The sequence below is a fragment of the Rousettus aegyptiacus genome, unplaced genomic scaffold (assembly GCF_014176215.1).
Source record: "Rousettus aegyptiacus isolate mRouAeg1 unplaced genomic scaffold, mRouAeg1.p scaffold_m13_p_5, whole genome shotgun sequence".
In the NCBI taxonomy this organism is placed as follows: domain Eukaryota; kingdom Metazoa; phylum Chordata; class Mammalia; order Chiroptera; family Pteropodidae; genus Rousettus; species Rousettus aegyptiacus.
The window spans coordinates 82,340,251-82,628,608 of record NW_023416308.1 but is presented as its reverse complement, the minus strand read 5'-3'; the positions used below and the strand labels follow the sequence as shown (position 1 = coordinate 82,628,608).

At 37.1% G+C, this 288,358-nt stretch overlaps 7 protein-coding genes, 1 non-coding gene and 4 pseudogenes across 12 annotated transcripts in view; 5 read left to right on the top strand and 7 right to left on the bottom strand.

The window, feature by feature from the left end:
- WEE1 (WEE1 G2 checkpoint kinase) overlaps positions 1-13,328 on the bottom strand; it is a 13,554-nt gene extending 226 nt beyond the window's left edge. The window contains exons 1-11 of the mRNA XM_016147359.2: positions 12,490-13,328; positions 10,872-11,077; positions 10,308-10,371; positions 9,941-10,113; positions 9,347-9,468; positions 5,864-6,010; positions 3,404-3,499; positions 3,230-3,315; positions 2,185-2,355; positions 1,959-2,104; positions 1-1,179 (exon numbers count right to left, since the gene is read on the bottom strand). The exon at positions 1-1,179 is cut by the window's left edge and continues 226 nt beyond it. Coding sequence (XP_016002845.1) covers positions 1,026-1,179; positions 1,959-2,104; positions 2,185-2,355; positions 3,230-3,315; positions 3,404-3,499; positions 5,864-6,010; positions 9,347-9,468; positions 9,941-10,113; positions 10,308-10,371; positions 10,872-11,077; positions 12,490-13,065 — 1,941 coding nt within the window. The 5' untranslated portion in view covers positions 13,066-13,328 and the 3' untranslated portion in view covers positions 1-1,025. The remainder of the gene's footprint in view (positions 1,180-1,958; positions 2,105-2,184; positions 2,356-3,229; positions 3,316-3,403; positions 3,500-5,863; positions 6,011-9,346; positions 9,469-9,940; positions 10,114-10,307; positions 10,372-10,871; positions 11,078-12,489) is intronic.
- Positions 13,329-33,106: 19,778 nt separating this feature from the next.
- Positions 33,107-70,542, bottom strand: ZNF143 (zinc finger protein 143). 2 transcript variants are annotated; one of them, XM_016147361.2, is made up of 16 exons: positions 70,422-70,542; positions 61,963-62,081; positions 61,552-61,644; positions 60,613-60,696; positions 60,018-60,101; positions 58,604-58,800; positions 57,840-57,914; positions 51,367-51,486; positions 50,105-50,180; positions 49,289-49,414; positions 46,981-47,160; positions 42,977-43,204; positions 40,507-40,655; positions 38,215-38,376; positions 34,762-34,908; positions 33,107-33,848 (listed from the first exon to the last, which is right to left on the bottom strand). In XM_016147361.2, the coding sequence occupies exons 2-16, from the start codon at positions 62,072-62,074 to the stop codon at positions 33,765-33,767; spliced, it is 1,917 nt and encodes a 638-aa protein (XP_016002847.1). In that variant the 5' UTR covers positions 62,075-62,081; positions 70,422-70,542; the 3' UTR covers positions 33,107-33,764. The 2 variants fall into 2 exon arrangements, with proteins under 2 accessions (XP_016002847.1, XP_016002850.1); XM_016147364.2 differs by having other exon boundaries at positions 60,018-60,098.
- Positions 70,543-77,542: 7,000 nt separating this feature from the next.
- IPO7 (importin 7) lies at positions 77,543-116,931 on the bottom strand. Its single transcript, XM_016147358.2, has 25 exons — positions 116,674-116,931; positions 106,913-106,994; positions 104,987-105,140; positions 104,424-104,582; positions 101,051-101,207; positions 99,482-99,571; positions 97,105-97,199; positions 96,911-96,995; positions 94,999-95,133; positions 94,313-94,412; positions 93,524-93,600; positions 93,274-93,390; positions 90,902-90,991; positions 90,318-90,483; positions 89,972-90,132; positions 88,774-88,902; positions 87,121-87,187; positions 86,912-87,037; positions 86,355-86,452; positions 84,884-84,979; positions 83,743-83,963; positions 83,451-83,656; positions 82,467-82,673; positions 80,593-80,709; positions 77,543-79,820 (listed from the first exon to the last, which is right to left on the bottom strand). Exons 1-25 carry the CDS (start codon positions 116,755-116,757, stop codon positions 79,723-79,725), a joined length of 3,117 nt encoding a protein of 1,038 aa, XP_016002844.1. The 5' UTR covers positions 116,758-116,931; the 3' UTR covers positions 77,543-79,722.
- On the bottom strand, positions 90,565-90,749 carry LOC118603296. The gene has a single exon (XR_004951172.1). It is a non-coding gene; the product is annotated as a small nucleolar RNA SNORA23 (small nucleolar RNA).
- A 28,221-nt stretch (positions 116,932-145,152) lies between the features above and the next one.
- LOC118603233 lies at positions 145,153-145,271 on the bottom strand (annotated as a pseudogene).
- Positions 145,272-146,120: 849 nt separating this feature from the next.
- On the top strand, positions 146,121-146,236 carry LOC118603153 (annotated as a pseudogene).
- Positions 146,237-162,362: 16,126 nt separating this feature from the next.
- On the top strand, positions 162,363-185,894 carry TMEM41B (transmembrane protein 41B). Of its 2 annotated transcripts, XM_016147366.2 has the most exons (8): positions 162,363-162,451; positions 162,563-162,688; positions 171,637-171,754; positions 174,037-174,165; positions 180,615-180,708; positions 181,212-181,316; positions 182,560-182,698; positions 184,084-185,894. In XM_016147366.2, the coding sequence occupies exons 2-8, from the start codon at positions 162,568-162,570 to the stop codon at positions 184,251-184,253; spliced, it is 876 nt and encodes a 291-aa protein (XP_016002852.1). In that variant the 5' UTR covers positions 162,363-162,451; positions 162,563-162,567; the 3' UTR covers positions 184,254-185,894. The 2 variants fall into 2 exon arrangements, with proteins under 2 accessions (XP_016002852.1, XP_016002851.1); XM_016147365.2 differs by having other exon boundaries at positions 162,372-162,688.
- A 5,162-nt stretch (positions 185,895-191,056) lies between these two features.
- Positions 191,057-192,049, top strand: LOC107512131 (annotated as a pseudogene).
- Positions 192,050-196,814: 4,765 nt separating this feature from the next.
- LOC118602974 (translation initiation factor IF-2-like) lies at positions 196,815-201,219 on the top strand. Its single transcript, XM_036221582.1, has 2 exons — positions 196,815-196,841; positions 200,851-201,219. Exons 1-2 carry the CDS (start codon positions 196,815-196,817, stop codon positions 201,193-201,195), a joined length of 372 nt encoding a protein of 123 aa, XP_036077475.1. The 3' UTR covers positions 201,196-201,219.
- DENND5A (DENN domain containing 5A) lies at positions 201,023-276,651 on the top strand. 3 transcript variants are annotated; one of them, XM_016147367.2, is made up of 23 exons: positions 201,023-201,418; positions 226,995-227,066; positions 227,844-227,953; positions 229,549-230,206; positions 236,728-236,915; positions 242,582-242,899; positions 244,145-244,360; positions 245,179-245,413; positions 251,357-251,507; positions 252,182-252,275; positions 254,428-254,559; positions 257,900-258,052; positions 263,416-263,500; positions 264,951-265,035; positions 265,493-265,621; positions 269,625-269,746; positions 270,804-270,949; positions 271,540-271,658; positions 272,039-272,220; positions 272,818-272,900; positions 273,388-273,511; positions 274,099-274,267; positions 275,624-276,651. In XM_016147367.2, exons 1-23 carry the CDS (start codon positions 201,295-201,297, stop codon positions 275,805-275,807), a joined length of 3,879 nt encoding a protein of 1,292 aa, XP_016002853.2. In that variant the 5' UTR covers positions 201,023-201,294; the 3' UTR covers positions 275,808-276,651. The 3 variants fall into 3 exon arrangements, with proteins under 3 accessions (XP_016002853.2, XP_016002854.2, XP_036077755.1); XM_016147368.2 differs by having other exon boundaries at positions 274,099-274,233; positions 275,624-275,703; XM_036221862.1 differs by lacking the exons at positions 272,039-272,220; positions 274,099-274,267; positions 275,624-276,651 and having other exon boundaries at positions 201,280-201,418.
- Positions 204,329-204,447, bottom strand: LOC118603539 (annotated as a pseudogene).
- On the bottom strand, positions 250,710-250,841 carry LOC107512154 (thymosin beta-4-like). The gene has a single exon (XM_036221865.1). The coding sequence runs from the start codon at positions 250,839-250,841 to the stop codon at positions 250,710-250,712; it is 132 nt and encodes a 43-aa protein (XP_036077758.1).
- Positions 276,652-288,358: the final 11,707 nt, after the last annotated feature.

Here is a 288,358-nt window from a genome sequence, read left to right as displayed (position 1 = left end):
AATATTTTTTGTCAAATGGCTCATCACAGAAAAAATATATTTTGTGAAAAGCTTGGAATAGTCAGAAGTCATTCTGGCACTTCAAACAGCTATGTACAGTATCATCGAGATTAGTTTATATACACAAATATTGAAGAGAAACCGGGCAGAACAGTCAAAAACAGACTAACAATACAATCAAGTACAAAACTTGAGTGGAGAGGGAGAAAACATTTTTAGAGTCCAAGAAGGGCATTATCAGGAAAAATTACAAAACCAGTAATTATACTACATCAATACAGCATTCCAAAGGGGAAAAAGGTACATTTCTCCAATGCACTAGCTTCAAAGTTCAAAGAAAAAAAAAAGGCAAATAGCTGCTTTTCATCAAGAGCAGCTATATATTTCACATAATTGTTTTCAAAAGAAAGCCTATTAACAACAATGATTGTTTAATGCTACAATTTTACAGCAAAGACAAAACTAAAATAGCAGCAAATTCACAAGGCAATACTTCCACAGAATTATCATTCCATGGTTCATACAGTGCCTACAAAGTGCTCCCAGTTGGATATACAAGTATAATTCACAATTAAAAAGAAATATAAGAATGACACAAAGGTACATTAAAGGCTGAGTACTAACTTAGTCTCTTAGCATTTCCCTTTTCAAAGGGAGAATGTTTGTAATAAAGCCCTTGAGCCCTTTTTACAGGTCACTGCAAGGAAGGATACCTTTTATTACAATGCAACAGCAAAAAAATAAGCAGCACACCACCACAGTGGTTAACCCTGGAAAGGCTGATGTTAACATCCAACAGTGACTGACATCCTACAGAAGACAGACTGATAAGACTAACGAAAGCCTGATAGAGCACTAGAGTCAAGATACAGCTTTTAACTGTAATTCACAAAGAGAAGTCCTAAAAGGTATTTCAGAAAAACTACTGACACCAATTTCAAGAAATTGCAAACTGGATTCTAGCAGTGATTTCAATCTAGCTTCCTCTTGTCACAGTTTTTGGGGGGAGGTGGGAAATGAGTAGTTCAGTATATGGTAAGGCTGACAGAGCGGTTCATTTTCTTTCCAATAAGTCGAGATGTTCTATTACTCTGGGTGGTGGACCTAGTGGCCATTCGGTCAGTGAAGAGTGCTCTTTCCTCAGCTGCAGCTTTTGCCATCTGGGCTTTCTTGAGTTCTCTAAGAATATAAAAACAGAAAACAAGACTTTTCAACTCCTGTATTAATCCTGGAAAGGGATCCTAAGAGGCCAAACACAAATATATTACTAGATCTTTGCATGTCATCATTATTCTAAGATACAATTGAGGCAAGGAAAAATACAATATGAAACTTTAGCTTCTGCTCAAAAAACTTAAATTTATGAAATTATTTTGTGCTTTCGGAATTAAAATATACACACTTAGAAACCAGTAATAAAGCTGTTATTAATGACTGGGTTTTAATTAAAACAAACAAAAACTTCAAATTGCTATTTGTATGAACAATGATGGCTAATAAACAAGTGGCGAATAAATCTTTTTATGTTTCGTCGGTTCTATTAGGTTTGACTTAAAATGGTAGCAATAAAGCAAAAATAAATTAGAATTATTATTCTAACCAGTTTTCTGAATATGTCAAAGGTCATTCACATCTAACATGGAAAAAAAAAAAATCAGCTACTAATCTAATCAACGTTAATTTCATCCTTTCACAAAAATAAGAACGGAATGTTTCAATGAAAATGTTAATTTATGCTGAGTTTGGGGATAAAAAAAAAAAAAAAAACCAGTACAGGCTCATTTAGCTTTTGCTATGATTTAGGGGCTTGAGATTATCACCAACTACAAATATATGCTGGCCTTAACACAAATTTATAGGCAGAAGTCCCCAAACTTTAAGCCTAATCATCTTTCATTAAATTTTGTGACTTAATTAAAACAAGAAAGTAAAAACAAAACAAAAAAACCCTCACTTACTTCTGCAAAAGTGAATTTTTGAACTTTTCAGCATTCAATTCTATTCGTAATTGTTCTGCACTTTTCCTAGAAGCAGATAGCAATACTGAATGCTTTACCAGTGCCATTGCTGAAGGTCTTCTCTCTGGATCTGGATGAATCATAATCTTAAAAAAGGAAAATTTAAGGTAAAGACGTGACTTAATATTGAACCATGTCAATAGTGCTACATATATAAAATACTCACTTTTAGCAACTCTGTAAATTCTTGGGAAAGCACTTGTGGGATCCGAGGTAATCTACCCTGTCTGATTTCATGCCATTGGTCTCCATTTCTGGGAAGAGGTTCAGCACCAGCAGCACATACCACTGTGAGGGCAAGGGCAAAAATATCTGCTTTTGGTAGATGGGTATAATCCTGTTAAAAAAAAAAAAAAAAGGAAATAAAGTAAGATTACACCTCAATAATGACTTAGGTGAGAAGTGGGACTAAATTAAAATGTCCAATGCCACATTTAAATTTAGGACCTATTCAGAGAAGGAGCTAAATTGGGGAAATTATTCTAATTACAAAGTAATACACTCTGGGAGTATGGGTTGATATATACATTTCTAAAAGTGAATGCCTCCTCTTGATCATTAGCCCTGTTCAACTCAGAAGAAACTTCTATCCCTCTAGGGGCATTCATATGAAAGCACAAAACATACATATTTTGACAAGTTACAAATGCACATGTACATCTAAGATAAAAACATAAACAAAAAGATTAATGGGATCCTACAACAATTTATTTGTTCTACTTGTTCTATTTTCATTCAAAACTCTCATTGACAAATATTTCATCACATGCTTTTTGAAACGGTATTATTAACACATGCCACAATTTAATCATTTCCATATTGCTAAGTACTTATTTATATTGTTGTTTGTTTGTATATGAATATTTCTGTAGGAAGGACACTTAGAAATGGAATTTCAGAGTCAAAGGTATGTGATTTTAAAATGTTGAGATACTAATAATACTTTGATTTCCAAAAAAACTATACCATTTTAAAGTTCCACTAGTAGTACTGGGAACTTCTTTTACTACAACTCCATCGTTGCTAAATACAAAACTCTGCCTTTACTGACTTTTGCTAAACTAAATACCCCAGTTGATGGTTTAGACTTCCTATTTTTGTAATCCACTCTACTACGAGTTATTATCTTAAATATTAATACATTTGCTTTTATACCCTATCAACTGATAAATGTTTCAAAGCAGATGGCATTATTAAAGGAGAAAAACTACCTCCTGCAAAACTTCATTTGCAAGAAAACGGCTATCACCCTCCTCAACTTGTGGACTAGAGATCCTTGTTACATGTCCAAGATCACCTAGAAGATTGAAAGAAATATAGCCACGTATTAAAACATAATAGTCTCTCTATTTTAAGGTAATAATCTGGTTATCTTTCTTTCTTACCTATTTTAAATATAACTTTGTTGGATACCCACTCATCTTCATCTCCTTCTTCAGAGGCAGCATTTGGGATTGAAGTTCGAGATATGAAAATATTACCTGTCAAACAGTTATTTACATTAGCCACATTAGCCAAAGTTCACAAAGGCATACATCAGAATCATCCAGAAATCTTTTATATATATATATATTCTCATACATTCTACCCCAAACCCAAAGCGAGTAACAATCTCAAGGGACAGTAACTGGGGCTGTATTATTTCCTAAGAATGCATTTTCTGGCCTATGCCTAGTCCTTTTATTAGGCCCCTCTCATTTACGTATTGATCTTCAGCAGTTTTAATTACTTAGAAACAATACAAAGGACAATAACATAGTAATTTGAGATGCTGCCAAAGCACAAATTTTATCTAATGCTACAAGGCTGGTGTGAAAAAAAATAGTCGCATAGCTATTGAGTTTTGCTGATCATGCAATCTATATCCCAATGTAGCTTTGTGGTTCACTATTTCAGCTGCACACACTTTTTCCCTCCAAATTTGGGTAAGCTCATGATTAACTTAAGTTTTAGTGGCAGATTTCATTTTAATAGTTTTATCAATATAGTATTACATTTATAAATGTTCTATACACTGGTGTCATCTTTCCAGTTCACTTTATTTATAGGACAACTTATTTTATGGTGGTATTTGTAAATTGGAAATTTTAAAACTACACATGCCTCAATATTTTCAACTTTTGTAATTACAACATAAGAGTCTACTAAGTTTGTCTGACACTTAATACAAGATGTGAGTATAGGCAAACCTTACTAATTCATCTACTGCCATCAGTCAAAATATACTTTTTCTTTTTGGAAATAAAAATTTTAATGAGTTGTCAATATACAGATAAGAACTTCACATACAGAATTAAAATAAACTGTGTAAAATGACTTGAATTCCCACAGATCATATACATTTCCACAGGTAAAAACAACAACAAAAAAACTAAATTCAACTTAAAAATATCTATCTCTGAAATGTTTAACGTGAATCCATTAACCTTTTAGTTTTAACATCACATTTATAGGAAATACAGGGGACAAAGGAATAAAGCTAAATGATGCAAGGAAGCAACTAGTCAAATCCAGAAGGTCTTACAAGACAAGGTCTACGTTATTATTTTATAAGGGCCAGGTAAAATCTAAAAAAGAAAAATGGACATAACCAGATGTAATGCATGGTCTCTGAAACAGATACTAGTTTGGACGAATCAACTCTTAATGACCTGGGTTAACTGGGAAAAATTTTAGTATGATCTGGCGATGAGATGAGATGAAAATTTACTGAAATAGAAAAGTAGAGATGGTTGATTTAAAAAAAATTATGAAACAGTGTGTGCATTATGGTGTTATTTTGATAAAATGAGAAATTAATACTAGGATGTTACTGTAAGATTCATCTGCATCTTTCTTTAATGCAAGATAATCATGCTTATACCATTTTCATGTTATTTTATAAGCTAAAAATACCCCATTCTTTGTAAAGCACTTAAGTTATCAAAGCATTTTCACATTTCTTTTTATTCTAATAACCCTGTTAGCAGCACTGATATTGTTTTATAACTGTAGTTCCAAAGATTAATAGAAGACTAGGTATTTAATTTATTTTTAGTCTGGCTTGCCTATATTTAAAAATATTTTTTACAATGTACTCAATACTGTTTCTGCAATAAAATTTTGTTTCAATTTAAGCTAAGATTTAAGCCAACACCTTGTTTAGTACCATGGCTCTTGTAGTTTGAAATCTTATAAACCTTTGAAAGAATACTTATGTTCTGAGTCACAGTACAATCAAGTCTAGTGGAGTCATTTATACATTAAAATTTTTGAGCTGAAAAATAGCCTAACAGTAAAGAGAAAAAAGTAAAACTACTATATTCTTATACTCTCCAGCCCTAATTCACATAGAACCTTTTTTTATAGTTATAATCACGATACATGGTATTGTTTTGAGTCATACAATAACAATGTTATTTTTTACATACTAGAAATACCATGTTTGTATAGTATTTAAGCTTCGAAAACATTTTTACATATCTCATCTTATTTATTATATTATTATAATAACCCTGATAGCATCGGGATTAATTTCTAATTATGGTTCTATAGCCTAGTACAAAAAGGGGCTTTAAACACAGGTTCTTAGTCTTCCCCATCAGAGTCCTACTTCAACACTAAGTATTTTGCACAAGATGTCCCCCATTTTTTCCAGCTTTCAATAAAAATGAGTTCATTAAATCAAATCTTTTGAGATAACAAGAGATGATGAATGGAAATAATAACACAATACTAATAAGTCAGCCAAAGGTTTTTTAAACAATGAAAAAACATACTAAGTTGTATATATTTTCATACTGTTTTAATGAAGTTACTTATTCTCTATAATCCCAAAAATAAAGCAGAGGATTTGTAATACTCACTAGGCTTTATATCCATGTGAACCAAAGACATTGAATGAATATACCTCAAGCCCCGGCCAACTTGCAAAAGAAGATCCTTCAACTCTGCTTCTGTAAAGTAACTCATGCTTCTATAGTTTTTACTTATGGCATCAGCTAAACTTCCACCTAACAAAAATGAAAATAATTAGCATTTTCTTCCTTCAGAAATATTATTGAAAGACCACAGACTTAACCAAGAAAGTAACATTTCATAGGGCCTATTCCCTTTAACCTGTTTGTTAAATCAAAATTTTATTCTTTAAATAGGTAATACTCATGGGTACAAAATACAACATAAAGTCTGTGTCTCATTCATAAACCCCCAAACCCACCTGGTTTTCCCCAAAGTACTCTAATGGTATCAGTTTCTTATGCATTCTTTTTGAACAAAAAACATGTTTTCATTATCTTGAAGATAATTCTTTCCCAATACATAAAAACTACCCCTTTTCTTTCCTATGTCTCTTACAGAATTCCACTGTATAACCAAATAATAATGCATTAACCAAGCCCCCAATTGATGGACATTTTAAAGTAATTTCCAAGCCTTTCTACTATATATACCACTACACTGGTCATTTGACACACATTTAGAGTTATCTCCTAGAAACACACTACTGGGTCAAAGGGTATGTACAATGTATTACATGCACACATAGTGTGTGTGTATAAAACTATTTTATTACAGATAGAATAAGTTTCTGTAGCTGACAGGGCCATTTCTCTGTTTATACTCTGTAAAAGAACTTAGGATTGGTAGTCACACCGTCAGTACCAAGACTTGATTGCTCTGAAAGTTCATATAAAGAAATAGCAGTGTGCTCAATTTCCGATTTCAAAAATGGGTAGTACTTAAACACTATTATCATGTGCTTATGTGAATCTGGGGCACACACACACACAACACACACACTCCCCCCAATAGAGAAGACTGTGGCAATTTATATTCCCATCATTAATGTATGCAGAACATCTGTTTCCCCCAATTCCTTGACAAGTCTATAAATTTTACAGGTAAAAAAACCAGTATCTTGGTAGTTTTAATTTATACTACTACTACTAAAATGAGAATAAAACCTTTTATAGAATTAGCCAAACCAATCAGCTAACTTGTTTAGACTTATTAGTTTATACTTGTAAGTTTTCTTAAAAACTGTAAGTTTATCATTTTACCTCAGAAGAAATGAGATGTTAAAAAAAAAAGCCAAAACAAACCAATTCTGTTCAAAGCTTAGTAAGGAATAATAAAATAAGGAAGGTCAACGAAATATTAGTCAGGAAAGGAGGTTCTAAAATTTGAACAATATAGAATAACTGAATGTCAAACATCTTTAAAAATAAAAATAAACCACATACCCATATATCTTAGGCTTAAGTATGTTAACTTGTACTCCATACTTGTACAAATTTTGAACTGTGAAGAAAAAAAGGGGGCTCTAGAAGGGAGCAGGTCAAAAAGCCTGTCAGACAAGTGGGCTTGAAGTCCTAGATCAAGTTTAGTGTGAAAGAATACAGCTGCTGTTTAGTGGATCTAGCAACAATAGCTGAGCCAGTTCCCTCTATCTGATTACTGAGAGGACAAGAGAGGTGAGAAGAGCAAAGCATTCATCTGATTTTCAGGTTTTCTTCCCAACTATCAACATGTTCTACACTTGTTTATTGTAGCAATTTCAGTCTATCACCGGAACTAAAGACAAAAGGCTTAAAATGCAAATGACTGAGATAATAAGGAAGCTTAGTTAACTGATAAAAGATATCAGTTAATCAACATGTACAAATGAATGATGACAGAATCCTTTTCCTGGGAAACTGTGGAAAAGGATCTGAAGATGAGCCTTATTTTAATTAGTACATCCAAAGCTTTCCACAGAGAAGTATGAAACAAAAGGACTCAAATATACCAGAATAGTCTTATTTTCTTTCATCTAAGCAGAATAAACAACCACATAAAGAGGCAGCAGTCTTGTCACATAGGCCTCTTTTATTTTTAAAAGATCTTTATTAAGTTTTATACTGTTCTAAATAAACTGTTTTAAAAGATTATTTTATAATTTAACTTTATTACAGGACAAGGTCTTTGCAAAACCTTGAGTAGCGAAACCACTCACTCTTCCCCACCACAACCTAAGCCCAAGAGTTTTCTCAAAATTACCTGAATTACACAACCATGTATTTAGTAGGTTGTTACAATTTGTGATACCTCGACTGCTACTGAAATACTTGTTAAAAGTTCCAGCCACATCAAAAAGGTGAGAAAGAATAAATTAAAGAGATGATATCTAGCAAATAAGGAGTGGAGAAAACGTTATGGTTGAGTTCTACTATATTACATGCAATAACTGAAAAATAAAGGTTAGGAAACAAACTAGTCCACAAGGTCGTGGGAGATAGTTACATAAATATTTTGGTGGTATCAACAGAAACATTTCAAGAGATGTGTGAAACAAACTAGCAGCAATGCTATATATTGAGCACTTCCAGTCTTTCAAGTATAAAGAATAAAATGACAATGCAATAAGAAATCAGGTATGAGAAATGGATCCTTTACTTGTTTTGTTCACTGTTTTTAAATACAGAAAACATGAACCCACACCTACACCACTCATTCATTCACAAGCTACGACATGGCTGATCTTAAGGAAAAAATGAGAATCAAAAATAATATCTTCGCTCTCAAGTTTTTGCTAAATTCTCTAACAGCCACAGAAGATACACAGAAATAAAAATCCATTATATATCAAGATTTGGTTATTTAATAACATGTCTTACAAGAATCAGAATCGAGACTAGGATTTTGGTAAAGGTTTAAGGAGGAACCACCCAAGTTGATCCTTAAAGGACTTGCTCAAAGTAAAAGCTATACGCAGATCAAAGTTAAACCGCTATATATTCTTATTTTGTTTGTCTTGTGGGGGAAAAGAAGGAGGACCAGCGGGAGAACAATTTTCTTAATAGAAAAGACTTAGTGCATTCTAGTAGTAAACTAGGTTGGTTAGATGAGAATAGGGCAAGATTATAGCATGCCTTCAACAAACGGCTGTTTAGATTAAAAGAAAGTTACTGTCATTTTATTTGTAATGAATATCAATCTTAGCAGCTCATAAACTGAAATGGAAAGGCTAAATGCAGAAAGCCTGTGTTATTAACTACTATATTCTACATATACTATACTAGTTCTAAGAATACCAAAACATGCAAGGCAAGACCAGTGTCCTCTCTAGATCAGTTTGAGTAACTGGCATATGAAAAATTTGCACTGTTCTACTACTGAGGTATAAAGGACAAGGTTTCCAATCTTTATTTAACATCAAGGTAGGCATTACTTGCACTTGAAATTCACATCAGGCTTCTGATATTGAATTTATGAGATGAAAGCGACAGAATTAGAGCAAGACTTTTAGATAAAAAAAAGTTCATTCGTCTGAGCTCATAAGTTTACAAGGGAACCATTACATTACTCACCATTGCAATATTCATTCTGTATAAGCATATGATCATCTTCTGCCCACGCAGAGAAATATCGAACTACATGAGAATGTTGTCCAAGCACTGCATGAGCATATACTTCTCTCAAAGCGTTCTGCCTAGGAGAAATTTGAGATTAATAGAATGATAAATCAATTTTATTCAGGCATAAACTGAATTAATTTATCTAAAACGTCATTAAAAAAACTTGACTTCTGTATGTATCATGCTGAAAAACTTGCTTAAAAGAAAAGGAATTAAGACTGACACATTTTTCCAAAGGCTTCTATTAAAGAATATTAAAGAAAGAAGAAAACTTTTTAACCTAGGAATAGTAAAGATGAAACTCCATTTTACTGTGAATTCATGGGTGCCACGAAAAATAAGGAATTTAAGTTAGATTCCAAAATCAGACTACTTATATTATTTTACCAACTCTGATTAGAACTAATGGTACAAAAAGGATCTGAATAAATCATAACTTCTCAAATGTTAAGAGTTAATTAAATTCAGTGCCTGATCACCTAAAACCTTAATGTTTGTAACATCATAGGGAACAAGATAGCAAAAGACAAAATTTAAAATACATACTCATCAACAGAGCCGGCCAATGGCTTTTTTGATCGCTTAATGGCATAAATGCATCCATCCAGCCTCTTCACACACTTAAACACTGAACCAAATTCTCCAGAGCCAATTTTCTCTAGCTCATGAAATTCTGTTGTATACCGTGACTTCATATTGCTTTCAGTAATTGTAATTCTCTGTAATAAAAAGTATATCCATATACATAATACAATGATATGAATATGGTTTTCTGCTATGGTGATAGCACTGTGTGTGAAATTTGAACATCATTGTATGTTTTAATGCTTATTTAACAGGTATATACGGTAAATTGTTAAAAGTAGAAAATCAAATTTCAGAAGTAAAAGAAAGAAAATTAAAAGCTATTTACTTTAGCAGGTCTTGTTTCATCTTCAAACTCATAATCACTGGCTTCCATGTCTTCACCACAGGAACTAAAAAATATTATGTATTTTTCCATCAACACATCTTAAAGATACATCAACTAGAGATCTAAAACTTTATCTGATATGTAGACAGTGAAATAAAATTTTAATGAATAAAAAGAGAAAAGAAAGCATTTAATTTTGTAATCAGGTCTGCGGATGAAAATGTTGTCCCTGCTGAGATATAGATATGCTCATTAACCAGAACCCAACACTACACATATCAAAATTAATGCCTTTCAAAATCAACTATCTGCCTGCCTCATTTTTAACACCAGCGGATTCCCTACAAGCTATCTTGGCTTTTTTATGCCTTCCTTTCTCACACCACTCCTTTTCTGCTGCTGATTACTTCCCACCTATTTCTGTTGAAAATTACATGTTAGTAATAGAGAAAAATTTCAGAGCATAAAGTTTCATGGGATTTCGTTGAAATTAAATTTTGATAAGTATATCAAACCAATCCTGGGTGGTTGGGGAACCAAACTATTGAATAATAACTAACTTACTCATTCCAGTATGTTCTCTTTCTTCTCCGACATTGTCCTGAAGAATGAAGTAACACAGAATCTGGAGTAAAAGGATTAATGTTCACTTGAGGGGTCTGTCGAATGTCAAATTCCCTTTTTCCTGATTTTTCTGCATCCATGAATAGAGAACAACCTCGGAGTTTAACAGAGCTGGAATCGATTCCTCGAGCTTTGGAGAGCAAACTCTAAGAGAGGAAAAATAGTTTTTAGGATCTAAATCCTATAGATAGCCTCCTCAACCTAGCCTTCAACAAGTCTTTCACGCATAGGTCAAAGCAACACACAAGCCTTTGTTATAGTATTTCAAGCAAAATAAAGTGGTTAACCACCTTTTCAGAATAAGACAGCCAAGGAAAATAGGTCTCTAAACCTAAAAACAGTATGAATGCACGCTAAAATTAAGTTCATTCTAGAGACTAAAAGTTAACAAACCCTTTCAAATTCATGTAAAAATAGCAGTCAGAGAGCCCCATAAAAGTTCCTCTTCCCCACCCTCTCCCCACCTTTAAATAGGGCTCTGAAAGCCACCTCCGCTGGGTTCTTTCCCTCACTTTCAGAGGGATCTTTGCCTTGCTTAAGTCTGCTAATAAAGAGCAAAGCTCCAAATCACACCATCTTCCTGAGGTTTATGTCTAAAGGTACTGACACTCAAAAAGGTACATTTTCCATGCATGTTAAATCTTACAAACGCGATACTTAATTTCTTTAAGTGTCCAAGCTAAAATCTGCTACTTTTAAAGTTCTAGAAGTGGTAATCTGCAAACTCTCTTGCCACTCAATAAAGAGGTGCTGAACACCTTTATGACACATTATCGAGAATATGAACGCAAAAGGGTCCAAGCAACAATCCCCAACTATGGTTTTTAACAGTTGGATGTACCTAATCATCACACTTTGGCCTACCAGACTAGGGCACTACAAACCCAAGGGTGTAAACAAACGTTTATCCAATGAACACTGTGTCTGGAAAGAGGCTTAAATGCTACCCTGGGTTATTTACAAATCTTTAAGACTAAATGCTGGGAACGCCAGCATTTTGACTTCCAATAGAAGCGCTGTCTCCCTCCCTTTCTCCATCGAACTTTTCCGCTGTAAGGCCACATGACACTCAACGATAAGCGCATGAAAATCATTTTAACCGAACTCCTGCGAGCGCCGCCCAAATTACAGGATCCATCACTACGTTTAAAAGACACACCATATGGCTACGGCGCTCGGGAGGGTCAGGTGGCCGGGCAGCACCACTCCAGCATCCTTCCAAACCACGTTATCGGTGCCACACTCCTGGCTGACATACTTGGAACAGCCCCCGCACGGCGGGCGTTCAATCGTCAGCCACCTGGACGGTACCGATCAGCCCTTTTGAAACATGAAGAAGTTCCAGACGAGACCTATTGTTCAGTTACATAATCTTAACGGACACCTTCTGGGCAGGGCCAAAAAGAGGAGCTGCCAGTTTTTTGTTGCAGCGAAGGAGAGCGAGTGGGGGTGCGGCCGGGTGGTTATGTAACCCAAACTGGCAACGCCGACTCCCGGCGTCTCCACCTTTTTAAAAGGCTAGGCGGGCGTGGGGGACCGGGCCGCAGCGTCCTCTCACCTTGGGGGTGTGCGGGGTGTCGAAGAGCCGCAGCTTGCGAAAGGTCTTGTGCGGCGGGGTGCCGGGGTGGTCTGGCCGCGGCGAGCAGGGGCCCGCGCTAGCCCTGCGCGCCCCGCAAAGGCGCGGGGACGCGTCCCCCGGGTCGCCGCAGCGCACTGGCGAGAAAGAGCTGCCCAGGAAGTAGGCGGCCGTCGGCGACTTGACCGGCGACGAGGAGCCGAAGCCCTCCTCCTCCCATGAGTCGCCCTCGGCCCCGCCGCTGGCCGCGTCAGCGCTCGGACAGGAACCCCGCAGCAACATGTCCTCCTCCAGCTCCCCGGGGCTGCCGGGGGCCGGGCCGGGTGAGCGGCGGCGCTCGGGCCCGGGCTCTGTGGGGCTCCGCGCGGGCGGCAGCGGGGAGTCGGGCTCCTGAAAGGCCGAGTCCTCCCCAGTGCTATGGCCGCTGCCCTCCTCCTCCTCTTCTTCCTCCTCCTCCTCACAATCGCTGCACGGCGAGAAGATCAGCTTCTGCCGCAAGGTGCAGGATGCCCCGGGGCGGCGGGGCGGCGGCGGCTGCTGCCGGCTCAGGAAGCTCATCGCGCCCCTGCGGTCAGGGCAGAGGACCAGAGACCCTGGACTCGCCGAGTCCAGGACACAGCCGGCCCAGGGGGCGGGTCCGCCACGTGCGACTGGGCGCGTCTGGTGGCCGCGCCGGCGGGTCTGCGTGGCGGTGTGCTGCGGCTCCGGTACGCTCGGGGCTGCGGGCGGCGGTGGCGGCGGCGGCGACGTGGACTGCCCGGGAGAGGCGGGGCGGCCCGGCGCCGAGGCTGAGGTCTCCGCAGGTCCAGCCGCGAGTTCGGGCTCCGCGGCTTCCCGCGACCGTTAATCACGTGAGTGTCCAACCCACCAATCCCCGCCCAGTCCCGGGTTTGAAAAAAATGAAAGGCCGCGGGGGAGGGATTAGCTACGTGATTTTGGCGCGAACCCGGGGGCCCCGCCCCCCGCTCGGCACGGAGCCCGGACTGGGCAGGGGCGGCCCCCCCGGCCTATGAGCGAGCCAGCCCGCGGGGAGGTTGGCTCGGCGGTACCCGGATTGGGCCGTGCTGGAGAGCTCAGGCGGCGCCTCTGGGAGTGGGCGAAGGGAGCCTGGGTCAGCTAGGGGGAGCCGAACACCGGCCTGGACTCGCTCTCCTAGCCTCCCCTCCCGCGCTCCCGGGTCTGAATTGGGACTGGGGGCCGGAGAGCGCCTCGGGGTCCCTGCGGGTCGAGGCGAGCGCGGAACCGCCGTGGCCCTCGGGCACTGTTCGGGGAGACTGGCCTCCTATTTCTCGTCCCTTTGGCACCGAGGCTTTGTGGGAGTGGCTGTGGGCAGTCACGTTCCCGAGTCGAGGTCTGAGCCGGAAATGTTGACTCCAGCTTCAGGACCTTTCCGGATTGTGCGAGCCGATTGCTTAGGCCGGACACCGAATCCGCAAGAAGACGGAGGCGCCAGTTCTCGAGGCGAGGACACCGGCTGTGGGCGCGGCCTCTGGAGCCTCAGTTTCCCTTCAAGGTGGCTGTTAGGGTGGGGTGTGTCTGCAGCGAGGTGAGCTCCCCCAGGCGGTGGTCCACCCTGCTGTCTATCTCAGACTTGTTGAAAGTAAAAATAAACACCACTACAATTGGCCCTAGCATAAAACCGAGACGCGGCCGCCGTGTTTGTATTTGTTTGCCTGCAGCACTTGGGCAAGAGTTGGAAAAAATGGATTGGCTCAGCTCACTGCAAACTTAAACGCAATTCCTATCAAATTGTGATTTAATCCGTCCCTTTTTGTTACACATCAAAGTTTCTTCATTTTTTAGGTGTAAATAACCCCATGGTGGATATTCGTATTTCTTGTGTTGTTTTTTTTCTCTATATGTTTTATTATTCTTTAGCATATATTCATAGAAGTGAGAATTACTGGGTCAAAGGATATGAACTGCCAAACTGCTCTCCAGAAAAAGAAATTTACGGTCTCACTAGCAGTTGATCAGAATACACTCTTCGTGAATTCTTGACCTTAGTGGGTATTTAAAGTTCGTTAATGTAGTTTTGTTTTGATTTTGGACAGATTTCATGAACTTAATGCTCACTTATATTTCCAGTTTTTCTTAGTGTAGCACTTTGAATATTAACACTTTGCCATATATATGTCTTTCAAACATTTTTCAAAGGCTAAAGTCAAGCTGGATTTTTTAATAATGGAAACACATTCTAGTATTTATCACATGGGGAATTCCCTGAAGATATACAGTAAAGGTAAACACCTGTCTTCTACAGACATTTGCTAACTGATGTATAAATGCTTTTTTTTACATGTTAATCCAAATTCAATATTAAGCTCTTGGAAGGAAATCTATCTACCCTTTTATGTTTTAAGGAGAAGCGTTCTCTGCTTCCTGGCTGCCAAAGCCAAGACATGGTGTTTAGCACCCTCCCTCCAAAGCTTCCTCTCCTTCACTCCTGATGACAAATACAATTTTTTGATATGAATAGTTGACATTTTCCCAATTTCATGTGGAATGTAAATAATAGCTTTATAAAACATATTCCTTATGAGTATGAGTTGTATATAAAAACAGTGTTCTTGCTTCCTAATTAAATGGGAACTTTAAAGCCCTATGGACACTTTTTTCCCACTAGATTGATTTTCCTAAGCCTCTCCTAATAGGAATTCTTTATCCCCTATTGCTATCCATGCAAGCTCAAATCCCCTCCCCCCTTTCACTCTTCCATAACATCCTGCTTTATTTCCTTAACAGGCTTCTTTCTGTCTCAAAGTGTGTTGTTTATTACTAGCCCTTTATAGAAAATGAAGTCCCTGAATGTAGGGACTTTTTCTGTTTGTTTATTGCAGTATTTTGATTTGGCTTGGGTGCTCAATATCTTCTTGGTGATAGTAGAGCCCTTACTTAAATATTCGTTGATTTATTTTTTCTCTCTCAATATAAATTCAAATGGTACAGAAGTCTCTCACCTACCCCTTCAGCCCACAGCCCAGGTCCCCTTCCTAGAGGTAAACTCTTAACATTTTTTGTTTTTTCCAACTCAGTTTGGCCACCTGTTTCCCTACACTGGGAGGTCCTTGAAGTAGGCTGAGGCAAAAGGGCCTGAGTTCTCGTGGGAAGGGAAGTGTTCTTGGTCCACAACCCCAGTAAGTTGAATTCTTGGCACCCAGGTCCTCACACAGAATAGAAGAAATAAATTCCCAACAAATGTATAAAATGACTGCGAGAAGGAAGGAATTACTTTAAAAGTTGGAAACAAGATTCAGTGTAAGAATCATTTCCTCTATAAAGCCTTCCCTCGATTTTCTACACTTGCAGGTAAAAGACGTATTCCATGCACCAGACTTTCCACCACACCGGCATGCACTACATAACATTTTTTGTTTTACTTGTCTGGCTTCTCTCCCACCCTGGGCTGAGATCAAGTCTTATTTGTCTTTAGAGTTAGAGTGACCAGCAGTGTGCCTTGACCCGAGAAGGTACTTAATGTTTCTGGTGTAATTGAATAAAAATGTGTTGTTTAAAACAAAAGTGCCAAAATGAGTAGGAAACCCCGGCCCTGCCTCCTTCAGCTGAGAACATGGCACAGTGTTATAGTTTAACTGCAGCAATGTCCTAACTGAAATTCTAAATGATTGTTCTGATTTTTAAAATTTCATGCTTCTCTGAGTACGGCACAAACTGTACCGCAGAGATGCGGTTACGCCCACTTGCTCCAGGGCATATCTAATTCAAATTTCCGGTTCTTTCCCTACCCAGTGTTGTTTCTAACTATAATGTTGCTAAGCAACTTTTGCAGAATCCACGAGCATGTGGTAAAGTTGTAATAACTGAGTAAAATTTGTGCCTTTAGGTGTTGGCAGAACAAACTTAACCTGTTTATACCCTTTAAACAGATGACTTAGCACTTTAATACCACTATTATCAACCCATTCACCTTGCTTAGCAAAATAAGCAAGATTCCTGCACTCAAGATTTGTAATTGAGATTCCTAAATTACCCTCTCAAACACTTTTTATACAAGCACATGAATATATGTGCATATTATTATTAACATAAGAATGCACTTTTGAATGAAAGATCCTTCAGAACTAGGAACAAATTTTTCAGTCTGTAAAATGTTTCATAAAGCTAGCCAGGCTTTACCAAAAGCTGAATCTTTTCTGGTTTATGCTTTTGATTCTGGAGAAATAACGCTCTCTAGAGAAGAGCTTACTCTGATTTCTTAAAAAAAAAAAAATATGTTGGTCACATCTGTTTTTCACTTAAAAACCAAATGTGCTAAAAAAGTTGAACTGTCTTTCTTCATCTTCCTTATTATCTTTACCTTTCCCCTTCTGCAGATTCTCTCAGCAAACCTCACTCACTACCCGGCTCTAACTGTTACCAACTGCCGGTTGGCCCCAGGAATCCAAATCTCAGGCTGGAATGTGGTAACTCCTACCCACTGCTCCTGTTTGACTTCCCAGGTATAGATTTCTCTCCTCTGTCACTTAGTATCCTCTGATGGATGACATTGTTTGACCATTTCACCTCATGTTCATCAGTTCACCCTGAGAATACAGTACTGTACAATCAAATCTAGTTTCTCCTTAGTTATTCAAGGGATTAAATGTGAGACTAGCATTGTCCCATACAAATAGTGTTCAATAAATTTATGTGTGTTCTTAATTATAGTAATGTTGTTTAGAATAATCCACACTTATTAATGGCACTATAATAAATACAACGTTTGACTCCTGATGTCCCCAAAATAAGTTTGCTTAACACAGTTGAATTTGTGTACAACCAGTGAGGATAATCAAATCTGAACAGAGATAGCAATGATATAAAAAGAAATTAAGAAGTATAGCTCAGGAAAAGTAATCAGTCGAGAGTTCGTACTTTAATGAAGTAAATGTTATTTCTTGTCATGCCTAAATAATCTTTAAGGACTACTAACATATTATTTCCATTTATCCTTCTAACATTTAAAACAAAGGTAGATTAAAGGGAGATTTCGTTATTTCCTTTAGGTATGGATTACATGCAAAAAGTTTGAGGATCTAAGAGTCTCATTCAGTTTTTGCTTGGGGTCTTTCAGCTGCAAGAAACCATTCTAGGGTACTGAAAAGTTATGTCCGCACATATACAAAACCTTGGCTATCGCCAGCCCTATTAGTGAAAAAAGCCTTCAGCCCTGCTTCCAGTTATCTCAAGCCTTACACAGGTCCCCTAATCTTGAAAAGACTTGATAGTCCACTGCAATCAGTCAGTCCTGTGGCAATATTAACTTTAAGTCTTTTCCCAAGAGGAAACACTGACCAAAATCATTCCTAGATAAGAGAGAGTTCTTAACCAACATATTTAAAACTACAGTCTATGAAGCAGTTAGCCAAAACTTCATGCTTCCTATTTGCCATTTTAAAACTTTCTACTGGAATGGAACTGAGTAACCCTGTTTTCTCCAATATTTCTTTGTTATGTCCTTTACAGAAGCAGAAAAGACTGCTTTTATTTATATTTTTAATGAGTTAAATAACTCAAAAGATCACTTCCCAGAAATGCTATAAATAGGAAGAGTCATAAAGGAGTGCCCAACAGAATGCCAGTGCTCAATACACATTCGGGTAATTAATTGCCTCTCCTCTTGGGTTAGTGATATACACAGGAAATGACCTGCATGATCACGAGGACTGCCAGCTGTTTGCTGGCCACACTGGTTATTTAAACCAGCTTTGTTCAGATTACTGAAGCACAAAAGATGTGATGACTCTTCTCCAGTGAGTCAAGGGGCTCAGTCTCATTAGGAGAGGGAAAGGAGATAAGGCAGACATCCCATGCTGGTCTTTTGTGTAGCAACAGGAGTGTGTTTGGGTATCTCTATGTTTTGATGACTCAATGGTGAGTCAGTTTTAAAGTTCTGTAAAAGGCCTTGTTCAGCTCAAACAGGAAGGATTGAGAGATGAGGTCATCCAGTAGCTAGTTGGATAGAAACTACCCAGTAGTGTGCGATACAATCAGCCGATTGGTGGTGTAAATATGTCTAAAGAATAACATGCCAGCGAAACTGAACTAGTTCCTGAATGCAGAAATTGGCTTTACTTGGCAGTCATCAACTGTGTGCCTACTATGATCAAGCACCATCCATGTCCTACCCACTCCTCGTTACCTTTGTACAGGTCAGAATATAAGCATCCCAAGAATTGCAAAGAGCTGAGGTGCTTTTGAGGGAGCTAGGAAAAGTATAGTGCCAGCTATATGATAGGCACTGAGCAAGATGCATTACACATTTATCTAATCTTTACAGGAACTCTCCAAGAGAGGTATTTTTATTTACATTTTACAGATGAAGAAAATGAAACCCAGATAAGTTAAATGCCTGCATCACACAATCATAGAGCTAGTATTACTACTAGCTTAAAGACTAGTTCTTTCTACCCCAGCAAGAATGGGTTAGGGTCAGGGTGAGAGCTAGTTGGGACACTTGATGAAGGGAGGGTCACTGGACTCACACGGTGGGCCAGAATGATGCTACAGTCCTTTGGACAGCAGGTACACACATAGTGTGTATGGTGTGAATGAGCGATGTGGGACCCAGAGAGAGTCAGACTTGCATCTTTTTATTTTTTGTTTTACCACTAAACCTACATGTATTTTAAATTTTAAAATCAAGAGGAAAGATCACAAAGACTGATGCTGTGTAGAGAGTATGGGGAAATGCATTCTTATCTATATGGGGGTAAGTGTAAATGGGTACCATTTTAAAAGATTGTTTTGAATATTTATGTTACAATTTAAATATTGATACTTTTCGACCTAGCAATTCTACTGAAATGTTTATAGAGATTTGCAAAAATAAGTAAAAGAATATTTATCGCTGTATAAATTAATTCAGTAAATACTTAATAAGATTCTCCTGTGGGGCTGGCACCCCTCTGGGCACTGGGAACAAAGCAGTGAAACAAAAAGTTCTTACTTTCATGAAGCATATGAGGTCTCTGGTAGAGACAGACAATACTTAAATAAATAAATGTACAGAAAAATATTAAGTAGTGACAAGTTCTATTCAAAAAGGGAGAGGAGGGTAAGAGCTTAAGAAGTGGTAGAAGGTTGAAGGGAAATGCTATTTTAAGTAGTATGATCTAGTAAGGCCTTTCTAAGAGGGCAGCATTTGATCAAAAATGTGAATGAAGTGAGAGAATCAGCCAAATGGAGATCTGGAGGAACTGTATTCTAGGAACTTTTTGTTTGTAATACCAAAGATTTGGAAGCCACTCATATGTCCATTAAATACTAAGTAATCACAGTTCGTAAAATAATGAAAGAGCCATATGTAGAAAATGAAAAGACACCTAAGATATAATGAAAAAATAAAGTGGCAAAACTATGATTCCATATTTTTACCACAGGAAGACATCTGGAGAAATATCCCCAAAATGTTAAAAAAAACCTCACTTCTAAGAGTTGTTGTATGGATTGAATGGGAGAACAAGTCATGGTACAAAGGCACCAATTAAAGAGAGAGCGAGGAGGAGGGCCTTGTTGTTGTCTCTAAAACAGGATAGGGCAGACAGAATTATAACACAAGTCCTGAAGACCCATTCCCTTGCCTTTTCTGATGTAGTTGGATCTCTCCTCTCAGATTTCTGATGCCTGAGCCCTCCTTGCCTTCCCTGGCTTCCGCCTAGCTCCTTCCTCTAGCTTTTCTCTTGGGAAAGGAGCCTGCACTTCTGTTTTCGTAGCCCGGATACTTCATGTGGAGCAGTCTTCCTGCCCATCTCAGAAAAGGAGCTTTGCATTTTGGCTGCAGTCCTGTAGGGTGTTTGTAAGAAAGTGGGCTTCCAGGATCCCTCTGATTTATTATAGGCTAACTTTTTTTTTTTTTTAATTTATAAAAAACTTTTTGATTATAGTCAACATTCAGTAGTATGATAATTTCAGGTGTATGGCACAGTGGTTAGACATTTATGCAACTCACAAAGCAGTTCATCCCTTCGATAAGTCTAGTACTCACCTAACACCATATATAGTTATTACAATATTATTATTTTTTCATTGAAATTATTGGGGTGACATTGGTTAATAAAATCATATAGATTTCAAGTGTACAATTCATTAATACATCATATGTTATTGCATTGTATGTTCACCACCCAAAGTTAAATTTCCATCACCATATACTTGACCCTATAATATTATTACTATTATTATTATTATTATTATTTTTTTGCGTAAAAGAGTTACTGCTTTATTCATTAAAACTGTGTTGCTTAGAGCAATGCAGTTCCCCTGACCAGCAGCATCAGCACCAGAATTCCAAGGGTAGGGCCCAGCAATGTTTTAACAAACCTTCAGGTGATTCTGATGCCTGCAAGCAAAGTTTGAGAACTATTGGCTTGACCCTACAATATTATGACTATATTTCCTAATGCTGTACTTTACATTCCTGTGACTGTATTGTAACTACCAATTTGTACCTCTTAATCCCTTCACTTTTTTCACCCAGCCCTCATTTCTCCCATCTAGCAACCATCAGTTTGTTTTCTACATCTACAAGTCTGTTTTTGTTTTGTTTGTTTGTTTTTTTTAGACTCCACATATAAGTGAAATCATATGATATTTGCTTTTCTTTGTCTGACTTGATTCACTTAGCATAATACCTACTAGGTCCATTCATCTTGTAAGATTTCATTCCTTTTAATGGCTGAGTACCATTCCATTGTATATATGTACCACATCTTCTTTGTCCATTAGTCTAACAATGGACACTTAGGATGCTTCCATATGTTGGCTATTGTAAATAATGCTGCCGTGAACATAAGGATGCATATATCTTTTATAGGCTCACTTCTAAGTGCAGAAGAAAAGGTTTCATCCCTGGTTATCAGCTTCAGAATATTAACTGAACCAGTAGCTCAGTTTGGGGGATAGGATTGATCACACACATTTCCGCCATTGTTAATGGAATCGCCTGCCTCCATCAAGGTGATTTTTGAAGCAGCCAAGCCTTAAGTGTTTGATGCCCACTCCTACTGCCACCCCCAACCCAGCTCTGCTGACTCGTAGGCCCTGTGTGTTTGTCAACCAATTCTTGGAAACCAAAAAAATGACCAGCATAAAATAAATACACACAAAAACATGTTCTATGCCCTTACACTGTTTCTAACCATTTTTCATTTGATTATTTTGAATTTCTATGTAGACAATGATATATTTGATAATGATTCTTTCCTTCCTCCCTAGTATTTATGACCCTATTCTGTTTTATTATCAAGCTGCATTAACACTTCCAGAACAACATTAAATAATCAGAAAGGTGTTCAGTGGCTGGTTAGCTCAGTTCATTAGAACCTGAGGCTAATAATAGGTGAGGTGGTGAGCATCCTTGTCTTGACTTTAATGGGGATATTAAGGAAAATATTGGTTGTTAGTATTACTCACTTTGGCAAGGATATAGAGGCAACTGAAGTGTTCTACAATAGATGACTGGATAAAAAAGATGTGGTACGTATATATAATAAAATATTACTCAGCCATAAGAAGAGAGGAAATACTGCCATTTACTATAATATGGATGGATCTTGAGATAATCATGCTAAACAAAATAAGCCAGACAGAAAAAGTTGAAAACTATACGCTATCACTTAGATGTGGGATATAAATCTAAAAACAACAAACATGACAAACAGAGACACATGGACATGGACAGTAGATTAGTGATTACCAGAGGTGGGGGGAGGGGGAAGGTAGATGGAGTAAAATATGTGGTGACAGAAAGAAATCTATGAGTGGTACAGTGCAATATATATGACACTGTTGAATTGTACACTTGAAACTCATTGGATTTCATTAACCAACGTCATCATAATAATAATAAAAACATAATATTGGTTGAGAAGACGTGTATATGTGCATGTGCACAGTATAACTGTTATATTAAGTATTCTTTTTCTTTTATCAAGATATTTATGAGGAGTGATAATAAATTCAGTCAAATTAGTATTTCTCTTAATTTGCTTTTTCTCTTTTTATTTATTTATGTGATGAATTCAATAATGGGTTTTCTTATATTATACCACTTTATCCTTCCTGAAATAAATGTGCTTGGTCAAGCTGTTTTTAAAATATACTGCAAAATTATGTTCATTATTTTGTTTAGGTATTTTGCATCTATATTTATAAATGGAACTGGTTCATAGTATTTCTGTTGTATAATTTTTATAAGACTTTGGCTTTGAAAAATGCTGGGATATTTACTTCTTTTTCTATGCTTCAGAATAGCTTTAATAGTATAAGAAATATTGATTCCTTGAAAGTTTGAAAGAACTTACTCATTAATGTATCTAGGTTCAGCATTTTTTTTTTTTTGAGGTCTAGCTTTTGACAACTTTTGTCTATGATTATTTATCTGTTTAGATTTCCTACTTTTTTTGAGTCGTTATTGGTAATTTATATTTCCTTGAGTTAGATTTTAAATTGTATTAGCATTGGACTGGGCAAAGTATTCCCTTATGTTTCTCATTTCCTCTGTACCCATGGTTATAAACTTTTTCTCATTCTTAATTTAACTATGTTTTGTTTTTCCTTTTTATTATGTTAGCTAGCAGTTTATCAGTTTTATTGTTTGCTTCTTCCTACTCCAAAAGAACTAGGTTTTAGATTTATTTATTAATTATATTGTTTTTTCAGTTTTGAAATAATTCATTTTGCTTTTATCTTTATTAATTTCTTCCTTTCATTTACTTTCTGTAGATTTTGCTTTGCTGTGACTTTTTTTTCCTTCTAATTTCCTACATTGTCGGCTTTGTTAATGGAATTTTATTTTTTCTTACTCAGCAATCAAAGTGTTTAAGGCCATGCATTTTCTAGTGAATACAACTTTGGCTGCATTCGCTATATAGTATTTCATCGAGTTACTTAAAAAATAGTCTATAATTCAGTTTAGTATCAAAGTATAATACACATACAGAAAAGCAAATGTATCAAAATATGTGTAAAAAAAATATGTACAGCTTGGTGAATATTCACAAATTCAAAATCCAGACTGAGAAACAACATTACCAACACTGGCAATCAGAGACCTAATTTATAAGGCCCAGTGAGAAATGAAAATGCTGAGTTCAGATTTTACTAAGAACTTTAAGATGGTGACAGCAGAGCAGTAAACAATTGCAGGCTCTTTCTAAGTGGGTCTTTCTAAGTGCAGGACCCAGTGCCCATCATGCTGGTCCTGTCAACGCCCCTCTAGGCTCTCTTCTCATCCCTAATTCCACCTCCCCATCAAGGGTTTCCACTTGACTTCAAATGGCGAGAATAGTTTTGCCTGTACTCTTTTGTGTCTAGCTTCTTTGGCTCAGCATTATATTTATGAGAATTATCTGTATTTTTACACGAAGTCGAAGAACATATATTCTCATTGCTATATAGTTAAAACTAGTCTGTAATTCTTTTTTGGTGTGCCACTGATTGAAGTGTTTTTTAGGAAAACTCGAAAAATGTTCCTAGTGGTTGAGCATATTAGGCTGACTAAGGACTAACTTCCTAGTTTCCAGCTCTTTTTCCTCTGAATGAGTGAGTCTTTACTCAAAGAACATACAGTATAAGACAGTGATCCTTATCCCCTCCTCATGTTCTTCTGATACCCAATAAGGATGAAAGAAGAAGAAAGGTAGCCAAAGAGAGTTAGTTAAAAACAACAGTTTTTTAAAAATCTCTCCAGGTAGGGTTTTTTTTTTGTTTTTATTTTTGTTTTTTGTTTTTTTTTTTTGTATAATATATAACTTTTCTATCGTAGCACACACTTGTCAGCCCCTTTATCTTGTCAGCCTGTGAGTTGCCAAGGAAACTGGAAAGAAATTGGGTCCTTCCTTGTCAAGCCAGGATATACACAGCACTTCTATTGTGGGTCTGAACAGGGGCAAAGTGCCTATGCATGTCCATTAACTCAGGCTGTCTGGAGAAGTGACCAGTGAGCCCTTTTATTTATGAGGACAGCTGAGTGCAGTCCTGACATTGAGAATGGCTGGATATTCAGGGATGAATAGCCTAGATAAGTAGTACACCAGTCTGAAGACTATATTGCTAAAAGCCAATCATACTTTGACATTCAAACCTAATGTCAAAGCCTAAATTCAGACTGTTTTCTTATAATCAGTTTGTACGGGCCAGCCTATAGCTCAAATTTGATGACCAAACATAGAAAATATTTTAACGAAGTGCTATTTGTTTGAGGTAGAGGACCTCAGTAATGTCATTGGAAATCTTTCTTGAAAACAACAATTTTATTTTTAAATAGATAATAAAAAGCTCAAAATACAAAATTCAAAAGGCACAAAAAGGTATACAGTGAAAACTCTCCCTTTTAACTCCAGTTTGCAACCTATTCCCCGGAGGCAACCAACGTTATTATTTTCTTATGTATCGTTTTAAGGAATGGTCTATGCAAATATATGTAATCTTTTAAATGTTTTATAAGAAATTATAGCATATTATGCATACTGTTCTGCTCCTTGATTTTTGACTTATATTTTTGGGAGAGTGTTTCATATTAATGCATATAGGACTGCATCATTCTTTTTAAAGGCTGCATAGTATTCCATTGTCTAGACGAACCATAATTTTTTAAAAAGGTTAGTTTTCCTTTTTTTTTAGCAACTTCATTGAAATAAATTTACAAACCATAACATTCACCTATTGAAAGTATGCAATTCAATTATTTTTAGTGGATTTATAGAGTTAAGTAACCATCACCACACTCCAGTTTTAGAACCTATCGCCCCGAAAGTTTTTTTATGTCTATAATTTATGTTTTAATCATTTAATTAAACTCTTTTCATTTTCAATAGTTTATTTTAATGTGTCCTAGGGTTGAGATCTTTTGTTTTTAGAATGGTGAAATTGTGTTAGAAGAGCGTTTCGAACCTAATATGTATTGGTCCTCTCTTTTTAAAAGTAGCTATTCTCCTTTTCATTCAAGGCTGCTATGAATTTGGAGAATGAGATATAAGAGATCCTGAACATTCTGCTAGTGAGCTACTTGCTTTCCCTCCTTTGTTCTCTCTTCACCAAAATTAGTATGGTCTTAAGAATGATAGAGGGTTGGAAGAGATGGGCAAGCATATGCTCTCTCCCTCCAGAAGATGATTGGACATGATAGACGGTAGCTATGTTACAATGGCTACAGACTACCCTGAGAGAAGTGGGAATTAGAAGACAGATCACCTCTTTATATTTACTAACACACCATCTTGGACACCCTTCATTTGGCTGATGGTCACCGGGGCTGATCAGAGAATGTGTGTGTCTTATTCTGCCCACAGACCATGGTAAGCATACGTATCTGCAGTAGAATAAATGGCAGCGGAAGGATACATACTGGTAGCAGTGTCGTCACAAGGTCCAGAATGTGAAAATATTATAGGATAGTCTTTTGCGGTGGTTTTGCATTTCTCCCTTTTCCCTCAGCTCTACTCACTACTCTCTTGCCTCAAATAAAAAGTTATCTATAATTAACACTACAGGATGGGAAATATCACACTGAAATATACAGTGGAAGTAAAAATGATTTTTTTCTGATTCTGTTCTTCCAAAATTAGAGGATTTTATTTGTTTGTTTTTTTTTTGGGCCTTTTTTTCCTCCTCTTTTAAAAATAAGACTTATATACCCATTACTATTAATATACAGCATTATTTATATTTTTATTTTCAAAATCAATAATTCTCCAGTCAAAAGTTAACAAGGTGGATCCTGTTTTCTTCATCTCTAATGTGAAAGAGAGGAGAGCAGATACACGGCATGATCAAAATAGAGCCCTCGGGGAGGAGTTGGGTAGGCTCATGTGCCTTCCCCACTGTGCCGGCTGCTACCAGGTATCTGCCCTCCCAGACTGGCTGGGGGAAAGTGCATCTATCTGCAGGGGGAAGTCACTACCTGCTTATTTTTAAAGTCCTCCCTGTTAGGGAGTCCTCTCTCCTGCCAGGAAGGGCCCTTGTGACTCAACTTGCAAAGAGATGACGACCATCCAACCAGAGCATCTGTGTGCTCCAGAAATCTCAACTTGGGCCAGAAAGAACAGGAGCCTGAGGAAATCTTTGCAGAAGGTGAAATGCCAATGGACCGCTTGATACAGATGCCCTTGTGAGAGCTGCCAGTGTGGATGGAAGCCTTTCGGTGCCTTTTCATGAATTAATCTCTGAGTAGAAGATTCTGGTTGCCATTTCCTAGGGGCCTGGACCTCTATGGTATGACTTCTTGGTAGATACTTTGTTCCTGAAGGAGGTCAAACTCCAATGTTAATGAATGGGTGGGGACATGGAGAACCAGGACAGGGATGAGGATTCCCCTTCAGTGGGCACTTCCTTCAGAAGCCCTCTTGGTCCCTGGGCCAGACTAGACTGGACCAGGGGCATTGAGCTCTCAAAGCTAGGATATGCTGTGTGTTAGTTTTCTGTTTCTGTTGTAACAAATTTCCACAAACTTGTGGTTTTAAATGACAGATTCATTCTATTACACTTCTAGAAGTCAGAAGTCAGAAATTAGTTTCACTGGGTTAAAATCAAGGTGTCAATAGGGCTGTTTTTTTCTGGAAGCTCTGAGGGGAAAATCCATTTCTTTGTGTTTCCCAGCTTCTGGTGACCACCTGTATTCCCTGGTTTATAACCTCTTCCACTGTCTTCGAGGCACACCATGCCAATGTCTGCTCCTGTCACCACAGCACCTTCTGTTCTGACCGTCTCTTCCTGCATCCCTTGGGTAAGGACCACAGCAGGTCCACCCAGATAATCCAGGGTAGTCACCCTATCTTAAGATCCTTAATTACATCTGGAAAGTCCCTTTAGCCATAAAAAATAACATTCACAGATTCTAAGGATTAAGACATGGATATATTTGGGGGGGGGGGGAATTATTCAGCCTACCACATCGAGTGACCAGTCCATCCCAGAACTCCCCAAAGCAATCCACCCTGAATCTTCTAACAGTGTCGAGGCTTAGCGGAGCCAGAGGCAGCAGGACTGGCCCATAATTTAAGCAGTCCTCCATTAGGTTGTTTCCAAACTTTTGCTATTGTGCAATGAGTGTTCTTGACATTTCTCCACATGTGAGTATATCCTTAGGAGACATTAGGAGCTGGGTCAAAGGAGCTGTGTGCTTTTCTCTGGGATCATGGACGGATAACCAAGGTGGATTCAATCCTTGTGAACTAGATCAGAGTTTGGATCCACAGGCAGGGCAGCAAAGGGCATTTAGCCCAAGAGTTGCTGTCTAAGAATATGGGATAGGAGCTATTTGCACTCTGTTGCCTCTGGTCAAGGTTGATACTGGGTCCCTGGATTGGGCTCTGCCTCTGAATAAGCAAGTGATTTTCCCTGTATGGATGGAGGAAGGTGGCCCTACAGATTTTCCCCTGAGACTGTAGAGTGAGATGCAGAATGCCAAATACAGCCAGCAACCTGTTCATCAATCAGGACTGGGCTTCATAGTATTGAACGTTGCTAGGAGTAAGTGACTAGGGCTTAGGACTCTAGACCTGGCAGAGATTTGCCCTGTGAGTACATGTGTTACAATGATATTTAGTCCTCAGTACCTTCTAGCCACGAGGATTGTAACTGGCATCTCAGGACTGAATCTGAGAGGCCCTCAGAAGTATCTTTTTGGTTATAAAGCTAAAAGTGGTTGTCATATTTGGCAAGGAGACAAAACTTGTCTCCAGGTTTGGTATGGGCATTCATTTCCTTCATAATGTCATCCTGGTGTCCCGAAGATGCAGTCAGGGTCCTGTACTTCCTGTCACTCACTTTATTTTCTCCCAGCATGAAGTGATTTTCTTCAAGATTAGAGAAAAGACTGCCCCTGTCCAGGCACTGTCAGTTGATTTATTCCAGAAGGAGGCAGTGATGCAGGTAGTGTGGTTGTGGATTGCCTCCTGAGCCTACACGGGGCTTCCTGCTGGTGGCTGACCTCAAGTCTCACTAATAGTGCCTTTCATTCATTAACCAGTCTCTTTCTTTTTGACTTTGAAACATCCACAGATTTCACCAGCTTCACAATAGTGAAGACCACCTTTGCAGAAAAAAGTGGTTCATTTTTCTATTATTGCTGAGTTTCTGTTTAAAAGAACATTAAGCAATTTTAGAATGTTAGAAAAGGCAGTGGAGAAAAGCTTGTCCAGTGAGTTTTCTGTGGGTAGAGATCTGGTGAGCATAAGCGCTGCTCCTAACCTGGACCTGTTGCTCTCTCAGGGTCCTCAAAAAGCCCTGTTACTGGCTTAGAGCAGAAATTTCTTATTTACAAAAATAAGGCAAACCACTAGCGGCAGCAGAGATTTTACATCTTTGCTTTTTTTCCCACAGAAATTGCAGAATTTGTCTGGAGGGCATCGTGACTGAGTCAGTAGCCCAGATTAGAACTGTTTTGCACATACCCTTCTCAGGCTCTCATCTGAGCCAGAGCTTTGGACAGATTAGTGCAGTCTGTGGACAGCTTTTTTTCTTTTCTTTCTTTCTTTCTTTTTTTATTTTTAAGGCTAGGCAACCCTTAGTTGACCTCACAGATTGCAAGGATGTCGTCAGTGTACAATCCTTTATTTTTTATTTATTTTACGCCTACAGCACCAGGTCTTCCTAGCTGGTCTCCCATCCAACTGCTAACCAGGTCCAACCCTGCTTAGCTTCTGAGATCAGATGGGATCGGGCCGTAGACTGTGGAAACCTTTTGGAGGCCTCCTGTGCATCCAGGGAAACCCTGCAGAATGAGGCAAACAAGAGAAATTTGGGATTGACAGCACAGGAATCCCATTTTCTTTCACTCGAATACAGAAAGTGAAAAGAAAAATTTTTGCCAGATACTTTTTATTTTAACTATTCATGCAATTATCCCGAATCTTGAACAATCCTTTACTCTCAGCATGATTTTATTTCCTTCAATTTTAGCGGTACCCTGGAAGGAAATGAAACTTCTGCATGGAGAATTGAGGATTCTCTGTACCTCTCAAACCAGGTGTGTTGGGAGCACGAGGGAACAGCTAGTGGTGACCTGCTGCTCTGCAGTGCCTCCTGGTGTTACCGGGAAGTTGAAATCCCCAATCATCCTAAGGGAGCCCATAATCTAAAAGGAGAAGATAGTATGTGCCTAAAACACAAGTCACACACTGTGACAGCGAAAAGAGGCCTATAGGAGAGCTTTCCTCAACAGGGCAGGTTACATAATCTGTGGGGCTCGGTACAAAAGAATATATGGGGCCGCTTGGTCAAAAAGCAGGAAAAATGTGCCCTTAAAGGTACACATAAAGCCAAACAAAAGGACAAATAGTCAAAAAACAAGGACAAATATGTATAATTCCACATATAAAAGGTACCTTGAGTAGTCAAATGCATATATATTCTACTTCTCATGGTGTTTTTTGTTATTTAATGTCATTCTAAGTAAAATTAAAGACAAAATCTTAGCATGAATTTTTACCCTTCATCTTTATATTACCCAATGCCAGTTTTAAATGAAACTGTCAGAGTATTTAACTTGTATTTCGGCTCACTGAAATTACGCCATTGGAATCCTGTGGCTCATCCCAGGAGGAGGGTATCTCCGTCTGGCTAACAGAGGCAAACATGAGCCGGGAAAAGGTGGAAGGAAGAAGCGAGGATCCCCTGGGCACAGGGCCTGGAAAAGAGCTCTTGAGGGCATGACCCTTCACAGGTGCCTGGGGAAGCTGCTCTGCTGTGCTTGATAGATCCCTTCATCTCTTCCCTCAAGCCCACCCCAGCCCACAGCAAACATGCTACTCCCAAGTATCTTCAAAATTCAGGGTTGGGACGCACTCAGTACCTGAATGGGTAAGAGGCTCACCCTTCTCAAGACTGCTGAAGCCCACTGCCCACCAGGAGCACTGTGCTGCTGCCAACCTGGGGCAAGGATGGCCGCCACCATGCCCCACTCCAAAGGGTGCATGTGCCTGTCACTGACCCTTCTGCACTGGCACCCAGGCCTCTGCCAAAGACAAAGTGCAGCAGCAGCAGTTGTTGCAGGGTAAGGGTGAGAAGGGAGATGCCAGGCAGGGGAATGGATGCGAGAACCCATCCAGGGAGGCCACAGGGGTTGGGACTGTGTAAGTCCAGGCTCTAGGCCCCTAGTGCCTGCTCTCTTGTTCCATGAGACTTCACTTACAGAACATAGATTCAAAGATAAAATTATTAAGAATTTTAAGACTGCAGTTACAGTACATTACCTCCTGAGTGCAGGACCCTTCTGAGTACAGGGACTTTCTGTTCAACAGCGCTGGCCACACATCCATGAAGCCAGCCCTGTTCCTCAGGCAAAAGAAAAGAGGATATTTGGTTGAAGTATTCTTTGAAAGATCCCCCTTATGCCTAAAGGAAACCTAAGTATAGAAAGTGCTTTCAGCGGAGGGGGTCGAGACATCCTTTCTCCACTCTCCAAATGCTCCCTTTTCCTCACTGACAGCAGACTTCAGCTGTACCCCTTTCCTTTTCACCCTCCCACTCTGTTTGCTGTTGAGGTCTGCTGATACTTGACTGGTCTACAATCTTATCTGAGCCAGGAAATACTGAACCAAAAATTCCTTGGATGATACATGGAATCCAGTCCGTTTCAATACTGACAGCATGATTTCTCAAGTTACGTACCTAGTCCCAAGGCTGTCATCCCTGAAGACACTATGTGAGACTGTCCATTTTGCCCGATGGACTGGTGGTGGGGTTGGCTGGTGGGCAGGGAGTGGTGTGGCACTCTGGGCAGCTGCACCTGTAGAGAATTAAGGAAGCCAAGCCCTTATCTTATTCTGTATGATGCAGACTGTGGGCAATCTACTTTTTCTTTGTAGTGGTCTGGAGGTGTGTCTGAGATAGAGTGGGGGTGTTTTTCTTGGACTGAAAGATTTGCCTTGAGCATCATCTGGACCATATTGCAGTTAGGTTCCCACTGGCTCCGTTTGCTAAAGTGTACATTTGTTTCATCAAGTGCCTTTTGGAGGCATTTCAACTCTGGAGGGCTCTTTTCTGCATCTTGCACTATATAGAAACCCACACCAGCTTTACTAAATAGCAACCATCAGCTGGAGCCCTCCCTTGGGGGAAATATGCTCCCTGCCCCCTGCTCCCACCCCCAACCCCCACCCCCCACAGGCTTCTAGGGTCCCATTCCCACGAAAAAGGTAGGGGAAAAACCAGCAGTGCCCTTCTGCCCTTTTATCTGGTGCCAGTAGGAATGTGTTTTGTTTTTGAGCCGAGGGATTAATCAGGTCCACTGACAGAGTCTGGCACAGTCTAGCTCAGCCCCACCCAGCCTATCTGGTAAATAAGCTGAGACCAGGGACAAACACCCTAGAATCTGAGCTAGGGCACGTGTAAGAGGCCTGGGGAGGTCAGTAGCTTGGGTTTAGGTCCTGGGACACAGCAAGTCTGCCTGGCCCAGTGGAGGAGCTCCCTGTCAGCAGTTAGGACTGGGGCTGGGAGGCGGGAACACTGCCCTTTGACTTCGCAGATTTTGTTCTTCCTCTATCCCTCCATTCTGGTCCCTTTCTGGGCCTCAGCTGGAGTTCTGGGTATGTTTAAATGTCTCTGTTAGGGATGAAGACTGAATCTGTGGGTGACTAAGACCTTTTCTAATGTTTTATGTCTATGAAGAGCTTTGACGGGCAAGCAGCCAATCCCCTGCACGGCCCTGAGGGATTCCCATATCAAATGACTAAGTCATGACCCTTTTCAGTAGGACTTCAAAGAACCTGATCAAAGATAATATATTAAATAAAGCAGAACAACATTTTTTCCTTTTTACTGTTAAGCTGGAAAAGAAAAACAGCCACATTTTAGCTCTCCAGCAAACAAAACTTGGTGAACGACAGTGACTGAATGATTGTTGCAGGAAAACACTTCACAACTACCTCTTTCTTTTGGACCTTGGCGGACCCTACGCTGAATTTCCAACATTAGAGATGGTTTTTCAAGTGTGCAGGTCATGAGGCAATCAGAAACCAAAGCTCATCCTAATAGTCTCTGCCACAAATTATGTGAAAAGACAAGAGTGGTAGCATGGTGAAAAAACACACTGGACTTGGCAGCCAGAACGTCTGGGTTCTCAAGTCTTTGTCCTGCCTCTTCACAGCTGTATGGTCTTAGTTAGGCATTTAACTAACCTCTTTGGACCCTCAGTTTCCTCTTGTACAAATATGGGGATTTTAAGTCCTATATATCTCACAAAATTGTTATAAGCACATAACAATGTATAGAAAAGTACTTTTCTGTGCCTGATACACAGTGCACTCTCAACATATGCATGTTGGATTGTAACTGATTATATTTGTGGTATTTTCTGCAACACTTCCCCCACCCACATACCAATTTAATAAAACAAATATAAAGGTAACATTTTAAAAATTGCTGTATTCAAAATTAATAATAAACTTTAGGGTAATAAGCTTTAAAACAAAAGTACATAAGAAAAATAAATAATTTACACCAACCCACTAACCTAATTTTCAAAGCAAAGCCATTTCCAATAACAGCACTGTTATATGGACTCTAGCCGATGGCTGAACTTTGATAGTTCATTATTCTTAAAAAACAGTAACAAAAACCTGAACAGTAAGTAAAGTCTTTAACAAAACCAAAGCACTGGATTTAACTTTTTAATTTTAAGTAACCAAACTTTTTAATTTTATACATAATCCAATGTAGTGCTAATGTAATTAGCATTTCAGCTTGAAGAGTTGGTATTTAACAGGGATGGAAAACTATAATGAATAGTCTTCAAACCGTGAGATACAAATAAAAATGAACAAGTATACAGCAGAACAAAAACTGCAGACACTGTACTAAACTTGGGGGGGAAATATTTGAAGGCTTTACATCCTTTATTATCCATGATGGCTTTTGGAATTATGATTGTTTGACATATAGAACCTTTAACTTTTAGATATAGCCTTTATTTTATTTTTTCACAGTAAGTTAAAAATCCATCATAAGACTCCATAAGACTTCACTGGTCTTGCATGAAGACTTTAGGAGTTTGCAATCTGATAAAAGAGTATGTGAAAATTTACAGTATTGCCCTAATTTCATACTTCCTTGTACACAATGAATCAGTTTGTGAATCTATTCCAAGGGTTATATACACAAAAGTGTCAAGAATAAAATGTTCTCCACTCTTGCATAAAAATGTGTACAGTGTTTTAGGAATGGAAACTTCTCATTTCCTGGGCCTGGGCTTCGTGGATCTCTGCTGCCTGAAAATGAAAGGCTCCTCTTGCTTTATTGCTCCATTATTCTTAGGGTTAATCGTCCAACCCCGGCGTTTCTCCTTGTTGGATCCTGGATGCTATTCTGATGGCTTCTTCCAGAGATGGCTGTTCTCCAAGCTGAAACAGGAACATACACAAACCCACAGTAAAGACGATGCCAAAGGAATAGTATATGCCAGAAGTGGAATTTCTCTCTGACACCTGGGCTTGTTAAGATACTACTACTGATCCAATCAGTGAGAGCGCAAAAACAAATTCCTGCAGCGGAGCGTGATGCCGTTTCTTTATTTAGGATTTTGATAAACTTTCCCACATGCAAGGGACAAAAGATGCTTACCTTTTCCAATGGAGAGATTGAGAGCTTCCTGAGCCTTTAGCTTCTATGTGCATAAACTAAATTAAAACCAATGGCTGGCATTTGCCTCAGTATGTTCTAACCCTTTTCTGAGTAAATACATGAATGATTTTCCCCGAGGAAAGGTAATCTGCACCCAGCCTTCTAGATTCTCTGCTTGAATTCAGTGATTTCCCAGAGAATGGTTGTTTTCTTAGTCTTCTGACATTCCCTACTGTAAAATAGGACTGTGCAGTGATTCTCAGATTTAAGGTCTATGTTTACACTAGATTCATTTCCAAGGAGTAGCTCTTAAGTGTTTTATAGAATCCTGCCTAATTAGATGTTTATTCTGAGAGTTAAGATAGCTGGCTGGATGCCCACAGGGATATATACCAGAAGCTTGCTTGCTTGCTCGCTTTATCTATCTATCTATCTATCTATCTATCTATCTATCTATCTATCTATCTATCTATCATCTTTTGCTATACAATCCCCTAGAATATGCAAAGATAGTAGAGAACAAAGTGTTTGTTGGTCCCTTTGAATCCAACTCAAACAAAGCAATTTCGTTAAAGTGACGCAAATTATTCTGTGCCCTGCCTCATGTGAAGGTTATGTGTAAAGCGCAGTGTTCATTGTTGAGAGGTACAAGTAGCACTGCTGCTGATGGAGGGCCGCTGCCACCGTACTCACCTGAACTGCAATCTGGGTGCCATTGGATGTTGCCACTAAGGTCAGAGGTCTGGTTTCTGTGGTTACTAAGTGATGGCTGTGCTGTTGATGCCCCATTTCTGATGATGTAGTATGGAATGCTGCCAAGTCCTGAGCCACAATTGCAACCTTAAACAAAAAATACACAGAAGAATTAAAACTATGGTTTAAATAGGTTAAAATCCATTTAATGAAAAAGATCATCTTCAAAAGGAAAAACACCCTTCTGACTGTAGACTTATAGAAGCCTAAAGTTGGAAGAGACTTTATAAGTTATCTACTCTGGACTATTCTTTTTTATTTGAGGAAGGTGAAGCTCAGAAAGAAGAGGTGTGTCTAAGGTTATGAAGTGAGCCAGTGGCATAACGGGGTAGAGGACACTGGAGAAGTGAATCCACTATACCAGGCTCTGTTAACCAGGGGACATGTGACTCTGCTTAGGTTCTATTAACCCTAAGTGGCTGCTTAGTAAGTTACACATGTGGATTAATTCACATCTCAAAAGTCTGTTTATTCCCAAGTTTAGAGCAGTGGTAGAGTATATACTATTTTCTCCTGTTTACCTTTTGCATTTAAAATTAGATTTCCATTTAACTAGGAAAACTGAAAAGACCATTAGCATTACTGACAAATAGCAACATATCTAGTTATATTAATTTCCTTTTTAGATTCTGTAGCATCTTTCCATCTTGTTCCTGAAGTGTCTAGCCAGAGTGGTTAAAAGTGTTTTTGTGGCTTTAAACCAAAATGTAGTTTTTTCTATGTAGAGAACATAGAAAATGGCATCAATTACTTCTGTTAATATGATATTCTAAAATTTCATTTGGCCAAACTCAGAGGAAGAATAGGTTAAAAACTAAAATTTCTATTTTACTTGATCATTAATTCACTAAAAGTGCTAGATTTTTTAAGTTAATAGATATTCATCTTTGATAAATCCCAGTAATGTTCCATAACAAAAGATTTCAGCCCAGCAAGAGCAGAGTAGCTGGTCCCTTCTGCAGGTAACAATCACAAACTATGGACAAAAATGTGGAAAAACAACTATTTGAAGGGATTGGAAGATGAGGAAAAGCAGGCAGAAACCATAGGGGATTCTCAAAGAAAGGGAACCATACTGGGTCACATCTATTTTTAAGTAGATTTTTCACTGAGGGCACTCCCCAATCTGAGCAGCACAGGGCAACTCAAGGTATCAGATAATGAAGTCTAGGGCTGCCAGAATGGCTATGGAATGAGAGGAATATTTTAGAAAGAAGAAAACGAGAGGTGTGTATGTGGGGGGACGGGGGGAGGGTCTCCCAAATCTGTGTATAAATGCTCCTCAATTCTTTAAGATCCCAGAACTGCAAAGTGTGGAGGAGGTTCCAATAAATCTGGCAGAGAGCAGCAGCTGGAAGGCTGAAAAGCTGTGAAGAGATTTTAGTGACACTCTCCACAGGAGACAGAATTTAAGAGTTTCAATCACCAAGTTAGAGGTGCTGTACTATGTTAAAGCATACCCTTCAGATAACTCATAGGTGGAGTCTGAATACCCCAAGTGGATAGTCAACATCTGCCCAATGGCCTCCAGTTACAGTCAAAAGCTCAGTGGCAGCAGCTGGTCCTCAAGTGAAACCCCTAACTCTGTTGTGATCTCTCTTTGCTAGAAGCTGCCTGATTTCATTCCAGCCCTCAAAGTTTTCTCTCCTGAGAATTCTCCTATCCCACAGGCTACAGATAAGCTGCATAAGAATGTTTGCTTTAGCGTTACTATCTTTCCAGACCTGCAACTGTAACTAATATAAGGTGTATTTATCCAAGCTGGGCTATAAATCCATTCAGGAATCCTAGAGCCATAGAAATAGCTGCAAACACATTAGGTGGGACCATTCCATAAGACAGCATGAAAGCTCCTGTTTGGGATATATGTATCTATATATGTATGTGTGTGTGTATATATATATATACACACATACATATATATATGTATGTATGTGTATATGTGTGTGTGTGTGTGTATATATATGTATGTATGTGTGTGTGTGTATGCATGCACACACATTTATATATTTATTTTTTGGCAATAAGGTATAGTTAGCAAACGATAAATATGTCCGCATCTTAGGTATTCTGTTGAGTTTTGACAGTTATATATATCTGTGAAACCATCACTTGAAACAAGATATAGTACATATCCTTCATAGTCGAGGCTGTCAATTTCCTACCCCCAGCCAAACAGCACTTTCTGATTTCTATTGCATGAGTTCATTTTGTCTGTTCTTGGATTTCATATAAGTGGAATCATACAGTGTATATTCTAGTAGAATTTCTGGATCATAGGGTAGAGGTATATTTTAACTTCATAAGAAATTGCTTAACAGTTCTCCAAAGTGTTTGTATCATTCTGCACTTTCACTAGTGTATATGAATATTCTAGTTGCTCCACATCTTCACCAACATTTGGTTTTGTTAGTTTTATTTCAGTCATTTTCCTGTGTCTGAAATAGCATTTCACTCCGATTTTAATTTGTGTTTCTTTGGTGACTAAAGATATTAAGCACTTTTTTGTGTTGCCATTCCTGTATCTTCTTTTGTGAGGGGTCTGTTCAAATGAGCAATCAAATGATTTGTTCATTCAAATTTTTAAAAAAATTTTTCTCATTTGTGTTGGTCTGTTCATCTTTTAATTATTGATGTGTAAATGTTATATATTCTCAATACAAGTTCACTGTCCTATATACTGTGAATATATTTTTCTCATTTTGGGGCTTATCTTTTTTCTTTTTTGCTGTATGTCTTTATCTAATCATTTTCTTAACGGCATCTTTTGGTGAGCAGAATTTTGACGAAGTCCAATTTATTAGTTTTTACTGTGATGGTCTTGAATCTGTAAATTAATATAGGAAGAATGAGAACTACTTATTTTGAGAAACTCACTCACTGAACAGGGTAAAGTAGCTGCAATGAAGCTTAATATTGCCTTCAGTATAGTACATGAACAGTTTTTAAATGTATTAATATCGTTAATTTTAAGGGAAATGAAAAATTAAGACTATAAGGAACTAGATCAGATTGGCAAAAATCCAAAAGTTTGAAACCGCTATGTTAACTATGCAGAGGAGAAGATGCACTCTCAAACGCAGGTGGAAATGTAGATTGGCACAATCCTAGAACGGAAGTTTGGCAACACTTATCACAATTACAAACGTACGTATCTTTTCACCCAGCAATTCCACTCTAGGGATTTACCTAGCAGATATATACATACATATACAAAATCACATGTACATATTTGGTAAAAAATTGAGACTCAGAGGGTTATGTAGCTAAGAAGTTGTAACATTAGGATTCAGTCTGAAGTTTGTGTGCTTAAATGCTATAACACATTGTGCATCTATTAGCAGTTTTGATACTGATATGTTTTGACTGATATAAAAGAAAAAAAACAATTACCTGCTGCCCTTCTGTACCTTCAGCAGTTACCATAGCAACAGAGTGTGTTCCTGCTGAAGAAATGACTGCATCATGAGCAGGGACTGTGATGGGTGTGCCATCCTGTGTTACCATTGTGATAGTATTACCAATGGCTTGCATGTCAGCCTGAGATATGTTGACCTGAAATACAATGCATTTTACATGTCAGTTAACGTTTCTTGTTATATTTGGCAATCTTTATTAAGGCTTAGGCCTAATCTTTGTATAAATCTACTCTCTGGGAGCAAATAAGCATTTTACAATGGAATAAACTCTTTTAGAAAGAGGTTATCAGAAAAATTGAGTATTTCTTAAATGCATTTCCTCCTCTCCATCTCTACTGCCAATTTAGACCCTTATTTTTCTCTCATCTGACTTTCTGCAATAATACAACTTCTTTCCAGATGTTGAGTCGAACCTTCCCTAGCCATCCTCTACCTTGACACTTTTCTAAAACAAATTTCATTATGCTCTCTGCTTAAATCCCCTTGACTCCCCATCACTACAGTTCAGATTTCTTACGTGGCATTCATGACCTTTCACAACTGGCCTTTCATAGCTTCTCCAGCATCTTCCACTACTTCCAAATCAGCATCTGGCATTCCAGTCACAACTAACTATTTGCAGTCTCACAGACTGTCATATTCTGTTATATCTTCCTAACTTTGCCCTGCCCTTCAACTTCTGCCTGGTGAATTCATGAAAATTTTTCAAGATCTAACTGAATGGCCATTTTCTGTAAAGGCCTCCAAGATTCCTTGAGGAATCATTTACTCCTTCCTCTAGTGCTACAGTACTTTACATATCCCTCAGTTACATACCCATTATTATAATAAATAATTATTCATTTTAGGAATGTCTCTCTCCAATTAGACTACATGCCCCATACTATCTACCAAAATGACTAGCACTGAGTAGACATTCAATAAATGTTTATTGTTTATTTAACCAGAGGAATAGAATAGAAACCTTATTCCAGAAGGAAATGGGAAGGCTACATCCACAGAAAATATAGCATTGGGGTGGAGAAAATAGCTGTTTTGGAACAGATGAAGAAGGATGAGACTAATTCTCCATGGTCAGAGAGGAGCCATGAGTGAATGATACAGCAATAGGTTCCAGTGTGATAAAACACTAGAATTATCCAAAAATGAAACAGTCTGCCTCTTTATAAAGAAATTGCCTCATCTTTTGGGGGGCTGTTTTGGAGAGAATTTTTTCCAGTATAGGGAGGGAGAGAAGTTAGATCAAATAACCTCCAGAGGGCCTCTGTCTATGATGATATAATTCAAGAAAAAGTCTTAGGGTCAACGCTGAATTAAAACTTGGTTAGTAAATATGTTTAATCTTGCATGCCAATCAGTGGACAAAGAGTACTGTGTGGAATTAGTGATGTCAAGTGAGGGGGAGAAAGATGAATGGAGTGGTACAAGAGCTTGTATTTTCCAATCTGAGTATGTTCTACCTCCTAGCTAACATCAGCATCTTAACAGTTATCAACAAAAAGGGCAGATGAATCATGAGAGGTAAAGCTCTGAGATGGGTAAGGAGAGAGTTCTCTAGGGAAAAGGCAAATATAGGAGGATAAAGAACCCCTATGCCTATTTCCACCAGGTACTAAGACAACCTTAGCAGGAGCTTAAAAATGAAATCGTGTCTGCATTATTTTAGGATAATGGCATCTAAAAAGCGATAAGTTTGACTATTGGAGAACAACCATTACACTGCCTTTCCTGAGGAAATCAAGACACCTGTTCTATTAATTCTGCAAAGCTAGTTGAGTAACTTCCAAGTGAACTCCCTGATTCTGGGTAGGGAGAGCTGCATTTTGGAAATTTTACAGGTTTGGCCATCATTGACTTCCCAGGATCTTTGAATGATGCCACCATCACTCAGCTAAGGCTCTGCTGATTTCTCAATATCACTTCCTGGATCTAATCAGCCACCAAATCCTATCCCTTTTTTGAATGGATCTGTCACTTTTCAAGCCTCAACTTCACTGTAGTTCTGACCTTATCACCACCTTACCTTTGAACTATACCAGTAACACCCTCTGAGGGTCACAAACCTTCTCCCTCTACTGATCTTGCATGCAGACTCTTTTAGGCTACTGAAAAACCTTCAGGAAAGGTAGCACTGCCTACAAGCTGAAGACCAAATTTTATGCCTGATATTTGAGGATTTCCTCAACTGGGACCCAACCTGGTTTTCAAGTCCGGGTTCAGAGAAATATATATGATTTAACTTGTTTGGCTTTTGGTAGCTACTTACATGCTGAGTCCCATCCTGGGATATGAGTGTAACTTGTTGACTCAACCCAGACTGGGTTACTGTGGCCACTTGTGTCGATACAACATCATCTCCTTCTACACCTGTAACATATGTGATCTGGGACCCTTTAAGAATATCTTCGCTCTGACCTGTTAAGAACAAATGCATCGTTTATTTGACCAACCAAGATATTTAGAAAGTGGAAGATATTTTATTTTATTTTTTAAAAATAACTTTATTTTATTTATTAAAAAAAAAAATTTCCCCCTCTTTAATCTCACCCCCCGCCCCTCCACCCCAATCTATGGATGTTGCTGGTTTCCTTAAGAACTGGATCTCTGAAGGCAGGCTGTCTCCTCCCACATCCTGATGGCATCCACCCGGGGCCTAACACCCCATTTTTTAAAGATATTTTAAATATTATAGAGGAGTATATACAAATTAAAGTACATATTATATATATTAGAATATGTATTATATTCTAAATAATGAAAATGGCTTCCAGCATCTCCTTCCAATTCCTCTATCTCCATTTTTGCAAAGCCAAACCAAATCATTGCAGGCCAAACCAACTCTTTCCACATCAAAGTTAAGTGTTCTAATTTTGGGAGACCTCTCTTATTCTCTTAGTTGGAATAATTCTTGATACTGTGCATGTATGTTGGGGCAGAAAGAGGGGGGAACTGTATAGGAAGACTGATTGGCAAATAACCCTTTCAATATGGTAAGTATGCAATAAGTTAAAAATGATATGACAGTCTTCAAAGACATTAACCACAAATCCAGAATGGTGTGTAAATACAGCCTAAGAATACTAAGTTACTTACTCTTTAACACAAGTGATTGATTACAAGACATCAGTACACAATGACATCACTGTGTAAAGACAATGTAATGGCATATTATCTGAGATAAGGTTAATCATTGAATAAGTGATAGAACAGGAACCACCATCCACTTTATTTTATAAAGACCCAGCAAGTAAATAGCATTTCAATAGTCCATTACTGCTCTACTTGACAACCAAGAGGATTCCTGATCCTTCTCTCCTATCACTTTCCACCTCCCATGAAGGCAAGAGGGTAAATATATATATTTTTCCTTTAAAGAAGGACTTAATATGCTAATTTAAGAGTACTTCTCAAAGTTTGATGTATACACTCATATGGCTCTAGTCATACTGGTGACTATCTCCATGGTAGTCATTACTTAATTTTTCCTTGTTCTATTCCATAGCTGTTTATATACCATTATTCTAATAGGTTACAAAACCTAGGGGATCATATGAGAGAAAAGGAACACAAATCCATCCCTATTCTTGGAAAAACAATCTTAGTTGTTTTTTTAACAGAATGTTAAAAATGTTACAGACTATTTCCTTGAAACAAGAAATTCTGATAATCTGAAATATCAACATTTAATGAAGAGACTGAAGAAGCTTAAAAAAAAAAGGAGGTGTCTTAAAACCTAAGTTTTACTTTGTTAAAGCCAGATTTCTAACTGCAAAGATATAGCAGTTGTAATTTTGAACCATGCACACTTACAGTGCTTTGGCTAGAAAATAACATGGTGTTCAATACTGAAGGAATAGTTATTTTCTTACTATCACACGAGAGATCTGAAAAGACAAATTAAAACTACAGAGAATCAATTGAGCAGGTAGTGAGTGATCTGTTCTTTCCCTTATTTTCCACCCAATTTTTTTTCACCAAAATGTTTTCAGTACTTCAATATCTGCTGTTAAGAATGGGAAAATATACTTTTTTTAAATTTTAAAATTTACTTCATTTAGGAGGCACTAAATGAAACAGTAAGACAACCTATAACTTGTTTTTAGTTTTAGAAAAATCCACTTCATTTTGCCTATTTAACCTATACTGCGTTATTTAACAGAAATCTTAGAATGTAGTTCTCTGAACTATTTTTTCAAGAGTTTATTTTTATTGAAATGAATGTTTTTGTCTCCTACAACACCAGCTAATAGCACATGAATTAACTAAGATTAAATTGAGAGTGCTTTGTGCTCTTAACACACCCAACAATTTAGCTGCCCCTGCCTCATTGCTAGCCTCATTTTTTACCACCTTCTCAGGCAGAAGTGCCATACTGGCCAGACTTTTCTCAGTCTCTCTAATTCACTTTGCTCTCTCCAACCTCAGGACTTTTTGCACATGCCATTTCTTCCATTTGGAATGTTCTCTTGCCTTTGCTCCCTGTTTCCTCCCTCCCCAAGCCTTGCCTCTCCCCCAATTCACCTTCTAGATCTCTCCAAAACTCACTTCCTCAGGGAAGCTTTCTCTGATCATTCCCTTCTCATACAACCCAGAGCACGAAGTACCTTTCCTTGATAACACTTATCACAGTAATAAATTATATGTTTGTAGGATTATTTGAATGATATTGTACAATTTGAGAAAATACTATTAATCTTAAGTTATGTTCATTAGTATTGATAAGACAAAACCCTCACCTGGGGGAGGCTCAAAGAAGGCTTCCTGCTCTTCTTCGATGGGCTCTGTGTCATTGTGGGCTGTCCGTTTGTGCATGGCCAGCGTGGAGATCTGCTTGTACGTCTTCCCACAGTGGTTACAGTTGTATGGTTTTGAGTGAGTGTGAACAACATGATGTTTGTACAAACTGGAATATTCTGTAAACCTTTTATCACACCCAGGGACTGTACAAACATATGGCTTTTCCCCTAAGTAAAGAACAGCACACACACACACACACAAAATAAATAAATAAGCTCTTACATATGAAGACATTATCATTCCATACTTTCCTGGGGGTTAAAAAAGAAAAAGCCTATAATGGCAAAAATAAGTAGTTGTCAAATCCTTTTCCATCCTGTTATGAAGCAGCACAGAAGAAAAGACTCCCTAACAACTGTTCTGACTTGGCTAAAAAGGTAGTCTGCATCCTGAGTGTTATCCTGTGCCTGAATACCACTTTTCCCTTAATTTTAAGGGATGAGAAAATTAAGGATGAAGATGGTGCCCAGTTTAACTCTAAGCTTTGATGAAACTGCAATTTATTGTTACTTATTACTAGATAATCTAGGCATGATTAATGATATTACACTAATGGCAATAATAAATGCAATTATTACACTAACTAATTCAATTTACTCTAAGGATTCAATAAGAATAATAAAAAAGGATTTTCTAAAAAGCCTATATAGTTTGGACACTTTAGCAAATCTAAAAAAACCACACTTTCTATTAACTTCACTCTTACATCCAATCAAAAGCTACTGAATATTCACTAAAAATAACTAGGCAATACAAAAGGAAGTAAAAACTACAAATCTTTTTCCATGAAACAATCTGAGAATATAGGTAAGACAACTATTTTTAGAAAATAATAGAAAATTTCGAACATTCACAAAAGTATAAACAGTGTAATAAACCCCCATGTACTAATCACCCAGCTTTAACTATCAATTCATGGCCAATACTGTTTCATTTATTCACTACATATTTCCTCCATTCTTCCTACCCTGGATTATTCTGAAATAGCTCCATATAGCATTCCATTGCATCTGTAAATAGTTCGGATCTTATATCCAAAGGATGGATCTCTTTTTAAAAAAATTAACGGTAATTACTTAATATCATGTAGTGGTGGGGGGAATCTAATAAAACTGAAAGCAAACTGGAACAAATCAACCTAATTGTGGTTTAAATGAATACTTTTAATCACACTGAAGGGGCTGGGGTTGTGGGGGAGAAAGAATAAACTAATTAAAGTAACTCATACACACAGTATTTGACTAACATGCTTAGTCTTGGACTAGGTTGTAGGGTGGGGTTAGGGACAGCAAACAAATCTCTTTTTAGTAGTTTATTGTAGTGGTATGAGCAAAGTGATGCTGAAACAATTTTAGATGTAATAAAAGATTGAGCAAATAAGTAAATATGTTAATGCTGTTGGAAGCCAGAGGTCTTGCTGTGGAAGAAGCGATATACGAACATGAAATAGAGGAAGAAGAAAAAGACTTCTCTTGGATGAATTGCATTGGAGGTATTGGTGTGAACTCATATAATTTCTAAAATGTGCATATGCATGTGTGTAGACATGTGCATGTTCTACTTTATTCTCATTTTACAACTTCCTTGGTAATTGCACCTTTTCCCATAGTCCTAATAGTTCTAAACAGTAAAATCGCCCACAAATAGTAAAAAAATCTCATACTAATGTAATCTGTAACATAAGTTTTGGACATAAAGTAATTGGAAATTGCCTCCAGTCTTCTGCCCAGTCCCCATTCTCAAAGCAGGGCAGAGTAGAGTTCTTACCTTGGTGAATGGTTGCAGGGTATGGTGTGATAAAGGCATAAGACTGCTAGGGCAATGGGGAATTACAACTCAGGAAATCGGCTCTATTCATTTTTAGGGTGGAGCAGAAACTACCAACCACTAGGTGGCACCAAACCACAATCAAGACGTAAATGGACTTAAATTTTGCTTCTGCGCTCCCCTACTGGCCTGCTGCACAGCCTTAACTGGGTCATCTGATCAACCTTGTAAGGATGGCCTCCATTAATCTTTACACTCCACTTATAGCATAATGTGGGCATTTACTGTTTCATATACTTGATAACCATTAGCCAATCCTTTCTTCCAGCCCAGAAGTACCTCTTGAGTCAGATTAACATTTCTAACTACCTACTGGATCCCTCTAATTTGGTGATTCTCAACCACATATGCAGGTAAAACACCAGGTGAGTTTTTAATATATATGGAAACCTGGGCCTCACTCTAGTAAAATTATGTTAGAATTTTTGCACACAGAATATTGGGGAATAAGTCTATTTTTAAAAGGCGAATCCGACGTGCATCCATGTTTGAGATCATTGCTCTACCTGAATGTTCCAAAGATCGTTATGACCACACTTAATATCGGACTTGTACGCAGAATATAATAAATAATTCTTACAACTCAACAATAAAGACAATCCAACTAAAAAAAAAAAAAAAAAGCAAAAGCGCTGAATAGACTTTTCTCCAAAAGTTACAAATTGCCAATAAACACATAAAAGGATGCTCAACATAAGCACATTAGGAAAATGCAAATCAAAAGTACAATGATAAAGCTATCACTTCACATATACTAGAATGACTATAATCAGAAAGACATATAATAACAACTGTTAGCTAGGATATGGAGAAACTGGAACCCTCATACATTGCTGGTGAGATTGTAATATGGTGCAGAAACTTTGGAAAACAATTTGGAAGCTGCTCAAAATAGTAAACACAGTTACCATATGATGCAGCAATTCTACTTGTAGGTATATACCCAAGAGCAAAGAAAACATCTGAACACAAAAATTTGTACATGAATGCTCAGAGCATTATTCATAATAGCCAAAAAGTGAAAACACCTAGTGAATGAAAAAATAAAATGATAAATTCATGTAATAGAATACTGTTCAGTAATTAAAAAGGAAAGTACTGATATTTGCTATGACATGACTGGACTTCAAAAACATTTTGCTGAGAAAGAAGCCAGATGAAAAACACCATATATTGTATGATTCCATCTATATAAAATGTCCAGAATGGGCAAATCTATAGAGACAGAAAGTATATTAGTGACTGCTTATGGCTAGGGGGTGGGAGTGGGAGAAGACTGCTAATGACTATGGAGTTTTCTTTAGGTGAGATGAAAGTATTCTAAAATTACATTGTAGTTATGGCTGTACAATAGTGTGAATAAACTAAAAAACACTGAATCGTATATTTTAAATGGATGAATTGTATAGTATATGAATTGTATCTCAAAAAGCTGTACTTAAAAAAAGAATCTATCCATAGACCACCCCTCCCACTCTGCCCCCCATCACCACAAAGCCCAGTTTAAAAAAGGCCTTTACCATGACAACACAACACACGGGGCCCCTGCCTACCTGTCTGACCTCACTTTGTACTACTCTCTACTCTCCAGTCATAGGGAACCACCCAGTGTTCTCCAAATAAAAGTCACACTTTCTCATATCTTCGTGCCTTTACCCATGACATTTTCCCTGCCAGGAATACCCTCCCTTTACCTAGCATACTTTAGGGCTCAGTCTCAAAGTCAAATTCCCCCGTAAAGTCTTCTGTGACTGCTTCTCCCACAAAGCTGGCTGCTCCCCTCCCTACTCCCACAGCATCTTGTTCACATAAATGGGAGACATTCTACAGCAATTATATGTCTACTATCTCTCTTCAACTCAACTGCCCCTCTCAATGTCTTAGCTGTCTCTGTATCTGATGCCTGACAGGGCAAAACACAGAAGATGCTCGATAACTGTTTCTGAATAAATGAATATATAAATGCTAAGGTGAAGTTTTTTTTTTAAAGTTGCTTAATCTCTTTCCACCAAGTGGTAGGAAGGAGGAAAGAGATTACTTGAGAACGGTTTATGAAAGAGGCAGGAGTTAAACTAAGCCTTGACAGTTAAATGACCAAGAAATCACAGACTGTTACCTGTATGTATCCTCACATGGTTTTTATAATTGGTTGCACTGGCAAATGCCCTCCCACATCCTGGTTCTGTGCAGTAATAAGGTCTTTCTCCAGTGTGTGTCCTAACATGCACTTTTCTGATATTTGATGTTGTAAAAGACCGACCGCAGCCTTCATAGGGACATTTAAAGGGCCTTTCTCCTGAAAATACAAAAGGCAATAAATTAAATGGTGCAAAAATACATAGAAAATTGAAATGTCTTATCCTTCGATTCAGCTTAGGATCATGCTCAGGACTCTAGCCTTCTTGCATTTGAGCTTCCCTTTCAATTTTTTCCCCCTGTAAACAGCATCTTCTACTTGAAACAAATTTATGTAGGAAAGCCTAAATAGTATTCGAAATTCATCAATGATTACATGACCCTCCAAGACAGAATCATCCAGATAGGTGTATTAAAAAAATAAGCTGAGAAAAGCAAAGAAAGAAATATCACAAAGAAATATAAAAGAAAAATAGAGCAAAAAGTAGGACTAAGTTAAACGACTCTAGAATTCCCTAAAAGCTTATCTCCTAGTTTATTCTATTAATACTTTGAAGAAAATAATTTTTGATCTTTTTGAAATCTAGAGTCTAGCACAAAATATTCATCGAAAATGCTCGCTGAATATATTACTATTCTCATACTCTAATCTTATAAAAAAGTATATTCTGCCAATTATATTCCTTTTCTTCATCTTTCCTTTTTACAACCCCAGAACTCAAAGGGCCTTTAAACTGTCAAGCAGAAAAGAGCGTTTGCTTTTGATTCTCCTGTGCCTTATTCTCAAATGTGCTAAAATTAAGCAAACAACTTCTGGGACAGGAAAAAAGACCTCTCTCTCCCTCAATGCATGTGTGTAGATATAGAAATTTATCTCTATATTTTTCTTTTGTTAAGTGAAATTATGATTTACCTGTTGGTGGAAACAATTTCCAAAAGATTTCTGCCCTCAAGTATGAAATCATTTAAAAAGGAGCAGGAATCTTTGATCCTTTCTTTGATGAGAATTTTGTTCAGTATGTTAACCTAAGGGGAACAAAGAGTTTACCTTGGGTAAATTCCTTCCCTCTCTGGATCTAGATGACCTGTAATGTTTTCCCAGCTCTGACATGCTATGAGAAGACATCTAGCATTCTAGTAATTTTCATTGTGCTATATATACTATCCCCGACTCTGTAGCATCTTGCTTTGTTTTTGCACTGAAATCACTTATGTTTATAATAGAAGTCTCTGAAGCCCCTTACTCAATCCAGCATTATACCAACAAAAATATGATTTAAAAACCACATGAATATGTCAGTTGCTGAATGAGTACTATCAAAGGAAGTACAATTCAGATGTCCTGACCAAATATTAATGGAACTAGATTAGTTTTATGTAACTTATACAAAAGTTGGCATTATACAGCAAATCCAAATAAGTGTAAATTACATAGAAACAGAGACCTAGAGCTCTGATCCTGAACATTCTTAAAGTAAAGCCAATTTTGGATCATATTTGAACTAAAAGTTAAACTTTAATGACTGAGAGAATCTTCAAAGAAATTTACTAAACTATTTCAGAATGCTTAGAAGTATTTGGGGACAAACCTATCATACTATATTTAAAACACCTGCAGTAAAATCTCAAACAAAATTATCTTATAGTCGACAGCTTATAACAGCATCTCTTATCAACAGTTTCTGGAATTCTTCCAGCTCTGATCCAAAGCAAATAAATACCTTTATAACACCAATTCCACAAGTACTAGAAAGGGGGGTAAGAACTAGGAAGGGAGGTAAGAACAAAGTACCCTTTAGGAAAAGGAGAGAAGGAAAGTTAAAAGGGAGGAGAGATGATCACAAGAAAGTAACAAGCCTTTCTTTCTTTGAGGCTGTTAGGGGTTCAAAACTTTCTTTAGCAGCAGCTTAATGCATGAGAAACAATACTAAAAGAGAAGGAACTGAGTGCCTGTCTCAGTTGGGCTATCAAATAGATGTGTAATCCTAGGTAAATAAGCCTGCTGCGCAGATAACTCCTTAAAACTGAGAGGGCTAGTGGTCTACAGCCATTCATTGTTAATTTTGGGGGGGACATGGACCCCTTTCAGACACTAATAAAGTTATGGGCCCTGATCCTGGAAAAAAGCATACATGTGCAAATGGAAAATTGCATGAAATTTCAGGAGTTCAAGAGAAGCCCCCTGACAATGAATTCCTGAAATTCTTCCAGAGATTCCTTCCCAAGTCCCCTCCCTCCCTGCAGGTAAGAACCCCTGGCCTCAATAAGATATTTGTTCACACCAGTACCTGTATGAGTTCTGATATGTTTCTGTAGATCGCCTGAAGTTTTGAAAGATTTAGTACAATTGTCTTCTGAACACCGATATGGCTTTTCTCCTGTATGAGTTCTGAAATGACTTTTTAATCCATAACCTTCAAGAAAAATTTCAAAGAAATTTAATTACACAAGACCCCTCTAAGCATGCCTATTGAGATCAAGCTACTTAAAAATATAGTAAACACCAAAGATATGACCCTAGGCAAACACACAATAGAACTCTTAAAAATGTACAAGAGTATGATAGCTCAGGTCTGTCGTGCTGAAAATTCAATAGTTTCATCTCTGTCTAGAAGAGGTAGTCTGTATTTCTTTTTATAAAGTGTCTCAATTTTATTGATGTTCACAACTCAATCCAAAAGCCTGAAGTGGAATCAAGGCTGGGAACGAGGAATGGCGTAGATTGTCAGGAGGTCTGGTACTGGTCCTTGTCCTGCTGGATATGTCCCTGGGCAGGCCCTGTCCCTTTGTTAAGTCCCAGTTCCCCAAGGTCTGTCCTAATGTTAAACTCAGTGTCGGTTTTCAATGGTTGGGTTTTATTTTTCCTGGTAAAAGAAAGCAGGGTGTGGAGTGAAACATGGAACACAGTAGGCAGAAACAACAGCCTGAAGAGAAAAATGAGGAGAGAGAACAGAGTAAACAGGACAAGAGATAGCTAAGGGATAGACTGAAAAACTGGTCATTGTATCTCTGCTAATTCAAACAAAGACAGGGGGTCAGTTCCAGCCTGACTCTTCCTGACTGCTACATAGAACCAAGGAACAAAGAAAATTCACTGTTTTTACCTGTTGCAAATGCTTTCCCACAGCCTGAATGTTCACACTGATAAGGCCGGTCTCCTGTGTGTGACCTCTCATGGACCTGTCATTAAAACGCAGGCATGATTCTATTTCCTTTAGGCATTCCTCGGGTGGATGGTCTCAACAACGACCTTTTTTTTTCACTGCTGAATTATTTTGTTGCTTGTATGTTATTTTTGATAATATACAAAAGGTAACTTTTCTTTTTCTCAAAAACTATAGCCCAATAATTCCCAATGTAGACCAAAATGTTTAAGAAGTACTTATTTTAAGTAAGGAACAGGAACCCTAGAGTTTTTGAGTTTTTCTCAAGTGGTCAAAAGTGTCTGTATGGGACATATACACGGTGAGAGCTAGGAGCAGAGCATAAGGAGAGGCTTTACAATGTAAGGTTAAAGAATGGGGAGGCTGCTGCTAGAAGGGCCTCGAGCTGAGGCAAAGCTTCACCACCAACAAGTGGTATGGCCATGGCACCTGCCTTCTCTATGACTCAAAATCATCTCTGTAAAGTGGGGACTAATATATCTGCCATAGAGTGCTGCTGTGATGAATGATCATGATAACAGCCAATATTTACTGAACTTCTACCACATGCCAGGTCATTCTTTTTAGCACTTTACATGTACAGTAATATTTAAATCTTTCAACCATTATATGAATGAGATACTTTCTATCAGCCAATTTTATAGATAAGGAAAATGAGGTACTAAGAGGTCAGGTAACGTCTCGAGGCTACACATTGATAAGCAGTGGAGATGGACTCTGAGACTGCTATTCCAAATATGCTAAATACACACTTTCTGACACACTCTAAGTTATTCAATAATTGTTAGGCATTATTTTTATAAGTCATGGTACACTGTGTTCAGCTGCAATAAAAGTACTTGACCTATATGTTTGGAAGATAGGACAAACACCATCTTTTGCTAGATTTTAGCCAATCACTGCTAACAGCATGATTACACGCACTGCTCATATAATTATATAAATTTCATATTTGACAAAAATGTATTCGAATATATCATGTGCCAGGTGGTATGCTGGATATTAGGGAGACAAGATGAAGTAAACACATTCCAAGCCTTCCACGAGTAGACAGTTTCTAAAATATGCATAGGCTTTATATGTCTTTGTATGAGTGTGAGTGTGTCTATACCTTGATAAGTGGGGGAAAACAATGGCATATGAATGTTACAAGTATGTCATATGTATAGTCATAACTAGATATAGCATTTCTTTATATATACCTTAAGATGATGAGCTGTTGTATATAATTTTCCACATCCATCATATGCACATCGAAATGCCTTTTCTCCACTCTGTTGAGATTTAGCAGTTACTCTTGTTGCATGTCCTTGTAAGACAATCTAGATGAAACAAAAAGTACAATTTATATTATTTATACAGAAATAAAATAGATGAAATTACTATTTTAGAATAAAAAAGATAAAATTGTAATGTAGGTTTCCAGACTCAGATCATCATCTTATAAAGATTCTATTATCCTGAGCCAGTTAGGCTAATTCTGTTCCATGGCCGAAGTCACTGGCTCTGGAAGAAGTCAAAAGGAAATCTATGAGGGGTACAACTAGAGCTCACAGACCCCCTCATCCACAGAGGATTCATTCTAAGACCCCCAGTGGATACCTGAAAATTCAGATAGTACCGAACCCTACATATACTGTTTCATCTTCTACATACATACTTATGATAAAGTTTTATTTATAAATTAGTCACGTTAAAAAATTAACAATAAAATAGAACAAGTGTAACAATATACTGTAATAAAAGTTCTACGAATGTGGTCTTTCTAAATATCTTATTGTACTGTAATCACCCTTATTATAATGTTGATGTGAGATGATAAAATACCTTATTAAGTCAAGAGCTTCAACTTTCACTTAAAGGAAGCACTTCTCTTTGGTATATCCAAATTGCCAGCATCACTACTCTTGTGTTTTGGGGCCATTATTAAGTAAAATATTATTAAATGCTTGAACACAAGCACTACAATACGACGACAGTTGATCTGAAAACTGAGATGTCTATTAAATGACTAATGGGTAGGTGTCATATATAGCGTGGATACGTTGGACAAAGGAATAATTCACCTCTCAGGCAAGACACAGCAAGACAGCGTGAGGTTTCATCATGCTACTCAGAAGAGCACACAATTTAACCTATGAATTGTTTATTTCTGGATTTTCCATTTAACGTTTTCAGATTTCAGTTGACTGTGGATATCTGAAACCATGGTTAAGGGATAAGGGGAGAGCTGTAGTCTCACTCTAGAAAAAATCAACTCAAGTATCATCTCTAGTGAATTCAGGTAATTCTTGACATACTCAAGGGATATATATATATATACATACACACATATATACACATATATGTATACATATAAATTTATAAACAGATTACATACATATATAAACACACACACATATTTTTTAGAACATGTGTCCTAAAAACAATGTAAGAAGCATATTAAATTTTAAAAGCAATGAAAAAGAGGGGGTTAAGTCATTTGAGTCACCTGTGAGAGACATTACAATCCATATGATCCTACTGTACTTATATTTAGTAGATCATTTTTCTGGGGCTCAACACCACAAGACTGAACAACTGCATTGATTTTAAAGGCTTTTTATTTTTTATTAAAAATTATTGGAGTGACATTAATAAAATCAAATAAGTTTCAGGTGTACAATTCAACAGTCTGTCTTATATGTATTGCATTGTATGTTCACAACACAAAGTTAGATTTCTTTCCATTACCAAATATTTGACCCCTTTTATCCCTATCTACCTCCTCCCTCCCCCTTCCCTCTGGTAACCACTAAACTGTTGTCCATGTCCATGAGTCTCCGTTATGTTATGTTTGTTGCTTTTAGTTTTATATTCCACATACAAGTGAAATCGTATGGTTATCAACTTTTTCTCACTTATTTCGCTTAACATGAATATCTCAAGATTCATCCATGTTGTCTCAAATGACAATATTTCATCTTTTCTTATGGCTAAGTAATATTCCATTGTGTGTGTGTGTGTGTGTGTGTGTGTGTGTGTGTGTATGTGTGTATATATATACCATATCTTCTTTATCCATTCATCTATCAAAGGACACTTTGGTTGTTTCCATGTCTTGGCCACCAAGCATAGTGCTGCTATGAACATTGACATGCATATATCTTTACAGATAAATGTTTTCAAATTTTGGGGGTAAATACCCAGAAGAGGGATTGCTGGGTCATATTGTAATTCTATTCATAATTTTTTGAGCCTCCATACTGTTTTCCATAGTGGCTATACCAATTTGTAGCCCCACCCACAGTGTATGAGGGTTCTTTTCTTTGCATCCTCTCCAACACTTTTTATTACTTGTACTGTTGATTATAGTCATTCTAACAGATATGAGATGGTATCTCATTGTGGTTTTGATTTGCATTTCCCTGGTAGCTAGTGAAGTTGAGCATCTTTTCATATGTCTGTTGGCCATTTGTATGTCTTCTTGGGAGAGAAGTGTCTCTTTAGGTCCTCTGCCATTTTTTTAAATCGGATTGTTTGTTTTCTTGTTGTTGAGTTCTATGAGTTCTTGTATATTTTAGATATTAGGCCCTGATTGGAGGTATTGTTTGCAAATACCTTCTACCATTCAGATAGCTGCCTCTTTGATTTGTGGATGGTTTCTTTTGCTGTGTGGAAGCTTTTTCGTTTAATATAGTCCCATTCATTTATTTTTGCTTTTACTTCCCTTGCCTTTGAGGTCAAATTCATAAAATCCTCTCTAAATCCAAGGTCTGTTAAGTTTAGTACTTATGTTTTCTTCTTTGCAATTCAGGTCTTTGATCCATTTTAATTTTGGTGTATGGTGGGTGACAGCAGTCTAGTTTCATTATTTTGCATGTGACTTTCCAATTTTCCTAGCACTATTTATTGAAGAGGCTTTCTTTTCTCCACTGTATGTTTTTGGCTCCTTTGTCAAAAATTATTTGCCCATATATATGTGGGTTTACTTCTGAGCTCTCAATTCTGTTCCATTTGTCTGTGGGTCTTTTTCTGCAAGTAACATGCTGTTTTGATTACCGTCATTTTGTAGTATAATTTGAAGTCAGGCAGAGTGATACCTCCGGCTTTGTTTTTTTGTTTCAGGATTGCTCTGGCTATTTGGGGTCTTTTGTGCTTCCATACAAATGTGATGATTTTTTGTTCTATTTCTTTAAAAAATGTCACTGGGATTTTGATGAGGATTGCATTAAATTTGTATATTGCTTTGGTTGATAAGGTCATTGTAACTATGTTGATTCTTCCAATCCACAATACTAAATATCTTTCCATTTCTTTGTGTCTTCCTCAATTTCTTTTAATAATGTCTTACAGTTTTCAGTGTATAGGTCTTTCACATGCTTCGTTAGGTTTATTCCTAGGTATTTTAGTCTTTTTGTTGCAATGGCAAAATAAACTGTTTTTTTTTTTTTTCATTTTTTTGGAAAATTCACTGTTAGTGTATAGGAACACTATGGATTTTTATACCATGATTTTGTATCCTGACACCTTACTGTAATTGTATATTGTTTCTAATAGTTTCTTGGTGGAATCTTTAGGGTTTTCTATATAGAGGTTCACGTCATCTGCAAAAAGTGACAATTTGACTTCTTCATTCCCCAGTTGGATGTCTTTAGGGTAGATACTTTTTAAAAACTTTTTTATTTCTTACCATACTGTATGTGACAAAATGGCTTTTAGAGATCATTCTTCTAGTTTTGAATGGAGCTGTCTAAACTCTGGGAAAGGGTCAGGTCCTTGCCATCCTAAGGAATGATCTAGTTACAGTAATGCACACTTGTAAATAGTAAAGGGAGAGAGTAGAGGCATTACCGAGGTTAGAACAAGGGTGGGAGTATTGACAGGAGCCTCGAATTGACAATATAAAAAATGATGGTTGAGCATGCCTGCATGGACACTGGTGGCTATACAGAATGTGCCTTAGGCTTTTCCTTATAACTGTTAAAGCAACTTAAAAACAAGAAGTAATTGTCAAATTACAAGCTATTAATTTAGCCATACTCATGTATTGCTCCGGGCATTCTTAAACAGAGTACTTTTAGATTAGGGTTTCCAAATTTGGCACCACTAATGTTTTGAACAGGATAATTCTTTGTCATGAGAGGGTGTCCTATGCCTTGCAAGATAGCACCCTACTAGATGCCAGTAATACTCCCTCAAACTGTGACAACCAAAATTGTCTCCAGGCCTTGCCAAATGTCCCCTAGGGCACAAAACTGCCTCCCCACAAGCACAGCTGCTTTAGATACTTTAGGTCTTTCTTATGAAATCTGGTTTCACGTAGGCTATCAGCTTTGCAGCACAACTAGTATGTTTATGCTACAAATGAAAGAAAAGGTTCTAAACTGTAAGCATCACAATGAAAAAAATCTAGAAATTTCAGACAAGACTATTTACAAAAAATCTATTGCATTAGCTACAGATCTCTTTAAATTTCAGTTAGGCATACAGTTACAACTTCTCAAGTAACTCTGGCAGGAGTTGGAGTACCAAGAGACAAGCTGAGAAGTTATAGATGCTGCTTATTTGCAGTAGTTCTCTGGGGGATATTTTGACCTTTTAAAACCATGTACTAGGTACTCAACTCCAAATATTGTACTTGATTGTTTTAGAGAGTGGAGGATTCATGAACTTCTAGTCTAGCACTAATGAAAAGAAATATAGTAAGTTACAAATACAAACCACATATGTAATTAAAAATGTTCTAGTAGCCACATTTTAAAAGTAAAAAGAAACAGGTGAAATCAATTTTAGTTGTTTTATTTAACCCAATATGTCCAAAATATTATCATTTCAACATGTAATGGATATGAGAAATTATTGAGATGTTCTACATTCTTTTTTTCATGAGCCTTCAAAATCCAGTATGTATTTTACATTCACAAAACATTTCAATTCTGACTAGCCACATTTCAAGTGCTCAATAGCCACATGTGGCTACCATGTTGCACAGCACAGACCTAGTCTTTAAGAGAGAGGTACAAAAGGCAAAGGAGTAAAAGCTGCAGTAAAAAATAAATCCTATTCAACTTTCTATTTCTTTGTCTACAGGCACCGACACCAAATGGTTATATGTCTACAGATAAGGAGAATGAGGCTTTTTAGGACATTTAGCAGTTATGAATTCCTAGTTATGTTTCTGGGTTCAAAAATTAATTATTGGTAGTAACAGACTTTTATGATAATAGCAGATTATAATATTAAATGACCCAATGGTAAATCCACTCATTTTTTGTAAGACACATTCTATATTAGTTTATTACAAATGTAGTTACAACTGCCTTTCTTTAAAAATAACCTATTATTCAAAAACTTAATTGGTAGTCATTAATAAGAGATAGAATCCTTACTGGGCCATCCCAAGGCACTGTCCTGCATCTCTTGTATATATTTACACTATGTTTGCATTTTAGTAGAGGTTGACTTAGGTAGATCCGACATACTGGAGGATAAAGAATATTAAAGTCTCATTTTATGAATTCGAAGACTTGAAAAATTTGTCAAGAATCACATAGTTTCAAAGCCGATGTGCTTAGTGAATTACAAACAGTGTTTATATCACTGCCACTTCATGGCACCACTTCATCGAAAAACAGAAATACTGGCTATTTGGCAACACTGAGAAGCATCAAATTTCTACCAGTGATTTGTTATTTCATTATTTACTGTTATTATAAATGTAAAATCTTCCTGATAACCCCTAATAGTATCACTCAATGTCATTAGGTGATGCTAATGCTCAAGTTAAAAACTGTGGCCCTGAAGTAATAGCTTTAATAGGAGCTAAATATCATAAAACTCTCAGAAGAATGAAAAATATTTTATGAGTAGTCAACAAAATATTAGAGATAATTTCTGAGACAATAAAGAGCAGCATTAGAGGAAGAATATGCTACAATAATAACAGAAGCTCCAAGAACACCCACCCACATAAACATAAAAACACATAATTCAAAAGTCTTAAATTATGTAAGTTTTGAATTTTTGAATTGTAAATCTCCCAGAATGCATCTGTGACTACTTTGTACTTACTACAAAACTTTTGGAGGCACTGCTGCTCTAGGTTGTTATTTAGGTAAAAGGTAGCTAATAATGGGACCCAGGGTGAGCATCTGAATCAAGGGCAGCCAACCCATGACCATCTGCAGCCCAGGGAGCAGTCTAGCACAAAAAGTACAAACAGCTTTGCCCAGTAGGAACAATGATAACTAGCTAGGCTGGACCTTCTCTCTAGGAGTTGAAAAGGAAAGTATGGAGGGAATCAGAAGCAGAAGAAACAAAAAGATATAAAAAGCAAAGCGGTGAGGATTTGTTAGTTACAGTAATAATGGAGCTCCAGAAAAAGAGGGCACAAGCTACTACCAGAAGGGCAGTCAGATCACCTAGTCTCCAAAATTGCCTTAGATTCTAGAACACTAGCTTCATCTGGATTTCTGTGATATCTCCCTTTCTTTACTGACACTTTGCATCCATATGATTAATCCTGAGACCAAAAGTAGTTTTAAAAAGCTGCTAATACATCTGTGTACTGTTTTTCTGAATTGGCAATATTTTCTTAGAGGTGGTTAAGTTCATTCTTCTTGCTTTCATCCATAAAAGAACTCGGAAATGCTAAGAGAAAGAGATTCTTATATAAAAAAGTAATTTTACACACCTGCATTTTTTTCTCTTGCTCATTTTCTCCAATAATTCCAGTACCTGTTACACTTTCACTTCCATCAATGGACACCTACAGGAATAAAATAAAGTTTAAAAAAGTTTTACATCTTGATAATTGTTTACGCTGAATGTTAAGTACATGGGGATGCATTATTGTTTACTTTTGTGTATCTCTGAAAATATCCATAATAAAAATGGGAAAATTAAATTAAATTATATGACAGCTATATATTCAATGCAGGAAAAAAGCCCTAGCCCTTTTTATGTAAAACTTGAGACTTTCCTTCACTTTTTCCAATCTCTAATTTTAACTTCTTAATTTATAAGCAGTTCCATCTATACTTTATTATTTCTCTTATGGCACCCATCCTTGAATATATCTTTTTGTGACTTACTTGCCACGCATTTCTTCCTGATAAGCTCTTATCCCATCCCCTTATTTTTATTCCAATATTTCTTTCTACACTTCACTTCTTTTAAGATAAATGTTGATCTTCTTGATGCTGTCTGATTTTGACTTTTTTGTTTTTTGGCGTGGTATTTTTCTTTCTTTTTAAAAAATTTTATTAAATTTATTGTGGTAACATTGGTTACAGAGATTATATAGGTTTCGACTGTACAACTCTATAATACAACACCTGTATATAGCACTGTGTTTGATTTTGACTTTGAATAGTTAGTTTCTTATTTGATAAAGCATGCTTTTTGTTTTCTTTAATAAAAAATAAAAGATGTTCTTGACATTGTAAAATGATGTACCTTTGCTGCATACTGTTCCAAAGCACTGATGGTGTCAGGGTCGATCGTGGCATCCCCAGTGTGCAGACCTGCCACTGTACCATCAGCCTGAATTGCTAAGATGGTGTCAGACTGTGGGACTTGCACTGCATGGTGGATGTAAGCTGTGGTGCCATCTTCCAGCTGAACTGCCTGTAATGCGCTCTGGTCATAACTATCTGAGGGAGTGGAAGAGAAAGGCAGTGAATTAAAGGCAGTCTGAAGTTTTACTGAGCAATTATGTGAGCATGGACCCATGTGCTTTACATGTGTTATTTCATTCAATCCTCACAATTTTGTGAGGCAAGTATATTTACCACCCCCATTGTACAAATGAAAACTACAGCTTTGGGGAGTCACTTTTGTTAGGAACTAGGAAATAAAACTAATGATTATGAATCAAAATCAGTATGTTGAGAAACCAGGATCTGAATTCATGTCAGTGTGACTCCAAAGTCCACTTTTTTCCTTCTAAATAACTATATCAATATACAATGTTGTGAAATAGTAAATCTATCCAATTACAATGAACCCATGTTTAACTCCCAGTACTAAAGAAAAATTTCAGAGCTTACTTTTTCTCATCTTTAAACAAATTTATTTACAAACTTCAGTATTCTAAAATTCAAAAAATTTCCCCTTTGGTTTCACACCTAAACAGTCTTTCTGAAACATGTTACATCATTCTATGATAAAATATTTTATAAAGTAATAACAATAGCTAACATTTATTAAGTATTTACTATGTGACAAGAATTGTTCTAAGTGCTTTACATAGGTTTGCATTCTGTCATCACAACAACCTTATGATGTAAATACTGATCATAATCCTCATTTTACAGAAGACAAAACTGAAGCACAGTAAAATTAAGTAATTTGCTTAAGGTCACATAGCTAAAAAAGAGCAGACTGAGATTTGAGCCTGGAGTGTATAGCTGCAGAGCTGTGCTCATCACTTCTATGCATTCCACCTCAAACTCCTGGTCCTCCCACACAAAATTAATAAACATTAACATTTTGCCATATTTGCTTCAGGTACTTTTTAAATTTTTATTTACTTTTAATTAAAGATCAACATGAAGGACCTTGCTAAAGAAATTATATTTAAGAAGAAAAAAATCAACAATTTAAATTTCAGGTATTTAAATATTTTAAAAGCAGCCTCTATTTGATGTCTTCCAGTGAACAGGGATTTGCTATTCTGACGAACATTAATAGACAGCTCAAGTTATTAGAAAGTCTTTCCTTAGATTGTGCCAAAAATCTCCCATCTTGTACTAGAGAACAAGCACAATTCTTCTTTTACATGACAGTACTTCAGTAACTAAAGGCAGATCTTATTTTTCCCACACCCTCATTTATCCCTTATTTATTTATATTTCCAAAACTATTTTACCTTTGGAGGTATGGTGAATAAATGCTGTAGTGCCATCTTCTAATTGTACTGCTTGACCATCTTCTAGACGTAAACCATCCCCTGCTCGAGAGCAATGCTTACATTTAGATCCCATATTTTACGATAACTCAGCAACAACAGAGTAAATAAATCATTAGACACATTATAAAACCTATACTTGCTTTATGGGGTCCTGAACATTTAAGTAACATTTAAGCTCTGAATAAGTGTTTTAAGGTAAAAAGATTTTAAGCTACTTGTTTTAGGAGTCTATACAAGGAGATAAGGAAAGTTGAAAGAACGGGTAAAAAAAAAAAAAGAAATGAGAGACTTGTAGGACTGCTCAAATAACAGAAATATTTACTTAGGACTGTTGCACATTTATCTCCGGAATGCAGACCAGTAACTAATTATCTTTAAGAGAAAGTTCTGATTAAGTTAAAATGGATTTTAGATGCTCTCTTTGACATCTACTGGTCTTCCATTTCAGAAGGAGGACTAAAGATCAGGACTAACTGTAAGCATTAAGAGGAACTGGAGGTGGCAAATACTGAAGTATGAAAATCAGAAGGGTAAATAAGTATCAAATACTTACTACTTTTGGGTAAGGGTACATGTTGAACATAGGCAGCAGAGCCATCTTCCAGCTGAATGACCTGGCCATCTATGAGTTTTCCATCTGGAAGAAAACATTTAAACCAATAAATGAGCACAAGCAAAAAATTTTAAACTCTACAATTTCAAAATGATTTCAACTATAAAAACATACACTACTTAAGATCATGTTCATCTTGATTCTTCCCTCAATGTTCTGAGGCAATTCAATAACACATCCAGTGATCCTACAGAAAGCAGAAAATCCTCCCTCAGCCATCCTTCCTCCCCTCCAATTTTCAATTAGACAAGTTCAAGAGGAAGAGTGGCTCATCACACCAGGCTACATGAGTCGAACCTCTATATAACTTTCAGAGCCATTTAGGAACAGTAACTCTGACCATGGGGAAACTGAAGTTGGGAAGAATAAAAAGATATGTCAGTGTATATGAGGCCTGTTGTCATTCTCATCTCTGGGGGCACAAGTCCCTTGACAATGTATATATATGCTCAGTAGGTTTCCATAAAAATAAGGAGTTTTAGAACTAGGCTATTTCTTGGAGCAAAATAAACACTGATTCATAGACAATGTTATATAAGCAAAACCAAATGTCTTTATTCTTATGCATATTTTGTAAAAACATTAAATAATAATTTGAACCAAAAAAATAAGGAAGGTATTATTAGAAATAGGTTGGTGACACTCCCTCCTCCCCTCGTCCCCACTAATTTTGATACCCCACGGTATCTTACAAACATCTCAAAGGGCGTTCCCAACTTATCACAACAAATTTTAGTTAAACTGAAACTATTTTAAATGACCATATGCAAAACAGCATCTTCAGAAGGGGTTGGTAAGGGATATAGTTGTTAAGTGCTCCAGCTCTGAGGTTATGCATTGCTGGTATTAATCAATGGGCTATATATATCAGACACGTACCTTTAGAATTGTGTTGTATATAAGCGGTAGAACCATCTGCAAGTGTTACTGCTTGCAAGCTTACACCTTCCATATTTTCTAAATTGTCACCATCTATTATTAAAAAGATAGTTATTTTCTTTAGTTAACTGTCATACGTGAGTGTTGTTTAAATTTTTAAAAATAAAAATTAGGTAAAAGGCAGATTGCTTAGCCTAGACTCAAATGAGATTTCTTCTAGCATTTATAAAAAATATTTCTCTTCCCTACTGTACCCAGCATCCACACCGAGGTAAAAATACTCATAGAAAAGCTTAGTTTTGAGTTGCCTTTAGCTATATCAGGAAGAGGGAAGTAAACACAGGGTTGTGAGTTTTCATTTTTCCTTCAGATAAATGATATTTTCAAGCCCACATGATCAAGGCTGCTCACCTGCCACAGTCACTGCCTCTGTCAGGCACAGGGTAACATGTTGAGCCTCCATTCCTCCTCCAGGAAACTCTGTCATTCCCTGAGAATCTCGATTTATTTGGGCTAACAACATTTTTTACCTTGAAGAAAAACATAAGCACTTGAGAACAAAGAATGATGCATATGAAATAAAAGCTAGAAAGAATATTTATGAACCATAAAAAATTGCTAAGGAAGTAAACCGTGTTTAAAATAAGCTGAAATTTCACTTATATGCTGGTTAAGAGTATTAACCCAAAGTCTAAGTTATGTTTTTCATAACTCATTAGTAAAAAATTGAGCACACTGACAAGTCTTGCCTATCAGTTTTGTACCATGTTTAAAATTTCCATAATTAGAGTTCTTTGGGTTTAACATGGTTGAAAATTCCCACTTACAATCCATTTGCAGTCCTGTTGATTCAATCTTCAGAAATCTATCCTGAATCTGGCCACTTTTCACAACCTTTGCCATTACTTCCCTGATTCAAGTCATTATCATCTCTGACACACAATACTGCAAAAGCACCTGCTTCTCCTGTGACCTTCCCACGGACTCCTCTCAACACAGCAGGCAGACTGCCCTTTGTTAGATAGAGCACGTACCTCTTTTACTCGAAATCTTCTGATGACTTCTCATCAGCGTAAAATCAAAGTCCTTACACTGGCCTAATAAGCCACTGATCTTTGCCCTGGTTTCCAGCTACTCTCCATCTCATTCATTCTAATTCAGCCACACTGGTGTCCTTGCTTTTCCTCAAACATACTGGGTGTTCAGCTGTCTCAGGGCCTTTATATTTGATATTCCTTCTGCTTGAAACATTCTTTCCAATATTTTCATTATTATTTCCTCATTTTCTTCAACTCTTTGTTCAATGTCACCTCAATGAGAGCTTCCTCATTCAACTCATTTCAAACTGTACCTCCCATCCTCCAACCATGATATACCCTAATCCTCTTCCCTCCTTTATATTCCTGCATAATACTTATTATTTGACATATTACATGTATTATTTGTCATATTACATGTATTTACTTAGTTTGTTTGTTTCTTATCTATTTCCCCTTCCACTAAAATGGACAGGAATTTTTACCTATTTGCTCATTGCTGACTCAAGTACCTAAAAAGTACTTACTTGGCACACAGAAGACACAGAATAAACGCTGAATAAATGGATGAACAAATGGCTGTTTTACCAATCACCAGAACAACCCCCTTCCTCCTTTCTCTTGCTTCTATGTCTCTTTACCTCTGTGGGCCTTGAGTTATCTCAAATAGGTTTTGAGATAACTTAGCTGCCTTGAGTCAGGGAACTGGACCTGAGTATCTTACTCTTGAGGACCTTTCCAGGTCTAAAAATTTGATTTTTAGTGTCAACATTTAAAATTGTAATATGGAGATAGCAGTAATAACTTGTAATTATACTTATTTAGGAGTACTTAGAGATTTTTGTTTTAGAAACTATAAACTGTACCTTCTTTGGGCTAAAGCCAGGGACCGTGGTTCAGATTTACAAAAAGGAATCAGAACTGTGAAAGAAGTCAGCCAGGGGTTGACTTTTCAGAGATTCTTGAAGGATTCATAGAGCAGACTGAAACTTCAATACTTTCTTGCTACCTCTGAGGGTTAATAGAGGAGTCTCAAAGTAACATTGGTACTCTGCTGTTAAGACGCCTGATGAGTACTGAACTAGGACATGCAAATTTTCAGAACAAGTACTATCTCTATATAACAGAAATAAATTAAGATAAGGAACTGGAGGGCAAAACACCTATAAAGATGAAGCAAGTATTGCGTGATGTTAAAAAAAAATCTAAGGTTTGATTGTAACTCAAGCCTTTGTCCTTTTCATTCAATTATTTATAAATCTCCAAATAACTACAATATATAGGATCAACATGTAACTGACATGTCTTCAATAAATAAAAGTTGTCTCTTGTCTGAAAACGTGTCAACTGTTAAATTTATGTAGGAAGGTTTCACAGCACCTATAATTTCAATTCTAATAGAAAAAAAATCTACCCTAACTGAAAGATAAAGAGACAACCATTTTCTAGACACAAATTGCTGGCAAATACATGAGGTAGTGAAGGGAGAAAGGACTCAGAAGAGTTCAAATGGGTACTACAATTACCAGGGATAATAAATAATGGCAGATATACAGCCCATCTTATTTTTACAGTTCTCAAAAAGATTGTTACAATTAATGCCTTTGTTAAAAAATGGTCAAATGGAGAAAATCTGATAGCGAAGAAAAGGAATAAACAAGCCAGAGATCAAACACTCTAGAGTCACTCACGCCATATCCATCATTTCTTGATCATTTTGTCACCAACATCTTCAGGTTGTGTGAAATGAGCATGTAAGATACACACAATATCTTTGGAAAGGGCCACCTTGTGAAAGGCAGTCAATTTCATGTGGTTTGATCATGAATCAGACAGAGGAGGCTGTCCTGAAGCATGATAGAAATCTCCAATGAAGACATAATATGTCTTCAGAAATAAAGTTCCTGCCTTTCTGGAAGGTGATGATGTATGTTAGCATAAGAGACAAAAAGAACAAAACAAAAAACAAAAAAAACCACCAGAAATGTAGCAAACGTTATATCCAGAATATATAGAAAACTTCCACAACTCAACAGCAAAAACCAAAATGATCTGGACTCTACTAACTTCTCCAGTAGGGTGGATAACCACCCTGGTTTGCCTAAGACTGAGGAGGTTCCAGGGACATGGGACTTTCAGTTTTGTTTTTTTTTATTTGTTTTGTTTTGTTTGGGTAGGATATGGGGTGAACTTTGTTTTAAAACTGGGATAGTCTTGGGCAAATCAAGACAAGTTGATCGCTATCCTCCAGAGCCTTGTTCTAGCCACAACCTACTCTCATCCTACACTCTAATAATATTGGTTAAAATTCCAGTAGTTAATGATACTGATTTCATTTAATAATACTAATATCATTTAATATTAACATATTAAATAAAAATAATAATGAAGATAACTAACCTTTGATGTCAAGCATTAAGGTTAATCCATTTAATCCTTTTAGCAATCCTATGAATTAAGTAATATTTCACTGTAATTTTGCAGATAAAGAAAATGATCAGAAATGTTAAATGTTCTTAACTCCACAACATAATTAAATAACAAAGTCTGCCTTCTAACCATTTGGGTCAATGTGAGCTACTGGATTATTAGATTAGATCTCACTATTATAAGAACAGATGAATGATTAGTCAATAAGATTAAAAAAGGGAAGCATAAAAAATGACATAGACCTTAAATATTTTAAATATGTAAACATACATCCATTTGCTAGTTTTTGATAGAAAGCCAAGGCCTTTACTCTGAGAATTAGTCTGTGAATCTGTTCAACATTGCCTTTTTGCAAAAATCACTAGCATGATGTATTCCAGTTGGGGCTACTTTAAAAAAGAGCAAGAACTTAAAATCCTTGTAAAGGGATTTTATGATAGAATCCTTCCAGATTTAAACATTTCTCTCTCCTCTCATCTTTTATAGTTATACTACTTATAGGACTAAGTCCAATTCTTTAGTCTGACATTCAGGCTACTCTCCAGTCTGGCCCTTACTGACCATTCTAATTTCATCTCCTATTGTTCTCCTTTAGATCTTTACCTTTACCATGGTCAAACTACTTTAAAAAAAGATGTGTGTGTGTTTTGAATAAATATCCATGACTGATATTCTTAGTACTATATGTATGTATAGATACATGCTGTGTGTACACACAAATACCCGATAATGTGCATGCTTTTAGGGATATGAGAGAGGTAAAAAGAAGTAGTCCTTGAAAAACTCATTCTATCCTGACAGACAAGTGAAAACAGATAACTAAAACACAATGTGGTGACTTTTGGTCAAGATGGTTAAATAGGTAAATGCTGTGCTCGCCTCCTCCCACAACTACATCAAAATTACAACTAAATTATAGAACTACCCTGGAGAACTACCTGAAGACTAGCTAAACAGAACTTGTAACTAAAGACATAAAGAAAACATGTTAAGACTGAAAAAAAAAAAATGATTGGGACAACTTGGCACTAGCTGTCAAAATTTTAAACACAAGTCTTAAACCAAGTAATTCTTGTGGGAACTTATTAAATGTGCAATTTTAATTGTAATATCATTTATAATAGCAAAAAATAGTACAGTCTAAAAGTCCATCAATAGGGACAGGTTAAGTAGACTAAAGAATATCCATAAATGAAATATGCAGACATTAAAAAGGATAGATCTATATGAAATATGTCCAAACATACTGGTAAGTGGCACAAAGCAAATTGTAGTTTATATGGTATCAATGCGTTCATGTTTTTAATAGAACTGTATATAAATATCTGCATAGGCTTGTATATACACTTAAAAATTAACATGGTAACCTCCCAGAAATGGGACTAGGAGATGAGGGTTGAGTGAGGAAAGGACTTTTAATTTTTACCATATACCTTCTATGAGTTAGAAAACTTTTCAACCATTTATTTTGTTCATGGTTTTAAAAAATAAAACTAGTTACTTTAAAAAAGTTACTATAAACAAAAGTATTAGAGTAAGGAGCACCTAACTTTGCCTTAGGGATGCAGAGACAGGATCTGTGAATTTGGGTATAAAAAGATAAGTAAGCATTTCCTAAAGATCAGAAGAGAAAGGCACAAAACTCCAGGCACAGGAGTTTTTGTTGCTGGCTCTTTCAAAGTGCCAAGCCCTTCACTACCCAGATCTCAGTCCAGTTATCATTTGAATCCTACAGTATTTGCTGTTATTTGGCTTGTAGCCCAGGTCACTATGAATTACTAATCATGTTTTTATTATCATAGACTTCATCTACATGTGGAGTTATAATTTGCTGAATGCTATCTATTTGAATTCAGCTCAGTTCCTGGGCAATTAACCAGTTCCTGAGCTTCCATTTCCTCTTTAGAAAAAAATGGGAGAACACCTTCCTGAGAAGGCTGTTGTTGCAAGAGTTAAGTGAATTAATGTATGTAAAGCCCTTAAACTCAAGATGTTTTCTTTCTACAGGTGAAGAAAGAGATTTCTAGAACCTTGTTTTTGACTGAAAGGCTTCTGATTCCTAATATCTAATGTTCCTCTCTCCTCTTCCTAGTCTTTTAACTCCTACATCCAGTCTGCTCAATTAGACTATAAGCCTTCTAAGATATGTACTGTGTCCCATGGGTCTTTGGAATTTCTGATTCCTAAGATTATATGTTCAATAAAGATCTAATGAGTTTAATGGCAGTTTGTACTTGCTACATACACATAATACCAAATGTTGCAGTGCTTTACAATTATCCTCCATTATCTACACCCAGCCATGCTGACCTAGTTCCTAGAATACACCTAAATTTTCTTGCTTTTGCACATATTGTTAGGTGTCACCTCTTACCTGAAATGGCCATCCTACCATCATCTCCTTATTTTCTATCACAGAACTCTATATCCTGCACAGGAGAATTTCACTTATCAGAATTTCTAAATGAACTCTAAGTTCCATGATTGGCAGGGCCCTCATCTGTCTTATTAACCCTGGAATTTCTAGTGCCTACAAGAATGTCTGACACATGAGACATGATTACTAAATATTTGTTGAACAAATGAATCTGAATGAGGTCATGGCTAGTTAACTGCCTGAGACAGGATTAAAGATTAGGTCTTCTTTTATTCCAATGCTCTTTTCAATGTACTCACTTTTTATAATATGCTACTGTATTACGTGTATATAGCAAGTACAAACTGCCAATAAGTGATTCCAACTTCTTGTGACCATTACTTCGTACTATATAAATCTTTATTTTCAATACAAGGCTAAATGAATTCATCATTATTTAACTTAAAGATGTGTGCAAATAGTATAACAACATCCATGCTATGCCATATTGTGTACAATATTCAAAATACTGTATCATTCTAAGTACTAGACATCTGATATTTTAAAAGTGAAAAAAGTAGGTACTTGGTAAATTACTGAATAACTCAGTTGAGAGACTGAGCTTTTGAGCCAGTCATAGGTTCAGTTCCAGCTTTGCCATGTAATACCTGGACAAGTTACTCTATAAGCTTCAGTTGATTCACCTCCAAAAGAGGGACAGTAACTCCAGTATTTGACTTAGGTTTGTAGTTAAGATAATAAGTTTATGTATATATGTAAAACACTCAGTAAGTCATTTAATTTACTGCCTGGCCATAGGTGCCGAGTAAAGTGGTGTTTTAAGTACAAAATAAATGCAGTTTGTAAAATGCCTGTGTCTACACATTAATAGACAAGTTACTTTCACAGGGTGCAGAATTCTCACTGCGGCAGTTTTAACATGGGATTAGATTTATGGGAAAATATGGAGAAAAGTTTATTGTTTTCAAAATCTTTTCTATGAAGGAGAGGGTGTTTTCTCTGTCTAAATTCATCTTAAAAACAAAATCATTTTGATTTACAGTACGATGAAGTTTAAAACAATGTCTTACAAATTAAGCACAGAAAGGAGCAATGACACGTGGAACCCAACTTTTAATAACTCACTGTGTTCTGAAATAAAGTCAGGAGCAAAAAGACTTAGAACTAGGTAAAACGTCGGATTAAAATAAAAACTAGATAAAAACTTCAAAGTTAATTATGAAAACCTCAAGACTCAGAAGTTCTCACATGTTCATAAGCTACATATGTATTATAAATAATAACGACAGCTAAAGTACTAGTAGAGGTACGATTCCTCAATCTAGCTAGGTCATCCAGCTAGGTGAAATGGTGCAGCCACTTGGAAAACGATTTGACAGTTACTCACAGGTGGACCATAGTTAGCATATGACCAAGAAATTCAACTTCTATGTACACACACCCAAGGTAAATGAAAATATATGTCCAACAAACGGAAACTTGTACGTAAATGTTCACAGCAGCTTTACGTGTAACAGACAAAAGATGGAAACAATCCAAATGTCCATTAACATATGACGGATAAATAAAACATGTTATGTCCATACATAAAATATTTTGCAACAGAAAGGAATGAAGTACTGAAACATGCTATAACATGAACGTTGCAAATATTACATTAAGTGAAAGAAGTCAGTCACAAAAGCCCACATACTGTGTGATTCTATTCATATGAAATGCTCCGAATAGGCAAATCTGTAGATTAGTGGTTGGAGAGGTGTGGGAAGTTAAGGGAAAATGGGGAGTAACTTAAAGGGTAGTTTCTTTTTAGAGTGATGAACATGTTTTAAAATTGTGGTGATGGTTGCACAACTCCGAATATACTAAACCAATTTAATTACATACTTTTAATGGGTGAATTGTAAGGCATGTTAATTATACTGATAAGCTGTCATCTAAAAAATATTTGTGTGAAATTTCCAAAATGTCTTACTTACAAATCTCATGAGCTTTGCGTGATCTCCTTATTTCTCTTATTAAACACTTAACAATGAACTTATATTAACATAACATTTAATATTACATATTTTTTGTCAACTACAGAAAAATCCACGTATCTTCTAAGATTCAAGACAACACCGAACCTACAATTTTCACCACATCCCTCCACCACCCCACCCATCCCACCCCATGGTTATACTAGTTTATTAGACACTTTAAAAGCAAAGACTGAAGCTGATTTTAAACAAATAATGCGTTTAGCAATGGTCTTCTTTCCTACTTTTTGCTTAACTTCGTTACTGCGGGTAAATGTAATGTTAAAAAAAAGCATAAGGGAATGGAGTAAAAATTGGTTCACGTTCTCCAATGTTACAAAGCAACTGAAGGATTCGTTCACTTTGGCCACAACCGAGAAAAAGGAGAAATAAAATTAATAACTCTAATATTTGATGTTAAGCCTCAGTGGCCTAAAAATAAAAAATAAAAAAAAAGTGAGGGGAACAGTGATCTGTGCACAAACTGCGTGGGAGGAAATTCTAGGAGCAATCTGCAGGTGGGGTCCGAGCGGGCCCTCGGCCAGTCCTGCCGCCAGCGCCCCTGCTGAGGCCTAGTGCGGACCGTGGCCCGACGTCCCAGCCGGAGAAGATTCGCCTCCGCGGCGTCTGGGGACTTGCTCCGCGCGGAGGTCAAGCCGAGAAGCGCTACCCAGATCCAAAGGGCTCCACCCTTCCCTCCTTCACTCCCTCCCTTCGGCGGTCCCCTGAGGGGAACAGGCGGGGCACAGCGCACAGAGACTAGGGATGGGGGGTGGCGTCCTCAGTGAGAAACGCTCCGCCGCCCCAGAGTGGCGGCCGCGGGTTATTAATAAACTCTGCTTCTGCCGAGGCGCCGCTGCCGCGGCCGGCCGTAGAATCGGCAGGGCCTGCGGCGGAGGCTAAGCAGCTGGAGTCAGAGCCGGGGCCCGAGTGGGCCCACGCCGCAGCGCTGAGGGCGGCGGCCGGGCGGAGAATAATGCACACTGGGTAAAAACACATTTATATACGAACCTCCGAGAAAATTTTCCAACAATTCCTTCGTCCGACCACCATGCACCAGGACAGGAAACAGCCGCCCGGCCCCCAGGCCCCGCAACCCGCATAGCGAGTCTGAAGCCCGCCCCCAGCCTCCATTGGGCTGTCACTACGTCATTCACTGGACGCCTTCTGCTTGCCATTGGCTCAAATTTAGGCGATGGGAGACGAGACCGCCTTATCCACGCCTCATCTTCGTTACGTCAGGCCTTAAAGCTAGCGCCTGAGTGGCTTGCGTGAAGTGCGGAATCAAAGTTCCTCTGTCTGACTGGTTGGCAGAACCGCTCATCCCAGACAGACACCGCCTGGCTGACAAGTGAATTATGCCGATTCTGGGGCCCCAGCGGGAGGCGCCATTTTGTAGCGAGGGAGGGAGGTTGGTCCTTGTGACTAGCTGGGAGGGAGAAGAGGTGACTGGCGCCATTTTCCCCAAAGGGGCTGGGAGGTGGCCTTTCCTCTCCCGGTGGGCTTGTTGGAGCGCGTCCTGGAGACTGGTTGGGCTTTGTTTAGCGATTGTCGAGTGTCACCTGTTGGGAGGGAAGTGGTCGGAAGGGGTAGGACAGGACGGGAAGCCTAACAGCTCTTCGGGGGCTCTCGATGCCAGCTGAGGCCTTTGAACTTGGGAGAAGGCTCTTCTTTCTCCAGAGCTGCTGTATGCCGGTCACAGGCTGCCAAGCCTCCCTGTTCTTCTGCAACCGTCGGGGCATCACCGTCCATTGGGAGGGGAACCTCCTGCCCCTGCTGAAGCGCCGGCGGACCTTGGCAACGGGGCGATGTTTTTGGACTCTCTGGGAGACGCTACGGATCCTTTTGCGCTTGCATGTTGTTAGGTTCAAAACCTGAAGTCGTCTTTAATGGTGTCGCGACATACCTTGTGTGTCGCGAAGTAAAGGAAAGTCAGAAGAGGGGAAAAGAATTGACTTAGGCTCCCCAAACCTGTTAAGAATGAATACAAATTAGTTGTGAAGTTTAGGTAACTTTTGTAGATCTTAACCCAAACTTTTTCTATGCTATTGGAAATACTAGCCATTTCAGAAGTATTCAGTAAGTATTCATTCGCTTTGGTAACCAGGCTGAGTAAAGGTGAGATAAAATGTATAGACTCAACGTTTGTTAAATCTGGCATTCCATATAGAATTGAGTTATGAAGAATGAGGAGATAGGCCGGTTGTTACAGGTTTGTGTTCTGCTTGCAAAAATTGGAGAGCGTTGGATAATGTTAGGTTCCTTTTACATTTCGGATGATTTTGGAATGACCAAGGGGTTAAATCAAAAAAGTTAAAGACAGCCTTCGTCTGAGTGAGGATAATTAAAATGTTTTGATTTACATTTGAGCCTGATTTGAGATTTTAACGAGTAAGGGGCAGGCTGACCCTAACCAAATTACAGTTGCAGTTGGTGCTTAAATGCCATTCGACGGAAAATAGGACTTTGAGTTTCCTTTGACTACATATTCTTTGGAAGTTATTTTTTATGCCCTTCTAAAAATAAAAAATGTGACACAAAATTGGATTAGGTTACTTGAAACTGGAAGAATTGGCTCACTTAAAATAGTCTCGTACTCAATGGAGAGTCTCTTTGTCAGAGGGAAGTAGAGTTCAGATGAAAAACAAGGTGTTTTTATGCTTTGTGGACCTTCCAGATGTTATATGTGTCTAGTAATCAGAAATGTTAATAAAAGATTCCTAATACCATTGTGCAGTTTAGTCATTTATTACTAATACCCATGCCTGTAGTCTCCTACTTAAAACACTAATACAGAATCTCAAAAATAATTTTAAATTACCCTTTAATTGTAAATTGCAGTTACAGGACATCTTTATATCTGCAGAACTTAAAAAGTAGTTGTAAAAATTGAATAGTAGTGGCGGACGGGATGCTGTAATTCAAATCCGATTCAGAGAGAAACCTTAATTCTGATTTTCTCATGGGTAACAGAACAGTATTTACCAGTGTCTATAGAACAGAGATCAAATGTACAAAGTATCAGGGCCATCCATTATCTTCAGATTTTTCCCCAAATCACCTGCAGTCCCTTATATCTTATTATATTTTAATGACTTGAAAACATTTTATTTCCAACCAGTGCTAGTCTAGGCTTTTAAAGCTGGACCATTTTGCCCAATTTTCTAAATAGTTTATTTCTTGCTCCCTTTAAGAAAATGGTTTTTCAAACATTTCTTTCAGTAACTCAAAACTTTCTGGAGAATTGATTTTGGCATATTTGTACAGTGATGTAGCCATGAAAGTAGAAAAAAATATTGGAATGACAAACTCTTAAAAGTATTTCAGACAGGGTGTTTGTTATAGGTGACAGATTAAATTATTTCTGTAATGAAATTAGGAATTTGTAATTTTTTAAAAAATTACAGAATTCTAAATCAAACTAGTAGTTTGCTCTCTCCATTGGGAACTGTGGCTGTAGATGGATCACTTGTCTCACAACTGTTGTCTTATCTGTAAGGTAAAAACCACTTATGCCATGGTATGATCGGAAGGGTATGAGAGAATGTAGGTAAACCTGTAGCACAGTTCGTATCAGATGCATTCAAGTGCTTAATGTTAGCCTATCTTTCTCCAGTTCTCACTTAAATGGTCTACAGCAGGGCCCAACCTCCGGGACACAGACCAATACCCGTCTGTGGCCTATTAGGAAGTAAGCCCCAAAACCAAAGAAGAGCGAGCAAAGCTTCATCTGTACTTGAGGCTGCCCCCCTTCACTATCACTGCCTCAGCACCACCTCAGATTGTCAAGCATTAGATTTTCATACGAGCACCAGGGCCTGAGGACCACTGGTCTACAGCAGTGGTTCTTGAGAACTTTGATAGCTCCTTTGCGATTTTGGATGAAAGCTGTGAAAAACTACTGTAGTTTCATAGAGGATTATGGACCTAGAGTTGAGTCCTTGGTCTGTAGACTAGGCTCATTTAGTTAATCTCACTCAGCTTCCACACTAAAAGCATTAATCAGAGCTTAATTAGAATTCGTTTTGGAAGTGTGTGATTAAGCTACTTAATATGTTCCTGTTTGATCTCGGTATATAGCTGACACAAGCATAGCTGTAATACAACTAGTAATGTTTTATTAGTAGGTAATCTCGTGATTCCCTTTATTGCAAGCTGATATAATTCCAGTTTGAATGCAATTTTTCCATTTTACCAAGCCTACCCTTGGACCACTCGTTAATCCCATTCATTGTATCTTTGAAGTCTTAGGCCAAGGTTTACCAACTGTGGTTAATGTGTATTGCGTTTTAGTGGCAAACTAATAAGGAAATGTTAATCTTCTGAAGCCCCTGAAGATTCTAGGTATCCCTTTAAAGCTTGATACCTCCACAAGATTCTAATCATTTTGGTTTCTAATTACATTTGCTTAAATCTAAAGTAGAACATTCCAGACAAAAGGAAAACCAAGTTTCATTAATATATGTAGTAAGTCTGGTGTTTTCAGCAGTAGAGTTAAATAGTGGATAGTCCATGAATGAAACCAGTTTCTAACATTTTCTGGGAAAACATACTCGAGATGAAATGAGAATATTTTTTTAAGACGAAGCTCTTGTTTTCAAATAAACGATAAGATTGATACCATTTTATAGAAAAACAAGTGCTGTAATTTTGGGGTCAGTTTGGGTTAGTCTTAAATTTCTAATACTGTGTATTACATTTAAATTTATAAAGAGATGAAACATTTACAGAAAGTTTTAACGATTACTCCCCCGTCCTAACTTTGGCACCAGCTTGGGTTGTTTGATATAGTGGCATTTTTTTAAAAAAAAATAGCAAAATGAAATTTGGGGGTAATATGATCCTAAAAACTTTTCCCTCTAATATGGTGACTGCTACACAGCCATGGTAAAACTATTCTTATATACATAAAATATTTCATGTTACACTTTAGGGAACTTTAACCAAATTTGAGGCTCACTTTTAAATGAAAATTGTCTATATTCATATACCATAAAACCATTTTAAAATGTATACTTCAGTAGTTTTAAGTATATTCACAAGGCTATGCAACTATGACCAATATCTAAGTCAAAACATTTCATCATCCCCAAAAGATACCCTGCACCATTATAATGCAGTCGCTCTTCATTTCTTTCTCCCCACTGTCCCTGGCAACCTCATCTCCTGTTTATATATATTTGCCAATTCTAGGCATTTCTATAAATGGAATCTTCTGACTTCACTGTTTTCAAGTTCACCCTGCTGTGGCACATAACAGTACTTTATGTTGCCAAATATAATTTTATGGATATACCACAGTATTGTTCATACATTCTTAAACTGACTACTTGGGTTATTTCCACCTTTTGGCTATGCTAGTATGAACAACCATGTACAAATTGTTTGGACATGCCTTTCACTTCTCTTGAATATATACATCCAGGAGAGGAATTGCTGGGTGATACTATTTTCATTCTTTGAAGAACTGCCACTTTCCTGCGACAAATTAGCATTTCATGTTATCAGCAATGTATGTTTCTAATTTCTCCATATTATCACCAGTACTTGTAATTGTCTACCTTCTTGATTTTAGACATGCTAATAGGTGAAATATCTCATTTTCATTTCCCTAATCACTAGTGATGCTGAGCATCTTTTTCAATATTGGCCATTTATCTTTAGAGAAGTATCTACTTGGATTCTTTCCTATTTTTGTTGTAGTGAGCTGTAAACGTTCTTATATACTCAAGATCTGCAAGTATTTTTTCTGAATTGTCTTCACTTTCTAAAATGTCTCATTTGACTCATGAAAACTTAAATTTTGATGAAGTCCAAGTCATGTATTTTTTTGTTGTTGCTTTTGTGTTATATCCGAGAAACCGTTGTTGCCAAATTCAGTCACAAAAACTTATACCTACATTTTTAAAGACTTGTAGTTTAAGATCTTATATTTAAATCTTTGAACCATTTTAATTTCTGTGGGTGGTGAGGTAAGGGTCAAACTTCATGCTTTTGTATGTAGATACTTAGCTGTCTTAGAACCATTTGTTGAGAAGATTCTTCCATACATTTAATGGTCTGGGCACCCTTGTCAATAATCAGCCGATCACAGATTTAATGGTTTATTTTGGACTCAATTTTATTCCACTGGTCAGTGTCTGTTCTTATACTAGTATCACTGTTGGGATTACTAAATCATGTTCAGATTCAAGATTGTGTTGGCTATTCTGAATCCCTTTTATTTCCAAACAAATTTTAGGATGTTTTGTCAGTTCCTGCAAAAAGGTAGCTGGTATATTTTAGGAATTACACAATTTATAGATCGAACTGGGGAGAACTGGCATCCTCATGGTATTATCTTCAAATTCGTGAACATGGGATGTCTTTCCATTTATTTGGGTCTTCTTTCAAAAAATTAGTTTTTTCACTTTTTAGATTTTTTTCCTAAGTATTTTTTGATGCTATTGTACATGGAATTTTCTTAATTCCACTTTGGTTTCATTGCCGTATAGAAATATAACCGATTTTGTATATTGATCTTGTGCCTGCAACCTTGAAGTCATTAGCTTTTTGTGTGGACTCCTTAGAGGTTTCTGTAAGATGATGTAATCTGCCAATATAGTTTCAATCCTGATGTCTTTATTTCCTCTTCTTGCTTAATTGCCCTGGCTAGACCCCCATGTACCATAAATAGAAGCGTCAAAGGGTACACACTTGTCTGGTTCGTAATCTTAGGGGGGTAAAGTTTTCAAGTCTTTCTTTATTAAGTCCATTAGCTTTAAGGTTTTTGGTAAATACCCTTTTTCAGGTTGAAGATGTTCCCCTGTATTTCTAGTTTGTGTTTATTAAAAGGGTTTTGAAGGAAACAAAAGCCTGATAGGAGGAATTTAAACATAGGATTCAAATACATTAACTCACAAATTTTAATCTATACATACACGAAAACAGAATCTTTAAGTATATAAAGGAATTATCTATCACCTGTGCTTAAAACCTGGCAGGAGAATTACCTCACACACACATAACTTTTATAGATACCGAGAACTGGTGAATGCCAGATGGGTGAGGGATTGGGGAGCTGGGTAGAAAAGATGAAAGGATTAAGAAGTACAAACTGGTAGTTATAATATAGTCCATACTGCACAGGGAATAGGCAATAACTATGTAAAGTGCCAGGTGGGTAATCGGGCAGATCACTTCGTAAACTATATGAATGTCTCAATGCTATGCTGTACCACCTGAAATTAATATAATAGTATTGACTGTCAACTCTAAGTGAAAAATAAAAATTACAAAACAAAACATATTCCTCCTATAGTGACAGAATCCTGGATTTCTAGGTGGGAACCTAGTCTCTTCTATACAAGGAACACATGCACCAAAGTGTTGAATGCTACTGCAGTAGGAGACGACTTTATCAAGGGTAAAACCTAAAATTGAGGCAGACACTGACAAATAGTCATAGATAATCTTCATCAAAACTTAAAATTATATAGAGCAGAGCTGATATTTTAATAACTGATGTTTTAATGTAATTTTCGGTCATTTTACAAATGCTTATGAATGCCTTCTATGCTTAATGAATTACTGCGCTTGATCTTCCCAAAGACTCAGTTTAGTCATTAATACAATTCTTAACGACTTTTTCTTCATGCTTGCTTCAGGGGCTACATCTGGGGTTGAACAAAAGCATATAGCCAAAGGGCTGTGGTTGGCCAACCCTGCTCTACACTCTGGTTTCTTACAGATGTGAATATACATAGTTATATCTTGATAAAGTGTGTACGTTTGGTAACCATTTTATGACCTGCAGGGAAACGGATGAACTTTAAATAGATTACTTCAATTTACAAAAAAGTGAAGAATTTACGTCAGCCATTAAAAAAAACATACTGAAACCCAAACAAAATCACAATTAATTAACTTCTATAAATTAAAAAGTTATGGGAAAAACTGTTAAATAAAATCTATATGCAATTATGTTTATAAATATTCTCAAAGTTATCAACTTACAACCTTATCTAGAAACAGACATAAAGAGACCCATAATTTATAAGAAACTGATGTTAAATTTAAAGAAATACTAAAAATAATTGAGGTATATATTTGATGCATGAGAAACTACCATTTGAACGTTCTTTAATATTAAATATAGTTTAATTTTAAGGTCTTTAATTTGTTAAAAATCCATAGATGGAAATTAGTTTGGATTGTATGACAGAGGAAACAATAAAACTTGTTCTCAAAGACATACCATACATTTTCTTGAAACAAAACCTCAGCAAATGAGAATTTTCATACTGTGCACGGGAATAACTGAAACCTTTATTAGATATGGTTTTCCAATAACAATGTGAAAACTGGAATTATCAATTCAAAGAGCAGTGAAGTCTGAAATTTAAAAAAGTAGACTATTAGGTAGGGGATAAAAGGTAAAGGAAGACAAAAATGTTTAATACTATTCAATATCTCCCCTCTGTACACAATGTTGCATATATACAACTACTCCATTTTAATTTTATTGATTTTATATAATAGTGAAATCCCCTTAAGTAACCTAGGGTATACAGATGGTGTCCAACTTGGGGAAAAAGTAGAAACATACTTGATTAACAGTTTTCACCCACACATTTTAGACAGACAATTCTTTTTTTTTTTTGCCAAGATTTTCATAGTAAATTCATAAATATAGGAAATATTTTCACTCCTTCAGTGTTAAAATAGAAAACCAAACAGTGCCAACAACAGTGGCTTAATTATTGGCATACAAGAAATACACAACACCAATGGGTTTTCTTCATTATGCATTTTAAATATCAATATGTGCATGTTTCATTTTTACAGTTATAAATTTTCTAGTCTGTTATAGATAACAGGATTTAATATTTTTGAATCCATTGAGACGTTGCTTTCAATTTGAAATATTGTGTATACATGTATATAAAAAAATAACTCAATGTATGACTCATCTGACAGATGTTTTAAGATCAATAAAGGCTTATTTTTGAACATGCAGTTTGGAGAGAGGGAAGTAAGCCAACCTCTCTACATTGTCTTGTTGCTGGCTTGTTTTTGCAGTGGTATCAATAGTGGTTTTTGGAGGGAACCATGTGCCTTCAGCCTATTTAAGATCAGATACCACATTCAAGAAGAGGGGAAAGGGAGACAGGGAAATGGGGGTAGGCAGGTGTTCAATGTCAAATTTTAAAAGTGTACATTCTGCACACTTTCTGGGTATAAGATAAAAACAGACCAATGAGGAAAAAATTTTATAATTAGGAAAATACTGCAATCAAATCAAGACATAATTGCCGAATTAAGTTCTTTTAATAGATTGCATATATAGATGTTTAGCCATATTCTTTTGATCAACTCTTTAAGAGTAGAACTTTATATCCAATTTACATGCTTCAAATATCACCTTTCTTGTTACGGTAAGGTCTTGTATCCAAATATCCACTTGTACACTGAGAGCTTTAAGAAAAAACAGGACACAGAGGGAGTTGCCATTTTTTAGCAGCAATGAAATACCACTAACCCCTTTTAACATACCGAATTCAAGTCACTATCAGAGGTGAGCGCACCACAAAGTCACCAGGTACAAAATTGCTAGTTCATTTTTAAATTAATAACTTGAAATTACCCCTGCCCCCCGCCCCAATACATCCCTTCTTTTTATAAACAGCAACCATTTTGCTATTTTATACATAGGCTAGCAGGCTTGTTTCAATATGAAAGTGCTAATTCATTTACAGATTTCTTTTAATCAGTTATGTAGTGCTATAATAAATGTCCAATAATCTACATAGGAACAATCTTTGATGAAGGAAATGATGAAGACTGAATAAGGTTATCAATTACCTTATCTTATGTACATATGAAGAATAGATACCCAATGGTGAGGAAGAGACAGAAATCAGACAAATACTCATAGGTGTAAAAATTACATCTACCTTTGAGCTTATACTGTAAATGAGACATTTTAAATAGTCCTGTAGCCCATGCCTATTTTTCCTCAGAAAAAGAAAAGCTGCCTTCATGACATCCCCTCTTGTTTCATATTTCCACAGTGTCACTTGAACTTTCAGTCAAAATCTTTCTTCAAAAAATAAAGAAAATACCCCCCGCAAGTTTCCTCCCTCCCCCAAAATCCCTCTGGTTTCTTTTTCAGTGCCAAGTTGCATGATCAGGTCCCACCTCCTGGGTTTTTTTGTCCATCTATTGATCAATTAGTTTATAGAGTATATAACATGAACCAGTTCTGGAACCACTACTAGGAGGAACACAAGCTCTTCACTACACTCACAAAGCAGGAAAAAAAGGTGATAACTCAATTCATCCCTGGCGCCGGGCCTCCAAAATTGAAAGAGCTTGGCACAACTGGAGCACTGAATTTGTACCCTCCATGCTTCTCAATCATTTTGGATTCTAAAAAACAAATAATTGATAGTTTAATAGAGCATTTTAACATCCTACTACTTTGGAGAACAGAAGAAATTAATAAACATTAATAATAGCTTCACTAGTACTAGTTCCAAAGTTCTCTCCTGTTGTATTCTGTAGACTTCTTAGCCAACTTTCATTTCCTATTTTAAAAAAAAATCTTTGAACACCACATTTTGAGTCAAACACTGATCAGTAGGAACCAATTTCCAAAAGGAATAACAGCTAGTGAATCTAATGCAAGCAAATCCAAATATAAAGACACTTTTAAAAGCTTGGCTTACTTCATAAGGAGGGCCCTTCTTTGAGTATAAAAACCAGTTTGACTAATAATATTAAGACACAGAAAATTGTTAGCCTAAGCTGTATCTAAAATGTTCTTTTTTGAAATGCATATTGACTGCAAATGTTTAAAGATGAAAAGATAATGTCTGGGATTTTCTTTAATACACTTTTAAGAAACAGCAGTTTTCATAAAAGTGTTTTACACTTTTAATAGGATTTTCAAAGATCAGTCATCACCATGAGCTTGAGCAACATTCTTAAAGCTTCTATGCACTGAAAATAGCCTTCAGCTACACTTAGGATCAGTAAACTATAGCCAAACATATTAATTTCTTCATTTCATTCCTTCAGGTTAGAGTGAACGCCTATCAACGGCAACTGTAACTTTTACATAATTTAAAGTAATTTAAAATTTTAAAGGGGCATCAAATCATTAATTACATTAAACAGGGGTTGTGATCAATTAACATACCATGTGCTGCTCTTCTTTGATCGGCCAGAGTTGCTATGTCCTGTAACTGTTTTCTTTGTTCTTCATTAAGACCATGAGTCAGAGCCTGATACCACACAGGATTACGATTTTGTATAGCTATCAAAAAGGAAAGAAACAAGGGTGAAAAGGGCAACAATAAGAGCAGCCTGGTAATTCCTTTCTATTCTATGCCCTGTACTCTACACTCCAATACTAAAATTCTGACCTATTTTATATTCTCCCAATAATAATTTATTTGTGAAACAAATGATGTAGGGGTGGGGGGTGGGGTGTCATTCTGGATTAGCTTTATGCCTCAAAAAAAATGTAATCATTCTCATAATTCTTATCTCTTGTAAATAAGGATTTAAAGCCTAAACCACTCTTATATAATAAGTAACAAACTAAGGAAAATTTAGAAATAGAATTAACCCAACCTCCTAAAAAGTTTCAGAGTTAGAGCAACTTGATAATAATGAAGGCTACTTTGGTTAATATTCTCAACTCCCTAAATTAAAAAACAAAAATCAGAAGCATTAAGTAGATGCAAGAAAGAAGTGAATGGTACAAAATAAATGCTTCATTTCTTTCTGCACTGTCTATTCAAAGCCCATTCTTAAATACATCTACTGTTCTTCCACAGAAAGATAGCTGTGCAGTAATTGAGTTAAAATGAAAATGTTCAGATACTTTTATTATAGCCTAAACTGGTCAAACTCAATCTGTGAAAAAGGGAGGACAAATTTTCCCAGCATGTCACAAGAGCAAGTTTTAAAAACCTTACAATGTTCCACAAAAACATGCATAAAAAAAATTGATGTATAACGGTAGAAAGTCTGACCATGTATTTCTTCTTTATTTCAATTAAATAGCTATACAAAGGGATGTGTGTGGTGAGAGGGAAGGACGGAGGAAAGGAGGGAGAGGTGTTCTCTATAAAGATTTTTTAAATGGAATAATTTCAAAAATGAAAACTGATTTCCTCATGTACTAGGTATGCCCAGGTATTTGTGGGAAGGAAATGTGACATCCAGCCACATGATTTCATATCTCTATTTTCTTGCATTTACTATGCATAGGACCCTCTATTATAATCCCTTAATCCTTTAGGGATTAACACGTATTTAAGTCTACAAAATACAAAGCCATGGACAAAAGCAAGTCAGCAGTTCCTGACACCTTAATCAATTCTTGGTGCCTGCTATCTAGCTCAGAAACCATTTCTTTGTGTTTCTGCAACCTTGCATCAAAAGTGTTTTGTCATAGGTTTGGAAGACTAATCAGAGAATTTATTCTACATCAAAGTTCATAATGCATAGGAATAAATAGCACAACAGTTAACTCTAGGGAAAAAGAGAGTTTCAAATATCATGTTTTGTTGAAATCCAGATAAACGATGGTTAAAAAAACCCCAAACTGACACCTAGTATTCTGTAGCCACATACACTGACACAGGAAAAAAGGACTCTAAGGCCATTACAACTAGTTAAATTCTTAACAGGTAAGTGTAGATGTGGCTGGGAAGAAAAGATATACATAAACCCACACAAAGAGAAGAGTGGATACTTCTGGGGAAAATTGGGAGGATAGAAATCAGAAGTGGGAAAGAATCATCCTTATATAAACTTTATGAACTATACTATCTCCCTAAAATGTGCATGTTTCAAAATTATTTAAATAAAAGTAAAGTAATAAGATGAGGAAAATACTCTCAAACTATGGCAACAATAGAAATAACTTTACCTAATAATCTTTAACCATATTCTAGTTTGTGTTTAATATACTCAAAACTGCTTTAAGGGACATAAGAACAGACTGCTTCAGGGAAACGATCACACAGAGGTATTTGAATAACATATAATAAATTGACTTACTCTGAAATATAGCTTTAAATATCTGATATTCATCAACAGGGTTATCTTCATCGTCAATGATTGTGGAATAGCCTTCCAGAGCAGTCTCCTCTGCATCATCTTCTTCCCAATCTTCATCATCTCCATCTTCACCTGCTTGCTTAGCCAGAATCTCCAAATATTCTTGACCATCTTCATCAATGTCATCTTCATCACTCCCCAATTCCTCTGGCAAGTCATAAAATACGTGCTTTTGTTAGTACTGAAATGTTCTGTCACTCAACAAACTGACAATGATAGCTGTCAGTAAATTACAAATGAATAAATTCAAGAGTTCCAGGAATTGGTGTTTAAGTACATATTCAGCAATAAATAGAAAAAAAATTCTCGTTGAAATCCAAGAAACCCAAACATAATTCTTAAAATTAGCGGTTTAAAAAGGATTGCATAATATGAGCTTCAGCACTTGGTGTGCATTTGGCCTTATGTTACATACCAAACCAAATACCAACAGTAAAGTAATATAGTTTATGTCACATCCACAGAACATATTTTGCAATGTTTTTAAAGGCTAAGTTAATAAATGATAAAAGACAAAAATGGCAATAGCTGTCTTATTTTGGAAGTATTATAGTAATTTCTCTTAACCAGCATTCTACCAGTTTATACTCTTGTAGTCCATATTTTTGTTTTAAAGGTGAAATGTACTAGGCAACATTCAATTAATTTTATAGTGTAAAGATGCTTTGGTTTTAGCATTAATAAATGATAAATGTTTGCCAAACACTAAAAACCAGAAATGCCTAGAACTGTTTTATGTGTTACAGATTATAGATACAGCTGATGTTCCTGCCTTCATTGACCTTATACTTGTGGGAAGGTAAGACAGTCTTTTTATGAATGAACGTGAAAACATCTGGCTATTTCTTTAGAAGGACTAACAAGACAAGTTAAGTGATATTTCTAACTAGGTAGGTTTGGCTTCTTCCATTACAAATCCCTCACCTGTTTCATCATCATCTTCAGCTTCATCATCATCATCACTATCATTCTCGTGTTCCGCATGGCAGGCATATGCTCTTTTTAATCCATTAAATAAAAGGATAAAAGCTGGCAGAATCTGTCCAGAAACCTGATTTAAAACTTGTGGTATTTGTTCCATATCAATAAGAGCACATAGGCCCAGAACACACATCTTTCTGTCATGTAGACTAAAAAATAAAATAATAAAGATTCTTTTAATAAGCAGAATTCCTTACAAAGTTAAATTAACAATTATCTAACATATGTCACTTACCCCAAGAAACAATCAACATCATTAAGCCACTGTGTAATAAAATGATTTGTAACTGGTTCAACATTATTGGGGAAGCGAAGATTTTCTAAGGTGTTGAGAAGTAGGTGTGGATTATAATATAAAGCTGCAATGGCAACTTGCAGGCACATTGTTCGAAGTTCACTTGTCTTCACCTCTCTTGTCAGTCTCTCTAAAGCTGCTTCCACAAATAAGGGAATGCACTGTAAAGAAAGACAGGAAAATATTCCAAAATTATAAGTAACAGCAGTCTATCTTACCCATAGTAACATACCTGTGGCCTCAACTAACTACTTTTCCCCATTAGATAACAGAATGAATAGTTTTTTATTGTTGAGGCATTTTACTGGGAAATCTAACTTTAAAGAAAAGCAAGACTTTATTGAGATAATAGAGCCTCACCACAAGAGCAATCATGGATTCAAAATATTCCTACTGATTAACCCTACTGTGGTAATCATTACACAATATATATACACACATCAATTCATTACACTCTATCTCCAACTTACACAATGTTATATTTCAATTATATCTCAAAGCTGGCAAAAAATTCCTATGGAAATTTAACAACTAAATTTATCTTACCGCATGCAAAGTGATAACGTGGGAACCAATAGGCTCACACATATTATGAAAAAAATCTTAAGTCAAAATTTATCTTGCATAACAAGTAGCGATAAAACTTGCCAGTTGTATTTAACATATACATGTTATTATTTTCATTCATTTATTTTATTTTTTAGGTGAGGCAACCCTTGGTTGACCTCACAGATTGCAAGGACCTTGTCAGCTTACAATCCTTTATTTTATTTTATTTTTTTATACCTACAGAATCTGGTCTTCCTAGGTAGTCTCCCATCTAAGTACTAACCAGGCCCAACCCTGCTTAACTTCCAAGATCAGACGGTATCAGGCTTGTTCAGGATAGAATGGTCACAGACTAACACATACATATTAAACATCATCATACATTGGTTAAATTTTAAACCAACATTATCTAGGTATCATAATAAATAATAATGCACAAAATATGTAACAAATGGCCCAATGCAAAATAAAAAAGGAAAGATTCCCTCTCTGAAGCCTCACATACAAATGATTAACAGTTAGCCTCACTGACCTGGTCAATGCCACGTCCTTTGCACTGTAGAATGATGACCTCTAACAATTTCGCTGCGTGACACTCTGCATCTTCTCCTGCAACTCCTGTAAGAACCTGATCAACACAATATAAATTGCAGCAAGGCGTCATGAAGCCTTTCGATCTGAGAATTTCTATCTCCTGTCCAGTTTCTGATTAAGAATATTTAAGATATTCTAAATTAGTATGAATGTTTACAGTATTCAGACTACAGTCTAAATAAAGCATCTGTGAAGATGTGGAGTTGTTTGTCTATGTGTCATATTCCAGCAACCTGGGATTTTGGTCTATGTAATTAAAGCAACTTTTCTGTAGTGTTGTTCTGGACTATAGCATGTTGACAACCACTACCTTTTCATACAAACATGCCAAAGGACCTTTACCTTAGCTGAAGTATCTTACCTTTCTCAGTGATATCTGGCTCTTGAGTAAAGAACTACACTGATATTGCTAGGAAAACCTTTACACAAGTCTCAAAATATAAAAAATACTGATACTGGAGTGGGAGAGGAAGAAGAGGCAGCCTATTGATGGCAAATGTCCCCAAATAAGAAATAAAAAACATGGACTTGACCTGCTAGAGGACTCCAAGTGTTAAGGGTAAGTGTTCTGGAATACGATGGTACAGATAATATCTATTTCCGGAGCAGTAACAAAACTCATATTATTGGAAATAAATATTGGAAAACATAACTAGATGATTATTTCTAACAACTGTATAGAAAGGAACGATATTAACGAGGACAAGCACATCTAAAACTTTCACGGAGCAAAATCATTTCTTAAATCCCTAGTGTTAAATAGCCTGCTACCTCTCAACAAGCACTGTTAGAAATTCAAATGCTCCCACTTACATTAACTTTCATATATATGAAGGGACCCCAATTTGAGTATTTTACCTCCAGCTTTAGTTTAAAAAAAAGCATTTTGTTAAAAAAGTAGCATTCACCCTAAACATATTTGATGATTTTTCTAAGAAATGGCACTGTATATTTTTGACTTTTAAACAAACCCTCGCATTTAACAATCTTGTTATTTACTACGTAATTATCATAAGCCTCCATAAACCTATAGCCTCCGAGGAGTTTTCTTTATAAGACATTGCTAACAATTCCTGATCCTTTCAAAAATCTCTCAGGTTCTGGATTCTTTCCTTCTTTAGATTCAAAGCCTAGCAAAGAACTAGGTTAAGGTAAGCTCCAGGCACTCTAAAACTCAAAAACATTTATAACTCCAATTAAATGTCAGAGAGCAAACAAAAGACAAATACTTATCAAACCCATTGCTATGACATCTAGGAATCAAAGTCTTTAGTTTATAACTTTTAAAACCCTTATTCTTTTAGACCCATATAATATGTTCACCATAATATGGTTATTGTGTAGCTTTACAATTTCTACTTTTTATATTACCAGGCTCATGATATATGTCCTTCTATTAAATTACTCACCTTTTTGCACATGCTGTATATCATTTCAAGATACTTGGTATCAGACAGAAGTGTGTCTGTATCAACTGTCACATAATTATGAAGTAGAGGCATCATATCTGTATTAATAAAAATCATCAGTTAAATGTCTTTACTAATATAAATGCTTTGTTTTTGAAAAATCTCCTTAGAAAAAGAAATCTGGGATTGTTTTGTCCCTAACATTCACTTTTTAAAGTATATTCCTTTTTAATTAGATGTAGAAATGAACAATTACTAAAGTGAATGCCTTTATATCTAGTTAAAACACAAAGATTATACAAAGACTGATGGGGGGGCAGGGGGAGAAGAGCAAGAGAATAAGGTATGCGTTAAAGAAAAAATCTAAAGTAATAAATAAATCAAACTATACAATAGAAAACAATGCTATGGGTTGTCCTCGAGCATTAACTACTACTGATAACTTACCTAAACAATGAAGCATTTAGAATATTCAAAAGTATCTGTTCAACTGATATACAAAAAAATGAATCAAAATGGGGGGAAATCCTCATTATTTCTATACTGACTTGACTTACCTGTAAAGTAATCAAAGCCATCTTGCTGAAAAACCTCAAACACCAGAGGCAGAAGCTGCCACATCTGTGGAGACACTTGTTGACATGTCAAACTATGTGCTAAAGAGAAGATCTCCTCATAGAATTCTAAAAGAGAACACTGAACCATTAGGACAACGATTGCTGATGTGAAACAGCTGTAAATTCTTAGTACAATCAGAGGTATATACCTAAGACATGCTGTTGTAAAACAGTTCCAATGACCTGTAAGCAGATTCCCTCAAGCTGTTGGGTTATCTGAAAGAGAAGAACAAAACCCATTAAGAATTACAGCACACTGAATGAATTACTAATAATATATAATGTAACTCACTGCATTTAAGTATAAAGTCAATACTGTTAAGAAATCATTTTAAGTCTTTGCTTTGAAATGACTTATATTATGATGCATGAATCAACTTGGATTCAAATTTAATGAAATACCATTACACTGCGGCAAACGCAAGGAATAATAGGCATAGTTCACCTAAAAAGGAAAGAATAACATCTTTGAAAAAAAATAATTAATTATGAAAATAAAGGAGCCACAACCATTCTGCAGACTTATATCTTTCTATGTATAAACATATTTATTTGGCCCAGAAGTAATGAAAAAATCATTGTCAGTGGCTTACAGAAAAATTATTTGAAAGAAGGCATTTCCAGTACTCCCAATAATTCTCAAGTCACCTCCATTTATATAATTATATTACATATGGCAAACCAGACTTCCAAGTCATACAAGACAGAAAATACAAGCTTCTTTTTAATTGTCGGTATGATTCTCAGTTGAAACCCCAATCCCTCAATTCCACCAGAATCTTTAAAAAGGTGGAGAAAAAATAAAATTTACTAATCAGATATAAAAACAAAACATCCATCTCAAATATGTATTATACTTAACACATTTTCAACTTTTCAAGTATAGTAAACAACTGATCTGTAACCATAAGGTAGCTATATGGGTCTGCCTATTTCTAATTATAATCTAGAATACAAAAAAAGTTTACTAAGATCTCATGTTGCTTTTGGCAATTTGTAATTAACCTGAAAACAAAATTTATAAATATTAATATTGGCATTGGAATTATAAACACCAAATTTAGGATAGTGATTACTTCTAAGGGAAAGGAGTAGTGAAATGGGATTAGGAAGTGGTACCCCAAAGGTTTTAATTACATCTCTCTGAAATTGTTTCTCTACTGAAATAAAGTCTAATGGATATACTATAAAATGTTAAAATCTAATAAATTTAGGTAGCGTGTAATGGGTTGTTTATAGTTTTCTTTGCATATTTCTCTTTTATGTGTATTTTTAAAAGTTCTATTTTTAAAATTCATGATTACATTTCTCATACTTATCTAAAGGATAATGATAAATGAAAAGTAGGAAGATGATGGTGATGATTGTCCAACAGTGTGAATGTACTTAACACCACTGAATGATATGCTTAAAAATAGTTAAGATGGTAAAGTTTGTTCTGTGTATTTTATCATAATAAAAAAAAAATTTTTATTAAAAAGGAAAACTAGATTATGTTTTCTTAACAGTTACCACACTCTGGAATTAAGAAAGGCAACCCAGAGGAAGCCAAAATCCCAAGCTTTGAAGTGAAGACATAGTAATAAGAATACCTCATTCTTATTCCTTCTAAAAGTAAGGAACCGAAAATAATGTACTAATCTTATCTTTACGAAAGGGAACGAGGTAAAAGATGGCAAAATCAAGGTGCGTGAGAAGATAACCAGAGAATTGTAAGTCAGAACCCTCCAAAAAGCATAGAACAGTTGATGAAGAATGACTTGAATTAACCTAAAACCTTTACAACACTGGATCATCCTTACCTCTTTATGGTCTTCAACTACACTAAGCAGCGTGTCGATGGTATTTAAGATTCCCATTGCAGTAACTGCTTTGTCGTCACTTCCTTCTTCATCTGGCCCAGTCTGGATTACTTGATTAAATGTCATTGCCTATATTCAAGTGAATATAATTCAGGTTTGCTATTAAAGCATTATAAACATATTTTGGTCTAAAATTTTTAATTTTTAAAATGTTCTCACTGGGACAGCACAACCAATCAACGTTTCCTAACTGATTAATAATAATTAAGAACTTGGACTCTATAATCAAATGGTACCACTCTACCTCTTACTAGGGACCTTAACAAGTTATTTGACCTCTGTTTCCGGATATCTCATTTGAGAACTTCATAGAGAAATTATGAGGATTAAATGAGGCAAGCATAGAAACTGGTTAATATTACAAATATTTTTATTAATATTACTGGATAACATTTGACAATGCCCCAAAACAGGTATATTAATCATCAAAGTTCAATCATTTTGAAACAAAGATGGAGTCATAACCAATAATCAGATTAATATATTATAAATGCAATATACAAACTTAATAAATGCTACATTTATTCAGATGTCCTTACCCATTGCAAAATCAGCTGCCTTTGCTTAAATCCACAGCAAATAATCAAGAATGAGATTCTTGAAACCTTAATACTTAACAAGAATATAAACTTCATGAAATAAATCATTATATAAGGAAGAGGAATGGATACTCATTGGGCACATGTTCATACTTTTTATTACCCTTAAATAATTTAATTCTCAGATGTTTGGGGCTATGTATAGTAAACAAAGGCCATCTATAAAATAACTTATTTACACAAATTTCATTTTTTAAAATTTATAACTATTATGTCTACTTCATCTTTAAGTTGGTCCAAAGTATTCTGGAAACCATATGAACAAGGCGATCATAATATGAGGCAGTAGTCAGAAATGTTCACTGTAAGAGCATTCAGCTCTGATGTGAATCCCAGCCCCACCCATTCTAGCTATAGGTAAGTTCTTAACTTTTATACCTCACATTTTCTTTTATAGGAATAGTCCTCACACAGGATTGTGTGAGAATTAAACAAGTTAAATATATATCAAGGGCTTACAACAGTATCTGGCCTATAGTAAGCCCTGTGAAAATACTTCCTGTAAGGTAACACATATATGATTGTTTCAAATAACATACCAAATGTTGTGTCATTTCTACTGCAATAGGAGTAACTTCTTCACTATATTCGCAGATCATTTTCTGAATTACATTGGTAAGATCGTCATTTTCTGTTTCTCTTATAATATGAAGAAGAGCCTGCATTACAGGTCTGATAAATGGTGTGATATATTCTTTAGCTATAAGAGGAAAAGAGAGAAAAATGTGGGCCAAAACAGATAAAGCTCTTTAAAATCTGATACAACATAAACCAAAGAGTAAAAAAGAGATATTTTCACGTAAAAAGGTGTTTCAGGTTTCTAGGATTATGCCTTGTACACTTATTTGTAAACACACTGCACTATTTGAGATATAAACCCGTTACCTTTTTCTTGATTGCTGATCAACACCTGAAGTGCAATAGCAGCTTCCACTTTCACAGGCATTTCCCTATCATCAATGAGACATCTTCGTGTCAGCTCTAAGGCCGTTTGCAGATTCTGGTCACTTTTGAACTTCACTTCACAAAAATAGTGAAGAACCCAGCAAGCCTTTTTAAAAAATGCAGTGAGTTACCACAGATATCTTACATTAAACTCATCCAAGCTACAGTTACCTCTATTCCCAAAGTTCTGTGTATGGGAATTTGGAGGCTGGCCAGTGGTAAATTATGTCCAAGGAGACAACACTAGACCAGTACTATGATCCCAACTTACTCTTTGGCTGCATGGTGTTTGTGTGGATAGCAAGATCTGAATGCAAAACGCAGACAGACACTGCTATCAGACACAGATGAAAACTATGCACACATTACAGCAGCCAATTAAAGATTTACAAAAAACAAAAAACAGAAGTCTAAAACGAAATACAGTTTTTAACATGAACATTAAATTTTCTACATTAAAGTTCACACAAGTAGTCATTCCTTATAAGATGTAAATATATAATTATTACAATTTTAAAACATACCCTCGCTCTCATGTAGCCTAGTTCACTGCTGAAGAGAGGGAACACATGATTCTGCAACATGTATTCCATCTGATCTTTGTAGATCTTTTTCTGTAAATATAAACAAAAATTATTTTTGAATGAATCCCAAATATAACCAACTCATATACACCAGTGTTAAAATGACTACTACTGTTAAAACACATTTATTCTGACTCTTTGAACCCCAAGATTCACATCCAATTGTTATTCTCAAACTCTACCACCAAAAACCACCAAATACATTTTTTATGTCATTTGTTTAGAAAGCAATTATGTCAAATCTTAGCAGCAATGGTCTAATGGAATGTGGTTAATTTTATTCCTTACCTTATAAAACTATTATAATGAAAAAACCTCTGGGAATGTCCAAATAAACATAACATAGATTGAAAAACATCCTGCCTTTCAAGGTAATAATCTGGATATCTAAAAGATACTTGTATTTTCTACATGGTAACCTGATTTTAAGAAACGTTCCTTCAACTGTATATTAAATCAACATTAAAAACTGATAAACACTTACAAAACTGAAGAAGACTAATAAGACATGAGAATTAAACGCAATGTGAAATACTGGAATGGATCATGGTCCAGAAAGAAGGATATTAGTGGAAAATCTTGTAAAATGTGAAAGGCATCTGTAGATTAGTGAATAGTATATCAATAACTTCCTGGTTTTAAGAATTACAGCATGGCTAAGATGCTAAAATTAGGGGAAGCTGGGTGAAAAGGAATGAAAACTATTTTTATAATTTTTCTGTAAATCTAAAATTATTTAAGGGTAAAAAGTTGAAACAAAAATATCTGAATGTACCAAGAGAATTGACTCATTTCCAGCCTTCTATACAGCAAATAATTACTGTCTTTAATTTATACTTTAGGAACTAAGAGAAGGATGGTGGACAAGTATAGAAAAGCTGAAGTGACACAAAATATGCCCACAACTTAACAGGGACAAATTCAATACAGCATCATATGGAGCAAGGTTACTGGGAGTTGGACGTACTATAACTAAATATTTATTTACAATTAGAATAGCTTCCATTTATTAAAGTGAAAAAAAATTTCAGATCTTATTTATGAAGAAATTTGACATAATGTATACAATTAAGTTAAGGACTCTAAAGATACATCATCTAATCCAGTCATTCGTTCTTTACAAGTTTGTCACAAAAGCATGATGTTTCTAGGCCATGAATGGATGTATTCATGTGTATAAATTTCCTTAAACATCACTTTTTTTGAGGGAAAAAACCCAATATTTTATAATCATCTTGCAACATGAAAACTCATGCAAAAAGAAATAACTTTAGCACAAGCAACAAAAGAAAAAGAGATAAACTGGGCATTATTTCAAAATCATATCAAAACTTATACTTCAAAGGACACCATCAAGAAAGTAAAGATATAACCCCCATGATAGAAAATACCTGCAAATCATATATATGAAAAAGATCTAGTATTTAATATATAAAGAACTCTAACAATTCAACAATAGACAGTAACCCAATTAAAAATAGACGAAGTATTTAAAGACACTTCTCCCAAGATATACAAGGCCAATAAGTACATAAAGATTCACAGTATCATTAGTTATCATAGAAATGTAAATCAAAAGACAGCGAGAAACCATCTGACACCAACTAAGATGGCCATAACAACAAAAATGGATAATAATAAGTGTTGGTGAAGACAAAGAAATTGGAACCTTCATACATTGCTGGTGAAAATACAAAACTGTACAGTTAGCCACATGGAAAGCAATCTGGCAATTTCTTAAAATATGACCAGCAATCTGACTCCCAAGTAGGTATTACCTGAGAGAAATAAAAACATATGTCCACACAAAAACATGTACACAAATGTTCGTGACAGTCATAAAGTGGGAACAATGCAAATGTCCATCAAGTGATGGATAATAAAATTTGATATAGTAATACAATGGAATATTACTTGGCAATAAAAGGAATGAAATACTGAAACATGCCGCAACATGAATGAACTTTGAAAATATTATGCTTAAGTTAAAAAAGCCACTTAAAAAACCACAGGTTATACCACTCCATTTATATCAAATATCTAGAGTAGGCAAATCCATAGAGGAGATAAAAAACATATTAGGCATAGCTTAGGGCTAGAAGATCTCAGAAAAAATGAAGTAACTGCTAATTGTGTTTCTTTAGGGAATGATGAATTAGAGGTGATGGTTACACAACTGTTAAAGCGAGAAACGCCACTGAACTGTACACTTTAAATGGACCAACTATACGGTATATGAATCTTAACTCAATAAAACTGTTATTAAACTATACTTAAGTGTGTGCATGTGTGCACACACACACTCAAAATACCTTCAGAAGTATTTCAGCTAAAGAACCAATCATATGCAGGGCTCCATCTTTTTTTCGAGGATCAGCATTTGGTTCAGTGAGAATCTGGTAGCAAAATCCCATAGTCTTTTGCAGTACCTAGATTAAAAAAAAAGTAATACTTTATTAACAAATATTGACAAATGACTTACATAGGTAACCTTAAAATAGTGTATATCTAAACAAATTGTAAATATTAAAGCAAAAGTATTCTACACATTAATTAACCTACCTCTTTCCTCTTACTACAGGCTGTAAACAAAAGTGTCTGGGCAGCAGTGGTAGGAGAAATGAAATCTTCAAACACATCTAGAGAATATATTTGAAATTAATACAGAAAACAGTAATTTCAATTTCTTCAACAAATATTTGCACATAATTTATAAATGAGGCTCTGTAAAAAAAAAAATGACCTCAAACTTTTACTAAATCTTCACACGAAATGAAAATGAAAACAAACAGATTCCTATATAATTTTGCAAAAGCCTAGTTCCATGTCTTTTCTGTACAAATTAAATGTTAAACATAAATTTCTTCTAATGATTATTTTCTTTCATACAAAACACTGAGAATTTTCATAATAGGGTTACTAAAGCATAAACTACTAAACTACATGAAAGTACATAAGAAGAAGGACTAATAATCAACATTAGCCAAATTTATTTCCATGCAAAGACTGTGTAATTCTAGCTTCCAGCATGTGTCTTCTAAATTCCCACATATTTGATGACTGACACAGAATCCAAAAGTTAGACACTTAGTATTAAAGTGCAATCACATTTCTAACAGTTTTGGCATGTGACAAAAGCACATCTAATAATAACACTATTGTATTTGTCTCTTAAAAATTAAGATTATCATTATCAAACGCCATAACTAATAAATAGCCCCCCAGAAGTCTAAACAACAGATAAATTTACATTGAAACAACAAAGATTTTTCAGTACCAAAGGCAAGTACCCAGGTTTACTATACATAAACCTCCCATTACTTTATTTCCAAAAAAGTGAAAATTCCTTACCAAATTTCATGCGTATATATTCATAAGGGTCTTCTTGCCAAAGTTCTTCATCAGCATCTGTATAGCACATCAATGGAAAAATAACATCTTGGATAATGCCCTGCAATTTAAAAGTTAAGAAAGTAACAACCTTAAGTCAGTCTTCAATTTAAATCTTCAAATTTCTGTTAAGTGGTAAAACAAAACCTTAGAATCAAATTTTTTTCATTCTTAGAGCAACTATCAATGTACATATTCTTCCCTCTGTGCAACAATTATGAAATAAAACATGTACACACATAGCAATTAAGTATTCTAAGTAAATACAACATGAAATTTTAGTTCAAGTCCTATAGTTCTACATGAAGCAAATAAATTACTCATAGAAATAATACATAAGCCAATTAACCTCAAAGTCAATCTGGTAAAACAGTCCTTTGCTTACTCCAAATTATATGATTAAAATATTAACTAATCATATTCAAAAATAAAAACTACAAGGCAAGTTTTAAGAGTTTTAGATAAAAAGATAATCTGAATATTCACAATGTTTGTTATATCTCATTTTTCTACTCTCAAAATGATGATCGGAACTACACTAAGGAACACAAATCAACAAAAAATGCATTTTTCAATCTTTATGGTAATTAATGTTATTTCTAGTATAGTTTCTAAAAAAAAAAATAATTCAGATAGAAAATTATTACCTGTATATGAGGCTTCAGGTTCTTCCAGGTGAGGGCATGAGAAACTCCTTGATTAATATAATTTAATGTCTGTTGTAAAACTCGAGGAGCCATATATTGCTTCTCCTTGTACTGATATAACACCTTCAATAAAACCTTTGAGAAAAAATTTTGATCAAAAAAACAAAATGTAAATAGAAAATTAACCATTTATAAACCAACAAAAATATCTGATACTTATCTTAATATCCGGGTCATTATCAAAATAATAACCATATACTTTTAAGAAAGTAATTTTCAAAATTATATGTTGGAGAAGCATATTTATTCTGAAGGCATTTATACCAACAAATTGAAGTAATACTGTGTCAAAGGGCTAGTTTCTGATTAAAAAAGAAGGGAAAACCATATGTTACTTATTGAACAAACCACAATATTCTAAGAATGCCCTATATTGTTAAAATCACCTTCTAGGAAAACCTTATCCACACCATTTACCTACATATTTAATGCCTGGCAAGAGTTTTCATTCTACCTCGTATTTCTGAAAAGCAACTGTCCATATTTGGTCCACAGACATCTCAAAGAATCTGTGAGGTCAAAACTATTTTCTTAATAATGCTAAGTTGTTATCTGCCCTTTTTACTGTGTTGACATTTGCACTGATGATACAAAAGGGTGGTAAAACTTTTTGTGCCTAATATAATCAAGGGAGTAGCACTGAAGTGTGCTAGCAGTTGTCATATTCTTCACAGCCACATAATTACAGAACAAGTTTTCCTTAAGAATGTTCTTAATGAACCAAGATTATAAATATTACTAAATGGAAGTATACATATATAGCACTTCTGCTACATACTGAAGAATGATTGTTAGAAGAAAAGGTAAAAGAGTACCTTCCTCTATCAAACATTATCATATACTTGAAAAAAAACTGATAGACAAATTATGGTTATTTAAACTTGTGTATATTACATATTTTCCTCAAAAATGATAAAATGAGGCTGTCACTTCAAGGAAGATAACCAACAATGTTACTGGTATTAAAATCTGATCTTTCAGGGGAAAATTAGAAATCTCAAAATCTTAAACCTCTAGATTCAGTTAAGAACTTTCTAATATTTAAAGATATTTCTCATGAAATCAGTGGTGATATTAACAAATGTGATTTTTAAATTGCAAAATGAAATGCGTTAACATTGGGAAAATCTGCATTAACTAAACAAGTCAACATTCTTAAATGACCAGTGAAAATGTTACAAAATATGTACGGGTAAAAGACTCATTCGAATATAGACCAATGCGTGTTATTGTAACAGAATATGAACTGTTCGGTTAGTTTCAAACTCTACATTGCAATTAACTTTTAAGAAACTACCACTGTCAAATTTTGGTGTGAGATTAAAGAATTTCTGTAATTATGTGAAGTCTATTAAAACATTCTTTCCTTTTCCAATTTTTTATATGTAAGGCCGAATTTTCTTTATGTCCACCAAAATAAATTAAAACAGACTGGATACAAAGGTAGATGAATATATACAGCTAGCTATCTTGTATTAAGCCAGACGTACAAGACATTAGTAAAAATGTTTAACAATACCATTTTCTCTTGCTAAAAATTTTCATTTTGCAAAAGTTATTTTAAACAAAAAACATGTAATAACTGTTATTTTTAAATGAATTAGTACCGTTAGCAATTTTATTTTAATTTCTAATATGGTAAATATCACTAGGTATAACTCATATGCAAACTCACAGGGGTTCTCAATAATTTAAAGTATAAGGAATCCTGAAGCCAAAAATGTTTGAAAACAGCCACAGGGTTCAAAATGTTAAAGATTGGTACATGCAATCTTTGGATGTCCAAGAAAGTTGAAACAGACAGAAATTAATAAAGTTATGTTTCTACTTAGAAAAACTATCTTAGACTTACTTGCTGGACACCAACAGCAAACGCCTTCAGAAATACTTCGGCAAATTCATTATACTCCTTGGAAACATTGCCAGGGCTTCCATATCTAAAAGAACATTAAAATGCCCATTGTTTCTTTATAATGCTTTAGGTTAGTACTTTACAAAACCAAAAGCATGAAAAAGTAAACTTAAACCATCATATATCAAGCTTACCTTTCAAAAAGCCTTGCTAAAATATGTAAAGCCCACTTCTTACATTTCCACCATGGTAACTCAGGTCTATCATCTTCTTCAACTTGAAGTGTTTCCTTATTTAAAGAGACATTTATTTAATGATAGTAAGAGATGATACAATCTAAGAAAAACAGCATGAGATGAGAACAGATTCACAAAAACAGGAATGCTCCTCCAATGTTAGCCTTTCATTAATAAAAAGCTAGATTTGGAAAAGTACTAACTTTGTTAAATATAAGAGGCACTTTCACTACTTCGACTACTTAGTTACAAAGGATATGTGCTTTTTAAAATTCTTATAAAAGCTTAAAACCCAAACATTTCAGTACAGACCCGAATATAAAGTTCAGGCCATGGCATTTAGCTTAATCAAAACCAGTATAGTTCAAATCTAAAAGGCAAGAGAAACTCCAATTTAGAAATCTAGTTTCAGAAATATCAGTATAAATACACAAAGATATATGTATGAGAATATTCATTTACAGAACTAATTGTAATAGTGAAAAACTGCCCAGAACATAACATTTTTTTAAGAAGGGGATATTTAATTATGGAATATCCATGAAAGACTACTACACAGCCATTAGAAAGATGGATTGATCATTCATTATATATCGACCTAAGACATCCATGACATATTTTTAAGTTAAATGATGAAGTGAGACTGTAAAGCCACTAAAACTCCCATACATTGCTAGTAAGAACAATGGTACAACACCTTTGGAAATCATTCTGCAAGTTACTTATAAAGTCTAACATAAACCTACCCTAGTACCCAATTCCATTCTTTGGTCAAGAAAGATGAAAATATATGAGATCACAAAAAGACTTGTTTAAGAAAATTCACAGCAGCTTTATCTAATACTAAACTCCTGAAACCACCAAAATGTCTTATCAACTTGTGAATGGATAAACTGTAGTGTATCTGTACGATGGGATACTACTTGGCAATAAAAAGGAACAAACTACCATGAAATGAATACATTTGATAAATATAGTAAAATTAAGCAAAAGACAATAAGTACAAAAAAATTACTTTTGTATTAAATTCTAGAAATGGCAAAACTAATCTATAGTGCTAGAAATGAGAATCATAATGGTAGAGATGACCAGAACCAGCCACAAAAAAACATTCTAGGTGATGTTTACATGGGTGCATGATTGTCATAACTCATTGAACTATTTTTTTATAATATGTGCATGTTTATGATATAAATTATACCAAAAAAGGTACAAAATATAAGAGTGAAAACTTTTAAAGTTACATTTTATTTTATATAGTTCTATTAGGTGTATACAGATAAATACACATTTGAACTAGTTTCCTGTGGAGTAGGAGAAACGTCATTTATTTCTTCTGTACTGATTTTATACATAAAAATTTGAGTAATAAACTACAAAACAAGAGGTTACTTTTACTTTATGACACTAATAAAATTGTTGGATAAATTTTAAAAACCCTTTTGTGTCTGTTTAAAATAAATTCAGGACTGTTATTTTTGAGGATTTATAGTAAGGTATATAAAAGTACTAAAAATATCAGGTATTCAGGATTATAAATTGCCCTACCTCTCTAGAAAACTATATTATAAAGAAAAAATGTTTTTTAAAATTGTGATTAAATGTTAAAAAACAATATAGTTGGATAATTCTATATGTACTAAAAACCACTGAATTGGATCCTTTGAATAGGTCAATTTTGTTATATGTGAGTTACATCTCTTAAATAAAAACAAATATCAAAATATTAAGTTTGATCAACTTATAAGCTCTTCCCCTGTTCATGGGTGTCTGACAAATTACTAGGCTACAAAGCTAGCTATCGACTCTTTTTAGATGTAATTTCTAATTTACATATAACAAAGTGTAGGGTATACAACATGATGATTTATGTATATACGTATATACATATATATGTATATAACGATAAAGTGATTACTACAGTAAGTTAAGGAAGGTGGTCAAAAGGTTGAAATTTCCAGTTATAAGATAAATAAGTTCTGGAGATATAATGTATAGCATGGTGACTACAGTTAACAATATTACTATTTGTTCATATCACAGAAAATATTTATAACTGTGAGGTGATATGTATTATGAGCTCTTAAAACTAAGAAGCAGAAACGTTAGGATGAAATAGATCTATAAGCACTTAAACAATACATGAAATAACCCTTCGTGAATTTTTACTTAGTATATGCATACACATAAACAAATGAAATGATGTTTATCTAGAAAAATTCATATTATGATTATGTAAGTCTTTTAAAAAAATTATAGAAAATAGTAGTTAAAATTCTCAAAAGATAAATAAATATTTATGTTTAGTAATATAAGAGAACACAAAGAAACTTACGTTAGGTACATCTCTATTCACAACAGTCTTTAAAATTTCGATCCATTCTGTCAGGTTCTGTTGGTTTATCAGCTCCAATGGTAGTGTATACTAAATTAAAATCAAAAATCAATTTTTTAAATCCTTACAAAAGAAAATCCCACTTCCTTTAACTCTTCACAAAACCTACTAAAGGTATTTTAATCAATCCCCATTTTCTTTCTTTTTTTTTTTTTTAAGTAGATAACGCAAATTTCTTACTTGGCTGATTTGGTTACTCCATCTACACTGGTGAATTGTGGGAATAACAGTGGGCACCCTTGTTCCCAAATTACTGAGAATGTAAGCTGAATTTATTGTGGATTTCTAGTGAATATTTTTTTATCGAATTAAAGAAATTATATCCAAGATTCTTACATTTTTTTTAAAGCAAGAATGGTTATTAAATTTTAACAAATAGTTTATCTGGCATCTTCAAAAATGGTTACAGGTCTCTCTTTTCACATGAGTTAATCACAAAAACTAATTTCTTACTGTTGACCCATTCTTGCATTCTTGGAATAAATCTTTATCTCTTAATAGGCTTATGAAATCAATATCCTATTTAGGATTTTGGGACATTTATTTCCATAAGAAAGAAGGGAAGGTATTTTTATATCAGGGCATGCTAGTCTCAAAAAATTTGTTGCAGAAATAAGTATTTTGCCCCATGCCCTAAAATGATTTATTTAAAAACTTATTTTTAATCTAAAAGTTAGAATCTCATCAGTTGTAGGGGTGTGGGAGAATGAAAACACTACACATACTGTCTATCCAAATCACTTTAAAAAGAATTACATAAGAAGGAGCCAACAGAATGGCATCAAAATGCCCTTAGGAAGACTAGGAAATGTTAGATTGTCTTTAAAGATCTAGCAAAGACATGCAAAATCCAACCAAATAATTACAATCTCAGTGGAGGAAAAAATCACAGGTCTATTTAAAAGAGATATAAAAAGTAATGGCCTGAATGGAAGCAAAGGTCCTGGTAATGAGAAGAATCCTTCTATAACTATACGGTACGAAAAGAATCAAATTTTAATCCTGATCAAAAACTGTATTTCATAAGTAATTACATTCCACTGAGAATATAGATATGACCATTTCCTTAGTGGATATTTCTTGTTCCAGAAAGATTTAGAACAATATACAAAAATTATGAAGCCCATTATTGTATGCTAGTCAAGCCCACAGTATTTTTGTGTAAGCTTAGGAATAGGCTTTTGTAATTATCTGGACAATCTACATATTTGGCATACCAGAGTTACTTGTTAGATGTCAACTGTAATCAAGTAACTGATTTTCGGATTTGTGAATTCTTAAGGTACAGGAAAAATTTACTAATTTTGTAAATAGTGTTAGATAGTTTAAGAGAATTTAAGATTGACCATGTATAATTCAAGATTAGTTGTTTGCGTATTTGGAGAAGCATGCTTGGTTAGACTTTAAACATACTTATAATTTTGGCTATTTATATTTGGTAGCAAATCATCCACTTTAAAACTAGATACACAAACTTTTTATAAGTAAAAACTGCTTTGTAAAAATTACCTGAACAAGAGCATAGAAAATCTTGAAAATTTGTTTCTGGATGAGAACAGACTGATCAGACTGATCAGAAAGAAGTTGAATAAAACGGTCCTTTAGCACTGGCAGGAAATGCTGCATTGCTGCTACCAATGGACTCCGTTCCTCTGGTTTCTTGTACCTTTGGGTAGGAATACAAACTAATTCTGTAAGAATTTATTTTTATTTTATAACTATTTATATATGAGATATAAACTACTTGTTTGTTCACACAATTATAAGCAAATAGAAGAAAAATCCACTAATATGCCACCAAACACGAGCAAAATCAACTTGAGAAAAGTCTCAAATATCTAAAATTTACTAAGCATTTATCATGAGGTCATAATCTTCAAGGTTCCATTAATATTCTCACTTCTACAGTTGAGGAAACTGAAGCACAGAGAAGTTAAATATCTTTTCCGGTATACACATCTCAGTATAACTTTCAGTAGATGAGATCCAAGGTTTGTCCTCTTAGCAACTTCACTATGCTGTTTCTAATTCTGAATACTGATAGAACTGAGGAGCTACAATGATTTGGCTTTTAAACATTAGCAATTGATGTATATAAAATCAATTATGTTTTATCATCCTTAAGCAATTTACATATGAAGAGTGTTATTAAGGCAGAGTGGCATCTATAAAGCAGAAAATATTCTATTTCTAAAAGCATTAAAACCAGAAGTTCATTTATAACCCATGTTATACAAAATCGTACCTCACAGGCTATTTATGATCTTTATTTATCCCATCTGGATTGACTATGCACATATTTTTATAGCAGATATAATAATAATGTTTGACTACTGAGTGCTGGTACAGATTTCAATAGGAACATTACATAATGTTATGTAAATCTTATCTTTCTAAAATCCTTAATTCTAAATCACATTTTGCTCTAAGATTAAAGAACTGCTGACCTGAGACATTCTCACATATAGATTAAAATTTTAAATATATTGTTAAAAGGTCTGTCAGCTTATTTCAAAAAATAAATTAAATAGAATTTATAGCTTAGAACTATGGGAAACTTCAGCTTCCTTTATTTTTAGATTACATTATTTAAACTGCTTTAGAATGGTTTTTCCTTACCAGAATCCAGTTTTATCTACTGGTAGACTTTTTAAAGAGGAAAAATGCATTTAAGAATTGCATATCTGAGCACATTTTTAAGACTCTTATAACAAAAGTAAATTGCCAAGAATAAAAAACACCGAGAAATACACTAATAATGACTAAGACTGCTAAAACATTTAACTGACAGATAATTTAAGTATTTTAATGTACTGAGAATGTGTATCTAGCATATATTTTAAAAGGTTATCAGTACATTTCTCTGAGTCAAGAAAAGAATAACAATTTAGAAGTCAGTTACACTGACTATAATAATTATTGATAATATTCTCTTCTAACAATAAAGGTAAGAACTATATTATGCACCTCTCTGCATTTATCCAACCCAGGTGATCACACACATTAAGAGGGTCTGAATTTCACGTGAGACATTCTCCCTATCTACACTGAGTAATGGACTGTATTAGTTGTTAACCTAAGCTAATAGTTATGAAAGTAATTTATGGTAAGAAACAAATCACTACTCTATAAGACCTAAAGTTCCTAATCCTATAAAAATGTGACACTAATAAAAGCCCACTACCACAAGACTACAGTGTGTCAAGCTGGTGAGCTATGTTGACAGGAAATCCTTAAATACTAGCTCATCACTTGCCTATTAAAAAAAAAACTTCAATGTTTGGTTCATCTGCATCACATCCACGGCATTCAAAATCTTCTTTAACACAGTCCCAATTTACAAGTCCAAAATTATCCCCAACCTCTCAACAGAAATTATCTATAGCATTTAATAGTCTCCTCACTACCCACTAAAGACAGTGTCTCATTTCCACCGCTGTACCTTTCTTTTTTGTTCACACTACTTCATATGGTGTGACATGCCTTCCTCTTCAAATGTTCCTTCTGTGCTCCTTCAACTGACAAGAATTTCCTGAGGATCTATGCTCCTGAAGGCCACAACTTCCAATTTCTCCATGAATTTTCTTAGAACTGCTTCAGTCCACACAGATCCCTTGTGAACACCTTGTGCTCCACAATCGAACACTGGCTGAAAATGAACTGGAATTCCAATACTGTAGCAGCCTCCTGTGTCTCCCATTTAAAAATTCCCTGTCACATTCTCTCCTGCTAAGATTATAGGACAGGAGAGACTTGAACCTCCTCAATGACAATGACAGCTTATTGTTATTCTCTCTCATTTTAGTCACTCACTTACCAGAACTACAACAACTGGCACTCTGACAGAGGTTGGAGCAACAGCTGGAACATTCCTTAGCAGGAAGATGGGTAGCTGGTGGGAACACAAGAAAACACCAGTACCAATGCTGTAAATGGTATATTTCTCTCCTGCTCAGAACAAAAGCAGCAGTTCATCAGCTACTTTGAGTTGGGACCCAAAAAGGGTATTGGAGGCTAACTACAAGCCCCAGAATTAGAGGGCTCACAATGGCATCTGTGTAGCTGTTAGGACTGGAAATAAAGCCACCACCATGGTTTAAGTGTTCCTCATGACTTCCTCATAATTTTCGAATATCAAAACTTTCATGTCCCTATCAATTTCATTATTTTCACCACAAACTTAAGAGAATCCCCTCAACACTTGGCTTACTACTTCCAGTGCTATATACCTCAACTTTCAAAGTTAGGTTTTTTTTTCTTATCCCTAAACCTAGATCTAAAATGATCCCTCGGTCTAAAATATTCTTTCTTACTGATATCAATTACTTATATTATAATTTGCTCAAATATGCAAACACTAAAACAGGTGACTGTGAATACTTCCAAACTTAATGTTTAAAAATGGTCATATGAAATTCCAACACAATCTGTTTGAGGTAAATTCTTAAAACTCATCAAGAACGCAAATTAATATAAAAATTCACAGAAAGCCAGAATAAAGAGTTCTAATGCTCAATGTATTCTGATCCCCTTCATATGGAAAAAAAAAAAAAAAAGCAAAAAGCTTATCTTTAGGCATTTTATTGGCACATAAGGAGAAGCCCATATTGAAGGAGTTAAAGATAACCCAATTTTTGCATAGGGAAACATAATGAGTAAGAAAAAAGAACACAAGTAGTTTATCAATTGAATTAACAGAAGAGGCTACGGAATTACAATAAGAATGACATTTCAAAAAGAAAACACTGAATTAAAATCAATATAATTCATTAATTTTAATATTTATACTGAATGTAATTTTATATGTTCAAAAATATTAGCTTAAATTTTCCAAACTTTCCCCACTTCTCAAAACTCTATGGGAATTGAGACAGACACTTACTCATAATTTTTCACAAGCTGATAGAGGCAAAGAAGAATCCCTAGCCAACAAGCACTGTTATCAGACTGAAGATAAAAGCCAATTTTGTCCACAATGGCAGTCCAGCGGCTTGGATAATCATGTTTGATGATATGATGAATGCATGTAGTAAGTTGTACCCTGAAAGTCAAAGATAAACAATAAAGAGGAATAAGTGCTACCTAGATAAAATTTTACAAAGAAAATAGCTGTTTAGACAAAAATAAATGAGTCACTGAGCAAAAACTATCTGTTCTTCCTATTTCAAATAACAAGACTATTCAATATAAATTATGACAGCATTCTATCCTTTCATTTGATCAATATTTCACAAGTTTTACATGAAGTTTAAAAGGTTTTGACTTTATAAATGTAAAAATCAATTGCAATAAGAAAATAAAACAAAAAATTTCTCCTGTGACAGCATTTGCTATGTTTTCTGCCATAAAAATGACAGGTTTTTATGTTTTAAAAAGACACTCAAAATCCACCCTCAAAACCCCGAAAATGGGTAAGTTTAAAATATATATATAATATACATATACCTGATGAGCTCAGGAGAGTGAATAATGGCCTCTACAATATTTTCTCGAATACAATGCCGATCTTCTTCTGGAATAGTATAAGGGGATATATCCCTTGGCGCTGTTTCACGATCTGGCCAATATTGTGTTATCATATTTTTCAAATAGATAACACCTAAAATATAGGTTAATTTGACAAAAAGAAAAAGAGTATTTACTATAAAAACACTGTAAATATCCCTTATGTGTTCACACTTCAATTTCTTTCTTTCAGATCAACCACTGTTAGTAAAGCTATCCTTTTAAAAACAAAATAATGCATTCTATTATTTTAAAAGTTGATAGTCAAACACAAATCTAATACTCAGTGAACAGTGATAGTCTTTATTAAACACAGAGCCTAAGAGAATTTTGCAAATAACACACTACAAATTAACTGTTAAAACTTTTTAAATCATTTATTCATAACTTTTTATCCTTTTTTTGGTAGAAAAGCTATCTAGATTGCTTTTACTAAAATGAGTTCTAAATGAAGCCTCTCTAAAGACAAAACCACACACACCAATAGAGCTTCTACAATTAATAACACTGCTATAGACTGAATTTTTGTTGCCCCAAAAATTCATATTGAAATCCTAAACCCCTGACGTAATGCTATTAGGGCCTTTATTGGTCATGAGGGCTGATATCATGAATGGGATTAATGCCCTTAAAAGAGACCCCAGAGAGCACCCACCATGTGAGGTTCTAACAACCAGAAAATGGGTCATCATCAGACACCAAATCTGAGAGTGCCTTTATCTTGGACTTCTCAGCCTTCAGAACTGTGAGAAATAAATTTATGTTGTTTATAAGCCATGAGCCATCCAGTCTGTGTTATAGCAGCCCAACTAAGACACAAAGGTTATTTCTACTGTAGAAAAATTACAGTATATAGATTCTTAGTCTATAAAGCTAAGTGTTTCAATTACACGACTTCAAATTCATGTTACAAGAATTTGCTGTGTTCAAAAATTACTGATTACTACCTTCTGTCAGCTACTATACTGCTGTCTTGTATACCACTAGTTAACTTGAACTAAACTATATTGCTAACAATGTTTTTTATCCAGCCCTTTCTCTATGAATGAGGAAAGGATGAATAAGGAGAGGGAAAGGGAATCCTCAATCACAAATGTACAGGATACATAGAAAGGGAAATTATTCAAGATTAGTTAATTCCTATATTCTACAAAACACTGGCTCTTCTGATTAGTAATTAACTCTTACCTGGAGTCCTGCAACTATTTAAATAAGGATAACTGATACAACTCTATGATTGTATATTCTACTTTCCTTTAGATTAAATTCCTGAGATTAAATTCTAACAGGAAATAGTTTACTACATATGGCATATTATTGTAAATTATACACCTGCAAATATGGTAAAAAATTAATACATCTGCAAATAAACTGTCATAAGACATAAAGATGGTGAATTCCATTATTCTGAAGACCAACAGATAATATCAAGTGGTTTGCCACATTGTCAGACTTTGATAGTGAGGTAATTGTTTAATATCTTATGGAACTTGAACAGTATTTGTTAAATTGTTGAAATAAGGAGTAAAAGCAAAAGGCTGTAAAGAACAATTGTATAAACAAAGAGTCTTGTATCTCAGAATCATCCATCAGGGAGAAAAACAGGGAATACACAGAATCTTTTAATAAACTCCATCAATTTCTCTTTCTAGCTTCTCTTTTAATTCAAAGAAATATCACATTCCTTTGAACTCTGCCACCAACTAACTGACTCGCTGTTTGTAGTAAACACATGAGGACAAACCGATTTTCAGGGAAGAAAACCACTGAAAGGTCCAAGCATCCCAAGTTACTTCCGTTATTCCATTATGGACCTTTTAAACAACACATTTACGTGCACTCAAGAAAATAATTCAAGAAACTTGCCTGCTTGTCTTACAGGTAAATCCAGTTGTTCCGACATAGTAATCTGAAGCAATGTGGAAACAAAATTCAGAGACTTGTGTGCCTGCAAACAAAAACATACATTTTAAATTTCAGCAAACACATATTCTCAGTACTCTTTTTCACTGCTTGGCTGACACAAAGACTCTCCATGCATTGGTCCCAGCCTTATTTCCCATCACTCACCTACAATGAACTCAAAACAATTTAACATCCTAACTCCTATAATATTTTGGATGTATGCATTTGCCTCCATTCCACTGGACTTCCTATTTATCCCAATTAGCATTCTTAGCCTATACTGGTGACAGCAGCACAAAAACAATATGCTCTGATACCTATTTTTCCCAATGCAATAATAATTTCTCCAGAGAAACATTCTATTTAGTGGCTAGAAACAACTTAAATCACTAAAAATTAAAAGCATAGTTTGGGGGGTGGTTTCCAAGGTGCTATGTTTTTATTTCTTACTATGTTATAAAAGTTCATTCAGTATGTGAAAATTAATCAATTGTACCCATTATGACCATTTTTCTGTATCATGTTAATTTCAAAAGAATTGAAAATCAATAACTGAACATTCAATAAAAGTAGGCTATAAACAATATGATGATTTAATAAACACTTTTATATACATATGCAATGCAACACATACAGGAAAGACTGAAATACATCGAAAATGCCAATATACAGTTATCTCTGGGGTGGTGGGATTATAGAGGAGCTATTCTTTATACATTTTCTGTTTTCCAAATTTTATACTATGAACCCGGGTCACTTTCATTAACACTACAAAAAGTCTCTTAAGGACTAAATTTGTCATATTTGCTTCTGATATTTTTAAGAGAATTCATCATTCAAGTTAAATCCCTTCTTGTATGTCTTCTCAGTCTCAGTCTCAGTCCCTCTCTCCCAATTTAATCACCACCTAATGTCATTTCCTTCTTCCAGCCCATGTTTTTAGTACTTTTTTGCACATATTCACATGTAAAACAGTGATTTTTATTTTAGTTTCCTCATGACAGACTTTTGCTCCCATTCTTTAAACTTCTTCAAAACAAAAAAAAATTTCCCTTTGGATATAAAAAATTTCTTTCACATTAGAACAGAGTGATACTTCATTGTCATTCCAAAAATTATTTGTTGGTATTCTTGGTGCAAGACACTCTGCCAGAATCTGAGAACACAGAGCTGGATGAGACAAATGAGGCTGCATAACTTCATGGAAACCTAAGAGTTTAGTGAAGAAAAATAAGATAAACAGGTAACTGCAATGAAGTGTATTGAAGAAGTATATAGCACACAGCACACAATGAAAGAATCCAAAGGAGACTTTCCTAAGTCAGTGAAGTAATGCTTAAATTTAAACCTGAATAGGAATAGTTTAGGTGCGTGAAGGGAAGGTATTTGCCCTTTCTAGTACTCTAAACAGATCTGAACACAATAACCACTATCAGTTTCTTGAAACACCTTTCTATCTAAGGAATATACACACCACTTTTCCTGGTCCTTTCTCAGGCTCCTTTGCTGGTTTCTCATACTATAAATGCTAGAACCTGGTGTCAGGACTCAGTCATAGCCTGTCTTTTCTACTCCCCAGCTGATTTCATCTAACCCTTGTCTTTAAGTATTGTCTATATTAAATGTTATTTCCAGTTCAGATCACTTTAACAGACCTATTTAACTTTATTATCTATCTCCCTAGCTTCTCAGACTTGTGTTCAAAACATCTTTTCCCTAAAAGCCACGACTCTTTCCTTGCACTATTATCTCTCATGACCTTTCTCATCACTATCCTGTTATTCACATCTGAAACCTGTCTGAATGTCATCTTTAACACTTCCCTCTTCTTTATCCCAACTAAATATATCAGGCTCTGTTGATTCTATACCCAAAATGCTTATATAATTAACATATCCACTTTCTCCATTAACACCAACCTAGTCCCTGTGACTGTCATCTATCTTAAGGTAACTTTTTGCACCCAATCATTCTCCATTTAACAGCCAATGAACTTTAAAATTGTAAATCTCTTTAAAACAAACCTTTTAACAACTTTGTACTCTATTTCCTAGTCTACAAAGTCCTGCATTATCTTGTCCTGCCAATTTCTTCAGCTTCACTTAAACTCTCATTCCCCACTGTCCCGCCTTACCAGCCTTCTTTAAGGTTCTTTCAGCCACAAACATCACTGCATTTCAGCCTTTGTACATGCTGTGACTTTCTACCTACCAGATCAAGATCCCTCTTTCCAATAGCCTGCCAAAGTTAACGGGTTCACAGCTTCTTTGAGTTTCAGCTTAAACATTTCCTTAGAGAAGCCTCTCCCGACTGATCATTCAAGCTAAAATAGGGCTCACTATTAATCTCATTTTCCTCCACCATAACACTTATTACACATTCGTAATTATATTTATAGACTGGCTTTATGTCTACCTCTCCTATTAGACTTTAAGCTCCAGTTAGAGTAAGGACTGTACTGTTTGTATACTCACTGCATATGATGTTTGGCATTTAAGATACTCACCAAATTTATTAAGTGAATAACTAGATGAATCAATAAAAAAAATGTCTTGGTAGCAGTTGTGAGCACCCGGGAGTGAAAACAGTATTTATATTTAAGAGGTAGCTAGATGAGCCCACAAAGGACACTACTATTCATACTACCACTACGACACTTTTAAGGACATATATATTACAGAATATATAGAGATAACTCCTACAACAAATTATGAACTAGAATGGATGGCCAGAATCAGATAGTCCTGGTTATAAATATAGGTGATGCCACTTCCTACATTTTTAACTCTTGAGCAAGCTGATTCAGCAAAACTAAGTCTCAATTACAAAATGAGTATACAAAACATACTTCACAGGATGACTACATGAAATTAAATATGGAGACCATTTTAGCAGATATCAATACATAATAAATTTTATATTGTTTATATGCCCATACACAGTAGAATCTCATCTTTCTCAGCAAGTATATACTAAAGCCAATAGGGCATAAACTGAATATTGCCAAATTAATCTTTAGTTCCTTAAATCACCCATGAAATACAGCATGTGGTTTTGTGTATACAACACTCTCTTGAGGTAGCAATACTGCTGTTTTTCCTTCTGAGTTGGAAACAAAATGCTTTCTACGAATGGAACCCAAAATTAAGTTATTGGTTTATTTTAGCAGTCATGTTAGAACAACAAAAACCACCACAACCACCACTGTTTATGTTGGTTGAACATAGAGCTACATGTGAGTTAAAAGTGAGCATACCCACTGGCTGTACCTTCCTACAGCACAACAGTTACTCCGTAAATGTTACATTAACAAAGGTTCTTAAGTGATTTCTAATTTCTTGAGGTTTAAATATAAAAAAATAAAACTGCAAGAATACTTGAAGGAAACCAAGGTATGTATTTTTTATCATCTTAATGAGGAAAACTAACCATGACACCAAAAGCTGAAAGCCGTAAAACAGTTTTAGTATCAAATAGATAAAAAGTAACCAATGTTTAACAAAAAAAGGAAAATATCTTCAACATTTGAGGAAGGGTTAATCACTCCAAAACAAAAGTTAGAGAACATGTACAAACAAATTACAAAAGAATTAGTAGTACAAGTGACAAGACAGTCCTACCTCAAAACAATATATGCAATACACCAAAGTGCTGGTGAGGATGTGAAAAAAAATGGAACTCATACAATGCTGATAGATGTATAAACTGGTACAACCATACTGGAAAACTAACAAGCCCCCAACTTACAACTTAGCAAATTCATCCTTATATAATCAAGAGAAAAAAGTGCTTATGCCCATAATACCTGTCCGCTGACAAGTGAAGGTATAAACAAATTGCGGTAAAATACAATGAAACACCACATAACTTAAAATAAAACCAACCTATGAAATTAAGCAATAACACAGATCTCAAAAATATTTTAAGAAGTCAGACTAACTGGGTACTTACCATGTGATTCTATGTACATGAAGTTCAAGAAAAGGCAAATCTAATCTATAGTTAACAGAAATCAGAATAATGGTAACCTGAGGGAGGAAAAGTATTAATTGGGAAGAGTCTCAAGGGAAAGTTGTAGGCCAATGAAAATGTTATATGTATCTTTATCTAGATGGGTAAAAACTGACTGGGCTGTATATTTTTGAGCTTGGTATTATATGTTAAGTTATCCCTCAATTAAAAAAAATTAACAGGACTACTTTTGCCTGAACATTTAAAGTGATAGAATTCATAATAGCCCAAAGTGGAAACAACCCACATGTTTATCAACTGATGAGTGGATAAGCAAAATATGGCATATCCATATATATGATAGAATATTATTCAGTAATATAAAGAATACTGATATATGCTACATGTATGAACCTTAAAACCACTGTGCTATATGAAAGAAGCCAGTCACAAAAGACTACATAGTGTATGATTTCATTTACATGAAATGTCCAGAATAGCAAATCTATATAGACAGAAAGTAGCCTAGGACTGGGAGTGTGAAGGAAAATGGGGAATGACTGCTCACGGGTATGGGGTTTCTTTTTGGGATGATGAAAATGTTCTAAAGCTTGTGGTGATGACTGCATAACTCAGAATTTACTAAAATTCACTGAATTGGATGCTTTGTATAGTATCTGAGTTCAATAATTATTCCAAAAAACTAATGAAACTGAATTATGAAAATAATTAATTACTATTATTTTAAGTCATTTTGACGTCAAAAACACACAAGCATACATCGAAAAGTGCAACTGATGAAAAAAGTGTAATTTTTAGACAACTGAGCCAGACTAAGTTTAAGAAAGAAAAGATATTCCTGTTAACAGGAATAGCACAAGCAAACTCAACCTGGGACATCTACCTGCCCCATATAAATTTCCACCCTGCTGAACTCTCTAATACAGGAAGCCTTATATTCTTCAAAAGGATGTAACAAATTAATTTAAAGTAACACTAAATATCAGACACCAGATTCCCAAGAAAATTGAGACAGTAAATAGATTAGCAATTGCCTGGAGCTGGCATAGGGGGTTAATTGGGGTAATGGAAATGTTCCAAAACTAGATTGCTGACAGTTGTGCCGCTCAATAAATCCACTAAATCACTAACTTCACTTTAAAAAGGTGAATTTTATGGAATGTAAATTATACCTCGATAAAGTTTAAAAATGAAAAAAAGACTGCAGATTCGTACAATTATAAAACACATATAAAATACAGACAACATTAAATGTTCAAATTAGGAAAAACCACATGACAGGCACTCAAATATTTTTTAAATAACAGAAATAATTATTTGTTGAATGTCTACTCTCAGCTAATATTCCAGGGTTAAAAAAAAATCTTAAAGATTTAATTCCCATTGGAGATAAATTAAAAATCAATGAACTTTTAGAGAAGTGGCAACAATCAAATAGTTCAAAAAGGGAGAATATATAAGGTGTTAAAAATGAGTTTTGAGCTTACACAGAACCACAGGTCAGAGTGGAAAAAGATTGCATGTAAGATGGAATTCATGAGGAAAATGTTTAGTTTTAGGTGATAAGAGCTTAATAGGAGGGGTGAACAGCATGAGTAAAGGTTTGTACATAGAAAGGTTTCCACTGAAGAACACTGGCAGTTAAAGCAGGAATAGAGAAGAAACTGTTGTCTATTAAAATAATCTGCCAAAACCCTTTTATTTTTATCACACAGATGCAGAAACAAGTATTTCTGAGTGTGTCTTGCGAATACATACAAGAAAGGGCAGCCTTTGTACCCCCAAGAACAAACAGCGGTACCAAACCTTTTTGGCACCAGGGACTGGTGCTCCTATGAAACTCTAATGTCTGATGCTCTCAGGTGGAGCTGAGGAAGTGACAGTGACGCTAGCACTGGGGAGCAGCTGCAAATACAGATGAAGCTTTGCTCACTTGCCCGCCCGCTCATCCCCACTGCTGTGGGGCCCGCTCTTTAACCGGCCATGGTACTGGCTGTGGTCCGGCAGGGCGGGGGGGGGGGGGGGGGGGGGTGTTGGGAACTCCTGCTCTAGAACATAACAATTAACACTGAATGAGTGAATACCTAATGTCACATATTTAAGATTACCTAAACCAGTTTTTAAAAACTATACTTCTAGATATACAAAAGTCAAGCTCAAAGTTTAGAATTTAAATGAGAAGTGACAGACTCTGTAACACAAACGTACTTGAAAGATTCAAAGATGAGTGCTCTTAACATTCCTGAGTATTATTTGAGTTCTTATTTCTCTTTCGTTCAACAAATATTTACTGAGAGCTTATAATGTGCCAGGCATTGTGCTTATAATTACCTAATTCTCATGTTACAATAATGCTATCTACTTAGTGATCTTAGTGTCCAAAGAATATGTACTTGTGTTCTTCCACCATTAGTGCTGATCACCTTCCAATGAGATATATAACTACTAAGTTAGTAGACTAAAGTAGGAAATAAAATACACAGCATGTTGGACTGGTTAATTAACCAGCAGTTCAAATAATCTGGAGAGAACTGAGTAGGTGCCAAACACTTTCTGAAATTTTTTACACACCATCATCTCACTCAACCCAAGTAACACAATGACATACATAACTACTTTTGTTTTATACATAGGGGAAATGATGCTTAGAGATTAAATAACTTTCCTAATATCTCCAACCAGTACAGAATTCTTCAGTAATTTTTTTTAAAAGGCTAAGGTGATTTTCAATAAAATTTCCAAGAATATTTCTGCTTTTTAATTGTTTTCTCCAGTTTTAAAATTATAACAGCAGTTCAAAAAAAAAAAAAAAATCTTAACATACTACAGAGTCAGTCAGAGGGGAATACTAAGTCAGATGTTTCTTGAAAGTATCTTCCAGAGTCCTTACTCTCATCTCTAACAGTCTAATCAAACTTTCTTAACTTTATATATATGTAATACATAAATATACGTACACCCCCAAAATCTTTGAGGCAGAAGTGGTATAACAGACTAAATAACTTGTGTTTCCTATTATAACAAGAAGCCAGCAAATCTTAACATTGACAAATCAAAGAATCATAGTATTAAAGCAAAATTACTGACCTCCTGAAACTCAAAATTACAGTGGGGAGAATAAGTAAAATATATACGATGATAAATCAGTACCATACAGAAAAACAAACAAGCAAAGGGAGATAGGGAGTGCAGTAGTCCAGCAACTCTTCAGCGATATGGAAACATCTGAACAGTGACAGAAGTGAGAACAAGCCTGGGAAATAACTGAGTAAAAGGGGTTCCAAACAGAATAGTTAAGTGCAATAGCTCTGAGAAAGAAGAAGCACTTTATTTTTTTTTTAACTACCTGCACTATAATACTTAGATAACATTTACAATTTTTACAGTTAGAGAATACTTCAGCTGGCTTAAGAGATTCATTCAAATGTCAAAGATCTTTTTTCTTTTAACTAAATGAACCAAAATACAGCTTCAGTCGAGACATCAAGGAATGTTTGGTTCATCCTATCTTAGCTAAAGCAAGAGCCTGCCAGATATAAAATGCTATTTCCCCATTCTTACTATAGTCAAGGTTCTCAAGATTTACTGAGATCTATTTCCCGAATCAAGGTTCTGCCACAAAGAAAGTCAGAACAAAAAATATTCAAATGGAATCACTTTATTAAAATAAAAATTAGAATTGAAAATAATTTTAAAAGTTACCTTAGGAAAATTACTAAAAATATCTAGGTGTAATAATGGAAAGAAATTTGCAAAACATAAATAGCTAACAATCACAGTAATGCAGCCCAGATACCAAATTATCTTTGACAGAAAAGATAAGCAGTGTTCACTATTCCAGACTATTCCAAAACCCTAACAGCTTAACAGTTTTGAACACTATTTATCTTCCAAAAACTAGATTGTGAAATACTTACCCCAGGTCTCTATTACAAGATATTAATGCATAGAACTATACATTCAATAATACCTACTGGAGAAATAAATGAATTTCAAATTTGCAGGAAGCATTATATACCAATTTTTCTACAAGGGAACCAACTCAATAATTTTTAAAATCAACAATTATATGCAAAAATATTTAATCAAAATAATGTTATTAGAGCAAAGTCACGGTAGAAATAGCTATTACTAAACTTTTAGTGTCTAGGCTTATGCATGCATTAATACTTCATAAACAAAATAATGTTCATCTTAACCTATCACAAATCAAAATTAAAAGTGATCCATAACTCTCTCCATACTTTAGTAATGGTTCAATTTGGGGATTTATTTTAACTCATTATTTTATATACAAAAGAAATCTTAAGCCCCGCCCCAAGGCTACTCTGAGCTTAAGAGTTTGAGCATCACTCTAAGTATGATCTAAAGATGGTCTCATTTACATATAAATAGATTTAACCTTTTATTTTAAAATAACTTTACACTTAATTTGTCTAAACTTTGTGGGTAGTATTCTTAAAATACAAGTTCCTTAAGGGCAGGGATCTCTAAAACTGCATTGTATATTCAAGATGTTCAATTGGGAATATTCCTGCGGCTTCTAGTAAGTCGACATAAATGTTTTTAAATAATTTGCCTACCAACTAAGAGGAACATAAGTAATCCAATTTCTACTTTAAAGAAGGACTTCTTTTTACCTTAAAAAAAATGTACACTAGATCTTACTAAAGCTGGCAAAATCAGTATACCAAAGACACTTATTAACTGGCGTAAGTTACAGTGGTCCTTTTAAGAAGCCTTTCAAATACTCACTAAAATATAAAAAGTTGTAGAAATTTAGAAACAAAGAATGAAACTAAAGATAGTACAATAAAATACCCACATAAGGCTGTTTTCCAAGCGGTGGTCTCCCAAAAATATACTCATCGAGCTGATTTGGAGCTTGGCATGTTTCAAGGCACCCTGTCTCAAACTGTCTCACTTGACCGTCAGAGCAACCCTATGGCCTAATTTTATGAATGAGAAAAACTCAGCATCAAAAGGTTAAACGACGTGCCCAAGGTCAGTCAAGAAATTAGTGTTGCAGTTCTACCTAGAAGGGTGCAGTTCTCCTGACACTTTTCCACCACACTGCTCTGCCTCCGACTGAGGTATTAAGAGCAGTGAATCAGACTCACTGAGTATCCCGCTGTCCCCTCAGCCTGCTAAAGAGGCGGGGGCTTGCCTCTGAAAGCTCTCCCTAGCAGCTCAGCCGGAGAGGGGAAAGTTGTGCAGGTCACTGATCAGCCCAGTGAAGTGACAAGCTGACAGGCGCAGCTCCCAAAGGACTAGCTCTATATTCCCAGGAGCCCTTCCAAAACCCGGCGCCAGCAAGACTGCTCCCGGAAACGTCGGAAAAACCACTCAGCGAGTTTCGCCCCCTCCTGGGCGCGAGGAACTAGCGGGAAATGAGCCAGAGGGCGGCCGGCGACCCGACCCAACCATGTGTCCAGCCCGTCACGCCTGCCTCGCCTCAGCCGACTCCTCGTGCCTCGACCGCAGCCAGAGGCCCAGTTCAGGATACGACGCAAAGGCTGCCTGCCTGGGCCGCTGCCGCCGCCACCGCCACCGCCACCGCCACCGCAGCAGCCTGAGGCGCCCCGGCGTGGCTGTCGCCGTCAGGTCCCCGCCCCACCACTCTAGTTGGGCCCCTCCGCTACGCCGTCCGCGTCTCTGGCCAGGCCTGGAGGGCTCGACTGGCCATAGAGAGACCGCCCGTCCACCCGCCGCCGCCGCCGCCGCCGCCGCCGCCAGCCTTGCGTCCTTACTTCATTGAGCTGGCGCTCCGCGGCCTCACGCAGGGCTGGGTCCATGGTGCCCCGCAGGGCCTCGATAATGGTGTTGGGGTCCATCGCAGCGCAGACTCGGTCAAACCCGGGGCTCTGGTGCTTCTGAGCCTAGAACAGCGCCGCACACTGCGCACATGGACCCGCCGCGCTCCGCAGCGGCAACCGGCGCGAAAGGAAAGAGAAGCGCCAAGGCCCCGGATAGAACCTCTTCGCCTCGGCGTGGAGGCGGGAGATGCTGCGGCCACTTCCTGTCGGCGCGCCGCGGAGCACCTTGGGATATGTAGTCCACGTGTGCCGTCCGTAGCGCACGTGGCCCTGAGCTGTCGCTCTTAACAGACGTCTTGGAATTGAAAAAAGAAAAATGTTTAGACTCCACAGAAAGAAAATTAAAATAATCAATTACAGTTATTTCACATAGTAATATACTTATGGTGACTATGAGGTGAATCTAATACAATGAGTGATGCCACACACTGCTAGTAGTTGTGTAATTGAAGAAAACCTTTTGAAAAGCAGTTTGTGGCTGTTTCTATATGCGATAAAAATGTTCATAATCTTTGATCTACGTAATCCATTTGTGAGACTATCTTAAGAAAATAAAAATTAAACTTTAGGTGTGAAAGGTATTTATCACATTTCATATTATATAATCGAATACTAAAATTATGGCTTTTTATTGAGTATCCAAATTCTGGCAGAAACGATGTAAATCACATCTAAATGCAGAAAGAAGCATAATTCCTATTAAAACGTACTTTCTTTAAAACAATTAAAGAAACTCTCCTTTAAAGCAAAGAAGAGTTAAACAATTTGCCCAATGTCACTTGATACTGAGAGGTACATTTAGGATTTCAAACCTAGAATGTTCCTCTTTTTGAGGTTTTCATTCCACTAAATCACTCTGCCTCTCAAGAGAAACGTGGAACAATGTGAGAATGGCTAAGCAAATTACAAGAATTCAATCAATTAAATATTTCACACCATATAGTATATAATATACAATTATATTAATAATATGTAATATTTTATATTATTTTACTATAAAATTACAAATATTATATACCTTGTGACGACACAAAAACATAAGGATACTGTTCGGTTGCTCAAGGGCGCCATTACGCCAGTGGGAAGGTGGCTCAATACCTAAGATGGCTGACGGCTCACGACCAAAGTTACAGCAGAGGCTTCCCGGGCGCCAGGATCAGCCAAACAGAAAAGTCCCCGCCCTGTAATCCCACCGACATACTGGGCCAAAACCTTTAAAAACCGTGCCTATACCCCAGACACATGTGACTTCTCTGGCCCCTTTCCTCGGGACCAGCGAACCTCACCCGTAGACCCTAATAAAGCCTGTTTTATACTTCGCTTTGGCTCAATCTCACCCTCATTTTCATCTCCTCCGGCCAATCATTTGGTGCCGAAACCCAGGAGGGGGTTTTAGCCGCCTCTCGGAGTGGCAGCTACCCTCCCCCGGACAAGTTTCCGACTCATTCTCTCTGGACCCTGGCTGCTCGGCTGCTCGTGAGTAAGTTCTCTCCCCTGTCTTCCCTCTGCCTTCCCTTCCTCCTCGGCGGGCCTAGCCCTAGCTGCGGCCGCGCCTAGCGCTCGCCCACCGCCGGCCCCTCTGTTAGGGTCTGCACCACCGGTCATTCTCAGAGACGTCTGAGACTGCCCGGCTTGGCCCCGTGCCTTTCGCCACTCCGACCCTGGTCTCTGGTTGGGATGAGGATGCTCCTCCCAGCTCCTGACTTCAAGGGCGAGGCCAGATCCATTAATTCTGACAAAAGGAGAGACTGACCATGGGCAACGCTGAGTCTAAACTAGACCCTAAGACACCCCTAGGGTGACTCCTGGCCAACTTTGTCCACCTGGGTTATACTCAGACCTTAAAAAAAAAACTGCTCTTTCTGTCCTGAGTGGCCTGGCCACAATATAACCTGCCCAATAGCTCCCACTGGCCTCCCACGGGCACATTTAACTTTCAAGTCCTTAACGATCTAGAAAATTTAAACAGAACTCAAAAGATTCCGAAGTTCTGTATGTACAGGCTTTTTGGGATCTGTGCTCCCGTCCAGACCTTTGCTCCCCCTGTTCCACCCTCCAAATCCTCCTGGCCCGCTCCCCCAACTGCTCACCCTGTTTCCCAAGTCCCACACCCCCCACTGCCTCCTCTTCACCCCCATCTCCCAAGCTGCCTATTGATCCCTCCCCGGAACACAACCTCGCCGAACTCCTCTACTCTCCTCCACCCTACCGCCTTCCGGATTCCTCAGCCCCACCCCTGCCCCAGCCACCGATGCCTCCTCACTCTCCGTCCCCTCCTCACTCTCCCGTCGCAGCCCATACTCGATCTCATCCCCGTGAACCCGACTCCTCTAACGGCCACCTCCTTCCTCTCCGAGAGGTGGCCAGAGGAGATGGAGTAGTCAGGGTTCATGTTCCTTTCTCTCTCCACGATCTCTCCCAAATCGAAAAATGCCTCGGTTCCTTCTCGGCCAACCCATCTAACTATATCAAAGAGTTCCAATACCTTGCCCAAGCTTAGGACCTGACTTGGCACGATATTCATGTCATTACGTCCTCCACCCTAACCCCCGAAGAGCGCGAGCGCGTTAGGAACGCGGCCATCCAACAGGCAGACCGTGACCATCTAGTTGATAATACGGTCCCTATTGGGGAAAATGCTATCCCCCGAGAAGACCCCCATTGGAGCTACCAACCCGGTCAGGGATCTAACCTTCCCCAGAGAGATCTATTTGTCCGATACCTCCTACGAGATATGGAGACCATGTCTAACAAAGTAGTCAATTTCGACAAACTCCATGAGGTTACCCATCAAACTGATGAAAACCCCGCTCTCTTCCTTAACCGCCTCCAGGAGGCTCTGACTCAATATACCCGTCTATATCCCAACTCTCGCAGCAAGGCTACCGTTCTAGCCTCTCATTTCATCTCCCAGTCTGCCCCTGATATTAAAAAGAAACTCAAAAAGGCTGAAGATGGTCCCGAGACCCCAAATCAGGATCTGGTAAAAATGGCATTTAAGGTATTCAACGCCCGAGAGGAAACGGCCGAGGCCGCCTGACAAGCGTGCCTCCAACAGAAGGTCAGCCTCCAAACCCAGGCCTTGGTTGCAGCCCTGTGGCCCACGTTGGGGGAGCCACAGTCATCCGCGGCCAACGGGGCCTGCCCAAAGACTTCGCCACCCACTGCCTGCTTCAAGTGTGGCAAAGACGGCCACTGGGCTCGCTAATGCCCCAATCCTTGACCACCGACAAAGCCTTGCCCTCAGTGCGAGCAGCCGGGCCACTGGAAGTCTGACTGCCTGGGCCTTCCTCGGCCCTCGGCGCCTCCACGTGGAGGGGCAGATGAAGGACAACACCCGGTTTTCGAGCTCCTAGGCCTGGCCGAAGACTGAAGAGGCCCAGGTTCTGGCACTCCAGTCACCCTCGCGGAGCCCAGGGTCATGCTCCAGGTAGTGGCCCGACTCTACATTCCTCTTTGCCTTTACCTGGGGAGACCCTGATACACACCAAACACAACAGCTCACCTGGACCGTCCTCCCCCAGGGCTTTCACGACAGCCCACATCTTTTTGGCCAAAACCTAGCCTCTGATTTAGTCACCTGTGACCTTTCACATTCCACTGTACTTCAATATGTCGATGATCTTGTCTGCTCTCCTTCCTGTAAGGAATGCCTCCGAGCCTCTACCACACCCTCCCGATGGAAGCGTGCTGTCTTCTTACCCGTTATTGCCGGAAAGTCCCTAACAGCTTCACTTGTTGCCACGGGCCTCAGTGCCGGGGCCCTGGTTAACTCCATAACGCAAACCTGAGACCTCTCCAACCGCTTCCAGCTAGCTATAGATGCCTCTGCAGAATCCCTTGCCTCTCTCCAGGGACAGATCACCTCGCTAGCACAGGTAACTCTCCAAAACCGCCGAGCCCTAGACCTTCTCACGGCCGAAAAAGGGAGCACCTGCCTATTTCTTAAAGAAGAGTGTTGCTACTATGTCAACGAATCAGGTATAGTTGAAACCCGGGTAGCTGCCCTGCACAAACTGAGTGCAGAACTTCACCAACAAAAATTTGCTAATGACGCTACTTCGTGGTGGCGCTCTTCTATGTTCTCCCTCCTCGCCCCCTTTCTGGGCCCTCCGCTAATAATCTGCATCCTTCTCCTCTTAGCTCCATGTTTTATAGAGTTCCTAAAGACGCGGTTTCGTGAGATATCCAGAGTCACCGTCCACCAAATGCTGCTCCAGCCATTTGGCCCCTACCAGCCCGTTCCCCAACTGGGTGACGCGGACACCCCAGCTCCTTGATATACCCCTCCTACGCCGCTCCTCTTCAGCAGGAAGCAGCCAGACGACACCAACGTCCCATTTCCTATCTTAAGGAATGGGGAATGTTTGGTTGCTCAAGGGCACCATTACACCAGTGGGAAGGTGGCTCAATACCTAAGATGGCCGACGGCTCACGACCGAAGTTACAGCAGAGGCTTCCCGGGCGCCAGGATCAGCCAAACAGAAAAGTCCCCGCCCTGTAACCCCACCGACATCCTGAGCCAAAACCTTTAAAAACCGCGCCTATACCCCAGACACATGTGACTTCTCTGGCCCCTTTCCTCAGGACCAGTGAACCTCACCTGCAGACCCTAATAAAGCCTGTTTTATACTTCGCTTTGGCTCAAACTCACCCTCATTTTCGTCTCCTCCGGCCGATCAGATACAGCTTTATAACATGGACAAAGACAGAAACAAAGCTGGCAAATGAAAGTAATTGATTTCCTAGGATAGTGAGATTTTGAATAATTTTCTTTCATATCTGCTATTGTTATAAAGTTATTTAAACACAGTGTTAAATAGAATACCACAGGTTCAAATTTGTGTCATGAAAGCCTATGATACCATCTCTAGATTTGCTACCTGATCTAATTTCAACTTTTCCTTTCCCAGAAACGTAATTAGTCTGGAACTTCCTGATCAACACTAGTGAGTTAATCTGCCTAAGAAGATCCCTGGCCTTCGCATAAGAGAAAGTGTCCTTGCCTGGAATAATCCACTCTTTTAATTTCTTAGTCCTACCTTCTTTCTGCCTATAAACACCTCCCATTTTGTACAGCTTGTTAGTGTCCTTCTAGTTGCTAGATGGAATGCTGCCCTATTCATGAACGCCTAACTAAATCCAACTAGATCTCCAAATTTACTCTGTTGAAATTTTTTAATTTTAATTTTTCATTCACTATTTTATATTACATTCAGGGGTACAGCATAGTGTTTAGACATGTAATTTGTGAAGTGATCTCTGGATTACCTGGCACAATACATAGTTATTAACAATATTATTGACTATATTCCTTATGCTGTACTTCACATCCCCATGACTGTTAGGTAACTACTAAGTTGTACTTCTTAATCCTTTCATCTTTTTCACCCAATCTCCAAGTTCCCCCCCCACCAACATCTGGCAATCACAAGTTTGTTTTCTGTATCTGTCTCCATTTTGTTTGTTAATTTATTTTGTCCTTTAGATTCCGCATAGAAGTGAAATTATATGGTATTTCTCTTTCTCTGTCTGACTTATTTCACTTAGCATAATATCTTCTAGGTCCATCCATGTTGCAATTGATAAGATTACATTTTTTCATGGCCAAGTAATATTCCATTGTATACATGCACCACAACTTCTTTATCCAATCATCTGTTGATGAACACCTTGGTGCTTCCATATCTTGGCTATTGTAAATGGTGCTGCATTGAACATAGGGATGCATATATCTTTTCAAATTAGTGTTTTGATTTTCTATGGATAAATAGCCAGAAGTGGAATCAACGGGTCATAATCAATGGGTCTATTCTCAATTTTTTGTGGAACCTCCAAACTGTTTTCCGTAGTGGCTGTACAATTTGCAATCCCACCAATAGTGCACAAGAGTTCCCCTTTTTTCCCACATTCTTGCCAACACTTATGATTTTTATACTGGTTTATGATACCATTCTGATAAGTGTAAGGTGATATCTTATTTTGGTTTTAATATTTATTTATCTAATGATTAGTGACTTTGAACTTCATTTCATGTCTATTGGCTGGCCATCTATATGTCCTCTTTGGAGAAATGTCTATTTAGGGCTTCTGCCCATTTGTTAATTTTGTTTTTAAACAATACTTAAACAAATCATAAGCCTTCAAATAAGATTTGTTAAAATATCACCTATCATGTTTAGCTTGCAAAAAGGAAGGGAGGCACAATTTTTTTTCCCTGGAATAGTGGGCTTTGCAATAGTAATTACTCTTATAGGCCAGCCACTGTAACTAGGAGTGAGATATAATTATTCCTGATTTGCAAATGAAGAATCCAGGGCTCAAATAGGTTACTTAGGTGTGAAAAGTCATAAAGTTTTCATAATATAATCTGTGGATAGCTTTATTATTTTACTGATACAATCTATTTAAGAGTTTTCTCTTTCTACCTCATCCCTCAAATGCAAGGACCTTGAAAATAAGAATTATGTTTCTTCATTTTTTAATTTTCATGACTTTATTTTAGCCAAACTGTTGACAACTTCTGGGAAGCAAGATCTCAAATGCTCTGCAAATATTATGTTTATTCACTTTGGTATCCTCACCAACTACCACAGAGCTTTAATGTCTACCAGAATTTCAATATTTAAGTGAATAAATGAAAGAATGAATGAACTAGTAATGAGTTGGTAACTGAGCCAGAATTGAAACCTCAATCTTCTTGATTTCAAAGCCAGTCCTCTTTGCACTACGACATATCTACTTAAGATTCCAGAATTGACTTGTACATTATGGAATTGTGACAATTATAACATAGCTAGTGCAATGTATGTAAAAGCACCTGACACATAAGAAGTGCTCCAAAAATGTTAATTCCTTTTCTCTCTGAATACTGAGAACTGAAAGTCAGCAAGACTTGCACATCTACAGCTGGAACAGGGCCTATGTTTTATGCTTCGAAGAGAATAGCACTCATCAAGTGCAGGACCCTATCCAGGGAGCCAGAGTTCCTTTATCCATCCATAGAGCTTGGCTCCAAGACCCTTCAAGAACTTACCTGGAAATGTGATTAGCACACACAACTTATCTGTAGGTTTATTTATCTTCTGTCAAGTTAGTGACACAGAATGTAAATTATATGGCTGGAAATGTATTTATTTATTTATTTATTAAATTTTTCATTAAGTTTACTAGGGTAACATTGGTTAATACAATTATATAATTTTCAGGTGTACATTGTCATTTGACATCTATATATTCTATTGTGTGTTTACCACTCAAAGTCCAATTTCCTTCGGCTACCATATATTCAATCTGCTTTACCCACTTCACCCTCCCTTTAAACCCTATATATGACCCCCTTTATCCTGTCTACCTCTACTCTCCTCCCCCATTCCAGTAATAACCACTAGTCTACAGTCCAAGTCCACGAGTCTCTGTTTGTCCTGCTCATTTGTTGCTTTTAGGTTTATATCCCACATATAAGTGATATCATGTGGTTTTTAACTTTTTCTGTCTGCCTTATTTTGCTTAGCATGATTATCTCGAGAGCCATCCATGTTGTCGCAAATGGCAGTATTTCATCTCTTCTTATGGCTGAGTAATATTCCATTATATATACGTGCTATAGCTTCTTTAGCCAATCATCTAACATAGGACACTTCGGTTGCTTCCATGTCCTGGCCACTGTGAATACTGCTGCTGTGAACATCAATGTGCAAATATCTTTTTGGATATGGATTTTCAAGTCTTTGGGGTAAATATTCAGTAAAGGGATTGCTGGATCATATGGTAGATCAGTTCTGTTTTTTGAGGAATCTCCATACTGTTTTCCATAGTGCTGTACCAATTTGCAGTCCCACCAGCAGTGTATGAGTGTTACTTTCTCTCCGTATCCTATCTAGCATTTGTTATTACTTATCCTGTTGATTATAGCCATTCTAACAGGTATGAGATAATATCTCATTGTGGTTTTGATTTGCATTTCTCTAATAGCTAGCAATGTTGAGCATCTTTTTCATATATTTGTTGGCCATTTGTATGTCCTCTAGGGAGAAGTGTCTGTTCAAATCCTCTGCTCATTTTTGACTGAATCATGAGTTTCGTTGTTGTTATTGAGTCATATGAATTCTTTGTATATTTTGGATATTAGGCCCTTATCGGAGGTATTGCTTGCAAATATATTTAGCAGAAAAGGATTTTAAAACAGCTCGATCATGATGAATGAAAAAATTGTACATCTCAAAAGAGAAATATACACTGTAATTCAGTAGACAAGCTTAACAGCAGATTGGAGATGCAGAAGTTAGTGAACTTAAAAATAAATCAACAAAAATTATCCAATCTGAAAAACGGAGAGAAAAAAAGTTTAGAGAGAAAAAATAGGTGGAGGGGGGCAGCCACAGAAGAGTGGACCTGAGAGATCTGTGGGATAACAAGTCTAAAATACTTATAATTGGAGCCCCAGAAAGAAAGAAGAGCAAATGAGATGGAAAACAGTATTTGAAGAATGATCAAAAGTTTCCCAAATTTGGTAAAAGATGTTGTGAAATAGTATAATATATATTTTATGTCTCTGCTCCCAGTTCCTGGCACAGAGCTCCTGAAACCTTTGTAATTTTCTAAGTGATAAAAACACCAAGAGTATCTTTTGTTCTATTGAGGTGACTCTGAATGGGCTCCCAGATGGCTCCCAGATGGGGACTGGTCAAACCAGAAAGAGCAAACCATTAAAAGCTACAGAGAGGGAAAAGAGACTAGAAACAGTTAATAACTGATCATGCCTAATGAAGCCTTCATAAAATCCCAATAGTATGGAGTTCAGAGAGCTTCCAGGTAGGCAAACACAATCGCCCTGGGAAGGTGATGCACCCCAAATATATTTTCCCATTCTGATGGTTGTCTCTTTACCTTGTTGATGGTTTCTTTTGCTGAGCAGGAGCTCTTTAGTTTGTTGTAGTCCTATTCATTTATTTTTGCTTTTACTTCCCTTGCCTTTGAGATCAAATTCGTAAAATCCTCTTTAAGTCCAAGGTCCTTGAGTTTTGTCCCTATGTTTTCTTCTATGTATTTTATTGTTTCAGATGTTATATTCAGGTCCTTAATCTATTCTGAGTTAATTTTGGTGTGTGATAACAGACAACAGTCTAGTTTCATTCTTTTGCAGGTAGCCTTCCAGTTTTCCCAGCACCACTTATTGAAGAGGCTTTCCTTTATCCACTGTATGTTTTTGGCTTCTTTGTTAAAAATTATTTGCCCTTATAAAACATGGATTTGCTTCTGGACTCTCAATTCTGTTCCACTGGTCTCTGTATCTGTTTTGCTGTTAATACCATGCCATTTTGATTATTGTCAATTTGTAATATAATTTGAAGTTGGGCAGAGTGATGCCTCCAGGCTCGTTCTTTTTTCTAAGGATGGCTTTGGCTGTTCAGGGTCTTTTCTGCTTCCATAAAAATCTGATGATTTTTGTTGTATTTCTTTAAAACATGCTGTTGAGATTTTTATGGGGATTACTTTAAATCTGTATAATGCCTTAGGTAATATGGTCATTTTAACTATGTTGATTCTTCCAATCCAAGAACATGGAATATCTTTCCATTTCTTTGTGTCTTCAATTTCTTTTATAGAGTCTTGTAGTTTTCATTATACAGGTCCTTCACATGTTTCACTAAATTTATTCTAAGTATTTTATTCTTTTGTTGCAATTGCCAAAGGAATTATTTTTTCCACTTCTTTTTCTGATACTTCATTATTAGAGTATAGGAATGCTATGGATTTTTGAATGTTTATTTTGTAACCAGAGATTTTACTGTATATGCTTATTGTTTCTAGTAGTATTCTTGAGGAGTCTTTAGGATTTTCTATATAGAGAATCATGCCATCCACAAATAGTGACAGTTCAACTTCTTTGTTTCTTATTTGGATGACTTTTATATCTTTCTCTTGTCTGATTGCCCTCACTAGGATCTCCAATGTTATTTTGAATAACAATGGCAATAGTGGACAGCTTTGTCTTGTTCCTGATCTTAGGGGGAAAGTTTTTATTTTTTCACCATTAAGTATAATGTTGGCTGAGGGTTTGTCATAGATGACCTTTATTATGTTAAGGTATTTCCTTCTATACCGATTTTGTGAGGTGTTTTAATCATAAAAGGATGCCGTATCTTATCAAAGGCTTTTTCTGCATCTATTGATATGATCATATGATTCTTATTTTTTAATTTGTTTATGTGATGCATCACATTAATCAATTTGCATATGTTGAACCATCCCTGTGCCACTGGGATGAAGCCCACTTGATCATGGTGTATAATCTTTTAAATATGTTGCTGTATTCGGTTCGCTAGTATCTTATTTAGAATTTTTGCATCTGTGTTCATGAGAGATATCGGTCTGTAGTTTTCTTTTTTGTGTGTTATCTTTACCAGATTTCGGTGTCAGGGTAATATTGGCCTCATAAAATGAGTTGGGAAGTATTGCCTTTTCTTCCTTTTTTTCTGGAAGAGTTTGAGGAGAATAGGTATTAAATCTTCTTTGAATGTTTGGTAGAATTCACTGGTGAAGCTATCTGATCCTGGACTTTTACTTTTTGGTAAGGTTTTGATGATTGTTTCAGTTTCCATACTGCTGATTGGTCTATTTAGATTTTCCAGTTCTTGATTCAGTCTAGGAAGGTTGTATTTTTCCAAGGTTGTATTTGTCCATTTCTTCTAGGTTATTATATTTGGTGTTATATACTTTTTCATAGCCTCCGTTGTTCTCTGAAAGAATTTGTGTGGAATTAGTATTATTGCTTCCTTAAACATTTAGTAGAACTCAACAGTGAAACCATCTGAGCCTTGGGGATTTCTTTTTGGAAAGATTTTGGATTAAAATTTAAGTTTTAATAGATATAGGACTATTTAGATTTGTTACTTTTTCTTAAGTCTGTTTCAGCAAAATGTGTATCAAGGAATTTGTTCATTTTATCTAAGTTGTCAAATTTATTAGGATGAAGTGATTCATAATATCCATATATTACTCTTTTAATGTCTCTAGTACTATCCTTTCTTTCATTCCTGTTATTAGTAATTTGTGTCACATTTTACTACTTCTTACCAGGTCTGGTAATTTTTTATTAGATGCTGGATATTGTGAATTTTATGCTATTAAGTGAGTGAGTTTTCTTGTCTTTCTTTGATAAATATTGGACTTTGTCCTGCTAGGCAATTAAGTTATTTAGGGTTCAGTTTGACACTTTCAAGTCTTGTTTATAAAGTTTTTAAGGGTAAGTCTAAGTTAGCATGTATTATAGGGTTATTTTACAGTATAACTAAGGTGTGGTCTTTGGGATTTTTACTGATGTCCAAAGTGATCAACATAGTCTCTATAGTCTGGTTGGTGACTCTATAGTTCTCAGGGTCCCAGCCCTCTGAGAACTCTAGGAACTGTGCAACTCACAGCTTCCTACTTACTCTTTGCTCAATCTTTTAAGTTTCACCCTATAATTAAAATCCTAATACTCAGCAAAGTCTCAAGAGGAGTCCTGTGTTCTTTTTCTATGTAATTCCCCTCCTTTCAGAAACCCTATCCTATTATCTCCATCTACTTTGGTCTCCCTAAACTCCCTAAACAATGTCTCCTTGATTTAGTGAGACCACAATGCTTCCTGTGAACCCCCTTCCTGCCCTATGGTCCAGACTGTCGCTTTGGACACAAAAATGAGAATACTATTGGGCTTACCTCATTTGTTTTCTTTCTCTCAGGGATCACAATCCTAATACGTTTCTTGTTTGTAGTCTGACAACTGTTTCATATATCTTGTTCAGTTTCTAGTTGTTCACAACAGGAGGTGTTCACTGTTACTCCACCATGGTTGGAAGCAGAAGCAATTTTTAGCTACTATGAACTGCTAGTACTCTATCACCTCAAGTATTGATGATCAAAAGAAAAATAATATATCAGGATTATTCATTTAACTCACAATGGAAAAAATTTCTTTTACCTGCCCACTCATAATGTGGGAGAAATATGCTACTTACTTTGTCCTTTAATATGTGGGACATATTTAATAGTCATTTAATATGCAGAGTTAGTACAACAGGCAGATTGAAAGGGAAAAAAAAGTCAGAATATGTGTAAGTTAGCTCTGGCTACAATAACCAGAAAACCTTAGGTTGGATTATCCCATTTCCCAGGAAAGGGGTCTGTGGTTGGGTATTTGGGAACTTTCATTTTATAGGAAGGCAGTCTATTTGAGAGCTGACCCAGAAACACCTAGCTTTAATTGACAAAAATTATTCTAGTCAGCTCTACACCCTCAATACCATTATGGTTTAGTAGAAGGTACATTAGCCTCAAAGTCAAAATAAAGTGGGTTGAATTTTGACTCTACAACTTTATAGCTTTGACATGACTGAGGGCCTCCATTTTTTTCTTCTGTAAAATAGGAACAAAAGCAATTCTAACACTAGATTGGTGTAAGGCTGTGTATATCAAACAATTAGCAAAAGCCCTGTACAAGTAGTACAGAGTATAGGTAACTCAACAAATAGTAATTTGAATAGACACCTCACCAAAGAAGATATACAGATGGAAAATTAGCATATGAAAAGATGCTCCACATCGTATGGCATTAGGAAATTGCAAATTAATGCAACAGTGAAATACCACTATATGTTTATTAGAATGGCCAAAATCTGAAACACTGACAACACCAAATGTCGGTAAAAATGTGGAGCAACATTAACTCTTATTCATTGCTGTTGAGCTGTTGAGAATGACAAATGGTATAGACATTTTGAAAGACAGTTTGGCGGTTTCTTACAAAACTAAACATACTCTTACCATATGATCCAGTAATTGCATTCCTTAGCATTTACCCAGATGAGTTGAAAACTTATGTCTATACAGAAATCTGTACAATCTGAAATAGCTTTATTCATAATTATCAAAACTTGGAAGCAACCAAGGTGGTTTTCAATAGATGAATGGATAAACAAACCATGTAGTACATCTATACAATGGAATATTACTGAGAAGTAAGAAAAAATGATCTATCGAACCACAAAAAGACATAGAAGAAACTTAAATGCTCATTGCTAAGTGAAAGAAGGTGATGAAACTATTCCATATGATACTGTAATAGTGAATATATGCCACTATACATTTGTTAAAATCTATAGAATGTACAACACATAGAGTGAATCCTAATGTAAACTATGGACTTTAGTTAATAATGTATCAATATTGGCTCAATAATGAAAACAAATGTATCATGCTAAGGCAAAATGTTAGTGATATGGGAAAATGTGTGAGAAGGAATAAAAAACTGTACTTTCTGCTTACTTTTTCTATAAACCTAACCTGCTCTAAAAAAAAAATAAAGTCGATTCAAAAATCAATAGTGGTAAAATGATTATATAACTGGAGAATAAAGTCGTGGTCATCAAGGGTTAGAGATGATGGAAGAGAAGGGGGAGAAAAGTGGTATAACTATAAAAGCATAACATAAGGGAGATGTGGTGATGGAATAGCTTTGTACCTTGATTGTAGCAGTGGTTACACAAACCTACACATTCGATAATAAGACATAAAACTATACACACACACATTATCGATGTCAATTTCCCGATTTCAACATTGTGCTAACAGAGGACATAATGGGGAAACTGGGTGAAGAGTACACAGGACATTTTTGTGTTATCTTTGCAACTACCTATAAATCTATAACTTCATAATAATGAAAAGTTTTTAAAAATATAAATATAAGTATAATGACCAAGAAAAGTCTAAGTAGATATAAATGTTAAATACCATGTAGTACTCTGGATGGGGTCCTAGAAGAGAAAAAAGATGTTAGGGAAAAAACGAGACATTAAATAAAATATAGACTTTAGTTAATAATAATGTATCAGTAGTGGTTCATTAATTGTGACTAATGAACCATAATAATGTAAAATATTAAATAGGGGAAACTGGATATGAAGTGTAGGGGGATTCTCTCTACTATCTTGGCAATAATTTTGCAAACCTAAAGCAATTCTAAAGTTTAAAAAATTATTTAAAAATAATTGGCATGCTAATAAGATATATCAATCTAAGTATGTAAGGATTCATATCCAGAATATATAAAAAATTCCTACAAATCAGTAAAAAACAAACAACTAAAACAGAAACTCAATTAAAAAATGTCCAAAAGACTTAAATAGGCATCTCATCAAAGGGAAAAACAAATGGACAATAAACATGAAAATGTGTTCAACATTATTAGTCATCGAGGAGTGCAAATTAAAACCACCATAAGGTAGCACTACGCAGCCAAAGAATGCCTAATTTAAATAATTGACAATACAAAGTGTTGATTAAGATGTGGACCAACTAGAACTCTCATGCATTGCAGGTGGAGTGTAACTTGGTACAATCACTTTGGAAAAATGTTTGGCAGTGCCAACTAAAACGAATCATACATATGACCCAGTATATACACCCTGAAGAAATTAATTTTTATGTTCATGAAAAAACATGCACAAGAATGTTTGAGCAGTTTTCTTTGTAATTGCTCAAAAATGGAAATGACCCAAATATCCATTAATAGAATAGGTAAATAACTTCATACAATGGAATACCACACTATCTTAAAAAGGGACAAACTATTCATAGATAAACAACATGGATGAGTCTTCCTAACAATGTTGAAAGAAGTCACATACTAAAACAATATATATTGTATGATTTCACTTATATTACCTTTAAAACCAGGCAAAACTAATTAATGTTTGTAGAAGTCAGAATAGTATTTACCCTAGGAGGGGATACTGATAGGGAGAGCATACAAGGAACTTTCTGGAATGATAGAAATGTTCTATGTATTGGATTGGATAGTGGTTACAACAATTATATATATGTGCAAAAATTATCTAATTTTTTGCTTAAGATTTGTGCACTCTATATGTTATACCATGATAAAAAAATTTTAAGGAAACAAATAATCATTCTGGTATGTCAACCATAAAGAACTAAAAAAGATAATAGAAAATTAGATATAATCACAATTAACACCATGCTGACATACTGTAAAACCATAGTAATTAAAAGCATGTACATATGTAACTGGCTCAGAAGCAAATAGGAAAATGGAACAGAAACAAAATCTATAAACTAGACCCTTATATTAACAGGAATTTTATATATGACAAAGGTGACACCTCAAAGTAATGATAAAAGTATAGGTTGTTTAGTGGTAAGTTTTGGAAAAACTGGCTCTTTTTAAGTAGGGACATAAAACTGGATCCCTACTTTGCACCATATACAAGAGTGAATCCTAGATAGATTAAAGACATAATTTTTAAAAGGACAACTATAAAGCCAATAGAAAAGTGTAAGAGATTTTTTTTTTTTTTTTTACTTAGAGGAAGGGAAAGGCTTTTAAAACTCAAAACCAAAAATATGTCTACCTGAAAATAAGAATTACTGTCTAATAAAAAGAAACCATAGACAAAATTAATAGTCAACAGTCTCTGAAACAGATATTTAACACATCTAAAAACCACAGAGGATTATTATCAAGTATATGTGTGTGGAATTTCTGCAGATCAGTACAAATAAGACCCCAAAGAAAAAAATGGAAATATTAAAATTCAATTCATAGAAAGGGAATCTTGAATTACTAAATGAAGCATAAAGAAATATTCAAGGTCTTATTTTATTGTTACTCCTTCTCAGTTTCACTCCTCACTTCTGCCTTCTGGATTTGTACTTACAGATAAACTACTGGCATTCTGTCTCAGGTTCTACTTTTGGAGAAACCCATACTATGGCAAGGTAACTTTAGAGGTGGTGGCAAGACGACTTAAAGTTTTTAAGCCTGAGTGACTTGGAGGAAGTAATGCCTTTAGAAGAAATCTGCAGTGTAGTAGGAAGAGCATGTTTACTACAAAAACATTTGATTTGAAATGTTTGGGTATATCTTTATGATGCCCAAGGCACAGGACATGATGCTTATTTAGGTATCAAGTAAAAATTAGGTCTTTCATTCAGCAAGTATATATTGAAATTCTACTATGTGCAAACCAGTTTGGGCTCAATGCTATGTTTTTAAAGATGACTGACACCATGAAAAAATTAAGACCCAAGAAATGGGGAGAAGATAGGCAACATATCAGTAGAGGTAGCAATAAATAATTAAGTGCCTATTCTGTGCCTGGCTCCATGTTTAGCTCTGCTATGAAGGAAACAGAGATGAAATAGTTGTATTTATTTCAAGATACTCATAATCTAATAGAAATGGTGTTTTTATATAATATAGAGTTGGGAGTGAGAAATAATCTTAAGAGAAATAGAAATACGAGCTCTGAAGTGAGAGGGAGTCATTATTTGCAGCTGAACTATCACGATGGGTGGATGGAGGAGATGGCATCTGAACTTGACTCTAAATACATAACATGTAACACCAAGACTGTGAGAGCAGAACAATGCAAGCAGAGGAGATGATGAAAGCATAGAAATGGGAGAGCACAGTTTGGAGAATGTGGTAGTTAGATCTTTGTTTGCAAAGAGATAAAAATTTCTTCCAAGGTTTTGTGAAAAAATAAAGAAGTTAGGAATCTCAATCATGTAGAACTGAGGCTTCATGGGGGATTAAATTCAATTTGGGAACCAGGAGGCCATATTGGAAACAAGGCAGTTCTTAAAAATCAGGTATTTTGTCTGAACCCCTTCCTATTGTCTGTCACTATGTAGGGATGCTCTCTCTGTATCTACTGCTCCTGCTACTCCCACTTAATTCCTTGTTACATGTCTGCATACTTAAGACTGCTGTCTACTCCCAGCTTCTGTTGTGTCATAACTTTTAGTTATGGTTTTTCTCTGTGTGCCTTTCAGCTTCTGACCTTGCTATTAACTACTTTACTGTCTGGGCCTCAAATGCAATCTTTATAAGAGAAAATTTGATCTACTTAATTATTATCATTCTTATTGAACAACTCTCTCGGGTAATTGGACAGACTATGAATAGACTAGTCAATTAGATGTGTCAAAGATGACAGAGTCCTGTGGTATAGAACAAGGTGACTTCAAAGTTGTGGGAGTGGAAGGCACAGCTCAAGTACTGGGAATAGCAAGTAAACAATATGTCCTAATTTTAGGTATAGTAAATCTGGTGCCATAAATGCCAGAGAAGTCATTTAGATTTTGTTGACTAGGCTAGTAGTTCTTAACTCTAATAGATCTCTTTTTGTAATGTCATCTGTACTATTTTTTTAAATTTATTTATTTAAATTAGTTTCAAGTATACAGTAGATTGGTTAGACATCTATACAGTTCATAAAATGATCCTCCCAATTGCTCTCTCTCTCCCTTGGCCCTCCACCTAGCCATCATATTAATCCTAACTGCATTCCCTATGCTGTGCTCCCCATCCCCATGACCAACTATCAACTACTAATTTGTACTTCTTAAACCCTCACCCTATTCTCCCAGTCCCCTAACTTACCTCTCTTCTGTCCATCACCAAACTGTCCATTATATTTGTGAGTCTGTTTTTGATTAGTATGTTCTTTTTGTTCCTTATGGTATTTATCTTTCTCTGTCTGACTTATTTCACTCAGCATAATAACTTCTAGGTCCATCCAAGTCATTGCAAATGGTAGTATTTCATTTGTTTAATTGGCTGAGTAATATTCCATTGTATATATGAACCATAATCTCTTTATCCAATTGTCTGTTGATGGGCATTTAGGTTGCTTCCATATCTTGGCTATTGTAAATTGTGCTGCCATGAATATTGGAGTGCATAAATCTTTATGAATTATTGTTTTGGTTTTCTTTGAATAAATACCCAGAAGTGCAATTGGTATATCCATTTTTAATTTTTTGAGACACCTCCATACTGTTTTCCATAGCGGCTGTACCAATTTGCAATCCCACCAACAATGTATGAGGGTTCCTTTTTCTCCGCATCCTTGCCAACACTTGTTTTTTGATTGATTGATGATAGCCATGCTGACAGGTGTGAGGTGATATCTCATTGTGGTTTTAATTTGCATTTCTCTGATGGTTAGCCACCTTGAGTATCTTTTCATATGTCTATTAGCCATCTGTATTTCCTCTTTGGAGAAGTATCTGTTCAGATCTTCTGCCCATTTTTTAATTGGATTGTTTGGTTTTTGTTGTTGAGTTGTTTAAGTTCTTTACATATTTTGGATATTAACCCCTTATCAGATGTATCATTAGCAAATATCTTCTCCCAAACAGTCAGTTGTCTTTTGTTTTGTTGATCTACTATTCTTAAATGCGGTCCCTAGATACTCTAGTCTTAATACAGACACATATTTTTTTTTAAAAAAACATCAATATAGTGCTTTAACTGTAATACAAGAAAAATATAAAAGAAAATTATTTATAATACGTATTTCAAAATGTAATTATTCATGAGTAACTAACCCAGAAGTCATAAAGCAGTCATCATATGCTTACAACTATACATAACAAAATTATAGCTATAAATACAGACTGATGCAAACATGTTGTGTTGGTGACTCAAATGCCACCAACAACATTATAATCGATAAAGCAATTTTTTGAAATGGTATCTTCAACTCCTAGCATAGTGTCCAGTACTCAATTAAATTTAGTGTTTTTTGAGGTAAAAAAAAAAAATCTGAAAGCAAAAGAGACCCTTTAAGGATTTAAAAAAGACAAGTGTTTGGATCAGAATAATCGACAGGAAGATTTAAGACTCCTAAAAGATGATGAGCTTCAAGATCTGGGCTGTTTTCATCTTTGACTTATCTCCACTCCTATCTCAGTGCTTATAAGTAGAAGGCACTCAATATATGACTTTGAATTGATTTGAATAAAAATAATTTCTTCAGTGAAGTGCCCACAGGGCCCTTTGGTATAACATTATCTTTAGGTGGTGCTCCAGAAAAGCAGTATTAATAGAAGAGACTCCCTCGCCTCAGGGCTCAAAGTCAGTCCTATCTCTATTTCACATGTGCAGGACTCTGGAATCTGAAATAGAATGTTCTAGGTACCGTCCTGTTGCAACAAAAGGTACATTCTATTAGATCATCTCAAGACTTACTAGCAAAGCCTATAGACCCACAATCACGAAGCCTTTAACGAAAATCCATTTTTTATAGTTGGCACGCAACATGTTCCAAATTTTGGTTGGCTGTTTAAAGAATGTTCTCAATACCTAGCTTAGTGTGTGGCACATAATAGCCACTTTACAAATATTCATTGAATGGATGAATGGATAACAGCAGTTAAAAACAGTGCCTAAGACAGAAAAGTGAAAAAGCGAATTTCTTGTGTATTAAACTAGAACCAGATTAGTTTTCAGTTTAAAGAACCAGGCCAACTGACTCAAAAGCAAGTACTCAGGCCACACGTCCAAAACAAAACAACAACAAAAAAGTAAATAATATATGCACAAGTTTATAAAATAGTGCAGAAGAGCTTAAGATGAAAAGTAACAGTTTTTTGATCATCTTCTCTCCCCACCTTCAGTCCCATTGCCTCAGATAGGTCCAAGTTCTAAATATAAAAACTTTGTTTAAAAGATCTTGTGACATATCTATTTTCAACTTTTCCATTTTTTTCTAACTATTAAATTATTGATCTTACATACTGAGTTAATTTTTGAATAGTGGGAGGAGTTTACAAGGAAACACTTCTACTATTTCAGCCTGGATGGTGGCCATGGCAGATGGGCTTGTCCTTACAGTGCCATTGTTCTCTTTAACAGCAAGACAACAATAAATTTATTTGTAAGCAAACATTTATTGAGTATTATATACAAGGACCATTCTAAGCACTCACTTTACAAATCTTATCTCAATTTAATTGTCACAACGATGAAGTATGTACTATTATTCTCATTTTTCAGGTGAGAAAACTGAAACTGAGATAGTTTAAATAACTCGTTCTGAGTCACATAGAAGATGATAAACAGTGGCACTTGAACACAAACTGCTTGACGAAAATCTGAAAATGTCTCAGACACACCACTGAATCATACTTTTGTCATACTCTTGACAGAAGGTCTAGTCTTTTTCAATGTACACTATCACAAATTAGTTATAGTATTAAAGAAAGGCTGTGAGAATCCAAGTGGGATAAAATATCAAAATAACATCTGGGGAAATGATACCAACTCTTAAGAAGAAAACAAACTTTCTTATGGTGCAATGGTTGGCAGCCGCTTTTCCTCATAAATTTCCACCATTTTGCCCACTGAGAACTTTTTCTGATAGAGGACAAATTTTGACAATCAGAAACAAGAAAAGAGCAACTCTAGTAAATAATCAACCTACAAGCACTCCAACAACAGTAGGGTGTTTTAGTAGCTTATATGGTGGGCATAGTGTAGTTATTTAAAATAATGAACCTGAAGATCTATGAAACATAGGCAAATGTCTATATAGCATTTCTGAAAATAGTAAAATAGAAAATTATAGCTATGATGTAGCTATGTAAAAACTTCTTGAAAACAAAACATAAGAAGCAAAAGAAATTGTGGTTTCTAGTTTAAGGACTGTAATTAGGTATGATTTCCCCTCTGAAATTCTGTAGTATCATTTTTAGACTAAAAAAGAAACCTGAACAAAACCAATAAAGCATTATTATACTGAAATGGGCCTCAGTTGTGTAGGTGTGGGAAGAAAACAAGAGAAAGACATTCGGATCAAGTTTACCAGAGATCTCTAGAAAGTCCCTCTGCGATGCGCCCAGCTTGTTAGAACTTTATCTCAGGAAACAAAGTTTATTCTCTTTTGGAGTTCTATAAGTTTTACTCTTGCATTAAAAACTAATTGTGTGTTAGTGTTTTGTTTTAAGTAGTATTTATTGCATTTTGGAACTGAGTCAGGCAAGTCAATTTTGGTCCTGGGCAACTCCCTTTGATCTTCAAACTCTACCCAGTCTTTGAGGCATGACTGCTTTCACAAGGTCAGTAACTGCGTCTGATCTCGACTCGGCGGCTGGATGGTGGTGACTGGATTGCCTGGGATCCCCGAGTGCAGCCCGGGGCGCAGACCAGTCGTACGACGACGCGTGCCGAAGGCTGGAGGCTACCAGTCCCTGCAGCTGGGGCGCATCCGCCCTCTCCGCCGGCCCTCGCTGCGTGGCCTGCGCTTACTCAGCTCTTTCAGTCACCGTCAGTAGTAGTTCCCGACCGCCCTGAAGGTGCCGAAGGCGAGCGTCACCGCTCGCTAATGCAGGAGCCGCTGGCGGGCAGAGGCCTCGCTCCAAACAGGCTCTGTTCCTTCCCCGCAGTGACTCAGCCGCTTCCGCTCCAGGTCGGCGGCGCTCCAGGGGCCCCGGCGACACGCCTCCTTCCGTCCTCAGGTATGGATCTCAAAGGTCCTGAAAGAAATTGATGAAAGGGCCCCAGAAAGCCAGAGCTTAGGCATACGGGCCTTTCTCAGTAAATTGAGGAGTTGAAGCCTCATCTCAGTAAAATTTGTCTCACCTCTCAGCGCAGAGAGTGGGAAGTCGTGGACCAGGTAGTTAAGGCCTCGGGCAGCCACGGATCTGTAGAGCACAACGACTTAGTTTGAATACTTAGTACTTGCCATTTGCCAGGTGTGTGACCCCCAGTCACTTAATCTGGCCAAATCTCACTTTGCACATGGGCGAAGTGGGGTCGATTCCACACCCACCTTAGTGTACACACAGTCTAGGAAATAATAGGAACACAGCAAACCTCAGTTTTTGTTTTTGTTTTTGAAATACTTTTTAGATGTAGTTGTTCCTCTTCATGCCGCTGCAACCATCATGTACTTCTTAAGGTCTCAGCGCAGAGTCACTGCATTGACGTCCTAACTGGTTTTGCCACATTCCCATCCAACTCTCACAATGACCTGGTACGTTTTTACTGCACACTATGTTGTTCAAGCCATTGCTCTGCTCAAGAAAATGTAACACCTCCGTATTGTCCTTTGGTTTGAGTCCTATTCCGGATATTTAAAGCACTACAGCGTAGTCTGGCTCATCCAAACCCCCAACTCTCCCATAATTATTTTGTGCCAAATCTTCTCTTACATTGTGGTACATAGATTTCTGCCTTCTTGGAGCTGGGAAGGGAGAGCGTAGATGAACTCATAAGCACGTAATTATAATACTGTATAATACATGCTCTGATCTAAGTATGAACAGGAGAGGGAGCAACTAAGTAAACAGAGGGGGAAGAGGAAAGAGGGTTGAGTGTGTGATGGATGAGCAGTTTACCAGTGCTCTGATAGATGGTGTATATAGATCAATGTCCTAGATGATGTAGAACCTGGAGGTCATGTATGTTCTTAACTATTGCTGTTACAGAACAAATGAAACATCTAGCCCTTTCCCTTGATTTTCTTGGGTCCAAAAGTACTTTGGGAAACAAATTTTGGGTTTAAAAATGAACATCACCCCATAAACTATATACATGTCTAACCAATGTACTTGAAACTAATAATAAAATAAAGTGTTAAAAAAAATGAACATCTGATAAAACAAATCGTAGGAAAAAATAATGGATTCCTTAAGGAAAAAGTCCTGTATAGACGAAGAAGAGAATAGAATTTGCCACAGGGTCTGAGTGTTAGAGAGGACAGTGTGAGAATTCTATAAAGCTGCATCTGAACCTGCCCAACTCAGTCCTGGGAAGAAGACTGTGTACTAAAATGGAAACACTGACTCGCCAGGGGCCCAGGTACTTTTTGGGTGGCATGCTGAAAGAATTGAATTATGAAACCAGCATGCACCGCTGTGGGATCCCTACTAAAAAGAGCTGTGCATGAGAAAGGAACAGGCATTTGCCTACTGGCTGACATTTGCCTATGGAGAGAAACAGGTAGTGGAGATCTGCAAGTTGGCAGTGACAGATTCAAGATGGTAGCAGCAGAGAGCGCGAATGCTCCTAGAGCAGATAGCATTGACATGGGCACTTGAAGAAAGGACAAGGGATCAAAGAGGTGACAAGAACAGCAGTTCAAACAAGGACTATGACTACAGTTGATTTAAATTTCTTTTTATTTTTCTGAATTAAATAGATTTTCCATTGTGAATATGTTTTACTTTTATAATCATAAAAGGAAATACTTTTTTAAAGTCATTACCCAGCGTTGGTGCAGATGAAGTAAAATAAGCTCTCTTATTCATTAAAGTTTTATAGGAAAGGTGTCATAGTACATTTTTGACTCATCTGTAAAAATTATATTGATCATAAATACCAATTATTGATATAAGCCCAAATTATGATTTACTTTGGGAGGATGGGCGAGGACATGTGGGGTTGGGTATGTGGTGTCTTTATGAGAGTGCTACATCTTCATCTACCACAACAGGAAGGCAATAGAGCATGTTTAACAGAGATACATCAGGAAATAACAGTATAAACACATTATTTTGAAATATGAAGGAATATACCCAAAACAACTATAAAAAAGCGGAAAATGCTTGTCTTTGAACTATGAAGAGAAGCAAGGCAGCAGACTACTTACTGTTTTTCACTATACATTTTTTTAGCAATATTGAAGTATTGAAATATTTTTCAATATTTCAATGAATATTTTCAATGAAATACTTTTAAACTTCATTTTTTATGGATAAAAATAAAAGTATACCAACCCATTTCCCCCAGTCATTTCATTTCTATGTGTATATTGTAAGATGATAATTACATATATGGGCAAAGATTTATATATAATAGTAATTGCAGGAGCAAAATTGGCAATGGTGTAAATGTCTAATATAATGCAGTATTTTTTTTAAATTGTAGTGCATCTATATGATGATGTTTAAATAACATTTTTGAGGATTATTTAATTTCATAGTAAAATGTTAATTGTAAAATGAGTGAAAATAATACCAGAATGGCAAAGTACATATATTCATAGTAAGCAGACTATAAAGAAGTGCTTCAGAATTTTTATGGTGTTTATCTCTGGGAGTTAGGATAATAGAGTTATGAGTGTGCCAGTTGGGTTCTCTAGAAAGCAAATGCTGAGTTGCAGTTAGGAGTGAAAAAAAATTGTTGGGAGTTACAGCTATGAAAAGAAAGATGAGGAAGCAGGACTGGGCAGATGTGATACAAAATCTTTGCCAGCTGAAAAGGGAGCTTTGGAGCAAAGATTGCCTATTGGAGGTGTCATGCGATGGGTGGAAATAGCTTTGCCTTTGTACCGCTACCTCCCATAGTCATTGCTATGGGCCATTCTGAGAAGAGCGTGATCTTGGCTGGAAAACTGAGGATGACCATGAGATTAAGAGTTGAAAGCTGTCAGCTGACCACACTCCTGCAGCTGGGCATTATTAAGTCCTTTCTTGAGGGTTAGTCTGACCAATTTATCTCTCTATCTGCAACAAAGGGTGATTTTTTAAATATCTATTTTGTATACATTTTTGTAATCTAATTTTTATGTCAAATATGCCATATTTTAGAAAATTTTAAAATAATAAGTGGACTCCAAATAAAAGTCCAGAAGGGATCACCTAAGGTAAAGTACATATGCTTTATAGCAGAGGTCCCCAACCTCCGGGCCACAGACCGGTACCAGTCTGTAGCCTATTAGGAACCGGCCTCATAGCAGGAGGTGAGTGGCTGCCAAGTGACTGAAGCCTCATCTGTATTTGCAGCTGCTCCTAGTGCTAGCTAGCATTGCCATCTTAGCTCCACCTCAGATCATCAGGCATTATATTCTCATAAGAGCACAGTCCCTGGTGCCAAAAAGGTTGGGGATCGCTGCTTTAGAGCATTGAAATTTTTTTTTTTGTCAACTATTTTATCTATTCAGAGGTTATTGTCCTTTTTTGGCTTATAGGCTATGTTTCAAATAAGTGAGATTGCCAGAGCTGAGTTCCAGTACCTCTTCTGTGTCATGAGAAAATCTTAACTCACTGTAATTATGAAAATTTTATTCCTTTTGACTGATGGTTCTTTCATTCACTCAACAAATATTATTATGCATCTACCTGTTAAACTACTGTTTAACAGGGCATTTTGCCAGATGTAGAAATTAGTGAGATGTTCATTATACGCATATAAAGGTCACAGTTTAGCAGATGAAGTAAGCCATGCACTTAATAATCTGTTTAAGATGTACCTACCCTTAGAGTTTCAGTTTTGCAAGATGAAGAGTCCTGGAGATTGGTTGCACAACAATGTAAATGTATTTAACACTCCTGAACTGTACACTTAAAAAAGGTTATGATGAAAAAGGAACCCTCATACACTGCTGGTGGGACTGCAAATTGGTACACCACTATGGAAACAGTATGGAGGTTCCTCAAAAAACTAAGAATTGATCTACCATATGATCCAGCAATCCCTCTACTGGGTATTTATCCCAAAGACTTGACAATTTATATCCAAAAAGATATTTGCACACTGATGTTCATAGCAGCATTATTCACGATGGCCAGGACGTGGAAGCAACTGAAGTGTCTTATAATAGATGATTGGATAAAGAAGCATGTGGTACAATGGAATATTGCTCAACAATAAGAAGAAATGAAATCCTGCCATTTGTGACAACGTGGATGGACCTCAAGATAATCATGCTAAGAGAAATAAGCCAGACAGAAAAAATTGAAAACCACATGATATCACTTATATGTGGGGTATAAACCTAAAAGCAACAAAAAAAATAGGACAAGTAAACAGAGACTCATGGACATGGACTATAGACTAGTGGTTACCAGAAGGTGGTGGGGAGGGGGAAGGAGGGAGATAGATGGAGTAAAAGGGGTCAAATATGTAAAATTAGAAGTTACGTAAATTACATCAAGTGAATAAAAAAATGGTTAGGATGATAAATTTTACATTATGTGTGTTTAACTACAATTAAAAAATGTTTTAATGTACATACTCTATGACTTAGCAAGTATTATTTATAATAACAAAAAGATAGAAGCAGCCTAAAATTTTATCAAAGAAATGAATAAATAAAATGTAGTACATTCACATATTAACGTAAATTGGTCTCAAAAACAATTTTGGTACCCCTAAGGTAACTTTAAGAACACACACAACAAAACAATCCATTGATGATAGATACATATATGTATGCAAATAAAATTATTGGGAATAGGATGAAGGGATACACAACAATCTTATGGTGGCAATTGAGAGGGGAAATGGGACTGACTGAGTGTGTGGTTAAAGGAGACTTAACGTCATCAACAATGTTTCACTTCTTTTAAAAATATGGAAGCAAATATGAAAATATAAAACTTAAAAATTGGTAGTTCTGGTGGTGGGAATATGTGTGATTTTATTTTATTTTTTACCTTTTTGTGTTTTACATTTTGATTTTTAAAAAATAGACAACTGAGTAAAGCAAATGGTACATGCATAAAGAGAGATACAGGTTGAGAATGGAGAGACATTATCGAAGGCAGGGTGGGAGAGAGAGCCTTCAACAATGGAAAAGATGAAGATAGATGAAAAGGGGAATGTGGAATGGTATTCCAGGCAGAGTGTACAGCATAAAAGCAGCATGAAGACACGAAAGCAGGGGCTTCTTGAGTAGTTCAGGTTGGCTGACTCAGCTGATGACAAATAACAGGAAGCGAGGTCTGACAGGTGGTTGCAGCCTCTTCCAAAAAGAGCCTTCTGTGAGGAAACAAAGAATTTCAATCTGTTCTGTAGCTAGAGACTGGTTATTAAGGGTTTTAGAGTTGGGAGTGACAGGGTCAGAGCAGAAAGATTAATCTGTTCATAAAATATAAAATAACTTGAAACAGAGGACTGGAGTCAGAAAAAGCAACTAGGAGGAAATGATTGTAGAAGTCCAAAGGAGGAATGAATACGGATCCTCCCCCATCTCCCAATTCCTTTTTTAAACATCTCTACTGATCCTGGAGCCCTTTGACCACACAGAGACAATAGTCTCTGAAATAGTGTTTCTGCCTCCAGGCTGATGTTTTCCAACTATGTTTCATGTTTCTACACACAGCTGAGGGTTACAACACATCCCGTTCAGTTACAGTGGTTCACTGTACCAGGGACAACTGGTCAAAGTGTGTATTTTGAAAGAAGATCCAAGTGATTTTCTGATCAATCATAACTTTCATCCTGTACAAACACTGTCCAAAAATGTTCAAAGTTTTCCGTTGCCTGGTTCTATTCAGATTCTATTCTCTGATAATAGAATAGAGGCCACGTTCCTCACCATTTCCTCCATCCCACATCTAGCCCCAGATAACTTCCCCAGCTTTTAGCTCCTTCTACTCTATGGATTCTATACTTCAGCCATGTTGATATGCTCTGTAATCCATAGACATTTATTTTTCTGGGATGCTCTTCCTCCAATCTCTGTTTATCAACAATTCTGTTCTTTCTAGGGCCCAGATTTTGCTTCTTCCACAAAGACATTTTTGATTATTCCAGAGGAAATTATCTCCTTATACCCCAGAAGCTATCAAGGTTGTCTGCCAGTCACATGACAGCTTCCTCCTTCCCCCTCCCTCCCCCTCTTTCTAACATTCTGTCTCTTCCTATACTTAGATTTTGAATCCCTGGAGGTAGTGACCAATGTTTTTTTTAATTTTGTGTGTGTTTTTTTTAATCCCTCTGGAATACACTAGCCTGAAGTCTTTGCGGGTCAAGGTGTTTGATAATGAAAATAACTATCATTTTTTGAATGCCTGTAATGTTAAGGACCATGTACAGTATATTTGTTTTTAATAAACATATGACATAGGTAATGTTATTCCCATTTTATAAAAGAAGAAACAGAGCATCAGAGATATTAATTAACATTCCATGTATATATGTATAACTAGAAAAGAGGAGATTTAACATTTGAACAGGGCTCTGATAGGCTACACAACTTGTGTTGTTTTCATTGCCTTATTTTGCTGTTCTTATGTAACGGTTAGGTAAATGAAAGACTACATTTTTTAGCACGTTTTCTTCAACTTATTTTTCTGTAATGCATTTCTTCCCTGGAGGTTACCCAGCTGGTAAGGCAGAAGGAAATACCAGTCAGCTTTTCTTTGCCAGCTGTATTAGTTTCAAGTAATAGAAATCCAACTCATACAGACTTACACAATATGTTGGTCAATAAACCAAGGAGTCCTTTGGTGGATTGTTGCTTTAGGATTGGATCAATGTTATGACAAACTTGCCTCTCTCTTTCAGTTTTGCTTTCCTGAGTTGACTTCATTCCCAGGCAGGCTCTCCTTATGCGGTGACAAAGATGGCCATCAGCAGCTCCAGGTTATATTCTACCAATTTATTAACCCCAGCAGAGACAGCCTCTTTTCTAATAACTCCAGTATCATTACCAGGTAAGACAGTCATTGGCCCAGCTTGAGTCATATGTACATCCCTGAAATAATCACTGTGTCTAAGAAGTATTGTGTTGCTTTGATTATTATTTTTTTTAGGTGAGGCAACTCTTGGTTGACCTCACAGATTGCAAGGACCTTGTCAGCTTACAATCTCTTATTTTTTATTTTTTATGCCTACAGCACCTGGTCTTCCCAGTTGATCTCCCATCCAAGTACTAACCAGGCCTGACCCTGCTTAGCTTCTGAGATCATAGGGGATCAGGCTTGTTCAGGGTGGCATGGTCGTAGACTGTGTTGCTTTGATTAGACAGAGCTAAAGCTGGGATTTGGGTCAACTCTACCAGAACTCTATAGATTGAGAATGGAAAAGAAAAAATTATAATATCAGACCAGAAAAAATTCTGGATGTTCATTACATGTATATTCACCGAACTAGAACTTGACAGTCTCTGATCCTGTTGACTTTGCCTGAGTAGACTCATGCTCTGTCCTCAAAGAACTCACTACATAGAACTATGCTTTTCCTAGTCTGGTCCCAAAGATTGTGCTTTTCTTCAGAGCATTTATATAATAAATCATTCTACTCATGAGAAATGGTTCATGCTTGGTTTGAGTCTTGTGGTGGCCCTCTCAGGGCCAACTGAGAGGAAGAAACTGGGATCTGATATCACAAGGGGACACAGTGTCAGCTGTAGTAGCACTGGGCAGGCCAAATCTGCCATTTGGAGGGCACAGTGACACATAACAAGTAGTAGCATAGATCAGCAGTTGGTATTTGAGACCAAACAGAAAATGACATGTTGTCTTAATAGATAAGAGACAAAGAATTTTGAGATAGGAGATACTCAGGATTTCAGATGAATAGATAATAGGTCTAAAGCAGGATATTCCAGTCCCAAGGAGTGGGGAATTGAAAGGAACAGGCATGCCTCAGTTGCAGGGGAACAAAGACACTGGGCAGGGTATCAGAACTGGATCTAAGGCACTATATTGAAATCCATGGACTGAGTCTAGAGTCCAAGGTAGGGCTGAGTTTTAAGAATGTGACTGAGAGCATGGTTCCATAGTGTAGTGGTTAGCACGTCTGTTTTACATGCAGAAGGTCCTGGGTTTGTGCCCCAGTGGAGCCACAGTCCGTGGTCTATGGTCATGCCACCCTGAACAAGCCCAATGTCTGATCTTGGAAGCTAAGCAGGGTCGGGTCTGGTTAGTACGTGGATGGGAGACCACCCAGGAAGTCCAGGTGCTGTTGGCATAAATAATAATTTTAAAAAAAAATGAATGAGACTGAGGGTCAGTTACCTGATAGAACTGGGACATAAATTCAGACTAGCATCTGTCTTGATAGGAAACCCTTGAGTGAGAGACTCAAGTACCATAAATTCCTCTTGCCTTGGTGCAGGATTATGTCCAGTGATTAGGTCAAGACTGAGCCTACAGGTACTGCTGAATGACCTCAGATAAGAGGAAGGAAGGAAGGAGACAAAATTCTACAACTGGGTCTAACAAACTAAAAAATGTAAGAGGCATATGTTTCCTTATTGGAATGAATAACCTAATAAAACTTAATTGAAAAAATTTCATCTGGACTGTGTTAAGAGCCGGACTGTAAGAGAACTGGGAAAGACAGATGCAATTGTAATGGGATGTGAAATGAGATTTCCTTGTTTTCTTAGTTTTAGAGCTTAGAATAATAGGTGGCAAGTACCCCATATTATGAGGAGATGTGTCAAATCATTTATGCATGATTTACCCAAATAGGTGCCCAAATTGGTTCTGAAACCTGTAGCCTGTCACCCACTTTGGGCCTTAGAAAAGAAAATCAAGGAGAGGAGGTTTGAAAGTGAGGAATTCTTTGAAGAGAACTATCAATGTGCTGTGGTTTTCTCACACTTCAGTCAAGGGAAGGTAAAGAATGGGGACCTGCCAGGAGGAGAGACCAACTAATATAACAGCTCAAGGTAGATGTATGCTGAATGGAAAAAATGCCATGAGATAACTGGAAACTAGGCAGAGTATGGTGAGAGAGTTCTTGGGAAAATCTGACCTGAGTCCCCTGAGCGATAGGGTAGAAAACCTAATGTCTTATCTCACCTGAGAGCTAAGCGAGAGGATGGCAGGAGGACCAAAAACGGTAGGTTAAAGGGCTAGGAAAGGAGAGTTGACAGAGTGATTTTGAAAAGTAATAGTAAGAATAAAAATGATCCCTTCTTTTGTCTAAATTGTAAAAAGCCAGAGTTCTCCTTTCATTTTTGCCACAAATTAGATGTGCTCTTGTGGAAAACGGCGTGCTCTCTCTGGGTTTCATCTTTTTCTTCTATAAAAGAAAGAATTGGACTAGACTGTTTTTAAGGTAAGGGATATTCTGTGACTTTCTGATTCTATGAGTGTATTTGGATGAACTTTGACTCATGGCCTGGGATGAGTTATTATGGTATATACACAGTCCATTATACTAGGCTCTTAGAAATACAGGTTTCGTGGGTGCAGTATTGTCTCCTCTCCTACCCACTCTTCTCTTAACAAGTATTTAAAAAATGAACTAATCAAAAAATTTTAAAAGAGTGACCCATAATACCACTAACCCGATACATTGCTAGTTATATTTTGGTACATTCCTTTCCAGACCTTGACCACCTATCTGGGAATTTGCCCCAGTTGCAATCAGTAGCAAACACTTTTAATGTTCTTACAGCACACCAGTTCAATAAACTGAGCATGACCAAGAGGATTGAAAGCTTGGGGTGTTTCCAATTATTGCACAATAATTACAGGCAAGGAACAGCTGACTTTTGATAATACAGCCTTTTGGAGCACAGAGCTACTCTGGTACGGCCTCTCTTTCTCCTTCTCCCCTCCCCACCCTTACTTCCTGATCCGTCAGCAACAACAGGAACTCAAGAGGCCCCGTAGAGCAAAGCCACAGCAGGCTCTGATCTACATGACATTCACTCTGAGGTTGCTTCTGGGTCAGAAATACTAGATAATCCATTTAGCAGACATCTCAGCAGCTACCAGTTATATCAAGTCCCTAAAATCACAGAGAAAACCAATGTCAAGGGGATGTGGAGATGTGCTGGTGATATTGCTGTTATTAAGACAGGAATGAGGAGATGTTCATAGACAAGCAGCAGTGATGACTCTGCTTTAGTGCCAATTCTATACGATCTCAATTCTACTGACGGGTGCATACCTTAGTCCAGACCCAGCTAAGTCAAGCTTTTTGGAGAAGTCTTTATACATCCTTATCTAGGCAGAGACAGAAACAGTTCAGGCTGAGCCTTGAGATGCTGTCTCTCAAAATAGCCTGGTTTGTGGAAGCTTAAAGAACAAGGTGAGAGGTAAAGGACAATGGAGCTAGAGAAGCAGGTAGGTAGGAACTGGTTCATGGACCCCCTGGAGCTTGGAGAGGAAGAGGAACTTCAGATAATTTGCAGCAGGAATATGATATACTCAGATCTATGTTTTTAGAAAAATCAGTCTGGTAGCAGTGTAGGGAGTGATTTGAAAAAAGCAAAATGGGAGGCAGAGACCTGAGGGTATTATAATAGTTTGGCTAAGACATTAAAATTTCTAGAAAAGTATAGAATTTCATTATTAGAAGAGAAAAAAAAGGACAAAATGCACTATAAGATAGAGAAATACTATCTCCTTGGAGAGCTTCATAAGTAAAATACCTTTGTTTTTTTGAGGGGTGAGGGTTGCCTTTTTTTTCCTTACATTGAACATTTTTTTAAATGTGTTTATATTTTTTTCTAATTACAAAAGCAATCCATGCTCATTGAAAAAATTTGAAACAATTCAGAATTTAGGAAGTAAATTAATTAACTTATGAAGTAAAAGTCCTGCATAATTCCACCTCTGAGAAGTAATAGCTGTTACTAGTAAGATACCTTCTTCACAGTGGGAAGTCTTATTCTTTCCGAAGGGTTTAAAATGCCTCACAACCACATCTCAAAAGGCAAGGCAATGCTTAGATTCCCTGAAGAGTAAATGAAAGACTATTCAGAGGAGGAAAGGTGTACAGAAATAATGGGTGGAAAAGATTGAATGCTAAAGGAGTCGATTCAATCCTAATCATATTTTTCTGCTCAGGGGTTCATTTACCTAAAGCTATCCAGGGCGGTTGGCTAAGTGGATGGCTAGTGTTTACCTCAGTGAAATAAAATGAGCTCTAGAAATTTACCTTCCTTCTTGGTTAACTGTTTATATGTTACACTTTTCTTTTCAATAGAAAAGTGTTGTTCTGTGATTAGAAAAGTGTCAGCGCAGAACTGATCAAGAAGGGAAGGGTTCGAGAAGGGAGGGTATCAAGAAGGAAAAGTTTTGGTGGTGAGAAGCCCAGTTGAAAGAACATACAACTTTGTTGCCCGGAGCGCACTTCTATTGCCATGAGCATGGTTCTATTATGGGAAACGCGCTTCTGTGTTAGGGAATCGCATGGGCTCCCCATATATCAGGGTACAATGCCATTCTGCCACACACTTATGCTACAATAAGCTGAATCATGCTTACATGAGTTAGGCGCAAGCGTCCTACTACATTAATGTAACATTCTAAATCCGGGGTCTTATTCTTAGCCATGAGCCTGGATCACAGCCAGACAGGGGACCAGCCGGGCCTGGGACCCACAAAAAAGGTTTTTCGACATGGTGGAAAACAACAGAAAGTAATTCAGTAGTTTTTGTGTCCATTTGTTCATATCGGATTGGGATAATAATACCTATCTGCCTCCCCAAGGAGATGATACAGTCATTGATAGTTTGTTTGGTCCTTTGCTTTTGAAATTATAGGAAAAAATCTAGACTTGAGATCTTTTAAAGGAAAGAATTATCCTTTCTAGGCAATTCTTAGAGAGTTTCTTTAGAAATAAAGCCTTTTTTAGAAACCATTCTGGAATTTAACAACTTTTACTCTCAGAAATTTTAGACTCTTTCAATTGTGTATTACAGAAACTCAACTTTAAAAACCTTAGGTGAAAAGGGAAAGGTGATTGTTTCACCCTTCTAAAGCCTGACAAAAGTAGAGTTGGCTTCAGGGATACAGCTCTATCAGGTACTATGATTGGATTAGAGAAATTCTACTTCAGTATCTGTATGCTGCTTGAGAGGAGGGGGTGCATTCTTGGAAGCCATAGAGTGCCATGTTTGGCAATATGCATGTCAAAACATCGAAGGCTAGTCTTCAAAGACAGAGAATACCAAAACAACTGGACAGAGAGAAACCGAGATGAGAGATGGTAAGAGGACCATTAGGATCACGGTTCCTGATGGTTTTCCAGATCCTTTTTCCTTTCCCTTTGTATCCTGGCTACCTTGGGGCTTTACTGCAACACATTCTCTTTACTCATAACCCAAAGAATCATGACTATTATGGACTGAATATTTGTGTCCCCTTCAAATTGATAGATTTAAACCCCAATCCCCAATGTGATGGTATTTAGAGGTGGGCCTTTTGGGAGGTTATTAGATTTAAATGAAGTGATGAGGATATAAGCCCCATGATACAATTAGGGCCCTTCAAAGAAGAGGAAGATATACCAGAGCTCTCAATGCCGCTTTGAGGACACAGCAAGAAGGCAGCTGTCTGCAAGCCGGGAAGAGTTCTTACAAGGAACCAAGTCAGCAGGGACCTAATTTTGGACTTCCCAGGCTCCCAAACTTTTGTTTAAGCCACCTAGTCTATGGGTATTTTGCTACAGCGACTCAAGCTAAAACAATGACTGAGACAAATAGGAAGGAAAATTAGTGATAGCCTTATCTGTGTACTTCCCGCAAGATGTAGAGAAAACATCTTTCTTATCCTGAAGTTCCCTTTCAAAGGTCACTGATTTCTAATTGCCAAACCCAGTGACTCAATTTTCATTCTATTTTGCCATGTTGGCTGTTCTTGCCTTCTTAAGTCTCTGTGATCCCTGCTCCATGCATTCTTCCCTAACTTTCCTGTCAGCTCTTTTTTGCTATCCTTCACTGTTTTCTCTATTTGCCCTGTCCAGGTGACCTCGAAGATTTTGTTCTTGGCCATATTCTCATCTTGCTGACTGACTCTATCTACTACCACAATTTTCTCTCTCACTCATACACTGATGACTTCCTCATTTATTATTCATAAGCATAAAGTTTTTCTGAGTTTTAGGTCCTAATTTATACTCTCCTGGTGACTATACTCTCTAGATAATCTGCAAACACAACAAAACGTCCCAAACCAAATTTCTCCTTTCTCTAGTCTCAAATTTTCTAGCCTCAGTGTGCTTCCATAGAGTAGTGGTTAGCATGTCTGCTTTACATGTAGAAGGTTCTGGGTTTGAGCCCCAGTGGAGCCACTGTCCATACGCTAGGTATGCCAGGCCCCAGGTGTGCACCATGAGCGTGTGGGAGGAAACACCTCTCCTTCAGAGATCCAGTTCTTACAGGAGAAGAGGGGGACAGAATAAAAAAAATAATTTTTTTTCTAGCCTCAACCACCAGTATTTCACACATTGAACCTCTCTTGCCTACCATATTCTCTCGTAGTCATCAGCCTAGTCTCATGGCCTTTTTCTCTTAAAACCTCTTCTCTCCCCTAGTCTCCCTTTCTTGGCACTACGTTCCTACCTCAGCCTTGCTCCCATTCTCATTTTCTTGTGTAAATTGTGCCTTGTCCAATAGTTATCCTCGTTCTTTCAGCCTTGCTGAGTATGTCTTTCTCAGGACATGTCATACATTTTTACACCTCCATGATTTGCTTACGGTTTACTTCTCCCTGTGGTGCTGTTTTCCCATCTTTGTCCTGTCTAAATCCTATTCATCTTTCAAAATCCAACCCAAATGATTATTCCTCCATGAAGCCTCCTGTCAGGACCAAGCATTGACTTCTTGTGGCTCTCAAAGAACCACTAGAATAAGTATTATAAACTCAGTTTTTCTTTCTCTTATGGTAGAGTCTGATTGTTGTTCATGAGGGAAGAACCTTTCGTAACAGTGCAGTGCACAGTTCAGATGCTCGGTAATATTCGTCAAATTAAATCAAAGAAGAAACTAAGAAACTGCAGAGATCTTTGATAAGAGTCAATGTAGCTGAAGAAAGATATTAATATTTGAGGGGACTGCTTTTTGTTATAATGTCTTTGCTATTACAAATGGAGTAAGAGACAGGCAATAGCAGATAGGGCAGATGCCCTCTTAAATCTTCTGGTAGGTGATTGAATTTGGCCTTTATCCTACAACCCAAGTGAGCCTTACCTGTAAAATATTTGCTTGGAATAAGCTAAGATTTCTTAAAATTCATATCCTGGGAGTTTTTATTCTTTAAGCAGAAGAGAGAACTGACACGTTAAATGGTCTTGACATGCAGTGGACCCCAAACATATGAGTACCTGGCTTACAAAGAAATCTCCAACAAATGAACATGACAAATAAACAGAGACTTATGGGTGTGAACAATAGTATAGTGGTTACCAGAGGAAAGTGGGGGAGGAGGGAAGGTTGAGAAGGGTAAAGGGGACCAAATACATGGTGACAGAAGGAAATTTAACTTTGAATGGTAAACACGCAATATACATATGATGTATTATTGAATGTACTCTTGAAACATAATTTTATTGACCAACATCACTCTAATAAATTTAATAAATAAATAATAAATAAACAAATATAAATAAAACTTGAAAAAAGAAATCTATTAGGGCATAAGAAGCAGTAGAGAATATTGGTCAGGAGCTTGGCTTTGGAGCAGGACTAGTAGGGTCTGAATTAGGCAACTTCTCAATTCCCTCTTGTGTGTAGTAGAGGTTGTCATGGACCTACCTTATAGGTTATTAGACAGGATAATATATGTAAAGTTCTTGACAGGCTAAGCACATAGTAAGCACTCAGTAATTATTAGGTGTTATTATTCTATTTGATTACCACTTTCAACTATGATGTGGCAAATCTCTCTTCTTTTGTACCCTAAAGACACCCTTAGCAGATCCTATGATTTCACTACCAAAACTCAGTTCAGCCTGATTTAAAACATCAATCTCATGATTGGTTCAAAGCTCTCTGCCTCCCCCAATACAAACTAGTCCTATGTCAGGAGGAGATCAGTCTACTTTTTCAATCTTTCTCCCACTCTAGTGCCTTGGAGGGCAGGTAGAGACTGGGCCATGCTCTGGGACACCTTGTCCCACTTCTCTGTTTTTAAGAAGGACTCAGGGGGAAGAATGAGGCAGTCAGAGCTCTTCTCACATAGCTAGTTGCCTTTTGTTTGGGAGGCATCTCTGAAATTTACTACACTGGTTCATTTTGTTCTGCTACTACTGTAGCCTCTAATGAAGTGATAGCCTCCACTGGTAGGGGTGCACTGGATCCTTATGCACGTGGTTCTGATATCGCCTTAGCAGTAGATTACTGAAGCACAATTGATGCTGGAGAGGCAACTGAAAACAGTACTTGATTTTGCTGTTGTCGTCCTGACAAGCTACCGTCAGAATACTCTTGTTTCCCACAGTGGCTGCTTAATAGCCTCCTAAGCGGAATATGTAATAGAGTGCAGTGTGGACGAAGCAAATCAGAGACTAGGCCAGATGCTACTCAAAGGGCTTCTGGGTTTCAGATACTTTAAAAGAGCAACAACCCAAAATAACAAATATTGAATATCTACTAAAGGCCAGGTTCTTAGCATACATTATCTATTCTATGTAATAAAGATAATTAACTCCATTTTATAGAGCATACATTATCTATTCTATGTAATAAAGATAATTAACTCCATTTTATCTATTCTATGTAATAAAGATAATTAACTCCATTTTAAAGTGAAGGTAAGAAGAAGTCAATCAATTGCCACTATTCCTGAGGGTGCTGATTCTTACATACTAATTTCCACACTGACCAAAAATCTAGTTAAGATCTCAGAAAGGCGATATTAATGAAGTCATATTTTGGACATTTAGGATATAACTGCTTGATAATGTTATTTTTTTTCTTCTAATGTGAACTTTTATCTTTACTTTATATCAATTCATGACAAATATAAGGGCCATAACATGTCTTTTTGGCACAGCTTGAAGTGCAATGGACATGATCCCAATTTATTTTTCTTTTTTCTTTTTATCAAGAAGGTAATTCACTGAAAATTAAAAATCTTTTAAAATCCTCAAACAAATTACTTCTCCAATGCTCTAGCACTTAATCACTTGCTTATTCAATTATAAATAAATATGTATAAAAACCCTGCTGTTTGCAGTGCTGGAATACTGTAGTAACCAAAGCAAAGTATTTGCTTTCGTGGCACTTAGATCTCACCTAAGGAGACAGACAATAGTCATATAAGTAATATAATTCAGATGATGTGATGTGAGGAAAATTAGTCTAATTGTCATGAAAGAGAGTGATGAGAGGAGGGCAATATTAATAAGATAGTCAGAAAAAATTGACCTTTGACCCAAACCTGAATGATAAGTAGACAGCCACTTAAAGATTTGGGAAAAGTGCATAAACCAAGGGTCTAGTGAATACAAGGGCCTAAAGATTTACCTGGCAACTTACAATGTTTGGGATACTGAGAATGCAGTGCTCTCTCTATTCCCTCACCCTCAGTAAGAGAACTCAGCAGTAAGTACAGTGCAAGATGGAAAGACTTTGCTTAAAAGATCTGGTATGAAAATAAACAGAAATCAAGAAGAAAAACAAAGATGAATTGGAACCTAAAAGTGCACCCAACCTGCTAAGAAGTTTTTCTGTCATAAAGGTGAATTCTAGGAAGGTTGATTTAGTTTTAGTAATAGAATAAAGTTATTAACTTTAACTAAGACACGTTTCTATGCTTGTGCATCACTTTATAATTGAATGTTTCTTGAAATAAAATAGGAAACAACCACTTTGCTCTCTATATTTATGCTTCTCAACAGACATCCTATAGTAGACTTTCTTATATTTGTGGTAAACTACTTTTAACCATGCATCAAGGCAATAAAAATAGTTTTCATGTGATTATGTCTTTGGAAGTCTGGCACAAAATGTGATTTCACTTATTGAATGTGGTGTGACAGCTGTAAATTGCCACATTCCAGCTTAGTGTTTCGAAATTGTACTCTCGGTGTGACTGAGTCGATGACTTTTCTGGCTTTGACCATTTTTTCCACAGAGCAGCTGGCACTCAGACAAATCTCCTGTGACACTCTCACAAAGAGATGCTGACAGATCTCTGTCTCTCAGAGGTTCTAACTTGGCAGGGTTCCATCCAGACATGCTGGGCACGAGCATGGGTGTCTGTGTCTTTTGGCCTATGGGAAGGTCTTCTCATTCTGTCTTGCCAGCAGATAAGAGGCATAGAGAGCCTTTTGGGATGAGAGTTCTGCTCTGGAGCCAGCATGCTTTGGTAGGAAGGCATTGAGCCAGTTTAATAGGGCAAGGAGTCTTATTCAAGGCAGCCAGAAGTTTGTGTAGCAGGCTGGATAATCAATTTTCTCTTCATTATATGGTTGGGTAATTGAGTAAAAGCTTAATAAATAATTGGCACTTTCCTCAATACTTGTGATGTATAGAGGAATGTCTAAGTCAAGGAATTCACTCTAACTTGTTTGGGGGAAATAACCTATAGCTGCCAATCATTTAATAGCTTCCCCTTATTACCCTAACTGCAAGTCTTCTTAGAACTCATTCAATGAATTTTCAACTAGTTTTTATCAACTACTTTTACTATGCCAGGAACTGTAGTCTGCTTAAGACATACAGAAATAAACGGGACAGATATTTCTAGGATTAATATTGTACACACAAAAATGTTATAATGGTTATCTTGGGGGAATAGAATTAGATGGAGGTATGAACAGTTTATATTTTTTTATCTTTACTATTTGAACTTCTTGTAACAATTTTTTGGCAATATTATTTTTTTGTAACTCAACGAAACTCTTTTGAGTAACTGTGCCAAGCGCTCTTCTAGAGCTTTGAAAAAACAGCAGTGAATGAAGTAGAAAGAGTCCCCTGTTCTCAAACAGCTTCTCCAATTGGGGAGGCAACACAAAACCAAAAAATCCAAACCAATATTCCATATAATAAAATGACGATTGATGACATATTATATGGAGAAAATATTTTTTTTTTAAATAGGAGTGTTCATTTAAAAAAAGTTGATATTGTTGTTAACTATCCTGTAATCCAATCTCTGCCTTACTTCTCCCGCCTCCATGTAATCTTCCTTAAATTTCCTCCTTAATTTCAAATGCATAAAAGAATCTGCAAAGCTCTTATTCTCTGGAGCATTTGAGATCTTGCTCCATGGCATATATCATCAGTTTGGCTCAAATGAACTCTTATGAAAATTCAAAAACAAAAAAAGTTATGATATTTTAATTTGTTCAGATAGTCTTGACTCTTCAGAGGCCAGGGTTCTTTATTGGCCTGGGCAAATAGCAGTACTGAGAGAAACGGGACAGAGGGCCAAGCCTCAAAGCTTTGAACTATTTGGATTCTTGTCCAGCTCTCTCTCTCTCCACCCGGCACAGATGAAAAGGCAGTCTGAGCTGCCTGAGTTCTTTTGGCACAAGAGTGATGTCAATCCGAAGAGTTTGACCTGGCTCGTCGCTCTTGTCCAGAGCCCAGGCCTTTTCCCACCTAGCAGTGTGGGCACAAAACTCACTGCTGTGCCAGTCAGTTTGAAGGTGCTGACCTTGCCTGCCTCACATTCATAGCCTACTGCTTCTTCTTTCCAGCTTCACCAGCTGGCTTCCAGGGACCTAATCCCACTGGCTTCCGGCCTGCCTTGTCTGACAGCTGCCTGAACACTGGGACTTAAAAAAATTAGTTCTGAATGCCTGCGTCCAGCCATCACATTCCAATCTATTTTTAGGACAACATCCTTCTTCTTTGGCTTCCTAAGAAACTGCTCTTCTTTTTCTGTTTCTAAACTGTTTCCATTCCCAATTCAGACTGAGGTCTCTTCACCTGGGAATGCAAAATTTAGGGGTTTCATTTCCCTCTCACGGCCAAGGAGAAGATGCTGTTTTCACTGAACACCTATAGTTGAAGAGATAAAACTTGATATTAAATTTAAAAAATATAAGAAAAATTGTATACATGTGAACATTTCAAACATTAAAAAATCTTTTTGGTTTTTATTCTATTTATGAAGATAACACAAGCTGATTACAGAAATGTTAGAAAGTGCAGCACAAATAATTTATACTTTAATATATTACTTATTTTTGATCTGTTCTCATGCTCACAAATTTGTTGTTGTTATTGGTTAACTATATTATTCATGCATACATGACAAAATTCAAAAAGTAAAATCTCACTCTTCTCCTAATGTTCTACTTTCTTTTCTGATTTTAATTATTTGATTTTTCTCACATACGTCTTGGTCAATTTTGTTGATCTTTATAAAGAATTAGCTTTGTTGATTTTGTTGATTTTCTCTGGTTTTTCTATTCTCTACTGTGTTTGCCTCCATCCTATTCTTTATTATTTCCTTCCTATTGCTACCTATGGGTTTTAGTTTGCTCTTCTTTTTCTAGGTCCTCAAGGTTAAAACTTAAGTTATCGGTTTACTACTCCTATTATTACATAGGTTTTATTATTTTTTATTATTTTGTTTAAAAATCATCCAGTATAATTGACTTTTTGTAGTACTGTTCTATGAATTTTAACAAATATACAGATTCACATAACCAACAGGACACCTAACAACTACTTGTTCTATCAATTACTGAGACTGATAAAATCTCTAGCTATAATTGTCATTTATGTATTTCTTTCAGAATTGTTGCCAGCAGTACAAAGAAATTTTTTCTTGAATTACTTGAGAGTGAGCTGTTGATATATGTAAAGTTACTTTCTTTTTGTAAGTGATTGATATTTTATGATAGATATTTACAAAATTTATAAATATTCTATTTTCATCAAACTTTTAATTTATTCACTGATTTTTAAAATAATCACAGATTCATGATTTTATATTTTATTCAAAAATATTGTCATAGCCTGTTAATATCTTTATTTTGGAGTTCAAATTATACCCGATTGGATCATTTGAGCCTCTTCAAGCTGGCTCTTGGAGTCCTTTTGATATGTCCATGTCATTTTTGAGCATTTCCTTGTTTCTTGCACAAGATGTTCTTGATTCATCATGTATTTTTTCATATTCCAACCAATTCTATAACCAGCAATTTCTCTAAGAAGCGGAGAATATCATTTAGAATCAAGATTTTGACATTAAGCATATTCATTGTTCTTGAGGTGATCAAGCTCTGTCTGTGGAGTATTACCTCTTATCTAATAAATTTTCCTTTTGACTCTGACTTTGGCGTGTGTGTTGAATTCTTTCTACATGCTCTCCCAAAGGATCCTCTTCCTTTCTCAGTGCAAGGCTTGGTCTCCTTGAACCGGGGAGATTTGCCCTGTCTTGCATCAAAATAAGTCCACCATCCTTAGTTTCCTTTTTTAAAAAAATCAGTATTTTCAACATCAGGCTTCATTTCAATCTCTGCTAAGCAATGGACTCCTATATTTAACTATCTTGATCATATGTATTTGGAGAGCTTTCATGCATCTCAAAGGCATTAACTGTAAAAAAAAAAAAAACATATTGAAAAAAAGGCACTGTGCTGGATCACTAAATAGTACTTATAGTCTGGTGGCAAATAATAAGTAAACAACTAAAATATAATTAGATAATTACTAAAGTAGAAGCAATTCAGGGAAGGAAGTACCTATTAGGGCCAGTTCTTCAAAGATAAGCAATAATTGATTATAGAAAAACCATTGGGAAGAAGGCACAGGGATAACTATTGCTAAGGCACAGCAGCACAAGTGAGTATAGCATGTTAAGGGTACTAGGTACTATATGTGGTTCAGAGTGGTTTCTATTTTTCATTTTATTCATGTTGAATTCAGAGTGAGCTAGACCATTTGAGCTTGTGTCAAATCATGAAAGGCTTCAAGATTATCTCTTAGAGAACATTCTAGTGGTAATATGGAAAATTGCTTAAAGTGGAGTGGGAAGAGAAACCACAAGATCTGAATGAGGAGAGAAAGGAGATTGAGATCTGACTAGACCCAGTGTTTGACCAAATGTGGGTGTGAAGGACATGAAAAAATTCATTCACAGATACATTTACTCAAAAGTTGAATTTGATGATTGTTAAATGAGAATTCTTAGGTTGAGCAAGATGGGAGTTTATGGTGCTACCTCCCAAGATTATGAACACGGAGTGGACAAAATTTGGAAGGTAAGATATTTATTCAGATCTAGATGTTCTAAATCTGAGGTTGATAAGAAAAAAAAATGGAGATGTTCTAAATTAAATTAGAGTAGCCAGAGAGTGAGACAAAGAGAACTGCTTCTCTGTTAATGGCTGTTGACCAGCTACCAGGACTTCTCACATTCCTGTTTTGTCCATCGGAGCTTCCGATTAATTTCCAGGTGGCTATTTACAAACATTATTGTATCCAGGCACCATCTAACTCCAGAAGCCACCGCTTATTGTTTACACGTGAGCATTCTAGATAGCTGCCCACAGCCAATCCACAAGAGCAGACATTTCTTTATGGGCTCTCTGCTATCCCAGAGCTGGGCCTGACTCACCTTCTCCCGCCCCTTCACCTATAAGTCATGTAAATTTTTTCAGACTACCTCTTTCTTCCCCCATCCCCTTACTCAATGTATAAAAATGCTTGCAAATCTCTGGGACAATGGACATTCTACCTCTTCTACTTAGCCATGCTGCTGGTGATTTAGACTCTGTGACGCAAGACTGGTCTTTTGGGCTAGCATTTTTGGGTCAATGAAACCTTACTTAAAAATTACTTCAGTCATGAGAATTAAAATTTTTTGGTTTAACAAGGTGCTTGTGGTACACCCTGGAGAAAATGTCCAACAATGTCATTCTAGTGTTTGAGATAAACATTTGTTATCTATACATATATAAATGATTGTTGAAGTCATGGCCAAGATTGCCTAAAAATAGTTAATGTATTAAGCAATGAAGAGAGGTAGCAATGACTAAAAACTGACCACAAAATTCAACAAAAAGAAACTCACTGGTAACCATGAGAGTACTTTCAGCCGAGAAAAAGTGGTAAAAGTCAGGAAGTGAGCAAGTATAGACAGAGTATCCAGAATGAAATTCAGCGCCTTTTTCTCCAATCCAACTCCTCTTTCTGTAATTTCTTAGGTGCAAGTATTCCCCTCAGCCTCCTAAACCAGGAATTCTCCAAACACCTAGCTCCTTTGTTCTCACTAGTATCTTTGTCTAATTTGGGCATTAATCCTCTAGATTTTACTTCCTTAACATTTCAAATATTCCAGAAGGATAAATTCCAAATATGATGATTATCTACAGATGGTGGCTTTAGAGATGATTTTTATGTTTTTCTGATAGGTCGCTTTTTCAATATTTTTCTGGAATGACTATGTATGTACTTATGTAATTAAAGTAATAACTGTTTAGAGTTCTCATACACCATTTTACATCTGATGTCATTTCTTTGTTTCCCATCTACTTTCCTGGGTCAAGCCAGAATTACTACAATAACCTCTTAGCTTCTCTTTCTGCTGCTAGTGTGTCTGTCCTCCAATTTGATAACTGGGCAGTCAGAATAAGCTTTGTAAATACAAATCCTAATAGGCCCCTTTCCAGTTAAAAGTTCTTCAGTGGCTTCTGATGATATCTTTGAGGGTTAAGTTCAAACTTCCAGTACTGTCATAAGGTCCTTCTTTGTCTTATCTTTCATCTCATTTTTTTCATTCTCTTCTTCACTTTCAGCTTTTTCAAAAATAAGCAGTAGCTTCCAGCCTTTGTAAAGCTTTCTCTTCTTCTTTAATAATTCCCACTCATTCCCTAACATGTTTAAAAATAATTTTTCCTAGAACTTCACTGTAGCCTCATTCTAATTTAGATACCCTCTCTTTTGTTGTGATCCACACACCTCTCAGTGTTATCACACTGCATTAAGGTTGATCATCACTTTGTTGGCTGTTTAATTTCTTCAGTGAATTGACTATTCATATTCTTCGTACACTTTTCTGTCAAGTTGTGCTTTTCTTACTGATTTGTAGTAATTCTTATTTATACGGCAAATATTTTTTTCTCAGTCTGTTCTTAGAGTTTTTAGAATTTATTTTTTGGTGTTCTGTGATACTTTTTGCGTGCAGTGAAAGAAAAGTTTTGTCTGGCTCTTGAAGACCTCTACACTAAAGATACAAACTTACTTGCTTACGTATTCTAATATTTTTGTTTTTATAATTATCACTTGGCATTGTTTTTTAATAAGCATTGTCCACATATTAGTATCTTCATAAATATCATTTTCTATGGCTGAAAATTTATTCAGCAAATTTATCGAATGACCACTTAGCTGCTGGGGGATACAATGACGAGAAGAAAAGGCTCTTACCTTAACAGAGCCTACATTCTAGAGGTGGAAGCAGGCAATAAATAAGTAAATAATCCAAATTATTGCGTTTAATAACGACTATGAAGGAAATAAAATGAGGAACTACCTTTTACAGTGGTCACCTAAGGTCTAAATAGAAGTAGGCAAAGGGCATGCACATAAGACAGTTCCATTTAATGGATCTCCAAAAATTAATCATTTTTCTTCAGTGTTGGGTTTTTAGATCACTTCCACATTTATCATTATACTTATTAAAGCTATTAGGAACAACTCTATTTCCAAGAAATAGTTTCCTAGAAATGTCATTACTGGATGGGAACAGTATTCTTATACACACAGCCAAATTGCATTCACAAGGTAATTCCAATAAACTCTCCAATGAGTAAACCCAACACTGATCTGAGAGATAGGAATGGAAAAAGTAACTGTCAAAAAAGGGCAAGTTTGGGCTCATCCAAAGGGCAAAGATAAATGTAACGAGCTGACCTGGGTTTACTAGAGAAAGGCAGCAGGGTGATGACGAAGGAAAGCATTGCCTGGGAACAAGGATACCCAGATTCTAAACCCATTTCTGCCACCCTGTGACCTTCACCACTACAGCTCCTCCGTGAGACCTTAGTTTCCAGAAACTCGGTAGAGAATCGGTTTCGGTTTTACGTTTTCCAACATCTTCAGATCAAGCATTCTCTAGCCCCTCCAAATTCAAGACAGATTGTGAAAATGGTGAGAAAAGAGTTGTACTAAATACAGAATCACCACGAAACGCCAACTAATCACTAGCAGGCACTTCCGGCGGCCTAGACAAAAGGTTTTAAGTCGCTGGAACTGCACTTCCGCATAATTAGAGCAGCGCATTAGAAGCCAAAGTCCTCGAGTCACATCAGGTGACGCCGGAGCCGCGACTGCGCATGCTCTCCGCTGTTGCGGGGCGGGGCGGGGCGCTGAATGGGGAGGGCCTGGACCCGATTTGTCTCGCGGTTGCTCGGCGGGCGCGCGAGCGCGCGAGTCTCGGGGGCGGTGCAGGGAGGCGCGGGGCGGAGCCTAGTGCGAGTGGGCACTGCTAGTCTCAGCCGAGCGTCGCTGTTATCGCGGGGCTGAGGTCGTCTCAGGTGAGGAGGTCACCCCGGAAGTGGCTGTGGCCCTTGGGTGTTAATAAGGAGGCTCCGGTGGAGTTGGTCAGGGGGCGCGGCATTACCCCGTTCCCTCTACCTTCCCTGTAGCAGCCATGGCAAAAAGCAGAGTCGCCGAAAGATCGCAGACGGGGGCACTTCATACGACCGCAGCGGGGGACCGAACTGCGGGGGTGCGGGGTCTCACGGCGCCGGGCAATGGAAACAACCTAAAGGGTGAGTGGATCCAGGGACCAGAGCCGGGTCTGGTCCAGAGGCACGAGTGTGCCAGTTGGGGCTCCGGAGGGGAAAGGAGCCTGTCTCGGGAATTTGCGGGGAGGAAAAAGGGTCTCTTGGTATCCAGGGGCGGGAGCAGAGGGAGTGGAGGACCTGGGCTTGGGCCGCTGCCCACCGCAAGGCCGGACACCTAGTAGGCGCGTCACACACACACACACACACACACACACACACACACACACACACACACACACAATTTTTTTTAAAGCTAAATTCAGTTAAAAGGAATAACACTGGCTTCTTAACGCCCCAGGGAATTTTAAGATTGATAATACTGAAGCTAGGCAGCACTGTAGGAAACTGTAGTATTCGTTGTTTTATTTTTGTAGATGAGGAAACTGAGGCCCAGAGTGAATGTATGACTTGCACAAAGTGGCAAAGTCAGATTACTAAATTAGTAGTTAAGAGCGAAGGCTTAATTACGTCCAGGTGAAATTTCTAGGAACGCTTGCTTTACCACTTATGACTTCGGCTTATCTTTCAGAGTTCAGTGTCTAAACTGTACATTGGGCACGATGATAATAATAGTATCTACTATTGGTGCGTAGATTAAACGAATGACTCCTGTAAAGGGTTTAATGTAATGCTTGGCTTATATGAAGGGAGAGGTAAAATGTTAGCGATTACTATTTCAGCTAAGAGCTCGCATTCTAAAGCTTTTTTTCCACTTGACTGTCCTGGCATTTCTCAGGGCTTTAAGTATTATTTTAAGAAAAAAAAGAAAACCTGCATCTAGAAATTAAATACTTTGATTCCATCTTGGCATAGGGTTTTTAGTTCCTTTCAGTAGCTGAAATGATCAAGCTCTTGAGATGCTATTAAAGCCCATTAACTTGAAGAGATGCTAACTAATGGCCATTATGTTGTTTGCAGCTCACACTAGTATGTTCCACCACAAGTAATGGGTAAGATGAGGGTCTTTTAAGAATATCCAGCAACGCTGTCACTACTGTCAACAACAAAGTATTGTACACTTAAAATTTACATTTGTGAAGATAATATGTTTAACATTCAGCTAAAATACTTTTTGAATCCAATTTAAAATGTATTAAATGAAAAGGTGTCTAGCAGAAAATGGAATTTTATTTTCAAATAATTAAAAAGTCCCAGTTTACTTTGGCTCTTTAAGCTTTATGTATGTAATTTCCCACTTTATAGACAGTAGAGCCAAATAACTACAATAACTCAAACGAATTGTTTTCAATGCATAAATCCATCCTAAATTAAAGGAACATTGTTCTGAAGATGCTACTACTGACCGTGATGAAAAAGTGTTTTCCTGAAAAAGTGTTTTTCAGGTAGAACATCCTTAAAAATTGTCATTCGGTTTGTGATAAGTCAGTCGATTAATTAGTTTTTTTTTTAATTTAATGCTGTTCAGAAAATAAAACCTTAAAATTTTCAAAGTGCTTTTAAATTGTTTATCTTATTTTATAATATGAACAACACATTCACTACAGTTATTTTTATGATGCTGTCAGATGATTTCTGTATACTACAAAGCTATAAGAAGCTAGAGGGAGGAGATGTGAACACATTCCTTCATGGACAAGTAGGGTTTGGATAAACAGGTTTTAGTTAAGAGAAGGAAACGGGATTCCAGGTAGGAGAAACAGTAGGTTGAATGTTAGTGTGAACCTTTTATGTGTGTCAGTAAAATGAGTAAATTGTCAAGAGTGAAGGATATTTGTTCGGTGATAGTAGGAGATAAGGTTGGTCAAGGTTAAAATGGTGTAATAGCATAGAGGGCTTTAAAGTGCTAAGGAAAGGAAGTTTTTTGATCCATACTTTATATTAATGATTCCCAGTTTTGTTTTTTTTCCTTCTCTTCCTTTTCTTCTGTCTCTGTCACCCTCTGCCTGCCTGCCCCTCTCTTCCTCCCTCCATCCCCTGCTCCCCCTCCCTGCCCCATTAGGGCTAAGAATTCTCTTTAGACAAAAGATTTTGTGGACCTTTTTCACAAAGGTTTGATTTACTTGTTGGTGGTAATCATCAGGTAATATGATATCATTAGAAACTACTTAGCCACCTATTTTTCAGGTTATGAAGAACAGTTTTTGTTACTTGCAGGTGGTAACTTGACGTTCAAAAAAGGAAAGGAAAGGTATTGGGGAACAATTTTAGTGACTCTTGATTGAGAAATACATTGTAATGACAATTAAATAAATTTGTATTTTTATTAACTGACATATCTATGTAACTTTGACAAATAGTTGTCATAGTGTATGTTGGGAGTATTTTACATGGTACATGCAGTATTTGGTAAATTTAATGCGTTCTTTATGATGACTCTGGTCTCTAGTCTAATATCTGAGCCTTATAGGATGAGGACCACTTTGAAGACTTGAGCAAGGTAGTAACACTGAAAGTCTAATTTTTGCATGATAAGGAAGGGTGAGACAAGACAAGAAGTAGAACCACTTAAAAGATTCTCCACCTCATCTATGTCCAAGGATGCCTGGACTGGGGTATTTTATTTCTGGGTGTGTGTTTTGCCTTGGCTGATCTGTTTACTAGCATAGGTGTTCCCCGTTTTGATTTAAGGGAACTCCTAGGACTGTGTTTTTCTACATCTAAGTCATTATCCTGTAAGCAGTGTGAAAGCAATTTGATTAGTACTGATGAACCATTTAAAAAAAAAAAAAAGGAAGAGAAAATAGCATAGTGCTTTGCATGTGGTAGGGAGTAAGTTTTATTCTTTGAATTTCTTTTCAGTTATGTAGATTTTGTGTGTACCAGATGACAATATAAAATACATTGCTTATTGTGAAACGAAGCCACAAATGTTTGAGAAACACTGTTTAAAAGTTGATTTTATTGGTTTTAGAAGACAATTTTGTTCAAACTTGGATAATAAATTTCTCTCAGATGCCTATTCTAGATCCTTCCTTGGTAATTTGATTCAACAAATACTCTTGATCTGCTATGAGCAAGGTACTGGCTATGAGGAAGAAGGAAGCGCCAATAACTGATAACTGGGAACTAAGATCAAAATTGGCAACTGGACATCAACCAAGGTATTAGCCTGATTTGTTGATGCCAGTCTCAACCCACATATTATGTATCAGGATTCTTTTGCTTATGACCAGTAGAAAGCGCAATTGAAACCCTTGCTGAAAGGAAGTTTTTTGGTTCATGGAACTAAAAAGTCGAGAGATAGAGTGGGATTCACTAGGTTTAGTCTGGAACTAGTAGCCCAATGTTATCAGGATCAGATTTCATTTTTGTCTTGGTTCGCTTACTTAATGTCAGCTTTACCATAGGTTGATTCCTCTTGAAGGCCCAGGTAAATGCTGCTTTGTTAATTTTGAGAATCTTTTTCCTAGCATTACCAATAAAAGTCTAGATATTCACTCTGATCAAACTGCCTCAGATCAGATGCTTGTCCCTGAACTTATCACTGTTGTCAGAGGGTAAGAATAACCTGTTTGGCTCAGCCTGATTCATGTCCTACACCTAGAAAAGGAAGTAGGAATGAGATCAGTTTTCCCAAAGACATAGACCTCTATCTTGGATCACTCATGACTTTTCTCTGTGTTCAACCATTTTTGTGTAAGAATGAAGAAAGTGAATTTGGAGCACTAATTTTTGGTTAGATTGGCTATAAGGAAAGGATAAGTATTCCAATTAAAGGTGTTGCTTCAGATGAAACACCATCGAGTCCAGGCTAGACATGGAAGGAAGAGAAGTGAGGGAATCCTACAGAAAGCAGAAAATGGAGAGAGTAAACTCATGAAAGAATAGTGGCGATCAAGGAATGGCACATTGGGATTTAAAATGTCCAGGATAAAGCAGTCTCCAGTGGTGTGAGAACTTAGCGGGTGGCTGAAAGTTGAAGAGAAATGAAGGCCTATGAGAATTTTGAGGTTGGGTAGATCATCTAAATAGATGATGAATCTTTAAAGATCATGAAGAATTTTACTATAAGCTTGGTCTCAGTCTTCTGCAAATGGAGGGACATGCTTGAAAGTAGTTATTAATAATTTTAAAATTTGAAAGCTCTTGAAATAGAATTTACTTCCAGCAATACAATTGATTCTTGTAACCTTAAAAAACCTATTGGAGACCCTCGTAAAGTTATGTTTTCAAAAGAGGCGAGTCTTTGCTTCCTTCATGGTGGGATCAAGTAGGTCTAGGAAAAACTGAATGTTGACAGCTAGTGGACTAGATTACCATCAAGAGTCATTCCTAAGATCTTGTAGACATAGGAAGATTTTGCTTTTCAAAAAGTTTTGATAAGACAGTGATAAGAGAAATAGGGATCTGCTACAAGGACATTAAGATTAAGTTATGATTTTTCAGAATGGATATACACATATTAGAAGTTAGAGAAAAGATGCTTGTAAGAGGGAAGAATTGAAGATGTTGGGTGAATGGAGAAGAGAATTTTGAGAGCAAGATCTGGAAGGAAGTGTGCTGGCATTTAATGCAAAGATAAAGGGTAAAGGACAAGGGAAGATAATTTCGTGAAAGATCTCGAGGCAGAGATTGGGGAGCTCACTAAAATGTGGAGGCAGTGTCATTGGTTGAGAGTGAGGACTGGTAGATAGATATAAGGCTTGAAAAGACTTGAAAAAGCCCTTTTGGAAAGTGCCATAAAAAGATTATTGTTTGCCAGTGATAACCTTAATTGAAAATAGAACGTGTGAACTTGTTGGAGGTCAAGAGAGCATGATGATATGACTTTCCCTAACAGTACCTTTGGCCCAGGAGGGAGTTGGAAAAGCAGATGATGGGATAATTCAGATTGTGAATTAGTATGATGGAAGATTTAGGGGTTTGTGAATGTATGAAGTACTGGTGTGGGTACCTCTAAATGCTAAATGACCCATGTGTCTAATGTAGCCAGAGAAGAAGGCACATTATAAATATGTATGTCGGACATGATTTTATAGTGTAGTGGTGTTAGCATGTCTGCTTTACACACAGAAGGTCCTGGGTTTGTGCCCCAGTGGAGCTAGATGGTCCATGGTCTGCAGCCACGCCATCCTGAACAAGCCTGATGTATGATCATGGAAGCTAAGCAGGATTGGGCCTGATTAGTACTTGGGAAGGGAGACCACCTAGGAAGACCAGGTGCTATAGGAATAAATAATAATAAACAATAAAAAGATATATATAAATACATATGCTGCACATTTAAAATGTAGATTTATCGTTAGAATAAGATCTTTACCTTTTAGCTCTTTAGAACTGAACGAATTACATGCCAGTCTCTGGATTTATTGGAATTATACTGAAGAAGGATTTTTGAATCATAATAGTCAACACTCCCTATTTACCAGTTTGTGTGAGAGAGCATTCAAAATTGAATGCCACTTAGTTTCATTGCATTCTTATCTGTTCTTCTTTTTGTGTTACTGTTGAATATAATGCTTGCAAATATTTTCCTCATTTTAGAAAGTGAAGAAAATTAACATGGAAGTTAATTTTGTTCAAGTGTCTATATATTTCATTATCCAACTATAAGACAGTAAGTAGCAATCAGAGAGATGTGTACTGAAAGAACCCTCAGGATAGTGTTGTCTAGAGCAGTTAAATGTTGTCTGACATCTTTCTCTCCTCTGACCTCTTACTTAGGACTGATAAATTCATAATGTGAAGAAAAATTTTATAGTTTAATTTTAGAGCTAGCGTGATAAATGTCTTATTTAATTTTTAATTTAAGAGAACTATGTGACCCGTCGAAGTCTTCAAAAAATATGTTTAGCTACAATACAGGTTAGAAGGCTGTAAACTCTTCTTATCTTTTAGTCTTCAAATAAATTTTTACCTGCTCATTGAATCTTGCTTCCGTTACTCCAGCCTAGTAATCTTGCTTTCCTTTAAACTCAAATCCCCTTTGTCCCATTCTGTAGGGATCTAGCTGAGGGTAGAATCAGCTTCTTAGGAGCAGAGAGTGAGCAAAATATTTTGTACATAACAGATGCTTAGTGGATAGTTCTAAGTAACTCTGCATTTGAGGAGAAACCCTAAAGAGAAGTTCCAGGAGAGGGGGGGAAATCAGCCATTTATTCTTAGATGTAATTCTTTGTCTACAAATATCTACAAGTTGAAAAACAAAAATCAAAGTTATTAATGGTTTTGAAGAGTCTAAAGAATACCCATAATATTAAATTAGTTGTATCAATACTTTTTGTCTTCTGGATCTGATTCTAAAAGAGAAGTAAGTGAAAAGGGAGGGGTGGGCAAATTAATTCCAGGTAGTTTTGAAAGTAACATACCTTTAAGAAGTAATAGGCCTTCAGAAAAATCACAAACTTTTTATGTGTTAACATGTCTGCTTTGATGTTAACCCATAGAAACCTATGCCAAAATACTCAATATTTATATATTACCCTTTTCTAGTAGAGTACCTCTTTATTTAATAAAGTAGGAAAATAATCAATTTAGACTTGTGAGAACACTTTTTGTGTTTAAATAAGGTCTTTTGGTTGCGTTGGTTTTAGTGCACACCTGATATTTTTTCTGACTTTTGGCTGATTACTCTTTTTCTTTTTTGGATGAGTAGATATGATTTATTAAGTATTCAAGATAGACATTAAATTAGATATCATAATCAAGGCAAACATGTAGTGGACAATTCCGTATTCTTAATCTTAAGATTCTGCAGAGATCTTTTCATATTTATCCCACTTCAGATGTTTAAAGTCTCTGTTTAATTCTCTGTGCTACAAAAAAGCATGTCTAAAAACACATCGGTGGACTAATGAACTAAATAAAGTATTAAGAGGCAGGCATGCCTAGTTTATTGTTCCATTGAAGATATATTTTGTATTATTTTATAATGCCATTCCTTCCTGCAATAAATTTTAGAAGTATGATATGAGCAAATAAGTTTCTATTTGTGACTTGGTTTTTGAAGCAAAGTCCTTTTTTAGGTTAAGAGGAAACAAAGTTAAAATGACAGGGACCAGTTGGGAGGTCAGGCTCTATAGTGATGTTTAGATTACAGAAAATTGGAGAACACAAAATTTTAACCTTAGTGTTCCCCATATTAGAACTTAATAAACCTAATATTGTCTTTTAGAAAGCACTGACCTAAGCAGTTGGTGTTTCAGAAGAAATTGAGTGGATCGCAAATGTACAGTAAAATGCTTTGGAGATATACTTAACATTATTTGGTTGCTTAGAATTTTTTTTTTTTTTTAATAGTGCAACCTCCTTTGCGCCTCTGTTTACTTACTTTTAAAATAGGGAGGGTGAACCAGATTGTTGCTTCTTAAGCTTTAATGTATATGCAAATCACCAGGGTATCTTATTAAAATGCAGATTCTGATTTAGTAGATCTGGGATGTTGGCTTGAAAATTTGCATTTCTGACAAGCTCACTGGTGATGCTTTCATGTAATTCACAGAACACACTGAGTAGAAAAGGGCTAGATGGCTTCTTTAGCTCTGAGTTCAACATAAACTTTAGCAAAATCTTACTAATTCAGTTGCAACATATATAAAACTGCCATATTGAGACAAGGATAAATGAAAGTTAAGGCTATTTCGTTGAAAAGGAACAGAAATCAGTTTAAATGAGCATAAATAAAAAGGGAAGCAGTTCTAGGAATATAAGAGATAATCTCATTGGTATCCATAAGCAAGAAATGAAATCTAGCCGGCTGCAAAGGAAGTAGAAAATTAAAAAAATTAAGTAGGTTAGCTATAGCTCCCATTTCTGTACTCTGGGTTTCTGTTCCAGATTCTCCAGAGAATTTGGTCAGCCGATAGTGAATTATTTCTACTTGGGTCAGGTATACAACCTTGGGTCAATCAGCCTTCTATGTTTGGGAGGGTATAGTGTTGGAATCAACATGGTAATAATAGGGCCCGTGAGATTAGTATCCCTTTGGAGTAGGGGTTGGGCATAGAAAGAGTGCTAGTTTCCAGAGAAGGGGAGCGGTTAGTAAAGCAGGCAATGACACTTGTCTAATACACCTTTATAAATGTTCATGAAGAATGATTTGCTAATTAATAGAGTATAAGCAGTCCTATACTTTTGTTGAGGATGTTTCATGAAAGCATGTATAAAAGTTACATAGTAGTTGCGGGGGAGGCATAGTGGCAGATCCATTCTCAGAGAACTAAAAATAATAAATACTAATTATATTATACATATATTTTTTTAAATCCCCTGAATGTTATCAGTATATATATATATATATATGTATGGAATAATGGTAAATGTAGGCCAACACAAATTGAACCATCTACTCCTCCCTTTTCCCCAGTGAATATTATTAAGATGTCCTGTCCTTCCCACTATTGACTGCTTCTGGGGAAAACAACCCCACTCTGTCTTCTACTTGCTGTTTCTGGATCTCATTTCTTTTATCTTGCATATAATTTTAAAGATAACACTAAGGAATGTAGACAAATTCTCCCATTCTTGGAATCCAGACAGAGCCACCCTTAACATTTGAGCTTCTACTATATTCTGAAGACTTTGATGTAAAGAGAAAATATAATATTCACCAGTTGCATTAGTGAATCTCTAGGTTCTTATGACAGTTGAAGTAATTGCCAGATTACCTCATTTTTCCTAAGAGGCCATTCTGTCTATGCTATCAGCTCCAAATATAGATATATACACTTGAAACTCAATGATAGCAATTAAAGCAATGCCCTTTTCTCCTTTTGGCTTGTCAACAAACCAATGTTACAAATCCTGGTGTTCTGTTTTTTCATGTTTCTAAAATGGATATATCCCAGAAAAGTACTATGCCCAGTTAATAAAATCAAATACAATTGTACTTAAAATGTAATGATACAGTGTTTTGGGCAAGAGTGTTAACAGTTTTTTGGGAGGAAAGCCTTTAAGTAAATTATTTGCTGCTGGCTTGGAATACTGTCTTCCTTTGTATTTATCTTAATTATAGCTTTTTTTCTTCCTTTCAGAAAGAGCTTGTCTAGAAGCTGGATCAGCAAGAATGTCACTTCTTATACTGGTGTCCATTTTCTTATCTGCAGCTTTTGTTATGTTTTTGGTATATAAAAATTTTCCTCAGCTTAGCGAGTAAGTATACTGAAAGAAACTGAAAATGTCTAGACATTTCTACTGATGAAAGTGGATTAAAAAAGTTAAACTGATTTTAAGCAACAGAACTGTCATGGTGATTGTATATAAGCTCTCATGGCTTGTAGTAAGTCCATATTCACACTGTTATTTAAATGCTTCTTTCCAGATATGCCTCTTGATTTTCTATGCAGAGTTTTCCTAGCACTATTCCTCTAATTAAGGCCTCATCTTTCTAATAACACTACATATGTGTGCGTACTGTCTCCTTCTCTTCCCCTTCACTTGCATACATGTGTATATATATAAAACTAAGTCAAAGTTTTATGAAATGGGTAGTGATTTCTGACATTTTCCAAACTATTTCATTTATGTTTTAATTCTAGTAGTGACCAAGTAAATTTATTTTATAGTTCATAACAGATATTGACCTGTGTTTTGAAAAACATCAATGGTCTTTTCTGCTTTTCCCATTTTTCCATCCCTGTTTGTATTTTCCCTTCTGTCTTTCCTTATGACCAATTTTTGTCTTGCTTTTATTCATTTCCTCACCCACCACATCTGTGTCTCCTAGCTCTTTTTCTCTCCCCAGTTTTATGGAAATGATATAATCTGAATAGGTACTTTTCACAGTGAAATGAACCTTGTAAGAGACTTGTGTATCTAGTACATATCCACAATTACTTAGCAAAAACCTTGGCAGTGAAGTGTATTTCAGAATTTACAATTTTTTCATTTTTGAAAAATAACATGGAATAAATATTGTATATTGAATAGTACTTCCAGCAGGATCTGAGGCAGCATCCCATAACCAAATACATTAATGGTTCTACAGAAAAATATGCACCATAAAAGACTATAAATACCTTTATAAAAGTGTGGGTCAAGTTTTGCTGACATTAAAAAGATTTTGGTTTCCAGAGTTTCTTTAATTTCAGGGAAGAGATTATTGACCTGAAACATACTTTAATAGAACAAAATATCTAAGGCTATTTAACCACAATAATACAACCCTTGTGTAATCATGGTTTACGTAAGGGACTACTAAAATGTAGTTAGATTTTTCAACCAGGGCCAGCCTGATGTGGTAATGGATAACTGAAATGTGATTTCACGGTGTTGGCAAGTTCCTGTTTCCTCTAAACTCCTTTTATTAACAATTTTTTATGCTTGAAAATTTATGGTTAAACTTATTTATATTTTAATACTTTGATTTCTTGCATCAATGTAAATGTCTTTTGGAGGATAGCATGTGTTTTTGTTAATACTAGTATGATTGAATTTTAGATCCTTTCTGGTTTTGATCAGAGTGTAAGAAATAAAGAGCTGACTGAAAGAGGAAAGAATATAGAGTGTAGATTAAGGTTGCCTTTGTTCTCAATCTGCTCTAAGAATAACATCGCATGTATATAATAATATGCAATTATAAACCTTTTATAATTCTGCTTATTTCTTTGTGTTCGTGTAGTGTGTATGTATGCATGGATGCATGCACACCACTATAAAGAGGTTTTTTGGGGGGTGTGGGGGGTTTAAATTTATAATGAGGAAACCATTTTAGTTTACCTGCTATTTTCATAGGACTTAAATAGCATTCTATCGTTGTGCAAGGTCAGTTAAATTTTATTATGTAAACAAATGGGCACAATATAAATTAAACGTAAAGGTGATTATTTGAGGTTTTTATAAGCAAGAAAATGAATCATTGAGTTCCAAACAAGAAACCAAATATAAAGGAAAATTAATATAAAGGAAAAATGTTTTTTAAGTTTTTCAATTATACTCAACATATATTAAGATGTGCAACATAGAAAATGTTTAGTTTTTATCTGCACTTTGAGCTGGAATATTCCAGAAGAGGTGTGAACTGTAAATTCAATAAAATTTTTTAGTAATTTTGGTTGTAATTGATTATTGACTTTAGCTTGTCATGAGGATTACCCAAAATGATGTTAAAGTTTTAAATATTGCTAACATCAGTGGTTCATTTCTTAATTCAAAATTTACACCAATGTTGGAGCAAATGCTTTTAACCTTTTAGTTTGAGTCATCTTTAACTTTCATACATAGCGTACATGGTTTATTGTATTAATTATATTAAAGCATTAAAAACAATTTATAATTTTTGAACTTAAAAATTGTTGATTTATGCTTAACTTTTAACAGATTAAGGCGTCATCATTTTGGATAAAACTTCATGTTTTAAAGTTGACTGACTGTAATGTTAATTGTCTTGGCAAATTTTTGCTTTAAAATTTTTCACTTTAATTTTATTTCTTTAGAGAAGAAAGAGTGATTATGAAGGTTCCCAGAGATATGGATGATGCCAAGGCTCTTGGAAAAGTTTTATCCAAATATAAGGACACCTTTTATGTACAAGTACTTGTAGCTTATTTTGCTACATATATTTTGTATCCTTTCAATTGAAAAATGTCTTCTAGTTTTATTTAAGAAAAAGGTTTTTTAAAAGATCTGTTCAGTTATATATAATTATTCTTCCTTTAAAAATTGTTAATGCAGTATAACTATTAAATAGAGTATTAAAAAATTAAAAGGCAAAAAATTCTCACTTTAATCCTCTCTCTTCAGCTCAGTATTATTTCTGGATATTTATTACCAGTTTTATTCTGCTTATTTCTCTCATTATAAACATTTTCCTGTCCTCTATATTATTTGAGATCATTATTTTATTTGTTTTATTTATGATTGTTTTATTAATTGTCTTGTTTTAAGTAATTATTTTTAATTAATAGTCACCATACTGTAGTTTTTAAAAGTTGCCTTAGGTTTAAAGAACTAATTTGTATTTAACTTTTTCCTTTTCTAGATGTTATGAATCCTTTTGTTCATGATCTTTTTCTTCCATTTAATAGTTTTCTTTGTAAAAACAAACAAAAAAAATAAATCCAGAGAGGATAATTAGTCATTCAAAGGATATGGATTTTTTAAATAGTACTTAGTATGTATTTCATTGTTTAATAGAAATATTTTTGTATTTTAACTAATCAGGGAAAATAACTTTGTTCTTTTTATTTTCAAGCTGCTTATGCTACTAGTGATTGAATTTCCAATTTGTAGACTTTAATTTCTAATTTTTGTATCTTTTATTCTAAGCCAATCTATTTTCTAAATCTTTTCAATTAATGAAAGACATCATCTCTTGATGTTGTGACATAATCATTATCCTTTTAAACCAGTTTTTATTTTAAAAAGACAGGTTACTTTGTTAATTCTCAAACTATTTTTGTTTTTGCTTCTTTTATATCTCAAATTTCTTTTGGTTAGTTGTACTTTTCAACTAAAACTTTTTCTCATAAAATTCAATAGCATTTTCTTTTCTTCAATTTATATTGGATTGTATATTATATATATTAAAAAGCTTTTGCTTTTGCTGCTAATACAAATATTTCTTCTTTACTCACCTGGTGCAGATACTTTTTTTCTTAAGTAATGTGCTTTATGTAGGTACTCTGTTGTTGTCTTCTCTATTTATTAGAAAAATTCAAATTTGGGAAAATTTGGAGAATAATTATTATGAACCTGACTTTTGACAGATCATTTGGGGTAGCTTTTTGTAATTTAATTTTATATAACTATTTTAAGAAATTTGTAACTATTGCCTTTTTCTACTCCATTGTGTCACTTACCTGTGAAAACCTGAGTATTAGGCTTACAGGTTATTTTGCCTTTATATTCTTTAACTGTATTAAAATATTTTCCCCAAATAAGAAACAAACTTGGTTCATTCCTTTGATTTGGCTTTTTATAAGGGTTTTATGAACATTTTGTGAATAAGACATATAGTTTCTATTAGTTTTAGAAAGTCATCTTTTTCTGCTTTTCTAGATGTTATGAATCTTTTTGTTCATGATCTTTTTCTTCCATTTAATAGTTTTCTTTGTAAAAACAAACAAATAAATAAATAAATCCAGAGAGGATAATTAGTCATTCAAATGACTAATTTTGCCCCATTTTGTTCTCCAGATTTGAGAGGGATAAAGGAATGAAGGGGATGCCCATCCATCAGGCGAATCAGCCAATAAGTATAAATGAATTTTACCATCTATATATGGTAATGTTGTACCCTGGTTGTCTTAATACCCACATGCAAACTAGTAGAAGAGAATAAACTGCCTGGTAGAAAATGAAAGTATAGGAATGAGTATATTATTACAGAATATATTTGATTTTAAATTATAAACAAATTATAGGTTAATATTGTCAGTTCAGCAGGTTTTTTTGTATATTGTTACTGTTCATTTAATAATTAATGATTTTGCATCATGTTTTAGATTTTTTATAAGATAGTTTGGTAAATCCATGTTTTATACATTTTCTGCTTATTTACACTTTTGAATTTTGAGCTCCGTGTTAAAAAAGGTACTTTTTTAAACTTAACAAACCAAAAATAAACTATCTTAGGGCATATAACAAATACAGTGCCGATTAATAGAAATATAATATGAGCCACTTGTAATTTTAAAATTTTCTAGCTAGTGCATTTAAAAAACAAAAAGAAACACCTGAAATGAATTTTAATATATTTTATTTGAACTAATTTATCAAAAATATTAGATCAACATGTAATCAACATAAAAATTGTTAATGAGATAATTTACATTATTTTTATATAGTCTTTGAAATGTATGTTTATTTTACACTCATAGTACGTTTTGATTCAGACTAGGCACATTTCAGTGTCTCCATAGCCACATATGGCTAGTGACCACTGTACTCAGCAGTGTACCTTCATTTCTGATACCTAGCTTCAAACTCTTGTATATAAGTTACTTTTACTCATACTTACTTATTTTATCCCCAGCATTCATTTAACATATTTAAAGTACTAATTATATGCTAAGTACAAATCTAGTGTTTTGAGCATTCAAAAGCAGAATTATTTCCACCTGCGATAATGGGGAGTTATGGGTAAAAATATGGCACAGTCATTCTAGACAGAGCAAGTCTAGAATAGAGCTTACAAGCACAGTGCATGGTTAGAAAGTGATCAGTAATCTAGTTTAGGTGGAGTATAGGTTGTGAGCAGGGGAGAATTGAGAAGTTTAGGAAGATGGGCTAGACATAATACTCAGATTATAGAGAACTTTGAGTACCAGGCTAAGGAATTTAGAATATTCATTTGGTATTGGGTAGTTATTGAGGACTTTTGAGCTGTGGATGACATTAAAAGTATAAATCATTGAAAGTGTCACCATCACCTCTTTCTTGTTTGTTTCCCTAAGGCTAAAATCTTAGAGTAACTTAAATTTATTTTATTATGGAAAGTTTAAAACATATACAAAAGTAGAGAAAATTATATCGTAAACTTCTGTGTACCCATCACCCATATTAAGCAGTTATGAATATTATGCCTGTCTTATTCTTAGAAGTGCTTTGACTTTGTATTTTGGCCTTTTAGAGAAAAGGGGAATTAGTAAAGGACCATGTTTGGGGTTGGGAAAGGAGATTAACATTTACTATGATTTAGGATATCCTGAGTATTAAATATTCAAATAGAAGTACCCAGATGTCAGTCAATAGGGGATTGTTTGAATAAACCATGGTAAATATAAACACTAGAGCACTATGTAGGTGTTAAAAAGGATGAGAAGTATAGCTAAAGGCTGTTAAGGTGTTAGTTACCTTGAGGCTATATTGTTAAGGAAAAGAGAGATGATGCAGGGATAAAAGTGAAACTATTTAAATATTTCACATAATTATGAAACCAATTAAGTCAAAATGAAAAAAAGAGACAGAAATCTTAAAAATCTAAAGCAGCTTCACACCCATTAAGATGGGTACTATCAAAAAAATAGAAAATGACAAGTTTTGGTGAGGATGTGGAGAAATTGAAACCTCTGTGCTCTGTTGATAGAATTGTAAAATGGTGTATAGTCTACGACCATGCCACCCTGAACTGCCCTATCTCGGAAGCTAAGCAGGGTTGGGCCTGGCTATTACTTGGATGGGACTACCTAGGAATACCAGGTGCTATAGGCATTTTTTTTTTTTAAAGCAGAATTAGTAAAATGGTGCAACTTCTGTGGAAAACAGATAATGTTTTCTCAAAAAATTAAAAATGGAATTACTATATGATTCAGCAGTCCTCCTTCTTGGTATATAACCAAAAGAATTGAAAGCACCTTAAAGAGATATTTGCACACCCATGTTCATAGTTTTATTCACAGTAGCCAAAAGGTGAATGCAACCCAAGTGTTTTTTAATGGATGAATAAATAAACAAAATCTGGTATATACATACAATGGAATATTGTTTGCCTAAAAAAAAAAGAAAATTCTGACACATGCTACAATACAGATGAACCTTGAGGACATTGTGCTAAGTGAAATAAGCCAGTTACAAAAAGACATGCCATATGATTCAGTTACAGGAAGACATGCTATATGATTCATAGTCCAATTCATAGAAACAAAGTGAATGGGTAGTTATTATGGGGTATGGGGTAGGAGGGACTGGAACATTATTAAGAGTATAGAGTTTTAGTTTTGAAAAATGAAAAGAGTTCTAGAGATTGGTTGCACAACGGTGTGATAGTACTTATTGTTACCAAACTGAACATTTAAAAATGGTTAATTTTACCAAAATTTTTAAAAATTAAAAATCTAAAGAAAATAAAATGACTTTAACAGTGTATTAAGTTGATGGGGGTTTGACTATCTAGAGGAATTATTTCAAATGATCTCAAAAACAGTAATTTGGCTAATCCCTTCTGGAGAAAATATGAAGGACAAAAATATTTGAAAAAAATCTTAATATATAATAGTCTGCAAAGCAAATAGATAATTGAGACATTAAGAACCAAGATTTTTTAGTAGCAGAAAAGAAATTCAAATCTAAGCAGATCTAGAAAGTTAAGCTCAAATCACATTCTCATGTAGAGAGAATGAATGGCTTTGTTAATATTACGAGATAAAGGACAGAGAAACATTAAATCACACTAAGGGGTACAATAGGCAAAATGGGTATTAGGGCATCATAATACAAGTTTCCCTACTTTCATATCTGTTGAAACTTTCCATCAAGGTCTGAAGACCCCTGTAATAAATTAATAAAATTTACTTTTATTTTTTAATGGAAACATCCTGTAGACGGAAAATTTGAGAATGGTATTTGGCAAGTTTTAATCAGATATAGAGAATTCAAAGTTATCAGTATATATGGCCATATACTTAAAGTCATGGAAATTGCCAAATTTATCAAAGGAAAGGGAGAGGAGAGTGTAACTAATGTTAGAACGATCCCAGATTTGAGAGTGAGGGGAAGAAAAAGACTAGAGGAGGAATGATCTGTAATGTAGAAGAAAAGTTTCATGCGAGAGAATGTTTAATCCTATGCAGGAGTCACTAAAAAGTGATGAGGAAACGCCATTAATTTTGGCTGAGAAGTTTCAGTAGCGTGGCAGCTGGGTAAGCAGGTTACAAGGGGGCAAGGATAGACTACCTAGTGAGGAAGAAAAGTGAGAGACAGTAGTTGTATAGGGTCCCTTCGTCAAGAAAAGCCTAGATTTTCATTTTATAGGTGTCTGAGTGGTTTTATACAGGACGGATCCTGTAAAAGAGCAAAAAGTCAAGGAAAGAACCCAGGAGGAAGAAGTTTGATATGAAAATATAAGTAAAGTAGAAACTAGAGATAAGGGAGAGGGAGAATCAGTGGATGAAGATAAATTTTAAAGTAGGAAAGAGAGATATTGAGGGAGTTAAGTCTAATCGACTAGTAAGGAAATCATGCTAAGGGAGAAAAAGGGGTCCCAGCCAAAACTGGCAACTAGAGGAAAGTAGGAAAAGCATAATTGTTTTCAAAATAAGATTTCTGATTTTTACTGTATTTTATAACCCCTCTTTTTTATATTAGCGAATTAAGGCAAATGCGTATAAGTTAAATTAGAAGTAATTATTATGCCTTATATGTACTTAGATTTCCACAGAAATGCAGTTTTCTGAAAACATTTGGGAGTAAATACAGTGCAGTAGGGAAGCAGATTGTTATTTTTTAAAATTTTAATTACGTTTATTGGGGTAACATCGGTTAATACAATTATATAATTTTCTGGTGTACATTATCATTTGATATCTGAATATTCTATTGTATGTTTACCACCCAAAGTCCATTTTCCTTCAGTACCATATATTTGACCCCCTTTGCCCCATTTACCTACCCCCTTCTCCCTCACCCCACTAGTAACCACTAGCCTATAGTCCATGTCCATGAGTCTCTCTTTGTCCTGTTCATTTGTTGCTTTTAGGTTTATATCCCACATATAAGTGATATCAGGTGATTTTCAATTTTTTTTGTCTGGCTTCCACTTAGCATGATTATCTTGAGGTCCATCCATGTTGTCGCAAATGGCAGTATTTCATCTCTTCCTATGGCTGAGTAATATTCCATTGTATATATGTACCACAGCTTCTTTAGCCAATTATCTATCATAGAACACTTTGGTTGGGGAAACATATTGTTTACAAAGTTACCCAAAACTGTTTTCCTCCTCCTCCTCCTTCTTCCTCCTCCTTCCTCTTCCTCCTCCTTCTCCTCCTCCTCTTCCCTCCCTCCCTTCCTTCTTCCTTCCTTCCTTCTTCTTCTTCTTTTCTTCTCTTCTTCTTTTTGCCTAATTATCTGGTACATATCAGTAAATGGTCAACTTAGCATTAAATGCATTACAACTGAGGACTCATTTTTTAAACTTTTTGAGTATAATTTTACTTTATTTTTAATATTGAAATATGGATATACTCTTATTAACATGATAGTTTATGTATTGATACTTTTTCCTAAAATGTTGGGTTTATCTTTTTAAAATTTCACTTCATTATGTTTTAGTCCTTAACTTAAAAGTTAACAGCTTGCAAACATTTGCTATTCCAGGCTCTATATTTCTCAGTATACTCTCGGGGTTTCTTTATCCCTTTCCGCTAGCCTTATTTCTTGTTTGTTTGGTAAGTATATAAAATGAAATTGGGAGACTAGGAAAAAAATGGCTTTAAATAGAATGATGAAGATGATGGTGGTATACTAGTCCCGTTAGTCTGTGTAAGCATAATTGCTATTTAATTTGAATAGTCCAAGAGTGTTGGGCAAAATGAGTTATCTCAGGGCCGGGGGTGGCGTTTTCAAATATAGCACACACACAAAAAAATTATTTATTTTTTTTGACTCTGTAAGTTTTATACTTAGGCTAAAGGCTAACCGTTAACTATTTGGATATAGTCACTAAATTTAATCACGATTACCAGTTTGTTTCATTTTAGTTATAATTTGGCCTGAGAAAGGACTGCATCAAATCAGTTCTTATACTCTGCACAAGAGATTTCATGCAGAGTATCCTCCCCATAGCCCAAAAGAAGTAAACTAGTTGAGCTTTTCCTTAAGTGAATATAATATATCCATCTGAATGAGATGGAAAAGTACAAAATGCTTATGGCTTCTTCTTGTTTTCTAGTGTTCTGGACTCGGTGCCTCATTCTGTTACATGCTGTCCTATTTAGTTGGGAGGCCAGTTGTATACAAATACCTAACAGAGAAAGTGGTAAAATGGTCACAGCAGGTAAACATGTATTTTTTAATTATTTAATGTAATTATTTGGCTAATTGGGAGGTCAATGTATAGTCTCTACTTAAATTAACTCATACTCAGGGCTTTAATAAAAATGATCTTTTAACCAAAACAAAACCAAGTGATAGGCAAATAATAATGTTAATAATTTCAAATACAAAATTTTTGTACCTGTAACAGTAATTTTAATTCTTCATTCCTAGTAAGTTCAGTGAAAGCAAAGAAGTCAAAATATTGATGTAAAGGCATCCACAGATTTAGACTCCTCCCCTGTTTTGTGTTGATGCAATTATGCTATTAGTTGGTCGCTGAAAAACTTGTATCAGCCAACTCCTTTAATGCATTTCATCAGTGAGAACAACTGTTATCTTCAGTTAGGATCTCTGCAAAGACTAGCAATAATAAATATAAGCAGTATTCCATAGAAAGGTCACACAGTAAGACTTAGAAAACCCTATTTTTATAAAGAGTCAAAAGAAATCTTGGAGGAATTTTAGTGATTATCTTTGCCTTACTGATTAGGATATTAACAGAAATTAAGCATTTGGCTTAAAATCACGTTTACTTGTAAAACAAGATTTAGAATCTCAGATTTCTAGACTTGTACGTAGGCAAGTGCTTTTCTCTCTTTACCACATATGTGCTGAATACTAAAATCATTTTACATGTAAGTTTTTCTTTGGAATATATGTTTTCTGTGAAAGCTTATTCAAAGAAAATTAATCACTATTCATATTTAATCGATTAAATATTTTCATGTACTTTTTAAATAATTCACTCATGATATGTATTGTGATAAAATAAAGGTTATCTGAAATTTTTAAAAATTAGAGGGTAGGTATATCAATATGCTTTACTAGCCCTTTGCATCGTAGGAAGTTAAAGGCATTAAAATTTGATTACTTGTGTATTTTATATCTAGTCATAAGTTTAATTTTGCCATTTTAGGTTTAAAATGTTGTCAGGCCATCATTATCTAGGCTAATGTAGAACCATCCCCAGTAGTGTAATATTAGGCTATAAGCACAATTAAAAAAAAAGTCTCCTTCCATGTTATTTATCTTTGGTAATGAGCATTCGATTAGTTCATTGTCATTTTCAAGCTCCTTTTTTGATCATTTCTATTAGATATCTCTCAACTATCAAAGATGAGAATTTAAAATAAAGTATTTTATATTAAAACAATTATTTTCAAGAATGACTTTTGCTTAATTCAGATTCTTTTTTTTGACAGGTTGAACGTCATAGAGAACATCTCATTAACTACATTATATTTTTGAGAATAACACCATTTCTGCCTAATTGGTTTATTAATATTACATCTCCTGTAATAAATGTGCCATTGAAAGTTTTTTTTATTGGCACTTTCCTGGGTAAGACTCTGGTTCATGCTGTGTTGGAACTCATAGTGTACATATCTAACAGTGTCCAGCCAGGCTAGATTTCATGCTTTTTGCAGAATGTGCCAGGACCGTGGCACAGAGCCTGATCTATATAAATAGATGCTCAGAAATGTTTGTTGGATTGTGTTGATTTAAGTATTTTTATGTTAGTTCTTTTAAAGAAGAGTGCACTCTACTGGACATTTTTTTAATCATGCAGGATTAAGCAGAATTTTTAAGCTCCATTTCTTTTTCAGTGGAGAGAAAAAAACATCAAGGTGCCTTTTTTGAATAATTTTCTCTTTTGTCTTCTAATCAAGTACTGAAATATTAAACTTTAATTTTCAATTGATTCTATTTTGAGAATTGATTCTATTTTTATTTAATTGAAATCCTTATGGGCATTAGCAAAAGTATGGGAGAACTAGGATAACAAAGTATCTTGCATTCAAGAAGCTGTCACTTTGAAATTAACACTTGTGAGAATAGATCTTTTTGTAAAGAATAATCAAAATCAATTTTTTATTGCTACTTTTACAAGACTTTATTGACAAACTTAAAAATACAAACAGGTAGTTTTGGATTTTGTATATAATATTAACATTTAAAGAATCAGAAAAGAGAATTGTATCCATATCTCCTTACTTTACAGATGAAATACTTAGCTAGTCCGTTAACTTCAGCTTTAGTAATGCAGTTTTTTCTGTTCTGGTTTTTAATGAAATATGACCATTTGCATATGCTCTTGTATAAAATTTTTTTTTTTTTACTCATATTTGGAGTATCTTTTCATTTCTGAGTATCTCCTACCACTTCATTTTTAAGTATATTCTATCAACGATGAATGACAATTTACTCAGTCTTATTTTTTAACATTCAACAATTTCCAGATTTTTATTATTATAATGCTTTGATGAAAATTCTTGAGACTAGACCATTATTCTCTGAAGTTGAAATTGCTGGATCAGAGTACTTTTTTTTTTTTTAAGCCTGTTGATAAATGTTATAAAATTATTTCCTAGTCCACAGCTGTGCCACCCTCAATGCACCTAGTCTTGTGTAATCTTGGAAGCTAAGCAGGGTCTGGCCTCGTTAGTACTTGGATGGGAGACCACCTGGGAATACCAGATGCTGTAGGCTAAAATAAATAAAATAAATAATTTCCTGGAAACTTTTCTTGGGTTTTAAAATTCATTATACTTAAGAGGTGATTATGAAATATTTAATTATAATTCTTTATATGGAAATAAATGTGAGGGGCTTAAAATTAAATTAAAAATTTCCAAAATGGAGATTGCTATATTCTTAAATCTTATACATGTAGAAAATTTTAATTTTAAAAAACAATTGATGGTTCTGTTTTGTTTGTTTTATAGGTGTGGCACCTCCCTCTTTTGTAGCAATCAAGGCAGGAACAACACTGTACCAGCTTACAACGGCAGGGGAAGCTGTTTCCTGGAACTCAGTATTTGTTCTAATGATTTTGGCTCTTCTTTCTATCCTGCCAGCCATCTTCCAAAAAAAACTAAAGCAGAAATTCGAGTGAAAAATCATCTGACTTTTAGTTTTCCTATCATCATCATCATCATCATCATCATCATCTCAGGATGGGCAGGTGTATGTGTTAAAATCACTTCTTTAGTAATTAAAACAAGGAATTTGTAAAATAAAATTTCCTATCATACAGTTAAAATATTATGCATTTAAATGGCAAGGGAGAGAAGAAAGTAAGAATGAAAACTGATATACTATGAAAAGTGCTGTCAGTAGTTATGGTAGCCATCTTCTAAATTACTTTTCCACGGGTAGCTGTAAATAGTAATAGTGTGGTAGGAAATTCTTGGCCTAACTGATTCATTCAATTTAATATATTCGTGAACTGGTTATAGAGACTTTTAATATTTTTTTCTTATCTCTTACTAATAACTAAAATAGATACACTAAAGCAAAGATGTTAGATTTAAAAAAATAGTATTGTAGTTCTGGCTAATCTTAGCCTTCTTTGAGAGTATAAACTTAAAACTAAAGCTCAAAAGAGATTTACATGAGATTTAATGGATTTGTTTAGAAGTTACATTTTAGTGGACTACTGAATTTGGAAGGGATATCAAGTTATACCTGTTTAGTGAATTTTGTTTTCTTCTGTTCTAGATTATATCATGGATTAGTCTGAAATTTAGAATTCTGACCAGTCTATTTCATCTTTTTTTCCTAGCTTTCAAAATATTTCCACTGTGCATATACAAAATGGCAATTACATGATAATTGTATTATATTGGTGTTGATAATTTATATTCAGATAATATTTTATTACAGTTTCCCTTTACTGTCTCAAAAGGCATCAGAAAAGTAAACATTCAAAGTATGCTGTTTTTGGATGTTAATGATATTACTTTATATTTCGAAACAGAAACAGTGAAAGTGTAACACTTAAGTAGTTAAATATAGTTTATTTGTTCCAATGACTGTAAAATTTACCTCATTTATTTATTAGTCTGGTCATTAAAGTTTGTATTATGTAATTATCCTTTGCATGATACAAGAATGCCTTGTTTGCAACTGCTTTTGATTAATGCAGTTTCCCAATTTAGTGTTTTTACTTTTTATAACTCAAAGTATAATTAACTTCTCACATGGTAACTACTATAGTAAATAGTCCTGGGAAAATGAAACAGCTTTTTGCTGCTTGTTAATTGGTAATACACTCGATTCTAGGACATCACTGGTCTAAAGTCAAGTACTCTGTCCGTTTTACCTTCATTCAAGATGGTCATATTTACAAAAGTACTTTAGTTGTGGGAAAAATCCATATATGTTTTTATTGTGAAAGGAATGATCATCCTCAAAATCTGTTTCTGCTACATAATGTGGACTGATTTATTATTTTTTCTATTACAGTATTAACAAATAGAGTTACTGTAAATACAAAGAAAATATATTGATTAATATACTATTCTTATGTCACCTGGCCTTTAGTGTGAAATTATTTATTGTTATTTCTAGCAAGGTTTCCTTCCTTTCTTATTGACCAGAGACCGAGCGATAAAAGTTTTTGTTATTTTTACAAATAAACTTATAATCTTTTTGGACAAAGTTCACGAAATATTGCTGTATAAAATGTAATTGAATAAATTTTTATCAGAATTTTCAAAATAAAAGTAAGAGCTTGAACTCAGGAGAAGCCTCACTATTTTCTCCAGTATGTTTATATTGTACTTTATTCTCAGTATTTTCCCTATCCTTATCATTTATTCTTTCCCTTTGCTAATTTTTGTTTTCTGTTAGACTTTAACTGTCACTCAAGGCGGGGTATATTTCCTTCTAAGAGAATAGTCAGTCTTTCCAGATTCATCATCATTGACAGTCAAGAAAGAACCCTTTAGCTGGTTGTACCCTAAATCCAGTGGTGGCCTGTGTTCATGGATTCACAGACTTGACCTGATGCTAGATGTAAATTCAGGCTTTAGCCACATCTTAAAGACAAGTTACACTGTAATAACCACAAGACAGCAAGTATGTGTAGTGGGTAGGTGTGCAGACTAACTAGGAAGTTGATGCACTGAGACAGTTCCCTACTTAATGGCCTCTCTTTGGAGCTTCGTTACCTTGAGTGTGATATTTCTAAGACAATAAATGCAAACTAAAATGTAATATGCATAAATTGTACTGAAAAAAATTAAATGTAGTACTTTGGATTTATTTCATGGTAGTATCTATTAAATTTTTTTCATTAAGGAGAAAGAAAAGGCTCTTTAATGATGCTGGGAAAACTGGAAAGCCGCATGCAAAAGAATGAAACTAGACTATTGTCTATCGCCAAACACCAAAATTAACTCCAAATGGATCAAGGACCTGAATATAAGACCTGAAACAAATTGGATAGAAGAAAACATAGGTACTAAACTCACAGAGCTTGAATTCAGAGAGAATTTTATGAATTTGATCTCAAAGGCAAGGGAAGTAAAAGCAAAAATAAATGGGGCTCTGTCAAACTAAAAAGCTTCTACACAGCAAAAGGAACCATCGACAAAGTAAAGAGGCAACCATTGAAATGGGAGAATATATTTGCAAACAATGCCTCTGATAAGGGCCTAATATGCAGAGAACTCATACAACTCAATAACACCAACAAAAAAAAATCCAGTTAAAAAATGGGCACAGGACCTGAACAGGCACTTATCCTAAGAAGACATAAAAATGATCAACAGACATGAAAAAAAGCTTAACTTCACTAGCTATTAGGGAAATACAAATCAAAACAATGACATATCCATCTCACATCTGTTAGAATGGCTATCATCAACAGGACAAATAAGTGTTGCAGAGGATGTGGTTAAAAAAGGAACCCTCATATACTGCTGGTGGAACTGCAAACTGGTATAACCACTTTGGAAAACAGTATGGAGTTTTTGCGAAAAACTAAAAATACAATGCAGCAATCCCTCTTTTGCCTATTTACCCAAAAAACCTGGAAATGTTCATCCACAAAGAGATGCACCTTATTCATTAGCAACAACATTTACAGTGGCAGGACATGGAAGCAACTGAAGTGTCCTACAGTAGATGATTGGCTAAAGAAGAGCTGGTACATATATACAGTGAAGCATTAGTTAGCCATAAGATGAAATACTGCCATTTGTGATATCTTGAGATAATCATGATAAGTGAAATCAGACAGAAAAAAATTAAAACTACATGATATCACTCATGTGGGATATAAATGACAAGCAGACACTCATGGTCATGAACAGTGGATTAGTGGTTACCAGAGGGAAGGGGGGAGGTGAATAGGAGTAAAGGGGTCGACAATTTGGTGACAGAAGGACATCTGACTGGGTGGTGAACACACTGCAATATATATGTATATATGACAGACTATTGAATTGTACACTTGAAACGGATTTTGTTGATCAATGTCACCTTAATGATTTTTATTTTTCCCAATGACTTTTTTAATAAAAATAATTTTAAAAAACCATTGAATAAAAACATTCTCGTGAAATTCTGTTGCACATTTTCAACTCTACAAAAATTTTTAACCTTTAATTTTTACTGTTGTTTTTTGAGAACCTTAAAGCAATTTAAATTGGAGAGGTAAGTACGTACAGGTAAACAGCTAGGTTTCTGAGAGATATATATATATATATATATATATACTTACGTCTCTACAAAGAAGTCTTTTCTAAAGTTCTCTTTGGCTTTTTGAAAATGAGTAGAATAAATCAAAAGAGCTGAAGCTTACCTGGTGTGTAAATTATCATTCACTGTAGTTCACATGTGTAGGAGGTGGACTTTATTGCAGCTTCAATAAACAATGATATTTTTTCTTTTTAACCTGCAATACAAAATTTCTCAAGCCTTACATATATAGGTAGAGGTTATTTTTCCTATTTTTGTGTAGCCAAAAACTATACATAAAAATTCTGGCAATTATCCACCTTACCAAATACTTTATATCATCTTTAGGTTTAATGCAATCTCCATCAACATCCCAGCAAGATATTTTATAGATATAGATGAGATTATTTGAAAATGTATATGGAAAGGCAAAGGAACTAGAATAGCTAAAATGATCTTAAGTGGGAGGGACCAATTCTAGATTTCAAAATTAATAGCTACAGTAATCAAGACAATGCTGGTTTTAGTAGAGGGGTAAACATAGATCAATGGAACAGAGACCCCAGAAGGAGACCCACACAATTATGCCCATCTGGTCTTTGACAAAGGTGAAAAAGCAATTCAGTGGAGGAAAGATAATCTTTTAATGGCGCTTGAGCAGTAGGCAAAAACATTTAACATCTACCTAAACTTTAAACCTTATATATAAAATTAAAAAACTTAAATGTAAAACTAAAACTTTCAGAAAAAGCAAAATCTGGTAACTAGAGTACCAAGAATCTTTGGCAGAGTTCTTAACACTTGACACCAGAAGAATGATCCATAAAAGGAATAATCAATAAATTGTACTTCAAAATTAAGGTTTTCCAAAGATCTTAAGAGGATGACAAAACAAGCTACAGAGTGGGAAAAATAATGTTTCTATACCACATATAAACACAGGCATGGTATCTAGAATGTATATAGCGTTATCAAAATTTAACTAAAACCAATTAGAAAATGAACAAAAGATATGAACAAACATTCCACCAAAAAGGACGTACGATGACAACGTGAAAAGATGTCAAATATCATTAACCCTTAGAAAATGCAAATTATCAAAAAACCACAATGAGCTAGCCCTACATGCCTGAGTGGCTAAATAAAAAAATTGACACCAAATGTTGGCAATGTGGAGAAACTGGATCCCTCATTCATGTATTGCTGGTGAAAATGTTAAATGGTATAACCAATCCGAGAGCAGTTTGGTGGTGTCTTTTTAAAACTAAACATGCAACTATCATGTGACCTTCAATTGCACTCCTGGGCATTTATTCCAGAGAAATAAAAGACAGTTCACACAAAAACCAATATACAAATGTTTTTATAAGAGTTTTATAATAACTCCAAACTGGAAGCAATCCAAATATTCTTCAATGGATGAAGTAACTGTGGTGCATCCATACCATGGAATACTCGACGATAAAAAAACAAGGAACTATTGATTCATACAGTCACCTGGAGGAATCTCTGGGGAATTATACTGAGAAAACAATATATTACCTACTGTATGATTCACTTCTATAACATTCTAGAAATGATAAAATTCTGGACATGAAGTAGAGATCAGGGGTTAAGAAAGAGGTGAGTGTAGGGCAAATCTGTGGCTATAAAAAGGACATGTGAGGGATCCTTGTGGTGATGTAACTGTTCTGTATCTTGACTATCAATGTAAATAGCCTAGTTGAGGTAATTGTGCTTTCTAAGGTAATTGCCTTCAGAGGAGACTGGGTAAAAGGTAAATGAGATCTCTGTATTATTTTTTACAAACTACATATCAATTTACAATTATCTCAAATAGTTTAATTAAAAACAAATTGCATAAATATTTTGGAATAGAGCGATAAAGTCCCAAACAAAACAAAACAAAACAAGAAAATAAACAGTAGAAATTAAATGAACAAAAAAGCAATAGAGAATATTAATAATACAAATTGGTTCTTTGAAAAAGACATTTGGTAAGATTGATCAAGGCAAAAAAATGTGCAAATGCAGACTGAAGGAAAAATGGCTACATGCACAATAGGAAGCATTTAATATTACTGAGTTAAATGTATACTGGAAAAACTAGAAAAGGATAAATTCCTAGAAAAACAAAAGATATACAATGCTACAGCTGGCACAAGAAAAAACAAAACTTAACATTGACCAAAATGCATTAAAGGAATTGCAAAGGTAATCAAGAACCTCTCTCAAAACGCAGGTGTTTTTAAAATAAGTTCTAACACACTTTCAAGGAACAGTTTATTCCTATCATATACAGACCTCCAGAGAGCAAATCCACCAGTTCATTGTATGGGTCTAATGTAATTTTGATTCCAAAATCTCATGAGAATAATGCAGTTAAAAAAAGAATTGTAGACATTCTATCTATGAAGACATACAAAAATCCTAAAATATATCTAAATCCAGCTCACATTTAGAAAATATATCAAGAATAAACAGAATCCCCAGACTTAGGGATGGTTAAACATCAGAAAAATTTCTCAGTGTAATTTCTCTACATTAAGAAGAAAAAATCATACTATTTTGATAGATGTAGGAAAACTTTTGATAAAGTTCAGTACCTGTATATAATAAAAATTGCAACAAGTCAGTAATAAGAGAGTAGTTTATTTTGATATATTGTTTACTAAAACCCTACAACAAATGTCATTCTTAATGGAAAACTAGATGCATTCATTCTCTTTAAGATTGGGAACTAAATGAGGATTTCCACTATCATTGCTACAATTTAACATGGTGCTGAAGGTCTTGGCCAAATGTTAGAAGGAAAGAAAGAAATATTAGGCATAAAGATTGGAAAGGAAAGATAAAACTTTAGGGAGGGAAAGTTGGTCTTGGAGCTTCTCCATTTAGTGGTGAAAGTCTGGATCTGAATCTTCATCAGTAGGTCTTGAGCAGATTGGACCCCAAAGCTTTCAACTTCCTAGATGGGAAAAAAAAGAAGTGCTGTGGAACAAACTCTGAACATCAGTTCTGGAAACTGAATTGAGACAGTCATGACATGTATCAGTGAAGTCAAAGAAACTACTTCAGGATTGTTTAAGTAAAAAAAGGGTTTAATGAATAAATATATACTTACAAATTATGTGTTGTAGTTTTAAAAACTTACCACATGTCTCTTTGTTCCTCCTGTTCGAAAGAAAGCTGTGTCTTTCTGCTCAGTACCAGCCGTGCCCCTGACACACGATGGTGAAGGCTGGAGTGAACAAATTTGGCTGTATTGGGTGCTTGGTCACCAGAGCTACTTTTAACTCTGGCAAAGTGAATATTGTCACCGTCAGTGACCCATTCATCAACCTTGACTACATGGTCTACATGTTCCAATATGATTCTACCCATGGCAAGTTCAAAGGCACAGTCAAGGCTGAGAATGGGAAGCTTTTCATCAATGGAAAACCCAACACCATTTTCCAGGAGCAAGATCCCACCAACATCATATGGAGTAATGCTGGTGTTGAATATGTTGTGGAGTCCACTGGTGTCTTCAGTACTTTGGAGAAGGCTAGGGCTCACTAGAAGAGTAGAGCCAAGAGGGTCATCATTTCTGTCCCTTCTGTTGGTGCCCTCATGTTTGTGATGGGTGTGAACCATGAGAAGTATGACAACTCCCTCAAGAGTGTCAGTAATACTTCTTGCACAACCAGCTGCATGGCCCCCCTGGCCGAGGTCATCCACAACAACTTTGGCATTGTGAAAGGACTCATGACCACAGTCTATGCCATTACTGCCACCCAGAAGGCCCCTCTGCGAAGCTGTGGCGTGATGGCTGTGGAGCTGTCTAGAACATCATCCCTGCTTCTACTGGTACTGCCAAGGCTGTGGGTAAGGTCATCCCTAAACTGAATGGACAGCTCACTGGCATGGTCTTCTGTGTCCCTACCCTCAATATGTCAGTCGTGGATCTGATCTGCCGCCTGAAGAAAGCTGCCATATACGATGACATCAAGAAAGTTGTGAAGCAGGCATCAGAGGGTCCCCTCAAGGGCATCCTAGGATATACTGAGGACCAAGGCGTTTCCTGTGACTTTTAACAGTGATACACACTCTTCCACCTTTGATGCTGGGGCTGGCATTGCCCTCAGTGACTACTTTGTCAAGCTCATTTCTTGGTATGACAATGAATTTGGCTATAGAAACAGGGTGGTGAACCTTATTGTCCACATGGCTTCCAAGGAGTAAGAGCACCCTGAACCACCAGCCCCACTGAGGGGAAGAGAGGCCCTCAGCTACTGGGGAGTCCTTGCCCCAAATCAATCCCCCATCACACTGAGAATCTCCTGATCTCCAGTTTCCATCCCAGACACCCTGGAGAAGGAGAGGAGGGGCTTAGGGAGTCCTACTTTGTTGTGCACCATCAATAAAGTTTCTCTGTACTCAGTGCCCTCCCCCCGCAAAAAATTTGACCAGATGTTTTAGCTTAGTTTCATCATTATTGAAGATACTACGGCAGAGGTACATTCCATTAGAGTATGTAACATCTCAAGTTGGTTTCAAACAACCGTATTCTAGGTATTTTAAGCAGAAAAAAAAACACTTCACATAGGAAATTTTGGATTTTACAAAATCACTGGAAAGTTTGGAGGAGCAGGCTTTAGACTGCAAGTCCAAGAATAACTCCTAGAAAACTCCAGAACAGGCAGTAATTGTGTTCAAGAAGTCACCACTATGGCTGTGATTCAGAGTTCGAGACAGGATCTAAGTCTCTGCAGCAGCGCAGCCCTTGCTGCTTTTCAGATCCTGGAAGAAGGAGCCTGCTACTTTTGCCACTGCAACTCAGTCACATCATCCACAAGACCGAAGATGGACCACTGGCATTTATACAACCCTACGTGCGCATGGAATACTGCCAAAAGGGGCAGGAAAATGACTTTTGTATCTCCTTTCCATCCAAATTTCTTTCAAGTGCGTCTAATTTTGGGGACATATTTTACGTGCAGAATTGTTTTTTAGTTTGCGGATTTCCAGTCTCTGCAATAAAGAAAAGAATAATCAGAGCCAGATGCATAATTTGCAGGGCTCAGTGCAAAATGAAAATGCAGAGCCTCTTGTTCAAAAAGCAGGGAAAATAAGTACCATTAAAGATACTGAAATATAAAGAGTTTTCTTTATTTTTTTCCTAGGATCTTCTTAACTTGTCATGGTGTTTCTATTTTCTATTTAATGTTGTTCTAAGTAAAGAAAGATTAAAATAGTAAGTTATTAGCTTGGATTATATGTTTATCTTTTATTGTACAGTGCCTGTTTTTAAATGCTAATATAAGAATGTTTAACTGCATGTGGAATCACTGAAATTTTACACTTCTACTTTGAAGCTCATACATGCATATGTATTTCATTCTTAAATGAATAGTGGAAATGCTGCAAAAAGTAACTCGACTGCTTTTATTTCACTTCTTGGTATGCACACATTTTACCAATATTCTCTATCTTCAACTTACTGATGAATAAGACGACTGAAAAGAAAAGAAACTATGCATTGCCTTTCCTTCTATGTCATCATTTTTAGAAAGTGGTTGGTTACTACAGGGAAGTCACAAAAATAAGAATACAATAGGATTCCTAGGTCATTTGTGTTTCTTGGAATGCCATTGCCTTCTTTTTGCATTGGAAGTAAGTTACGGTTTGAGTGGAAAGCATCCTCTGTTAGGATAGTCAACACCCCTGCTTATGCAGTTTTGGCATACCATTGCCATATATTGGCTTTGAGTCTCACTGAACTACCAGGCATCGCACGTCCACTGGAGTTCTCTGCTCATAGAGCATTGCAAATTCTGTATGGGAATGAGGCCGCAAGAAACAGCGAATGTGCATATTGCTTACACACTATCTTTTCATGTGCACGGTCCTTTGCTCTATCAGACTTTACTTGTAAAACACAAGTTCAAAGATAAAATTATTTAAAATTTTATGGTGGTAACAGCAGAGCACAAAACCAAGTGTGTAGCCCTTCTGAATACAGAGTCTGTGCATAGGTGGAATGTCCATGAAGAGGTAGAAATGAATGATGATTGCCAAAACTTTATCCAGTACAGAGAACTTGTAAACTGATGACTGAGGATAGAAGGTGGGAGAGAAGAAAACAGAGGGACAGAAAGAAGCCATGAGTGTGAGAGAACACAATTGGTGTTGACTTTCCAGTTCTGTGAAGTTGTACTTCCTGTGTCCTGCTTTTTACCAATACCACATTGGGCAATGCAGCAAAAATGCAGGCCCACTGTTAGCTCATATTCTGATTTTGGGTGAATTAGAAAAAGGTACCCCTTTCTTAAGATACTTTACTGCCATCTTTTGGAAAACTGTCATAATAACTGTGTAAATTAATAGTGGCTACGATGAAAGGTGTCTTTTGGATAATGCTACATCTATATAAATGTAAGTAACAGCACTAGTTGTTACCCTCAGGGTCTCCGAGGATGACCAGAGCCACAAATGCTGATAACTCATAACCTAAGCTTAGGACACTTAGAGGGCAGCAGGTAGGAGATGAAGTGGCCGGCCAAGGGATGACTCAGCCACACATCTGAATCCCAGCACTAGAGGCATTTAATTGAGAATTAAAACCAGTAGTGCTTCACTTTATATTGACTTGTCCCTGGCAACCCATGAAGATGGGGTTGTGATAGGGGCTTCTAGCTAGTTCCAACATTTGAAACTGCTAGTAGATGGACAAATATTTCTATCCAGGAAAAGCCTTTACACGCTAAAAAAATAAAATAAAATAAATTTTTTGTTTGTTCGTTTTTTGCTTTTGACTTGAGTTATATTAACTCTTGTGTTCCACACATCTTGTGCTAATTAAAAGGTCTGAACATCAGATTAATGTATCTTTTAAAAAGAAGAGGGAACTGACTTGAAATGCAGTTTGTTTCAGAGGGTCGCTGGGGTGGGAAAACAATAAAAGGAATCTCCAAGAAACTGCTATGGGAAACCCTGCTTATGGCCAGGCCCTTCTTCACAGACATGAGTAAGCCAAAGACTTGGGAGAGCAAGGGGCCCGCCTGAGGTCATATCATTTGAGTAAACTGCAGAGTTAGGATTCTAACTTAGGTTTCCTAGTTCCTAAATCAGGCTCCTTCTCAATCTCCATGACGGAGTAACTGCTTCTTTTTCCCTCCTCCTTTTCTTCCTGAAAGTTCATATATCTTTATTCAGACTCATAGAAAAACCCAAACCATTTCACTAGCATTTGCCAAAGGGTCATCAGCTATTGTGAATATGTTGTATTTAATGACAATTATTAACAATTATTTCTTAGTAGTGACCCAATAACATCTCTTCTTTGTCACAGGGAACATTAAACTATACTCTTAAAAGCAGAGCATCTTCTCATGTATGAATAAAAATATTTCCCAAATACAATCTAGGACATAATGCTCTGAACTTTAGAAATTCAGTTTATTTTGATTACAGTTAATTCTTAATGTGTTAAAAGCCTTGTGCTGTTTTATTCTGTCAAATTAATTGTTATAAATTTAATCATTTCAGCAATTAAATATTAATTTTTCTTTATGTAATAGTTCTTATGTTTTTTCTGTTTGTCATATTAAAGAGATTGATATGACCTAGAAAATTGATAATATGACTGTTTTTGTTTACAGATGAAAAAATACTAAAATATTCAATTAATTTTATAGATTTTCCCCATTTTTTGTTAAGGTTCAATTTATATACAGTAAAATTCATTCTTTTTAGTGTATGGTTCTGTGAGTTCTGACAAACATAAACAATTGTGTACCTGCCACCACAGTCAAGATATATAACAATTCTATCATGGCCACCTCCCCCCTCCCTCCCCCACCAAAAATCATTGAGCACTCAGCCACAGTTAAATATATCTTCCTTTTGGGATCTGGTCCAAGGGACTTCTACTTCCCTCACTAGACCATCTGGCCTTTCCCAGGAGCTTTTGGCCGTCAATAGCAAATCTACTGTGTTCACCGTCTAATGGAAAGTGCTGGATGCAGCACATGTAAGGCCACTCACCAGACTCTCAAAAGGCTCTCAACCTAGGGAGAGATAGGGAAGAGGGGACAGAGGGGACCAGCAATGAGTCACTTCTGGATTTGTCAAGAACCAAAAGTTCCCTGCTGCTTATCTGATTTAGCCACCCTGCCCTTCTCAGCTTCTTCAGATACACACAGACACACATATATACAATACACACATGCAATTATTTACATGCAAATACACAATATTACCTCTAATACAGAGATACGCATACATATACATGATCACCCCATACACGAATGCTCACTCACATATAAAGAAGCTCCAACAGACAAGTACATAGATATATAGATGCATGTGTACATGCATGTGCTTGTGCACTATTTCTGAGCAAGTTGCACCACTTGTGACATTATCTGCAATTTGTTCCTCCTGTTGCTCAACTTCATACTTCTCCATGCCACAGGGTGTCAGATGCTGCTATATGTTGACTCTTTAGGGTTTCTTTGGGTAATGGTGGCTGAAGGGCAATGTATGATTTTTAACTGGTTTAGGGAGCTCGTGTCATTGAGAGACATGAGAATCCAGATGCTAGTTATGAGCAAGGTGTTGAGGACTGGTGGGACAGTAAGATGTGGGAAAGTGAAGCCTGCGTGACTCTTTTCATAGAGGTGAATCACTGTGTGGAGAGAGGTGTCTGCCAGAGATGGCCATGGGTGTGTCCCTCTATATCTTTTTGTATTTGTATTCCTAGTCCTAAGAAAACCCGAATCGTGAGGCTTAGGTTTTTCTGTATGATCAGTGGGATTTGTTTCAGTTCGCGCATGACGAACTCTTCATGGAGCATTGGAGAGGAAGGGTTTTGAGCACCTGTGGGTTAATCGGCTGACCTTTCTTGAATTCTGTACTGTGAGCTGGGGAGTGGGCAAGTTCTGCCTGGATGGAGTCAAGTTGATTCCAGTCTCTGAGGAGGAGGAAGCACTCTGCTGATATAGATATGGACTATCTCTGGAAGGATAAACAGGTATGGTTAATATAGGTTGCTTGAGGGGAAGAAAACTGAGTGGTTGGCATCAAGGCCCCATGATGAGATGAAGAGGGCTCTAGGACTCCAGTGGAGAAGTTTTATAAGAGATGGGACATGAGCTGGGCCTTGAAGGTGAAAGAGGACAATTAATCTGGTATTAGCTTGGAATCTAGCCTTAGCCCTATATTCAGAGGCTCTACCTGGAACCAACGTAAGATTGTATAGGTGGAAGTTTAGGGGGAGCTGTCCCAGCCTCCTTGCTTATATATGTCAGACCAGGTGAGGGTTCTTACATCTACATAACACAGTGTCCTACCACTGCTTTTCTCTCGGGGTCCAGACCAGGCTAGTTTAGAAGAAGGTGGGGATGTTCCTGCTTCCTGAGTTTTTTTTAGTGGAAGAAGGCCATTGGTTCAGGGATTTTTGGACTCAACAGTAGCTCTTCCCTTTGGAGATACAGGTCTAAATTAGGGAAGCAGGGCCCTAATCTAAGGCCTGAACTGCTAGGGCTGTTATCAGGGTCAGGCTGTTATTATTATATATGTTAGCTGACATAAATCAGAGAAAATAGGGTGGGAAGGGAGGTGCAGAAGAGGAGCCATAAGTGATTTATTTGGGACTTTCGAAATTCTGAGGTGGGGGTGGGTTATGGACATTTTTGTGTCCCTTCAAACTGATATTTTAAAAATATTTGTTGAATAACATTAAGCAAAGGGAAGGAAACTGATTAATAAGAATTGCATACTTTTTTCTTTATATTAAAAATAAAGGATTTATTACATGCATCATATATATCATTGCATTTTGGGGGGGGTTAATTAATTTATTTCTTATGGTGATGTTGGTTAACAAAATCCAGTAAGTTTCAGCTGTACATTTTAATAGTAAGGCATATATATATATATATTTACATTGTGTGTTCACGTCCCATAATTAGATTTCTTTCTGTCACCACATATTTGACCCCTTTTACCCCATGTACCTCCTCCTTCTTCCCCACTGGTAATTGTCCATGTCCATGAGTCTCTATTTGTTGTCCTGTTTGTTTTTTGCTTTTAGGTTTATATCCCATATATAAGTAATACCATGTGGTTTTCAGCTTTTTCTGTCTGCCTTATTTTGGTTATCATGTTTATCTTGAGGATCATTGCGTTTTCTACAATATGAATTTGTTTTTATTTCCCAGTTTTTCTTTAGTGATATCATTACCCAGCAACACTCAATAGGTATAGAGGTAACTAATAAGATAAAGTTACAAAGCATTTTTCAAAATGGTGCTTAGTGATTTTCTGGATTTCATGTAACCAGAATGTTTCACACTTTCAGTAGTTTGAGGTTTTTGTTTGTTTGTTTGTTTTTTATTGTTAAGGTGTGAGTTTGTGCATATGTACATGGGCTTGTAAGGTTTTAATCCTCTCTTTTTCCAAAGGAGGGAAACCTTCTTTTTATTAAGATATAATTGATATATTATATTAGTTTCAGGTGTACAACATGATTCGATATCTGTATATATTGTAAAATGATCCCTACAATGAGGCTAGTTAACATCTGTCACTATATATAGTTACAAAATTTTTTCTTGTGATGAGTACTTTTTAAAAAAATTTATTTTCATTATAGTTAATATAAGTATTATGTTTCAGGTGTTTAACATAGTTATTCAACATTTATATACCTACTGAAGTGACCATTATAATAAGTCTAGTAACCATATTATTGACTATATTCCCTATGCTGAATATTACCTCCACCTTAGCCTTCTTATTGCCCCTTTAACACTCCAGGCACACGTTTGGTTTACGCCCTTTCCTGGAATTATCTTCCCTCACATGTCCTTTATAATGAAATGGTGCTCCAGGATGCCATTTATTAGGAGTATATGTCCCAGATATTTAAAATTCATTTTAAGATTAATTTATAAATCTTGAAAGCAATCTTGTGAAAGATAAGAATGATTATTCTTATTCCAGAGAGGTTAACTGATGTGCCTTAGCTCACACAGCTCAGAAGAGTGGGAGGGAGGATTTAAATGCATCCAGCTCCGTTTTTTTTTTTTTTCCTCTTCCGACTGTCGAAGAAGCAATCACTTTGCCAAACACACTTCCTATTGGGAAGGAGATCACTTTACAGTTGAGTATTCTGGGCCTCTGAGCAGTTCCATTTCCCAGGGCAAATTAATACAGTCAGGCTTTTGTTTCTAATTTGTGTTTTGTGAGTTGAGTTAGTGTGAGAGGTCTCTCAGCACTTGATCACCCTAGACACATTGGATAAAAAGACTCTGGACTTTCAAACTGAGGATATTTAAAGCCTTTCCAAATCTCTTCTTCTAAGACTATCCTAAGATGTGGGTCAGATCTTGTCACTCCTTGGCTTAAATTTCTTTATCACCCACTGACGTGTGCACTTTACAGGACAAATTCTTTAGTTTGTTTGTTATTTGAGGTCTTATCTGCTCTATCCCTTTCCTCTTTCCCTGGTTTCATTCTCTTTTAATTACCCATCTCCCATCAAAATGAATTACTTGTTGTTACTTGAATGTAGCATTTTAATATGTCACTCCTTGTTGCATATCCTTCCCGAACCATCTTTTTTCCCTCCCCTTTTAATCCTTTTGATGCTTTGGAACTCAAATCAGATTATATGTCCTTCTGGAAGCCTCCCCTGACCATCTCCCAAACTGGAGAGATGCTCCTCTTTTGTGATCTGTAACTATTTAGCTGAGACCTCTCTACTGTCTCCGTGTCTCCAGCATACAGGATAGAGTGGGACATTATCCTAAATGGGCTTTGTGAAGCTACTTTCTCCTCCTCACTTTTCTTCCACCTGTTCAGGCAGGTTTCATACAGGGAGGAGCAGGTGCTATGGTTCCAAGTGACGTTGGCTATGAACTTCAGGCCACTCTCCCTAAGGGAACCAATTATTGAGACAAGTACCCAGGAGAGAGCCCAGATTCAGCCCTTGGGGAAGCCAGTTGCCTTCTAGGGCTCTTAGTAGCAGCCTGCCAGAGCAAACTTTGAGCATACCTCGTGCTGGAATAATAATAATAATAATAATAATAATAATTCATAATATTTATAGAATGCCCTCTATGTTCCAGGCACTATTCTGACCACTTTACCTGTATGTATTTATCTTATGTAATCTTCACAAAAACCTCGACTGCTTGAATTAGAGATTGCCCAAGGTCACATAGTAAATGACAAAGTCAGGATTCAAATCTGGGCATTCTGTTTTTAGAGCCTATGCTAGCACCCACTCTACTATATTACCTTCCTTGCTTCGGATCTCCAGTTTCCTGCCTACCTTTTGTGGGAAACCAAATCAAGAGGTCCCAAGACAAGGATCAGGGCTTCTCTTTTCCTCATCCCCCCAAATCCCTTCTCTCAGAAGTATCAGCTCAGTATGGATCTGAGAATTCCCAGATGCAGAAAGGGAGTTCCCAAGGGGTAGGGGCCTCTGGAGGCTCAAGGAGAGAAAAGGTGACTGGATGGTGAGTGGGAAAAGGCCTGGCTGGGGTGGGGTGAAGAAACGGGGAGCTGACTACGAATTCAGGATTCTAGTCCAGGTGTTATCTCTTAGACTGTATATAACCTTGGGAGAAATTCTTGCTCCTTTCTGAGTCTCAGTTCCTCCCTTTGTAAAACAAGGGTAAATATAGGACAGCTGGTCCACCACCGCCAAAAGAGGGGGCATCCTCAGCTGCGTTGGGGAAAGGGCCGGGCACGGACGCCGGGGAGCGGACGCAGGGAGTAGGCGCTATCTGAAGTCTCTGCCGACAGCCTGGAGATGGGATGAGGTGGGCTTCCGAGCTCAGTCTTGCTACTCTATCCCTGTGACAGGGCCGGGGTTAAGCAGACCTCTGATCTCCAGGGGGAGGCGGAGGTGGAGACAAAGCAAGAGCCTGGGTACCGGCTGTGCAGGACGCACCCACTCCTCCCTCACCTCCTCAGCCCTCTCGGAGGGAGTTACAGCCCCGAGAGAGCGGCGGTTGTGAGCGACTTGGTAGTGGCGGGCCGCGCTGCGGCGACCGCCGGGACAGCCGCGGCCCGCCGGGTCCGGAGAGCATCACGTCATCCTTTCCGCCAGACGCCTGCCCCCTCCCCGACGGCGCCTGCGCAGGCGCGGCGGGGAGGGGGGGTCCGCGGTGGGGGCGCTCCTCCCGAGCTCTCCGCCCTTCTGTGGGCTCGCTCGGGCCGCGGCGCTCTCGGCTGGCGGTAGCGGCGGCGGCGCGGAGGGGAAGGCGTCCAGGATGCGGCGCGGGGCGGCCCGGTGCCCCCCTGCCCCGTCACGGCAGCCGCAGCGGCCGCGGGGACCGGGCCAGGGCCGGGGGCGGCGGCCCGAGCCGCGGTAGCGGCGGCGGCGGGAGCGGCGGCCTGAGGACGGGCGGGCGGGCGCCCGGGTGCGGGGGCTCCGCGCTCCGCACGGCCCGGCCCGGCTCGGCCCCGGCGCCATGAGCGGCGGCGGCGGCGGCGGTGGCGGCGGCGGCGGGGGATCGGCGCCCAGTCGCTTCGCCGACTACTTTGTCATCTGCGGGTTGGACACCGAGACCGGGCTGGAGCCGGACGAGCTGTCGGGTGAGTGTGCGCCGAGTCCGAGGCCGCTGCCCCGCGCCCGCTGCGGCCGGGGACCCCCGAAGAAACCTCTCTTCTCCCCGGCTTTGTCCCGGGAGCTTGGCGAGGGTCGGTCGGAAGGACCCAGGGCCGGCGCGGGGGAAGGGAGCGGCGGGCGGGAGGAGGGAAACGGGAGCAAAGGGCTCTGAACCTTGAGGAGTCCGAACGGCCTCTGCGCCCCTCCGCGCTGTGGTCGCGTCGTCTCGGACCATTAAGAGGGAAGGGTGTGTGTTCTCAGTCTGGTGAGGGTTGAGTGACTTAGTATAAAATAAAGGGAAGCCCGTTGTCGAACACCCGTTAGGGAGGGAAGAAGGCATCCTACGTGCTACTGAAAGTAAGTTCTACCCAGACTTAAAAAAAAAAAAAAAAAGGCAAAACAAAAACTTCTTCCCAAGGGGCCTGTGATAACAGTTCCTCAAAATCGTTCTAATCCAGCCCCGGGCCGGGCCTCTTGGGTTGATGGGAAGTAATAAAGTGAACTTGGGCCACACCTAAGAGAGTGAGAACTCCCTTAGTTCTAGAAAGGGCTCGTATCCTGGGGCTATGCCTTTTTTTTCTTCTTCTTCTTCTTTTTTTTTTTTTTTTCATGAGAAGTAATTTATATCCGTTATGAGGCCAGCGTCATTTGAGAGTAAAAGGGCAGCATCCTAGTTGGAGAGCCTGGGTTTCGTAGTGATGCTTTGGAGAAGTGGTGGAGTGGTGGGGAAGTGAAGATGGGGCCCGGAACAGATTTGGCATTAATTGCAGAGGGTGTCAGAATTGTAAAATCCCCGTGAATTCCACTGCCCGTCATCAGAGCCTTTTAATTACAACAGTTTTGAAAAAGTTTTTGTCCGGAGTGTCCAGTTTACAGGTTTCAAGTGGATGGAGGGAAGTTTGTTGTGTCATCCTGATTTGATGATGCTCTTTCCAGTGTTCTGTCATGATGTATTCACTAAAGTTTGTCTCCTGAAAGCGATTATCCTGTTGACAAATTATACGTTGCCTCAGAGATGATACGACGAGTTTGTTTGTTTGTTTGTATGTTTTTGTCACCCAGAAAATTCTAGTGTTTCTTATAAAAAAAATTAGGTTTATACTTCACATGACAAAAATGGACCGTCTTTTAAAAAATGATAAATTGATGACCTTTAACAAGGTCAGAATAAATATACTGTTTCTCAAAATTGAGAGCAGGTGGAGAAAAAATCATGAAGCAGTAGTACAGTTAATATTAGGCCTTCTGTTAGGGATTTTTATTGTTTCAAGTTCACTTTTTTATGTCTTCACATTCTTATACAAATGTTAATTTTTCATCTTTTTCTTATTTATTATATTTGTGACTCACAGATGTAGTTGTTGGAATTTGGTTCACGGTATTGGAAATGGAAGGGACCTCAAAGAGGAAAATGAGGCTTAGGAAGGACAGTAGAGCCAGCATCCTTTTAGTTAATTGCCTGACTTTTGGTCCAGTGCTCCTATCATGACACTAAACTGCATCTCATTGCTTGGCTGAGTCTTTAGAAAAGACTAACATGTTGAGAAAGGCTAAAGATAACAGAGCTCTCCCTTGTAAAAGAAACTTTAAGTTGGTGGAATAAACCAGTGTTATTTTTATGCTGTGCTTTTGCGTGTCTATTAAATTATATAGACATTTGATTTTTAGAAAATAAAGAGGACGGTTTGCAAATGATAAAGCAGAGAATGAAGCTGGGAAATGATTTGTTAGTGAGAGCATGGATTTGGGGATTAAAGGTCCCCCCACTGCTATTGACTTGTCTCTGTGACTGGGGGCAAGTTAGATAACTCATGTATAAGAAAAGAATAAATAAAAAGCATCTCATTAAGTAGATTCTCATAAATGTTAATTCTCTTTAAGAAAATATCTGTAAATTATCTGACTTTTCAATAAGCTAAAATTATATCTCTATGAAAGCTTATTGGGAGGATAAAGAAAGGAATATGAGCTGTATAAAATGTGTAAAGAAGGGTATTTTTTTCTTTTAAAGTGTGGTTACAGTAATGGAATACCAAGACCATTTATTCAGTAGGTAGCCTTTGTTAGAATAGGCACTGATTGAAGGATTTCTTTTTTTCCTTCATTTCATTTACGGTGGGTTGGTAGGGGAATCTGGACTACCCAGAGGAAATCTTTGAATAAAACAAAACAAAACAGAATACAAATAGCTGTATGCAGGTCAGTCTTGAGACTCTACAGGGTTTATTTTCTCTGCTCAGCCTGACTTACAGCTCCTAAACTGGTGATGTCATAGTAAGTGAAATGACAGGAAATTGTGAATTGCACCCAGGTGCTCTAGGGAGGCACTGAGAAATCTATATTCTCTCCAAGCAAATTAAGTTAAATGTATCAGGTAGCTTTTATACTCTTAAAAAGTGAATCCAGAACAAGCAAGTTGAAGATGCTCAGTGTTCCTTCTGATTTTGTGGAGGAGGATTAAGACTCATTGTCTGGATGCAGGCATAGAGCTTGCTGTGTTGAATATAGATTTAGATCATTTGATTTTTATGGGAGTATCTATCTCTCTTTCACTTCTTCCCCTTTCTTACAGAGTTAAGCATTTAGGCGAGTCATGTAGTTATTTGTTGTGCAGGGTACTGAGAAAGGTGTGACAATTTTGTTTTCTTGTTTAGTTGAGAAAAGTTTTTTGGATTGGAAGGAGAGGAAGATAATCTATGAGTGAAGTATAAGTCTAGCCAACTTTAGGAAATTTTATCTGTTTGTTAGGTTTTTCAGCTTGTCAGATAAGGTAAGCAAATCTGGAAGAATCCCTTATTTTTATTTATTTTTATTTTTGAGACAAGGCAGCCCTTGGTTGACCTCACAGATTGCAAGAACCTTGTCAGCTTACAATCCCTTATTTTTTTTATTTTTTATGCCTACAGCACCTGGTCTTCCTCGGTGGTCTCCCACCCAAGTACTTACCAGGCCCAGCCCTGCTTCGCTTCCGAGATCATACAGGATCAGGCTTGTTCAGGGTGGCACCACCATAGACTGGAAGCATCACTTTTGATTTACTTTTTCCATTATTGTTGGCCCATCTTAAATGGGAAGGCAGATGGTAGTAGAGTCCAGTCCCTCTTTCTACCCATTTGATGGGCGGGTTTCCTGGGGATCATTATTTTCTCTTTTTCTTTTTATAGTCATCACTAGATAACTGCAAGAGGAGGTTTACCATGAGGTGGGATTCCTGAGTTTACTTTCCCTATCTCTGCCTGAGTCTTAAGATTCCAGAATGCTCATGACCTAGTTTTTATCTTAGAATCTTTAAATTCTGAACAGACCTGCATTCAGCATTGAGATGCTGCAAGTATCTTAGGTTCGTTTATGCCTTCACTATCCCAGTTTTCCTAGGCTCTGAGCACAGGGCCTTGCCAAGAATTGAAGAGAAGGGGTTGAGGCATAGAGAGATGGGAGATTAGCTAGAGTCTTGTATGAATCTACTTAGCACACTGAGAATACACTGAAATCATCTCTTTTTTAAGAAATGATTTTTTGATTTTTCAATTACAATGGACGTACAATATTATATTAGTTTCAGGTATACAACACAGTGATTAGACATTTATATAACTTACGAAGTGATCACCCTGATAAATCTAGTACCCATCTGACACCATACATAGTTATTACAATATCATTGACTATATTTCTTATTCTATACTTTACACCTCCATGATTATTTTAAAATCTCTTAATGTCACCCTTAGAAGAGAAAGATTGCTCACTGTCCAGAAAGCTAGAGGACTGGTCAGATCATACTCCTCTACTAGTCTGGTCAAGTCTCTGTAAATTCTCTTATGGTCATTTTGTGACAGCATCTCTGTTCTGAAGTCCAGACTCCTAGGTGAAGCAAAACTCAAATCCTAATAGCTTACCTCAGGCATCTGTGATACTTCCAGAGGTCAAGATTGCAATGGGAAAGAGGGGAGTTTTCCAAAGTTAGGTTGTGTTTCTCTTTATAAAGTAGAGAATTAGTCTAAAAAAAGAGACCAGCATACAGAAACAATTACAGAGCAGCTCAAGGCAGTTTAAAATTACATGCTAAGTTTAGTTAAGAGAGATTACATATTGTTAAACACAAGAGAACCCCAGTTCATACTCCCTCAGGTAGGGAGGATCATGTTGAAGGATCATGTACTTTAATGACACTGGGGCTCTGTTCCTCTCTTCTTAGGAGGAAATCCTGAGTCACAGTTTCTGGTGGTTAAACCAAGTTCTTTCAAACTCTGCTCAGCCCTTCCTTCCTTCCTAGATAAAAATAAAGTTTTCTTTGCCTAAGGTCTCCTTTGGCAACACCCATTTCCAAGTCCTGTATCCTTTTATAAGCCTGTTATTTGGCTAACTCTGGTGAAAGGTGTACTTAGACTTGGCTTGTCTCCTCAATTCCTGTTGCCATGCCTGAATTTAAATTACTGTCAAGTGGTTTAAGACATCTCCCATGGACCTGCCACAAGAGGGAACCTATACTAATCTGTTTTCGATTCCTTTTGGATATGGGTTAGGATCCAGTGAAAGAGAAAGATGTGCCTTTTAGCATCTGGTTACTTCCCACGGAATTTATTGATTATATATAGGCTATCATTACCAGATTTTTAGATTTACTTCTCAAAATTTATTAAGTGAGGCAGATGTCAAATGTCTGTATTCGGGATGTTTTATGATGGTTGATTTTAGTTTGCAATATATAGAACCCTGGACTTGGTTTATGAGTGGCAGAGTCCTGTCATAGTGGAAAATGAGAGCATGTACCAGCCCTCAAGCTGTGTTCAGTATGCTTCCAAGGGATTAGGTATAACTCTGGGAAGTAAGATGGAAAGAGGTATAATTTAGACTAGCAGTCTCCAACCTTTTTGGCTCCAGGGACGGGTGCTTCTATGAGAATCTAATGCCTGGTGAGATGAAGTGGAGCTGAGGCGGTGATGCTAGTGCTGGGGAGCAGCTGCCAATACAGATTGCTTGCCTGCCTCTCACTTCCTGCTGTGTGACCTGGTTCCTAACAGGCCACAGGGGTTGCGGACCCCTGATTTAGACCATCAAGTTTCTCACATAAAATCTTAGGATATTTGCTTGATTGTAATCCATGGAATCTGTCATAGCGTCTTGTTAAAGAGGTCTGAGTTAGTAATCTTTTTCGTTCATTAGTGTGGTGGATAAGTTAGGTGAAAATTTTGTTAGGCCAACTGTGGTTGACTGTATGGGCTGAACTAGCTGGGTTAGTGTAAAACATTTTCATGGACTACTGAGAGGTCTAAGGCAGGAAGAGAAGGTATGTGGAGGTTCCTCTCATTAAGCTTCATTCTTCTGTGAGTGTGAGATTCCTTGATTTCTAAACTATTCCCGGTTGGCAAAATATGAGTATGCATTCATTTATATTGGTCACAAAATAAAAAATATGTCAGAGCTACAAATCAGAGCTAGTTAAGCCACCACTTTTGACAGATGGTTATGATTAATATTTGTAAATGACTTTGTAGTTTGCAGCATACTTTTAAACAGTTTAAAAAAATTTTCAGCCCTACTTGAAAAACAGTTTTTTTGTCTGGTGTCACCCAGCAAGTTAGAAAGAACTGTTAGAATCCAGGTCTTCTATATGCTGCCTCACCATCAATGAGATTATTATTATTTTAACTTATAGATTTGGGAAAACTGGAGCAATGGTTTAATCATTGGATAGCAGAGTATTAAAGTGTCATGGCCTTCTTAATTCAGTCCTCAACCTACATTGCAGTAGAGGAGCTCTGTCACTTGCTTTTTGAATTGTAGTTAAGGCTGGTTGTTATTTTATATATGTTTTTTCCTGTTTCCCCGCTTATATCAGTTCTAGAAATGTTTTTTTTAAAACAATTGCTACGGTTTTGTTTCTATGAAGCTCCCTTTTTTGTGTGACTGTTTCAAGGTGTTTATGCTTTTTGAGGTCTGTTTTCTTTGGGGAAAAAAAAAAAAAGATTCGCATCTGCTAACCTCAGAAATTCCTCGGTTTGCATCTTTTGTGGTTGAAGTCCGGGCCTGGTTTTGACTTCTGGTTTACTGTATTCTTTATAATGAAAAAATTTGGGAAGCAACAGAGAAACTTTCAGGATTTTTTAAAGGCAAGAAGAGAGAAGAAGAAATGATTTAGAAATAATTATCATAAACCACGATTTACAGGCCTACCTCAAAGATATTATGGGTTCATTTGCAGATTACCACAATAAAGTGAGTCATTTTCTGCTGGTGGAGGGTTTTGCCTTTAAAAAACACAGCATCTGTATAACACAGTAAAATGAAGTGCGATCAAATGAGGTATGCCTTATAAGTGGATAAACACAATTTATAACAAATTACATGCATTTTAAAAATAAAACATTAGAATTACTCTCCAGGAATGTCAAAGGACTTGATTCTTTTCTCAGTTGTGTCACCTCTGATGCCCTTTTCCTTTTGTTTTTGTAGTTTTAGAATAATGACTCTTAACAATGTGTTAGCCTAGTTAGGAAGATAGGTATTAAAGACAGTGTTTTATGTAGCATTTACTTGATAAAGATTTGTCATATTAATTATGACAAGTTAGAGGCTGCCTGTTCCGATTTTCAAAGAATTGTATGTAACTATACATATAGATAGATTGATCTATATTATGTATTTCAGATATAAGACACAATACTTAATTTTTTAGAACTTAAATAAGCCCAATTCCACAACTTCTCTAAGTACCGAGTAAGTTAAGAATGTGGAGTCTGTAGAAGAGAGAAATAGCAGTGATTATTTTCTCATACTCAAAAAGCTGAGGGCCATTGGCACGTTACCTGTCTAATGTGAAAAAAAAAAGCTGAGGGCCAAAGTCAGATTTAAAGGTAAGATTGTGATGGGAGAGGTATTTTATACTGCATTCTGATTATTTTATAATTTTAATTTGTAAAACTAAATTTTATGATAGTGCAGATGAACCTGTACTTTTTTGTTGTTAATGAATCTCAGTTTATTTAGCCATTTCTATTGATTCTGGATCACAATCTCTTGTTGGGAAAAAATAAAACAAGCATTTAGAAGTATTACCTGCCAAACTGACAACCATCCAGCTTTGTTGAACTCTAAGGTTCTGTCTGTCCCAATAATATTTCATCCCTTTCTTTGCTAAGTAATTACCTAATATTTTTCTCCCACCCCCATTTTCTCACAACATCTGTATGAAACAGATTATTTCTGCTGCATCTCTATTATGTGGAAAGTGATATTTAAGCATTTATAGTTTAATCTTTTAGAAGACTGTTTAGTGTTTTGTAGAGGATTCTTGGTTGGCCGATCTAGCTCTGTTGGCTGCTTAGCTCATTTGGTTATGAATGTGGTGCATTTAATGAGGCCAACCAAGGTCATTGAATTGTTTCCATAAGGACCAGTTAGCTTTTACCCACTTTGGTGCTAGCCCCAGCTGACTATTCCACTCACAAATAAACTGGAGGTCATAGGGGAACGTAGGCAAGAAAGTGAGGCCAGAGTAGCACTTCATCCTGTTCTTGATATATGATTAAATTAGTAGGTATTTATTGTTTATTGAATACTCTCCAGTGCCAGGTACCAGATGGTATTATCCCCATTTTACAGATTAGGAAACTAAAGTGCAGAGAATTTAAATAACATGACCCAGATCATCATATAGCAAGAACTGGAAGTCGGTTTTCCCTGTCTCTGTAGTCCTCTAACAGTGATCCCATCCCAACCTTTTTGGCACCAGGGACCGGTGCTCCTATGAGAATCTAATGCCAGATGATCTGAGGTGGAGCCTAAGCGGTGATCCTAGCACTGGGGAGTGGCTGCAAATGCAGGTTAAGCTTTGCTTGCTTAACTGCCGCTAACCTTCTGTTGTGCAGCCCAGTTCCTAACAGGCCATGGACTGGTACTGGTCTATGGCCTGGGGGTTTGGGGACCCCTGCTCTACCACACACCTCTCGATTATTGAAAGAGGCTTGGTGATGGGACACTTGTTTCCATAGATGTGTGAGATACAGTTGCTGTCCTTGAGCTTATAGTCTTCTGAGGAGTCATGCATATAAACCAGTAGCTGCAGAAAAGGATCAGTTCATTAAGAGAAGAGCAAATAATGGTTCAGGGAGAGAGAAAGGGTTCTGTTCTCTAGCTTGGTAGTTTATGTCTTGCAAAATTTACTATGAAGTGCTTAGCTCTGGGTGTGACCTTGAATGAAAACAATAGTCTGATTTATTTATTTATTAATTCAATGCTTGTTTAATATGTGTAAAAACACCTTTGGGTCTGTACATAAATTATAGAATCTGAAGATTGGAAAAACCATAGTTGAAAGTCAACCATGTAAGGAATGGCATTTTTCTCTCTCTAAAAATAAACTTTGAGTTATAAAGTACATATTTCTTATAGACAATTTAGAAATTATAGAAAGATACAGAAATAAATCACTCATAATTCTCTTGTCCAGAATTAAGCTGTTAGCATTTTGATGTTTTTCTGTAGTGCCTTTCAGTTTAAAACATTTTTGTTGTAGTATACCTTAAATAGAGATCCTAAGTATATGTGTGTAACCGTCGTCTAGATTAATTCTTCTTTTTTAGTTTTAATTAGATGTGGTATATGTATGTATACTCTTCAATATTTTGATGAGTGAAATGCAAAAATTTTGATTTTTTTTGTTCTGTCATGAGTATTTCTCAATATCATGAGTATTTCTCAATAGCATGAAGTAGTCTCCTGAAATTTTATTGATCCTAGTTAAGAATTAATTACAAGGAGCAGAAACTCATTCAAACAAGTTGAAGTAAAAAGGGGATTTATTTCAAATCATAACATTATATATTTATAAATAACATCTAAAGAGGATATCTCATATAAATACAAAGAAAGATCTTTCTGGTGAATATATGGAGTACTTCAAATTTTTTTTTTCAAATATCTTTGTACATATATTTTTACACTTGTGGGAGTCATTCTAGAGGATTAATTGCTAAAACTAGACTTTGTCGAATCCAAGGAATAATGCATATTTTAAATTTTATTAGCTCTTTCCTAATCGCCTACCTCAAAAGGTTAGACTCACCAACAGTGTTTAAGATTCTACCATTTTTTTCTCTACATCTGTGATAAAATGTTACTGCTTTTCTAAACTGTTTCCCATGTGCTAGGAAAAAAAAATCTATTTTAATTTGAATTTAATTACTTGTGAAGCTGAGCATTTTTTTAATATATTTCGTATATATTTGTACATTTCTTCTGTGAATTACCTGTTTAGATCCTTTGTTTATTCATGTATCTATTGTGTTTTTTATCTTTTTCTCATTGATTTGTAGAAACTATTGGGAATATTTAGATTGTCAGGGTATACTTAAAAAAACTTGCAGTGAAAAAATATGCATACACGAATATATATTTATGAAATTGGGATCATAAGAGAAATATAATTTTGTATCCTGCCTTTTTTTTAGGGTTTTTATAAGAATTTATTTGAGCCAAACTGACCATATATGCTAGGGAGCAAGATCTCAAATGCTCCCTGTATCCTGTCTTTTTAATTTACTATTACATGTTGATCATTTTCTCATGTTATTAAATGTGCCTTGAGTATTTTCTCATGCCATTAAATGTTCTTCATAAACATGATTTTAATTGTTATTTAATTTCAAAGTATGAACTGTCAAATTTTTAATGATTATTCGGCACTTGGATAGTTTATACTTTTTTATTATAAATAATTTCACAATATACATATGTCATACAAATCTTTTAGTGTCTGTTGCTTTAATGTAACTATCACTAAGACAGTTATTAAGTTAAATTAGATGACCCTTTAAATACATTTCATATGTAATTATAATTTTCTTTTTAGAAGTGCCATGCCAATTTATGCTCACGCCTAGCTTGCCATTGTTTAATCGTGCGCGCGCGCGTGCATGTGTGTATTGCGGGGGGGGGGGAGGGGTGGTGGTAAATTACACATAATATAAAATTTACCATCTTAACCGTTTAAAAATGTACAATGCAGTGGCATTTAGTACATTTCACAATGTTGTGCAGCCATCACTATTATGTAGTTTTATAACATTTTCCTCACCCCAAATAATATTTCATCACCCCAGAAGGAAACCCTGCACGCATGAAACAGTCACTCTCTAATTCCCTCTTTTTCAAGCTGCTGGTAACCACTAATCTGCTTTCTTTTTATTTGGATTTGCCTATTCTGGATATTTCATATAAATTTAATCATATAATATGTGGCCTTTTATATCTGGCTTCTTTCACTTAGAATAATATTTTCTAGGTTCATCCATCTTGTATTGTAAATCAGTACTTCATTCCTTTTTATGGATGAGTAATATTTCATTGTATGGCTATACTACATTTTGTTTATCCATATTTATCTGTCGATGTACATTTGGGCTGTTTTCACTTTTTGGCTATTTTGTGAATAGTGCTGCCAAAAACATTCATTTGCAAGGATTTGTTTGAATGTCTGTTTGGGTATATACCCAGGAATAGAATTGCTGGGTCATATGTGAACTATCTGTTTAATAAACCTTTTTAAGAAGTACCAAACAATTTTCCACAGCAGCTACACCATTTTACATTCTTACTTCAACACATGGATGTTCCACTTTCTTCACATCCTAGCTAATACTTTTTTGATCTTATTTTTTAATATGTATTTATTTTTGTAAAGCAATTTATTAAACCTTTGTATTTGTATTGTGAACTGTCTTTTATACTCTTTATAATTTCTCTTGCTTATGTTTTTTTTGGGAGGGTGGAGAATAGGGAGGCTTGAGATTGGGGTGTTTTTGAAGAGTAGTTATGGATCTCTTTTGCTTAGGAAAGCTGGTCAATTTGCTACAGAAGTAGGGTGGGTAAAAAATTTTGATTTGGAGTTATATTAGTTTTTTATGGCTGCTGCAACAGAGTATCACAAACTGGATGGCTTAAAACAATAATAATTTTTTTTCTCTCTTCTGGAAGCCAGAAGTTCAAAATCAAGGTGTTGGCAGGCTTCGCTCTCAGAGGCTATAGAGGAGAATAATTCTTCTCTTCCAGCTTTTGGTGGCTGTCAGCATTCTTTTGCTTCTGGCCACATCACTCACATCTTTACATCACCTTCTTTGTGTATGTGCCATCTCCATGTGTCTGTCTTATAAGGATACTTGTCATTGGATTTAGGGCGCACCCAGCTAATCCAGGATGATCTCAAGATCTTTGATTACATCTATAAATATCCTTTTCAAATAAGATAACATTTACAATCTGGGGATTAGGATGTGGACATACCTTTTTTGGGACCACCATTCAACTCACTACAGAGTCTAAAGGGTAGGTCTTGGATTTCTTCAGGTGTTAGCAAGAAGCAGAGAGGAGTAAAAGGGAAAGCCTAAGAAAAATGTTTAAGGAGAAAAGAGACTAATTCACCAGTGCTATATACTGTTACACTTGATATTCAGAGATGCCATAGGATTTTAGGATAAAAATGGCTTAGGTCTAATTTTATTTAACAGAAACCATGTAACTCAGACAAAAATCAAACTTCTGTTATAGTAGAATATTCTTTATAATAAAAGTATTTCTTTAGCAGCATAGTGATTTTGGAACCAGTTAGATACATTGTCATTGTCATCAGTAATCATTACTATCTAGGCCTTGTATTTACACTGTATGTATTCTTTTAAAATAGTCAACATAGGTCTCATAGAAAAGAATTAAGAGCCGGTTAGAATTTCCAAACCTTAATTTTACAGAAGAAGAAAGTGTGGCTGGAGGGTTCTGAGTAACTTCTCTGAGTTCTCATAGCTGGTTAGTGTCAGAGCTGAGACTTGAATTTGGGGTCCCTTAATTCTTATGTGATCGTTTTTTTTCCACGATACAGTGTACAAACTGAACGGTGTTAGGGAAGTAGTGATTTGTAAAAAAAAATAAATAAATAAAATTTAACTAACTAATTAATTAATTCTTCCCCCCTTATAGCTGAGGTTCCTTATTGGGTTAGCAAAGGATATCGTATAGCCTAAAGGTTATATTTATCCCCTGGATTTGAAATCCAGACCCTTCATTTACTATTTGTGTGACGTTGGACAGTTTACTTCTGTGTTTTAGTTTCTTCATCTTTGAAATGGAAATAGAACCTATCTCACAGGGTTTTGGTAAGATTAAATAAATTACTAAATTAAATGGCTTGGAGCAGTGCCTAGCATATAATGAGTATCCATTAAATGTTCACTATTTCTAACATTTTTATTCTTTGCATCACCTAACTTTCTATGTAATTTTGACATGGATGAGAAGTGGAGATAGGGTAATAGTACTACACACATTATGGTGTTTGGGCCTGTTAGCAACCAAATGAGAGAAGTTCTATTATTCCCATTTTATAGATGAGGAAACTGAGATACAACATAGGTAAATAACTTGCCTAAAGTTATACAGCTATTATGTGGAAAGGTTGGGGTTCAAACTCAGATCTGTCAGAATCTAGAGTTTACTCTCTTTTAAAGTTAAATTTTATTAGATATATATACAATAAAGTACGCACATCAGAGTATACTACACTATGATGTAGTTTTATAAACTGAGCATAACCATGTTGCCAGCACCCCAGAATCCTTCCTTGTGTCTCTTCCAGTTTCTGTTTGCTATCTCACAAAAGTTACACTGTCCTGACTTCGATCAGCATAGAGTAGTTTGCCTGTCTTTGTACTTTACAGAAATGTATTCATACACTGTGTGCTCTTTTTCTGTCTGGTTTCTTTCATACAACATTATGTTTGAGAGATTCATTCATACTGTTATTGGTAGTTTTAGATTGTTTGTTCTCACTGCTGTATAGTTTTCCATACCACAATTTATCTCTCAATTCTGTTGATGACATGTGAGTAGTTTTCTAGATTTTTAGTATTACAATTGTTACATGTTACAAACATCATTTTATATGCCTTTTGTGTGTGTGTGTGAGAGAGAGAGAGAGAACGAACGAACATGCTTTTTGGTCTTTTGAGTATCTAGGAATGGAATTGCTGGGTCATATATGTATGTTTGGCTTTAGCAGATACTGCCATATGGTTTTCCACAGTAGGTTGTTTCAGTTTACATTCTCATCTGCAGTCCATGAGGTTGTAGGTTACACCTTATCCTCACCAACATTTGGCATATCCTTCCTTTTTATTTTAGCCATTGTGGTCGTTACAGAGTAGTATTGTATTACTTCAATTTTCTGGATAACTAATGAAGTTGAGCACCTCTCAAAAGTTTTAGACACTTGTATATCCTCTTTTGCCATTTTTCTTTCAGGCAGTCTTTTTTCAATTATTGATTTAATGGAATTCTTTATATCTTCTGGATGTGAGTCTTGTCAGTTATAGTATTGAAAATATCTTTTACTCTCTTCGTTTACATTTCATTTTCTTAATGGTGACTTACTTTTGAGGAACATGTTTTTAGTTATAGTCCAACTTACCAGTTTTCTTTATGTTTAGTGCATTTTGTATTCTGTTTGAGTATCACAAAGATGTTCTGTGTTTCTTCCTAAAAACTCTATTGTTTCATCTTTCACTTTTAGATCTGCAATCCCAGAGTTAACTCTCTTAAACTAGTATGCTGTAACACTACTTTGTACTGCCTGAAAAAAGCTCCTCCTCCTTCTTTTGTGTGTGTGCCATTTTTCAGCATCCTACAGAGTGAAAGAGAAACATTTCCACTGCTCACACAGCTGGGCCCGAAGTACAACAAGGCTTTTGATATGACCAATACAGGGCTTTTAATACACACTTAGTAAAACAAATGCTAATCTTTGTGCTTTGATCTAGTAGTAATTGGTAAAATTTTAGTGGTTAGGAAACTGTAAAAAAAATTTTATTACTATAAAAAGTCTTAAGGGGAAAGAAAATTTTTTCTGTTATCGAGGGTAACCTGACAGATTCTTAAATCTCTTGTGTGCTCTGAGGAAGAAGAGGCTGTCAGGTGGTCCCTTATTTTAAGCTGAGAAATTTGGGCTTAAAGACATGTCAGTGTTCTGGGTATAGCCATGTTTGCTACTCTAGGCTCTTCTTTGGTTTGTGTTCTGTGAAGGAGATGTCATTTTCATGAAGTAGAGACTTCCTTCTTGGGAAGCATTTGGGAATTTCCAGGGCATTTTTGTGTCTTGCATATATGGCTGTCCTTTTGGGAGGAAAAGGGCTAATATTTGTTGAGTACCTCTTGTGCTCCATGTAAGTATGCCCCATATGCTTTACATATGTTAACTCACTCAGTCCTCTCAATAGGCCTATGAAATAGGTATTATTATCCCCATGTTACAGATAAGAAAACCGAGGTTTATAGAAGAGAGACCTTGAGTAGGTTACTTAAAATTCAGCAAGACGTGGAAGTAGTATTTGAATCTAGATTTGCCAGTGTTTGAAGTCCTGTTTCTTCTACTGTAGTATATAAACTACAGGATATACTATTGTACCTTTCTAGTTTCTTCTGGATGAGTGAGTGGCCTCTTCAAATTTGTGAGACTTGTCTAACCTGAGAGATAGAAGTTTACTCAAATGTGTTCATGAATTCCAGGAGAAGTTAATTTTGAATGATACATTTTTATGTCTCTAGAGCATTTAGCATAGAGCTGTATACATAGTAAGAACTCAGTTGAGTATAGAATAATGTAATATAGCAGAATGGCTGATTGTGGGGTAGACAGAGTCTCAATCTTATGGTGGCTGAGTGGAGTAAAACATCACTGATTGCTTATATTTATAGCTTAGATTTGTTGAGAGGGAGAGTGTACAACGTGAGGTTTGAGGTGAATTGTTTTTGATTAAATGTCCTGTTAGTTCAGTAAATATTTGTAGGTTGATAATGGTGATGAATTGTGGGAATATTTTTACCGTTAGGAAGAATTTTAAATTTTTGGTTTGGCACATTTTTTTTTCTTTCTCTATGGTAACAGAGGTGTGTTTATTTTCAGAATTCTTTAGACTCATTTTGTAGTAGATTGGCTAGTTAGGTTTTTGCTGCTGTTGTAAGAACTGTTATAATTAGCATCTTTGCTTCCTCTAACAGTTTTATGGGTTTGTTTTGAAAATCCTTAAAAAAAAAAAAAAGAAGAAACTTTTATTCTGCTAAATATTTCTTCAAGAAGGGTATCTTAAGATACTCTAAATGTGGAATTCCAAATAATCGCATTTTTCAAATATCTTCAAGACTAACGTGGCCCCAGAAGTCCCTGCCCTTCCTACCCACCCCGTCCCCCACCATTTTACAAAAATTATCTATAAATTGGAAAGGACAGAACTGAAATGGTAAGAGGAGACTGAAACCTGAGATCATTAAGCATTTATGTAGGAGCATTTAATCTTAGAATGAATTCAAGTTTCCTGACCCAGACAAATTACAGCCCACAGTTCTGAAGGAATTTTGGGGTGAGATCATTTGCTTGCTGTCAGTAACCTTTAAGGAATCATGGAATTACCACAGAAAGACATATTTTCAAAACAGAAGAAGAGAAGAACTTGACATATTCCTTGTCAAAATCTAATGATTTAAAGATATGGTATGAGGATTTAGAACAGGAATGTGATTATAAAGAGCCAACATGGGCCCACTAAGAATATGTTAGATCAGACTATCTACATTTTCTTTATTAGGAGAGTAGATTAGTAAAAGAGAGAAATCCTGCTAGCTATCATTTCTGGACTCAGGAATGTTTTCGATGGGAATGATTAGCATGTACTGGGGGATAAGAGATTTGAATTGTATGATGAAACAGGTGCTTTAAAAGTAGAAAGGAGATGTCACTTAATAGCAGTGCTAAAATGTAAGGCTTTTAGTTGGCCATGCATTTGATTTACAGCAAAAGTGTGATTTAGTTGACAAAAAGTAGAGATTTTATCTGGCATTAATAAATAGTCAAAAAAGAGAGAGTGGATAGTTCTGTTTTAAACAATGTTAATTAGACCACATCTAGATAGAGTACTGATTGCAATCCTAGGAGCTAAGGTGGTAAAGGAACTGAAAACTCTTGTCATATGAACTACAGTCGAAGGAGCAGGTTTATAGTATGATCAGTAAATGGCTCTGACAATACTTCCCACAGAAGAATCCCAGAAGAACTTGGAGGAGAAATGGCAACATTCTTGGAATACTGTAGATTTTGATAGCATTCACTTGAATAATTGTAGTTTAACTAACAGGCAAAGAAGGGTATGTAGTTTGTTCTAGGCAGGGAATTGCGTCTACCAAAGAAAGAAGACATGAAAAAGCATGTCATATTTGAGAAACTACAAGGTGAGTTAATACAATAATGTGTAAAGAGGGAGAGAGGAGGTGATGGGGAGTGAGTCAGGGGAAGTTGGCAGGTGCCTTATATGAAGGTGGAGAAACTGGAGCCCATGATGATAAAAATGATTTATATGTCTTGTTACTAGGCCTAGAATTCCAGGCTTTCTCTGTTGTTTCCTTTACGGAAATAAGCTCTCTCTTTCATTTTCTTTATGTATGTGTTTTCCATCTGCATGTTTTTATTTGATAAATTTGACATGTTAAATTTTGTAAGTTTAAAGTATACAGCCTGTTACTTTGATACATTTACGGATTGTAATATGATTGCCCTTGAAACTATTTATTACCTTACATCTTTATAGTATAATATTATTGGCTGTATTCATTATACTGTACATTAGATCTCTATGGCTTATTTACTACTCGGTACCCCTAAACACCATTAATATTTCGCCCCACTCCCATCCTCTGGTAACCACCTGTTTTTTTTTTTTTTTTTTTTTTTTACAAGTTTGACTTTTAGGTTCCACATGTAAGTGATGGCATGCAGTACTTGCCTTTCTGTGTTTGACTTATTTTACTTAGCATAATATGCTTGTAGTCCATCCATATTGTTGTAAATGGCAGGATACCCTCATTTCTCATAGCTGAATAATATAAATTTTGTGTATATATCACATACCTTTTATCCATTCATCTGTTGATGGCCATTTGGGTTTCCTTTGGGTATATACCCAGAAGCAGAATTTGGTATATGATATGGTAGATATATTTTTAAGTTTTGAGGAACCTCCATATTGTTCTCCTTAGTAGTTGGACTAATTTACATTACCACCAACAGTTATATGAGTATTCCCTTTTCACCACATCCTTGCCAGCACTTAGATGTCAACTTGACAGATGTGTGCCCTGCAGGGTATTTGAGTGGGTTGAAAGGGAGTCAATATCTACATTTGAAACCTTGCTACCAAAATTCTGTTTCTAACTGTGGTTTGGAGCAGACCTGTCTGGATAGGTTTTCAAACCCCAGTCTCCTCTTAAAACTGGATACATTTTAGAATTACTAGGTACCTGAGTTGGACTAGGTATGGTGCCTAAAAGATGTCAAGCAGGAGCAGATTATCAATAAAAGTAACAGCTATATATACATATCTAAAGTTATCTGACAAAGACAATATGTTAGGAAAGAAAGTGAACAAATCTGCCTCAAGGGGGAAAACATAGTGTTAACATCATTTCTATTGCTTCTCCATTAAAAAGCCTGGTGAGCATCTTTTCTGGGTTAGTTAGTGCCTTAAAGAAGCCTGTGGCCCGTCAAAGGTGGGGCAGCTTGCTGCCTGCATTCTGGGTATTTGAGAGTGTCTGACTCCTGAGCCATAGTCAGCTGGTGATGTGGGGCCAAGGTACCGCTGTCTCTTCAAGGAGCAGTTTCCATCTTCACTTTATGCTGTAGGAGCTATAAATTTACTTCAATTTCTTATGTAGAAGTGAGGGAGAGTGATGGGTAGAGTGTAGTGTTAGATGGTTTTTGTAGCTACCGCAACTCTGCTAACCTTATTGTTTTTTTTAAGTGCTGATAATAATGAAGTAGTCACCCAAAAGTGACAGAAGATGATCTCTGATTTGTACAGGAGCTCAGAAATTCTCTGGAAGACAAAGAAAATTGAAATGCTGGGGTGCAAGTGAGTTGAGACAAAAACACAAGTTAGTTTTTCAACTTGCACCAAAAATGGAAGTGTGTGTTGGTAGTAATACTACTCTTATGGGCAGTCTGTTCCAGGAGTGTTTGTAACAAGAAAGATAAAGTGAGATCTTTTGGTGCATGAAGTAAACTGATTATAGCATGAGTGGCACTGATTGGTGACTAATGTCACCAATAGGATCAATTCTAAGCTATCTCAGAATGCCAGTATGCAATGGATAGCACAATAACCTGGTTATATCCATTCCCAGAGGAAAAGAATTTCATCACTTGGGGTAGATGGTGTGCATTAGACTATAGGATTGGTGTCAGTGTGGTCAGGTGAGGCAGTCTGTTATGCTTTTGTCTTGGGGCTGGAGGGAGATATAGCTCAGCTGCCTTCAAAGAGTTCTGTTCATAGTATAGCTTTGAATGCTTGAAGTGTATTGCCTGCAGCTTCTGCTTTAAAATCTTGACAGTTGTTAAAACATTTTTAAAATTTTAATTTAGAAATGTGTGTTTTAGAAAATTAAACTTTGATTTCAGATAATCGTAGATTCATATACAGTTGTTAGAAACAATACTGAGATTTACCTAGTTTCCCCCATTAGTAACATCTTACAATACCGTAGTATATTATCACTATGGGGATATTGACATTGATACAGACGAGATACAGAACAGTTAGTTTGATCACCACAAGAATTCCTGTGATTGCTTTTTTATAGGCACATCCACCATCATCCTTGACCTCTGGCAACTACCAGACTGTTCTTCATTTCTATAGTTTTGCATTTCAAGACTGTTATATAAATGGAATCAGGTAGTATGTAGCCTTTAGGGATTGCTTTTCTCACTCTTCTAGAGCAGGTCTGAAGGTGATGAATTCTCTTAGTTTTGTTTTACTTGAAAATGTTTTTATTTTACTTTCATTTTTTTTTTCTGTTTATAGAATTCTGGGTTTACAGGGTTTTGTTTTTTGTTTTTCGTTTTTCTTTCAGTACTTGTAAAGTACCGTTCCATGTCTTCTAACTGCCATTGTTTCTGATGAGAAGGCAGTGGTAATTTTAATCATGTTTTTCCTCCCTTAAAGTAATGCATCCTTTCTCTCTAGCTCTTTAAATTTTTTTCTCCTTTTTTTCCCCTAAAAGTTTACTATGATATGCCTATTTTTTTTGTTTGTTTGTTTTTTGTTTTGTTTTGTTTTGTATTCTGTTTGGGATCCACTGAGCTTCTTGAATATGTAAATTTATATCTGAAAAGGAAAAACATAGTTTTTTCCTTTCTGTGTAGGGAAAAACCCAGTTTTTCCCTTCAGTTTTTCTCTATTGTGATCTCCTTTACTACTGCATAGAACATTTCACTTCTGACACTTTTGGTCACCTAATGTATATATGTTTTCCCTACAACAAGCAATTCTCTGGACACCAGCTGGGTGTCCTACAATTTTACTCAATTCCAATACTACTTATCAGGAGATAGCATCAGATCCCACAGGTTAAGGGCTCAGTTTTATGAGACTGCCCCCCATACCCCACTTCAGATACCAGTTGCAAGCTCAGATTATCACTCGTGCTTCTAACCAGCTTGTTATAGATCAGAGATTCCAAAGACCTCCTCCTCGGGTTTGATTAATTTGTTAGAGTGGCTACAGAACTCAAGGAAATATTTACTTATATTTACCAGTGTATTAAAAGATATGATAAAGGGTACAGATGAATAGCCAGATGAAGAGATACATAGGACATGGTCTGATAGGGTCCCAAGTGCAGGAGCTCTGTCCTTGCATAGTTGGGGTGCATCACCTTCCCAGGGCGGTTGTGTTTGCCTACCTGGAAGCTCTCTGAACTCCATACTATTGGGATTTTATGAAGGCTTCATTAGGCATGACCAGTTATTAACTATTTCTGTTTGGTCCCTTTTCCCTCTCTGTAGAATGAGGAGTGGGGCTGAATATTCCAAGCTTTTAATGGTTTGGTCTTTCTGGTTTGACCAGTCCCCATCTGGGAACCATCGGGGAGCCCATTCAGAGTCACCTCAATAGAACAAAAGATGCTCTTGGTGTTTTTGTCACTTAGGAAATTACAAGGGTTTTAGGAGCTTTGTGCCAGGAACTGGAAGCAGAGACATAAAATACATAGTATTATTTCACAATATCTTTTACCAAATTTGGGGAAATTTTGATCATTCTTCAAATACTGTTTTCCATCTCATTTGCTCTTCTTTCTTTCTGGGGCTCCAATTATAAGTATTTTAGACTTGTTATCCCACAGATCTCTCAGGTCCACTCTTCTGCGGCTGCCCCCCTCCACCTATTTTTTCTCTCTAAACTTTTTTTCTCTGTTTTTCAGATCGGATAATTTTTGTTGATTTATTTTTAAGTTCACTAACTTCTGTATCTCCAATCTGCTGTTAAGCTCGTCTGCTGAATTACAGTGTCTATTTCTCTTTTGAGATGTACAATTTTTTCATTCATCATGATCGAGCTGTTTTAAAATCCTTTTCTGCAAAATATATTTGCATGCAACACCTCTGATAAGGGCCTAATATCCAAAATATACAAAGAACTCATATGACTCAAAAACAACAACAAAACAAATGATTCAGTCCAAAATGAGCAGAGGACCTGAACAGACACTTCTCCCTAGAGGACATACAAATGGCCAACAAATATGTGAAAAGATGCTCAAAATCGCTAGCTATTAGCGAAATGCAAATCAAAACCACTATGAATACCATCTCACACATGTTAGAATAGCTATAATCAATAGGACAAGTAATAACAAGTATTGGAGAGGATATATTGAAAAAGGAACCCTCATACACTGCTGGTGGGACTGCGAATTGGTCCAGTCACCATGGAAAACAGTATAGAGGTTCCTCAAAAAACTAAGAATTGATCTACCATATGATCCAGGAATCCTTCTACTGGGTATTTACCCCAAAGACTTGAAAACTCATATCCAAAAAAAATATTTGCACACCGATGTTCATAGAAGCATTGTTCACAGTAGCCAGGACATGGAAGCAACTGAAGTGTCCTACGATAGATGACTGGCTAAAGAAGTTGTGATACATATATACATGGAATATTGCTCAGCCATAAGAAGAGATGAAATACTGTCATTTGCAAAAACATAGATGGACCTCGAGATAATCATGCAAAGTGAAATAAGCCAGACAGAAAAAGTTAAAAATCACATGATATCACTTATGTATGGGATATAAACCTAAAAGCAACAAATGAACAGGACAAAGAGAGACTCAGGGACATGGACAATGGGCTAGTGATTACCAGAGGGTGGGAGTGAGGGAGGAGGGGAGAAGTACATGGGGTAAAGGGAGTCAAAATAGAGGGGTAGAGGGAAGGTAAAGTGGGTAAAGGGGATCAAATATATGGCAGCCGAAGGAAATGACTTTGGGTGGTAATTACACAATAGAATATATAGATGTCAAGTCATAATGTACAACTGAAAATTATATAATTGTATTAACCAGTGTTACCCTAATAAACTTAATAAAAATAAAATAATTGTCTGCTAATTCCAGTGTCGGGGGTCAACTCAGGCTTGGTTTCTGTTGATTGACTTTTGTTTTGAGAATGAGTCATGTTTTCCTATTTCCTAAAAAAAATTTTTCTTTTTTTTTTTTAATGGTGACATTGGTTAATGAAATCCACTAAGTTTCAGGTATACAATTTAACAGTAAGGCATACGTGTATATATATAGCATTGTGTGTTGACCTCTCCTAGTTAGATTTTCCTGTTTCTTATATGCTGAGCAGTTTTGGATTGTGTCTTTGACGGTGAGTATGCTATGTTATAGAGACTGGATTCTGTTACTTTCTAACAAAGAGCATTGACTTTTGTTTTGCTAAACTCTGTTCCCCAGTAGTGAGCAGCAGCTTAAATTTAAATTCAGTTCTTTTAGTCCTAACTTGGTTGCTTGGGTTCTGTTCCATGCATGCATGCATGCATGGTTTAGGGATCATCCACAGATTTGGGCAGAGTTAATAGAAGTTTGGGGGCACCTCTTTTCTGGCTTTCTCTGGAATTTCCCTCCTTCACTTGCCAGCTGCAGTGGTTGCCTTATTGTCTGTCTTCTGGTTCTTCAAACTAGTAAAAGACTATATGGGTTTTTATCTGAATTTTAGCCACCTCTCATGGCACAGACTGAGACCTGCCTGACCAAAAGCCAAAAAAGGGGAAACTAGTGTAGTTATCTTCTTCTAAGTGTTGACCCTCCTTCCTTCAGAATCTGCCTGCTTTTCATTCTCCAGTACCTTCAGGTAGTTTTTTATATTTTGTTTTAGACTGTATGAAAACCTACCCATTTAGGTTAATCTGTAAGTGGTCAAAACATTTCTTGCCCAAATTAGAAGAAACATTTGGAGCTGTGCTTTCTAACCTTTTTAGGTCATGGGACCCTTTGAGACTCATGAAAATTATGTTCCCTTCCCAGAAAAATGCACATATCTTCATACAAAATTTTGTAAATAATTTCAGGGAGTTTAGGGGTTCCTTTGCAGCTTCTCAGCATAAGAATCCTTCATTTAGGGTTATTCTGATCAAGCTAGTACCAACAGGCTAATTGCAACACAAATGTCTATTTGTTTCTGGCTTGGGCAAAGCAGAACAAATAAACAAAGAATCTGTTAGAAGTCCTGTAAGGCATGCAGGCTTTAAAAAAATCTGCTGATTGAACTACACTTTCCTGATGGCAGATTCACAAAGCTAGATCAACACCTTAGTTGACTAATTTTTAAGCGGCTGTTAGAAATGGACCTTAGTTCTAATATCCAGACTTGCCAATATTTGTGTACTCTGTGTGTGTTGGGCAAATAATTCATGGTTGTTTCTAGACAGTAGGACAGTGTGATTGTAATGTCATATTCCTAATATTGTTTGGATTTTCAAATGTCTAAATAATTGAGGATTAGCCTGTGACACATGTACAGATTTCAAGAGGTGGGGCTGTGTAGCTTCTCCCGAGGCATTAAGTCTGTTTATTCTCAAAACTCAGCCCTCAGTAAACGATAAAAAAATGAATTATTTTTAAATAAAAAGATCTTAGATTTGTAAATGTCTTTTCTCTGTTACTGTTACTCTTTACAGGGTGGCTGTAATGAACATGACCGGTTCTCAGGACCCTCATAACTTTTCTTTATACACCTTCTTTCCCCTCACAGTGAAAATACTATGCTCCTGCTCCTGGTCCAGTCTGAAACATAGAGGGCTTTTGTTTAAGATTGGCACTCTTTGTGGTGCCTTTACTCAGAATCTGACTCTATCTTTAACAAGATTTCTTTAGTCAGCTTGTTTGAGGAAGGGGCAGGAGGTGGAGAGGTGGTGGTGGGGACAGAAGATCTAAAGACTACTCCCTGTGATTCATAGCCTCCCACTCTTCTTTATCTACACTTCAGGCCAGCTTATCATATTCATCTCTGGCTTCATCTCCCTTGTCTCATCCTTTTAATGTTCATTATGTCTTAGGGAGCACCTCATAGCCATCTTAGGAAAATATCCTTCTCTAAAGGCTTTCATATAGGACAGAGGTAACTGCCCATATTCTTGTAAACAGCATGTCCTCAAATAATGTTATTTCAATATAACATTGATGAGGGAAAGAAAATTGATTTGGGGCTAGGGTTACTGCCTGTATGAATTTAGCATGTTCTTCCCATGTCTGCGTGGGTTTTCTCTGAGTATTCTGGTTTCCTGGAGTATGTCCCACATTCCAAAGATGTTCATGTTAGGTGAATTAGAATGTCTTCATTGACCCAGTTTAACTACCCTGTGATGAAAGGGTGAGTCCTGCCTTGTACCCTAAGCTGCGGGTATAGGCTTCAGCCACCCATGTCCCTGAACTGGAATAAGCAGGTTGAGAAAGAATTATCTTACTTGTTTTTGTTAATCTTTCTTAAATGTATGTATAGCTCACATTTGTTTCAGTATTTAATATTAGAAGTGTTTTGAGTCTTTATTTAGAAGTTTGGGGATTTTGTGACCAGAAATATGCCGTAGGAACTTAACTCTAGTTTATATCAATTAATCTATGGTAAAATTCATTTCATTACATGTCTTTTTGTTTAAAGTTGCAGTTTCCAAGAATCTATTGATGGCATTAAGTGAGGACTTACTGTATGTTTCTATATTTTGTGGTTTTTACTAAGGGGATTTTCTAGTCTGGTAAGGAAGAAATGAGCAAACTGACAAAAGCGAAGAAACTTAGCAAGAAGACATCCTTATCTTCTCTCAGAGCTGAATGCAGTTTAAAAATACATTCTGAGAATCTCAAACTGTAGACAAAATCATTATGCTGTCTGCTTGCCATTTAATTACTTTGTACTGTAAGTGCAGGCTTGTCATGGGTGGGTTCTTTGCAGGTGTTACTGGAAGCTCTGAGACTAGCTCTGCATAACTGAAGGGCTTTGTTGCTACTATGGTACCAGCTGCCTGCTGATTTTGCCAGTCTTCCTTAGTGAAGATTACCAAATATATTTTGAGAAATGAAATTTACTGGAAAAGTTTCAGAAGAATCAGTTTGGAAGGGATCAAGAAATAAGAATTGAAATTGTGGTACTTGCTTTACTAACAGCCCCAACTTCTTGTCAGAAGTTGAAAATTATGAATAAGTGGGCTTCTGATGATGACAGACATAATCTGAGAGAAAATGGAAGTGAAAGTTTAGTTGTAAAAGTGGTAACTTTCTTACTGAAATCATTAGTTTCTGCCTTAAAATTATTATAAAATCTTTTTAAGAAACTTTTGTGATGTCTCTGGGATGATGTTGAGTGAAGGACAGTCTGACTTTAGGTTCATCCCAATTCTTTGTTGGTGAAGAATGCATCTTCCTTAGTAATCAACAGCCCCTTTGGGTTTCAAACAAACTTAGAAAAATTATAGTTGGAACAGATTTATTCTATCAACTAGAGCTTGTGAACAGGGTCCTGTGCAAGTGTGCTCTCTCTGAATGGTTAGACCAAATAGACTGAAGATCTGGAGCTTCCTTGATAATAACCCCCCTGTGAAGTGGTTATTTGTATATGTTCTTTTTCCTATATATTTGACAGTAAGGTCCTTAAGGATAGGTGCTTCATCTGGTTCATCTCTGTCTCCCACGATATTTAAGGCCCTTATGTAACATGATTATTCAACAAATAGGTATAGAATTCAGTTGAGTTGTCCTTGATTGTCTTTCCTGTGTATGTATCTATGACTCCTACTAAATTTATTAGTTTGAAATATTTAGGCACATTTAATATGTCCCCCACTCGGTAACCCCTTAGGAAAAGCAGTATTTGAGGCAGCATACTTTTGGATAAAGCACTAGTGACTTTATTGATATCTGTTGAGCTCGTCATCTGATTATACTGTTGTAATGTTTTTCAAATTGAATTGTGCGTATTAGTAGGTCTGCAGTTAACATATTTGGTTTTAACGGTAAGAGAGAAATTATGAGAGGGCATCACATAGTAAGGGTAAGTATTTTGAAATTTTGTTTTAGGTAAATTTGTATATACACATCATGATGAAAAATTTGTTTCATACTGGAGTCATGGTCAAAAAATTTGAATCACTGCTTTATCATAACACTCTGTTATTTCATTTGTCGTATAGCATTATGCCAGTATATACAGGCTTCTAAAGCCAGGGATGGTGCCAGCCCTTTCATTGCCAGTACAACTGAAGGTAAAAACAAAACAAAATTGAGAATATCCAAAGCTTTCTGGTGGCTCTTACATATGTCTCTCCAGTGACATTTCGTACCCTTTGACCTTCTAACTTTCTTGTACCTTTTTTGACTAGTAGATTTTTCGCATTTGTATTCCTCTAGGTGGTGGGTTCTTTGGTTCTTCCTCTTTTCACTGTAATGTTCTTACTCTAATATGCTGTAATGTTTTTAGGAGGAAGGGGAAAACAAAGGAGAATTTCAGAAATTTCAAATGATTCTGAATTGACAAAATAGCTTTTTTAGATTTACCTTGAAATTTGCTTTCTTACTGTTCTTGAATCTTTTGGCCCCTTTGTATTTTTTCAGAGATCATAGAAATGCATACTTTATTCAGAACTTAAAAACATTTAGCCTTCTCTACTGTTATCAGTTGACTTTAAGCAAACTCAGTGTAGCTTTCAGAAAAAAAAAAGACATGGATATAATCCGTTATCATTCCTTGTGCTTTCTCCTTTTTCTCCCATTAAGGTTAACCATTGAGTTTGTAGTAATCATTTTCATTTTAATGAAAAAAACGATAGGTGGTTGTGTCCAGTATTAACCATGCTAAACTTTTCAGCTTTTTAACTTACCTAATAGCTTTAATACTTTTCCTGTTCTTAGATGGTTGGCATTTCTGTACCTTGCTTTGCCTTCATTTCTCTACCTTGCTGGACTATCAAGCTCAGGCATTCATAACCCTGTGATTTCAAGAGACTTTGTGGAGATGATTTACTTGATTCTTTTTTTTGCAGGAGAAAATTTTGAACAGACTCCATTGAGACGAACATTTAAGTCTAAGGTCCTTGCACGATATCCTGAGAATGTAGAATGGAATCCCTTTGACCAAGATGCAGTGGGAATGGTTAGTATTTGTTAACTACAAATAGGAGAATTTACAAAGGAAATTTTGAAAAAGGGGTTGTATGCATAATGTTCATGATTCTGCATTTTTGATCAACATACCAAATATTCAGAATGCATATGTTAATACTAAAAGTCACAGTCTGTTTTTACGATGTCAGATAAATACATAGTAATGGATTAATGAACTTTTTTTGTGGTACTGAGCTATCAGTTGCTTATATCATTGAAATTACATGAAGAATGTTGTTAAATCACTTTTATTTCAATCTGTGTTGTATATATCTGAGTAATATGGTAGAAATTGATATTTTTATTTCATCATAATTTTAGATAAGATATAGAAAAATGAGTACGCTAACCTTTATTGAATGTTCACCTTGTACTAGGCACTGTGATAAGCATTTTACATGAATTTATTTAATCCTCATTATACTCGTTATGTAGATAGTATTAAATAAAACACACACAAACATATACATATTTTATAAATGAGGAACTAAGATCTAAAGAGGTTAAGTAATGTGTTCAAGGTCACATGGCTAAGAAGCAGTTGAGTCGGAGTTTGAAAACCCTGCTTTGGTTCTAGAGCTCTATTCTCAAATACATCTTTGTACTGCCTCTAATAATTTTTAATAGCTTTTTATAATTTTTAGAAGATGATCTTGTTTGATGTGTACAATAACCCTGTAAGGTAGGCGGAATCTTTATTTTACAGATGAGACATCTGAGTCTTAGCCTCAAGTTTTTTGATGTCAAGTCCAGTGCTTTTTTCATTTTAACATGCTGTATTCTAGAAACACCTAGGCTTTGGGAAGTCAAGTTCAAGGCTAATAGATATAACATGATGTAGGTCCTTGTATTTTTTAACCCAGGCTGCTGGTAGTTCATTTGTATAGTCAGGTTTATGTAAAACAAAAATGGAGACTGATTGATCCAGGTCAATTTGAACAGCTACCCAAGTTTCTTTATATAATTCATCTGAGTTAAAGTGGAAAAGGTACATCTTTATCCTGATTATGTCATCTCCTTGCTTTATGTGAAATAACCATCTCTTTCTTTTTTTTTCTCTATGAACAAAGGTTTTATTGATGACAAATTTTATAAGCTGATAATCTAAAACTTTATTTTTAGGTAGAAAGTTGTATCTGTCTGGTTTTTAGATATATTTCTAGCATCATCTCTCAATACATACTGTCATGCTTATCCACCTCCCTAAATTCTCCAAGCTTTCTTTTATCTCCTTTTTGCATTTTATTCTCACCCCTCAAATATTCTTCTTCCCTTTGTCTACCTCATGAACATAATCTTGTCTATGAAGCCTTTTCTGATGTTCCTAGGCTGAGTCATCTGCTCTTTGTTCCCCTAGCACTTTGCATATACTTCTTTATAGCCCCGATAACTGCATTATCAATTTATTTACCTGTGTGTCTTAGAATGGAAGATCTTTAGGGCAGTTTTTTTGTTGTGTTGATCTTGATATTTCAAACACTCACTGCAGTAGGTGCTCTGTAAGTAAATAAATAGTGATGGTGTTTTGAAAAGAGGGTCAACAGTGAGTATTCTCACCATTTGTTTCCTTGTTGTCTTTTGCAGCTATGCATGCCCAAGGGGCTGGCATTCAAGACCCAGGCCGATCCCAGGGAGCCTCAGTTCCATGCCTTTATTATCACCAGGGAGGATGGCTCTCGGACATTTGGGTTTGCCCTCACATTTTATGAGGAAGTGACTAGCAAACAGATCTGCAGTGCAATGCAGACACTCTACCACATGCATAATGCTGAATATGATGTCCTACATGCTCACCCTGCTGATGGCCGAGACCACAGTGGCATGGAGGATGGTGAAGGCACTCCTGGAACCAAGTTGCAGCGCTTCAACTCCTACGACATTAGCCGGGACACGCTCTATGTCTCTAAGTGCATCTGCCTCATCACACCCATGTCCTTCATGAAAGCGTGTCGGAGTGTGCTGGAACAACTTCACCAGGCAGTCACTTCACCTCAGCCCCCTCCACTACCCCTTGAGAGCTACATATACAATGTACTCTATGAGGTGCCACTCCCACCTCCTGGCCGGTCCTTGAAGTTTTCTGGAGTCTATGGGCCAATAATATGCCAGAGACCAAGTACCAATGAGCTTCCCCTATTTGACTTTCCTGTCAAAGAAGTCTTTGAACTGCTTGGGGTGGAGAATGTGTTTCAACTCTTTACTTGTGCTCTTCTGGAGTTTCAAATCCTGCTCTACTCACAGCGTAAGTTAGTGCACTTACTAGAGCTCTTTCTTTGCATAGGGCCTCCCTTCTTTCCATATCAGATACAGTGGGTCTGACTGTAGAGGTCATAAACTGTTATAATTTGGGAAAAATCTAGATCTTTTGCAAACCAATTGGACCTGAGAGGGATACCATTTCTAATTGCCTATCATCATAGCCTTCTGCTGGGCTCTCCAGTCGGGGAGGGGAACCCTGATGTCCCTTCTGATTGATGTTGAAAAGGGGCAGGAGGTGATAGTCATAGGAAGCTGACTTTCTGTTGATTCTTGTTCTATCATTTTGCAGGTTATTTCTGCCCCTTCTTCAACCTGACAGTAAAATTGAGGAATCACAAACAATGAACCTTCATATATTTGATGAAATGTATTTGAGAAAAATCAAGATGTATTGCTTCTTTCTGTTGTTTGTTATAATTGAATTGTTTTTTATAAATGAGAAGTTAAGTGAATGAGAGCAGCAGATTTGAACAAAAAAGTAGATTAGAAGGAAACAAATGTTTATAAAGTGGGCCAGATAAGCAACATAAAATTCATTCATTTATAATATGTAAAGTGATAGTAATGTCTTATGGAGAAAAATAAAACATAGAAGAGGATGGTATTTAGGGAAGGAAAGTTCCAGTTTTTAATAGAATGATTAGTCTTCTCTGAGTGACCCATATTAATATCTGTGGAAAAAGCATTCCAGGCAAAGAACACATGAAGTATAAAGGTTTTAAGACAAGAAAGTGTTTGCTTTGTTCAAGAAGCTGAGTGAACGGAATGGAGCAAGAGAGCAGGAGCATAGTAGCAAATGGTGTTAGAGACTTAACAGGATGCTAGATCGTACAAAGTCTTCTAGGCCAATGTGAGGACTTTATTACTCTGAGATACATAGTCATTGCAGGTTTTAAGTTTTTTGAATTTTTATTTTGAAATACTATCCAGCTTATGAAAGAGTTGCAAGAAGTATTCAAAGAACTCTTGGAAGAACAATTCACCACATTTGTTAACACTGGCCACATTTGTTTCATCATTCTCTTTCTCTGTCTCTGTATGTGTGTGAACATAACTAAACTATTGAGAGTCATTATAGACACCATGTCCTTTAACTCCTAAATGCGTCAGCTTTTATTTTATAAGAATAAGAACATTTTCTTACGTAACCATAGTATGATTGTCAAATTTAGGAAATTCGACATTGTTACAAAACTGTATTCAGAGTTTCACCATTGTCCAATAGTGTCTGTTATGATAAATTTTTTTATTCCTTATCTAGGACCTAGTCCATAACATGTGTTGCTTTTAGTTGTTAGTTTCTTATGTCTTTCATGAAAATGACTTTTTTTGAAGAGTACAGGCAAGGTATTTTGAAGAATGTTCCTCAGTTTAGGTCTGTCTGATGTTTTCTCATGATTAGAGTCAAGCTATAAATTTTGGCTGGAATGTCACAGAAGAGATATGATTCTCTCAGTGCATTATATGAGTAGGTACATAATGTCTGTTTTTCTCACAGGAGGGACATGATGCCAGTTCGTCCCATTTTTTGGTAATGTTAATTTGATCACTTGGTTAAGATGATGTCTGCCAGATTTTTTAACTGGAAATTTATCCTTTTCCCCTTTGTAATTAGATAATATGTGGGGAGATACTATGAAACTCTGAAAATATAGTGGTCCTCTTCAGAGTTTTGCCTGGTGGCTTTAACATCCATTAATGATTCTAGTCTGAATCAGTTATTACCATGTAGGTTACAAAATGGTGATTTTTCTAATTCCATCTGTATTTATTAATTGGCATTTTACTGTAAGGAAGAACATTCTATCTTTTTTGTTTATTATTGTATGGACTCACAGATTTTAATTTTATTCAGTAGGTTACACATTACTATATTTATCTTGATGCTCATATTGTCCCAGATTTGGTCCATGGACAAGGGAATAATGTTTAACCTCCATGAGGGCAGGGGTTTGCCTTTTGTTTACTGATGTATTACAAGCACTAGAATAATGGTATATATGGGTGCTCAATAAATGTTTGTTTAATGAATTAATAATTTATGCTTATTAACAAGAACACTATAGTTACTGTATTAAGAGGCTGTCTTGAAAGGGGATATGGAGGAAAGCAAAGAATATAGTTAGGATGCAGTTGCAATAATCCACGTGAGAGATGACGTTGGCTGCAACAGTGAAGGTAAGAGAGGTTATAGTGAAGTGGTATGAAATGGTTGGGTTCTGGATTTAGTTTGAAGGTGAAACATTGAGTTGAAGAACATATACCCCATCTAAAGTGGACAGCCACTAATTAGCTCCAGTTAATTCCTTGTGGGAAAGCTGCCCTAATGTTGCTAGATCTTCCAATTTTTCACATGGACTCAGATTTTTTATTTTAAATTTCTGATTTTTAAACGTTGGCATTAACATTTTTGTTAAACATTACGGGACAAATGAAAAGCATCTGTTCCTGAGCCTTCATTATTCAGCTTCTGGTTTAAAATATGAAGTTTCAGAATTCTATCTCTGGGTGAAGGATAGACTTGGGCAGATCCTGTTGTTCTCTTAGTTACTATTTTCTTGACTGGAGCTTGGCAAAAGTACTTTAAAACAGAGCCGTAATTGAATAGTGAAGACTGGTTTAGAATAGAGTAGAGAGGAGGGCACAAAACCAGATAGGGTGTTGGAAGGTGCAGTGGCACTTAGGCACCTATGATGCAGTGGGGATGTTTAGAGTTGGGAAAAGGAGCATTAAAACCAGAAATATGATAGATAGGTGATATTTTTCCATGAGAGCTCCTTCTTATATTTCCCAGAATATGGGTTATTGTATCCATAATAAGAATGTAAGGAGATTTGAAGGTAATTGAGAAGGTTTTTGTGTATAGAACCAAATTGAGCTCAGGACCCAAAAAGTCATGCTCACGCATTCAAAAAAAAGCTTTTTCCAAAATATTCTTGGGCATTGCTGAGCATAGCTGAGGCTAAAATGGAGTGACCTTTTATTAGATGTAGGCTATGCTCTCTGTTATTAATAGAGCACTTTAAACAATTCAGGTTGATTTTTTTTGAAATAGTTTTTATTTATGAGTCAAAGGCCTTATGCGGATGAAAATCTCTCTGGCCCTCCAGAAACATGCTATCACCAGTCACAGGTATTGTTGCCCAGTGCATGTCCTGCCTTCTGAATAGGAAAAAGGTATTAGGGAAAAGGAATGCAGGTGAAATTGTACAACTCTAAAATAAGCCTTTAGAGGACTGAACTTACAGTTTTAAGCAATGTGTGTGTGTGTTTTTTAATTTGTTTAGATCAGTTTATTTACTACTGGATAATATTTGTTCTTCAGTCCATATAGAGATAGCTTTTTTTTTTTTTTTTTTTTTTTTTAAATCAATTCCAAAGGGAGTAAAATGAAATCTTCCCTGTGTCCCCTGTCTCCCTTCTCTGGTAGCGACAGGTCAAATTTCTTGTGTATTCCTAATGGAAATAATATTTTTAAAAAACAAATAAATAATATGTGGATAAATAATGCAGAGGAAGTTAAAAGTTTCCCTTTCTTTTTGATCTAGAATCCTACCTCTGTGATCTCATTTTTTTTAATGCCCTCCTCCCAGAAATTTTTAAACAATGCACAATTTTTTAAGTGTTGAGTACACACAGGCACTAATTTTAATAATTTTTAATTATGCATATGCTTATGATATATTAAAATTAATTTTAATATACCATACACATATTTTAAATATAGTATATTAAAACTTGGAAGAAAGCATTGTGGTCACGTGGTAGAAGTTTAAAACATTACAAAAGGGTGTGTAGTGAAGTGTAAAGACTCCCACCTATGCCCCTGGTTCTTCTTCAGAGAGATTACCACTGTTTCCTTCTAGATATAGTTATGCATATACAACGTGTATACTTTTAAAAAACAACACAAATGGGAGCATACTTACTGTTTTATATCTTCTTTCATTTAATAATATGTCTTGGAGATATTAGGAGTAGAGATTAGATTATTTCCTAAGAGCAAAGAGTACATGAGGTTTTCACAGAAGTGCAAGTATGCAGAAGTAGTTTATAACTCAGTTTCTGATGTGCAGGAACTGCCCTGAAGTTTGTTTAGGAGTAGACTTACCTGTAGAGTGATCTCAAGTCTTATCTTCCTCTGCACAGAGACAGGTCACAAAAATATGTTGATTCCTATCTCCTCACAACTTGGTGGTTGTAATCCCAATATACTTTGCATTATCTTCTTTTGTTGAAAGTAATTGCTCATTAAACATTGTGGGAATAGTGAGAGAACCCAGACAGTTGCCTGGAGCTGAAGTGTCTTCAGTTGATTTTGATTGGCTGAAATGCTTTGGGTGTAGATAACCTTCAGCTGCTTCTTATTTATTGGTTTCACCTTCTTGGAACCTTGAAAATAGAGACCGGCAGTGACAAAGGAGGTACTAATTTTATTGTTTGTACTGGTATATAGAGATGCGCTGTTGCTTACACCTCTTGGAGGTCAGCATCCTAGTATTAGTACCAAGATTGCTATATTGCTGAGGCATTATTAGGCCATCCGTCAAGGTGGGTTGTTGCTTTTGTAAAATATAAAAATGTAGAGAAAAAAGAAACCTTAAACTCACACAGATCAGAAAGGCCATAAAATCTCAAATTTCAGGTATTTATAAAACCAAACCACATAAATGGAAAGCAGTTTAGCCTTGAAAGAGATTCTCTCTCACCTCCAAAGTGTTTCGTTTCTAACAGTCCTACAGTTTCAAGTGCATCACAAGGAATTCTTTAGAGATTTCAGTCTGAGGCAAATAAAGTTATCCACTGTAGCAGACGTAGAGAGCTGAGTTTCAGATACTAGATTAGATTGATCCTGAAGAGTAAGGGAAAACCAGAACTAGACTTCTGTGCTTTTGAAAAACCTGCTCTTACGGAGCAGAGAAAGCCCCTTCCTTCAGACTCTAGCATGCTCTTTTTTATGATAAAAATGTTCATAGACACTAGCCAGATACTGGAAGGAGTAGTCCACTGCCCAGGAAGCCTCAAGACAAAGGCATTTCAGGGACTCTTTTCATCAAAGTGTCTGTTGATTCTCTGTGAGATGTTACTGTTTTTGAGCCGGTGTGCCAGGAATGCCAACCACATAAAGCACCTACTTTATTGACTGTGGGTAAGGGAAAGAGGAAACTTTTTGTCTTTTTCATGATTGAAAAGGCCTCTGGTACTTCTTGCCTTTTTTTTTTTTTTAAATCCAGAAATGCCATATGTGCATGTGTACGCTGAAAAAAGGGGAGGGATTATTCAGTGTAATATTTATTCAAAATATGTGTTTACGAACCAATGGTAGAACATAGACTTAAATATCACTTGAAGAGTTCTCCTACACTCTTACATTCTTTCAATTCATCTTAATTTTGAATTTTAAAATAAATTCTTACGATGTCTGAAATGCTTAAGATTATTGCTCTTGAATGGGTTTATTTATAGACATTCATATTTATAAAAATGAGCTGAAAATATAAGAATTGAGGCCTCATCTTGAGAATCATTAGAATGCTTAGTAATTATTCAAGTAATCTTAGAGCAGAAGGATTTCAAGATATCAAGAGAGCAAATAAACAAGCAAAGTTGTACAGATGGCCTATGAATTTTAAAATTTATGTTTCTGCTTTGTCCCTTAAATGCTTGAAGCCGTCATAACATTTGTGAATAGTAATTTTTTTAGTTTCAATTTTAAGGCAGTTGTGAATTGCCTTTTCCATTTATTGGCTTTGCCAATATATTTATTACTCACTTTAAAAAATAAAACAGGTCTAGAAATTGCATTTTGAAAAAAAAACTAAACTTTGAGCGCAAGTCTTCCCCTCGACGCTAAGGTCTCTTTGACCAGTTTTGAGTCATGAAACTCAATCTTCTGGGTCTTTCAAGGCCTAGGGAAGTATTAAAATAACACATTTGTACTGTTCTTATTAAGGAAAGGTTGTTAGGTGGAGGGCAGACTTACTTAGTGTGGAAACCCAGCTTCTGCAGGCTTGGTGGTATGTGCTTGATCTTAAAGGCAAAGGTCTCATCAACTCCTTATAGAATACAGACATCTTAGTGACAAAAGAGCCTGTTTTGGCTTCTGTGCTCAATGGAGGTTCAGACTACTGTTCCTTTTCTTTTTATTCTAGTTCCTTACTCCCTTTCTGCTTAAGAGAATCTCCTTGACATTCTGGTTTAGATTTGGAGCAAGATGCCATTTATGACTTCTATTATATTTTCATATTAAATTTTATTACAAGCAGAGACCCGTGTGTGTGTGTGTGTGTGTGTGAAGGGTATATTTCAACTTGTGATTTATCGAGGTCTTTGGGTTATCTCTCTGACACCCACAAGGGAATCACATTCTGTGCATACCCTTGCTGAAGTTTCTCCCGATTCTTTCTAAATGTGCAATTGTATTGAAGGTTTTAACTTATTATTTGGGAAGCAAGTTCCTCATTTTTGACCATTTGGTTTGTGTGTGTTTTTGTTTTGATCTAGATTACCAGAGACTGATGACCGTGGCGGAGACAATTACAGCTCTCATGTTTCCTTTCCAGTGGCAGCATGTCTATGTCCCTATTCTCCCGGCTTCTCTCCTACATTTCTTAGATGCTCCTGTTCCATACCTGATGGGCTTACATTCCAATGGCCTGGATGACCGGTCAAAGCTGGAGCTGCCTCAAGAGGTGAGAGAAATGTGCCGCGGCCTCTGGCCCCAACCTAAGATTTGGGAGAGAAGGGCTTTGGGATATGGGCAGGTTGGTATCACCAACTTTATTTTCTTTTATTTGAGGAATATTAATAACTTTCCAGGAAAAAAGTAAAAACATTTTGCTTAGCTTGTATCATTCCAGCACCACTTGTCATCTTTATCACCTGACATACATACACTGTAGTATCTGTTCATATAGTTATGAATTACCATTTTCACATACAGTTTTTCAAACACAGTATTTTACATACTTTTAAAAATATTTATTAGAAAATCTTATTATATAAAATTTTAAACATACACAGAAGAGTAGCATAATGAATCCCTGTGTTCTCATTGCCCAGCTTCAGTAATTATTATACATGTTAAATTACATTTTATATCTTTATCTTCTGCCCCCTTTATTTTAAGGAAATATATAATTTTATAACTACTCTGGTAGTCAGACATGTATTAATAAATCGAAGGTTTCCTTTTACAGGTCACAGTTGATCTGTAAAAGTTGACCTGATCATGGTGATTCATGTGGTACTGAGTCTGCCTTGAAAGCTTTCCTTGTTTAAGATAGGAAGGCCTTGAGAGAATGCTTTTCCTCTCTTGCTGTGAAGGTAGCCTGCTCCTATATCCTGTTGTTTCAAATACAAAAGAATTGATTAAAGATATGTATTTATATGTTTATTTCCTACTTCATCCTTAAATAGATTTAAAGCATGATTAGAAATAAGACTTTTTTATTTTCCTAGAATTACCAATAGAACTGGTCTACTTTTTTAGGTCATTTTGTGACTGGTATGAAACTAGCTAGGAGAAGGGCTTTCCTACTCTGAATTTCTTAGTCATTAGAAAGGCCTGGGAAGACGACTTTGGAATATACACTCACGGTGTCAACATGACTGTTTCTTCCCCCGCGCTGGAATTTTTTTTTTTTTTTTTTTTTTTTTTGAGAGGGGAGGTTTTTGAGTGTAACCAAAGCATATGAGTAAGGGGACCTCCAAAGAAGAGAGCGTTCTCGTGGAATTGGATCTGAGCATTCATGTTGTTGGGCATGTCTGGGCAGTGTGGCTGATGAAACTAATGATAATTAGATCACACTTGTAATATTTAAATTATAATCAAATGCATCTCTTTGCTCTTTTTTCTTTCCTTTGGTTTTAGAATTAAAATGTCTTCTTTGTAGCTTCTTTCATATCCACCCCTTTTGCTCTTTTGATTATGTAGAGCTTTGTGCTATTTGGATAGAACAAGATTAATTTCAGGAAGAAAAGATCTAAATGATGGAGAAAACCATGAGTTGGAGTATTGAGTTTTTATCTGTATTTGTCTACTGATAAAATATACGTGAAGAGTAGGTACCAAGGTTGGAGAATGGGGAACTTTTTGTTGTCGTTCTAAACAAATGCATACTTAATATTGGAACATCTTCCTAGTAAACCTAATTATAATTTTGTAAAGTCAAAATAAGAATTACAACAAAAAGTGCTTGAAGGTGCAAAGCCAAAAAGGCATGCTACGTATAATCTTAGAAATAGGTCATTAGGCAAAAAGCTAGGTTTCTCAGTTTTATTTTCGTCTTTGATATTAGCTTCCTGTATACTTGGGGCAAGTTTTGTTCACTCTAGGATCTCTCAGCATTGTTCTTTGTGTGCTTCATGTATGTGGGTCTATGGAGAGGCTGCTAGGAGATAAACAGGTTTTTTTAGTGGGATTGTTTGAGAAACTGTGAGTTGTTTGAGAAACCTCAAAGTTTACTCTGTTCTTAAGTATTGGGGCTTCCACTCTTGCAGTACAACCCATCATTGCCACATCCTTTCCCTCTCCCTGTGGTTTGTTTGGGAAGGAGTGATGACAATGGGACTATAGAATACCTTTCTATACTAAATAAGCAGGTCTAGGGTTTCAGAGTCCCTCTTCATCCAGACTGTCCCTCTCAAGGCCACATATCTGTGGGGGCATTTACATAGCTGGATATTTTTTACATTGATTTTTTAGCAGATAACCTCCAGAGTATCTGAGTCTGTGTAATCTCCTTGGGAAACTTTAGACTGGGGAGAAAAGGATTGACTTTCTCAAGGAGTAAAGCACCATGAAAGGTGCACATAATGAATGGAGGGTGATAATATCTCTGAAAGACAACCTTGGGATGTCTCAGAAATGATACGTGTTTGTTTATATTTAAAAAATCCTACCATGCACAAAAGCATAAAGAAGAAAGTAAAAATTACTGCAGATTTTACCATACAGAGATAGCTACTTTCAGCATTTTGGTGGACATCGAGTGGCATCTTTATGCTGCAAGAAGGAAGCTTTGAGTCAGGACTGGGGGAATTCACCTGGGCCTCTACAAGGGGGCATTATCAGGGTGGTGAGTGGAGTAGGGCAAGCTTGATTTATAAATTGGGCTTTATCCAGAAGGCTGGAGACTGTACATTCCCTGACCCCCCTCTATATCAGAATTCATCAGTTGCTGCCTTATCTTTGGCATCAGAAGTCTGTGAAAAGCTCTTTGTTTTTTACACCAACACAAGACCTCAGCTGGCCCCCGGCAACTGAGAGTACGGAGCTGCCTTTGTGAGGCATCCTTTGTCCTGTGCTTCTCTTTTGGGTTTCATTGTCTGGATCCAAGAAAGAGGCAACAGGTTGTCCATAGCTATGTTAGGAGAAGCAAGTAGAAGATAGAAGAGTAAAGAAAGGGGTATTAGGTTCTCTCTTGGGTCCCTCTTTCTTTTCTACTTTTTTCCCTCCTTTCTCAGGATCTTTCTTCAATATCTTTTTCCTAGTAATCTGTTGGGCTCCCCCTTCAGTGAATAATATGGAGATAGACTAGGGGGTGAGGCTAGCTGTGTTTTGGTGGTAGGATCTTAGGGCTTGGAAAGGGCATTGTGACCTCCTGCAGGAAGAGACTTGGGAGACTTTGGGATTGTGGGAATCCATATGGTCGCTACCTCAGAGCAGCTAAGTCTTCCCAAGGCAGGAGGTTAACTGAGGAAAACAGATCACTTGGATTTAGTGTCTCTTCCAGGCTTCTACTTGTCTCTCAAGCTGTTTTGCAGGAGTTGGCCTCTTCTCAACTGAGGAAAGGGATGCATGAGGAGTTTGGGATGGGCTTACAAGTTGCTTCTGTTTGCTAGAGCCTTCTATGTCTTAGCAGAAAACAGAGTGAGACTATTGTATGAGCCCAGTAATTGAATGGCCTTCCTTTTCACTTTGACTTCTTATCCCTACCTTCTTAGCCCAACTCACCACTAGAATGGCAGGTGGTGTCCACTCAGAGGCTCCTATCTTAATCTAGCCCATCTCTGAAGTGTGCCTGAGCTGCTTTCTCTCTTCGAGCAACCTCTGACCAGGAGTATGTCTATAATATGTGGATAGCATTTGGAGTTCATAAAATTCTTTACAGATATTTAATATTTGGCTCACAGCAGTGGGACAAAAGCCAACCAAGCATTGTTGAGTAGATGTAGTTATTTTTAGCTGTTTCTGTTTTCTTTTGCACAAACTGCTTTTTTCCTTTAAAGACAGGAGAACCAATGGGGTAAATGTGTGCATTTGGGGGGGTCACAGTGCTTTGTTCTGTTAGCTGTATGGACAGGATTTATGAGCAGGCAGGTGATCTTCATGGCTAGATAATTTAATTCTGTCTTTATTTTAATAACTTGATCTGAAATTATAATTTAAAAATTTTAAAGGAATATACAAAAAGTAGCCTATTTTTAGGTGTTAAACATTTATTGGTCCTTTTAACTTACGTAGGCAAGGCAAAGTTGTTATTTAGTGAGAAATTTAAATTTCTAGAAAGAGAAATTTATAAAGGGATTCTTATTCTAATCTTTGCATTGTGGATATGGGAAAGTTCTCTTTTTTACTTATTGGTTGGTAGGTGGAGTAATTTATGCACTAACCAAAAATGGATCAGCATTTTGTTATACAAAAGAGGCACCATGCCTAAAGAGGGACTACTTAATAATAGAGCTGGAAAACTGTCCATTAGGGAAAATAGTAAAAATGATCCCTACCTCATGTCATAACAAAATAAACTTGAAATTAAATGTCAAAAGCAAAGGGTAAATTTTCTAGAAAATATTAAAAAATACCTTCTGACCTCTGGGTAGGGATATTGTAAACAAGATACAGAAAGCACTTACCATAAAATAAAAGATTAGTAAATTAGATTTTTTTAAATTAAGAAAAGGACATCTTAAAACGCAAAGATAAGATAAAAATTAGGGGAGAGATGTGTAACACATATAACCTGCAAAAGAGCATCAGGAGTTGATAAAGAACTCCTGCAAATCAGTAAGATGATAAACAACCCAATAGAAAAATGGGCTTAAGACATGAAAGCTATTGTACAAAATGTACACATTTCTTTACTTCATTAGCAATCAGAGAAGTATAAATTAAATGCATCCATTTTACTGGTAAAATTAAGGGATATGATGATATCAATAATAGCATCTTTTTATTGTGGAATTTTCCTGTCCAGTAATACTGTATATACATATCCATTTATTGACATTTAATATTCCACAGTGACTATAACAATGTTAATTAACATTTATTATGTACTATAGGCCTGGCACTGTGCTAAATCTTTGACATTTATTGTCTCATAATCCTCAAAACAGACCTAATATTATTATTCCTATATTATGTGAACAAAACTGACAAACTCTGAATAATGTACTTTTGCGAAGGAAATGACAGTTATCTTGTCTAGAACAGGTTCATGTTATAAGATAAGTATATATTTTAAAAAGACATTTTTAGTTTATAGCTGCAAGAAAATTCCAACAGGGACAGGAACTATAAAATATTTAAGTTAAATTGAACAAGAAATGTATAAGACTACTAAGGAGAAGAGTTGAAGGTTAAGAGCTTCAGGGTATGACTGAAGTTAGGCTGGCTGAGTTCAAATCTCATGTCTACTAATAAGCTTTGTGACTTTGGACAAATTACTTAATTCCTCTGTGTCAGTTTTGTCTGTAAAATAAGGATAGAAAGACATTGCCAAATTATTCTTTGTTAATTCAGATTACCTACATCACCTGCAGTCTATGAGAGTGCCGTCTCTCTATCTGGAAGCAATCTTAAAGCCAGATTGAAGCACAGAAATCATGAAGTCCAGCCACCGAATCTTACAAATCAGGACCGAGACTCAGAAAGGGATATTGGTACACTTAGGGTCGTATAGGGAGGTAGTGACAGAGTCAGGTCTGGAATCTAGACTTCCTGACTCACTCCTCTTGTTCTTTTTACTGCTGCTCTAAGAATTCATGAATTTGACAAACATTTTATGAACATTTATTATATGTGAGACATTCATGCTAGATGCTAAATGTCTATATCATCACATAATCCTTACCTCTCTCTAAGATAAATGTTTTTATTTTTTAATATCCATTTTATAGCCAAGGAAACAGAATCAGAGAGGTTAAGTTTAAGTAACTTTCCCAAGATCATACAACTAGAAAGTGGCAGAGGAAGAGTGGAACACAGGTCTGCCTCCTTCCTGAGCCCCATCTTTTTTATCGTATATGTACCTATTTCAGATGTTTTTCCTTTCTTGTGTTGTTCATTATCCTTTCTAAAACATCTTTAATTCTCTGGAGTTATTCACACTCATCCTGTTTTGACTGCCAGGCAAACCTCTGTTTTGTGGACATTGACAACCACTTCATTGAGCTTCCAGAGGACTTGCCTCAGTTTCCCAACAAATTGGAGTTTGTCCAGGAAGTCTCTGAGATTCTCATGGCCTTTGGCATTCCACCTGAAGGGAACCTTCATTGCAGCGAGAGTGCTTCCAAACTGAAGAGGCTCCGGGCCTCTGAGCTTGTCTCTGACAAGAGGAATGGTAACATTGCAGGCTCCCCTTTGCATTCCTATGAGCTCCTCAAGGAGAATGAAACGATCGCCCGGCTGCAAGCCTTGGTCAAGCGGACTGGCGTGAGCCTGGAAAAGGTAAGATGTCGTATATGAGTCTGTGAGCTTTGGTGTGTGCTGAGGTGCTCTCCTGGTGAAATAAAGTGTGAGATGAGAAGGCGCTCAGTTCAGGACAAGGCATATTTGTGAGCAGGGAAAGAATATGCTTTTATGGGAGACTGGATTCAGCTCCAGCAAACATTATCTTAGTAAATGATACTTGAATCTAAATCTGGGATTAAATCTGGATGGTTTCTCACTTGGGCATCAAGGAGAGCCTGCTCTCATTCTTTGTGAACATTATAGCAGAGTAACTTGAAGGGATGATGTTGGTTATCTGTGTGCTCAGACCTCTCTCAGATCCATTGTCCTGTGAGTTTTTTTTAGCAACCAAAGCATACAGAGCAGGTATTATTAACTCTCTTTTTATAGGTCAAAGAACTGAGGTTTAGAGAGCCTGAGTGTTTTGATTAACATTAAATGTCCTGTAAGAGGCCAGAGTCTGGTCCTCTTGAATTCTAGTCCTGTGCTCTTTCCAGGAATGTACTTAGCTTTACATTTCCTGACTGACGGACTATCAGTTTTTGGCAGTTTTTTACACATCTCTTCACCCTCCCCCATTCTCACTGTTAGTTTATTTTTGCAAATTACATATAAGCAACATGGGCCAATGTAATAATTTTGTTGGGCTATTTTTTAGTGAAGTGTAAAACATTTCATTTTCCTCCTTTAGTTAGTAGAGCAGATATTTTTAAAAAATTATGGCTAGTGATAGAGGAGCAAAGCCATATTTAGAGAGATTAAAAAGGTTAAAAAAGACACAGGGGATATTCTTAGAGAGAAAGATAAGAAACAGGATATGGGGGAGAAAAATCGAAGAGATGAAGGGAGAGCCAGAGTCTGACCTTGTTGCTTTGCGTTATCATTTTCTCATTGACTTCCAGATTCCCACCTTACCCTGACCCTTGAGATAAGTAGCACCTTTTCCTTTATTGCTGAATCTCTCTCTGCTTATAATGATCACTTTCATTGAGTTGTTGGATGCTGGCAAATAGAACATCACTTTCATTGGGTTCCCATGTACCTGCAAATGGCACATCTCATTTACTTTTTCTTTATGTCGGAATCCCTTTTTTTTTTTCCTTCCCATTATTTTCTCTTTTGTTGATTTTCTCCATTTTCTGTGAAGTAAATGACCACTGGAGAAAAAAAACAGATGAGTTGCATTTCTTTGGGATAATAGGAAAAGCTTGTGTGTTCTCAACCTTCGTTTCTTTTTTGTAGCTGGAAGTGCGGGAAGACCCCAGCAGCAATAAGGATCTGAAAGTTCAGTGTGATGAAGAAGAACTCAGGATTTACCAGCTAAACATTCAGATCCGGGAAGTTTTTGCAAATCGTTTCACTCAGATGTTTGCAGATTATGAGGTGTTTGTCATTCAACCCAGCCAGGATAAGGAGTCCTGGTTTACCAACAGGGAACAAATGCAAAACTTTGACAAAGTGAGTATGATCTGTTGAGGAGTTGGTGAGGCTTGAAGATTTAACTAAAGATGAGTTTTTATTTCACAGTGCAGTTGACCCTTGAACAACATGGAGGTTAGGGGCTGACCTCCTCCTCCAGTCAAAAATTTGTGTGTAACTTCTGACTCCCCCAAACTTCAGTTGTCCCTTGGTATCCATGAGGGATTGGTTTTGGGACCCCCACAGATGCCAAAATCTTCAGATGCTCAAGTCCCACGTATAAAATGACGTAGAACAATGCATACTATTGGTCCTCTGCATCCATAGACCCAATCGCACATCGAAAGTACTATTTTCAATCTGTGGTTGGTTGAACCTACAGCTGCAGAACTGGGGATTCAGAGAGCCAATTATATATTTATTGGAAAAAATATACGTATAAGTGAACCTGTGTAGTTTAAAGCCATATTGTTCAAGGGTCAATTGTATTATATGCTGGAAACAAGTTCATGGTCCTTCTGGTGTTGATAAAATATAAAGTCTTGTTGCTTTAGTACAGAGTGCTGATTCTTACTATCAGGTGATTACTTTCAGTTAAGGAGCTCTTTCATGCAAAGACGCATACCCAAGCAGGTTGAACATCAGGATTCTGGGAAGATTGGTTGCCACAGTAGTTTACCTGAGTAAGTTTGGGCTAGTGTGTCAGAGTTTCAGGATATCCGAAATTATGAGTGTTGAAAGATTTTGCTGTTTGCTTTTCATAAAGACTTAGGAAGCTTCAGAGAAGAGTTAACATACCCTTTTTCCTTTTCCCTCTTCCCTGTGGATGACTGTCTATTTCCTTTGGATCCCACTAGGCGTCTTTTCTATCAGATCAGCCTGAACCCTACCTGCCCTTTCTCTCAAGATTCCTGGAGACACAGATGTTTGCATCTTTCATTGACAATAAAATCATGTGTCATGATGATGATGATAAAGACCCTGTGCTTCGAGTATTTGATGCCCGAGTAGACAAGATCAGGCTGTTGAATGTTCGGACGCCTACTCTTCGCACATCCATGTACCAGAAGTGTACCACTGTGGATGAAGCAGGTGAGGCCTCTTTGTTGCTATACTTGCTAGCTTCTTGGATTATGTCATTAATGTGTCCCTGTTCCTAAATATGCCAGCTTCTTTCCTTTTTTATTGCTTTTGCATAAGTCATTCCCATAGCCTGAAATGATCTTTCCCGCCTTTTTTGCCTGGTTAACTTAACTTCTTCTCATACTTTAATACGTGTCCATTAGGAATGGGTCCTGCTGTAGGTAATAGAGAATCTAGTCAGCAATGGGTTAGACAGATGTGGGTGTTATTTTTTTCAAATTAGCAAGAAGTGCAGAATTGGTAGTTGCTGGTGTTGGCTCAGCTGCTCAACAGTGTAATCAGGAACCGAGGTTCTATCTTTTTAGTCAGCTATCCTTAGCATATTGACTTTTATATTCATGCTTGTTTCCTCACAATTATAAGAAGCTTTTTATGTTCACATTCAGGGCAGGAAGAGGGGAGGTTGTTACCAGCTATATTTTCCCTCTTGTATCAGAAAGCAAAAGCTTTCCCCCAAATTACCAACAACTTCTGTTGTTTCATAGGCCAGAGCCATGTTATGTGACCATCCGTAAATGCAAGGGAGACTGTGAAAGTGAGTACTGAACTGGGAGTAATGTTACCCTGAACAGTATCAGGGTTCTATTAGCAAGAAAAAAGGGGCAAATGAGTTTTGAGGGAGCAATTGACAGTTTTGCCACAAAAACTTAGCTGGTATGTCTCTCTGAAGAGATTTTCTGGTGCCCTCAGGCTGAATGGGTGGATTCCTTCTTTGTGCTCCTGTGGTGTTTTGTTCTTACCTCTGCTCTTTTGAGCTGTCATTAACAGGAAACAGTTTACCCATTTTCTTACCCCCAATCTTCTAGCATTGTGCCTAGCACATATGGATATTAAAATTGGACTACATGCATGATGAAAAAGCCCTTTTGTTCAGAGGCCTCATCTAGATCAGTTTAGCTAGAGAATAGTCTCAATTTGAGATGTCAGAATTAAGTAGTGTGTTCACTTCCTTGTGCAACACTCAGTGTCTTTGTAGCCTTTTTGTATATATTACTCATTTATTTACCAAATATTATAAATACCTACTACATGCTTAACATATGGTAAGTGTTCAACAAATATTTACTGAATGAATGAACATGCCAAATGTCTTTCTAGGTTTTGAAGATACAACTGGTGACAATTTGAACAAAGTGTGCCTTCATCAACAACATTCTCTAGCCTTCTGTCTTTACCTTTCAGCTCTTGTTCTAGGCCTTTCATTAAGAGGACAGTCCTCTTGGATAATGAGGACCTGTTGCTTATACAAGTGGACTGTTCTGACATAGTCATCCTTGCTTCTTGGAACACATCAGTCTTCAAATTCCTGAACCCTGCCTAAAGCTTTGGTCTTGGGAAGCTTGATGGAAATTTTTGTAAGACTACATGTAGGTTTAGAGAAACGTCTCCCAAGCCATCAGTTTAAACCAAGACTTTCCAATCTTTTCATTTTATGCTATACTTGAAAAGGACAACAGTATTTATATATGGCTCACTGGAATAAAAGGAGGAGTCTACTTATAGTTAGAGGCAATAAAGCAAGAGGCTGTAGTCACTTGAGGCCTTTCCCATTTGCCACAAATCAGTTCTCAGCCCATCTGTAATCCATTTGTTGAACACCAAACACCGTAGCATACTGATTTGAATTACTCTGGTCTCAGTTGTGGTCAGGATATATGTTCTCATGGGCCTGCTAGCATGCCGATTTGGGATATGGAAGGAGGATTAACTAACCTTCATTTGTATAACTCATTTCAGAAAAATAGGTGTCAGAGAGACCTTACAGGCAACTTTATACTCTGCTCCCAGTAATAACGGGAAAATCTTAACCATTGGTATATCCCTTAGGCATGCCCCAGAGAGATATACTCCAGTAATGCTATAGCAGGGTTCTTACCACTGGCCTCAGATCTTTAACCTGGAGGAGTAGTTTAGTCACCTCATCCCTTCCCACATGGACACCTCAGCTTCTTCAACCAGTTACTGGTTGGAAAATGGTGAAGAAAATAACTAATGAGGTCATTTTTGAGACTGTTTAAAAAGTTACATTTGAAAGGGATCCTGATGGCAGTCAGTTCTACTCACCCACTCATTATAAAGATATTCCTTTGGTTCACCACATATCCTCAGGGCCTAGGATAGTACCTGGTACATTTTAGACATTGAATAAGTTCTGTTGAATAAGTAAGGGTGGGAGGAAGTGAGGTAGGCCTGAAGAAAGAAGGTGACTTGACCTAGGATAACAGCAAGGCCCAACAGTTGAGATGTTTTTACAAGACTCTAGAAAATACCAGGAGAGTTACCAGCCTTTTTTATTCTTACTCTTTAAAATTTTTGAGGTATAATTGACATACAATAAACTGCACATATTTAAAGTTTTGATGTGTGTGTACACACACACACACACACACACATTTATATTAAGAATTGGCAAACATACCCATCACCCTCAAAAGTGTTCCCTTTTGTAATACATTCATCCCATCTCCTACCCACTCTCCAAATCCCAAAGGCAACCACTGCTATGATTTCTGTTACTGTAGAGTTTTCATTTTCTAGAATTTTATATAAATGAAATCATATAGTATGTACTTTTTTTTTTTAAGTATGGCTTCTTTTACTCAGCATAATTATTTTGAGATTCATTCATGTTCTTTCTATCGCTATAGTATTTGTATTACCTCAATTTGTTTATTTACCTTTTGATTGTCATTTGGGATATGTACATTTGCGCACATGTTCTTCTGTTGCCCTCCTCACCCCCACCCCCCCGGCTATGGATAAATACTTAGGAGTGGAATGACTGGATCATATGATATTTGTACGTTGAGTTTTTAAAGAAGCTGCCAAATTGTCTTTCAAAGTGGTTGAACTTTTTGCATTCCCACTAGCAGTATATGAGAGTTACAGTTCTGCCACACCATTGCTAACATTTAATATGGTCAGTCTTTTCAGTTGTAGCTATTCTAGTAGATTTGTAGTGGACTCATATTGTGGTTTTGATTTGCGTGTTCCTGATGAGTAATGAGATTGCATATTTTTTCATGGGCTTGCTTGCTATCCATTTATCTTCTCTAGCAAAGTTCCTGTTTAAATATTATGCCCAGTTTTTACTCGGTTGTTTGTGTTTTTATTACTGAGTTTTAAAAGTTTATATTCTCGATATAAGCCCTTTATCAAATACATGTTTGCAAATATTTCCACCCCTCTGTGCCTTGTCTTTTGGTTCTCATAATAGTAGTTTTTTAAACATTGAATTTATTGGGGTGACATTAGTTAATAAAACTATATAGGTTTCAGGTGTATAGTTCGATAATACATCATCTGTATATGGCATTGTGTGTTCACCACCTAAAGTCGAATCACCCACCCCTCCTGTCTTTCCCACTGGTAATCACTAAACTGTGGTTTGTGTCTGTGAAGTTTTGTTCGTTTGTCTTGTTCATTTCTTGCTTTTGGTTTTATATCCCACATATGAGTGAAGTGATATGGCTTTCTACTTTTTCTGACTTATTTCGCTTGGCACGATTATCTCAAGATCCATCCATGTTATCACAAATGGCAGTATTTTATCTTAAGGTCGAATAATATTTTATTGTGTATATGTGCTACATCTTCTTTATCCAGTCATCTATCAAAGGACTCTTCGGTTGTTTCCATGTCTTGGCCACTGTGAATAATGCTGCAGTTGCAGGATGCAAAATCAATGTACAAAAATCCATTGTGTTCCTATAATACTAACAATGAAAAGAAAAAGAAATGAAAAAAAAAACCAGTTCCTTTTGCAATTGCAACAAAAAGAATAAAATACTTAGGAATAAACTTAACAAAAGATGTGAAAAACCTATATACACTGAAAACTACAAGACATTATTAAAAGAAATTGAAGAAGACATAAAGAAATGGAAAGATATTCCAAATTCTAATAGAACAACAACAAAAAAATCATCAGATTTATATGGTAGTATAAAAGACTCCTTAGGGCCAAAGAAATAAGAACAAGGCCAGAGATATCACACTACCTGACTTCAAATTATACTACAAAGCGACAGTAATTAAAACAGCATAATATTGGCAGAAAAACAGACACACAGACCAATGGAATAGAATTGAGAGCCCAGAAATAAACCCATATATATATATATGGGCAAATTATTTTCAACAAAGGAGACAAAAACATGCAATGGAGAAAAGAAAGCCTCTTCAACAAATGGTTCTGGGAAAATTAGAAAGCCACATGCAGATGAATGAAACTAGACTGCTGTCTGTCACCTCTATCAAAATTAAGTCAACATGGATGAAAGATCTAAATGTAAGACCTGAAACAAAAATTGCATATAAGAGAACAGGTACTAAATGTATGGACCTTGTTTTTAGAGAAGATTTTATGAATTTGACCTCAAAGGCAAGGGAAGTAAAAGGAAAAATAAATGAATAGGAGTATATCAAACTAAAAAGTTTCTGTGCAGCAAAAGGAACTGTCAACAAAACAAAGAGGCAACCATCTGATTGGGAGAAGATATTTGCAAACAACGCCTCTGATAATGGGCTAATATCCAAAATATATAAAGAACTCATACAGCTTAACAACACAACAATAAAAAAAACCCCATACAATCCAGTTAAAAAATGGGCAGAAGACCTTAACAGTCACTTCTCCCAAGAAGACATACAGATGGCCAACAGACATATGAAAAGATGCTCAACTTCACTAGCTATTAGGGAAGTGCAAATCAAAACCACAATGAGGTACCACCTCACACCTGTAAGAATGGCTGTCAACAAGACAATTTGTGTCTTCCTTTTATCCTGATTAGTCTGGCTAGAAACTCATTTTACTAATCTTCTAAAAGAACCATTTTTTTCAGGTTTTAAAACGTTTTATTTGCATGTTTAAAAAATTGTGCATTTTAATAATTAAAATCATTTGAATAACAAAAAAATGGGACCTTGATTAAACTGCATTTTACAGTCTGCAGGACATCTTGAACCAACTTGGTTTTTACTTTAGATTTCACTGTCATCCCATCCAGCTTCTGCTTTCACCAACATGCAAGTTCTTTTCCTTCCCTGCCAGCCAGTCAGGCAGATGGGAGAGGCAGGTGTGGCCTTCGTTGTCATTAGTTCTTTGATCTTAAAAGGGGCAGCACAGTCATTTAAACTTGATCCAACCTTTTTGCATTTTACCAGAGTCAAACAGCTAAAAAGTAAAATAAGAAAGCAATGCTCGTTGAATGTGTGGTGCATATTGGAGATGCCTGCCTTATTACGATTCACCTGCTTGCTTCTCTTCAGTTGTTCCTTTTGAAGGCAGTGGATTTTTCTCTTGTGTTTCTGTCTTCTTCAGTTTTGACTTATTGAATTTCTCAATCTTAGCCATATCGGGTTTGTCAGACATGGTTGCAGAGGAAGCAGAGTAGATGTGCGAACGAGTGAGTCCTATCTGCTCAGTGGCAGTCGCCAAGTGCCCCGAAAACCAGTTTTTAGATTTATTAATTTTTTCTGTTTATTTGATTGGTTTCACTCTGGCCTTTAATATTTTCTTTCTTGTACTTTGAACTTAATTTGTGCTTCTTTTTCTAGTTTCTTAAAGTGGAAGCTGAGGTCATTAGTTTGAGACCTTTCTTCTTTTCCAAGATAGGTGTTTAGTGCCATAAATATCCTTTTAAGTAATACTTTAATTATATACCATACATTTTGATATTTTTATTCCGTTTTCTCATTTTTATTCAGTTCTTATTTTCCTTCTGATTTCTTTTTCAATGCATGAGTTATTTAGAAGCGTGTTATGTAGCTTTAAGATGTTATTATTGATTATTGTGGTCAGAGGATATACTTTGTGTACTTTTGGAGACTTATGGTGGAGAATATGGTATATTTTAACAAATATTTTTTGTTGTTGTTCTTATCTAGAGAAAGCAATTGAGCTACGTTTGGCAAAAATTGACCATACTGCGGTTCATCCCCATTTACTTGACATGAAGATTGGACAGGGGAAGTATGAGCCAGGCTTCTTCCCAAAGCTGCAGTCTGATGTGCTTTCCATTGGGCCAGCCAGCAACAAGTGAGTCAACCCCAGGGATTCTCTGATTTAGTTCCTTAATCATAGATCTCTAATCATCCAGTATCTGTACATGAGCTGATAGAAGACCTCTGAATTTTTCAAGTGAATATGGAGAAGACCCAACTATCCAGGTTATTTACTTGTTTGAACAAGAAAACAGGTGACAAAATATCATCAGCTCCTGTCTCTACTGTGCAAATTGGTATTGCTCCGCATGCCTATGAGCTTCAAAAAGCCAGGCTGTGGATGGGTTGAAATTATCTCATGACTGAATTTCATACAGACACCTAGCTAGCATTATGTCTTCAGTAAGTGGTGGTTGAAATAATTGGTGTCTGAGCTGAAAGTAGATAACTCAGCAGGATTGCTGTTCTTTAGTTATTTTTGGAGATGAGTGTATCAAAGCCCAGATAGAGTTGATTGAGTATAGTTTTGGATCTGCATGTATAGGTTTTGTAGATGTTTCAAGAGAGTTATGACTGCATTCTCTTGGGAGTTGTCTTTCTAGACCAGTAACTGATCTTTAAGCTAATCTTCCTCAAGTTCTCTGAGCTATCTCTGGTGACTTTTTGGTGGTTTCACAGCATTGGTTCCTAGACATTCAAGTTTTCTCCTGTTATTTGACCTTACTGTCGTAGTGGGATGTTCTTAATTGCCTGTTTTTATTGTGTTAGGTGGACAAAAAGGAATGCCCCTGCCCAGTGGAGGCGGAAAGATCGGCAGAAGCAGCACACTGAACACCTGCGTCTAGACAATGACCAGAGAGAGGTAAGACACCTTAAGAATGACAATGCTACATTCTACTTTTCTTTCCTATTTCCTTGGCTTCTGGACTTATTCAGATGTCCTAGCGGTGACCTCATTCATGTCTGAATGTGGAGCAGAGGTATAGTGACCACTGAAATAAGAAGGTAGTTTGAGACTGAAGAATGAAGCAGACAACTCGATGGATTTTGGCAGGATTTATCATCTCGTGGTTACTTATAGGGATGAAGTCAGAGCAGAGGTCAGAGATCATCTGCACAGACTGTTTAAGATGTTATTATTGATTATCAGATACCTTTCCCAGTAAAGAAGGGTTAATAATAGGGTTAGTTCCTGATGCCTGTTACTGGGCCTAAGTTATGACAAATTCAGTATGTATGATGTTCTTCAGGTGACAGCTAACCATCAGCCATGTCGGTCCTGTCTGAGCCAGGCTCTGTTTGCAACCCCACTCAGGAATGATGTCAGAACTTAGAAGAGAGACTTTCACTGTCCTTTCAGTACTTCCTCGTGCATCATACTCACTCCCTGGGGAGTGTGACAGGAACCATAGAAGATAAGAGTCTGAAACTTGGAACAAATTCTTTTAAAATTTGTGAGGCTTTTCTGTGTGTGTGGTATGCTAGTAAAGAAGTAATTCTGTTAGAGTGAGAAGTGATGTTAAACTTGGGTTAATGCTGTCAGTCTCTGAACCTAGGGAGAGGGTAACTTTTTCCTATTTTTTGTGTATCTTAATTTAAAACAGATCATCTTGACTTTTTTTTTCCCCCAGAGGAACAAAGGAGAGGAAATGTTGTTTGTTATCAGGTACCTAGGGACTGAGGATTTTTGAATTGACCTTTTGAGACCTCATTGTAAGCTCTCAGCTCTACTATAACTTGTTCCCAGTAAAGTTTCTAGTTATAAACCTGAAGTTGGAGACCCTGCCTTACTTAGTTGCAGAGAAGTTGTGAAAATGGTGTTTAACTTTGAGAAACCTATTCAGGAACTTATTTTTGAGGAAAGACCCTGAAATTTGAATTTTATAAATATAAAACTTAATAAAGCATTTTGTTTTCATATGTTTCTGGCACCTTAGTAAATGGGAAAATAAATAACATATATTTGCCCTTGCTATTTTTAAAGGAATAAATTAAAATTATAAGGTATGTTATGAATTTTTAACTGCTAATTTGTAGGATACAGTTGTGCTTAGAGTTTTTGTGAGGATGGCTTAAGGGGCGTTAGGTATTGATGTTCCTTAAAAGTTTTCCATGGGTCTTCCATGTCACCTCCATATTACTTCTTTCAGTAGCGTTTATTGAGCATACTTTCTTGGTCAAAATCACTATGGTAAACACTTTGAAATATAACAATGACAAGAAAGTAGCCTTGTCCTCAGAGAATACCAGCTTTTTAAGGGAGCAAAGTTAGGTACACAAAAAACTTTGGTAGAAGAGTCTTATTAAAGGACCATGTGAGAGTCAAGGTGATGTTTGATCACTGATTAGAGAAAGCAGAGATCATTTACACCTGGAGTAATCATCAAACAAGACTGTTTAGTGGAGTCAGAATCTGTTTAAGCCTTGGAAGATGATGATAGGATTGTTAGAAATAAAGAAAGGCATTTTAAGTAGAGGAAATGCAGGATCAAAAGCTTGGTGATTATTGTATAATGGAGGCTGTGGGCAGAATATTTTGGAGGAAGGATGTACTAGCAGTAGCTAGTAAGTTAGGCAGGTAGGTAGCAGTAGTCCAGGAGATAGTAATTGAAACCTAACCTTAAGGGTTGGTGATAGGGTTGGTTAGTGGGAAATGATTTTCTTAATAGTACTCTGACATTTGGATGCATTTGCACACTGAGTTATATACATGGTTTGGCCGTGTGTGTGTGTGTGTGTGTGTGTGTGTGTGTGTTACCCCTTATATCATTAAAACAAAGGTAATTACAGTACTGATTGAGTGCTTACATCTGAGAAAACAATTCATCATATTATCTCAGTTTTTCCCTTTGTTACAGAGCTGCATTTTAAACTTTCTGCCCTTAACTTTATATGAACCTAGGAAAGCAGTAAGAAAGTACCAGGTGTTAGTGCCCTCTTCAGGCACCCATCAGTACGTCGCCTGAAGTTTGTGTGCATGGGTACAAAGAGTTTGATTTTTCTGTTTGTTGTAGAAGTACATCCAGGAAGCCAGGAATATGGGCAGCACCATCCGCCAGCCCAAACTGTCCAACCTCTCCCCATCAGTGATTGCCCAAACCAACTGGAAGTTTGTAGAGGGCCTGCTGAAGGAATGCCGCAATAAGGTGAGCTGCGGACGCCTCTGTATGTGTACGAGTTCCTTGGCAGCCAAGGTGAGACCAAGCCTTGGCTCTGACCATTCTTTCTTGGTTTTAAAAATATTGTTAACATAATGAGATAGTACTAATTATAAGATCCTGTTAATTTGGAAGTAGGTGTATTTGTTTCAAATAAAAGAAACCATTAATCAAGAGCAAGCACACTTTGCTTGATATAAACTTAATATGTATTCTTTGAAACTAAGAAACGGATGTTGTTTTTGTTTTTAGCCATCTTATATTACTTACTTGAAATCGTTGTAGTCGAATTGTCTTCACCAGATTAATCTTACACATATAAAAATATTTTTGCCTCTATTTTAATTTGATAGCAGTGATTATATATGCCTAGAAACAAGAATTTATCGAGTGCCTACTATGTATCAGGCCAAAGTGTGTTATTCAGTTTAAGCTCATTGTTGGGATGTTTTTCTCAATTCTACAAAGACAATTATTTTTTACAAAGCTTTACTGAGATATAATTGATATAAAAATTGCACACATTTAACGTATACATCTTGATGAGTGTGGACATATACGTTCACCTATTATACTATTACCACAATCAAGATGCTAAACATATCAGTCACTTCCAAAAACTTTATGTTCTTTGGTGGGTTCTGTTTGTTTCTGCGGTGAGAACACTTAACATGAGCTCTATCCAACATATTTTAAAGTGCACAATATTGTATTGTTAATTATAGATATAGCAGATCTCTAGAACTTGCTTATCTTGCATACTGAAATTTCATATCTACTGAGCAACAATTCCCTATTTTCCTCTCTCCCTGATAAACAACATTCTATTCTCTGCTTTTGTGAGTCTATTTTAGATGCCCCATATATACGGAATCATGCATTATTTGCACTTTGGTGACTGGCTTATTTCACTTAGCGTAATAACCTCTAGGTTCATCCATGTTGCAGCAGATGTCAGGATTTCCTTCTTTTTTAAGGTCGAATAATAGTCTATTGTATATATTGATATACCCTCTTATTTACCCATTTCATCTGTTGATAGACACTTGGGTTGTTTCTATATCTTGGTTATTGTGAATAATACTGCAGTGAACATGGGGTATAGGTATCTCTTTGAGATTATGATTTCAGTTTTTTCTGATGTATACTCAGAAAAAGGATTACTGGATCAAAAGACAGTCATTTTTAATTTTTAATGTTTTAGTTATAAATGTAATTTCTTGGTTTTAAAAATTTCGTTAATACAATGATATATATAATATTTCATAAAAATGTATCCTTTTAACCAAGTCAGTATACCATACTTCTTAGGACAATTCAACTTAGTCTCTACTGTAATCTTCTGTTTATTTGTCAATGGGAAAAAATTTTCCTGCATTTTAGGTTTGCAAGTAGTAGTCATATATAGGATGAAATCAAATATACTTTCTTTTGTTGAAGAAATGATTACTGTTGCAAGTTAGATTGATATAGTAGTACTGATATTTTGTATTCAGATTTTTTTTTAAAAAAAGCTGCTGTCAGTTCACTCTGAGCCATTGATATCTGTAATTTCCACACAGTGTTGTTTTTCCTCTGTCACGAACATTGGTGATGCTGCCTTTCCTGAAAGAGGGCTTTTCTGTTATCTCTGAGATTTGTTTTCCAAGACACTGATATTCATCCTCAGGTTTTGAGGTACAAGCCCGGTCATTTATAACTTCCTTACCTGCATTGCCTGGTCAACAATAACTGCAAAATACATCCCAATTTCAGAGATGTTACCATATGGAAAAATGTATATCTTAGAATTAAAGAAATACAGCAATCAATCTAACACCACCAAATGTTGGGTAGCATATAGAGCAACAGGAACTCTCATACTGCTGGGCATATAAATTGTTATGACCACTTTGGAAAACAGCATATTGTTATCTATCATTCTTCTCCTCGGTATATTTCCTAGAGAAACATTTGCAGCACGACCCAGGAGATATGTATAGGAAGTTCACTGTAGCATTCTTTGTAATAGCCATAAACTGGAAACAACCCAAATGCCAATCAGTAGGAGAATCAATAAGTAAATTGTAGTATATTTTTATGGTGCAGTGCTATACAGTGGTGGAAATGGACAACAGCAATACCCATTAATGTAGATGAATTTCACAAACTACAAAAAAAAGTTGAGCGAAAAAGCAAATCACAAAAGAAAACATTGGCAAAACTAAACTATGCTGTTTAAGAATGCAAATATAGTTGATAATTATTTCTTTGCTTTTCTGTACTTTTATTGTATAAATCAGGATACTGGTCACTTTTAGAGTGGCAAGATGATTGGAGGACATGTGGGGTGCTTCAAAGGTATACATGGGCAATGTTTTATTTCTTAACCTAGGTGATGGTTTCAGTAATATAATAAGGTGTGTGTATATATATCTATATACATGTACATATATGTATGAGATATTTCCAAATAAAAACATTTTAAATAGTAACACTGGAAAGAAGTAAGCCAAAGCATTAAGAGTTGTTGCTTCTGAAAGTTAGTATCAGTGGTGAGTTTTACCCTTGCTCTTTAAATTTTTATCTCACAAATTTATAATATGATTAAATCTTACTTAAGAACTTGAACTCGGGCAGATTTAGGTTCAAAGGCCAGATGTGCTACTTCTTCGCTGTGTGATTTTGGCAGATTACTTTTTTTTAATCAGTAAATTCAGACCTTAATTTCCTTATCAGTAAATTGGGAACAGTAATAATTCTTATCTCAGTCATTAGGAGGCTTAAATGAGATAATACAATGCTTAATACAGTGCCTAACACACAGTCGTAGGAGCTATGCTTATCATACAGTGTGTGTTTTTGTTTTTTGTTTTTTTTGTTACAATAGGCATTTGAAAATTTTTACCTAAAAGTAAATTATTCCTCCTCAGTTTTTTATTTCCTTGACAGGTACTTCAGATACATTTCTAGGATTAAATGCTTGAAGATTTGTTTAATAAGGTCAGTTAAGTAAAATCGGAGAATGTCAGAAGTTAGCATGACCAGAGGGTTCTTTTCAACTCTTTTTATCTCATAAATGCAAAAACTGAATCCAGGGTGATGAAATCACTTGCCCAGGGTTATACAGTGATTACTGTGTTCTTATCTTTACTAAACTTTTAAAGAATTCATTCCATCATAATCTGGCCTGTGTGGTAGAGAATAAATACCCTCTATGTCTCTGGGTTGTACTCATCTTATCATTCCCAGCCTAGCAGATGTGCTGTGCAGGTGGCTACAACCCTCTCCAGTTGCATGTGATCCTGCTCACTGTGGTTATCTAATCCTACCAAATGATTTCTTGTAGACCAAGAGGATGCTAGTCGAGAAGATGGGCAGAGAGGCTGTGGAGCTAGGGCACGGTGAGGTCAACATCACAGGAGTGGAAGAGAACACCTTGATCGCCAGCCTTTGTGACCTCCTGGAAAGGATCTGGAGTCATGGGTTACAAGTAAAACAGGTAAAGAATGTCTGGCCTCTCCCTGCTGAGCAAACTGTCTTTCTGTTTTCACTTACTAGCTTTCCCATACTCTTCCAGCTGGCAGGCTTAGCAGCAAGTGCATGGTGTGCATGGGGTGGGACTTGAAATAGTTAAACAAATAATTAAATAAATATGATTCAAACTATTTTCTTTAAAAATAGGTTTCATTAATGTGTATGTTTGTCAGACATTTTAAAAGTAGCATCTTCCATCCTGCAAATAGAGCTGAAGGCCAGACTGATAGATCCTGTTTGACAGCTGGCCCTCGTCTGGAGATGGAACACAAAGAAAGAGAAAACTTGGAGTTCAGAAATACCATGCTCTCTGAGGGTGGAGACAGTTTACCATGTCTGTCCTTTAAAGCATTTTTTAATGTACTTATACTCATGTACAAACATACATTTAAAAATTCAAAAGAACCACAATAAGATAACTTTTCTCATCCACTAGAATAACTAAAATAAAAAGACAGTCAATGACAAGTATTAGTGAGGATCTGGAGAAATTGGAACCTTCATATATTGCTAGTGGCAATGTAAAATAGTGCAGCCACTTTGGAAAACAGTCTGGCAGTTCCTTGAAATATTAAATGTAGCATTATATTATGACCAAGAAAGTTTACTTCTAGCCATGTACTCAATAGAAATGGAAACATATGTAAAAACAAAAACAAAGCATGTACATAAATGTTCATAGCAACATTATTCTTAGTAGACCAAAAGCAGAATAATCCAAATATCCATCAGCTGATGGATATATAAAGTAAATGTAGTATATCCATACAATGGAAAATTATTTAGCAATAGAGGAATAAAGTATGGATACATGGTATAACATGGATAAACTTTTGAAACATAATAAGTAAAAGAAGCCAATCACAAAAGCCTACCTATTGTATGACCCAATTTAAATGAAATGTCCAGTTAGGCATATCCATAGACAGAAAGTAGATTAAAAGATGCCAGAGGCAGGAGGGAGAAATAGGGAGTAACTGCTGATGGATATGGAATTTCTTTCTGCGGTGATTAAAATGTTCTAAATATAGGTAGTGGTAATGGTTGTATAACTGAATATAATAAAAACCAGATTTTTTTGGTGCAGAAAATTATATACTTTATAAGTGTGAATTTTATGGTAATGTGAATTATATTTCAATAAAACTTTTTTAAAAATCCAGATGGGATCATACTGTACATAATGTTTTGTAATTTGCTTTTTCTGCCTCATAAATATTTTTTCCATGACCTCCACTAATTTTGGGTGATAGTATAGGAAGTGTTTAAAAGCTCAAAGTATAAATCAGATCGACCTGGGTTTGATTCCCACTTAATTTTATAAAAATGTTTTCTTATATGTGTGATAGAATTTTAAAAGTACCCACCTTCATAGGATTCTTGTGAGGATTTGAAAAGATAATTCATGTAAAGCACTAAGCTCAGAGCCTGATATCTGGGAGGTTCTCTGTAAATGTTTGTGGTTATTATTATTGTAAAATCTCAGTTTTAATTACTGTATTATTGTATAGATGTGCCATACTTGAATCAGTCCCTTATTGTTGGTCATTTAGGTTATTTCTGATTTTTCAGTATTATAAACAACACTGTGATTATAGATTTTTTTTAATGTTAAAATTTGTGTATCACATTTCTAAAATTTTCAGAGCCCTGTGGTGTAGTAGCAACATTATGGGCTTTGGAGTTAGAAAGACTTAGATTTGAATCCTAGCTCCATTGAGTGACTTGAAGTGATTTGTGCTTTTTGAGTCTTATCTTCCTTATTGTAATACAGAGTTAATAAAACTTACTGTTCAGGGTTGTTATGATAATTATATGAAATAAAAATAGGTACCTGGCATGTGGTGGGTATATAACATATGACAGCTGTATTATGCCAGGGTCTACATGAAGGATTTCTATTTCCTGTTATCTATAACAGATGAGTAGAATATACATAATCATTTTATAATTTTCCTAAACTTTAGCAAGCCCAGCACTATAGTTGAGCTCTTTCAGCTTTTTGGTAAAATACATGCACCCAAAACTTTTTAATATTTGCCATAAAAATGTATAGGCATTTAAAAATGTATATATCATCATGTATTCTAAACCTGTCTTCTAAGGCCTTGCAGCCACATTCTGCAAGAATTACCACAGCATGGAGAATTTCTTTTGGAGTCCATTTGATTCTCTTCTCAGTTTGGATAGACAGAGGCTACTTGTTTGGTGAGAAACCAGTACAAAATAATGGGACTTTTCAGTTGAGGTTCCATTTTGTTCTGCATCCTGCTTCTGGAGTGCTAAAAGTGAAGTACTGATTGTGTCATCAGGGGGAGGTGAGGGCCTGTGCTTGTCGGCAGGGCATTTATGCTCTCAGAGACACATATACAGCTAGGGGTTGGCACTATGTTAAGCTCCTACAAGCATGGTTCCTTATGGCTTCATTTTACTAGCCTGCGTGAAGAGCACCTTTCTCCTGCTGAGACATTCTTCAATTATGTTCCAGTTCAAAGGTTATAGCCTATTTACCTTGTCTCCTTCATGAATTTGGTGCATGATCATGCATAGATTGTGACCTAATTCACTCTCAGAGAGTGATCTTAAAGCCCAAAGCCCTCTTCTGGGGGTACCTTAATGATCAAATACTCATTTTTATTACTTAGAAAGTAGGGAGAACCCAAACAGCAGTTTTTGCTGCTAGCCTCCTAAAAATTATTAACCATGGCTGTCTGTGTGTAGGGCTGCCTGTAGCAAGTCCTCATAAGAACCTCTGTTATTCTCACTACTCTCTTTGGCTTTTGGTGACATAGTCCAAGGAGATGGGTGTCCTACGCTAGTATATTTTTCTGATAATAAGAGGTGAAGTTTGGTTTTTCATAATAGTTTGTAATTGTTGCCTTTTAGGGACTGCTAAGTGAAAAGGAGATCCTCAGATTTGTGAATAATCCGATAGTATATTTTATCTGTATATTGTGTAGTCACATCCCCAGATGGGTAGTCAGGCTATATTAAACCTTGCAGTCTCTATCAGTCCCTTTGCAAAAGAGGAAAAAGAATAATCTATGTCTCCTGAACTAGAAAGACCCCAGTGCTCTGTGACTGAGCTTCAGCCCAGCTACGGCTCTCTCATTTTTTCCCTTGCCCTCCCTCCTTGACTGGCACGATCACTGTGAGCCAGGGTGTCCTTCTGGCACAATGGCCTGGCTTTGCTATTGCCTTTGGCTCTTCACCGTCATGGCATGTGAGGGCTCTCTGGTGACCAGCTATATTTAGTGTGTGTCACATCCACACAATTGTATTAAGGGAAGCTGCCTTCCTAGTCTGCCTACATGCAGGAATACAGTAATGAATAAATCAAAATACTTGCCCTTTTAGGAGCCTACTCTAATGGTTTTGATAAATGGATGGATGAATGGATTTCTAGAAATTGATCTACTATCTCTAAGAACATGAATATTTTAAGCTTTCATATCATCTTCTGCATATATTATATTAGTATACCAGTTAGTAACAGTGTATAGGTGCTGTAAGTCTCATTGATTTTGTCAAACATCTACTTTATCAAATTTTTAGTATTTAAGTGAATCAAAAGTAGTTTTCTCCAGTTTTAATTTGTGTTTTAAAAAAATTGCCATTGAAGTTGTTTTTTTTTTTTAAGCTGGTTAAATCTTGCGGGAAATCCAAACATACAGCAAGTTTATGTCAACAGCTTGCTAATGCATAGATGAGGGTTTTTTTCTATTCAAATTCTCGATTTTTTTTTCTCCAAAATGGATCAAGTTGGTGGATAGAAACAGAATAGATCCTTGATATTTTCAAGGGAAAAATCTCGAGCCCTTAAATCTTCACATTCACCACAGAGCATAAAATCTTCTTCAGAAAGTGTAACTTTCAAAGTTAAATGATCTCTTTCAGAAGCAGTCTGTATAGCATCATCTTTAAGAGCAATGTTTTTAGCATTACACAGATACAAACTTGAATCTCAACGCTCTACTTACAAGCTTTGTGATCATCTACAATACAAATTACTTAATCTTTCTGATCTTTGCTCTTTTCTAAAGAAAATGAGGATCCTATTTTATAGGATCGTTGGGAGCATTACATAAAATATTGTATTTTAAACATTTAACTTTGTTGATAGCAAACCTCAAGCAAGATATGGTAGGTTCTGTCATCATTACTATTACTTTAATAAAATACAAAACTAAAGTCATTTATAAAATTATTATAATAAATCTCACTACTAAAACAAACATTATATTACATTTTTATCAACTATATGGGAACATTTACCACGAATCTGAAATAAAGATTTTATCACATAACAAGGGTTGCTATAGTGAAGGATGACTAGAAAGAGACAAAGTGGTTTCTGGATGGCTGGCCGGGCTCACCCACTACCTAGGCAAATTGCCCCTTATATCAGGCTTGCAAATGCTATTCAGATTTATGCCTTGGTAAGATGACAAATTACTACACGTCTCAAATAGTTTAAACTGTAACTCATATATCCAAATGCTAAGCATTTGTTATATTGACTATAACATCTTAGCCTTGCAGTTAAGTACCAGCCTATTCCCTGAAGGTTTCTTCAATTGTAACTTCAATAGTAAATCCTCATCATAGTGGATTTCTCCCCAGCCTGCACTAAGAGCAAGAATGGAATGCCTTTAAAGATTTTAGGATTTTCAGGAGCTCTCATAGAATCTTGTAGACTGGATATCAGCTTCTCTGTGCAAGAGTCATCATGCTGTACCCAAACTGATTTTCAACCAATAAACCATTTAGAGGTTGATAGGCCATTCACTTTTCAATTATTTATTTATTTATTTTTAAAGATCGAAATGATTTATTTTAGTCTTGTTTGAGAAGTCACTTTTTTCTTTCTTATCTATTGATCCATTCACATCTCTGTTTGGCCATTCCTTTCTATTCCCGGTGGGGGACCATTTCTCTTTTCTGTTCTTTATATTTCTCCTGGATTTTAGTAGGGAGATATATTTGTATATACTTTGCACTTAAGTGTACATTGAGGTAAGAAATAGTACAGTAAGTCCTCACTTAACATCATTGATAGATTCTGTGACTTTAAGTGAAACGATACGTAACGATACCGATTTTACCATAGACTAATTGTTATAAACAAGAGTTAAGTTTCCGTGGCATCTCATCAACATTATAAGGAAACAATGTTGAACAAAACGATGTTGTTTGAGGACCTTTTGTATAGGTGCTTTTTAATAAAAGCCCATATCTATATGTTTAAGTCATATCTGACTTGGTTCACTAGATGCCTTGGCCTCTGAAATCTAAACTGATAGATATTTTTCCCTTGTGTTGTTGCAGGGGAAATCAGCCTTGTGGTCCCACCTGTTACATTATCAGGAAAACCGACAGAGAAAACTCACATCAGGAAGTTTCAGTACCTCAGGTAAGATGGTCTCTGCACCATTAGAGAGAACTCCGTCTACCCACTTTTCCATTCCCCACTGGAGTGATCATTTGCAGCAGACTATTCCAAGTCAATGAAGCGTTTGCTCTGTAATGTTTTCTCTTTAAAATATTAAGCCATTGGGCTTTTTGAACCACAGAGCATGCATGTCATAGCCATGCAGTTTGCTTTCATTATATACCCTTTTGATCAGTGAGATGGAAGGCATATCAGCAAGAGGCCAGTCTTAGAATTCTGAGTTTAGGTTTTAAATGAATTTGGGTGGTACTGATGTGTTTGGAGCAAGCCCTTTTCAGAGTCTTTGTTTTATTTCTCTGAGATGGACATTAAAGTGATCTATCAGTTAAGAGAGCCTGTTTGTCAGTGTCCTACATGAAGGTCTGGTGTGAATAATCCCTTACACTTTTTTTCCTGTTTCTCATTTGATAAAAATATCAGAATTGGCAGGAACCCCAGAGATCATCTATTTCAGCCTTCTTTTATAAGAGGAGAAAACTGGGATCCAGGGAAGAAGAGAATTCACTCAAGATCACATAGTGAATCGGTAGAAGAGATTAGGAGCCTGACCTTTTGTCTCCTGCTCTGGTGTTCTTTATACCATTCTAAAGTGTTCCTGCCAGGACAGTTCCCCTCCTTCCTTTGCTTCTTGGCAGCATCTCCCCTTTACACCATCCTTCATTCTCCTCTTACTGCCAGAGAATTCATTTAACTTTCTTGGATGTTCATATCCTGATGGTAAAGATCAGTTTAAATGGGAGTGAAAAGAAAGCCATGAATTCAGTGTGTCTTTGCCCTTAAACTAGTTGACTTCAACTACTACTGAATGTGGCTGAAAACCAGGTACAAGAGCTCCCTAAGTAGCCTAATAAGAAGTTTTTTGGCCCACTTTCTGGATATGAGAGTAAAAAATCTTTTTAGGAAGGCCATAGAACTTATTGCTAAGTGACCAAGATACTAAGTTTTAAACATTGGGCCAGATATGAGGATATAAAGGTATCATATCTAGAGGTCCTAAGTATTCTGGAAAATACTCTTTAAACATCCCCTTGGCTCTTTTGTGTCCCATTTTGAAGCAAGAGCAAGACAAGAGTAGTAGCTCCAAGTAGAAGCACTACTTCCATGGATTATGATGAGAACATGTTGGATTAGGAGCCAGGGGACTTGACTTTGCCACATGGTGACTAGGGAAAAGCAGCTAACCTCTTTGGATTTCAGTTCCCTCTGTGATATCTTCCTTGGCTATCTTATAAGTTGTTAGAAAATTGAATGAGATAATATGCGTAAAGGTATTAAATCTGAAACCTAGAGGGATAAACCAGTGTTATCAAAGTAATTGTTCCCTATGGAAATTTGTGATTTGAGATAAGAAGTCTAATCAACTATTTGGATAGTCAGATCTCTTTGGACATCACAAACTTGTTTGTTCTAGGAATACTTCTTGATTCAGAACGGAGGAAGTCTGATGCCAGCGCAGTCATGTCTCCCCTGAGAATCTCCCTCATTCAAGATATGAGGTCAGTGTGGGCTCATATGTTATAAGCCATTAAAATCCTGTTTTTAGGTACTGCTTACGTATCTGCTTTAAATAGCAGGATCTCAGTGATTTGGGCTTTGCAGTATTTTAGTTAACTAGAAAGCCCTCCTCATTGGTCTTGTGCCTCACAGTGCATTTGTAGAGCTGTATAAGCAGTTGGGTTTTCTGACATTTTTGGAGAATTAAACCAGAGTATCTCAAGGCCTAAAGGCTCTTGGGTTAGCTTGGTTCCCCCTCTATTCCTCTACCTCCCAAAGTTGTGGTGAGACTGCTGCCTGGCAAAGCTACATGGAAACCCAAGATTTAGAGAACAAGAGGTGGACTCTCCCAGGGTGGGATAGGGGTGCCTCACTGGGCCTCTTTTATTTTACAGGTGGCGTGTTGTGAGTTCATTTCCCACCCTGCTCTTTACTTCCCTTTTCTTCTTACCCCTTCAGGCACATCCAGAACATCGGGGAAATCAAGACTGACGTGGGAAAGGCCAGAGCATGGGTACGACTATCCATGGAAAAAAAGTTACTTTCCAGACACCTGAAGCAGCTCCTCTCAGATCATGAGCTCACCAAGTAAGGCCACTCCACCTGGAGTAGAACCAGGCTCTCAGGAATGGTGGGGGGATTGGAAAGCCCTGTGTGTGAAGAAAGAGTATTTAGTATGTCATTACTGCTGTATTCAGCTAAACTCGAGTTGTGTATGAGGTTTTTTAAGCATTCCCAATTTTCCCTCTTTATATGTAGAAGACTAATTCTACTATATTTGTTCTCCCTACCTTCTCAATCTGCATGCTCCCAAACGGCTTTCTTAAAGAGGTAGTTAGAAGGATGGGGTCCTCATTGGTTACCTCAGTTTTGAGGCTCCTCCTCTCCTTCCTGCACTCAGGTAACTTGTATATCTCTTGGGCATATGGTATTTTCTCGGTCTCTTTACTATCCTGGGGAGGAAAGGAGTGGAGGATTAAAAGAAAACTTGTAAGATATTCCCTTATATCTTTTGCTTTCTCCTGAGCCCAGGGCAAGCCCAAAGTAACTAAGCCCTTGCTCTTTCTCTCTGGACCCTGCCTGAGTCTCCCTAGGGCCTAAAAAGGCTTTTAGATGACCCTTCTAGTCCTCTACATCCACAGATTTTACTCAGAAAGGGAGAGGGGAGAGATTCCAAGGCCTCACACTTCCAGAAACCACTAAACCTACAGTTACTTTCTCCCGATGTTATATCTTTTGCATTTTTTCTGTACTCTAGCTACTAGAGGAGGAGGAGGAGGAGGGAGGGCTACCATGTCTCTGTCTTTTCCTGTAAGTTTGGTTCTTTCTACATTGGCAAACAATTGTTGGACATTTTTATTTAGCATTTCCTTAGGCATCTTTTCTTGGTTTTCTTTATTATGAGACTTCCCTGTAGACCTTGGGGAAATTTTGTGTGAGCCAGTTGATTAAATCTGCAGAATCTCTTTTTATTCAACACGGAAATATGACTTTTAGACTGTTTATTGTGTATATAGACCACAGCGAGAAAGCAGATTTAAAACCCTGGTAGATTAGAGAGCTTACCTTGAGAGGTTATGAAATAACAATAAGTGCTTAAATTTGATTCCCTAAATGGACAAAAAGGTTGAGGAGTAAAATTTGAAGATTGGGAGGACAATTGAAAGAGAACAAGTGAACATGTAAGCCTGGAGTTTGGAAGGGAGACTTTTGCACACCATATTCTAGAGGACAATTGTGTGTGGTGAAAAAAATCTGTCACTGTAGCTGTGTGGGCACCAGGGCCTGACAGGGCAGGAGTGTTTCCTGCTGGCCAGTGTAGGCTTCACCTGTCAGATGAGACTGCAAGTCAGCAGGAGGCCAGAGAGCCACCTGATGGAGACTCAAGCACAAGAACTTTCTAAAGTCCAGGACAGTGGGTAGGTCTAGGGTGTATGAGCTTCAAGTACTGGGCGACTGCAAACAGGGTGCAGATCTCATTGAGGAGGCTAATCTTGCTTTCTTTAAACTATAGTCCTGTTAGAGGAGATAAGCTCAGAATTTACTCAGTATATAGTAACTTCTTACCTGATTATCTGACTTCTATACTTCTCTGAGTGGAAAATGAGGTGAGTTTTGCTACCACAGATTGCATTTTGGATGGGGCATAGGGAGAGAGAAAGGGGCCCTTTATCAAAACCTGCCCATTCTTCCATCCTTCTCTCTCTCATCTTTTTCTTCAATTTGTTTCAAGTTCCAGCTGCATCATACCCCTCACCCTTCTTAGGATGTCTTCAGCACTTTCAGGGCTTAGTCAGAAGTTTTCTTTGCCAAAGTTTCCTTAAACTGCCTAGAGACTTGCTCCATTCCTCTGCCAGTTACCCATACCTTTTGTTACATATTTGTTCATCCCTGTTTTACCACCAATGGCTGTATTATCATTATCTAGTTTTATACTGCTTATTAAAATTTGTTTCCGTCGATGGCATTAATGGTGTACCTTTCCCAGTACAGAGCATGTTGCCTAGGACCTAGTAGATATTTTTAATTGTGCACATAAAATGTGTGCATAGTTACACAGGCAGGAGGAGGTACACAGCCTTGGAGAGTATATCTTATAGACTGTGCCTGAGTCTAGGATTTCCAGCTAGCCTCTAAGACTGTTGGCAGCTTGGAGATGGGGTAAGGTGGTGGGGAGGGTAAAGTGGCCCTGTATTCTAAGGGAAGAAGTTAGTTGGCTCCTCTATAGTGAGCTCAAACTTTTCCCCTAATCTCTCTACAGTGACTAATACTGTGTAATGCTTCCTCTACCTTGAAGCTACTTTGCATGGCTGCCATGGCCCTATACCACCCTTTTCTCTTTTTCCCCTTGCTCTTCTCATGATGTTGGCTTCCACAGTCCTCAGTTCTCTGCATGCACACACATTCTTTTCACACTCTCACCTGCTCACATGCTCTCTCACTTAATGATCTCACCCATTCTCATGACTTCTCTCACCTCTAAGCAGGTGACTCCCACGTCTGAAGCTCTAGCTCTGATGTTTCTTCTGAGCTCCAGTTCTGCATTTATTTCCATTCAACTCTCCTACCTTTAAGTCAGAAAGAACAAAAGCAAGCTTCACAGTCTTCATCATAACTACCTTTCTCTCAAATTTTTTGTTAATGTCACCATTATTCTCTCTGAACATCCCCTCTCTTCCCTACCTAGGTTTAAAATTTTAAGTGAGTTCGACTCTTTGCTTTATCTCCCACATACACATTTCAGGTCCTTAGCTTCTGCCTCCACCTGTCTCCTTTATTGCCGCAGAGTTTCACCCTCATTCCCCCTTTTACCCTTCAGCTGCACCAGATTTAAAATTCCTGAAGTTGGTTGTGGCTTTCCCTTTATCTAGGGCAGATTGCAGAAACCTATTACTTGTAGGGCAAACTGCGAACTCTTTAGCTTGAATATTGCAGGCCTTCCTTCATTCGACTAACCTAACTTTTCAGCCTCATTACTGATTACTTCCCTGAGCCGTCAACTCCAGTCAAATTGGTTTCCATACTCTGTCCTGTTCCTTCTTCCACATGCCAGTCTAAATTTGTGCTGTCCTTCAGGCCTCTATTGTTTAGGACCATTGAAGCTTATGGCTCTTTAAATTGCCAGAGAGCCTTTCATTTAGCAACTCATTATGTGGCGTTTACCTGATATATTCATTTAGACTGTATTTGAGGATAGGTGTTTCCCTTTTCGGCACCTGCACATAGTAGGCCTTGGTTGGTGAGTCATCTGTTGAAAGTACCTTATAAACCTGACTAAATAGAACCTCACGGATATGCTGAGTCGTATACCTCTGGCCATGGTGGTTAGTTTTTCTTGGTGACCAGGATAATTACCTTTTTTGTTCTCTATGTTGAGGACCTGTGCATTTGGCTCTCTGTGTCCCCTGTACCTAAGGAAGGTATCATTGTTGTGTAGGTACATTGCAGATGGCCTGCAATGTCAGGCAAAGAAGTTGGTCTTTGATGAGTAAGTAGTAGGGATAAGGGATGGGGACAGGAGAAATTTTGAAAAGAGGCGAAGGACATGATCTCTGTAGCTCTTCCTTGCCTGTGACCTAGATCATTTCCTTTATATTTCCCTTTATTGCCTTTGAGGTAGTCCGGGGCTTACCTTTACATTTAGAGCAGTGTTCTGACTTATGGATCTCGGGTCTGCTGAGGGTCTGATACTAGCCCTGGGAATGAATGATGATCACAGACCTCCTGCCATTGCTCCTCCCACACCACACACTGGGGTGTTGCCCTAACTAGAAGCCTGAGAGGTCCTGTGTCTTCCTTGAAGAAATTTCATGCCAGCCCTCAGTTTAAGAAGAGAGAGCCCATGACCTCTGATACTTTACATTATAGTAATATCATCCCTTGGACACACATACTGTTATTCCTACTATAGCTTAAGCTACTTTTCCTCTAGCCCTCAGAGTAGCTGGCTTTGTTTCTTTTTCAGGTGGCCCTAAAGAACTTGAGGCTTGACATCTTATTCTTTTCACTGTCTCCATTCAGAACTGAATAATTCTAGCATCGTCCCCCTCCTTTTGGCCAGGAGACTGATGTATTGCTTCTTCTCTGACAGAAAGCTGTACAAGCGCTATGCCTTCCTGCGCTGTGATGACGAGAAGGAGCAGTTCCTCTATCATCTCCTCTCTTTCAATGCCGTCGATTACTTTTGCTTCACCAATGTCTTCACAACTATCCGTGAGTAGGCCTGTACTCCCCACTAGCCTTCTTGGTTTCAGTCTTCATGAGCCTGCCTGAGGCTAACTCCCTGTCCCCATTTTAAAGAAAACAGATTATCACTTGCACTTTCTATTTGCCTTTTGTTTCTGTGGGGAGAGAGGTGCACATGCCCTTCTTCAAGGTTGTTTTTCCTCTGAAACTTCTCATTCTCCCTCTGAACTGGGAGCTTAGTCATTTTGGCCATCATGTTATCACGTTTGTCCTAGGCACTGCTCTGGGAGCCTAAGGCAATGAGGTGGAGTGGAGTGGGGTGGGGAGGTGAAGTTCACTGCCCTCTCTGCACACCAGTAAAGAAATCTTCCCTAACTCATTATGATTTGTGAGAAGTCTACTCTTGCTGTGGGCCTCAGCCTTCCTATTTCCAGAATGAGGAAGAGGATTCAGTATGGTCTAAGGAAGGCCCCTGGAGCCTCATCTTTTTTTGGTGCCAGGACACTCCAGGGTCGTTAATGAATGTACCCCATGGCTAGTTGTTTGGCCAGTGGCTCAGCAGTCTCAGGGGGCTTGGTCTCTTGTAGGATAGCCGTCCTTCCCCTTAGAGACAAGGGCTATAGGCTTCAGTAGGGGCAACATTGAACTACAGTGTAGAGGACCTGAAGGAAACTATTTCCCTCTCTGTGCCTCAGAAAAGGGATTGCAGTACCTGCGTGGCCTCTCCTGAGAGTGTTATGAGCATTCATGAGGTGACGGAATGAAAAGTGCTCTGAAAAGCAATTTAGTATAATGTCGAATTGGCAATACTGTTTGAGGTTCACTTATTTCCGAGTGTGTATATGGACTTGGATCTTTGATGTTTGGGTGGTAACCGTGGGAGGAGTGAGAGTGAGGGGAGGATTGGCTGATCTTCTGAGCCAGCCAGAGCCTAGGTCCTCGGGACCTGCTGCTCTGGGCTCTGCCAGGGCCAGTACAGCAGCAGCCACAATCATACCAGCATGCCTGGGGCAGATCAGGGCCCTTTCAGGTATGGGAGGGATTCCTGATCCCCCTCAATGCCTTTGTGGCTTCCCCTAAACAGTGATCCCCTACCACATCCTGATTGTACCAAGCAAGAAGCTGGGGGGCTCCATGTTCACTGCCAACCCATGGATCTGCATCTCGGGAGAGTTGGGTGAGACACAGATCCTGCAGATTCCCAGGAACGTGTTAGAGATGACCTTTGAGGTATGTGTTATCCGGGGACCACAACCCCAGGCTTTGTGGGGATCTGAGTTTGCAACAGCTGTTTTTTGGAGCTTTCTGCAGAATTTTATGGAGGCCTTACTCTGTACAGTGTTAAGCATCAGCATAGCTCACCTGTGCTGAGATGTTTGGAGGTCGGAGCAAAGGGTTGACTCGAGGAGGGAGAAGCCTGCCTAAATGGTCTCTGGCTGGAAGGTGCTTACCCATCTGAACTTGCATACTTCCCTGTCCATGGTATGTTGAGAAATACCCAAGAGTTCTTTCAGCTTCTGATCCCAGGTGTTTACAGATACCTCTGAATCCCAAACTGCTATCCCACTTCCATAGCTGCCTGCTCCCAGGCCCTGTTCTCCCTCTAGATAGCAGCATCTTCTTTCTCAGCCATGGGCCCCTCATAAGATCGTGCTGTACTGCTAGCTTTGGTGGTGGGTAGAGCCATGAGCTCTGCCCCTGTGAATGCTCAGAGGCCAGGTTTTAGGCAGCCAGTCAGATCTCTGCCTCTGAGAAATGCCACTCTCTTTTTCTGTTTTTCTGACCCAGCCCATCTTCTCTATTTGGCTATTCTCTCACAGTGCCAGAACTTGGGAAAGCTCACTACTGTGCAGATAGGCCATGATAATTCTGGGCTGTATGCCAAATGGCTGGTGGAGTATGTGATGGTCAGGAATGAGATCACAGGACATACCTACAAGTAAGTGTTCCTTCAGGTATACTCTAAGATAGTGGGGCAAGATGTACCACTGGGGTCTTTGTTTGAAGCTCGGGTATATGGAGTTCACAAGGAGACCCTTTAGGTTGTAATAGACCAAGGTAACTTCCTGTTTGGCTTTGCCTGTGTACCTGAAAGAAAAATAGGAGGGTTTTCCAAGCGAAGATGTGTAACATTGCTGTGCATAGGTTCCAGGCCATCCATCACTCAGTTGTCATCCCTGATGAAATACACAGTGGGATGGATGAGCAGGGCCTTGATGGATTCCCAGGCATTGGCTTTGTCGATGGCTCTTGCTAAGCAGCAAGGGGAAAGACGCTGGAGAAGCAGGCAGCTCTGACAGGCCATTGCCTGACTTTTAGGTTCCCGTGTGGCCGGTGGTTGGGGAAGGGCATGGACGATGGGAGCCTGGAGCGGGTCCTAGTTGGGGAGCTGCTCACATCCCAGCCCGAGGTGGATGAGAGGCCATGCCGGACCCCACCCTTGCAGCAGTCCCCCAGCGTCATCCGGAGGCTTGTTACCATCTCACCTAACAACAAGCCCAGTAAGTGAGAGGAGGGGCTGGGTCCTCATACTACCCAGCCTGGGAAATGTGGGCAGATCCCTGGGAGCCCTGATGTATTAGCCCAAACCCCAGCCTGTGCAGCTGCCTCAGGAGCCACCTCTACTGACAAAGCAGTCTCAGGCCTTTGTCGCCTTCTTCTCATGAATCCTCGGGGGATTTGGAACTCTCCTTCGAGGCTTGGAAGGAGAGGGGAGAGCTCATGGAGCCCAGACTGGGTTCTCTATATTATTTGTATATGATACTAGAGAAGAGAGGGGTCTACCTTCTGGTTTTCTCTTTTGTGGTTCCTGAGCTTCATGGCCAAATCTTGTCCCATTTTTGGTTGCCAAAAATTCTAGGGTAAAATGAAAAATAAACTTTATGGAACTCTAAGGTATTGGCTTTTGCTTTTTTCCCAAGATTTTAGGAAGAGCTAGCTCAGCGAATTTGGGTGGGTGAGAGCCACTCTTCTCAGGAAGGGTCCAGGCTGTCCTGCCTCTCTCTTGAGCCCTCCCAATGTCCTCAGTCTACTGCTCAGTCAGCTGAGCACTGTTAGTTTCTGAGATTGGTTAGGGATGTCTGCTTGATTTTTATCAGAGCTGAACACTGGGCAGATCCAGGAGTCCATTGGGGAGGCAGTCAATGGCATCGTGAAGCACTTCCATAAGCCTGAGAAAGAGGTGAGCCTTTCTGCCCTTCAACCCAGGGCCTTATATTGAATAAGAGAAAATTTGCTTGGAGTGTACAGTGTGTGCCTCAGTTAGTTTGAGATTGAGCAGTTTCCTTCCTTTGGGGGCTTCTGCCTTGGGTTACACTGCTTTTCTTATACACAAATGACCCATCAGAGTTCCTAGGCCCCTTGTGAATATTGTGTGTTCTTGTCCTCTTCAGGATTTTCCTAGGTCTCCCTGAATAATGGCCACACTGGATTTGTCCCCCTGGTCTGTACCCAGATCCATCATCTTTTCATTTATCCATTCATTTAGCAGGTGTTCACTCCGAGAGCTGTTCTGAGCTAGGCACTGTGCCAGGTGCTGGGGAAATAGACTGGGCCTCTGCCTGTCCTTTGCTTCTGTCCAAACTGTGGGCTTTGGATTTAGGGATGCAGTGGTGGGAGAGCAGCTTGGCTGAGGCAAGCCTGTCAACTCTCCCCCATTTCTTTACCAGCGAGGCAGTCTGACACTGTTGCTGTGTGGAGAGTGTGGCCTTGTCTCAGCCCTGGAACAGGCTTTCCAGCATGGATTTAAATCACCCCGTCTCTTCAAAAATGTCTTTATTTGGGATTTCCTGGGTGAGTTGGACTAGGGTATGAGGGTGGGAAAAGCATGTGAGACACGGGGACTCACCAGTATACATGGGTGTAACCTCTGGGGTCTGCGGTTAAAGAAGCCAAACCAGGTGACTCAGATTAGAGCAATCGTTTGTTTGCCCTGCCTTTTCTCACCGTTTACTCCTCACCTCCTGAGAACTGGACAGAATAGATTCTTTTTAGGCATCCGTTGTATAGTATAGGCTTAGTTTTGAGTCCTCACACTTTGTTCTTGTAGATCCAGAGGGCTAGTTGATAGCATTGGAGCCCAAGCCCTGTGTTGTACCCACTTGGAGAATTTTCATATAAGGAACTTATTTCACAAGAGTTTTTTTATCTTTAGAGAAACAATCAGCTTTATATCAGGGCCACATAAATAACTTTTAAAACTATTGATGAGGAACATAAGGATCATTTTGAAATGTGACCAGTGATGTTAGAACACTCAGGTTATTCTCATTAAGTTACCTGCATCAGCATGGGGAGGTCCATGGCAAGTGGCCTGCAGGATAGTGAGGGATAGGTCGGTTTTGAAAGCCTTTGTCACTGGCAGGTTTATCTCTTCACAGAAAAAGCACAAACTTATTATGAAACTTTGGAGCAGAATGAAGTTGTTCCTGAAGAAAACTGGCATACAAGGGCTCGGAATTTCTGCCGATTTGTCACTGCAATCAACAATACTCCCCGGAACATTGGCAAGGATGGCAAGTTTCAGATGCTGGTGTGCTTGGGAGCAAGGTACTTCAGCCTCACAGCCCACAGTATATAGTAGCCAGCCTTGGAGGTGGTGCTGGAATCCTTATGTGGTGCAGGGTGTGGGGGACTGGCTAATACCAGGCGTCCTTGGACAAGTGAGGCCTTGGAGGGCTTCTTAGAGACCCTTAGTTTCCTTCATGTACCATATATATGGATGGGAATCTGTGGAAGTGGGGATAAGAGTGTGTGTGTAACTGGGGAGAAGGGGCCACATTTTTATGAGAAGGAATAAAACCACCCCACTGGTGAAATTTGAAAGAGAATATATCTAGTCATTCCTTCAACAAACATTTAATAGGCCAGACCTTGTGGAAAGTGGTGAGAATAGAGCTAAGTCAAACATGGCCCCTACCATGTAGAAGTTCACTTGTCCCAGTTAAAAAAAGTACAAGGCAGAAGGTTGTGAAAGTCCAAAAAAGAAGTACACATTCATAAGATATGCTAAAAATGTAGAGGAGAAAGATCAGAGAAGGCTATAAGGGTGAGCCTTGAGGAGCTGGGACAGAATCCTTTCTTATTAGTATAGATTTGTTTATCAGGGAACTGAAATTATATTAATTTGATGTCCCGGATGATGTGTGACAGAGTGGGCAAGATTGTTAGGGGTTATTCGAGTAGGTCAGATGAGAGCAGGAAGCCCAAATAAACTTAAAGCTGAATTTGTTCAGGCCACAGAAGGGAGGGAATTGGTGTAGTGGTTATAGTCTCTGGAACCAGATTCATTAAGTTTACATTTTCAGATCACCCACTTACTAGCTGTGTGATCTTGGACAAGCTACTCAATTTCTTCATCTATAAAGTGGAGACAATATTAGCACTAATAGCACCTACCTTGTATCATAGGGTTGCCATGACGGTTAAATCTCTTATAACAGTACTTGCTACATGCTAAGCACTATGTGGATATTAGCTCTTAGTATTATTCCTGATGGTGGTAGCTATGGGGAGGAGTGGTTGGCTATTTCCTAAAGATCGGCTGTTGAGGTAGAAGAAGTGGTGCTGCCTGGTCCTGGTGTCTGGTTGGTAGTAGGGTTATGTAGGGAGGGAGGGGGCAGTAAGGAAGGAGGAGCAGGCCTGGCGTCAGATGACGGGGCTGATTTGGGTCAGATTGGGTTGGTGTCTTAGGGCTGGGCAGAACCTCAGTGGGAGCCTTTTAAAGCTGTGTAGGGCCTCTTTGCCAAGCCCTGTTACAGGACGAAAAGGGTATTATGGGGAGCTATTTGCTTCTCCAGCTCAGACTTCGTTTAGGGAGTGGTTGAGCAGGCTTCCCCTTGGTCTTGAACTAACCATCTCCCTTCCTTTCCCTTCTGAACCATTTGGACTGATCTTGCCCACCAGAGATCACCTCCTACACCACTGGATTGCCTTGCTGGCCGACTGCCCCATCACCGCACACATGTATGAGGATGTGGCACTGATCAAAGACCACACACTTGTCAATTCCTTGATCCGCGTGCTGCAGACATTGCAGGAGTTCAACATCACGCTGGAGACATCCCTTGTCAAGGGCATCGACATCTGACCTCCCAGCACCAGCTAGCAATAGGACTGAGAAAGACTCACCCTGCAGCTCTGACCCTCTTCCCCAAGGGACTTAAGCAGGTTGTGCAGGAAATGGAGAGGAAATGTACACTCACTGTAAAAAGAAATCTAGAGGATTTTTGGAATAAATAATCTATTTTAGAGTTTATTTGCTGATTTGCTTTTTACACACTTTCATGTGAAAGAGTGATAGGGAGAGGGAGACGAGGTTGGTGCCGCTTATTTTGAAGCTGGTGCCCTCCCTCGCCATGGCCGCACGCTGGGAGCCTGCGGCCTCCCTGGACTGAGCCTGGCACCGCATGTGGGGCAGTTCTACTTTCTTGCCCCACTGCGTTAATAAGGCCATTCCACATTGTTTTTAAACTAATGTTTTCTATATTAACATTATTACAGATATTTGGCTTTCCTGGGCCACACATAGGTGTGCTGGGCGGGAAGCCCAAGCTCCAATCAAAGGGATTTTTAGTAGTGCCTCTACAAGCACTGATGAGTCAGTCGCACATCTTTTCTTTTTGTGTCAGTATTATTTGGGAAGAAGACATGCTGAGATGTATCATCGTGCAGAAAATCAACATTTCCTCTTGGCACGCAGTTGCACAGAAGTAAACATAAGCATGTTTTAACAAGTTTTCCATTTTTTTCCCGTATTATTTATTTAACTCTCATTGTGTGTTTTAAGTCTTTCTTTTTATTTTTTCTTTTTTTAAGAAAAGGAAAAGCTTGTCACAGTCTAACTGGCTATGTTATTATTGTTAAATTTATGTTGTTTTGCAACTTAGAAACCAGCTACAGTATGGCCCACTTAATAAAACACCTGAAACAAACCTGCATGATTCCCTGATTTTTATGGGGGGTTATGAGCAGTGGGTGGTGGAGGTTGCAGCGTGATCTGTGTGTGAGAGGACCTGACTGCAGCATTGTTGCTCTTGCCTCGCCCAGCTGGCTCTGGGCTGTGGACTGCCCAGGATGCCCCTGTGGGCCTGACATCTCCTGGGTCCTTCCTGCTGCCGCACCAGGAGCTTTCGTAGCTGTTAACTTAAATGGTTATTTGAGAGGGATGCAGACAAGGGTTATTTTCCTACTCTACAGAGGAGGAGGCTGAGACACACAGGGGAAAAGATGTATCTAAGGTTGCAAAGATTGTCACTTGACCAACACAGGATGGGCCATCCTGAACGGTAAGGAAGACCAGGTGTAGACATGTGAGATCCTGTCTGCCCTTGGGAAATAGAGCTCTTTCTTAAGATGGGTTTCCTTTTCTGAGATAGCAGGTAATAGAGCTTTATGAGAGTCCTGGAAACCAGCTTCCTTCAGTTTTATTCTTCAACCAAGCTGCTTAGGCAGGAAGCTCTGGGAGTGTAGCATGGTCAGGTAGAACACCTCAAACCAGTCAATGTCTTTTGTGTTTCCTTGATTTTGCATGAATTGTACCCTCTACTTGGAATCCCTCCCCTTGTGCCCACTTGCTTTTTTTCATTGTCCACCATTTACTACTATAAAGCCTTCCCTAATCTCTGCTGGACACAGTAATTATTCTCTCATTGTGCTCTTATAGTTTCTTAGATGTTGGTTGGCACTTATTCCCCTGATTGTCATTGTCCGCATTCGCGTTAGGCCCACTTTCTAGACTGTGAGCTCCTACAGGGCAGAGAGAGTGCCTTGTTCTTTCCCATCCTGGTGTCTAGCAGGTGGTAAGTGCCCAGATAAGGCTTTTTTAAAAGATGATGAAAGGGACTGGAGTCTCGGACAGTCGCAGTACAATATCCTGCCGGCAGGGGGTGTAAGTGTACTGAGCTCCAGCTGTCTACCTGGGGAGTCTTCAGTTGTTTTGGAAATGGAGGAGAGGTGGGCAGCACCCCTGGAGCAGGAAGGGGGATTCTTGGCTGGATAAGAAAGGCAGGATGGATCTCACTGTATACATGTCTGTTGTGGGCCTAGGCCAGAGATTCCCTTAAGCTGTGCCATGCACACACCTCCGTTTTCCTCACAACTCTACAAGGCAAGTTTAGATTATTCTTGGTTTACAGGTGAGGAAAACAAAGCTCAGCGTTTAATTACTTGCCCAAGGCTACACCTATCTCATAAGTCGTTCGCAGTTACCAGAACTGTGTCATTCCAAGCTTGTGGCGTTTCCATTTATGACTACTCCCTTATTTGATGCAGGTCTCTGCTCACATGTCATCAGATCTACCCTGACTGCTCTAAAATACCAACAGGTCAGTTACTTTTTATCCCCTTACTGTGTTTTATTTTCCTTCCTACAACTGTTATACTCATTATTTACTAATTCTAAATACATGTTTTATAAGGGAGGGAGGGACATGGTCCATTTTTTTTCACTAAGTAGTAATTGGCACATGGTAGGTAATGTAGAATAAATGAATTCATTGGGAGTAGTTAAGATCACAGACTTTAGAGTCCAAATCCTTAGGTTGAATCCTTGCTCTGCCTGTTGTGACCTAGAGCAAACTACATAACTTTCCCCGACCTCAGTTTACTCATCTATAAAATGGGACTGGTAATAGTGCCTGTATCATAGGGTTGTTGTAAGGACTAAATAACTCTACATATATATCTGTGGTAGGGTCAGGTGTATACTAAAGTGTTTGGTAAATGGTAGTGGTGGTGGTAGTGATTACCCTATTATATCAAACCTTGTCCTGGTTCCTGATTGAGACTCAGACCCCTGTCCTCAAGGACCTCAGGCAAGTGCTGTGGGGGAGTATGACACCAGGGGAGGTATTGGCCACGATGGTTCTGCTTAAGGTGAAGGAATGTCAGAGAAGTGGACATTGCATGTAGAGAAAGAAGTATGAGTAAAGGCATGATGATGCGAAGGTGCCTGCCACATAGCAAAGCTTACAGAAGTCTAGTGCTAGAGATGAGTCTGAGACAGAGGGGAGCACCACTCAGGTCAAAAATAGAGCTTTACCAGTCTCCCAGAACTCTTCCATTCCCCTGTCCCCCATCCACGTCCCAGCTACTTCCCTCCTTCTAATTTTTTGACCCTAGTTATGATCGTTTACTTGAGTTTCTTTATTGTTTTATCACCCAAGTTTGCATCCCTACACACTCTGGTTTTTAGTCTCACTTTTTTTTTTTTAACTTGATACAACTTTTAAGTGTTTTCATCTAAAGGGTCCACTCTGTCCCTTTCTTTTCCTTAAACAGGTAGTCTGTTGAAGAACCTGGCCATTTGAACTGTAGTTTTCCACAGTCTAGATTTTACTAGTTTTATGCTGGTGATGCAGTTCACTGTGCATCCTTTGCATTCCTGCAAATCAGTGGCTAGATCCAGAGACTTGATTTGCCTTGGCTTTGAACCCTTTGATGAGACTCTAGGTGGTGGTGTGTTCATTTATCAGGAGGCACATCACATGTAGTGTTTACTTTTTTTTGACGTTAGTAGCCACCGATGCTCAATGCCTACATCCTGTAAGTAATTCACTTGGGGAGAGGGGAGGTGTTGCAACATGGAGATATTCTAATCTATCATTTTGTTTTCATTCATTAGATGGAATAATTTTATAAGGAGATGCCGACCCTCATCTATTTGATTTCTCAATAGAGTTTGTATAGGAAAGGCAGGATAAGTGCTTAATGCTTTTCTTAACTAATTCTAATTCTCAACTTAAGATAATGAACTGCACAAGTTCCCTTTTATTCTCAGAAAGTGGCTATTTTTTAAAAAAATGATGAACTCAGGGGTTTAAATGTATTTTGATAGGTTTTATTCTATTGCCTTTATTATTATTGTTCCATCTTGGCTGTTGGGAGCCTCTTCAAGTTGGTCCTGAGTTGTTTGACATAACCCTGGTGCTTGCTTTCTGGTATTTAGAGATGCCCCAGTCTCATCTTGTACATTTTCTGTCCTAAACTTGAAATCAGCTATTTCTGTGAGAAAACAGAGATTTCACATGTCTTTTACCCATCCCCGATGTATAAAAGCAACCCTGCCACCTCCTGCTATTTAGGCTCGATTATCTCTGCTAAGATGGTGACTCTTGTCTGCTGGTCTTCAGGCACAAGGAGTCCAAAGTACTCTGGTGGCACTGAGATCTATAGAATGTAATGCTCTGTCCCCTGGCAAGAGTGTCCCCCTTTGGGGACAGTACTTCCAATCCTACAGAACCCAGAGCTAAAGGAACAAGAAGCACAATGTCCCTCAGTGGGTCTTTGGAAGTGATTGTAAGTGTCACCACTCCTGCTTTGACCCTTGGTTCCGGAACCCATGTATTCTTCCTTACGGACATAGCACCACATACCAAGTCCCTGATTTAACGACTGTACTGGATCCCGAAGGATGACCCTCTAGCCTTGCACATTACTGCCTCAAATTATTGAAGCTAGTGCTTCAGTTGTGCCTTCTGTAGGCCATTCTATAGCTCTTTGAGGTTGGCAGCTTCGGGATGGTGCAGTGTATGTACATATTCCCTAACTTCCTTCCCTGCGAAGTGGGTGTTGGATGCTGTGCTGGTGTTGGATGCTGTGCTGGGTGGGGTTTCACACCTGAAGATAAGGTATTCTCTAAGCTTTTGGAGATTGGTGCTGGCTGAGGTTCTGTGGAAAGAAAAGGCAAACCTAATCCCAGAATAGATCTCTATTCCTGTGAGGATGAATTGCTGGCCCTCTCAGGATGGAAGGGGCCTGATATAGGTGATTTGCCACCGAGTGGCTGGTTGAACTCCTCGACGAATAGTGCCATATCTGGGGCTCAGCACTGGTCTCTTTTGCTGGCAGATTGGACATTCAGGGGTGGCAGTAGCTAGATTAGCTTTGGTATGTGGGCTTCCATGGTGCTGGGCCTATGTGTAGCCTCCATCTCTGCCACTAGGATCAACTCCATGCAGGTGCCTGTCCAGGATGGCCAATGATGAAGTGCCTGAGTCATTTAATTTCTTGGTTGTTCAGTTTTCTTTTGTGGTGAATGCTCCCTGGTTGGTGCTAATGTGTGATACAAAAAAAATCTTACTTTGTGCCTAAAATATCCACCCATATGCCTCTACCCTAGACCTTCTTGCCCCTAATCTTCCAGACTTTTGCTTTCCAGTCCCCTGACTAGCCAAGCTAGTCCATCAACCAGCTACTGCCCAGGAATGTATTTATTCTCTTGTGTATAGCGCTCCTTCCATAACCAAGTGACCACTTACTACTCTGCTCATTGGGAAGATTTTCCCTGGCTTTCCCTTGCTTCCTACTGTCTTCCAAGGCAACACTGGAACGTGACTGTCAGGCATCCACTGTCCACTTTTGGCTTCCACCCATATACCAAACTGACCCATCAGCAAACCAAGCTCAGTTACCATTTTCATCTTACAATGGACTTCTGCTACCTGCACCTGACATTACGACTTGACACGTCTGACAAGAACCCAGTTCCTAATGAGAAGTTCTTGATGTACTGGCACTTGAGGCTCACAGTCTAGCATTTCATCTAAACCAAGGCCCACTCATATGTGAGGAGCTGTTTCTCAAAAGGTATATAATTATCTGTTACAGTTGGCATGGCTTTGCTCCAGAATCCCAGTGTCCTGCTTTGTGATTCTTTCACTGGGGCTAACAGTGAGCTCTGTATTGCATCTTTACCCACCACTGACACTTTTCAACATGATAGAGTCTGCTGGATCATATGACCCAAATGATAGAATATTTGCTTAGCAGCTTGGACGTCTTGTAGAGCCTTCTTCTGCTCCAGGCCCCTCTCAAAGCTGGCGACTTTCTCTGTCATCAGAGAAGAATTCCTAGGTGTCAACAGTGACCACAGAACTTCAGAACCCAAAGAGGCCTTCCAGATGCTGTGCTTCCTTCTTTGTGGTAGAGGATACAAAAGGCATCAATTTGTCTTTTAATTTGAAGGGAATATTTTGGCATACCCTTGACTGCTGGGTACCCAAAAACTTCACTGAGGTAGCAGGTTGCTGAGTTTTCTTAGGGTTTATCACCTTCTGGAGCACATGTGTCTTACCACCAAGGTCTGTGATAAACTAGCCACCTCTTGCTTTTCCCACTTAGTCACCATGATGTAATTGATGTAACAGATCTGTGATCTTCTGTGGGATGTCCAGCTTGTTCCTATGGACTATATTACAACTGAAGGCAAGAGAATTAACATAGCTTTGGGGAAGAATGGTAAGTGAATATTTTTGTCTATTCTACATAATTGTGAACTGTTTCTGATCCTCTTGTTTCACTGTAATAGAAAAGAACATTATCAACCATCTCAGTGGACACATACTATGTATCTGAGGCCTAACTATGTTCTAGCAATGATAGCGCATCTAGCACAGTAGTTGCTATTAGGGCAATTACTTGGTTGAACCGCGTAGTCATTCTTCAAGATCTTTCTGGTTTGCCAGGGTCCAGAGTGACGAATTAAATGGAGACATAAGAGGAACCACATGGCTACATCCTTTAGGTCTTTAATGGTGGCATTGATTTCTGCCAGCCTCTTCCCCTGTAAGTTCTGATGTTTTTTATTTAATATCTTGGCTAGGTGGGCTGGGGAGCAATTTCAGAGACTTCAGCTCAGTTTTCTCCATTGTGATCGCCCTGATCCCCAAGCTCAGGACTCAGTGTTGGGATTATTCTAATTGCCAAATATATCAATTTCAGATTGGGGACTGGGGAAATGACCAGTTGGATGAATCTGTGGACCCAGTGGACTGGAATTAGGCTTTAGCCAGGACTGTGTTTATTACTTAGCCCTGGAAGTCCCCACTCTAATGGAGTTGGTAGGATGATGACACATTGGTTCTTTGTGTGTGAATGTCAGCTCCGAGCCTGTGTCCAATATTCTTTGAAGTGTCTGGGCATTCCCCATTCCATAGGTCATTCTTGGATTTCTGGAGGAATATTTACAGTATATACTTGTCACTGGGTCATAGGGACTGACCCTATCTTCAGTCAGTGAGTTCTGGATCTAAATATTAGCTCAGATCTAGGAACTGAAAAAAGATTATGACTTTCTATTGAGGTGACCATTTTCTGCAACTCTATTCTTGCCTTCTTCTGGTTGACGTTAAGCAGCTCCCTTGTTGTTTGTCTGTTTTACTTCTAAGGACATCATGTTGTATTAATCATTTTTACAACTCCTTTTTGGTCAAGGCCTTTTGGCTGCCTTTCCAGCCTTGTAAGGCTTGAAGGTAATTGTGACCTCCCAGCATGTGATGGTTAAGTTCCACCAACAGGCCGCTATTCAGGGCCTCTTCATTTCTGTGGCTCTTTCAGAGCCGGCTCTGTGATTTCTCTGTTAGCCCTGGCATGTGGGAGAGACTGACTGTCTCTGTGGAGTTGGTATTCCCCTCACCAGCATATTTATGATGCCTTGATGGATAGTATGTTTTCTAGAGCCTCCCATGGAACATAACCATCTGGTAGGTCTTCTAACCTCAGATAATATATTAGTTATGGTCCCACAGCAGGTTCCCTTGAAGTAGCTTTGAATGGCACATCTCCATGACCACCATCCCATTGTAAATTAAATGTTCTACCTTATAGTCCTCATTTACTGTTAATTCTACAAGCGACTATATATTTAATGCTCCTCACTAGACATTATGTTGCTGTCTCTCCAGTCATTTTGTCTGATGCTTTTTTAATAAATTCTTTAGGAATTACTGTAGGAATGTATGTCTGAGAGTTCTTACTTGTTGATAACATGTGTGTCTGTTTTATTTGAAGGTCAGTTTTGCTAGATATAAAATCCTTGGCCCATATTTTCTCTCCTTAGATATCTCGAATATATTTATTTCTGGTATGAGGTATTGTCAAAAGTCTGACGATCATTTTCTTTTATTATGTCACTTTTTTTTTTCCTGCCTCAACCATCAAAGAATTTTTCCTTTTTTCTTTTAAGTTGAGTGGTTTTACTAGAATATATCTTGGCGGTGGTGGTTCTAGATCAGTAATCTCTGGTACATTGTATGCTCTTTCAATGTGGATGGCCTCGGTAGTTTTTCTTTAATTATGATTGTAGTACCCATCTTGGGGGAAATAGGGGCTCTGGCCCAGGTCATGCTTTTTGTGGTTTGACTCCAGCTTAAAAGTTTTAGGCACCCTCTTGACATCTTTGCTGATCAGATATTCCTTTAACTCTGTGTAGGCTGCCGCTATACTATGCGCTGAGATAGAGGTCTTATTCATAGGTGGTCCAGTAGGTCAGCATGGCCCAATTTTCTGGCCTGACACTTGAAACAACAGAGAGTATTTTCATTCACTCTGCTGTTCATTTATCCAACAAATATTTATTGAGTCCTAATTATATGCCAGATACTGTTTTAGACATTTAAGAAAACACCAAAGGTGGTGGTGGAATTAGAGGAAAAGGAAGGGATCCTAGTGTTGCTTCAGAGGCAAGATTGCATGACCCAGCGATGGATTGGATGTAGGTTGGGGAAGAAGAGTGGTCAAGTTGTTCCCTAGGCCTTGAGGATACATAGTCTACACTTCAGTTTACTACACAGACCTATGCTTTTAGCCAAGCTAAAACATGTGGGGTGGTGTGTATGTCCATGCTCACAGGCTTACACTCACCTGTGGGAACTCCCTTCACTTGTACTAATTCTGAGGGAGGTGAGGCAGGCTGGACACATGAGAATCCCTGGAACTTGAGGTTCCTTCCTGTTTTTTCCTGACTCTGCTGTTTCCTCTGGGGAGGGGCAGGCCCTGAACGCTTCTGCCCTGGCTCTCAGGCTGGGGTTGCAATGATCTCAGCTTCCGAAAGGTTTATTATAAGGTTGACCTTTAACTCGAGCTGCACAGACTGGACAATTGCAGCAACTTCGGAACTGCAGGATTAATTGCTGAGAGTTTGGTTTTGATAGCTTGATTGCTGAACTCTGAACAGGGCCAAGGGCATCACTGGGCCAGATCATATGTTACTTTCCATTTTGTTCAAACTTTTGAATGCTGATCTTCTGCTCTGTCCTTGGTAAGTTCTGGCCTTGGGGATAGCCAATACCGTCTCTACCCCTGTGGCTGTCATACACCAGGCAGCTCTTTGAATCCTTATGCTTCACTTTCTCAAAATGTTGCTGTTCTCAGTGATATTACAGCTGGGAACCAAAACACAGAACACATTAGGTACAGGCCTTTCAATAAAGAAACCTTTAGCCAAGATCTTGTAAGGCTTTTAAAAGCTTTTGGGTTTTATGTTTCTGCCTCTCTTTCAGTTTTGGCATTTGGAGGCACCTCTGATGAGAGCTGGATTTGTGTGACCTCAGCCTACCACTGTAGCTCACTTGGTTGTGTAGTTTGCTAAGCCTAACCCTCTAGCATCATGAGACCACATGGATTTGTGCAACTTTGTATCAGAAAGCAATCAGGAAGTTGAATTAAAATTGATGCTTGGTTTGTTTGCAACGGATTTCAGTTGACTAAATTCACAATTGTAGGTTGATTTTCTTGGATTGTTTTTTATTTAGAATAAGATCGCTGAATCCCAAAGGTAGGCATTAATCTGGTACCCTGAGACAGCTAGGTTGTAGTCTGAGAATGCCATGGGCCCCATGCACCCAGGTAGTGTGCCTCCTGTTCCTCAGTGTCCTCAAGTAAAGTGTAACGGAGAGACAAACAGAAGAACTGGCTCCAGCTGCTTGTTTAACTTGAAGGAGATGATGACTCTTAAAAGGGGTCTTGACAGTCTTTGGGATAAGGAACTGAAGGACTTGAAATTGGCAGTTTCATGGCAGGTGAGGACCCAGAGGACATTGAGTGGGGCCAGGGGGAAGAAGTGAGGACATCCAGAGAGAGACCCAGCCACCTGGTGAGAAGCAGGGGTCAAAGTAGAATGTATAGTGAGAATGCCCCAGGCGCAGGATCAGCCAGCACAAGAAGGAATGGGGTGCCACTGTGATTTTAAGCTGTCTACAGCGCCATGTAGAGCTATCCCCCTCAGCAGTCCCTTGAGTAACATATTCTTTAGGGAGATTAAGGAAAGGGTACAGTGCTCCGTATCTGTGTTAACTGGGGACAGAGAGAAGGAAACAGCTGCAGAAAGCTGGATGCCAGGGGAATTGAGAGCAGCAGGAAGAGGAAATGGGAGAATTAAGCACCTGGAAGTGTGCGCCAGGGTTGGGGGAGGGCATTGGAATTTGCACAGTATGTAGGAGGACGACTTCAGCCAATTCTGATGAAATCTTAAAAAGGTTGATCCTGTGAGCCTGGAAGACTTAGGGATTCAGAGATGTCAAGATATCTGGGCTCCAAGTATAAGCATATGGAAGAAAATTGAAATTCCTCCACATCCCATCATGTGAAGAGAGTGACTCCAAACATTTTGGCATATACAGCTTCAGCTTTTATTCTAGGCAGATATATACTTCTACATCTAATTTTTTAAAGTGGGGTTTAACATGCACATCATTTTACATTTAATGTGCACATCTACTTTTTCCACTTAACATGGTATTATGAGCACCTTTCGATTTCAGTGCTGCATAGCATCTTGTAGAAAGATACCATACTTGACCTACGTGATCACACAGCCAATGCTTAATGTTTTGGTTTTAGTTGTGTTTTTATGAAAATTGGACATGCCCATAGTTTGAAGAGTCAAATCTGGAAAATAGCAATCTGTTGCCCACTCTCTCTCTCTCTCTGGCTGGAGCAGAGACAACCACTTCCATCTCCTTTTTACCTAATTATCTTGGTATGTATCCTACATTTCTAAATGACCGGCTAGAATTTCTGCTTGTCGATTTTTCATCTTAGGTATTATTTCTTGATTTCTTGCTATGGAAATTGGGGGTTTATCTCACTTTTCTCCTACACTGCCCAGACACACATACATCTTCTCATTCTCTTATCTGCTTGATAAAATGATATAGTGGTTTTGGTTAGAACAATACATAGAGCTTACATTGTTAGATTGTGTAAATGCTGTTGATAGCTGTATGGCATAGTAAAATACGACGAATTGTCCTTTGCTCCACAAATTTCCTTTTCTTGGAGTTGTGCTGTAGGTTGGGGTTTTCAGAAAGCAAACTCTGTGACGGAGTTTTAGCATGTAGGATGTTTACTAGGGAGTGCTCTTGGGATGAACACCCATGGGAAGAGAAGAAGATTGGAGGTTGGGGATTAGAATTGAGGAAAAGGAGAAGTCGACTTGCAGGCCAGAGCACAGCCCAGACTGACACCATCGGAGCTCTGGGGGTAGAGTGGCCCTTCAGAGCTGTCCCTTTGCAGTTTGTTTAGTTTCTTTGCATTGATTGCTAATTCAACCCCAAGCCTTTGGCCATTTGTCAGGATCTCCTCTCAATATATTAGCTCACATCAGAAATTCTGTACATTTTTGTCTGTTAAAAGAAGCCTCTTCTGGACCCTGGAGATCTGCTCCAGGCTGGACTGGGGCCCACTGTCTTCCTGGGCTCCCCATTCATCATTCATCCTGGGCTTCAGGGCATCTCTTGTATAAAGGTTCTGTGCTGAATACTCTTTTCCTGGATCCCATGCTTTCCTTTTAGTTTATTCTCTTGTTTTAGTGGAGTGTATCTTCCACCAGAAAGTAATGGGATGGAAATTTTTGAGATATCATGTACATATAAAAGGTGGTTATTCTGTCCTTACAGATTCCTAGTTTGGAAAAATGTAGACTTGCAGCTTGGAAATACCTGTTCTCAATTTTAATGTATTACTTCATGGCTTCTAGCTTCCAGTGTTGCTATTGAGAAATCTAAAGCCACTCTGATATCTGACCCTTTGTTTGAGACCTGTTTTTTCCTTCCGGAAGCTTGTAAACTTGTGGGATCTTTTTGTTTCCCTTGCATGTGTGTGAGTGTGTGAGTGTGTGAGTGTGTGTGTGAGAGAGAGAGAGAGAGAGAGAGAGAGAGAGAGTGTGTGTGTGTGAGTGTGAGTGTGTGTGTGTGTGTGTGTGTGTGTGTGTGTGTGTGTGTGTGTGAGAGTGTGTGAGTGTGTGAGAGAGAGAGAGAGCGAGAGTGTGTGTGTGTGTGTGTGTGTGTGTGTGTGTGTTTTCATCCATTATAGGCGGGTAATGTGCCCTTTCAATTCGTTTGGAAATTCAATCTTCAGCTGTGGGAAATTTTTTCATAAATTAGTCCTTGGATGTTTTCTTCCCCTTCTTTTTCTTTGTTTTCTCTTTCTGTTATGTCTGTTGTTGGGATACTGTATGTTCCATACCTCATCTTATCACTCACTCATTCATCTTTTGTTTTTGATTTTGGAAGAATTCCTCAGTTTTATCATCCAGTACTTTTCTAGTAAGTTTTAAAAATGAAACAATACTCAAATAACAAAATGCACAAATCACAAGTGTGCGGACCGCTCAATGAATTATTACAAACTGAAAACACTTGCATAACTCCATAACTCCCACCCAGGCCAAGGAACAGAACAGTGCTAGCACGAGCACCCTGCAAACATATCACACAACAGAAGACACAGAGCAAGACAAAGAAGAACAAGAAATGGCAAAGAAATCTACAGCTGAAAAAGATGAATTATAAATTATACTCTCACCATTTGGATCCTGTGTGGAGAGGGAATGTGAAACTTAAGTCATTTCTTTTGGGAGAG

Coding starts and splice junctions, on each gene's coding strand:
- ZNF143 (XM_016147361.2), bottom strand. CDS start 62,074: ATGTTGTTAGCCCAAATAAATCGAGATTCTCAGGGAATGACAGAGTTT. Junction 61,645..61,962: donor AGAGGCAGTGACTGTGGCAG/GTGAGCAGCCTT, acceptor TTTTAATAATAG/ATGGTGACAATTTAGAAAAT. Junction 38,377..40,506: donor CCCAGGATGGGACTCAGCAT/GTAAGTAGCTAC, acceptor ATTGTATTTCAG/GTCAACATATCTCAGGCTGA.
- IPO7 (XM_016147358.2), bottom strand. CDS start 116,757: ATGGACCCCAACACCATTATCGAGGCCCTGCGGGGCACCATGGACCCA. Junction 96,996..97,104: donor TTAGCAAGGCTTTTTGAAAG/GTAAGCTTGATA, acceptor ATGTTCTTTTAG/ATATGGAAGCCCTGGCAATG. Junction 90,992..93,273: donor TAGCTGAAATACTTCTGAAG/GTATTTTGAGTG, acceptor TTATATTTACAG/AAAAAGATCTACAAAGATCA.
- TMEM41B (XM_016147366.2), top strand. CDS start 162,568: ATGGCAAAAAGCAGAGTCGCCGAAAGATCGCAGACGGGGGCACTTCAT. Junction 171,755..174,036: donor AATTTTCCTCAGCTTAGCGA/GTAAGTATACTG, acceptor TTATTTCTTTAG/AGAAGAAAGAGTGATTATGA. Junction 180,709..181,211: donor CCTTATTTCTTGTTTGTTTG/GTAAGTATATAA, acceptor CTTGTTTTCTAG/TGTTCTGGACTCGGTGCCTC.
- LOC118602974 (XM_036221582.1), top strand. CDS start 196,815: ATGGACTATCTCTGGAAGGATAAACAG. Junction 196,842..200,850: donor ATCTCTGGAAGGATAAACAG/GTATGGTTAATA, acceptor GCGACTTGGTAG/TGGCGGGCCGCGCTGCGGCG.
- DENND5A (XM_016147367.2), top strand. CDS start 201,295: ATGAGCGGCGGCGGCGGCGGCGGTGGCGGCGGCGGCGGGGGATCGGCG. Junction 227,954..229,548: donor ACCAAGATGCAGTGGGAATG/GTTAGTATTTGT, acceptor TGTCTTTTGCAG/CTATGCATGCCCAAGGGGCT. Junction 273,512..274,098: donor CTTTATTTGGGATTTCCTGG/GTGAGTTGGACT, acceptor ATCTCTTCACAG/AAAAAGCACAAACTTATTAT.
- LOC107512154 (XM_036221865.1), bottom strand. CDS start 250,841: ATGTCTGACAAACCCGATATGGCTAAGATTGAGAAATTCAATAAGTCA.